Raw genomic sequence first — 268,072 nt, forward strand, 5'->3', positions numbered from 1 at the left:
TTCATTGTACAGCTTTTGGATAATGCTGAAGATACACTTTGTCCTAGCTTTTGACATCTGAGGTGTGTTTTTAGGGCGCACCTTAATTTTATGGTTGTAAGTTGTTTTATATTGTTTTTTTAAGATTGTTAATGCTGTAACCTACGCTGGGACCTCAGGGTGAAGGACAGGTAATAATAAAAGAGCAGGAAAAAGAGGAACCCCCCCCCACACACACACTGTTTAGAAGAGGCAGAAGGGATAAGAGAAACTGTCACTGTACAAAACAACTGTGCATAATGGTGCAAAGAAAGCTCATGTCTGCTGGTGTATTGTGGAAGATAAGAGTCATAGGCCATTCAGACCTTTGGCCAGTATGATAAAAACCGCTTTCTGCTTCTGGGAAACACACAGCAGCACTTTCCTCTATCTGCTTGCTTTCTCAACTTTCTTTGCTGCAGGAGAAGCTGCCTATTCAGACAAGGTGTGGATATTTTTCCCTTGGGAAGGAAGGTGAGTAATCCAATGCGCAAGCTACAGCAAGGAGTGGAGAGAATGGCTGGCCGCCAGATCCTACAGTCATGGGGGAGGGGGACTCAGGCAGAACACAACCCTCGGAAGGAAATGCACCAAAAACAGAAAGGATAGCAAGACTGGCAGTGCCCACCAAGCATCAGCTGCCAGAGTCATGACACCCCATGGAGGGTGGAAGCCCCAGGACCATCTTCCCCCTTTGGCATACACAGCAATGGCACTCCAGCATCCCTTCCTATGGCAATGGTGGTAGTGCCTGTCACCCGCTGTGCAAGCAAACAGGAGTGCAAGTCACACCATTTTTGGGAGGAACAGCACAGCATAGACTTTGGTCCTTTGGCAGAAGAGATGCACAGCCTTGTGGAGAAGCACTCAAGACCCCCTGAAGGGGAAAGAGTGCCTTTGTCAAGAATGCTGGGCAATGCAAAACGCTGGTGGTTGGTGCCCATTGGGACTGGCAGGAAGACCCAAGTAGGTAGAACCAGAGCCAATTTTTCTTTTATTGATTACATTTCTATCCCATCTTTCTTCCTCCAATGATATCAAGACAGTGCGTGTGCTTCTACCCGCTTCTCCATTTTACCCTCAGAACAACCCTGTGAGGCAGGTTAGATTGAGAGCAGTCATAGAATGTGGGGAGCAGCCCAAGGTCACCCAGTGAGCTCCATGGCTGAGCAGAGACTTAACCTCCAACCACTAAAGCACACTGGCGCTCTAGGACTGACAGGCTAGAACAGGCTTCCTTAACCTCGGCCCTGCAGATGTTTTTGGCTTGCAACTCCCATGATCCCTAGCTAGCAGGACTAGTGGTCAGGGATTATGGGAATTGTAGTCTCAAAACATCTGGAGGGCCGAGGTTGACGAAGCCTGGGCTAGAACCACCCTCTGGTCGTCAGGAAGGAGCCAGGCAGGTGGGGGTAGCCTGAGGGTGTGGGGCAGCGCCCCATTTGCCTCCATGGCCCACGAAAGGGGTCCCGGGGCTATGGCAACTGCTCCCTCTGTGCTGGCTGCAATCGCCTGGCCGTTGCCGTTTTCCTCCCCTCCCCCTGGCCTGGGCAGAGACCAGGGGATGGGTGGGTGGCACCCGTCCCCGTCCCCTCCAGCAAAATCAGTGCGCATTCCGGGGAATCCCCGGGCCAGTTTTGCAGAGGGAGGACCCGCTCCGTCCGGCCCCAACCCTACTTTTAAAGCAGGGGCTGGAAAAGCCGGTGGGCGGGTCTCCACGCCAATCCACGCTCCGCTTGACCGGGCCGGCTCCTCCTCCGCAGCGCTATGTCAGAGGAGATGCTTGACGCATTGAGATTCGCCTCGCGCAAAGCACCGTACTTGTGCAACTGTTACGTTCCTTCTACGTTGCTAACCTCCGATAGGCTACAGTGAAAACAGCGCTTCCCTCTCATTGGGCAGAACGAACGCTCTGACGGAATAAACGCCAGGGAGGTGTCGTCCGTCTGGCAGTTGGGGGCGTGGCGGCGCCTTATACGGAAGCCAATCAGGGGGCGGCGGGGTAGAGTTTGAATTCTAGGCGGAGGCGCAACGGCTAGCGGAGTTGCGCGACGCGGAGCCGAATAAGCAGCGGCGGTGGCAGCGAGCTAGAGAGCAAGAGGGAGAGAAGTGGGCTGGCTGGCCTTGGCGGATACCCGCGGCCATGAGGAAGAGGTGGGCATTTGAAGGACGAAGTAGGGGGCACTCTCTGGTTCGCAGGCGGCTGCCCGTCCGGTGTAACTCCGCAGTCGCCTCGCTGCGAGCCAGGAGCGGCCTCTGCCCCGGAGCGTCGCTCTCTTCCCAGGTGGCTGGTCGGTCATGGGGAGGGTTCCTTTTCCGCCCCTGACGGACTACCTTCCCTCTCTCGCAGCGAGGTTTTGGCCAGCGAGTCGGTGGCCTGCCTGAACCAGGCGCTGTTCCAGCTGCGCGACATCTGGGAGGAAATCGGCATCCCCGAGGACCAGCGCCTGCAGCGCACCGAAGTGGTGAAGAAGCACGTCAAGGTGAGCAGGGCCGAGAGATCCTGCCAACTCTGCCAGCTGAGCAAGGGCGAAGCCATGGGATGCCTTATGCTGACTCAGAGCAGTGGCCCATCTCCCCCCGCATTGGCTGCTCTGACTGGCAGCCAATGCTGGGGTTTCAGACAGGGTCTTCTCGCAGCCTGACCTGGGGGTTGGACTTTCTGCATACAAAAGCAGGTGCACTGTCACTGAGCTGACATGGTCCTTTCCTACCAGGGCTGGCATAGATATTAGGCAGGGTGAGGCTGCCTCATAGCCCCCAGGGTGGCAAGGCGGGGCACTGCAGCTGGAGGCAGCAGGGCAGGGTGGCATTTTCCATTTTGCCTCAAGTGACTAAATGAGACACACCATCCCTGTTCCCCATTGCACTGTTCAACCAGGTGCTTCTGGGCTACAACTTCCACTCTCCCCAATTAGCTTAGCTAGTGGTCAGAGAGGCTAATGGCAGCTGTAGGTCCAAAAATATCTGGAGACTGAAAATGGAAAATGCTGTTCTGGAGCAGGGGCTCGCAAACTGGTCAGAGGCTCTTCATTCAGGTCACTGTGGCATGTCTGCTTTAACTGTTCATATCGATTTTTAACCATAATTTAATTGCTTGTTTCATTTGTTTGTGTTCTTCGTATTTTGTTGTATTGCTATCAATCTGTTTGTTTGTTTGTTTGTAGTTTGATTTATATACCACCCTTCATCTCAGAGCAGAATAAACCGTGGAATAAAATCATACAGCATCTGACAATAGAGCATTACAATTGCTACAGAAGGTGGAAAAATCATTAAGCAGTCTGGGTGGGGGGAACAGAGAATAGAGGAAGCTCACCTGGCCTCACGGTTCAAGGTCAAGACCTGTAAGATGAGTTCTGTGACTGGATTAGACCAAAAGCCCATCTTGTCATGCAACAGAACACAGGAAAGTGCCTTAGTACTTTGGTCCATCTAGCTCAGTATTATTCATTGGCAACAACTCTTCAGATTTTCCAGCCCTACCTGGAGATACCAAAGATTGAACACCTGAATGTAAAGCAGGTGTTCTACCAGAACTGTGGCCCTTCTCATCCTATAGTAGCCTCACTGCCTCCTGTGGGAGCAAATTCCGCAGTTCAACTGTGTGCTGCATGAACAATTTTCCTTCTGTTTGTCTTGAATCTCCCTACATTCAGCTTCATTGGATGACCTGTTTGGTTATCACTGTCTGCTTTCTCCACACCATGTGTAATTTCCTACTACTATATTGTAAACAAAATCTGCCCTTATTCCTTTATGGGGTACACAAGAGCCCTTATAGAGTCCTTTGTAGGTTCTTCATTGGTAGGAGAAAATAAAAGGCCAACCAGAGAATATTGAGAAGCAAAGCAGCTAGTAAGCCTGATCTTTATTAAAGCTGTTGCAGCAGGGTGCTCCCCTCACAAGCAGGAGAGAGGAGGAGGACCCCGAACAATGGCGCGCAAGGCCTTGTATAGCCATTTTGAAATTCCCTGCCCTGGAGCTCAAAACCATCCCTTCATACATCATACCTAAATCACAGAAAAGGCGGTCTACAACAGAAATTTGAATGCTGTTCTACCAGGTTATCTGACAATGCCTTATCTGCCTTTCCTGGTAGTCTGGCCATTCCTTTGAGATGGTAATTACTTAATTCCTGAGACAATGGGAAGGTTTTTTCACTTCCTTCCTCCTTGCAGAGAAACACTTGGTCAGGTTGGGAGTCAAAATGGTTTAAGGACAGTCTTCCTGTGCTGCTTCAGACATGTGGTTTATATGTTTATATATGTGTTTACTTGGTGCATTTATGAACATATATCTCTAAGACCTTAAAATTCTTATAACAATATCATGCCTCCCGTTATCACCTTTTTTCAAAATGCTGTAACCTATCCTCACAAGGGAGTTGCTTTAGCACCTTGATCATTTTGGTTGCCCTTTTCTCTACAGTTTTTCTAAGATGCAGGAACCAAAACAACCTCACAGTCCAAGTTCAGCTGTACCACATTTGTATGAAGATGTTACAATACAGGCAATTTTATTTTTGGCCCCTGTCCTAACAGGTTCTCTTTGGTGAAGGACTTGTGCATGATCATCACAAAAAGCAAGCCCACATGTCCAGGGCTTTCTTGGGAATGATCAGCGGGGGCCTCTGACATGCTCTACTGATGTGGAGCTGCAAGCACCAGGGGAGGGGGTTTCCTAGATTAAATTGACTGGGCTCTGCAGCTGCTGTAGTGTCCTTGCTTGCTCTGGGTTCAATGCTGCTTGCTCTTGTGCCACCAGGGCTTGCTGGACATGATGATTGCGGAGGAGGAGAACCTCAAAGAGCGTCTCCTGAAGAGCATTGCAGTGTGTCGCAAGGAATTGGTGATCCTCTGCAAGGAGCTACAATTGGCTCCTTTCGAGGTGAGACTGTGGGCTGGCGAATGTGGCTCAGACGCTGTCTCTTACAGGGTGGTCCTGCTGAGCTCAGGAGGACTGTTTTTATCACAGGAGGACGAGGAGACCACCATCCTGCAGCTAGAGAAGGACCTGCGCACCCGTGTGGAAGTAATGCTGAAGCAAAAGCGGGAGAGAAAGCAGGAGCTGAAGGTGCTGCAGGAGCGAGACCGGGAGATGTGTGACCTGCTTTGCACAGCTCCCTATGACATTGACAGTGAGGCTGTGCCCAGTTTGGCAGAGCTGGACCACTTCCGGCGCCACTTGGCAGGACTAGCAACTGAAAAGGTGGGCACACTTGGTGTGTGCATGAGCGAAGGGGGGGGAGGCTGAGGTTGGGGCTTGATGGGTAATGTCCTGCTTTATCCTGCTCCTCCAGGAGCGCCGGCAGAAGGAGTTCCTTGACACCAAGAGGCAGATCATCCTGTGCATGGAGGAGCTGGAGCACACCCCTGACACCAGCTTTGAGCGAGATGTCGTGTGTGAGGAGGAGGACGCCTTCTGTCTCTCGGAGGACAACATTGCTGCCCTGAAGGATCTCTTGCAGCAGGTCAGAGGGTGGGGTCTGGGGGAAGGATCTGGGGGGGCCTTGCCTGTGACATCCCATCTCTTCTGCTGCCTTTAGTTTGGCTAAGGCTGGTCTTTCTGTCCCTAGCTCGAGAGCAGGAGAGCTCAGAAGGAAGCCTTGTGCCAAGAGCTGCGTTCCAGGATTCGGGTGCTGTGGGAGCGGCTGCAGGTGCCTGCGGAGGAAAGGGAAGCCTTTGCCCCCTACATGGTGGGAGCCAAAGCCGCCATCATGGATGCTGTAAGGAATACTAAAGGCCTGAGGCCTCGGACCAGCAGCAGTGGTTCCTGTGCCAAGCCAACAGGGAGAAGGGGTGCTTTGTGCTGGGCAGTTGCGCTCAGGATCAAAGGGGAGCTGTTTCAAACCTTCCTCTGCCTGCTCCGAATCCCAGTGCACAATGAGAGCCCCCCTCATGTTCTGTGGTGCACGCAGGAGGGGAGAGGGGGTCAGTGCCATCAGGGCGCGTGTTGACCTTTTGCTCTTCCCCATTTAGCTGAAACTGGAAGTGGATCGTTTGCAAGAGCTGAAGTTTCAGAACATCAGAAATGTGGTGGAGGCCACCCGGGCTGAACTGGCAGACTACTGGGACAAGTGTTTTTATGGGGATGAGCAGAGGCGAGCCTTCTACCCCTACTATGAAGGTGAGCAAGTAGACCCTTCCCCAGCTGTTGCTGCTGGGTATAGATTGATTGACTGTGGCCTCTTCCTACTGGGCATCCTGTTTTTCCCTTCTCCTTCCCAGATGACTTCACTGAAGAGCTGCTGCAGCAGCATGAAGAGGAAGTTTCCCGGTTAAAGCAGTGCTACGAAAGGCATCAAGAGCTGTTTGAATCCATCCACAAGTGGGAGAAGAACTGGCGCCTCTTCCAGGAGCTTGAGGTACAGCCGGAAGCCACACAGGTGGCCAGATGTCTGGTGCTGGGCCAGGTGGGAAGCCACTGAGGGCCAGCCTAGGGTGGCTTCCCAAGCACAAGAGGCCTGCCCATTTCCCAACTTCTCCCTTTTCAGAGGAAGGCGACGGACCCCAGCCGCTTCACCAACCGAGGGGGTAACCTTCTGAAAGAGGAGAAGCTGCGAGCGAAACTTCAGAAGACTCTTCCAAAGGCATGTGGCCCTTTCTGCCCTTGGGAGGGACTGAGGCAGTAGGCCCAACCAGCCTGCTGTTTGCTTTGCACCCTGGTTGTGTAGCTTAGCTGAAGCCAGTTGTCTCTCGTTGCAGCTGGAGGAGGAGCTAAAGGGGCGTGTGGAGCTCTGGGAGCAGGAGCAGGAGCAGGCCTTCCTGGTGAATGGGCAGCACTTCATGGAGTATGTGGCAGAGCAATGGCAGCTCCACCACATGGAGAAGGAGAAGGAAAAGCAGGAGCGAGTGAGTGAACAAGCTGAGAGCCCTCAAGCAGCTTCCATCTCCGCGTCACTTAACAAGGACCCCTTTGTCCTCCTTGCTTTAGTCTGAAAAACAGACTCCTTTTTCTCTTCTCTGGCTGGTGACTGAAATCACAGGCGGCTTGGCCAAGGTCTCCAAAGGATGGAAATGAGCTGAACCATCCGCACTGGGTGTTTGAGGCCTTGCTTTGTGCGTCTGAAGTACAGGGGAGAGGGAGATATATTTTGGAGCAATGGTCCCAAAGCTGACACATGCTGCTGTGAGAACCCCCCAGTAATTTGAAGCTTAAAATTAGCTGCTGGGCTATCTTGGGCAACCTGAGCAGGAGTCATCAGTACCCCTCTGGCAGTGGGTAGGTAGGCTGAAGAGAAGATGCCTGCAGAGGACTTCAGTCCCACCAGTCTTGTAGCCAGACATGAAGGACTTCTTGCTGCCTTCCCTTTTTGTGGCTAATCTAACTCACTTGCTTGCCATCCCCTTCTGGGGCTTCTGTGGATACCAATCACCCAATTCCTTTTTCTTCCAGCAACTCAAGAAGTCCCGCCAAATTGAGGAGGAGATGATGTATGGCAGCACCCCACGGACCCCCAACAAGAGACGGGGCTTGGGCTTCATCACACCCAGCAAAGTGCGGAAGGTCCGTGTTGCCATGTGATGCTTCATGCAGAAGGGGCACTTTGTTTGTTTGTTCATTCCCTAGGACCACATGTGCAATGAATTATGAATTTCAGTGTTTTTTTTGGTTATTCTTGAAATAGTTATGGGATGGCAGTGTGGCTTTTGTTGAGCATTTTGATTGCACAGTAATGTAGAAAAGTGGTGTACAAATTAGCAATGAAATAAAAATGCTGGAAATGTAAACATTAGTGCAATAAAACCAAATGATTTTCATTGACCGAGGAAAAAATGCCCAAGGAGCCAAAGAGAATTGAGAATCCCTCACAGTGGCTGTAAGAACCTGTTTTTGCAAAATACTGAGTGGAAACGCAAATTCCAGGAATAGCTGAGAGAAAAAGCAAAGATGTGTGAATCACAAAGCTCACACAAGAGGAAAGGAGGCAAACCTAATAAATTTCTGCAAAACTACAGTATATTTACTGATTGATAGTCTAGCAAGGTATACTCCTCAGGAGATGATGTAATAGTAAATAGCATAGCTATAACCCTTTATTAATCCTGACCTTTTGCACAATGTTTTCGTTTATATAAAAAAACCAAATCCTATGGTGCAGCCACATCCAGAGCATTATACACAGTTCTGCTTGCTCTTAATATGTATCCACACACCCTTCCGATATTTGATAGGGTTGGAGATGGTGTAAAAAAAGGGGGGGAACTGCACCTCCACTGTGAAGAGATGTTTTATTGCTAGGCGCTTGGGGTGGAAAAAAAGTGCTTTTGCCACCTGGAGTTAGGGAGAGCGCACTTGTGTTAACTCATGGCTTTTTCTTGCAGCTTAACACCACAGCTACCCCGAACAGCACCATCCGTTCAGCATTTGGGGGCTCTCTGTTCCACTCCCCAACACCCCACCCAGCACTCTCTGGAGGAAAAGTAAGCAGAAGCTGCTGGTATCTAAATTCTTCCTGTTTCCAACATTCAGTCCTGGGTGCAAATCTTTATAGCTACGCATGGACCCAAGAGGGAAATTATCAGCAAGGGCTGGGGCAACCTCATGGTTTACTGAAGTGCAAGAAAATTTTTATTTTTAAAAAAGTGTTAATGTTTATTACTTGCTTTGTAACACATTATTTAGTCAGCATACATTTCTTCCTCCCAACCATCTTAAGCAACGGGTACTGCAAGTAGAAAAGAGGCCACTTTTATGCCAAGTCAGAAGAATGCAGTGCCCTCGTAGAATGTTGTTCTGTGTTGTCCCCCACCCACCCCTGTGGCTTACTGGTTCTTGGTTGCTCAGTAACCTTTTCTGTGTTGCTTCTCTGCAGGGCTCCAGGAAGCTTGTTGTCAAAAGCTCTAACCTCCAGTGCTGCTCCCCTCTGCCTCCGCAGCCTCTCCGGACTCCCAGCCGCATGGCCCCCAAGTCCCCTCGCCCAGGACCCATGGAGCACAACAAGGAGAACGTCGCTCAGCTCAACAGAACAGTTCTGAGCGGTGGGTGCATCCCTGCAGCCCCTGCCCAGAGCACCTGCAGCATTAACTCTGTTGCCAGCACCTATTCCGAGTTTGCGGTAATTTCCCTCTTCTCTCAACGCCTCTAACCTGACAGCCACCACTCTCAGCAACTGGGCTGCCAACTGCCCTTGCCTGCCCCACTCATTCCCTTGGGGAGCCACAGGCCACCCAGGATGCTGTGAGCCACCCTTGAACTGTAATGAAGCATGCAGTACAACGGTAATCATTTCACATTTTCCTTCCCAAGAGCACCCCCTCCCTAGCTGAGCCAACCTCCTAATGCAACGAGCCAGCTGTCCACTCTCCTCTGCCTGGTTGGTCTCAAACATGGACGGCACCTGGCCCCACACCTGGCTTGCGGTGGCACTTTATGGATAAACTCAGGTTGCATGTGAGCCTATGTAATAAAGCCCTAGCCCCATGTATGTGTTTTATGGAATGGAAAGCAGCTTTGGGGAGGGGTGTGAACAAGCATAGAGCAGTGGGGAGGGAAAGAATGTACCTGGACACTGGGAGGGGGGACATTTGGAATGGGGTTAAGCACCTCTTTATTCCCCTTGCATGTGTTTGCCTGCAATATACCTGCACGGAGCTTGGTGTCAGTGGGAAGGTGGGTTGTGTGGTGTTGGTACACCTTCCCTTCTGCCCTGGGCTGGGACTTCCACACTCACAAGAGGGTCTCCACTGCTCTTTGATCCAGCTTGCTCAGTTACATCACGTAGAATTTATCTTTTCACAGCAAGAACTTTCAAAGGCTTCCAGATCTGACTTCAAATCCCGCATCCTTAACTCCACGGTTTCCAATGCTGAGAGCTGACGGGGAGCTTGTACACAGCGGCAAAGGAAGGTAGCCAAAGGAGCTGGCACCACTGGACTTCCCTCCTGGGGTTAGGCAAAGCCGTGTGCCTCCCTGCTTGGCCCTCTTGCCCGTGGCAATGGAGGCAGGGCCACTTTTAACTATTTGTTCCTTGTTTTTACCACACTGATTTTTTTAAACAATTTTTTTTGTATATTAAAAAGAATAAAATGTAAATGTTGCAAAGGGTTTCTTATAAGTAAGCCTACTCTAGTGCACAACTTGGTGTCTAGTCTAGGGTTCCAGCAGCAAGGGAAGAGGGATCCTGGCCCACCCCAACCTATACTCTTGCAAGCCTCTGGAACGTTGGCTCCTGCCCTCTGCTAGGCAAAGGGTGTGAGAGAGCCCACAGTGGCAGCACTCCCTCCATCCTGTTTATGCGGGCAGAATCTTTACTGCCCTCCTTGGTGCTTATGCGGTTGCTTTTGGGGGAGGGAGTAGTTGCAACAGAAGTGGGGAGGGAAAGCAAGCAGCCCCTAAACTTGCTTGCAGTAGGAAAAAGTGATCAAGTCCTGGGGCTTTTTAGGACGCGTCCCCATGCTTGCTCCAGAGGTCTTGTTCCACTGGAGAGAAGCACAGCTCACGTTTAGTTATGACAAATGGGACAGGGCTGACTTCTTGCTGCTGCCTTTGAGCTGGGCTAGTCCTGCCTTCCTCTTGGGGATGGGGAAGGAGGAGGAGAGGCTTCTGCCAACCACCCCCATCCTCCCCGTCATCGTGGCTAGATTTGCACCTTGTTTTCACTACAGTGTCCTTTTATTATTTATTTGTACGACAGTATGTTCACATCTTGTTTATCTGCTGTTCTGTATAATGACTAATCAATTGTATTGTTCTGATGAGGGCTCTTAGCTGAGGAGAGCAGTCTAACTCTACTCCACTTCTACCGCAATGTCCTGCTGCCTGGCATCTGGCTTCTTGCCCGAAGAACCATGACTGTGTTGCAGGCTAGTAAGGATGACAGTGGCAGCAATAGCTTTATTCACAAAATGACTGTTCCAACATCTGTTTTGTCCATCATGGCAATTTAGCGCTACATAAAATATGCTCTGTATAACTCTGCCTCTGTTGTGTTCTTGGAGGTGCTAAAACAGCTCCCTCTTTTTTCTAAAGATGCCCTTGTGTTGTCCATTGAAGTAGCTGTTACTGGAAGGCAGGTGGAGGGAGGATTAGATGAAGCCACTACACCTGATCTGGGACTTGGATAAAGTCGCATTGAGCCTCTACTCAGACAGTAGAGCATTGGACTGGAGCAGCAGTAGGAGTAGGTCCTGTCCATGCTGTCTTCCCAAAGGTTTCTGGATTCTTGCCCTCCATCTCAGCTGTTATCGGGCCACAGCATGTACATAGGTAGTCCATGGTCCACATACCACGTCTACTACACGTAGACCCCAGTCCACAAAGCAGGACACCCTCTTTGCCTCATCAGAGCTGGCTGTCTGCCCATGCCCCAGTTGGCCATATTTACCTGCAACCAAGAAGAACTATTGGCACCAGTTTGCCCTTGGATCAGGAAGAGAAGACGGAGTACTAACCCTAAGGGCAGCTGTAATCCACCCCCCAGCTTACTTACCCCAGCCCCAGGTGTAGAGCTCTCCTGTACCTGAAATACAAGAATGACCTGCGTTTAACTGAGGTTGTTGAAGGATAACAGTTGAGCACCTCTTTGGGGGAATGGGGCAGATCCAAGAAACAATGGAAAAGGAGAAACCTTCAGGACCCTTTTACGCTATGTTGTGATTTCCCAACTATGCAAAACCCAAAGAGCTTGCGCTGTTTAGGAACTCCATGTGCAGCAATTTTGACAGTAAGCATTTTTGGAGGGCTGCTGGGCATCCTTACACATAAACTGTGTTAGACATCACACACATTTTACGCTTGTTTGTCCTTCACTCTTGGATGTTTCCCCTTCCACAAATGAGGCTCAGGCGGACAGCAACAGCCCCAGGATATTTTTCAGGTACTGGGCAGTGAAGCCTTCATCCTGCTGTCCCTGTGCTCCCCTCACTGAAAGACAAACCCAGCGTCCTCTTACATGTCACAGCAGCGGTGTGTCGTGAACCACAGCTGATCTTACAGACATCTGCCCCATCTGGCATATCCAGCAAAGCAGGGAAGGCTTGGATCGAAATGAATGCAGCCTTGCAGGGTCCTTGTGCTGCCTCCTGCTCTGCCAAGCTCAACTCCGTGTTCCCTAGAAACAACCCAGTATAAATAAAACTGCCAAAGTCAACTCATACCCCAGCAACAGCTGTGGGGTGTAGTGTATGTTTGCCCTGGGCCAAGTTTGCCAACAGAGCATTTAGCTCTGTCCCAGAAGTGGCCTCACCTCTCTTCACCTCTGCCGTGGTGGCTCTACTCTCAGCCACAGATTTGGAAGGTAGGGCCAGTTGTCCCGTCTCGTTCCAGCCCCAGACGTACAAATCACCTGCTTCTGGCAGAGAGTGAGAAAGAGAGCAGCTAGGAGCTCTGTCCAGGACCAACGTGGCCTTTTTCCCCAAGGAAGAGGCCTCATAGGGCTGGCAAAATGTATTCTCCAGTGAAAGCTGGTTCTGGCCCTATGAGGGATTTGGCTTCCCATGCAGAGGGGAGTTTATCATTTGAAAGCGATGGGAATGGGAAGGGCTGTAGCAGAAGCCTCACCCCCATCTTTATATTTTTGGGTTTATAACTTTAAGAAAGATTAAGACAGAAAAAGTAAATAAGGGCAAAGGAGGTAACTGTTAGCAGTATCTTTAACAGCTGTGAAGAAAAGGGAACTTCACTTCTGTAGGAGATGCATCTCTCAAAACCCCCATGAACAATTTAAGCAGCGGCAGTGGCTGATTGATGGTCTTAAGTCAGCCCTAGCCATTGAGGGAGGAGGTCCAACAAAAATATGTGGACAGCCACAGGGTCCCTGCCTCTGTTCAAGGAGCAGGAGCCCAGTTAACCCCTGACACCACATCAACAAGCCTCAAGAGGTTGGCATCAACAATTCTGTTGATATTTTTGTTGCTATTGTTATTACCAATGTAAAAAAGCAACACACAAACACACAAAATGTCAATGTAAAAAAGCAACACACAAAAGCAACACACAGCAAGTCTATTTTGGGGTGCTGGAATCCCTAGCTAGTCATAGCTTAAGATGGGCCACTACAGACCATGCCCTCCTGCCCCCTTACCACTAATGCCAGCTGAATGCCATCCTCCAGCCGCCACATCCACCAGGGGCACCCCGTACAAGGCTTCCACCAGCTGGGGCTCTGTCCTGCTCTCCAGCTCCCCATGGCCCAACTGCCCGTGCCTGGGAAGAAAAGACAGGAGGAGGAGGAGGAGGAGCCACCATGCTTCCCCTCCCCCTCCCCCAATGCAGAAGCCCACCTGGCACTAGGTAAGAACCTAAGAAGAGATCTGCCTGATCTGGCCAATGACCATTCTAGTCCAACATCCTGTTCTCATATTGGCCAACCAGATGCCTGTGGAAACCCACAAGCAGGATCTGAGCCTAAGAGCACCTCTCCCTTCCTCTACTGGCTTCCAGTAACTATGGAGGCAGAGCTTGCCATCATGGCTAGTAGTCATTGTGAGCTTTCTCCTCCATGCAGCAGCGTAGCGTGGGTTGTCAGCACCCGGGGCAAGGCAAGTAATTTGCGCCCCCTAACCCCTAACCTGCCGCCGCTGCCAGCTTCTTCTTGCTGCTGCCTGGTCTGGTCTGGTGTGGTGTGGTTCTCTCCCGCGCTCAGCGCTGCGCTGGGCGGCCACTGCACTGTCCCTCCCCCAGATAGTCCCTCGCTCTCTCTCCGCACCGCACGCCTGGCACCCACCCCCTCCACAGTGGGCGGCGACCCAGCGGCTCGGATCGGATTCGCACAGCCAGCACTGCAGTGAGAGAGAGTGAGTGAGCCAGGTAGGGGCAGAGAGCTGCGAGTGCGAGCGCGCCCCCCGCAGATGTTGCGCCTGGTGCGGCCGGCCCCCCTGCACCCCCCACGCTACGCCACTGCCTCCATGAAGTTGCCCAACCCTCCTCTAAAGCTGCCAGCCATCACTGCCTCCTGCGGGAGGTCGGTTGCTAGTTTTAACCATAGCCCTGCTAGGAGGGCAACGCTAGTCCTCACCTGCCCCAGACTCACCTGCCGCCTCCCCATGAGAAGAGGGCCCCCTCTGTGTTGAGCAGCACCGCATGCTCGTAGCCCAGGGCCAGCTTGCGAGCCTGCAAGGTGGAGGGCAGAGGGGTGAAGAAAGGGGGCCGAGGGGCCACGTACCCGCCAGGCACCAGGGGCAGCTCTGGGGCAGAAGAGAAAGAGGGTTAGGGGCAGAAGGGATGGCTCATCTTGGGGTGCAGCAACAGCTTCCTCTTCTTTCAGGACCGCGCTTCTGCCAGCACACCTACCTGCCTACCTACCTACCTACGGTCGCTGCTTCCTCGGGGAGGATCTCGCACCTCCACGCCGGCTCTCCTTCCAGGACCAGGGCCGAACCCTCCACCGGCCAGCTCTCCACCGCCGCCTCCCGCAGCACCAGCACGTGCGTCTCCGACGGCAGCACATCCCGGCAGTCCTCCGGCAGCGCCGCGCCCACCGCGCCTTGCAACAGCACCGGGGGGGACCCTGCGGGAGGCAGAAGGCAAGACGGGGCGAGGGGGGCGGATTGGAGCTCTCAGTCCAAGCGGAGCAGGAGGCAAAGAAAGAATATCGGGGCCACAGAATAGGAGGAACCCCCCCCGCGCCGCCGCCACCACCAGAAAGGCGGCTTGGGGCCACCATCAAGGCTCATGGAGAAACCTCCCGCTCTCCTCTATCGACGGGATGGGGCTTCTGTGACCTGCCTGGCGTCGTTGCATCTCCCGCAGCCCCAGCAGGCAGGGGAGGAGTTTGGGGGTGCTGATGGGGGATGCTGAGCAGCATCTCCCCCACGGCCGGGACCCCTTAGTCTGTCCCTTCCATGTGTCTTGGAGCGCGCGGTTCCCCGCTCCTGCTCAGCCTAATTAAAAGGGGTGGGGAAGCATGAACCCCGCATGGCCCCGGGACTCTAGTGGGTGCCTCTCACCGCCGGCGCGGACGATCCCGGAGAAGCTCCAGCTCGGCCTCACGCAGCGCACTGGCCCGGCCTCGCCCCCGACCAGCAGCGGTGCCACTTCCAGCCCGGCCTCCGTCGCCTTCCCGAAGCAGAAGCCGAACTGGAACCAGCCGCCGCCGCCGCCTCCCCGAGCTCCCTCCGCCATCTCCGCCGCCCGGAAGGCGAGCGCCTCTTGCGGCGGGTCGAGTACAAGAGGCGCCTCAGTCGGCAGTTTCCACCCTTTCTCTGGCTCTGGCGGAGGCTGCCTTGGGCCGCCCCGGTGTCCCGCTACCCTCCCCCCCACACCCGAAAACAACTTGCTCTTTCCGCTCAAAGTTGATGGCTAGTGCCGGGACTGAGTAAAAGGCGGATCCAGATGATTTTTAACGTATCCTCATGAATTCATATGATTTTTTTCATTCAAATTAAATAAAACCACCATGATACTGTAGACCATGTCTGTAGGCAGAACCAAAAAAATCACGCACCCACTGTTTCGTGGGGCCACTATGGCGCAAAAACATGGTTAACAAAACACGGATCCTCATGAATTTTGCACTAGATCAGCCTGAAGCCACCATCAGATCAAACATCATGGCCATGGGCACAGCATGCACCACAAAAATCACAGATCCATGGCTTCCTGGCCATACCGTGGCCCAAAAACATGGTTCTGAAGCACAGATCCTCATGGATCCTCACGCTTTTTGCATTGGGTCACCCCAAACACACCATCAAATTACACATCATGCCCACGGGCACAGCCTGCACTACAAAAAACTCGGACCCACGGCTTCCTGGCCATACCGTGGCCCAAAAACAAGTGGTACCAGTCCTTGCAGTTTCCTTCACAGTAAGCCATAGTTAGGTCACCACTCTCCTTCATGGATCACTGCCTTGTCGTGGCAAAGGGGTTTGAACAACTCAAAGAAACTATGAATTATGCCATGCAGGGCCACCCAAGATGGACAGGTCATAGTGGAGAGTTTTGACTAAACGTGATCTACCTGGAGAGGGAACCGGCAAGCCACTCCAGTATCCCTGCCAAGAAAACTCCATGGACAAAGACAACAGGCGTATAAAAGTTATGACGCTGGAAGATGGGCAATTCGGCTCCAGGGGCCACGCATTCACTCCATAAGACGCAGAGACATTTCCCCTTACTTTTTAGGAGGAAAAGTGTTGTCTTATGGAGAGAAAAATACAGTAGTTTATAAATTTTACCCAAAGGTAGATCTCTGTTATGATGGACTCAAGTTCTGTCCTTTCTCTGATTTAACTGTCTGCCATACAGTCTTTGCTGAATCTGGATATTAGTTGACAGTATGTAAGCAGTTTCATATTTTTTCTCCTCTTTAATACTTTGGCATGTTTTTGATCTCTTCTTGAAGATGAACCATATCTTAGTAAAATATATAGTCGGACATTCGTCTCTTTGCTCAAATAGTAATGTCCCAGTAGTGACACTAACAGTGCTGGTGAGTGCCTTTTTGTGATTTTTGTGGTGCAACTCATGATTTTTGCAGTGCAGGCTGTGCCCCTGGCTATGATGCGCGATTTGATGGTGAGTTAGGGGTGGCCCAATGCAAAAAGCATGAGGATCCATGAGGATCCGTGCTTCAAAACATTTTTGGGCCTGTGTTGCCAGGAAGCCGTGGATTCGTGTTTTTTTGTGGTGCATGCTGTGCCCATGGCCATAATTTGATCTGATGGTGACTTCGGGCTGATCTAGTGCAAAAAGCATAAGGATCCTTGAGGATCCGTGTTTTTTAACCATGTTTTTGCGCCATTGCGGTGCCACAAAACAGTGTATGCGTGATTTTTTTGGTTCTGCCTACAGACTAAGATGTGGTCTAAAGTATCATGGTGTTTTTATCTTGTTTCAATATAAAAAAGCTGTAGGTGCCTGAGACAGTGAACTAGGGCAGTACTGGACTTATAGTGCTTCTTAGAAGGTAATAATGGTTGTTCCTTCACATCTGTCATAAGCTACAAGCAACCCAGGTTGCCCCAAGAGCAGGCACACAGGAGCACAGTAACTGCCTCCCCACCCCCACCCCAGTACAATGAAGCTGAGAAAGACAGTGGTAGAAGGAACTCCTCAACATACGGCTACAGTCCTAGCGATAATTACCTGGGTTATGTCCCCCTGGGCTTCCTGCTCAGTAGGCAAGCCTAAGAGTGCACATTAACTCTGCTTTTAAAATCACTCAAGGCTTTTCTTCCCTGCCCCTTACCAGAGAAACAGCTTGATGCTTGTGTTACATGTGTTACCTTGAATGAAGCTGTGGAGTGAATATCCTAAATAATTCAAACCAGGAGCAGAGAGGAACTATTATGATGCCCCTACTACTGCCAAGCAGCTGGTGAAGCTGGACCACAGAAAACCAGGGCAAGCCTGAAACCAGGTCCCCTTTCCCTGTTTGGCAAAAGGCGCTGCTTTGGCAGGAGAGGGGCCAGGGGCTGAAGTACCTCTGCCCAGCTACTACTGATGGTATTGCTAGTGAAGAAAACAGCTAGTGGAGAGAACCAGGAGCACTTCTGTGGCTTTCTTTGCAAAGGAGTTTGAAGGATTCTTCATTCTTTTGCAGTTTCAAGAACCTCTGTGGGATGGCAGACCCTCCAGATCACCTGAAAAACTTAACCTGACAGCAACCCCTGTTGTGCCCACATCAAATTGGTCCATGGCTCTCTCAAGGGTTAGAAACGAAAATCTTTCTTTCCCTAACGCATGAGGTGATATGAGGTGGTACAGTCATACCTCATGTTACGGACGCTTCAGGTTATTGGTTTTCAGGTTGCGGACCGTGGGAAACCTGGAAGTACCGAAATAGGTTACTTCTGGGTTTTGCCACTCGTGCGTGCAAAGTGCTAAATCACGCTTTGCGCATGCGCAGAAGTGCCAAATCGTGCCAGCGCCTGTGCAGACGCGGCGCTTCAGGATGCAAACGCTGCGGGGTGCGGACGTGCCTCTATCACGGATTATGTCTGCAACCTGAGGTTCCACTGTATCTTACTCTTTCCTGCAAATGACAGTTCATGCCATGACACCTAGAACCAGCTCCAGGCCCAGTTTTAAAGTGCAAAGGCAGCTGGCCTGAATTATGAATGTGCTGCAAAGCCCCCATCCCACCCCCGCTTGGCTTTTAAAAGTAAAATTGGGGGGGGGGAGTTTAAAACCCTCAAAAGTATGCCATCTATTAGTACATGGCAAGTGAGTGGTTGCTTTCAAGAGTTTAATGTAAAGCAGGAGGGAGGGGGCTTCAGCCTTCGTTCCTGGGCCTAGCAACACCATAGGACACGGGCTTGGTTGTTCTTCCTTGTGGGAGGGAGGTTGGTCCAAGTAGGAAGGGGTCTGATCATCTTCTCCCTCTGCCTGAGTCACTCTGGAGGTCAGACATATCCCTAAATGGTGATGGGTCCCATCCCTTCAATTTAACATACAGCCTAGTTCAGTTCCCTCCCCATTTAATTGATGCAATATTGAGAAACACACGAAATCAGATTTACCGAAAAAGTCATCTGTATAGTTTCCCATAATCTTTTCATACAGTTTACATTCTTTCCCACATCATATTTGCTTACAATAAACGGTGGTCCTGTTTGCCACAGAGGGCAAGAGGAATGGATTGTCAGTAAGGCAGTTTCTTCCTACCCCAAGGGAGGGGAGGAGGCCTCAGGAGCTGCAGCCTCAGACCATGAAGGAGCAGCTCCAGAGGGACAGGAAGGCTGTGATTTCCAGCAGCAGGAAATTAAACAAAGGCAGCCATGCAGCACAAGCAGCTCCGTGACCCCAAGCCTAGGGGTAGTTGGGGAGCCCACCACCCGTCACCACCAGCGCTGCCAAGGTGTGTGGCAGCAGCAGCCCAGCGACACCCTCCTCCAGGTGAGAGACAGCTAAGAGCACCAAGAGGCTGCCAAACAGCCCCTGGAGCTGCCTTCTGTGCCACAAAATGGTGGCACCAGCCCCTGTGGCTCTGAAGGGTGCCAGTGGCAATCGCTGTGGCTCACTCCCCTGGTCCCAGCAGCCCCAAGCTCCCTCCCTCCTGTGCCCTGGTGCTTGTGCCCAGCAGCAGCGAGAGTGCAGTGTGCCCAAGCAGGTTGGGAGGGGGCAGCGCTCAGTCCCCCTCCTTCTCGGCAACTGCAGGAGGGTTGGGCTTGATCAAGCCATAAGCCACAGCCTGCGCCAGGCACTCCTGGGCCACTTGGGCAATCTGGGGCTTGTCCTTGGCCTTGGCCATAACAGACAGGATCTCCATCGTCTCGCTCTCCATCAGCTTCTCGGCCACCTCCTTGTCAGCAGCCACCATGTTCCTCACTACCACCACCCCGCGGTGCTGGAGCTCGGTGGCAGGGCTGAGGAGCAGGACCTGCAGGATCTCCAGCCAGTGAGTCGTCTGGGGAAAGAGAGTGAGAGGTCAGTTAGCAAGCAGGAAGGAAACCCAGCATCCACCAAGTTCCTGGAGACCCTCCAAAGGTCTGCCATGCCCAGTGGGCAGCTGCTGGGCTCAGCCCACCCTCCAGGCGGTACTCACCACTTGAGGGATGCGGGAGCAGATCTGGGGCAGCAACGAGGTCAGGACGGCCAGTGTCCCTGAAGCTGCCCGCTGGAGCCTCTCGTCGTCCTCCCCACTGTACAGGACCAGCAGCTTGAGCCGGTCACTGCCCTCCACCAGGAACAGCTCCCCGACCTGCCCAAAAGAGAGATGTGAGTGGAGATAAACCTCCCGGGGCCCCAGCACAGACAGGTGGCCCAGTACCCCTGCTCACCTCTGGGCTCAGCGCCATGTTGCACATGCACTCAGTGGCTGCCAAGCGGATCATTTCGTGCTCCTCAAACATGTAGCCCTCGATCATGGGCACGGCCTTCTCCTTCACAATCTTCTGCCTGCAGGAGGAGGAGCCAGCAGGAGAAGGTAATGGCCCCTGCCTCCAAGGAACGTAACCCTCCCAGAGGACAGGGCTGGGACCCACGGAGATGGCCAGCCTGCCTGCCTGCCTCTCCAGCCTTACCGGAGCCGCTCACTGGTCCCTGCCAGGTTGGTGAGAGCCATCAGCCCTTCGAAATTCTGCAGGGCACTGCGGTTCAAGTGCAGGAGGCCCACCAGGGGCCGGACCACCTCGTAGATCTGCAGGAGGAGAGAGAAAAGGCTCAGGGTGGTGGGGAGAGGAAAGGGGAACCCGACCCCATCCACTGCCTTGCTGTGATGCTGCCCTCACTCCACACTGACCCGTTCGCCTGGAAAAGCCATTTCGGGGGCGGTGGTGATGGTGATCTTAGCCAGGGCCTGCGCAGCCTTCGTCTGCCCTATTTCAGTGCCTTCCAGGGCCAGAGGGATGAGTGCCTAGTGGTGGAATAAAATCCATATTCTGCTTGACTGTGAAAAGCCTTGATGCCCCAGTATTGCTGCAGGGCAAAGCCAAACAGGAGAGGGTGTGTAGGCATGTGTGAGGCTCACCTTCCCGCCTCCAGCAGCCACCACAGCCCCTCGGTCCTCAGGGTCTTCCACGACAGCCAGGAACACCCTGAAGCACACAATAGCAGGCACTGAATGTGGGACCCAGAACACTCTCTCCACACACACACACAACACATAGCAATTTGAGATTACAGGAAGGCGTCATCTTGGCTCGACTGAATTTTCTGAGCTCTTTGGCTAAGCAGAAACCCACAGGTAAGAAGGCCAGCATGTCTCCTCTGTGTAGCAGGTCTGGAGGACTTGCCTGTGAACAGCAATACCCGCATTGCATGGGGTTGGGCATGATGACCCTTTGGGTCCCCTCCCTTCTATGAAAGCTCTACAGGGGTCAAGGCCTGTGGCCGCTGGCCTCACCTGGAGATCAGCTCCCGGCAGGCAGGGCTCAAGGAGGGGCTTTCACTCTTCACCATGCAGGTGAGCGCTGACACCACACCGGCGGCCAGCAGCTTCCTCACACGTTGGCGCACGAACTCTGGCTTGTCCTGGGCAGGAAGAGATGGAGAGAGAGGATGAGAATAGGCCGTGGGATGCCTATTATCCACCTCCTACTCCTCCTCTCACCCTCCTTGCTCCATCCACCAGCATCTCACACAATTGTGGTCTTTGCATCACAAATTTCTAAAAGCTTCCCACTCCAACCTCAACTCCCCATTATCCAAAAAAACATTCCTGAGGAGGGCAGAGGAGCCAGGCCCAGCCACACCCCCCCAGCCTGCTAGAAGGCTTCCACTGGCCCCCTCAGGGTACTCCTCTCCCCACTCTCACCTTTGGGTGCTTCTCAGGGATGTGTTGCTTGGCATACTTCGCCAGCTCCACCATCTGGGGGTCAGGCTCCTCTTGGTCGTAGCTGCTGGTGCAATTCACCAGCGTGGAGGCCACTGCAAAGAGGACGCTTCGGTTCTCTGACTGAGGGGAGCAGATCAGCGGCAGGAACAAAGACAAAGAAGCAGAAGAAGGTGGTCAGTCGGGATCTTCATGATTCTTTGGGACCAAGGGCCACCACTTGTGCGTTTGTTACTTCAAGACTAGGCTACTGCCAGGCAAAGTAAAGTGTGCGCGCCCTTGAGTACTATTCAGAATCGTCAGCTAATGCAGAACAAGACAGCCCAGCCATAGAACACCAGAAGCTGATCAGAAGTGATCTCTTAACATCTCTGCACCCCTGACGGACTGAGTTGGGCAGGTAGGTGGGGCTACCCACCTGTCAATCACCAGATGTAATGGTGATGCTGCACTTTAAAGCCTCAGTTTCCCGACTTCAAACCACAGCATGGTGCTGTGTGAAAGGCTTTTTGGGAGCTGCCCTGCCCTGCTCTTGAAACCTCTGGAAACTGGAGACTGAAAGAGCAGTGCTAGGAGGAGCAGTTTTTCCTGAATGGAATCCACTTTCCCACCAACTTGAGCAAGGCTGATCAGCTGATGAGAAGCTGGGAACAAGCCTTGCCTCAGCAAAGGAGCAATCCCCTTTAAGCTCTCAAGTCTTCCTTTGAAGCCCCCCCTTACCCCCCCACCTAACATCAGGTGGCCATGCATGGCTTACCCAAAATGGTGGACCAAGTTTGGCTCACAGGCCAGAAGTTGCCAACCCCTGCTCCAGAGCCTGGTCTGGATTTGAAAGCCCTAAAGGGGCTGGGTGAGCCAACTCTACCCCCCTGGGCTGGTCCTCCTGGAGGCAACCAGCATGTCTCTGGGCTGTACAGAGCCCACTGCAGGGAGATATAATCAAAATGCTTTGCACAAACAAGATATTCACACACAGAGAAGAGGTGTGTTGTGGCAAAGGGTTCTCCGAAACACTCATTTCCTATGTGGAGGAATCCTTTTCTTCTTGGGTGCTGTTGAAGTGGGGGAAGAATTTCATCATGTGAAGCTCCAGTTATGGATCTGAAGTGGTACAGTAGAGACACTTCACTGAGACTCGGGAAATTTTGCTACAGAACAGCATTTTACATCTTAAATCTTCAAATATATGAAGGGCTATCACATAGAAGACAGAGCAAGGTGGGTTTCTGCTGCTCCAGTGGTAGGAACCCAAACCAATGGATTCAAATGACAAGAAGAGTCCCACTAAACATTAGGAAGAACCTTCTGATGGTAAGAGTTGTTTGACAATGGAACAGACTCTCTCGGAAGGTGGTGGACTCCCGCTTCACTGAAAGTTTTTTTAGCAGAGGCTGCATGGTCATCTGTCAGGGATTTTTAGCTGTAATTCCTGCATTGCAGGGGTTGGACTAGATGACCCTTGGGACCTCTTCCAACTCTACAATTCTAAAAATTACTGGGTACCATATACTACAGCTGGGTTGCTATTCCTAAGCAAGGGAAATTCAACATAAACAAGGCAGAGGCAAAAAGAGCCTCTGGACATGCGCAGCTGCCCATTCCTCCCACAGGTACCCCACCCACCCATCCACTTTACCCTCCCTCTTGGAAGAGGACCTCACCCTGGCCAGCCAGAAGAGAGCCTGCAGGGCAGCCTTGTCCTCCAGGAGCTCCTCCTTAACGTCCGCATCCAAGGAGAGGAAGGCCAGTCCCTCAGCTGCCCAGTAGCGGGTGCCGGCATCGATGGCCTCATTGCACAGCCACCTGGAAGCAGGAGAAGGAGAATCATGATAGTGCCTCTACCAGCTGAGACCCTAGTGGGCAAGGAGCATAGGAAGCCCCACCACCCCAGGCTTCAGTGGGGCATGGTCTGTTGTGCAGCTGCCAGAGGGACTCATTCTTGTCATCCGTCAGCTCCCACCAGCTCCCAAGATTTTGAGAAAGGGACAGGCCTCCTTCTAAAGGGGAAGGCAGTCACGTGGCTCAGAAGAGGCTAAAGCTAAAGAGGCCTGGGACATGGGGGAAGAAAGCAGCGCTCACTCACTTTCTGCACTGCTTGGCCAGCTTCAGGGTAGAGCCTTCCGCAAACTGCTTCATGCTGAAATCTGTGCCCCCCGCCGAGCCCAATTTGCAGAGGCCCTGGAAAGAGAAACCGTGATGTGCCGCAGTTGCCACCTGACCCCAGAACTTCCTTCAGTCTGGGAAGATGGAAGAGGAACAGTGTTTGGGCCAGAGATTTGGGTTATAATATACAGTTTAATGATTGGATAAAACTGTGGAATGAAAATATAAAATTTACGGCATGTACTGCGTTAAAGTAAAATGTTATGAAAATGATTTATAGATGGTACATCACACCTGTAAAACTGGCAAAAATGTATAAAACATGCAATAAGTGTTGGAAATGTAAAGAAAAAGAAGGAACATTTTATCATATGTGGTGGGATTGTAAGAAGGTGAAGGGCTTCTGGGAAATTATATATAATGAGATGAAAAAGATGTCGAAATATACATTTGTTAAGAAACTAGAGGCTTTTCTTCTAGGAATAGTAGGAAATGAAATAAATAGAATGGACTGTAAACTTTTCCAATATGCAGTAACAGCAGCGAGAATATTATTGGCCCAAAAATGGAAACAGGAACAACTGCCGACGCTCAAAGAATGGAGAATGAAACTGATGGAGTATGCTGAACTGGACAAACTAACAGGAAAGATCAGAAATATACGAGATCAAAAGTTCATTGAAGACTGGGGAAAATTTTCAGACTATCTGAAATGTGTATGTGATGAGCAAATAACGCTAGTGGGATTTCAAGAAGTTCTGTAAATGATAGAGGACTATTGTATTGATGAAAACTAAGTGTGTGAAGGTTTATAAAATGCAATATAAAATTAGGAAATGCGTATTTCAAAATTTGAATAATGGATGATTGTCAGAGAGGTTGAAGGAAGTCTAAAAGAGAAAATATGTGATAAATTTAGATTGGATACCATAAATGTATGTTGGAAAATTTAATAATAATTTTTTTTTTTAAAAAAGAGGAACAGTGTTGGGTCCCACTGCAGCCAGAAAATGTCTCCCTCCTTCTCCAAGATCTGCTGCCTCTTGCTCACCACCAGGGCCCGGATGCGAATGCTGTCGCGCTCGCTGTGCTTGTAGATCTCCTTCAGTAGTGTCACCCCATTGGCGGTGATGAAGGTGGCCCGCTTGGCCTTGTCGGCAGCATGGATCAGGGCCTCCACGGCCACAAGCTGGTCTGCCTCCTGTGACGAGGCGCACAAGGCCAGAATGCTCTCCATGATGCCACTCAGCTCCAGCACCCTGTTCCCAGCCTCGGAGGGGCCTTGCAGGAGACAGGAGGCCGTCTGGATGGCCCGCAATTTCCCAGGGACGCCATGGTCCTGGAACCAGCCCCTGGGAGGTGAAGGAAAGGCGGCCCGTCAGGAAGCTACCACAGACATTCCAAAGCTGAAACCCCAAGCTCTGCACCAGAAAGAAATCCGAGATCAACCAACGGCACCTTCTGGCAGCAAAAGTCCTCCTCCCACCCACTATTATGTATTTATTTCATAACATCTATATATCACGTGATTGTAGAAAACCTCAAAGTGGTTTATAAAAAGAAACAGTAAGATTATTAGTACAAACAACACATTCTAAAAATTAAAACCAACAATAAACTAAAAACACACCAGTGTTTTAAATATATGGGTAGGCTTGCCTACACAAAAATGCTTTCAGTAGACGTCAAAAAGAGTAGAATGAAGGCGCCTGCCTGATATCACCACACTAGAAGATCCATTTATTATAAATGCAGAACGGGTATTATATGGCACTTGGAACAGTGCCAATTCTGCAGATGGAAGGGGTTGAGTGAACATATGTGGGTTAAGGCAGTCTCACAGGTAAATTATTAAGGGCTTTGCATACTAATAGTAACCTTTTGAACTTGTCTCGGTAGCAAATCAGCAACCAGTACAGATCTCTGAGCATGGGTGCTATATGCTGACAAGTTTTTGCTCCTTTCAGCAATCAAGCTGCAGCATTCTGCGCTAACTTCAGCTTCCAGATCAGATGCAAGGGAAGCCCCATATAGAGCGCACTACAGTAATCCAGTCTTGAAGCAACCAGTACATGAATTACAGTAACTGGGTGTCTCTGGCCAAGCTGATGGGCTGTTATGACGCTTTCGATGTCTGTCAGCAACTAAGCGCTGAGCATCACTCCCCACCACTTCATTTGCCCCCCATGCCTTCCCAGCACCCCCTACCAGAAGCAGCAGTGGGCAGCCCCCGAGTCAGTCACAGGCCTACCTGACATAGTCCTCGCAGAGCCGGTGGAAATTCTCCCGCTCCCCATCACACTTCAGGTCCCCATAGAGCTTGCTGAGGAGGACGGCTGCACTCATGAGGGTGTTTTCTGTCACCCGCAGGCCCCCGGGGCTGTGGCTCACTGTGCCCCCCACCTCCAGGATCTGCTTGAGACCTAGCGAGGACAGACATGCTCACTGGCGCTGGCGAGGGACCCAGGCCAGGAAGAGGAGGGGCTCGGGAATGGGCCAGACGTACCCTGGTCAATGACCCAGAGGGTCAGGCAGTTGTTGGGGTCCTTCAGCGACTTCCTGGGCACCACACTGATCAGCAGGTTGAGGATGCTGTCCCGGCCATAGGAGGAAATGCTCTCCCGGGTCAGGGCTTCCAGCAGCTGCTTGAGGAGCAATTTCAGCTCTTTGGATGTATCTACAGGAGCAGAATCAGAGTTGAGGAGGTCTGAGCCTCCTCTCTCCAGGCCAGCATTCGCAGCCCAGCTCCACCCAAGGCATCAGCATGAAGATGAGCTTGGCACGACACAAAGTGGATGCTGAGCCCAGCAGGGAGGCACCCAAGAGACTCACCCAAGACCACAGCTTCCTCCTTGCCACGCACATCCCTCTGCAGCCCCTCCTTCAGGGCATCAAACATAACCTGCAGCAGGCTGTAGGTTGCCAGCGAGACTTGCTCGTCCTCCATCTCTAGGATAGCAAAGAGGCGCTGGGGCCCCAGCTCAGCCAGGATCACTGCAGTCTGAAAGAAGGGCAGCATCCACTGAGACTTGGGGAGGAATCCAGGCCTGTCTCTCAAGAACCAGTTACCTCCCCCACATAGCTCAGAGCAGAGCTGGATACCTGCCTAGTAGGCAACTCCACAAGTGCAACTGTGGCTTGTCAGTAGGAACTCTGGGGACCCATAAACCTACCCAAGGAGACAGAGTTCAGGGGTTTTTTTTATACTAGAGGAATATCTAGGTTATCTTGCAGAATGTATTCAACAGTCTTGCTAGCCCTCTGTCCACCACGGTAAGTGATCATAGAATTGTAGGGTTGGAAGGGACCCAATGCGTCTTTCAGTTCAACCCTCTGAAATGCAGGAATCACAGCTAAAGTATTCCTGACAGGAGGCCATCCAAACTCTGCTTTAAAACCTCCAATAAAGGAGAGTCCACCACTTGAAGGGTGTCCATTCCAAGAGGTTGAACAACACCAGGCCCTGCAGTACCCCATTTGTCACTGGAAAAGGAACTGTTGGGGAGCACTCTTGGTGAATCACTGGTGGTTAGCCAGACTCCAGCAAATAGGAAGCCCGAGGTTTCTTCTCAACACTGGAGCAGCAGAGAGGGAGGGGTGATTCCATCCCCTCCCCCAGCCTGAAACATGGGTGAAAACTCTGTGCCTGCCAGGAGGATGGAGTGGCAACCTATAAGCAGGTGCAGAGGCAGAGAAAGCCATGGCTCTGTACTGTAGGGGGACAGAAGAGACCACTTGGTTTGCCCCTAACCTCCTGAGGCAGTACAAGGTCAGGGACAAGTTCCAGGCGCACACACCCTCGGAGAAGTGGCATGCCCTTGAAGCAACAGGTTTTGGAGAGAGTTTTATGCATAACTTGTCAGTAAATGGACTGAACCTGTTACCCCCCCCCCCAAAAAAAGAGTGAAGCTTTCGTCTTAAAAAGTGGACATACCCGAGAACGATGCCCACTGCAAAGGCCAGTGAGGGTTCGCACAGCTGCTAGCACCGTGTCCGCCCGACCTGTATCCAGCAGCTGTAGCAGGAGGCGCACCCCGTCGTTCTGGAAAATCTTCTCAGCACCAGGCTCCTCGCGAGCCAAAACAATCAAATTCTGAGCTGCCTGGACAGCAGAAGAGCCAGTTAGCTGGACAAAGGGGCTCGCTTTAACCGCTCCCCATCAGGCCACGCAGCTGTTGGAGAGGCACAGCCAGAATTGAGAGCTGGAGAGGTTTGGGGATTCTGGCCCATAATAATTCCATTGTCCTTGCTTCTCTAAGAGCCATGGGGGTGGGGATCTCCTCCTTGGGCAGAGCTGGGAAGCCTGCAGAATCCCTCCAGGTGCTGCTGCATTGTAACTCCCATCAACATTAAGATGACTTGATGTTATGAACCGCCCTGTGATTGTTGGATGAAGGGCGGTATACAAATCCCATGAGACAGAATGAATCACTCTAGACTGAGACTGATCGTATTAAAATAAGCACCACCCTAATATATTCTGGTTTTGTTAGTCACGGAAAAGGAAGTTACGGTACAATGACTCAAAGTCCTCCTCCCTTCCTCCCTCAGGTATCCTGATCCAGGCATCAGAAACCCTCCCTCTGGCTTTTGCCTACAGGCAAATTTGGAAATGCAAAACTTGCATTTTGAAATAGAAAACAGAATTGGAGACTGCCTAATTCTACAACTGCATCCCATATATGTACAGCTGCAGCACACCCAAAATTGCTCTTCATCAGGGCACATCACACCTCCTACCTGCTTGCTGATTAGAAGGGTACCTTTTGTTTCTTGTCCAGATCTTTTTCTTCAGGGTCCAGCAGCAACTTAAACATCTGCTCCACTTTGGAGTCTGTGCGGGACATGGCTGTCATCTGAAGCAAACAGGCAGTTGGTGAGAAACCCCACAGTCGTACTTCAGAAGCCCAGTACACACCTGAAGCCCAGAATCCTTCCTGGGTGGAGAGCTAGGCTGCCCCACAAGGGAGGCGCCTACCCTGGCAATGCCCACACTCCCCCAATGCTTCTCCTACCTTCTCATGCATGCTGCTGCCAAGGTTGCGCAGAGCCTCCTGGAAGGCCTTGTTCTTGGGCTCCAGGCTCACACACCTCTGCAGGTCCAGGAGGGCCTGGTCGAAGCAGCCCAGTTTCTGCCGGGCTTGGCTGCGCCGGAAGAGGCTCTTCACGTCATGCCCATCAGCTTCTATAGCTGTGAACAGGCAAGAAAGTATTAAGAGGCAGCAAAGAGGCTTCTGCAGAGAAAGAGACTTTTGGAAGGAGAGTAATCCCCCACCCCACCCCTTGCAGCTCACCTTTAGAAGCGTCCAGTTCTGCCTGGACATAGTCCTCCTGCAAAAGAAGCAGAATGCCAGAGAGGCATCGGTGAAAGGAGATGTAAGCGGGGGAGCGGGGTGGGGGAGTGAGGGGAGAAGAAAATACTCAAGAGGAGCTCAGCCCTGACCACCTTTCTGGGGGACATCTGTCAAATCCTAAATTCTCTGCAGGTTACAGGAGGAGAAGGAGGAGGCAAGGCATCAGGCTGGCCTCTCACTATATGGCCACTGTCTTCTCAGTCCGTCATAGCCAGACAGCCAGGCCCGAGGGCTCCCCTTGACTGTGCATAAAGGCACCTCAGCTTCTAAGGAGCAGCAGGGTGAAAAGAAGTCCACCTAAAGGGGCTCAGCACAGTTAAAATGAGAGATGCACAGAAACGTTGACACTGGGGGCACAGGGAAGCTCTGTGGCCATTTAGGGGAAAACACACACACAATGCCTGCTACCTTCTGATGCGTACTACGTCACTTGAGAATTTTGAGAAGAAAATAATTTTGAGAAGAAAAGACAATAATCCCTTAGAATTTCCCCAGGTGTCCAACTTTTCTCCTCCTGCAGAAGTGAGCGGCAGGTAGGCAGGCTGGCACTGCCCCTTGGGGGGCTCCCATAACTCAGGCAACCCTCCCGCTTTCCCCACTTCCCCACTCACCAGCTTGAGGTGGCAGGCGGCGCGGTTGCGGTGGAGGACAGCGCGGTGCGGGTCGGGCTCCTCGCCATCCCCAGGGCAGAGGCTGAGGGCCCGGGTGTAGGCGGCCAGCGCCTCCTCATAGCGGCCTGTCTGGAAGAGCTCGTTGCCCTCCCGGCGGAGCTCCGGGACCTGCGGAGATAAGAGGGGCGGGGTGGATGAGCGATTCGTTTTGGGGGTCAGCTGGGCTCCCACCGCCCACCCCACTCACCGCCGTCTCCTCCATGGCGCGCTCTAGTGACGCCACGCGAGCGCGACAGCCGCTCCCTAGCCGACCCACGTGCTGGCAGCGCCTCCCTTGGAGCGCCCAGCGGAGAAGAGACCGGGCGGCCCGGGAGCGGAGCTGCTCCACCTCCCGCCGCGCCCGCCCCGCGTGCCTTCTTGCCGGCTTCCTGTTTCTTGCAGGGGCACCTCCCGAGGATTCGTCGGTGGAGGAGGCGGTGGAAGCTGCGCTGGTGGAGGCGGTAGAAGTGAAGGAAGTCGACGGTCATGAGGGCCAGGACGAGGCAGCCGTAGAGCCCCACGCCCAACAGCGGCCCCAGCGGGCTCCTGTGGAGGGAAAGCGGGCTCAGACGGAAGGACGGGAGGAAGAGGGGCAGAGGGGAACCCCCAACACCCCTCTCGCCCCCCGTCCCCCCAGAAGGGCATCTCACCGGGGCGCGGCTGGCGGAGCAGAAGCCGAGGCATTGCCGCGGAGCCTCTCATATTCGGGCCGTGGGCAGCAGGACTTGAAGCGGCGAGAGGCGGCAGGCAGGCAGCAGTAGGCGTGGGTCGGGGGGTCGGTGAGGCGTGGGCAGTAGAAGCCGGCGTGTTGGAGCCCGGCGGGGTCCAGGTAGCCCTCGCAAAGGTGCACGTTTTGGGTACCAGCTGGAAAGAGGAAGCGATTGGAACAAGCTGGGTGCTCGGGGGGCTGCCCTCCCTGCCGGGGCTCGCGGGAGAATTGCGGGGAGGGGGGAGGATACTGCCGCTCCAGCCCTGCTGAAAGCCCACACAGGAGGACCTCGGGGAGGGGGCAGGCAGGCCCAGGGACTGCCGTTTCAGCGTCTCTTCGGTCGCCTGGCTATAGAGTGGTTGGCAGTCCTGTGGAAGCGGGCTGAACAGCGAGGGAAAGTATCCTAATAAATAAGGCTGCAAAGTCGCCGACACTTCTGCTAGAGGAGAACCACTTCCTGCCCTGAGCCAGATCAGACCTCAGACAACCAGTACCCAGGGTCCAGGGACATTTGTTTCCCATAAAGAGTAAAGCCAAACCCACTAAAGACTGAAAGTGACTGGTTCTGTGCTAAGGGATTTGAGGGTACCCAGTTCCGATCAGACAGATCTGCATTGGCAACGCACAGAAGTCAGTCTGGTGAAGTTGTCCTTGGGTTGGAAGGTGCAAGGAGCTGGGAAAGGTTTTCCTCATACTGACTGGGAAACTGAGCAGAGCACTTGCAGGCAAACTGGCCTATGAACACAAGCTTAACTCTCTGTCTCAAACACATTCATGCATGCACTCCAATTGTCATGCACACAAACACAGGCCCATCATTCCTTGTCAACATGCTTGGATCCTAGGTTGATTCCTTCCTCCAGCTGGTGGGACACCCCAGAGCAAGTGGCACCCTGCAAACAGGGCTTTTACTTAGCTCTAGGATGGCCCTGAAGCCCCTGAGAGTGAGAGTCTTGCTCGAAGCAGATCTGCACATGGGCTGAGAAGCTCCTGGGAGACTATAGAGACTGCAATTTCAAAGTGTGGGTTTGGCACGGCAAGTTGGAGCTCCTGGGGGGCTACTGGGCTGGTGGGGAAGGGAGAGAAGGGAGACCAGATGCAGGTACCTGTCCTGAGAAAGGCCAGCAGCAGCAGGCAGGGCAAGAGCAGCATCTTCCCGGCAGCAGCAGCAGTGTTGAAGGCTGAGGCAGCTCTGACTGTCTCCTCCTAGGGAGGGAAAGCAAAGAAACCACACAGAGCTGCCTGGCTCCCGCATCCATTACCGGGTACCATCAAGCACCTCCCTGCGCCATTAGGCCAGGCTGCACTTAACGGCTTGCCTCTGCAGGGACCTTGCCAAGCTGGGGGCAGGGAAGATCCATTAGGGAAGCGACCTGGCTAATGGGAGGGGCCAGAGTTTGGCCTAGTAGTGGGGAGAAACGATGTGGTCAGTAGCCTCCCCAGCGGGGTCTTCAGCTCAGGAGAAAGGCCCAGGGGGCTTTTTACGCCAAGGCAGGCCTCCACTCAGAATCCAGGCACCTGCTGTGTTCAACATCAGGAAAGACAGACAAGCACTTTCTGGGCAGCGTCCCATATTGGCGGGGGCGGGGGGCAGGCTTCTACAGAACAAACAGCCAAGAATCCAGGAGCACTTCTCTTGGGTATGGGTTTTACTGGGCTAGATAATATTCATCTACTGTAAGAATGTAAGAAGAGCCTACTGGATCTAGCCAGCATCCTGTTTTCACAGTAGCCAACCAGGTGCTGAACCCTAACCCTGTGGGAAACCCCCAAGCTGTAGGCAACAAAAGTTTGCATTTGGCTTCCTAATAATGTCACTGGTGTTCTTGCTTGCATTTGTAACACTCAGGGTTTTGTCATTGTCTAGAGCTATACCTTTTGATGAGGGTAACTGACGGGTCTCAAACCCTCCATGAGTTAGGGACTTTCCCTGCCTGTGAAGACAGGCTCCAGCGGATTGAGCGGACGAGACCAGTAGTGGGTCCAACAGTCAGGAGGCAGTTTCTGCACATGCTGTAGTAGAGGGAGTGAGGGTCAGATGTGGCTCGTCAACCTGGGAAGGTAGCCTACGTAGGAGAAGGAAGACATTGATCCTAAACCTCCACTGCCTTGTGGGATATCTTCAGGACAAGAAAAGGAGTAAACCCTACAAAGAATGAATGGCACCTCGTACACTTGCTTCTGGCAACACTTGCAGCCAAGCTGGTGCCAAATGTTTTGCTTTCCTTTGGACCACATCAGCAAGGCCAAGAGGGTGGTCTTGTCACCTGGGAGATAAGGACCTCTGTATGCACTGCCCAGGCTTGGGCTCCATGGAAGGTCACTTCAGAGCTACCAATGCAGCGGTTTGACTCTTCAGGAGAGATTATGTGTGGTTCCATTGTCCTGTTTGTGAAATGGAACTTCCCTTCCCTCTGCCTGTGTTGTCCCCTAATACCATTCAGAGTGGGGCAGGGATTCTGGAACAGATTTAGGGGGTGCATGGGGAGAAGAAAGGGAGGAGGGAGCTCTGTGATTAAACCAGAGATTCTCACACTTTGCTGGATGCTACCCTATAGAATCAAAACATTGATTGTGTCCATTAAAAAAAAAAAATCCATTATTGTGAAATTTTGGGACATGAAACATTGGGTCAAACTGAAGAAGTAACTGGATAGAGAATCCCTTTAGACTCATTCCTGGTTATGTTATTTGAACGTGGAGGGAGCTGCCAAACTGAAGACTGCATTTAAGTGTGAATTATCTACATGTTGTCTATCACAGATGTGGGTTGCAGAGGGACCTCCTCTGCTCTGAATAAGCTGACTGAGAAGGAAGGCAATGGAGGACTACTGCTCAGGCTTTGCACACAGACAGTCCCAGGCGGTATCTCCCCCAAAAGGTTTTGGGCCATAACCACTCCATACTTCATTTCCAGGAGTTCTGCTCAGATCCTCATTTCTCATTGACCGCAATCAGAATTAGATTGCATTAATCATTCATAAAGCTGGCACAAGTCCTTTCAGAAAGGTTTGTAATTAGGGCTTTGTTTTTTTCTCTTAACTGGCCATATTTCTTTTAAGGGTGGGATCTGTGCATGCTTGCATATGTCCTGTCATACTTCCAGTTAATGATTCAGATGACTTTGCAGTTCTACCTTTTCCACTGCCTGCTACCTGACCTTTTTGTTTTTCCCCTTGAGCTGCTCCCAGGGATTGAATCTGGGACCTTTCAATGTGCAAAGGCGGTTGCTCTACCCCCAGTTTCCATTCTTTACTTTTGGAGGTGCATAAAACCCCATGAGGCACATCCTGAGAACTCCCTTACTGCTTTCCCTGCCAGTGGCCTAAGCCCACAGAGCTCCCAGCATGATTTTTCGTAAGGGGTGCCCCTTCACACTTCCTGCAGGATTGGCCCTTCACTGAGAGAGCTCCTGCCTTCTGTTTATACTAGGAGTTTAGGGAATAAAGCATGGGATGGGTTGGGTGCGGTGTCTCTCACCTTTTGAGCACATTTGCAAGGAGAGATGAGTCCTCTTGCCTGTCTACTGACTGGGGCAGGGGAGGCAGGCTTGAGGCCAAGAAGCTGCTAGCTTGCCAGGCACTGCTCCTTGCAATGAGAGACTGGCTGCTTGACAGGTGCTCCAGTCGACTTAGGAAGCCCTACCTTTGCCCTGCCACCCCTCCTGATCCCCACTTGAGACCCTGCACCACAGGTAAGGAAACAACATGTGACCTCTTGCTCCTTCACCCATCCTTCAGGGGCTGCCACCCACCCCACAATGCTTGAGCTCAAAGGTGCCATTCCCCTCTCAAGCATCAAAAAGCAGCCGCAGCACATGGAACCAGCCTACCTATCACAGCCCAAGCCTCTCCGCAGCTGATGTCCACATCAGTTTGCTCTCCTTCTGGCCAGGGTCTCTACAAACCCAGGTACAATCTGGTTCTGGCCGCCTTGGTGCCTGCCCCATGAGACACGGATCACTTCCCCTCACAAAGGGAAGCCGCCTTTTCTGGTTCCTATCCTGGGGTCAATGCAGCTGTTCTATCCACTGTCCCATTGTGCAGCAAGAAGCAACCATCCAGGAGCCACTAGAGACCATCCAGCTTGTTCAAAGCATGCCCAGGAAGACTTTTTCTGGTGCCAGATCAGTGCTGCAGGTGGAACGCGGCTCTGCAGTGACCAGCATGCCCACTGGACAGAGAGAGCAGCTCTCATGTGCTGCCTCTGTCCCTTCCTGGGGAGTTGCCTGAGCTTTGGTGATGCTGGTCCCCATGACAACCCGAGGTGCCCTAGAGGCAGGCGCTGCCAAGAGGGGAGGGAACTGGTGCCTGAAATCCCCAGCAAGGGCTGCAGTCTTGGCAGGTGCCCTCTGTGCCTGCAGCCAGAGCGAGGCCCTCCTTAACAGCTGTACCTGGGGGGAAGGAAAGCGTCCAGGGAGATATCCTTCCCACATCTCTCTCCCCTAACCCCAAGTAAACCTAACCTTTGGTAATTAGCCAGTTACTCAAGTGAACCGCCCTGAGACCCCCAGGTATGAAGCAATATATAAATTTGATTAATAATAGGTAACATCCCATGCACTGCTCGGGGTTACAGGGTGTCATTTGGGATTCCCTCATATTGAGCCATAATGGCTAGAGGCGGGAAGGGAGTGGCAGTGCTGAACCCCCACACTGGGCAGAATGGATTGGGCAAATCACAGCACAGTAAGTTTTTCCACCTGTAAAGTGGGAATGCCGGCACCCGCTTGACAAATTGTTAAAAACCACTGGAGAGAGATTTTAAACCACCTGGCTGTACAGACAGCAGTAGACACGCTCTGTCACTGTCTTGCTTGTTCTCCCACCCCACCCCACCCCAATCCCTACCCCCTCCTGGCCACCATTTTCTTGAGACAGAGAGAAGGGGAGCAAAAAGAAGCAGAGGGGGTTCCCCTTCCCCATCCAGTTTGAAATGGCTGTTCTGGGCTGAAAACTAGCATTTTGCCCTGAAAAAAGCATGAAGTGTCCAGCATGCCTTCGCATTTTGAATCCTTCCACTGCAAACTTGAATCCGGAGGTGGGAAGGGAAATTGCCAGCCAAAGTTGCTCTGGATCCATTCACAGCAGGGACATTGACACTCAAGAAGGTCTTCCTGATAAGGCAATGGCACTCATGCACTTTTCATTTTGGAAATTAAGCAGGGAGAGGGGCATGGGGATAGCCAGATTTTTTGTTGGGGGGGGGGGACAGAACCTTTGTTTGCTATGTGTATTTATTGAATTGTATTGATTGGGGGGCAGCTGCCCCCCTTGGCTATGCCCATGGAGAGAGGGTGAGTCTCAAGGATTTGAGAGGGGTCAAGTGGCTCCCTCTGGTCACACGTCCTCCATGACCTTTCTGCTCTGGCTTTGCAGATCTAGAGGATTGTGCACACCCACACAGAACTACCCCCGCCCCCACGTTCCCTTCCTGAGATCTGGACCACGAGAAGCCAGGCCCGAAGCACAACCCGAGAGCCAAACACTTTAAAAAACATTTTATTTTGGTTTTGTTTCCTAAAAACTTGTTCTGAACTCCAGGAAGCTCACAAGTTGTAATGTCCTTCCAGTATTTGCTACATCGAGTCTGCCTCCCTCTTGAAGGAGCTGTGAAACAGAGCCTCCAGGGTGCGAACGTAGAGATCTCCTTTCCTGAAAGCTGAGAGGGCGGGACTGAGCCAAGATCTTTGCTGCTGCACCTGTTGCCACAGCATCCCATCCTGACAGCACAGCCAGTCACCTCCAGCATCTAGCACCCAACTGCAAGGGGTGTTGAGGAGCCTTTGCTCAGGAGGCGTCACCATGCCAGGCCAGCCTGGTCTGGCCGGGCCTTTGGTGCCATACTGTCTTTTAGGAGCAGACAAATAAATAATGAGTCTCTGGATCCTGGCAGCTTCCTGGTGCTGGGCCACATCCTGTCTGCCCTGGATACCAGTGGGGGGAAGTGCTAACGTCCAGTCCAATGCCTAACTGGCCAATGAAATCCAGTCTGGGCCAGCGAGGCGTCTTATCCGAGACGGAGGCGGAAAGTGGCAATCTCCATGGGGTCCAGGTGGACAGAGGTGCTGTTGGGGGAGGTCGTGGCCAGCGGGTACATAAGTGTCAAGGAGAAGGGCTGCAGGGAGGCCAGTTCAAGGCCCTGGAAGAGGCCACCCAGGGATAGCTGGTGGGGACACAAGAGGTTAAGAGAGGGGGGTCAGCGCAAAAACAGACTCCAGTCCACGCATGCCAGAGGGAAGCAGCCTACCATTCAGTCAAGAAAGCAAAGCCCAGCATCATTGGCTGCCTCCTGCAGTAGCCCAAGGAACCCATCCTTCCACCCTCCCCACAGCACCAGAGCTCTTGCTCCCTCTCCCATGGGTTGCCCATTCCTGCCCCTCTCTCCCTCAGAGGCCCCATGGCATCTCCCTGCTTACTGTGCCGTGGGTGGTGGTGCAGTTGAATCCCAAGTTCCTGGCCTCCAGGCCACAGTCAAAGCCCTTTCGGTGCAGGATCAGAGCCGTCTCAGTGGAGGGCAGTGAATCGTCCTGGAGAGAAAGGCATGGGTGTTGGTCATAGAAGTGGGCGGGGAGAGAAAGTGCAGGGGAGAAGCAGGCAGAGGCTGGGTCAGGGTGAGCTGTGATTCCCACACTGGGCAAATGATTCTTTTTGTCCCTTCTAATGTTAACTGGCTCCTGGTACATTTCTGAGCACAATTCAAAGTGTTGGTGCTGACCTTTAATGCCCTAAATTGCCTCAGCCCAGTATACCTGGGCCTTTTTCATAGTGGCACCTGCCCTGTGGAACGCCCTCCCATCAGATGTCAAGAAGATAAATAACTATACAACTTTTAGAAGATATTGAAAACTTTAAGAAGGCAGCCCTGCATCGGGAGCTTTTTAATGTTTGATGTTTTATTATGTTATAGAAGCCGCCCAGAATATACCCCAGCCAAATGGGTGGGGCATATTATTATTATTATTATTGTTGTTGTTGTTGCGCTTATAGAAAGCTGTGATTGATCCCCACCCAGGGGGCAACTCACCTCTCCTTGCAGGGTGCGCAGGTTGAGAAGATGGAAGTCACAAGGCAGGGGGCCCGAGAGGGGCAGGAAGGGCCTCATGGTGGGGGGCGGTGGCTTCTCCTGGGCAACAGGCATCACCAGCACCTCAGCATTCAGCTGCATGGAGGTCAGGTGGCTGAGCAGAGATGGGAAACTCGTTGCCTGGTCAGCTTCCACCTGGGAAGGAAGGAAAGCCCAGCAATGACAGGCAGGTGGGTGTCCCACCCCCAGGGGCCAAAGATGCTCCGAGGGCCAGGAGGTCACCCACAGGAAGCCCGCCCTCCCGCCTTCTAAGCTATGATGGCCACTGAGCTAGGAGCCGGGCTACCACGCACACACGGGCACAGAGGTGGGCCCAGCAGCTACGTCACCACCAGCTAGCACACCAGACAGGGCCGGGCTTTACCTCTTGGCTGTTGGCCTTGTGGATGGGAAAGACCAAGTCTCTAAGCATGGAGGCCAGTTTGGAAAAGAAGCTGGAGCTCTGGGTGGAAATGGGGGCAGGGAGAGGGGCGGTGAGAACAGCCATGTTACAACACGATCCGAAGGCGCACAGCCCTTGCAGAGCAAGGAGGCCAGGAACAGGCCGTCTCGCCTGGGCTGGAGGGGCTCCTGGCACATGTGGGGGGGTAGGTTCCACCCCCCCAAACCCCCCTCTCTTTTACATGCTACTCAAGGCAACAGTCTGCTTCCCACTTCTCTTGTTTTGAAGCCAGCCTGCCAGGGACTTCCTTCTGCTGACTCTGCATGGTGTTTCTTCCCCTCACTGCTCACTGCTTTCTTCGGCTGCTCCATTTCACACACCCCAGGGCTGATCTCTGGGGGCATTCATGCTTCTCCCTAGGAGAAACTGACCACCCCACTCTCTCCACACTCAGTCTTCTGCCTTTTTACCAGTGGCTGACTGGTGGAACCACCTTTATGTCTCTACTGCAATTGTTCTGAAGGAGACCCTGCAGTTTGCCCTCTGAGAGCCAAAATCACTATTGCAAACACTGTTGGAATGTTTTGAATTTGTATTATCCAGCGTTATTTTGTACTTGCATGCATCTCTTTATTCTCGGGAGCCTTTCAGCTGAAACACAACAAAGCAATCCTGTCCCCAGGATGAAGAAACTCACTTCTTTCTCTTCCCAAACACAGCAGACAAAGATTGTGAGCGTTTTGTGTCTAGCCTGTTTGATCTGACTAAAGCGCTGCTGGAATGAACAAATGGGTGCTCTGCAGTGTGTTGCAGGCAGGAGTTCCAAGGAAGAGTGAGGGAAAGGGCAATATGCTGAACATCCTGGCATGGAGTAATACTTCATGCAACAGGGCAAATGTAGGGATTTTGAGCTAGCTCAAGGTTCCATCAGCCTGGGACGGGTGGTAGAACGTAAGACTTTTATCATGCAAGATGAACTCCCAGCTATGGGATCATCCATGTGGGAACTGCTGTGGCTTCCCAAACACAAAGGAAAATGCTTCCTTAGGGGTGCTTGCAAGAGGTGCTGATGCCCAGGAGATTGGCAAGCAGAAGCAGCCCAGTGCCACTCTTGAGCTGTAGGGCTGGCCTGGGCCCCAAAGGAGCCTCAGATTTCGTGTCCTTCTGAACGTATCAGATCAAACTCTGCACGTTTATTGGCACTCTGAAAAACCCAAGTCAACTAGCAAGGGAGAGACAGGTGCCTGGGCAGAGTGGCCAGATGCAAGGGGTGCTGAGCACCCAGTCCTTGTACCTTGCTTGCCGCGCTGTGTCGCTCCAGGAGGAGGCGGAAGCGGTTGCAGGTCCGCTTGTTGTCCTTCAGACCTTGCCCGAGGCCACGGTTGTCATCCTGCATGAGGCGCCGGTCCAGAATCACCTCCAGCTGGCCTGGAAGTTGAACCGGGGAAGGGAGAGGAAGGAAAGGGGGGGAAGTAAGAGGAGCTCCAACCTAGACAGGTGACCCACTTCCGACACACAGGCGGATCCTGCCAGCGCAACAGCAGCTGCTGAAGCCCCAACACAGACCCCCTGCGGCTGATCTCCCATCCCACAAACTGCTCCTCCTCCCCACTCAGGCTTCTGGCTCAGTCCCAGGAGACCCTACTATCCCTAGAAATCAGAAGAACAGAAGAGTCTGCTGAATCAGGCCCATCTAGTCCAGCATGCTGTTCTCACAGTGGCCAGTCAGATGCCTGTGGGAAGCCTGCAAGCAGGATCCGAGCACAAGGGGACTTTCTCCCCTCCTGTAGTCTCCAGCAACTGCAGTTCAGAAGCATTGCTGCCTCCAATTGTGGAGGCAGAGCACAGCCAACCTGTCTACTAGCAGCCATCAATAGCCCTCTCTTCCATGAATTTCTCCACCCATCTTTTAAAGCCATCTAGGTTGGTGGCCATCCCTGCCTCCTGTGGGAGCGAGTTTCACAGTTGAATCTGCCTTGCAGGAAGAAGGATTTTCTTTCCTCTGTTCTGCATCATCCAGCTTTCAGCTTCACAGGATGTCTGCATCCTAGTGTCTTGGGAGAAGGAGAAGTCCCAGGCCTGGTGCTTCCCGTCTGCAGCCACCCCAGGAGAGACAGCTTTGCCCACTGTCCCAATCCACTAACCACTGCTGAGGCTGGAGACGCCCAAGGCTTGGGCCGTGTGCAGCGTCAGGCGGCTCCGTGCATCTTGGATGTAGGCCATGACCGGCATGGGGTAGAAGTTGGCCTGGAGAGGCAGCTTCTTCAGGTACTGGCGGGGCTGGATCTGCCAGGAGAGGAGAGTGCTGAGAAGCCAAGGGGGCAGGCAGTCCCTCTCCAGCCTCTTCGCAAGGGCGGCAGGGTGTGTGCGTGTTTTCAGCCTCCCTCCCTGCCCATTACCTGAAAGCCGTTCAGGTCAGTGAAGAAAGTGCCTTTGCTCTCAATATCTGTGCTAAATCGCAAGGCCAGCTCCTTGTTGATGTGGTCTCGGATGTCCACCAGGCAGGAGATCTCTAGGGACAGGCCGTCGACCCCTGCAGGGAGGAGCTCAAATCAAGCAATGATGGGAAGCAGGGCTTGCCTGCCTGCCCATGAGGCAGGTGGAGGCAGCCGCCTTGGGTGACCAAAGTCCAAGAGGAGGTGCTCCCATGGGATCCGCAGCTGCTCCACCACCACTGTCGCTGGCGGAGAAGTGGTGCTGGCAGTGGCTTCTGCCATTGTTGTTGCTACTTTATGGCTGCCACCCTGGTAAGGGAGGCTTTGGCGGGGGCAGCACAGTGGGGTGGGGTGGCACCTTCCCTTGTCGCTTCAGGCGGCAAAACAGGATGAATCGCCCCTAAGGCAGGGATGGGACAAGCTCTCCACTGCTGCTCTCTCCCAGTCCCCAAAGCCCCATACCTGCCACGTTGTACAGCCGGACCACCTCCTGGATGTGCTGGTAGTAAACGGCCACCTCTGAGAAAAAGGGTCCCTCAGTCACCCGCACCACAGGGGGGTCCTTGGGGACATAGGGCTGCAAGGGAGAGGAACATCAAGGAACTCTCTGCCACTAGAGATTCAGCAGATGCCTCCCAAGCAAACTGTTTAAACACCTGCTGATTATTTTTTTTAATTCTGCCAGGCCTATGTAAGCAATTCAGAGCAATTCCTCCCACAATGATTATCTGATTGTCAGTTTTTAGCTTTTGCTCTGCTTTCACTGTATGGTATTATGTATTTTTGTTGAAAACCACCTTGATTTTGATTTTTTTAATGAAATTATGGCATGGTGGTGCTGTGGTCTAAACCACAGAGCCTAGGGCTTGCCGATCAGAAGGTTGGCGGTTCGAATCCCTGCGACGGGGTGAGCTTCCATTGCTCAGTCCCTGCTCCTGCCAACCTAGCAGTTCAAAAGCACGTCAAGTGCAAGTAGATAAATAGGTACTGCTCAAGCGGGAAGGTAAACGGTGTTTCCATGCGCTGCTCTGGTTCGCCAGAAGTGGCTTAGTCATGCTTGCCACATGACCCAGGAAAACTGTTTGCGGACAAACGCCGGCTCCCTCATCTAGTAAAGCGAGATGAGCACCACAACCCCAGAGTCGTTCGCCTGGACTTAACGGTCAGGGGTCCCTTTACCTTTACCTAACATTCTAAATACAGTGGTACCCCGCAAGACAAACGCCTCGCAAGACGGAAAACCTGCTAGACGAAAGGGTTTTCCGTTTTGGAGGCGCTTCGCAAAACAAATTTCCCTATGGGCTTGCTTCGCAAGACGACAGCCCATAGGGAAATCTCCGGGACAGCGGGGAAGCGCAGCGCGTCTTCCCCACTGTCCTCGGACCTCCTCCCGCCGCCCGGCATCGGAACGAAGCTCCGATGCCGGGCGGGGGGGGGGACGCCTCCTCCCGCCGCCCGGCATCGGAACGAAGCTCCGATGCCGGGCGGGGGGAGGGACGCCTCGTCCCGCCGCCCGGCATCGGAACGAAGCTCCGATGCCGGGCGGGGGGGGGAACGCCTCCTCCTGCCGCCCGGCATCGGAACGAAGCTCCGATGCCGGGCGGGGGGGCGGGGACACCTTCTCCCGCCGCCCAGCTTCAGATGGCTTTCCTGAAGACTTGGCGTGGGAGGAGGGTTTTCCTTCCCACCGCCAACATTCAGAATGCTGTTCTGAATTTTGGCGGTGGGGAGGAAAAACCCTCCTCCCACGCAAGCCCCGGGAACAGAGGGAAAGCGCTGCGTGCCTTCCCCTCTGTTCCCGTACCTGTCCTGAAGGCTTGCAGTGTGGAGAAAAGCCCTTCTCCGCACCGCCAGCCTGGCAAGCGGTTTCCCTAGGAACGCATTAATTGATTTTCAATGCATTCCTATGGGAAACCGTGCTTCGCAAGACGAAAAACTCGCAAGAAGAAAAAACTTGCGGAACGAATTAATTTCGTCTTGCGAGGCACCACTGTAAATAAATAACCAGAACAGGCAGGCGTTCTTACCAGGGGGAGGCTCTGGATTTCATTTCCCACCATTTCTAACCTGCCTTTTCTTACCTCCCTTTTCTTACCAAAGATGCCCCTTTACCAAGCATGGCATAGGTTGCCTGGAAGCCCAAGAATGAAGCAGACAGAGAGGAACGTTGGTCCACTTGGGAGATTTTCAGGGGCGGAATGTCTGACATGGAGGACTCCACCTCCCTTAAAGGCAGGAGTCCAGCCTGCCCTAACCTGGTGCCCTCCAGATGTTTTGAACTACATCTCTCATTAGCCACAGGGTACCGTATGGAAGTGCTGGCTGGGGCTGATGGGAACTGTGGTTCAAAATGTGTGGCCTGGCTATTTTGTCTTGAACCGCGTTTATAGTCCAAAAGAGAGGAAGTGGGCTGTCTCCTGTGCCAACCAGGACGATAATAATGCCAGCCACAGAAAGTGAGACACCAACACCTGGTCTAAGCTGGGAATCATTTTCCCCCAACCAGCCCACCTACCCGGGAGATGTCCTACCAACCCCAGCCCCCACGGGGGCTAGCCCTGCCCAGACCTTGGCTTCTCCGTCAGGCAGGAAGAGGTAGGCACCGCTTTTGTCTTTGGTGCTCCGGGTCCCATAGATGAGGAACTGTCTGCTCAGCTTCTGCTCCTGGGCGTCGCCTGCCCGGTGCACACTCTGCCAGGGAACAAGTGGAGTCCTGGTGAGCACAGGCCGTCAAGCTAAGCTGCACCTGCCCACCTGGTGGGCCCGTCCTCACCTTGAGGGAACCGCTGCCCCCAGAGAAGCAGGCTCGCATGTGCTGGTTCTCCAGGCAGAAGTCCTCTGTGGCTGTAGGGATGACCCGCACCGGGAAGGCCTCGTGTTTGTACACAGGGAGGTCGCGCCCGTGCAGGAAGAGGCGCACCGAGGACTTCAGCGTGTTGTGGCTGTCAAAGGACTTGCTCAGCTGCAGGATACTGAGGCCCAGTGCCGGCAGGCGCATGTTGATGGACACCTGTCAATCGGAGCACAGGGAAGGGCAGCAGCAGTTCCCATTGCTCCCCCCAAGCACACACATTCAATGCACTACAAGGGGCCCAGCAGCCACCAGGTGAGCAGCAGAATTCCCTGTACAAATCCTTGGGGAAGAGGCATGCCGGTAAGGTTTAGTGCGCCCCAATGGTAAACTCACAGGAGCAGCCCAATGGGAAGATGGGAGCCCATCAGCATGGAAGGGCACCTGGGCACCTTCTCTAGCCAATTTCCACCTCTGACAACGAAGAGCCTGGTGGCATCTAGAAGATTATCAAGCTATGGCATTCCTAAGCCCCAGGTGGCTGAACACCGTTGTCCCTACTTCCACCTTCCTTCCCTCCAGGCTCTACCTGGTAGACATCGGGGGCCATGTCTGTGGCAGAGGTCCACTGGGCGCTGAGCTGCACTGCTAGGGGCTGCCCCTCCTCATTGAGGACCCGGATACGAGGCGTGTTCACCAGCAGGGACACAATGCTCAGCCGCTCCTGCTCCAGGGGGTTAAACACTACCACGAACCTGCAACAGAGAACAGGGAGGTTGCAAGATTGGCCAGTTTGGTCCGTCCCTCCCAGGCTCAAGTCCGTAACCCCATGATGTCCCAGCCCAGGGCCCAGGATACCCGCTTCCCTGCTGTGTCTCCTGCCTGCTCCCCACCAAGGGCAACCCTCCGCCCCACTCACCCACCTGGGTGTTGCATCCAGCTTGATGATGGTTTTCTCTGGCAGGGAGTCCTGATTGAGGCGGGCCTCATCCTGGAAGAGAGAGAATGGGTCAGGCTGAGTGACCATGGGGTCTAGAAGCACAGGGTAAGACCTGGCTGGGGCCAGCTCATGAGCTGCAGCCCCCTTGCCATGGTCCCCTCTCCCTGGGGGCAGCAGAGCCAGGGGGCTCCCCACCCCACATCTTCTAGATCGCTCCCTCTGGGCACAGAGGAGCAGGGGGTGAGCTATGACTCACTGCGCCAAGGAAGGGCACCGCCAGGTCGTAATGGTAGGCCTCCTTATCTGCCAAGACCAGATAATGGGCAGCGTTGATGATGACCCGCTTGAGGTTCATTAGCGAGTGCAGAAGCCTAGAAGAGGATGGGGGAGGGGAGAGAAAGATGACCATGAGGCCATAGGGCACAGAGCCCCACTGCCACACCCTGGTTGCAGGGAACCCATGCCAGGCCTTACACACACCTGACCCCATAGTCCACTACCACTGCCTCCTTGGCAGTGCCAGTGATGGCATCGTGGTGCTGGAAGAGGCCCAGGTTGCGCCGTGCATCTGTCAGCATGGCGTAGTCTGAGAGCGGGTACTTGCTGTCCATGCCAGCGTGGCGGGCATGGCTGAGAGCCAGGCTGTACAAGATCTCGGCACCACTGGAGGCAAAGACGGGGTGGGGGGAAGAAAGAGGCTGTGAGTAAACCTTGTTCTCCCGGCAGAAGATGCCAGGCAGGGAGTCTCCTCCCTCCCCTCTGACCCCCCCCCCAGGCCCCTCACCGGAGATGAGCCTCCAGCACCCTGCCCATGCTCTTGTAGAAGGGCCGGGAGGTGTAGTAGCCAGTCCAGTAGTGGTCCTCTCGGTCCGCGTAGGAGAAGAAGTCCCCACTGACCACAGGGAAGCCAGGTGGGCGCATTCCAGGGACGATGCCCACTTGCTTGTACAAGGCGTCAAAGTAATCCGAGAGGGTCCCAAACTGTGCCTGTGGGGGAGGCATAAGCTGAAACTGCATCAGAAACCTTGGGGGGGGGAGACACCCAGTACCTTGGGATGGTGGGGTGGCCCCATGCATGGCAGGAGAAGAAACTGCCCCCCAGAGCCCCATAAGGAGACTCCACCTGAAGGATCTGGAATAAGGCGCTCTGCAGCAGCCACCTCTTTATCCTAAGGGGGCAAACCACCCCACCTTTTCCCAGGAAGAGCCCCACTTGAGCCAAGGTGGCTGTACCTGCACATGGAGATCCGGGTGGGCGTTGAGGAAGTCAAAGAGGCGCTGATAGTTGAGGAACTGGGCATCCCACTCCTGGGGCTTGTCGTAGCGGAAGTCATCCCCCAGCGGCACCAGGAGCACTTTGCTGCGGTACAGCTTGGACTTCTTGCGGTACTGGTCAAGCAGGAGCTGTGCCCTGAAGAGAGGGTGTGTGGTCAACAACCAGGACCAGGACATGCCTGTAGGCCTGGCTGACATGGTCTGATCTTCATGGCCAGAGCCAGAGAGACAGGAGGAGGCATCTAAACTATGGCCACCAACTTGGACAGCTCTAAAAGAGGGTCGGAAAAACTCAACAGGGGAGAAGGGTCTATCAATGGGTGCTGGCCACAATGGCTATGTTCTGCCTCTGAATACCAGCTGCTAGAAAGCACAAGTGGGGAGAATGCTGTTGCGCTCTGGCCCTGCTTGGAGGCTTCCATAGAGCACCTGGCTGGCCACTGTGGGAACAAGATGCAGGACTAGATGGGCCTGTCCCAGCAGCCAGGCTCTTCTTAGGAGATGCTGGAATCAGGAGGAGGAGGCAGTTGGACAAATGGTCCCCAAGCACTCTGGGCTCTGTGGGGGTTGCATCATCCCTGGAGGCACAGAACCCAGCTAGGAGAGCAGAGGGCAGGTGGTCGATGGAAGAAGCAAGCAGGACCACCACCCCAAGGAACCAAGGATGACCATGAGAAGCCACTCACCGCTCAGCCACATTGGCACTGGTGATGGCCTTGGGGGGCACTTTCCAGGGGCAGTTGATGCGCCCCCCTGGCAAACGTTTGAAGTCGAACTGGCAGCAGATCTTGGGGTCGGGACCGCAGGTGTGGGGAACGTCGTAGCTGTAGAAGGGCATCATGTGGCACAGGATATCGGTGCTGGAGTCAGGATCTGAGGGGGTCAATGCCAGCGTCACTCAGGAAGGGCCCCGGGCAAACAGAGACTCAGGAACTGTCAGGAAGAACTTTCGCCTGCCACCCGCAATGCAGACACACCAGCAACCCACAACAGCACACACCAGGCAAGGGAGGAGTCCAGAGCCCCACATAATGTGTGTGTGGAGCAAACGACTCCCGGTGGCCGGTGCTGACTGCAGTGGGAGGAAGCCCCAACTGTGGGGACGAGGGACAAAGGATGCATTGGCCCCTAATGAGTGGGTGGAGGACACTGGCAGCCAGCTGCTCCAGCTGCCAGGCTGTGAGGGGTTCGCAGGCAAGACTCTGCAGAGCCAAAAAGGGAGGCTGGGGCATAAACAATCCAGGGGCCTCCACTCACACACCCCTCACCCCAACTCTGCCGCCACATGAACTCCAGATTCTGGGTTGCTGCAAAATGTTTCTTGATGGCGTAGTGGACCCGCTGGATGAGCATGCTGGTCAGATTGGCACGACGCAGCAGGTAAGGCATGGTGGAGCTGTGGCCAAAGGGGTCCACTGCCCAGCCAGAGCGCGGTGTCACCCCTGAAGAGCAAAGAGAAAAGGCAGGCGTCAGCAGCAGAAAAGGCAAGGGCCTGTGTTTCAGTCGCTGTAACCTGCCCCACTTCAAACACACTTGAGATTCTGAAGAGCCATGTGAAACAGGAGGCTTGAATGCAGACCCGAGTTATAATGTGGCATGCCCTGTACAGTGGTACCTCAGGTTACAGACGCTACAGGTTACAGACTCCGCTAACCCAGAAATTGAACCTCGGGTTAATAAGTTTGCTTCAGGACAAGAACAGAAATCGTGTGGTGGCGGCACAGCGGCAGTTGGAGGCCCCATTAGCTAAAGTGGTACCTCAAGTTAAGAACAGTTTCTTTGCCTGATAATAAGTGTTGGAAATGCAAAGAAACTGAAGGTACTTTTTATCACCTTTGGTGGACGTGCCCGAAGATTAAGGCTTTCTGGGAAATGATATATAACGAAATGAAAAAGGTACTTAAATGTACTTTCCTTAAGAAACCAGAGGCCTTTCTCTTGGGCATTTTCGGCCAATTGGTGTCAAAGAAAGACAGAACTTTTTTTATGTATGCTACAACAGCAGCAAGAATACTCATTGCAAAGTATTGGAAGACACAAGATCTACCCACTCTGGAAGAATGGCAGATGAAGGTGATAGACTACATGGGACTGGCTGAAATGACTGGCAGAATCCGTGACCAGGGGAAAGAGACGGCGGATGAAGACTGGAAGAAATTTAAAATTTATCTTAAGAAATATTGTAAAATTAAGGAATGCTAAAATGTTGAGGTTTTGGAAAAAAGGGGATTACAGCTGCAAAAGATTAAGTAAAAGAAAATAATAAGGGAAAATTGGATAAAACCAAGGGGTAGGATTTGCTGAAACAAATTTGGAAATTGGGCTGCAGAAAGGGGGGGTATGGGGAAGTCGGTGAAGTAAGGTTTAAGAAAGAAAGGATTGGAAATTATATGTGTTTGTGTGTTTGTTTGTTTGTTTGTTTGTTTGTATTGTATAATGTTTGTGTTTATAAAAACTGTGAAAAACCAATAGTTTGTTTTTTTTTAAGTGAAGAACAGTTTCAGGTTAAGAATGGACCTCCAGAACGAATTAAGTTCTTAACCCGAGATACCACTGTATCTTGTATCCTACACACAGCAGAGGGCTTCACTATCCCCATCCAGTCTGCAGACCTCCATGGTGCTTCTCTCTATTCTATACCTCCCAGCACTCTCAGAGCTTCTGCCCGGCTCAAGCACTGACTGTCAGAACAAATGTGGCTGGTGCCACCCTGCCACCCCTGATCCGCCCGCCCCCCAAACTTGGCCCAGTCTGTGCACAGCACTCACCAATGTTCTTCTCCAGCCACTGGTGACCCTCAATGAGCTGGTCAATCATGGCAAAGTAGTGGGAATTGGCTTCATCTGGCATCACCCACCCGCCAGTTGCCATTTCTAGCTGCCCATTGCCCACAAGCCTGTGAAGGAGAGGTCAGGGTCAGAGGCAACCACCATCAACAGCAGCAGCAGCAACAGCAGCCCAAGAGTGGACCTTCCCACAGAGGAGGCAATCAATCAAGTCTGCCACATGAATATCAAGCCTACTTCAGGATACAACACTAATACCTCATATCAAACGTAACTGATCTGTAGAAAAGGCTTTACAATGTGAAAAAAGAGACAATGCATGTACTTTTGTGTATTGGGATAATCTTTAATAAAAATTATCTTCTTTTTTAAAAAAATAACTTACTTCAGCAAGATTTCTTATTTGCATGAAGTATGTTCTTTCCATAAACATTTATGTTGTTGTTATTATTTATTAAATTTCTATACCACCCTTCGTCCGTGGATGTCAGGGTGGTTCACAACATAAAAATACAAGAACTGTGTACGCCACACCTTGAGCTCTTTGGAGGAAAGGTGGAATATAAATGCCTTTTTTAAAAAATGAAAGAAATATTGTCCTAAACATCTTCCTACCAACCATCCTAAGAGAAGGGGAAACGATGAGAGTTAACCCCTTCCTCCCCTCTTGTTACCTGCGGACAGCAGCCCGTTTCTGGGCGCTGATGTTGTCCCACCATTTAGAGAAGAAGGAGATTTCGGACCAGATGAAGCGTCGTCGAGGATCCTCCTGCAGCTTCACCACCATGCTGTTGAGGATGTGCTGCGTCTGGTCAAAGTAATACTTGTCAAATGTCTTGATCCAGCCTTGGGGAAGCAGAAAAGGGAACATCACTGCAGTCCTGTTTAGAGCAGCCTTCCTCAACAATTGCCCTCCAGGCACTGGACTACAACTCCCATCAACCCCTTGACGGCACAGCCAATGGCCGCCAGATTGGAAGAAGGTCAACATACCTCCACCTGCACACACATTTTGCTTCCTATCTTGGGTTCTACAAGTGTTAGAGACTCTGGGGATTGTGGCTCACTGAGGTGAGGAGGTTGCGACTGAACCCCCTTGCCTTGCCTGCAGATGCTCCTGGCTACAAATGAGCCTCTCACCAAGCAATGGGGGAATGCTGCCTGGTGCCCCCCAGCTTGCTTACCTGGGTCGTTGTGGGAATGTGGCACCACAAACACTTGCAGTGGTTCAGCATCCCATTCGTGTGGCTCATAAGTGATATCAAAGCCTTGCTTCCACACCCCGCCATCCTGGTTGTCATAGGGGAGCAACGCAGACACAGCCAACATCTGGGAAAGGACAAGTGTCAAACCGAGGCATAGCAATGGAAGAGTCTCCTTTCCACCCACCCCAAGCCAGTCTGCCCTTAGCAGCCTCGTAGCTCAGGGCACCAGCTACTCCCCTTGCCTTAGGAGGCCCTGGGTCCTGCTTGTGGGCTGCCCGCCGGGGCATCTGGGTAGCCACCGTGGGAAACAGATGCAGGACAAGATGGGTCACTGGTGGTGTAAATGACTATCATACTTTGAAAAGCTCAATGGATCAAGTTCATCCATTTTGTTGAATTAATAGTTTTAATTGGATTTTGAATAAACGTGCAATTAATTGTTACTGTCCTGAATTTATTTGTATTATTATCTTCAGCGCTTTTTTCCTAAAAAAATAATTTTTAGGGGTACTCTTATTTTCCTACTCATACTGAAATACTACCCCCCTCAATGAGGCCAAAAATATTTAGGGGTATGCATACCCCTGCGCCCCCTCCCCCGAAAAAGCATTGATTATCTTCCTTAATGTGTTGTGAAAACTACTGTTCTGAATACTCCTTTTCATAGAGGAGAAGTGTCACTGGGAATGAGTTTAGGGTAGCATACTTTTGGGAACCTCTGTGCTGTCATGTGAACACCAAAGGCACAGGGGTCCTGCTTCCAATCACAAGCGCTATGTTCTCCCTCCACCAAATAACACCAATTGTTGGAAATGGCAGGAGGGGAGAGAGTGCTCTTGTGCTCAGATTCAGCCCCAGAGGTATCTGAGGCATCTGGAGGACACTGCAAGAACAGGGTGCTTGGCTGGATGGGGCCCCCTTTGGGCTGATCCAGCAGCAACTAGGTGCTTCTCATGCTCTTCACTCCTCTTCCCCCCTCCAACTCTTTCAGGCAGCACCGTTTACACAGTCCTGTCCCCCACCCCCAACCCAGCTGACCTGCAGGTCTTCCTTCTGGCTGTTGCTCTTCAGTGCAAACTGACAATCCTGAGAGGAGATGGAGTAGAAGCTGGGCCGGCTCTCGGGAGGCAGGACCCAGGAGCCATTGGGCATGTGGAAAGGCAGCACCACCGGCTGGCCCTCTGCGTTGGCCGTCAGCTCCAGCACGGAGTCCTTGATGTGGCTGATGATTTCGTGGTTCTCCTCCAGGAGCTGCTCCAGCTGTTCAATCCGGTTCTGCAACACCGAAATCTGGCTCTGTGCGGGGGCGGGGGAGAGGACGAGGAGCAGAAGAGGTGGCAGAAGTAGGAGGAAGTTGTGAGCAGCCTGCCAACACTCAAGGCTGCCTGCCTTCTTCCTTGCCTCCCTTTGCCAAACATTGCCTGGCTGAGTGAAAAGGGATGTCCAGCGTGGCACGGCCTCCTTTCCACTCTTGCCAGCAGTTGTGCAAGTGCAGCCAAGGGACTTAGGCTGGGGAGGAGGTCTTTAGAGTGTGGCGGGGGGGGGGGTGCCGCTCTTCTCTGACCCTGCCGCTTCGGACCAGAGATTGAGCCACTGCTGCGGAGACAGTCAGGGACCCCAACCCACTAAGTCACTCTTGGAAGCCCTTGGCAGTGGCTCCTGTGGCTCTACAAAGGGCACAAAGAGGGAAAAGCAGCAGGTGGGAGGAAGGTCTTGCCCGCAACACACTTACCCTGGGGAAATTGCCCCCATTCTGGTGCCGAGCAGGATCATGCTGGACCCTGTCCAGCATCAGATAGAGGGAGAAGACAGCCACACAGAAGATGGCTGCCCCACACACCGTCACCTGCTTCTTCAGCTTCATCCCGGGGGTGCCAGAGGGAACATCTGCAAGCAAGTCAGGACAGGACACAGGTGTAGGCATCAGTCCAGGCGGGGGCACTTCTCCGGGCACTCCCCCTTTGGGCTCCCTTTTGCAACAGTGCAGCCCCCTCCCACCCCACAAGGCCAAGGACCCCCATCTCCCCCGAGATCTCTCCTGTACCAGGGAGGCCTTGCCCAGGCAAAGAAGGCTGCCTGGCACTGCCCAGCCCCTGCTCCTTCAACAGCAGGACTTGGTGGGGCTGCCGGGCCTTTCAGCTCGCTGCCCCACCAGCCGAGGAGGGAGCCCAGTGGCGCCAGAAGCCGAAGCCGCCAGGCCTGCGCTGTCCAGCTGGGAAGGCACCGGCGCCCACTCACCTGGCCTGGCGCTGGAGGGGAAGCCGCGGCCTCTCCCTCGGCACCCAAGCGCTGCCTGCAGCAGGCGCGGCTCCCGCAGGCCGAGCAAGCGCCGGCCGCAGCGGCCGCGATATTCTTAGCAGCTGCCGGGCCTGGAAAAGGAGGAGGAGCCGCGGAGCCGGGCCCGAGCGATGGGGCGCTCACAGCGGCTCGGGAGCTGCACTACCCGCTTTTCCTCGCCTGTGCCCGAGCGGGCAGCGCTGCAGGTTGCTCGGGCGCTCCGAGAGAGAGAGGGAAAGGCCGGCGCTCCGGCCAGCTGGAGGCGCATCGTCGCCGGGCACTGCTCGGCCCCTCCCGGCCCTGCGCCTCCCGAGCTGGAGTTCCCCGGGCCGCACGCAGCCCCGTCCCCGCCTCGGGGCTGGCCTTGGGGTGGGGAGAAGGCTTACTTCGGGGCAGGTCCTTTTCAGAGCAGGCGCCTCGGAGCAGCCCCGGCGTGCAGCCGACGCCGCCACCGGCCTCTCAGCGCAGGGCTGGCCATGGCGGAGGCGCAGCGAGAGCGCGCCGTCCCCGCACCCGCCGAGGCCACCAGCCTCCTTCCACACAAGCCCGCGGCGAGTCCCAAGACGGAGACCGGAGCCTGCCAACAGCTCTCTATTAATAGAGAGGAGGCTCTTCCCTCCAAGCTGGCGAAGGGCGCCGTCGGCGGGCCGGGCGATCACGTTTCAGGCAGCGAGAAAGAAGAGGCGGCGGCCGCTGGGCGGGCTGGGGCTGCTGGGAGTCGGAGTCCGAAATAGCGGGATCGCGGGGAGGCGAAGGAGCCTCCTGGTGTCTTCTGGATGCCCCGCTCCCAAGACCCTCCTGCTCCTGCTTGGGGGTTTCTCCCCATAGAATTGGGGCCCTGTGGCTTCCCCCCCACCCCGCATGTGCAGAAGGGACGAGGCGTGCAGGCAGAACCAGGCGTGGGTGGGTAGCTATTTATTTATTGCGTTTAAATCCCACCTTTTTTCTTTAAGGAGCTTAAAGTGGCATGCATGGTTCTCCCGCCTTCCAAAGCAAATCTTGTGAGGAAGGTTAGGCTGAAAGGCAGTGCCTGGCCCAAGCTTCCCCAATGAGCTTCATGGCTGAATGGGGGTTTTGAACTCTGTGGTTTCCTAGTTCAGCACATTGACCACTGACCCACCCCTGACTCTAGTTGAAGGGCCTGGCGGTGCCCATGACAATCCTGCTTGTCAGACTACGGAATGACTCTTCCGTTCCTCCTCCTCAGCCCTCCTGAGAAGCCCGCTGGGCTGGGCACAGGAGAAGGGCAGCTGCCTTGCCAGGCAGAGGGCAGCAGGCACTGCCAGTCAGTGTGGACAATACTGAGCTAGATGGGTTCTGTGTAAGGCAGCAGCATCCTGCCCACCTGTGATTTTTTGAAAGATCTGTATCACCTTCAGGGATGGTAAGTAGGCGGTAGCAGCAGCATTCACTGGGTTTTGAGCATAATCCCCTCTTTCTAGGCATCAGCTCTATCACTTTAACCCCTTCCCTTTGCAAATACTGTAAAGGTAAAGGTAAAGGTACCCCTGCCCGAACGGGCCAGTCTTGACAGACTCTGGGGTTTGTGCGCCCATCTCACATCTATTGGCCGGGGGCCAGCGCTGTCCGGGGACACTTCCGGGTCACGTGGCCAGCGTGACAAAGCTGCATCTGGCGAGCCAGCGCAGCACACGGAACGCCGTTTACCTTCCCGCTGGTAAGCGGTACCTATTTATCTACTTGCCCCCGGGGGTGCTTTTGAACTGCTAGGTGGGCAGGCGCTGGGACCGAGCAGCGGGAGCGCACCCCGCCGCGGGGATTCGAACCGCCGACCTTTCGATCGGCAAGCCCTAGGCGTTGAGGCTTTAGCCCACAGCGCCACCCGCCACCCGTTGCAAATACTGTAGAGTTGCTTTAACAGTACTGTATATCCATTGCAGCAAGGGATCCCCTGATCAAGGGTGGGAGGAGCATCTCACTCTTCCCCTATATGCACCGGTGGCAATTAAAACCCCTCTCCCTTAATATTTGGGACTGTCCAGTCAGCTACAGAATGTTATTTGGATCCCAGAAGCAGCCTGCTATTCCACTTCTGCCTTAAATTAAAACTGCTGAGGTCAGGTGCTGCTCAGTCATCCATGCTTTCTGAAGGCAGAAGAGCACCAGTGCTGTACTGTAGTTGTCATTTTCTGCTTCTTTTTGAGGCATTCTCATTAAATTCCCAATAATAGCAGCAGCAAATACTATTGCACACGAAAATAGTGTTTGCAGCTATTAATGATAGCATTGTAGTAGTAGTAAATGCCATCTCTAGCAATTTGCTCCTCAACTTCCTTCCTCAGCCTCCCACCCTACTTTATATCAGGGCTTCTTTCTCCTCATGGGGAAAATATGTAAAATGCATAAATCTAAATCAAATAAGTGTTGGAAATGTAAAGAGAAAGAAGGTTCTTTTTATAATATATGGTGGTCTTGTAGTAAGCTTAAAGCTTACTGGGAAATGATATATAATGAATTGAAAAGGATGGTTAACATTTGTAAAAAAAAAAACACAGAAGCTTTTCTTTTGGGAATTATAGGGAGAGAACTACCTAAACTGTATAGAAACTTATTCATGTATGCTACTACAGTGGCAAGAATGTTACTTGCCCCAAAATGGAACTAAGTAGAAGTCCCAGCAAAGGAAGAATGGATTTAAAACCTTATGGAATATGTAGAAATGGCGAAACGTGCCAGAAAAATAAGAAATTAAGATAACAAACTTTTTATAAAAGAATAGAAATGGTTTATTGGATATTTACAGATAAATTGTAAACAGATCAAAACATTAAAGTAGAGGAATAAATGAACAAATTAAGTTAATTAATTGTTAATTTGGATATGCAGAAGATATTAAAAATACATTTAAGGAACCGCAGAAAGAGGGGAAAGGAAGTCAAGTTTTAAAATGTTAAAATGACTGTAAAATTATTGAAATGTATAAACCTGAAAATCAAAAAATTTTATTAGAAAAAACCATCCCCAAAATATAATTATGTACTAATTTATCTGATTGTCCTTGCATCTTCCTGCCACACTTGCCATCCTCTCCTGCCACACCACACACTTTGAGAACTACTGGGGCAAATCACTGGGGTAAACAGTCTATTAGCCATGGTGCAGCTGAGACCATTTGGCTGACTTTGGATGGAAGACTCACTGGAGGGGGGCGGGCAAGGTATTCATGGCCAGAAAGGGGTGCCAAGAGCAAAGGTTTTGCATGGATGCAGCCTTGGTGCAGGAGATGGTTGCCACCCCTGCTGCCTCCCAGTGGGTTCTGGAGCTAGTTCTTTCACCGCTGCTTCTTCAGAATGACAACCAGCTCTTGGTGGATGGTGCTGAAGCTCGGCCGGTTCTGTGGCTCATATTCCCAGCACTTCTGCATGAGCTGGTACACCACCTCAGGGCACAAGTCTGGGATGCTCAGGCGCATTCCTGGGATTGGAAAAGACACAGCCAGGTCACAGGAGGATGGAGCTGGCAGGTGAAGTAATAATGTGTTTTGGTTGCAATTTCCTGGGACTCCCAATGTGTGGATTAAGTGCAGGCCAAAAGATTTTCCATTAACATTTCTGTGCATTGGTACTTTCCCCCATTCTTGCTCACCTTCAAAGAGCAAACTTTTGAGAGACAGGAGACGCACAATGCACACCTCCTTCCGTTTTATTAAAAAATACTTACCACTCATCTTCCTTGGTGCCAGTCCATAGCATGTCTTCAGTGAGTGCCAAGAGAAGATGGGTGCTAATAGAAACCCAGACCCTCCAAGGAGACCAGAGACACAGCTTCCCCCCACCTCCCGCCTAGCCTACCCCGCTAGGCTCTCACCCTTCTCCACAGCCTCGCGGGTCTGATGGTTGGTCATGTTGGGGTACGGTGTGGCTCCCAGACTGAAGGCTTCCCAGAGCAAGATCCCAAAGCTCCAAACATCACTCTCTGAGGAGTACCGGCCTGAGGAAGGAGGACGAGAGAGCAGGCATGAGAGGTGGCTTCTCCTAGATCAGTGATGGTCAGACTTGGCCCTCCAGCTGTTTTGGGACTACAACTCCCATCATCCCTGTTTACATTCCAGAGATTCCATACTGTTGGAAGTCTCACAGGAGACGGATGTGACGTTAGTGGTTTCCTGTTCCTTTGTTGTTCAGTTGCTCTCACAGAGAGATGATGTATTTTTTCCTGTCTGCATAGCTAGAAAATAAAGCATAGCAATGTAGCCATAAATCTTATCACTTCCGCGTGCTGCTTTGATTCTCTGCTGAATGGGAATGTGCCTGGAGCCTCATCAAAGGCTCAGGTCATTAATCACATCGGAGGGCGATTCCGGAAGATGAGCTTTATCAGCTCGGTCGAACGGAGATTCCGACAATCCCTAGCTAGCAGGACCAGTGGTCAGGGATGATGGGAATTGTAGTCCCAAAGCAACTGGAGGGCCAAGTTTGCCCATCACTGTCCTAGATTAATGGTCCCAGGCTGGGTTCCCACGAACCCATATCTGCCTCTGCCTAGCTACACATCTGTACCTAGGAGCTGATTTGATCCAAAAGCTCATTAGGGTATCCCTATACCAGTTTGGAGGACAAGGGGCCCTGCCCCCTGCCTGCCAGCCAAGCTGGAGGATACTACTAAAGCAGATGGGCCTGGAGCCACAGCTGTGGGTACCGTGACTGAGTGCCTCTGGGGCTGTCCACTTCACAGGGATCTGTTTCATGCCACCAGTGGAGGCGTAAATGCCGTCCTCCTGCTCCCGCGACATCCCAAAGTCACTGATCTTCAAGGCGTTCTTCTCTGTCACGAGACAGTTCCGGGCCGCCAGGTCCCTGCAAGGGGTAGCAGATCCAAGTGTCTGAATGGTGCCGAAGACTTCAGGGAGGGGGGCAGCTTCCCAGACACCAATGCCTGGAACTTAACTCCCAGCTCTTTCCCGCTACCTAGGCAAGAGACTCACGGCTCCAGCCCCAAACATCACCTGATGGGTTCTGTACATGTAAACTAGCCTGTGCACATTGTAGCAGATTTGCAGGCAGCTCATTCCCTCCTTGATCAAAGATGGGAAAAGCCCACAGGCGGGAACTCTGCCTCCTTCCCCAGGGAAAAAGCCTCTCCACCTGCCTGCTCCACCCTTCAGGTTTGGAAGTGCCACCAACCCCACAGCACAGTCTCTGCCAAAGCAGAGAAGAAAGGAAGGAAGGAAGGAAGGAAGGAAGGAAACCCTTTTTGCACAGACAGGGGCAGGGGTACCTACCGGTGGATGCAGTGCTTGCTGGCGAGGTACTCCATGCCTGCTGCCGCATTCTCCATCATCTTGAGCAGGTCCTTGACTCTGAGCTGAGATCCCTCATTCCGCAGGAAAGACAAGAAGTCACCCCCTGTGAGATGAGAGAGGGAAGGTGGGCTGGGAGCCAGCTGGCCAGTGTCACACCAGGGAAGCTGGGAGCCATGGCAGGATAGGGAGCAGAGGCTCTGGAGCTCAGCCTGAGAGCTCCTGGTTGAGATTCTCTCCTGGACAAACCATCAGGGGCAGGAAATGCTTCTGAATACCAGTTGCCTGAAACTGCAGGAGGAGGAGAGGGCTGTGACCCTCAAGTCCTGCTTGTGGGCTTCCTATCGGCATCTGGGTGGCCATAGTGAGAACAGGATGCCAAACTAAATGGGCCCCTGGACTTATCCAGCAGCCAAGCTCTGCTGAAGTCAGCAGGGAGAGTAGTAGAGCAGCTGGAGCTTTGTGAATAAATGCCTCTAGACTTCAAGGCAACACAGAGTGCCTGTTCTCAAGAGGCCTTTGCAAAACCAGGAAGCTTGCATATATCTCGTAATGGCAAATGCAATGGGCAAATGTTTCTCCCTCCCCCAGCTGCAGTGCAGAAATCTTCCACCCAGAAAACAGACACACCCTATAAACGGCTGGGGGAGTTTAAAACGGAAAGCCTGAAGGCTATGGAAAGCCATGAAATGCTGGGCTTACCCTGAACTAGCTCCATGACAATGTAAATGGGGTGCTTCTGGGTGCAGACACCAATGAGCCGGACAATATTTGGGTGGTTGTATTGCTTGAGGATCCTGCAAGGGGAGTGAGAGGAGACACAATGAAGGGAGGGCACGCCAAGTGCCAGCCAGGTAAGGGATCCCAAGGGGCGTCCCCAGCACCTCACCTGTCCTCGCTACCCTACCCCCAGTACAAAGATGCTAACGGCAGAGGCAGGGTGGGCAATGCTGCCACTCTGTGGCAAGGCAGCAGCACTGGGAGGATGCAGTGGTCTTGAAGCTCCCCCAGCCAGGCAGGTCATGACATTCAGCAGAGAAACGGGGGTCAGGGCAAAATGATCAGTCCCCACAATCTCTGCAAGACTGGAATCTCTGCCACTTTTCTCAAGGAAGGTGGGAAGCCTGCCTTTAAAAGGCTCCGTTCAAAGAAACCATGGGAGTGAGAACCATGGAATCTCCCACCAGCACCACTCAGCTTAGATTAGGACAGGGGTCAGCAACCCGCAGCTCCGGAGCCGCATGTGGCTCTTTTACACCTTTGCCGCAGCTCCGGGGCGGATACTAGCGAGGGGAGGGGAGGCGCATTGTGTGCCCTGACACTCCCCACTGTTTTAAATGTTGCAATGGTTTTGCGGCTCCCGGTTTTTTCCCCTTCGGTCCAAGTGGCTCTTTTTGTCTTAAAGGTTGCAGACCCCTGGATTAGGACATCTGCCCTGCATGCAGATGGCCCCCTCAACACTTCTGGACAGGGCCTGAGGGGAAAAGATCCTTACCTGAATCTCTGGAGAGCTGCTGCCAGCACTGAGCCAGGTGGACTCAGCTAGAGGCAGCTTCCTACATTTGTTCCAAAGAGTTGGGAGGGAAGATCCTGCCCCCACAACATGCCCCAGAGTGTCCAGCTCAGACTCAGGAGGAGGCTAGCAATGTGGTCCCTGTTGCTCACGAGTTTGCTTGCTACACACCTGGCCTCTTGCAGGAATCGGGCCTTGAGCTCTGGCGGGAGAGTTTCACGGCAGGACTTCACAGCCACTGGGGTGTTGTCACAGCGGAGGCGCCCACTGAACACCTCTCCAAAGTTGCCCTGGAGAAAGAAGACAGATGGCACTACTTTCCTCTCCCTGCCCTTTTGCCCACAGAAACAGATTGCAAAATCTAGTCCAGGGATGAGGCTGAGATGGTTTGGACTGCTTCCCTTCAGCAAACAGGGCAGCAGCAAGGCTTACCCCTGGCCAGGCCTCCAGAAGGCAGGCTGCTGCTCTGTCTCTCTTCCCTGGATTATTCCCACAACAAAAGGAAGGCTGAGGGAGAGAGGCAGTCAGCTGCTCCACAGCGCACAGCTTTTGTCAAGAGTCCAACAGTGGGACTCCTGAAGGTGGTGCCTAACCAGAGCATGCCTTCCACCGCCGCCACCATTGCCAGGGAATCACTCACCTGCCCGATGCGCTCCCCAAGCAGCACGTCCTCATGGTCTAACACCCACTTGTCCTGCAGCAAGAGCAGCCACTTAGTCACAGGTCAGGGAACTCTGCAACCCCAACCCTCCCTTCCTTAGCCTGGCCCAATCTAGTGGCAGCAGAAGGTGAGGCAGAGAGCAGTACCTTGATGATGGGCTTTCCCAAGACAACACCACTCTTTTTGGTGATGGGCTGTTTGGTCTTCAGGAAATGGTCAATCAGCAGCGGAATGGTGGGAAAAGCTTCGCCCTCCAAGCGATACATGTTCTAAGGGGAAATCCCACAAAGAGCAGCCGTCTTAGTTCTGGCACAGTCCTAAGGCAAACACCACTGCTCTGGCATCTCCAGTGCAATCTTTTAATATTGCAGCACTTAAACTCTGGAACTCCCTGCCTATTGACATCAGATAGTACTTTAGTACCTACTAAAAGCATTTTTGTTTAGACAAGCCTCTCCAGATATGTAGAATGCTGAATGTTAATGTATGTTTTATTTTGTTTTTAGTTTATGGCTGATTTTACCTTTTTAATATTAATTGTTTTTACCGATAACTTTATTTTATTGTGCTTGTAAACCACTTTGAGGGGTGTATACAAACAAGTGGTGTATACATTTTATGAAATAAAAATAAATTGATAAATCTCCACTGTGCTAAAAGCTACCACAGGCAAGAGGAGACTTAATTTCTTCCTGTTCATTCACATTAATTGTTCAGTTGCAATGTTGTTGTTTTTAAGTGAAAAGTTGAAAAGCAATTGCTCTAGCGGCAGAAAGGAAACCAGCAGTTACAGTCTCATTCTACAGGAAACAGCTGGAAGAAACTAATTATAGGAATGTCTTGGTTGGGCAAGTGAACAAGAAGGAATTAATTAAAGGGGCACAAGATGAGAAGTAGAAACCACTGAAAATGAAAAGGCCACGGAGGAAGCTATTAATTAAAAGGCCAGTGGCCTGGAGAAAGCCCAGAGTTTTCTTTAAAAATCCCACAAATTGAGTGTAAAAAAAGACCAGAGTACAAGCCCAAAAACATAGGAATGTTTTGGGATGGTCACAGTGTCATCTGGGTTCTCTACAAAAATTGACTGAAGAAAGGATTGTGATTCCAGGTGGAAGTAATAGCAGGGGCACCACGTAACCAGAGCCACAACTGTAGTGGCTACATTTGGGCTAGAATGGCTGCCTGCCTGCTTCTGTCTCTCCTCTGCCCACTTCACCCAGCAGCACCACCACCCCATTTACAACACTCACATCAGCAGATTGGAGGATGAAATGCCGAGGCTGAGCATCCCACAGGACTGAGAGGACGTATTCCTGCTTGCCTTGGCTCTCGCGCACCAGGAAGTCTCCGCTGGCCTGCAGCAGCCTCTGTACCTCCATGCGGGGGATGGCGCCATGGTACCAGGCTTGCTGGCCCAGGGGCTTCTGCACCTCAGGCAGGAGGGGCACTGGGGGCGGCAGCTGTGGATGGAGAGAGGGGGAATGGGCACAGCCAGCCACAGTGGCAGCTCCCTTTCTAGCAGAGAAGGCCAGGAAGGAAGACCGTGTGGAGGAGCATCTCCACGCGCGTTCCCTCCACCCACCCCACTCCTCCCAGTTGCTCCCAGCACATCCTTGGCACTGCCAATTCAGAAAGCAGGGCAGAGCAGGGACACGAGTGAGTGGGTGGATCAGTGGGTGGGAGGCACTCACTGTGAGACGTGGTCGGAAGATGCCTGAGAAGTGCTGCTTCAGGACCTCCAAGGCCGGGATCCGACCCCCATCACGTTCCGCTTCCTGTCCAAGAAGGAAGGCACAGAGTGAGGGTCAAGGTCAGGGTGGACTGCTGCGCACTGGCTCAACCAAGCTAGAGACAGTGTGGCATAGTGGTTAGAGCATCAGGCTAGGACTTGGGAGGCCAGAGTTCAGACCCCCTCTCTCATTGGGTGGGTGGCCAGTCACTGCATCTCAGCCTAACCTACCTCACAGGGTGGTTGTGAAGATAAAATGGGAACAGGGTTAAAAACACATGCCACCTTTAGCTTCTTGGAAGAAAGGTGGGATAGAAGTCAAACATTTGCCAGGTTTGCTAACCCCAAAGGCCAAGGAGCCAGGAGCATGGCCAGCTGCTCTGGCACCCAAAGCGGTGGGGGCAGGGCGATCCGCCCAGGGGGGAGGCGAGTTGCCCAAGGAGTCCACCTGGCAGATGCAAGCCCCACGCTGCCATTTTGGGCAGTGTGGGGCCCTGAGCCACCGTGTCACTCCCAAGAGAGATATGTGGCTTGGGTGCACTGTAGGCCAGGCCCCATGGTAAGTGCCGACTCCCGCGGTGTGCCATTTTTTCACCCCCCTCAAGGATGACACCCATGGCGGGTCGCACCCCTACACCCCCCTCTTCCTACTCCCCAGCAAGGAGCTTGCCCCATGGGCTAGCAGTGATCGCACCCACAGTGGCTCCACGCACCCCAGACGACACCAATTGATTGTCCTCCTGCAGGGCTGGAGCAGGCGGAGGCTCACAGCTTCCTAGCTTGTCCAGCCTGTGCCACAGCAAATCCCGCTGTGCCTGAAGCTTCTCCTGCATGCCCTGGGCCAGGTGGCTTTGGTGCTGGGCTTCATGCAAGGCCTGGCGCTTTCCCAGGAGCAGGATCCTGCAGGAGAGAAAAGTGGGGAGGGAGAAATGCCCATGCACAGTGGAGCAGTTGAAGCTGGTAGGGCACAGCGGAGCTCCTACCAGCCCCTTCCCTCGGTGCCCAAGGCCTTGGCCTCACACCCAGCCTCACCGTTCTCCAGGGCTCACAGCTGCCTCTTCCTTCTGGATTTCAGCTTTCAGAATCTGGGCGAGCTGCTGGTGATCTCGGGTGTTTTCTGTGGCATTGGCCAGCTCCTCCTCCAGCGAGGTGAGGCTGCAACAGGAGAGAGGCATGGAGGCTTCAGCTAGCCCAGGGACCAATGGCGCAGACGGTTCTGCCTGGCTGCAACTTGCCTCCAGGTCATAGAAAGATCTACATTGGCTTGAAAGATCTACATTGGCTCCCAGTATGTTTCTGAGCACAATTCAAAGTGTTGGTGCTGGCCTTTAAAGCCCTAAATGGCCTCGGTCCAATATACCTGAAGGAGCGTCTCCACCCCCATCGTTCTGCCCCGACACTGAGTTCCAGCGCCAAGGGCCTTCTGGCAGTTCCCTCACTGCGAGAAGCCAAGTTACAGGCAAAGGGCCTTCTCGGTAGTGGCACCCGCCCTGTGGAATGCCCGCCCACCAGATGTCAAAGAGAAGAAGAAATACGAGACTTTTAGAAGACATCTGAAGGCAGTCCTGTTTAGGGAAGCTTTTAATGTTTAACAGACCACTCTATTTTAATACTTTGTTGGAAGCCACCCAGAGTGGCTGGGGAAACCCAGCCAGTTGGGTGGGGTATAAATAAATTATTATTATTATTATTATTATTATTATTATTATTATTATAAACATAGAATGGTAGGTGGGAAGGGACCACGAGGTTCAACCCCCTGAAAGGCAGGAATCTTTTGCCCAACATGGGGCTTGAACTCGCAACCCTGAGATTAAAAGTCTTATGCTCTGCTGACTGAGCTATCCCAGCTGCTTCTTAGCAGAACATCTCTGTCTTCTGGGCTCTCAGCAAGGCAAGAGAAACACCCAGAGCACAGAAAAGAAGGAGGCTGGCTGAGCCAGAGCTCTTTCTTGGCCCTCCCCCCACCTGCCCAAATCATTAGCCTCTGCTCTCCCACCCAAAGTGCCGAGCACTGATCTGTGCTCCGTGAGGCTGGAGTGGATCTCCCCAGAGATGGACCTTCTGCGCCCTTTTTGACAGGAGAAAGGGAAGGAAAATTTCTACAGGCACAGCTTCTCCCCCCTGGCACTGCAGCGGTGGGGGACGCTGCCCTTGCTCTCAGTGGTTAGGACTGAGCCTGCAAAAACCCACCCTTACTCCCCCAACTAGTATTGGAAACTCAGATATGTAAGCTATTCACCAAGTGGCACCTTAAAACTAGGTTGTGGTCACCACAACGGAATATCTATTTGCCAGGGGGTTGGACTACATGACCCTTGGGTTCCCTTCTATGCCCTCAACTCAGGGCCAGATTTAGGTTTGATGAGGCCTTAAGCTACTGAAGGTAATGGGGCCCTTTATATGTCCAGCTGTCCTTTGTCAACAACAAACTGTCACTGTTTTTTGTGTTGAATAAATGCTATATGGTAATTTATGGACCTAATAGGTATCGAAAACCATTTTATTTGTTTTTTATCATATATTTTGGAAATGTACATCTGATTTCCCCCCCTTAAAATATTTTTTTGTGGGGCCCAAGAGAGTGGGGCCCTAAGCTATAGCTTGTTCAGCTTATAAGTAAATCTGGCACTGCCTCAACTACATTGCTTGACTACAGCTTGCTCTTACAGCAATTCACTTGTCCCAGGATAGAAACATACACAGTGGAAATGGAATTAACTATGGGCTAAGGCAGAGGTTTTTAAACTGTGGTTGCCAACCTGGCACCCAGAAATCTCCACATAGTCACAACTGGAACCAGTGCCACTAGCAAAACGCTCCTGGCTAATTTCTAACACTGCCCCCAACGCACGTGTGCTGCATGCTTTCCAGTGTCAGCTCATTCAGCTGGAGCTCCCCGGCTTTCAGGCCCTCTGTCTCCATCTCCTCCAGCAGGCTCGTGTCAAAGGTCACCACAGCAGGGGCCTCGTTCCCACACCTGGAGAGAGACGGACCAGAGGAAGGTGGCAGAGGCTGCTGGCTGGGAAATCCAGCCCCCAGAATCTCAGAGGAAGCACAGCAGGCGCTACCTGCACTGGGGATGAAAGCCTTCGTATTCCATGTCCGGGCGGAGGCGCTCAATGGCTCTGCCCATGGCTTGGTGTACCGTCACCATCTCCTCCTGCACCAGGCTGGTGATGCTTGCGTACTCCTGGAGGGTCCCCTTCCTGCCAGCACAGAAACAGGAAACTGTCGGTGGAGAAACTGAGCTGCTGGGCCTAATTCAAGGTGCTAGTTCTAGTACACAAAGCCTGAAATGATTTGGGACCTGCGTACCCAAAGGCACAGTCCCCCCAATAGCAACCATCTCAGGCTCTGTTAGTAACACCACTGGGGCTGTTTCGCTGCCCTTGAGCCATGACAGGGTGTGGGAAAATGATTGCTTGTACATAAGAGCATGAGCAGAGTTCTTATTATTGCAGAGTGATTTTACAGCACGAGATATTGTTAAGAGCATGATGAGCGCGTGAACACCTCATGCTAGACTAAATGATTGGCTCACGTAGCATAGTACTCTCTTTGTCTGCGGGCAAGAGCAAGGTTGCATTCATTTGAATTGTTACTTTTGAGTACCAGGCAGAACAAGCGCTGTGCTGGAGGAGAGAGGATGTATTATTTTCACTGAACACAATAAACATTGCACGGCTAAAGCCAAAGCTTTTTCTTCAAGTCATCTTGGTGTGAGACTGATTTTCTTACTGATGTCGAGCTGGTTCTCGACATTTGGTGCCCTCGTGTGATTTATCTCGGACTTCATGCTGTTTTACAATGTTCAGCCTCACCTCGCCCCGGCAAGGGCTGCAGACGCGTCGTTCATCCACGTAGTGGATCCCTGGTGAGTGCTCCCACGTGTGTATGTGATTCTGGACTATGTTATGGACTTATCAGCACCTACCTCGCCCGGAAAGGGTTAAGGCGCCTACTCATCCTTTGTGGATCCCTCGGTAAGTGCTCCCTGCTCTTTTTGCTACTCTTGCAATCATGGGGACGCCTCTATCAGCACCACAGAAAAAGTTTTCTGAAGACCTTAAATCTCTTTTGGCCAGCAACAGCCTTCTCGTCTCAGATGCTGACCTTCAGTCTCAACAGCAAAGTTTGACTCCAGCCAATCTCCTTTTGGCTGCCGCATCTGTTCCTTTGCCTGCCGACTTTCCCTTGCTATATCCAGCATTGCCGCCTTCTGCTGTTCTGGTATATGCCCCACCAAAGGCTCCTGTCCTCCCTCCCCTGCATTCTTCGCATTCAGCACCCCCCGCTCTTCCACCTCCTCCACCCAAGGCATCTGGCACCGCTCCTACCATTCCTCTTCAAAGATCTCTCAGTGCTGCCGCTCCGTTGCTGCCTTTTGATTCTGATACTCCAAATCTCTTTCCTGTGATTGCTCCTGCACCCCCAGCCCCCGTCATGCTGACCCAAACCGATGTTCTCGATGGGCTGACGGGAGGAGGCAATTTTCTTACCATTGCCCAACAGCTAACTCTTGATCCTCAGTATTGGGAGGCCACTACAACTGCTGCCCAAGAGGCTTTGGCCTCTGTCCCTGATGACAAGACTGAGCACAATGGCCGGTGGGACAGCATCAGACAGGGCCCTGCAAAGCCCTATGGACAATTTGTTGATCGCTTGTATAATACCTCCAAGCGGCAAGTTCAGAACCTGGCAACACAAGAACTGATTGTACGCCAGCTTGTGTTTGATGATGGAAATGAGGACTGTAAGCAAGCACTGCGCCTTCTAATGGCAACATCAAATATAGCCATTGCTGATATCCTTAAAGCCTGCCAGTCAGTGGGCACTGAGACCCACAAAGCTCATCTTTTAGCCACGGCCTGGTCCTCCACCGTGTCCCAAAATCCTGCAAAGGCTACAACCTGTTGGATTGACAGTGGCTAAGGAAAAAATCCAGCGGACTTTACCCATTACGTACCTGGGACACAAGCTGACAGCATCTGCAGCCATTCCAGTTACGCCTCAACTACAGTTTCCTGGTTATCTTAGATTGGTGGATTTACAACAAATTCTTGGACAGCTGAATTGGATAAAGAGTTATTTGGACCTGCCCACCTCCACTTTGTCTCCACTATTTTCTGCCCTTAAAGGACACAAGAATCCAGCGGACAAGATCACAGTCACCTCTGCAATGGAAGAGGCTCTTCCACAGCTGTTCCAGTGTTTCCTGGCACGCTGAAAGGCCATCTTCACCCCTACTGCATTGGCCCCCCTTTTTCTTGGGAAGCCACTTCAACCACCAAACATCATTACAGTTTTGCTGCCTCCTAATAGCAACTATCCCATCTGTGTCATCACGCTTCACTGGGCTTGGACTTTTGACTCAGCAGTACAAGGAGCAATACATCAGACTTATTTACAGCAAATGGGCTCCTGTATCTGCAGAAATGGTTGTGTGACTTCTTCTGGATTGTGGTTTTTACATGCCAATAATCAAACCACGAAATATCACACAGGTTGCTCGGAAGTGGCCATTGGACTAATTTACCATTCTCATCCTTACTGGCATCACTTGGATTTTACCCCCCAGATATTTTTTTTTCTCCTCCCTCAGGAGTCCTGCCTTATGATGTGTTCCCCTGAGCATGTACAGAGGGCTGTCTTGGAACTATTGTGGACTCTTGGCAAGGGAGGGGGTGAGGGAATTTCAGTGTGTTCCTGTTGTTTCATTTTTGTGCTTTGGCATGGTTCCCGGACAGAAAGCAAGTTGCAATATGGTTCTTTAACAAGGACTGCGAACACAATGGGCTCTGTTCTCGACCTTGTTGCAATCTTTTTAGTTACAGCAAGCGGAATATGCTTGGCTATTGCCTTTTAGCTGCTGAGAAAAATGATTTTGAAAAGCTTTAAAAAGCTTTGAGCTTTTTTTTTTGGTGGTGGTATTCTAGCATTCCAGTAAATGCTTCATTTAAGATTAGCAATAATATGAAGGATAATCGTATAAGTTCACCCCCTGTTTTGTTTTTTTTTATATCGCTTGTAAAAATAGTGCCTTATTGTTTTCGTTATAATCATAATAGCAAAAAAAATTTAGGTCATTATCCATATTGTAATTGGACCTATGAGTATTTTGATGGATTTATTATTATTATTATTATTACCACTATGAGTGATAGGCCAAAAGTTTTAGTTAATAATGTCACAACCTACATGACTTATGAACAACAAGCTGCGTGTAGAGATTTTTATGTTTGGTTCAACTGGATGAGAAAGAGCAGTAAATCTACATGTTTGCTTCAATCTGATTTATGGTTATTTTGTGGCACAAGGGCCTACAAAGAAATCCCCTTTGCCTTTTCTGGAACCTATACTCTAGGAATATTGATACCCCTGATAGATAAGCTCCCAGAGGTTCGTTTGCGTAACAGAAGGGAAGTATAATCACCTATTTCTCATTATACAGGAACAGCCATCTCTAGATCCCCTTTTCCCTCTTTAGGTGTAGGGATGAATTACCGTGATTTGCATAGATTGGCAAATTCGACCGAAGCCTTGATTAATTCTATCATCTTTGTTTTAAAAATAATTAACAACAACAACAAAAAAAAAATGTCAGAAATAAGAGAAGTTGTTTTATAAACTTTTTAGGCTTTAAATGTAATCTTTGCCTCTAAAGGTGGAATTTATGTCTTAATTCATTTTCATTGTTGTATGTATATAACTGATCAATCGACCAATATTTCCGCTATTATTGATTATATGGAACAAATGATAACCCATAATCCTTTGAATCCACCTGAAGGTTTTGATCCATGGGATTGGTTATTTTCTTGGTTACCTAATGGATTATGGTTAAGAAATTTATTATTGATTGTAATTGCATGTATTGTTGGTTTTATTTACAAGGGGAATTTATGTTGCAAAATATAAACGCTTAGGTAATGGGAATGCGACTCTGATTAAGGGTCCCTCTAATAATATAAACAAGAAAAGAGGGCATGTGGGAAAATGATTGCTTGTACATAAGAGCATGAGCAGAGTTCTTATTATTGCAGAGTGATCTTACAGCACGAGATATTGTTAAGAGCATGATGAGCGCGTGAACACCTCATGCTAGACTAAATGATTGGCTCACGTAGCATAGTACTCTCTTTGTCTGCGGGCAAGAGCAAGGTTGCATTCCTTTGAATTGTTACTTTTGAGTACCAGGCAGAACAAGCGCTGTGCTGGAGGAGAGAGGATGTATTATTTTCACTGGACACAATAAACATTGCACGGCTAAAGCCAAAGCTTTTTCTTCAAGTCATCTTGGTGTGAGACTGATTTTCTTACTGATGTCGAGCTGGTTCTCGACAACAGGGCCTTCTTGGTGGCAGGTCCACATTTGTAGGATGCCCTCCCTGGTGGGGTGTATTTCCTTCTCTCCTGATTGTTTTAAACTGTTTTAAACTGTTTTTTAAAAGAAGATTCCACCTAAACATTAGGAAGAACTTCCTGACAGTAAGAGCTGTTCGACAGTGGAATTTGCTGCCAAGGAGTGTGGTGGAGTCTCCTTCTTTGGAGGTCTTTAAGCAGAGGCTTGACAACCATATGTCAGGAGTGCTCTGATGGTGTTTCCTGCTTGGCAGGGGGTTGGACTCGATGGCCCTTGTGGTCTATTCCAGCTCTATGATTCTATGATTCTAATATTGTTTAAAAACAACAGCGGTGGGAACATACAATGAAGTGTTGATGAGAAATCAAATCATCATCATCATCATTGTTCAGGGGTTGGGCTAGATTTGCAGGATTTGCAGGGGGTTGGACTAGATGACCCTCCGGGATCCCTTCCAACTCTACAATTCTATGATTCTAAAAGCATTCCTATTCATCCATGCCTTTGATGGCTGAAATGTACTGTTCTTGGCAATCTTGAGGGCATCAGCTGTGAAGGCACGGGACTGTTTTAAAGGTAAAGGGACCCCTGACCTTTAGGTCCAGTCGTGACCAACTCTGGGGTTGCGGTGCTCATCTTGCTTTATTGGCCGAGGGAGCCGGCATACAGCTTCCGGGTCGTGTGGCCAGCATGACTACTGTAAGTTGCTTCTGGCGAACCAGAGCAGTGCACGGAAACGCCGTTTACCTTCCCACCTATTTATCTACTTGCACTTTGATGTGCTTTTGAACTGCTAGGTTGGCAGGAGCAGGGACTGAGCAACGGGAGCTCACCCTGTCGCAGGGATTCGAACCGCCAACCTTCTGATCGGCAAGTCCAAGGCTCTGTGGTTTAACTCACAGTGCCACCCGTGTCCTTATAGACTGTTTTACACGGAGTCAAATGTGCTACTATGGTTGGTGCCGCTGGGCTCCTTTTCTCAAGGTCCCTGGCCTTCTCCATCTCACCCCCCTCCCAGCCCTTCTGGAGCCCCTCTTACGTGATGTGGGCCATTTCCTGGTGCAGGCTGTGCAAGGACTGGAGCACCCCAGGCAGGGTGTGCTGGTAGTGGTGGTTGTGCTGCACCTCAGCCGCCTTCAGGGCCAGCACATACTGGTTGTGCAGGGAGTAGAGCTTCCACAGGCTCCGGACGTATCTGTCCTTGGCCTTCTCTCGGTCCTTCTCTGCAGGGAGAGCGCAAAAGCATAGGAGGGTCAGGAGTGCCAATGCAGTCGTGCACAGTAAGAGATTTGTGTCCCGTGGCTGACATGGCTAAGATGCCTGGGGCTGGCAACTAGGTGTCATGGCATAGGCTATAGCCTGCCCCAAGAGACAGAAGGGAGGGAGGGAAACAACCCTGCCACTCAAACCACCCCCTCCTTATGATTAACTTCACCACTGCCACCAAGCATAGCTGTCAACTTTTCCCTTTTTTAAAGGGGAACCCTATTTGGAATAAGGGAATTTCCCTTTAAAAAAGGGAAACGACAGCTATGAACCAAGTAGATCTCTCCATTTTTATCGTGCAGTTTCCACTAGGCAGTCCTTCAGCCTTCCGGACTCTAACTGGCCTACCCCGCTCCCAATAATGGGTAGAGTAGTACAACACTTAGATGAATGGGATGAATGACAAGACTAAGATTGGGGGGGGGGACCAAAATAAATAAATAAACCACTTACTTAAGTAAGGCAACAAGTTTAGCTAAACTTAGATTGGCTTGTTATTTTACTAAAACCTTTACAGTTTGGGTGGTTACACAAATACAAATAAACAGATACAAGTGCATCCAGCTATGCTTATTCTAGACAGTTTCCCTAACCATGTCAGTATTTTATCAACTCTCATCTCTTGGTTAACCTTCTGGATCCTTTAATGGTCCACTCCCGGCTCCTGCATCGTGAAGCTCTTGAAGGTTCTGACTCCACTGCTCTTTCCTTCTTTAGTTCTGCAACTTATTTTCCCGGTCAACTTGCATACAATATTTTCACTCCCCATCCCAACCTTTTAACCAATCGGATAGAGAGTGGACATCTGGTTACATTTGTGTTTCCCTTTAATTGCCAGGCTCCTAGACTTTCACACGCAAACACACACAGAGAAACAGGACATCCTGAGCAAAACTTCCCTCCAGACTTTTGAAATGCCAACTATTTCATAATTATTTTGAGTTCTTTCAGGCTAGGTGAATGGGCAAATATTTGGAAGCTGCCTTTTAGGCCAAAAGCTGCGTTCAGAGGATGCTGCATTCCTCTGAATAGCCTCGGTTGGAGGGAGGATGGGAGGAAGATGCTCCAGAACAGGTCACTGACCGAGGCAGGTCTTTGGGCTGACCCAGTTGGGTTCTGTGGGGGTCTCCAGCCACACCCACCTTTGCTGGCCTCCTGGTATTTGCGCTTGGCCTGAGCACTCTCCCGGACATGGCTGCGGTACTGTGCCTTCAGGCGCTCAGGCTCCTGCTGGGTGGTCTGGAAGAGCCAAGGAAGAAAGGGGGCTTAGAGGTCTCCATACAGAGAGGGTTTGCAGTTGCGGGCTTCCTGCGGAGGGATGAACTAAACGTCCTTTGGGGTCTGAGTCCAGCCACATGCAACCTTGGCACCAAAACCCCGATAGAGCGCCACCGCAAGTGCCCACCAGGGGCCGCTGCTGCGCAGCCCGGACGGGACGGGCGGCGGGCGCGAGGGTTGGTGGGCTGCCGTACCCGGAGGAAGTCCTGGCTCATGTGCTGCCACTGCTCGCTGTAGCTCCTCCGCAGCTGCTGCTTGTCCCGAATGAGCTGGCCCAGCTTGTGCAGGGGCCCCGAGACCAGCGTCTCGGCGTGTCGCTGCAGGAGCTGGCTCAGGGCCTCCGTCTGTGTTACCAGCGACCACCAGCACTGCGGACAGAAAAGGACCAGGAGGGCAGATGGAGAGAGAGAGAAAGACGCAGAGAGGGAGAAGCTGCCCAGACGCCCCCCTCCTAATGGAAAGGGGACGGGGAGCCTCCCCAGGTGAGGATGGAGGGAAGGGTCAAGGGGGCTCCGCGCCAGATGGAGGGGGGGTCCTGGGAGCCTACCTGGGCGACCTGGCTGTTGCTAGGCTGGCCGCCGCTCTCCTGCTTGCCGGCCTGGCTGTGCATCTGGTGTAAGAGGGCGGCGTACTCTCGGTCGCTCTTGGCGCGCTGGCCCATCCACTTGCGGAGCCCCTCCAGCAGGCGCAGCTCAGCCTCCTGCAGCTGGAGCAGGGCGCTGTGGCCCTCGGGGCAACCCAGCGCGAGCTCAAAACCCATCGTCAGGCAGGCAGACCAGCAGCCTTCGCCCTGCAAGGGAGAGCCAGCGCCGTCAGCCTGCCCCGACGGAGCGGACTCCCTGGCATGGTTTTCCTGAGAAGCGGCCGGGCCGCTGCAAGTTCCCTTTTGCGGCCGCAGCCTCGCGGCGCTCCCTAACGTAACACCCCAGCAGTTCCGGAAAGTGCCTGCGAAGAACCCAAGTCCCTACTCTGAGAAACTGGACTCAAGGCAGGTGCCGGTCCGGCTCGGGGGATACCGCCGCCCACTCACCACCGTCAGATTTGGTATCCGAGAGCTCCCTTCCCCCAGTCGAGCAAGTTTTGCAACCTGTTCAGAGTTCCTCTCCCTACCCCAATTTGCAAGAGGCTTCAGCCAGGCTGCACTGTGGTGTTGCAGTGACACCCAGCACTCAAGTGCGCCTGCTGTGCATTGGTGCCCTGGGCTGCTGAGGACCACCCAAACTCCATCTCCTGTTTTGGAGTTTCTGTCTCCAGTTTCGAAGGCAACAGGAGTCTCCAAACATCACATTTTCTGTAGAAGGCCCCCCCATGCTGGCTGGTGGTATATTAGGGAAGGGGGCTGGTTGGGGGTCAGTGGAGCCTTTCTTGTATCCCTGAGGAAGCTCCCTTCTGCCCTTGGACATACCTTGCTGGGTGCTGTCTGAATCGGCACTTGACTCCTTCCTGGGCCTTGAGCACTAAAGAGGAACAGGAAGACTCCACAAAACCTCCAAGCATTGCAAGATCCCCCTTCCTGTCTCCTGCACTCTCTCTGTGCCTTCTACCCCCACCCAGGCACTTGTACGCAATACCTCCTTAAGGACCAAGAGGCTCCTTCAAATTAAACTTTTTATCTAGTCCTGTCCTTGTGAGACAATTCATCAACTCAGCTCCACCAGGTGGCCTTCACAAGATGCCTGCAGGCAGGACACAAGTGTCATCACCTTCTCCAGCTGTTTGGTCCCAGTGCCTACTGCTATATTCAGAAGCACGGTGTGTGTGTGTGTGTGTGTGTGTGTGTGTGTGTGTGTGTGCTGGGCATCATAACTAGTGGCCACGGAGAGCCTTTGCCCCTAGCGATTTGCCTAACCCCCCTTTTAAAAATGGGAAGTTGGCAGCTGTGACTGTAGGTCATGGGAACAGATCCCAGTTTCACTATTATGCTGTGTGGAAAAGTATTTCCGTTTGCCTGCCATGAATCTTCCACCATTCAGTATCATTTTGGAATGCATTGGAGAAAGTTGCCCTTGTCCACTTTCTCTAAGACATGGGCAATTTTACAAACTTCTGTCGCATTTCCCTCTTCCCTACACGATTTACTCAATAAAAAAATTTCGGTGTGGCGCAAGCAAATTTTTATTCTGAAAGTGTAGCTAAGAGAAAAAATAGTTTGATAACCACTGGGTTAAACAAATGTCAAATTTCCAGGTAACGTAAATGATGCACATTTGACAGTGAAGCAGTTCTGTGAGCAGGCAGGGTCGCTTGTGTGGCTTTAAAAGAGGATTAGACAGATTCATGGAGGAGACTACTGGCCATAATGGTTATGCTCTGTGCCTCCAGGTGGAGGCAGCAATGCTTCTGAATACCAGTCGCTGGAAGTCACAGGAGGGGAGGGGGCTCTTGGGCTAAACTTCTTATTGTGGGTTTCCCTTTGGGGCATCTTGCTGCCTACTATAAGAAGAGGACGCTGGACTAGGTGGGTCCCATTTGGCCTGATGCAGCTGACTTAGGTTCTTACATCCGGACTGGACTGTGTCTGGGCAATACGTTGGCCTCCTGATTCTGCAGCAGACCCTGGCCAGGGAGACCCAAACCAATCAATATGGATCAGCCAGAGGCGGCCTGTTAGCTGCCTGGGAGGTGTGAGGCAGCCCTGTGTCTGTGGCCAGGCACCTGCAACCCACCAACACAAAATCTCTGTCTAGAGAACACAGCGGGACACAGCAAGTTTGCATAGTTCCAACATTTAATAAACTTTAATCTCTCTAGCGTTATATCCACATCCATTAAATTAAAAAAACAAAACAACTGGCCACAGGAATTGGCTCCTTGTTTAAATTACAAGAAATTATTTGTGCACCAAAAAAGTTATGATAGAAAACGAGTCCTGGGCAGCCCGTTCTTTCCCCTGCCTACAACTGCACAGCCTCCACCTCCGCCAGCAGCAGAGAGCAGGGAACAGACCCGGAGGGAGAGAGGCAGGCGAGGCGGGCAGTGCAACCCCAGGACCAGCAACAGATTGTCATCAAGGAGGAAGAAGAAGAAGAGGAGGAGGAGGGGGAACAAGGCACATGAGGAAAGATGGAAGCTCCAGTGACTTTGGGCAGATCCAGGGAGGGGCTGGGCACAGCTCAGTGGTCAAGCAGCAGCCGCCGCCCCCAGGCCCCCTCCCTGTGGCCCCAGAGGAATTCCTGCTCCTGCAGGAAGGAGGGCAGAGCCGCCCGCCTTGGGTTGAAGAGACACACCCATGGCATCAATCGTCCATCTCAGCCCCAACTGTCACGGGTGGGGGCAGGGGAAGAGGAGGAGGAGCCCAGCTCACCTCCCAGTCTACCAAGGCATGGGTAGGCAGGTGGCCGGCTGCACAAGGAAGAGGCCCCAAACGGTGGCACAAGCTCCGTGGATCAGTGGGAAGGGCACGGAACGGAGCAGGAGAGGAGGAGTCAGGCTCTTATTGCTGCTGGCAGGGCAGAAAGAAGGCGACGGAGCTGGGGGCCTGTGCCACTTTAACCCCCCCCCCGCCCCACACTGGACCGGGCACTCTCAGCCATGCCCCTGCCTGGAGACAAAGGCTTGAGGGGCTTTTCCTGCCCCTTCCCAAGCAGCGAGGAAGGCAGCCCCGCGCAGATGCCCCTCCAACCACAGCGGAGGCAGGCAGAGAAACTGGTTCAGTCTTTAAAAAATCACTTTGGCGAGTTAAAACCAGTGCCTAGGGTGCCTGGGCGCCTTGTCCTCCAGCAGCATCCTGGCCCACACACAGAGTGCCTCTGTCCAAGGTCCCCACCCAGCCATGGGGGGGGGAGTGAGAGAGCAGACCGGTGCAGAGCCTCTGGCCCCTTGGTCTTGCCCCTGATGCGCCGGGGGGCTGCAGGCTCATCAAAGGGTGCTTTGGTCTCTGATGAAGGCAGTCCTCTCGCCCTCCTCCTCTTCCTCAGGCCCCTCCTGCCAGGCGTCCGAAGGCAGCCCCTTGTAGGCGATGATGCCTCCGCTCTCCAGCGAATACACCTTGACCCCGCGCAGGCACAGCCCGGAGCGCAGCTGCAGCACCAGGAAGACCAGGACGAAGACCAGGACGATGAAGGCACAGCTCAGGATGGCCACCACCACGGGCAAGCGGGAGGGGCCGCCGGCAACCTGCGTGCCCTCCCTGAGGAGGGTGGGTGAGGCCCGGCTGCTCTGGGTCTGGTGGGAGCACGTCTGCTCCTGGCTGTTGTAGTGGGCGTGGGCCGGGCAGGACAGACACTGGGTGGCTTCCGGGCCCAAGCAGGTGGCGCAGGACGGGTGGCAGGGCACGCAGAGGCGGGAGCTCAGCTGGGGCTCCAGAATGTTCTCCAGAGGGGGGGCCACAGTGCCCGGCGCAAAGGCAGGGGGGCACGTTTTGAGGCAGCTCTTCTGGTGGAGGTAGAAGCCCTCTTCGCACACTGCAAGGAGAGAAGGGGCAAGAGAAGGGGTCAGGCCTCCAGGCTCTGGAAGAAAAGGCATTCAGGCAGTGCCAAGGAGCAAGGTCCGCCCCTTACCTGCAGTGGAGAGAGGGTGTGGGGTCTCCTGTCCACACAGCCCCCTCTGTGGGGGGCCTCTTTGCCCAGGGACATGGGCAGAAGATGGCATGGTTCCCATTTGCGCCAAACACGTTGGACACCTTATGAAAGCTGCCCTCTGTACGCCCAGTCACTCAGAGCAGTGCCTAGTGGGAGGAACCTGGTGGCAACTGCAGAGGGCCTTCTTGATAGTGACACCCTCCCTGTGGAATGCCTTCCTTCAGATGACAGGGAGATAAAGAATTATACAGCTTTCAGAAGACACCTGAAGGCAGCCCTGTATCATGAGGTTTTTAACGCTTGATGTTTTATGGTTTTAGATATGCTGTAAACCACACAGAGTGGCTGGGGAAACCCAGCCAGATGGGCGGGGTATAAATAATAATAATAAAATAATTGTTGTTGTTGTTCAGAGCAGGGCTCCAGCATAGGCTTTTCGAGTGGAGCAGGTTTGGGGGCCAGTGGAGGTGTAGTGGTTGGACTATGCCCTAGGAGACCGGGGCTCAAATCTCTGCTCAGCTGTGAAGTTCCCTGGGTGACCTTCGGCCATTCGCTGCCTCTCGACCTCACAGGGTTGTTGTTGGAAGGGAAAGACTGTGGCGCCACCTTGAGCTCCTTGGAGAAACTGGTAGGATATGGATGCAATGAAACATAACTACAACAAAACTTACCAACGCAGGCCTGGCTGCTGGTCAGGGTCTTGCAGCCGCTGCTCTCAAACTGGTTGGAGAGGCTGGGGGGGTCGATGGCCGTCCCGTACAGAACCAGCGTGAACTTGGTGAGGGTGCCTGCGGGTGGAAGGGCAGAAGATGTGAGGAGGAGGCAGAGCCACCCAACCTGCCCTCCTCCCTGTCACTCAAGGAGTTGTGCCTGGCACGCTCTGCTGCGCAACAGCCCCCAAGAAGGGCCTAACGCTGAGGAGCACTGGTTCCCAAACTGGGTGGTGGGATTACAGGGGGAGGAGGACACTAAGAGGCAAGGGGGTGACTTTCAGGCTCTGAAAAGCTGGTATTGCTGGATCAAGGTCATCTGTTTTGTGGAATTAAACTGAATAGTTTTAATCCGATTTTGAATAAAGGTGCAATTATTTGTTTTGAATGTTATTGTGTTATGATCTACCATTAAGGGGGTGGTGCAAACTGCTATTCTGAGTAATGCTTTTTATAGGATAAGGGGGGGGGGCACTGGGAATCAGTTTATGGAACCAAGTTTGTGAACCGCTGCTGTTGAGGCCACAGGTGGGGAAGGGGGCCACATTCAGGAGCTCAGCACAGCATCCCCATCCCTCCCTCCTTCTGTCCAGCCGGCAGCCTCTTAAACAGGCAGGGATGGCAGCTGGGGAAGCCCCCCCCCGCCTTTCTGGGGTTTCCGTCACAGGGAATTAAAACAGAGCAAGAGGGAATTAAACAGCTGTTGGGGTTGGGGGGGCGGGAAGGGAGGGAATGCCCACAGCTGGGCCCAGTAAGCAGGGGGAGGGAGCTCAGGCAGTGCTCCCGGGAGGGAGACCAAATTGCAGCTGATGTGACAAGAAGCAGAGGAAGCTGAGGGGGTGGAGAAATGACAGGTGGCTGTCACGGGGACTGGAGGGATTTGCGACAAGGGGCGGGAGGCACGGGATGGTTGGAATATTTTTCTTGCCACAACAAGTGGGTCTTGGCGTAGAGAAGTAGGTGCCCTTTCCCCGTTACCAAAATTGTTGGCTTCACTGGTGTTCTCAATCTCCAGCACCCACTCGCCAGTGGGGTCCTCGTCCCACGAATGCGTCGTCATGAAGGCCCAGTCATTGAAGCCGTCAGCCGAGTAGTCGTGGGGCCTGGGGAGAGGACAAAAGTGAGAGGCATTGGGGGGCAGAGCCCAGAGGCAGCTTCCCAGAAAGGAGTGGGTCCAGGGAAGGTAGGGGGCTTACCGGGCAGCCAGCAAGGTGGAGCGGGTTCCCATGGGACTGACAAGGTGGATGGCTAGGTCACCCCGGCGGTTGTAGGAGAGGGTGAGCCGGGCCTGGACGTGCTCCAGCTGCCCCACATAGCTGGCCTTCCCCAGGCAGGCATCCACTTTCTGCCGCACCTCCAGGCGCTTCCCAATGTCCCTGCAGGAGGCAACAGGCACCCATGGTCAGGGCCGGAACAGGATGTGAAAGGAGCAAGAGCCCTGCCACTCCCTTTCCCGCAGGAGCTGAGATCCCTAGCCTGGCTGGAGGAGGCTTTGCCAGCCAGCAGCAGCCTCAGAGGGCAAATTCTGCAAGGCAGAACTCTGGATAAAAAAAGGATTGCAGTGGGCAGGAATGCTGGGGCTGGCCTGCTCTAGCAAGGACCACCAACCCAGCCTCATCCCTGCTCCACCCCCCGCACCCTCTGATCCCCTGAGGTCCAGCACCACAGGACCACAAGGTGTTGTCCACCAGCAGCAAAATATCCAGAATTAGCCTGAAAAGCAAACTCCAGCCCGGTCCTTGGCACTCAGCAGTGTTTGGAGGGCAGGGCAAGAGATGGGAGCAGCCCCCACTGCAGCAACACCCTGGAGAAAGGCAGCTCTGTCCTGTCCTTGAAAAGCCTCCTCTGTCTGGTTCATGTGGATGGATGGACACTCCCTCCCTCTCTCCCTCCAGCCGCTTCCAGCCAGTTCCAGTCCACGCCAAGGGAAACTGCAGCCACCTCTCCTTCCCCGATTTCTAAGCCACTGCCCGTTTCAGATCAGATGCTCCTTAGGATTTCTACACATTGTCTGTGCGATGTTCAAACACAGACGATGCAATAGTCTAGTCCTCAAGGAGCCCGACGCCCCAAGCTCGTTTCACCCTCAGTAACTGGCCACATGCAGGCTGGCCCTAAGGAGGGCCTGACCCCAAACCCACCCCCTCCCCGCTCCACTGGGGGGACGCACTTTGGCTCGGTGAGGATGTCCAGGACACACTTCCGCTGAGGCCCCACCGAGGTCCAGTTCCTGGCAAGAGTCACCATGGCGCCGGCGTCCAGGAGTCCATAGCCGTATGAGTGGCTGACTGCAAGCAGAGGGAGGAAGAAAGGTGTGTGAGAGGCTCAGGACCTGCCCCTGCACCCCAGAGTGGCATGTCCTTGGCAGGCGCCTGCTTACCTTTGCGTCCCACCCCATTGGTGGCCCAGTCGTTGGTGTTGAGGTGGGCGGGCTTGGAGGTCTGCACAACCAGGTGCTGCATATCGCGCCAGGTCAGGTTCTTGCTGCGGAGAAGGAGCAGCCGTGTCTCACCGGAGAGGGCAAGGGTGCCAAACCCCTCATCTCCATCAGGGACCAAAGCAGCACCCGCCCCGCCACAAGCCCTTCTCCCCTCCCTCCCGGCCCCCCTTACTTTGCTTCCAGTGCCAGGGCAATGATCCCAGCCGCCAACGGAGCAGAGGCGGAGGTGCCTGTGTGGGACTCGGTGCACTTCTGCCTCAGGTCTGTAGTCACCTGGGGAGAAGGAGGAGGAGGCACAGGGTGATTGCCAGGTTGTGACCCAAAGCCTGCACCCAAACCCCAAACCCCGTCAGGCTCGATGGAGACTCACGATCTGCTTCTCGTTCTGGCTGCCGCTGCTGTAGGTGGTGGCAAGGGTGGAGGAGCAAGCCTCGCTGTACCAGGGCACGTTCCCGTACTGGGTGGTGCTGCTGATCGAGAGGGTGTAGATGCTGTTGGTGTAGCCATCGCAGTTGCAGCTGTCGTGCTCGCGCCCGCCATTCCCAGAAGCCCAGACGAAGATGGAGCCCAGCCCGTTGCGGCCCTGGGGTGGGGTGGGGACCAAGTCAGGCAGAGGCAAGACTAGGGGTGGCGGTGGGAGGCTTGGCAGCAGCCCAATCTCACCCCAAGGGCCACCCTTCCTCCTCCCCTGGCTGCAGACCACAGGCTCACCTGGCTGACGCCCCGGTAGAAGGCCTCTTCAGCCAAGCGGGCCGGCCCGTCCACCGTCTTGCCGTCGTCCTCAGGGCCCCAGCTGGCGCTGTAGATGTGGATGTGGTTGGGGTTGAGGCCCAGGGAACGGGCCTCCACAGCATCCGTCACCTCTCCATCCAGCATGCGGACACCTAAGATGATGGCACAGATGGACATCACTAATGGCACTGCTCTGGTCTGCCTTGGCGGTGCCCCACCTGGAGTCCTGTGCCCAGTTCTGGGCACCACAGCTTAAGGAGGGTATTGACAAGTTGGAAGAGGTGCTTAAGAGGGTGACCGAGATGATCAAGGGTCTGGAAGCCAAGCCTTATGGGTAATGATGGAAGGAGTTAGGTATGTTTCACCTGGAGAAGGGGTGATATGGGAGCCAACTTCAAATATCTGAAGGGCTGCCACAGGGAGGATGGAGCAAGCTTATTTTGTGATGCTCCAGAGTGTAGGACCCAAACTAACAGATCCAAATGACAAGAAATAAGACTACAAGAGCTGTTTGACAGGGGAACGACCTCCTGTTCCTTTAAAAGACATCTGAAGGCAGCCCTGTTTAGGGAAGTTTTTAATATCCAATGCTGTATTGTTTTTAACACTCAATAGGGAGCCGCCCAGAGTGGCTGGGGAAACTCAGCCAGATGGGCAGGGTATAAATAATAAATTTATTTTTATTATTATTATTATTATTATTATTATTATTATTATTATTATTATTATTATTGCTGCTTTGCAGGGGGGTTGGATTAGATGACTCTCGGGGTCCCTTCCAACTCTACAATTTATGATTTCAGGCCCCCTCTGGGCAGCTAACCCAGTGTGAGAAGCTGGATGAGGAGTACAGCCCAAGGCGGAGACAATGCCCTCCTCACCTCCGATCTTGGCGTTGTAAGCAACACCTACACCACAGATGCCATTGTTTGCCACGGCAGCTACTTCGCCTGCACACCGAGTACCATGCCTGTAAGAAGGAGAGAGGGGGGTCGGACTTGAGCTGGGTGGGGAGGGACTGGCAGCCATACATTAGAACAGGGAGAAAACAGGGAGCAGGGGACAAGCAAACCTGCCCCAAACTTCTCTCCCTCTCAGTGCAGCCTGAACAGTCAGGGTTCAAATGGGCAAAGGCGGGGAGGGGGACAAAGGGGGGGAAGTGCAGCATTCCCAGGGGGTAGGAAGCTCCATCCACCTTTCCTTCTGCATAGCGCCATTCCCAGCCCACATGCCCCCAGCGACTGAGCTTCCAGGACTGAGCAGGAGTGGTGTTCCTCTTTCCCTACCCAATATCTCCCATCCCTACCCAACCTCTCTCCGGAAAGGCTCCCCACCTGTTGTCATTCATTTGGGTGTAACGCGGCTGAGGGTCTGAATCCTGATCGTTCACATCAAAGCTGGCGGCAGGATCCTGAAGGAAGGCAGAATTACAGTATTGTAGAGTTAGGAGGGATCCCGGGGGATCCTTCTAGTCCAACTACCTGCAATGTAGGAATCACAACGAAAGAGCCCAGCATCACCTCTTTCCCTGCTGGAATCGCCCTCCCCACAATCACGTTTTCTGCACCAGCAGTAAACTCCCAGTTCCGAAAGCTCCAGTTGTGACCCCAAGAGTCCAGAAAGGACCACTGTTCCACATGTGATGCAAAGTGGTGCTGCAAGTAGCCACAACCAGAGGCTGAATTTGCTTGGGCTCATTCCATCACAGGCAGGGCTTGATGGGGCTCAGGAGGACTCTGGGATTTTGTTACTGCTACAAAGCTTCCCCCAGCTTGCGTGCAAAAGTGGCCTCAGCTTGGATGGGAGGGGGTTGTCCCAGGAAGACTCGCGGCCCCTTCTACCAGCCATGCAAAGTGGGCACAGCATGTGCCAATGGAGCCTGCTCACATCCCACTCACATAGTTGGCCTCCAGATCCGGGTGGTTCTTCTCAATGCCGTCGTCCAAGATGGAGATCACGATGCCACGCCCCGTGTAGCCCTGCTGCCAGGCCTCCCGCACGTTCAGGTCTCGCTGGTTCCCATTGGACTGGAGGGCAAAGGGGCAAAGGTGGGGGGAGCAGAAAGCTAGTCAGCACAGCCAGTAGGGTAACTCTAAAGGCTACGGAGCCGTGGCAGTGTTTCGTCACATGGGGGTGGGGGAGGCAACCATCTCTAACTAGACCCCAGATGCCTGGCTCACAGAATCATAGAACTGCAGAGTTGGAAAGGACTCCAAGGGTCATCTAGTCCAACCCCCTGCCATGCAGGAACTACAGCTAAGTCTTTAAGGAAGAATCTGTAGCTGAGCATTGGGGAATGCTGGCTGCTGCTCCCTTCACTACTCCCCTCCCACTTTCCTGGAAAGTGGCAGGATCAAGCCCCACATATTCATTGGGGCAGGAGAATGCCAGTTCCAGCCTCTTGGCCCTACTATTCTATGCTATGCAAAGAGGACTCTACAGTGGGGAGGAGGGGTGGGGGAGAATCTGCTCTGCAGCAACACCTCCTTCAACGCCTGACAAGTCCTCAGTTGGAAATGGACCATGAAAGACCCCCAGCTTTGGGGGAGAAACATTGGCACAAAGAGAACGTGCTGGGAGACAGCCTTTTCTGTAGTGGCCCCTAAAAGCTGTGGAACTCCCTCCGCAAAGAGGTTCGCCTGGCACCTTCATTGCACAGCTTCTGGAGAATGCTGAAGACACACCTCTTTCCTCTGGCTTCTGATTCTTATGGTGGAAAGTTGTTTTAAATTATTTGTAATGCAGGCAACTCCCAATTTACACGGGGATTATGTTCCGAGGCACTGCCCGCATCAGTGAAATCACATATACTTGAAACACCATTGGAAATGCCTGCAAACCCCCTCTAAACCAGTGTTTCCCACACTTGGGTCTCCATCTGTTTTTGGACTACAACTCCCATCATCCCTAGCTAGCAATGCCAGTGGTTAGGGATGATGGGAATTGTAGTCTGAAAAAAAAAACAGCTGGAGACCCAAGTTTGGGAAACACTGCTCTAAACCTATGGAAACCCTTGAAAAACCAGCACCACTTACCAGACCACCAAAATCCACCACAATCACTCCCTCCAAACCTCCTTTCTCAAATTCAAACCCTCCACAGGCCTCAAAGGTCAGTGCAAAGGCTTGTGGGATTCCTGGGCACTGTTTCTGGGCTCTCTGAGGGCCCATTTTTGCTGTTTTAAAAGTCACTTCCGGGTTTGGTGCAATGCATGTGTATGCAGTCCTGCTGAACACGTGTAAACTGAGAGTTGCCTGTATTGTTTTTAATGCTATGACCTGCCCTGGGACCTTAGGGTGAAGGGCAAGTAATAAATAAATTAGCAACAACAACAGCAATGATGTTGCCCCATTGTTTAGGACAGAATCCGGATGGTGCCCCTCAGTGGCCTCTGGGAGCTCCTGGCAGTCCAAGGGCCGGGGCAGATTCTGTTCCGGGGCGGTGGCAGCTCCTGTGAGCTCAGTCATGGAGGGGGCTTTGTTCCCAGGCTGCCACTAATCCTCCAGGCAGGGAGGGAGGGAGGGAGTGATTAACTCTGTGGGAGGGGATTAGCAGTCACATCAGGGCGCCCTTGCCCAACCACCATGTGGGTGGAAGGGCATGGCTGGCAGCAGCCCTGGGGAGGGTAGAATCCAGTGCCTGTTGCCTGGTGGCTTCTGCTTCCCTTCATCATCACGCCGCCCTCCCCTCCCACTTACCAGGTACCACTGCTGAGGGAACTTGGGGTCTGAGGGCTCCAGGAAGGTGTCCCGCTTTGTCCGGCGCTTGGACACCTGCTGCTCCAGCCAGTGCACCTGGGGAGGCAAAAGGCAGAAAAGGCACTGAAGGGCAGCCTCCCAAGTGCACCCTTGGGTGCGAGGAGCAACCAGGTCCCCATGGAGGTGGCTGGCGGGGGCACAGTTGCTGGCAAGAATGACAGGATGCTTTGTGGAAAGATCTTGGCACCTGCAGGGGTGAAGCTCAGTTCAGCCACGCACAAAGTGGACTCTCGAACCCCACAACACCCAGGAGGACCAGGGTCAGTCAGGCCAGGGACATCCTTGGCCAAATGTGGAGGGGACCCATCCCTTCCCCTATTGCCACCCATAGGGAGACCAGAAGGACTCAGGCAGCCACCAAAATGCCTGGCAGGGTGGGCTCCACCCTCTCATCTCTTTCTTGGACCAGGTCAGGCCAACTGGCCCACCTAGCTCAGTGTCATCTGCACTGAGACTGGCAGCAATGTAGTGCCATTGCAGTTATTGCAGTGTCAGGCTAGGATTCAGTTCACATCCCCAGGCATGAGGCTCACTGGCTGGCCTTGGGCCAGTTGCTGTATTGCCCAGCCTGCCTCCCAGGATTGTTGTGAGGGTGATGTGGCAGGAGACACCTTGGAGGAAGGGATGGGTAATGAAGAGCCAGAATTGCAGGGGAGGAGGTGGCCCAGACAGGCTGCTAATCCTCTGGGCTTTATTGTGCAGCCCAAAATGGAACCAGGCTATCAGGCCCATCTGGTTTAAAACCAGCCTGATTAGACACCCTCCACAGCCTATCCCAGAACCGGCCCCAGGCCATGTGCAGAGCACAAAAGTGCCCAGTCGAGGCATGCTGGAGGCAGAAAGCCCTTCTGCTCTCTCCACCGTGGGAGCTCAGCCAAAAGCCTCAAGCAGGAGCCAACCCCAGCTGTCTCCAGGAGAAGTGGGTGCCAAAGCCCTACAGCGCATCAGGCCTGCACTGACCAGAACCAGGGCTTCTGTGCTCTGTAGCACCCCCATGTTGACTGCCTCTCACTTGGAACAGGTTCCCTGCTTCTGTGGACTCACCTGTGGCTCTCTGCCCAGATAGCTGTGGTGGGACCGGTGTGGGGAGAGGGAACGCTTGGCCACCCCTCGGTGATGGAAGTGGTAATAGTCTCCAACGATCTAGGGTGGGGGAGAAAGGAGGAATGAATGAGACAAAAAATCTCCCATGTGTCGGTCCAAGCAGGGCAGCCCGTGATAGCACAAGGCAGAGGTCCCATCCAGGGGAGGCTCCCCATGGGCAAGTATAGCCCCACATGCTGGCACCCAGTTACATGGAGGGGAGGGAGGAGAGGCCAAATCCAGGAGCTCCTCTCCCCACCGCTCATCCCCATGAGGGCCACCAGCTGGCTCCTGCTCCTTCCCCACATGCTGCCTGCAGGGCCTGGCTAAGATGCTAAGAAGATTCTGATGTAAATCTCTAATCTTTAAACAAACCCCTCAAAAGAAGGGCAGGGCGAGAGCAGCAGCTCCTCAAGTGACCTCATGGCGCTGGGCCCAAGTGGCAGAGAGGAGGAGGAAGGAAAAGGGCAGCTTGCTGGCCTCCCTAGAGATGGCACAGGAGGAGGAGGGGGAGAGCTATGTCAAGCGGACACTTGCGGGACCCCCACCTAAGCCTTGCCAGCGACGGGCTCCTACTCCCTTCCAGCGTCCAGTGTGCAGCCTCCCAGGCAACAATTTCTGAAGGTCCCATCTCATTTCTCACACCCACACTCTTAGCGGGATATCAAATCCAAACTCTTATTCTTAGCAGGGCACAGACCACCATTGCAGGGCAAAGGCTGGAGGATCGGGTATGCCAGCAGGTCAAAAGGGTTGCCCTCTGCGAAGAGGAAGCTCAAGGGAAGGAAGAAAGCAGGCATGGAGGTCCCACAGCAGTAGTGGTTGACCCTTCTTGCCCTATTCTCTTCTTGGCTGCAAGGCTCACAGGGGAAGTCCCTTTTAGCCTAGCCAACCTCACAAGGTTGCTGTGAGGATGAAAAGAGGGAACTCCACGACCACCGTGGAATTGTCTCTGCTTGGAGAAAGATGGGTACAGGAGTATTTATCAGCGTCCACAGCCCAACAGCAGCCCCTGGCCCCAACAGACCCCTTCACCAGAGGCTCCTCCTAGGACATTTTCAGCCTGCACATTCCAGGGGCTGAAGCCTCCACTCCCAACACTCAATTGCAAAAAAAGGGGTCGTGCAATTCCCCCCTCCCCAGAAGACAGCTGAAGAGAATTGCAGGGCATTTTGCCATGGAAACAAGGGCTTAAGTGTAAGGGGACACCAGCTCCTGCCCCGAGAATTGGCACTGTGCCAGCGGTGGGGGCAATTCGCAGACAGAGCGTCACTGCCAGGCAGAGAGGAGAGGGAGGTGCCCCATCCTGGTGGGCTCCAGCCTTAGCAAGGAGAGGCTCTTCTGGTCCCCCAGCCCCTTGCTGAATGCAGCACAAGCCCTCAACTGGGCAGCTGGGGCCAGCCCCAGGTCTTCAAGGAAGAGACTCCCCTCTTCCCAGATCCCTTTGCCTTCTTCCTGGGAGCGCCTCAGAACCCCGAGCTAGTTGTTGCCTGCCGCACGCCTGGCTGTGCACCAGGCCCTGGCTCCCTGCCCTATTTTCCCCAAAACAAACAGGATTCCCCTTCGCAGGGCCTCTTGCCTTGGCTGCTGCCCGCAGGTGCCAGCACCGCAAACCTGCTCAGCCTGCCCTAGGAAGGAGCCAGGAGCCACAACGGGCACTTAGGGGGTACAGCGGCACAGGCCAGGGCAGGAAGGAAGAAGCATGACCCACAGAGGACTGACACCCCACTCCTTAGCTCCACTCCTGGGCCTTAAGCTGCGCCGGACTGAGCCCTGGTCCATTCCAGTTGTGCCAGGGGCAAAACATTCCTCACAGATGAACAAAAGGAATTTCACTGAACAGCTTCTTTCCTGCCTCCGGAATCAAAGGCCCAGTGGCAGAGAGAGCCCACTTCTGCATAACTACCTCCTCCACATGCCCCCTGCCCCAGGGGTCTTGGGTTTTCTGCAGAGTATTCTACCCCTCCACCCCAGCCCAACTGAGCCTCAGCCCCAGCCTGCTGCACAGCACCTCCCCTCACTGGGCTCTCAGGATCTGACCAGGACTGATGCTCTGCAGAAGCTCAGCACCCGGAACGGAAGACTCTGTTGCCACCAGCACCCACATCCAGCTCCAAGGGATAGTTCAACCCCCAGAAATCGCAGCAGGGAAAGGTTGTTACCTCATGTGCAAGGCCAGAACGCCTGGCTCTCATCGCCTGGGCGGTGGAGGCCTTGAGTTGGTGAGGGAGGAAGCGGTGAAGGGGTGATTGCAACCAGGAGCTGGCAAATGGCAAGCAGCCTGGATTGATCCTCATGCGAAGAAGAAGACCAAAGTGTGATAGAAGTTTATAAAAATTATGCATAGCATGGGGGAAAGTGGGTAGAGTAAGTTTTGCTCCCTTCTCAACACTAGAACTCATGCATGGACATCCAATAAAGCTGACTGTTGGAAGGTTCAAAACTGATAAAGTGATTCTTCATGAAATTTAGCTATGGAACTCATGCCCACAAGAGGCAGTGATGGCCATCAACTTGGATGGCTTTAAAAGAGGACTGGACAAATTCATAGAGGAGAGGGCAATCAATGACTACTAGCAGGGTGGCTATGCTCTGTCTCCACAGTTGGAAACCACAGGAGGAGAAAGTTGCCCTTGTGCTCAGGTCCTGCTTGCAAGTTTCCCAGAAGGGGCACCTGATTGCAGGACGTTCACTGTTCACTGTGAGAATAGAAAACTGAATAGATGGGCCCCATTTGGCTTGATCCAGCAGGTTCTTCTTACGTTCTTAGCTCCAAAGGAACAGCTTGCTTTGTCCCCCGAAGATGCTCTAGCAGGCCAAGCCCCCATCCTGCCCCCCAACTAAGCTTCACTCTGGAGTCAGGGCTTATCAAGACTGTGCCATGTTTTCCAGGCACAGGTCCACACTTTCTAGGTCCATGTGGTTTTTTGAGTGTGTTTCACCGCTTCCCCTGGGAAAACCCACTGTTTACTGTTGAATTGGAACAAATGGTAATCAGTTTTTCCACGGATTCCCTTTTGCTCCAATTCAGCAGTTTTTCCAAGGGTAGCGGCAACACATACATATAAAATCACTTGGACACGGACCTAGAAAGTGCAGGCCTGTGGCAGGAAAGTGTGGTGCAGAAGGAAGTCTGGGTGAGCCCTAAAACAGCTGGTGAGCTCAGCAAGTGAGGAAGCCTCTGGGCCTCCCTCTAAGGCGGCCATATGACCAGGAGATGAGGTGGGAATGGGGTCTGCACCTCCCTGTCAACATGTCAAGTGCTTTCAACAGAGCCAGCCCCAAAAGAGCTGGACTCATCTCCCCCTGGAGCAAGAGATCCAATCCATCCCGAGTGCCAGTCCCACCCTGCAGTCAGCCCTGCCTTAGGTGGGCTTCAGTGAAGCTCATCAGCCCCGTTGTCAATGCTGGTCAATGCCACGTCTTCCCACTCAAGGGTGAAATGATTCAAGAGTTGCAGGGCAGCAAAGAGCGTGGCATGAAATCCCACCGGATGAGAACAAGGGGTGGCCTCAAGGTAGGCAAACAGCCCCAGGGCACACAGTGTCCGATCCCACATGCAGGTGAAGTGCAAACAGCCTCAGGGGGCAGGCTGTGCTTTTGACCTTTCCAAATCTGCCCAGAAGATGATGCAACTGGCAACTCCATGCCTGATGCCAAGCAAAGCTTGCATTAGTCGTGCGTCAACACAGGGCAGCTGGGCCCACCACCACCTCCAAGATACGAGGCTCCTGGGGAAAAGAGAGCCAACCAGCCACCCGCAAAAAGTCACTTTTCAAGAGGCAGCAACAAATGCCCTTTTGTAAGGCGCACAAACGTCACCTTTCCACCTGTAGGGAGTTTAACTGAAGCACATTCAACTAGAAAGGACAAGGAAGAAGGTAGAGCAGCCTGCTGCCACTAGAGCCACATTCTACCTTCAGCACATCAAGCAACACCTCCCAGCCACCACAGCCAGCCCCTCTGCAGAGCACATGAAAATATTCTGCCAAAGGCCTACAAAAAACTCAATGCAACTCCTAAAAGCAAACTGAACTATAGGTTGTAGGAGAAGGAAAACCAATCATATGACACCATAGTCGCTGGCCAATCCCACCTGGGCAAACACTGGTTCCTCATCCCAATCTCAGCTAGCTCTGAACTCCCAACAGACTTTCCCAGGTGGAGTTTCCAGCTCGCCCACCACAGCCAAGCACCCTGCCTCTATTGTTAGCACCTCCCAGTGCCTCCATGCATGGAAAAGAGCCCCTCTCCCAGACCCCAGCAATGAGGAGAGCAGCAGGTCTGCCTCAAACCCAGCAAGGCTCTTGGGTTCAGCATTTGTTTCATGGCTTAAATATCTCCCTTCTAAAGGCAGCACCACCACACCTGGCCTTCTTCTTTACCCCTTCCAAGCCCTGAATCAGGGGCTGCTCCCTCCCTCCCTTAGCCCATTTCAGCTTCCCTTCAGGTTTGGGGTTGCACTAGCTCCAGGGAGGCTGCAGGCGTCACTCACCGGGCCCAAGTTAAGGAATCCATGCTTCTTGGCCAGCCGCTCCGCTTCCTGTGGCCCAGCAGGGACTAGGACGGCCCAGGTGTTGGTGTAGACGTGCTGGCCAAGCACTTCTCTGGCCAGGAGAGCTAGGGCCCCAATCAGAGTCCACAACAACAGCAGCCAGGGTGGCCTCAGATCCATGAAAGCCGGGAAAGGGGGGAGCCCAGGGAGCACCTCAAAGCAGGCCTTCACTCTGCCGCCCAGCAAGCCCCCAGTCAGTCCGAGGCAGCATCAGGGCTAGCGGTCAGGAGAGGTAGAGCAGGAGGCAAACCTCGAGGGTGTCACCTGCGCAGTACCTGGGGAGAGAAAAGGAGAGATTCAGATCCTGGACAGAGACTAGCAAAAGGTCAGGATGGTGATGAGGAGCCACACACAGACCTGCTCATGGGCACCTCAGCACAGGCTTGATGTGCCACCACCCCAAAGGTCTGTCCCACACCCCAGGATGCAGAGAAGTGTGACAAGTAAGCTGTTCCTGCACCCAGCATGCTGAGATCCCTTCCCAGAGCTCTTTGCCCCCCAATGACCATCAGGTGCCTCCTCGTCCCCTCCCTTAACCCTCCCCAGGAAAAGGGCCCTGCTCCCAAGAGCTGAAGAGGCTGCATGTTCAGAAGAGGCGGGGAATGTCCAGGGCTCTTTTGGCCAGACAGGCACTCATCCACTTGGGTGGCCTAGCAGGGCTGAAAACTCCAGCGGGAGGCTCCTGGGCCAGGCTGGCCCCGGGGGCAAACTGACAAAAAGAGCTCCCCTACCTACTTCACAGGCCTTGAGCGAACAGAGAGGCTGGGCTGCAGCTGAACTACCTGGGAGTGTCCCAAGGAAGCCACGCTTGGCTCAAAAGACGGTTTAGGGAAGGTTTCAAGGCCGGGAGGCTCTGACTCGGGTTATTGAGCAGCCAAGAAGGGATCAGCCCCCCACACTCATTGCTGAGGCAGCTTAACCCTCATCTAATCAGAGGCTCTGGAATCCTATGAGGGGGCGAAAAATGTGCAATTAGACTTTGGCAAACTGTATTTGCATATGGTTATCGGCAACTGTGAACTGTCCTGGGATTATTATTTCTAATTGAAGGGGTATAAAATATCTTAAGCAGATACTTGCAGAATGTGGAAATTTGCAGTTCCGCATTTCCCACACTTCTTTGGAAAGCTACTGAGAAGGCAGAGGTGGAGACACAAGATAAACAGGGGTCAACAAGTCTGCAGGGATGGGCAGGGACCAACAACGCCCACAAATTACCTCCTCAGAATCCCTCCTGCAACACTTGGGGAAACTCAAAGCTCTATCTGGCCCTGGGTTGTCATCCCAGTTCCACTTCCCTATGCTGCTCTGTCAACCTTCTGCACCAAGGCAGGCAGAGCGCAAATTGCTCCACTCACCTCCCAGGGACACAGAAAGCAGGGGAATATAAAAAAGACACACTTGATAGAGGGTAGGTGGGTAGAAGAACAAGAACCTGGGACACAGGACCACTGTGAGGCCAACCATGCAGCAGACAGAGACTACAAAGCACTCCATTGTTGGCTTAGCAATAAGGAACTTAGACTTTGGAACAGAACCTGAAGGATCGTTTGCTCTCTGCAAGGCCAGAGTCTCCTCTCTTCCATGTCACCCAAACCATCATGCCAACAACACATGACCAGAAGTGACCCAAGGTGGGACGGATCAGAGGTGAGCTTCCGTACTACCAGTTATGAAGCTGCTGTTGCTGCCACCACCAGAGTCAAGCCTTTGGTCCACCTGGCTCAATATGGCTTCCTCCAATGGGCAGGGTCTCAGGCACAGAGGACGGTCTTTCCCAACAGCACTGGCCACCTGCTCCTGCTCCTTGGAGATGCTGCTGGGAACTGAACCCAGGAGATTCTGCAGGCACAGCAGCTGGTGTGCCCCTGAAGCAGAATCCAGTCCCCTGAGATCACGGTCTCCAGCAGGCTTGGCCGCTCCCCGCAGATGGCAACCAGTTCCTAACACATGCACCCTGTGCCATCAGCTGTGCTCCTGGGTCCTTTATGACCTGGCCCTTCTAGGTCAGTCTGTGGCCAGGGCTGCTCTGCCACATCTAAAATCCTGACAATAAAACTTGTTCATTGAGACAATGCTGCAAAACGAGGGGCCCTCAAGACACTGCTAAACAACTCCCATATGGCTAAGAGGAGGGACACAGATGTTGCCCCGCATGCCTCGCTCTATGAGAACAAGCTTATTCCTTTAACTGAGGGGCCCAGAGGGATAGGGGAACAGAAGCAGCTCCTGTGGTTCAATGCCAGGAAGTTTTGAAATGCCATAAAGAGGAGAGGGAGTGGCAGCTGCATGCCAGGCCAGGCAGGAGGAGATGGAAGAGTCTGTCTGAATGGAAAACCAGAGGAGTTTCCATCCCCAGGCAACAAGGCAGCAGAAGAGTGTCTCTTACAGCAGGAAGGGAAGTGAGTTAACCCTTAGAGGTATGCAAATCCAAACTCATGACACACCACAAAAGCCTCATCTTTGGCGATCACTTGTAGCTGAGTAAAATTGTCTTCCATGAAAACAGTCTTAACAAGGAGTCTGTAAGTGACTCTGGAGGCCAAAGCCTCATACCATGACCCAGAGAGAAGGTGGCTTAGGGACTTTCATCCTGTGACCTCTTTGGGCACAGCACCAAGCTGGGCAGAAAACCAGAGGCCCAACAACCACGCTATGTCCACAGGCAGGTGAAGAAAGAGCACCCGGGTGGAAGGACGGTTGACATCTTCCGTCCAGAGCCAGCTGGAGAGCTTCCCCAGGCAGACCCAGGTACACCTGGCTAAATCCCTCCCACTCCCGCCTCAGCCTCCAGCATACTCAGATTCCCCTGAAGACACAGACCCACACACACCAGCTTGCCCCACATGGGCCTAGGCACACGAAGAGGCCACCTGTGCCCCGGGAATATCCGCTGAGCCTTCTAGCCCCAGGGAGACTGCAAGCAGGCAGAATCCAGGCGCTCTTGACAGCACACCTACAGAGGGAAGGGCTGGGGGAAAGAGCACCCAGAAGTGGCGAGGACTATGACAGCATCGACTCATTTCCTTAGAAGCGGGAGGACAGTGCAGCTGGACAGAAAGCAGTCAGCCTCGCCAGCTCAGCCGGCAGCCGCCATCCCCACCTTCCCGGTGGAAGCTAAGCGGTGGCCTTATATCTCCCCCTCCTACTCTAGGACAACTCCAGTGTACCCAGGTCCCCCGTATGGTACCCCAAGATATTGGCAACCCACTTCTCTCTGCTTATTAAACGGGGGTCCAATCCGTGGGACCCTCTCCCCCGTTTCATAGGGGGCGGGGAAGTGGTCCGGGGGAACTTTCTCGGGGCAGCCGGGCCGTCGCTTCCGTCGGGAAGGCCACGTCCACGCCGACTTCTGCCTGGCCCCCCAGCGCAGCGCAGCTGGCCGCCCAGGCTCGTCTGGCAGGCAGGGTGACTCACGCCTCCCCTCGCCGCGGTTAAAGACGGAAAGCCGGAGGAGACGGCGAGGGAGGAAAACAAGCCACGCCAAAGAGGGGAGGTTGCCCTTGGGGGTTCCTGCCGCCGACAGGCCCGGCTGAAGACGGCCTCGGGAATGTGCCATGCCCCGAGTGGGCATTGCTCGGCGAGGCCGGCAAGGGCCAGGCGCCACCTGCGCCGCCTCCCGGGGACCTCAGACTACTCGGCTTCAAGCGTCACGGCCGCGCCGTCGGGAAAGACCTGGCCGAGCCCTTCTCCAGTCAGGGCCGTCGAGGAAGCTTCCCTCGGGAAGGGCCCAGGCGGGTCGAGCGAGAAAAACCCCGTCCCGTCGCCTCCAGGGGGACGGGCAGCAGCAGCAACAGGGCGGACGGACCGACTGCTAGATAGCTCGCTCCCCCCCCCCCGGTCCCTGCCCGAAACACCGGCCGCTGCCTTACCGGGCCGCCGGCGGCTGCTCCTCTCCTCCGAAGGGCTCCTGCGTCTGGCAGCGCCCGCCCGCCCCGTCTGGCCCCTTTATGGGCGGCGGCAGGAGCAGCGTCACCTAGACGGGAGGGAAGGACCGGGAAGCCCAGCCCGGAGGAGCCCCCGCCCCGCGGGCAGCAGCAGGAGGCGGAGGCGCAGCGCTTGTTTACTCCCAGGAACCGCCGGACGGACCGGAGAGGGGGCGGCCCTCTACGGCTCCTCCTCCCGACGAGGGGCACCGAGAGCGCAGGCGAAAAGGCAGGCAGGGAAGCGGGCGGGCGCCCCCGGATGCCGTCACTCCCGACTGCAGCAGCGAGCAGGAGAGGCGGGCCTTCTTTGGGCCCCCTGCCCGCTTGCCCGAGAGGAGGAAGCGCCCCCCGGGCGGGCGAGCAGAGAAAAGGAACCTGGAAGCGCCTTTGGGCCGCCCCATCTGCCAGCATCCACGGCGATTCCAAGGCCGGCCCTTCGCCTGTGCCAAGCCTGCGGCTCTTGGCTTGGCCTGGCCTGACCGTGGCTCCCGGGCTTGGCCCGAGCGCTTCCCGTGCATGAAGCGAGTGATCTGTCCTCTCCGGAGCGCTGAGCAGCTGGCCTCTGGGCACCGGAGCAGGTCACCGGAATCCTGCGCAGCTTAGCAGCAGCAGCACCGGCCTTGGCCGCCGATTTTATGTGCCCTGCGAGGGCAGCTGTTTGTTACTTTTATGCTTTTACTGCCAGGGAGGGGACGAAGTGCTTGTGCCAAAACAACTTGGCTGCCCTGGGCTCGCTTATCCCCCCAGAACGTCAGACGAGCCCTGCTGTGTCAGATCAGACCCGCATCTAGCCCAGCAGGTGAACCGTCTTTCCTCTCCCTCCCTTGGCAGGTAGCTGCCCGTTCCTTCCCCATCCGGTCCCCTCTGGTTCGTCTTCCTTCAACCAGAAATCAGACGGGTGGGACGGGGAAGCTCAATTGCACTTCTCATGGCTCCACCTTTTTGTTAACTTTTAGACGTCCGTGGGCTTTCTAGTTTGAAGTGGCAACAGTTAATTTGTGCCTAGTTGGCACCTCTAGAGCTGCCAGCACGAGGGACCCCCCCTTTGTTATGGCATCCCCCCACGGGCGGGTGAGCAGAGAGATGCTCCAGAGATGCTGGAGGGTGGCGGGCTCATCAGGCACCCCCTCACATACAGCGTCTGTGGCCTAAAATGTGATTTCCAGAAGCAAAGCACAGAGTTCTAAGCGGAAAGTGGGACAGAGCAGAGAGCTGGTTTCTGCTGGCAGTCAGTGCTCGTCCTGTTGTGCTCAAAGGAAGGGGGCCAAAGGGTCCTAGCCCTCCCTTGCAAAGCTGGCAGGCCTGAGAAAATGAAGGTGGCTGCAGTCCTAGGCTTAGTTTATGTCCATAATTTATATCCTGCATCTTCAGCATTCCTAGAATTCTAAGGGACTAGTAAGAATCAAAAAGCACAATTTAAATAAAACATTAGAAAGTAAAACACCAAAATAATTCAACAAACTGAAAAAGCAACTGTCAGTTTAAATAAATGGTAAAATCAAACACTTCTGCCACCTCCAATATGCCAGGTCAAATGAGAATCAGTTCCTATCAGTGTTCTTAACTGGAGTTGTGATGCTGTTTTGGTTGATCTGCTGTATGTACTGTATTTTGCATTTGTTGCATCATGCTTTTACAATATGTTAATGTTGTAGCAGTCTAGGAAAACCAACATGCTTTTGCCAGTTCTCTAAATGACAGCAATGAGGTATCCATGTGGACCGCCATGGAGAGGGTCTTCCACCACAGAAAAGGCTCTTCCCTGTTGCCATCTGCCACATTTTGGGTGGTGGAGGCACCCAGGGAAAGGCCTTAGGTTCCCAACTCAGTGGGCGGATGGATTGATACAGGTAAAGGTGGTCCAACAAATGACTGGGTTCAGATAAGACATGTCAGGGTTTAAAGAGCCCTTTGAATTGGCTCAGAAACTCACTGGGAGCTATTTCAACATCGGAAAGGTTTGCATTCTTCGCTCATTTCCTGTCAGCAATCCAAGCAGCAGGGGCGTTCCAAATTATCTTCAATCGCAGCCCCATGCACATTGCAGTAATCAAACCACAGCCAGGGCATGGACAGCTCTGACTAACTACCTTGTCCAGGGCGGGTTGCCATTAGTGTATTGGCCTTGGCTGATAGGCAATCTTTGTGCCACAGAGGCTACTTAAGCCTCAAGAAATAAATAGCAATCTCCCAACTATGCACCTTATCACTTAGATAGTGTTTTCAAAGGGGCTTCAGTTTATTGTGAGGACATGCAAAGCCCCTTTCAAAGCAGTTTGCAGGCACAGGTGATGGGTGGCGCCTGCAAGCTCACTTGTGTCTGATCCAGGTTGCTGCCTGCCCCCTCCTACCTGACACAGTATATGAGGGTACACCAAGCTATGGTCTTTCCTGGTATCTTAAAACATGGTCACATCACAGGCAGACACTGCAGCATTGCAGCCTTATTCTGTCAGATCTCTTTCCTAATCACTCTTAAGACCACTTTGAGCTTTAACTGGGATGGGCTCAGAAGCTAGACCTCTGCAGCCACAACCAAGGAACTACCCATGACTCTTACTTCCATCAGCCAGAGGTGATAGACACCCTCAGGCTCCAGGAGGCATCTTATGTGAGCTTCTCCTCACAGTGCACAGGAAATCAAGCAGGTAGCTTTGCTGTCACTAAAATACCAAGCAGGCAGGAAACCTCTTACATTAACCAGAATTGGGGTCAGCTTAGTTACTGGAAATTACTGATAATTTTGTTTCATAACCCAAATGCTGATTCAAGGTGGTTTTCAGGGGAAAACAGAGATATGCATCGGAAACCCAAGAGGTCCCAGGATTTCCTGCTAATGAAGCAAGTTCTCAGTGTGCAGAAAGCAGGCCCTGCTAAGCATGGCTCACCTGTTCCCCCCCCCATCCTCTGGAAATGTTCCTTCCTAAAATGGCAAAGAGGCACCCCTTCTCCCCCCCCAAAAAAAAGAGGCAGCAGCATCCATTTCCCCACCAATGAAAAGCTCTTGGCTCTTGCACGTTCTCCACATATTGGTAGCAAAGGCTATAAACAGCCCCAGTATTTGGGCCCTCCTACAGAAAGCAATCACGCAGGCAGGCATCCCCTGAAAAGAACTGCTTAGCTTATCCACAAATGCCACACTGAGCCTCACTAGGTGGCCTTGATCATAATGCTGTCAGCTCGGTACTTCATCTGTAAAATGAGAGCAAAGGTGAAGCCATCTTTGAATTTGAAAACTGAATTTTGGACAACTGGCAGCAAAGTACTTTACAAATTCAAATTGCTCTAAAACAGATTAAAAGGAGCAGCTAGTAAATTCCTCTGCTTACTACCGATTATTGAATGGGTGAAAGCACTACGGAACAGCATACTGAGAAAGAAAGCCCACACAACGCCACACTGCCAACATCCTGCATATTCCCAGGCAAACCTGAACAAGATGTCTGCACAGCTCTGCGTGCTCTCAGGTGCTCAGGTTTCAGCTTCCCTCTGTGGCATCATCATCCCTGCACTTTGGTAGCTGCCAGCTGATTTTGCTGGAGCACGAAACTCCTGGGTGAGCCTGACTTGAGGAAATAATGCCTCCTTGCGGAGAAATAGCTGAGAAGGTGGATTTTTTCTTCTTCATTTAATAATGTATGTAAAACAGAGAGAACAAATGAAAATTAAAAGATGCAAAACAAAACTGTAACAGACAGATAGAATGAGTACAGCTGCGCATGGAATAAAGTAACAAAGTTCAAATAAAGACTAACAGCGTTAATGGATGAGAAGTTCCAGTAAAGCTGAGTCAGATTTGTCAGGCTTGTGATAAGAGTTGCTGGGATGCCTAGCTGAACAGCAGCATGAGAAGATGCAGGATTATCCTAGGCTCCAACCCCTGCCATTGCTAACCCTAACCCTTCTCACCACAAAGCTACAGGGTTGAGGGACAAACTCTGCCAACATGAATTCTGAGAGGCAATTTCTCATATTCCCTTTGCTCTGTCTTATCTACTGCTTCATGCATGAACTCACAAATCTCCACAGAAGTGGAAGCTCATTCATTTCTGCGAAACCTACCAGGATGTATTAGATGATGATTAGTTTTGTGAATTGCGGCTTTGTTCAGGTGTTAAAGCGTGAACCTTGGCAGAAGAGCTTGACATATGGATCTGCCAATGTGTGTAAGTGTTGGAGATAGTTACAACCACTTTGACCACACTCACCACTGGCACTTGAAGAACCCAGTGAAAAGGCAACGGGGTCCTCAGGCCACAAAAGACTAACCACCTCAGCTCCAGAGCCGTCTTTCCCAATCTGGCATCCTCCAGGTCTTTTGGCCTATCACTCCCATCATCCTTGGACCATTGTTCATGCTGCCTGGGCCTGACTGGAGCTATAATTTAAAAATATATATCTGGAAGGCACCAGGTGGGGGAAGCCACTTCTAGAGAGTCAAATGGAAACAGTTTTCTCCCTCACACAATGCTAGAACTCTCTGGGCCATCCAATAGAGCTGAACATTGAGAAATTCAGTACCACTTCATACAGTTAAACATACTTAAACACACACACAGGAGGTAGTGATGGTCACCAACCTGGATGGCTTTAAGAGAAGATTAGATACATTCATGGAAGATAGGGCCACCAATTGGCTACTAACCACAGTGGCTCTTTTACCTCCAGTACCAGAGGTGGTGTGCCTCTGAATACCAGTTGATGGGATGATATCCTGCTAGCAGGCTTCCCAGAGGCACCTGGCTGGACACTCTGGGAACTGGCTTCTGGACTAGATGGGGCCTCTTTGGTCAGATACAGCCAGCCTCTTCCATGCAAACAGGAGAGCCTGCCATGGGGGGCACAACAGAGGGGGACAAACACTGGGAGGAGCAACTTCCACAGAGATCTTTGTCCCATGGCCAGAAGCCAAATTGTACAAAACATCAAAGGGTCAGATTTGAAATCCCAGAACAGGAACCAGACACTAGGAACCCTGAGGTGGGAGCCAGCAGAGCACTGTCTATGGGGGACCCAGTACACAATGGTAACCTCTCACTGGCATACCACAACCCAATACCTACATTCTCATGAGTCAGAAAAGAAAGCCATTTTTTAATTATTTTACTTTTCTTACATTACACTGGGGCTTTTTGTTTTTTAAAATATAACAATGAAAAAACAAAAAGATACAAAATACAACATAAAAACAGTTAAAAAACAAATAATTTTCCATAACATATCTTCCTTATGCTTATTTCCCCAGACCTCCTCATACCTCCCTTCTTTGTATTCCACTTCAATTTGTTAGTTCAGCAAATCCTTACCATTAAGCTTTTACCCATTTATAAAGCATTACAGCTGGAAACCCCTTAATTTCTATCCAACATCCTTCTAACATTCATTAATTTTACAATATTTCTGTAAATAGTCTTTAAATTCTTCCAGTCTTCTTTCACCAACTCTTCTCCCTGGTCTCGGATTCTGCCAGTCATTTCTGCCAATTCCATGTAGTCGATCATACACTGGGGCTTTTCTGCCATGCCTCCAACCACCACCAGTACCCGCAAATTTTAATAAACATTCAATCTAAAGAAGAGTCCAACAAAACTTATGTCATAACTTTTGATTGTCCTAATAAAAACACTATCCTGTTGTTCTACTGATCCAATGCAGCAGCACACACTTCATAAACACTTTACAACTTTATTTTTTTCAACAGCAAAGAAGGATAGAACCTTCTTTATGTATGCCACAACAGCAGCAAGAATACTTATTGCAAAGTATTGGAAGACACAAGATCTACCCACCCTGGAAGAATGGCAGATGAAGGTGATGGACTATATGGAATTGGCAGAAATGGCTGGCAGAATCCGAGACCAGGGAGAAGAGTCGGTGGAAGAAGATTGGGAAAAGTTTAAAGACTATTTGTAGAAATAGTGTAAAATTTATGAATGTTAGCATGATGTTGGATAGAAACTAAGTGGTTTATAGCTGTAATGTTATAAGGGAATATGAGGAAATGAACTATTAATAGGTAAAAATCCAATGCTAAAATATTTTAAGATTGAAGATCAGGATAATCAAAGAGGGGAGGGATTCGCTGAACCAACAAACTGAACTGGAATACAGAAGAAGGAGGCGGGAGGAGGTCGGGGAAATAAGCAAATGAAAGATAGGTTATGGAAAGATTGAATTGTTTTTAACTGTTTTTATTTTGTATTTTTCTTTTTTCTTTTTCTATTTTGTAATACTTTGAAAACCTTAATAAATATCTTTTTTAAAAAAACAACTTTATTTTTTTCCTGGACTTTTCAATTGCAAAATCATGTACCACCCCCCTAAAGTTTTTTTATCTTGCCAGTTTACTCTCAAAAGACAAAGCACACAAAACAGCCAGGTGGCCTAACTGTCCCTGCCTAGTGTGTGGTTTGAACTAGACATTCCCCAAACACATACTTTGGACTTGTCAATCCGCCTAGCAGTGCTGGCTCTGTCCCTGGGACGAATGTCCTTGATTATTATGCTTTGCCCCTTCCGCAAACTTATACCTTCTTCCTTGTGCACAACAAAGTTTGGATCAGGCCAAAAGGGGCCCATCTGGTCCAGCATTTTGTTCTCCCAGTGGCTAGGCATATGCCTGTGGGAAGCCCGGAGGCAGGACCACAGCACAAGAGCCCTCTCCCCACCTGTGTTTTCCAGCAACTGGTATTCAGAAACATTACTGGCTCTGGCTGTGTAGGCAAAGCAAATAGTTTGCTGCACTGTAAAGAGAAAGGCAAATGTTGTTCTCTCTCAAAGAGCATGTCCTAATTTAACTACCCAAGCTCACTCTCAGATATAGGGCCTGGCCTGGCCCCACAACTCACTGTTCATAATGTTGTTTGTCCTGCTCTAACACGGCTTCTGATTGGCTCCAGCAAATCTCACAAGATATCTAGACAATAGAGGCACAGATAATGTCCATAAATATCCTCAAGCATAATCCACAATTTAGCCTCCATTTCTTTTCCATGCAGCAATGGGAATGTAGCCTAACCTGCCTCCATCACAGATCTCTGGACCCTAGTAAACTGTACCATTTCCCCTAACTGACTTTCTAATACTTGGGCCTGAAATGAAGGGGAGTGAGGCATGTAAGGAGTGAGGGAAAAGATGATGGGAGACTGAGAGACTATGGAGCAAGCTCCCAGGCCACAACAAGACCCCCAACCAGGAAAACCTAACCTCACATCTCCACATCATGTCAAGTAACATGTCAAGTAACCTGAAGATACACAGACATTATGTGGTGGAACAGCTGCTCTAGCAAGTGCTCAGCTGGGAGAGAAAGCCCAACTCCAGAAAATGCAAAAGCAGTGTTAAAAGAACAAGCGTCCCTAACATCCCTGACACAGCGCACCAACCAGAGATGATGGCCTAGTCTCCATGTGACATGAAGGCATACCATAGCTTTGCATGAACAAGAGAGCATGCAAGTGAGTGCATGAAGCAAAACTCCCAGCTCCTTACTCCTCCCTTCATCCTGCTACCACTATCATGTTACCCTGATTGAAACCATAGTTTGGCTTAGCATTAAACCATAAGCTCAGGTTCAGATGTATCTCCCAGTGACTACGGCCAGTGTTAGTAACTAAAATATGAAAGCTAGGAGCTAAATGGCACCTTAAACCTAGGTTATGGGCGCAACAACGGAATGTCTAGACGCGCTTTTGTATACAAGAATGCAAAGCTGAAAATGAATGAACTGCAGTTAAAGTATTCTATTATGTTCATTTTTGACCTGGTCTAGTCCTTCCCCTGCCCACCCTCCTAATATTCTTAAGAGGGTCTCTTCTTCAGTCTTCAGAGAGTAGCTGGAAGTGGGGATGCAGAAAAAGGTCCCCCTTTCCTTCCACTCTGTAGTTTTAATCTGAATCTTAGACACAGTGCTGCGTCCAGAGCTCAGAAACTGCTCACGCTAATGAAATTCCCTGTCGCAAAATGCACCTAGAACAATGGGAGTTTCCAACACTGGCTATGGCTTGTGGCTTATCTGAACAGCAGTACCAAGTGAGGGAACTCTGTGGTTTAGTCCACAAAGCAGAAACAAACAAGTTCAGGATGTTGCTGATTCTAATCCACCTGGGGCAATTTTCTTCAGTTGAAAAGGATGTTGTCAGCACAGCTATGGAGAAACATGAGCAAATGCACACACCGGTTCCTGTGGAAATTCAATTACCCCCAAGGGAAAGCATGCATTACGCATGGCAGATGCTGGCTGGGAAGGTCTGGCATGTCCCCATGGTCCCTCAGGAGGCAACACTGCACCAGGGTGGGGCTCCACTTGACACCCTGGTCCACAAATGTGTCTCGAGGGAAGTGGAAGGGTCAGAACTCAGGAGTCAAATGGGAAATGAGTACAACAGCACTAACCCAACTTGTGTGCCCAAGCAGGTGGTGTCCAGAGGCATGTTGTCACCAATACTAAAGGTAGTACAGAGCCATTATGGCTTGTAGCCAACAGACTCAGTCTCTGCGTAGTTTTAGATTAATAAGAAGCTGATCAGGAAAGCCCTAGGGTATTCAGGTGTGCAGGGTTACATTAAATGAATTCCATCCTTTGGTACTAAAGCAGGTTGCTGAGAACTTCTGTGTATCATGTCTGAGAAACCCTGCAGAACAGGTGAGCTGCCTCAGGACTGGGAACAGGCAGCTGTTGTTCCGAACCTGATCCCTCAAGAGGACCCTGTCCAGTCAGTCCCTGCTGACTCCTCCTCAGCAGACCAATAGGTTTCCCCATCCACACTACCATCACCACACCTGGATTAAGTTTCAGCTTGTTTGCCCTGGCCTATACCACAACTGCCTCTTTCAGATGGCCTCTCTGGAACCAGGAAGTGGAAAACAGAGGCAGAGCAAGTTATATGCACACTGATGACGTTGCAGCCCAAACCTTAGTCACAAGTAACAATAGTTCCACTTTGCTCTGCCCTCAGACCACACCTGGGGTTATGGAGGATATGCAGACTGGAGCAGGTTCAGAAGAAAGCAAGGAACATGCTCTGAGATGTATAGGGAAGAAGCCCTATGAGGGAATGTTGAAGAGATTGAGCATGTTTAGGCTGGAAAACAAAATGGGTGGGGAACATGACTGCACTCCTCAGGGACCTGAAGGGCTGCTACACAGAAGAGGGCAGAAATGCATCTAATGGGGCTAAAGGGGAGGTTTTGGTTTAACACTAGGAATAACCTCTTAAGAGAGCAAAGACAAAAGAACCACTGGCTCTGGAAGGGATCACTGGGTGGGTGAGCTCCTCACCCTCCATGTAAGTATTGGGTGGGCAACCACCTGCTGCAGGAGCTTCTAGTTCTGGTGTTCTCTAGATCAAGGAGTGGGTGGGAACACATGGCCAACAAGACACACCCCCCCCCTTGTAATAAAAAAATAAGATCTTTTATATATATAATAAATGTTCATAAATGTACCAACCAAGCATGTACAATATGTGGACCACATATCTGAAGCAGCACAGGAAGACTGCCCTGAAACCATTTTGACTCCCAAACTGACCAGATGTTTTCTCTGCAAAGAGGGAGAGGGTGAGGGAACCTTCCCATTGTCTCAGGAATTGGGAAATCACCATCTCAAAGGAATGGCCAGGCTACCAGGAAAGTCAATCAGATAAGGCATTTTCAGATAACCTGGCAGACAGGAAAAACAACATTCAAATTTCTGTTGTAGACCATCTTTCCTGTGATGTAGGTATGATGTTTGTGGGGGTTACACCCCTTCAGTGATGTATGTATGATGTATGGAGGGGAGGTCTTGAGCTCCAGGGCAGGGAATTTAAAATGTCTATATAAGGGCAGGCACACCTTGGTTCTGAGTCCTCCTCCTTTCCTGCGTGTGAGGGGAGCACCCTGTTGCAACAGTTCAATAAAGATCAGGCTTACTAGTTGATTTGCTTCTCTATATTCTCTGGTTGGCCTCTGTTATTTTCTCCTACTGATGGAGAACCTACAAAGGACTCTATAAGGGCTCTTGTGTCCCCCATAAGGGAATAAGGGCAGATTTTGCTTATTACACCCCTCTGATTTTTCTAACACAGATTTTATTTCATCATTATTATTATTTTTAAAAAGGTACTTTTGGGGGGGTTAAAGACGTCTATTATTAATTGCACTTATTAGTGGCTTTATTTAAAGAAATATCAAAGCGGTTTCACAATTTAATTTCATACTATTGTTTAATAGCCTTGCAAATACAGAAGCAAAAAGTGCTCATAGTTCTGCCCCGCCCCGCGCCCTCACGAAGGCTGGACTGGTTGAGAGTGGCTCACGACACCCCTGCAGTGCAGGCCAAGATGAATAATAGCCTGGCGGGCGAAAGGGCCTCTTTCAGGAAAACGAAACGGGGGCAGGAAGCTGAAAAATGGGCCACAGAACATGGGGAAGCGGGGGAGGAAGGAGATGAACGCGCTGCTCAGCAAGACCGTTTTCCCCCGTGTGGAGGCGGAGCCACACGGCCCCGCCCTCACCCCCACCCGTGCGTACGTAGAGCCGGGGGGCGCTTAAGGAGCGTCGAACACGCTACGGCGGAAGCTCCTAGTCGGGGTCAGGCGACAGCGGAAGTGACGCCTAAACTTGTGTGCAGACATGCGTAGTGGCGTCCTACCTGGCTTCCGATTCCGGTTTGTTCTGGACAGAGCTTCCGGCTAGAGCTTGGCGTCTGTGTTTGTGTGCCTGGTTCAGTGAGGGCTCCTTTCGCCAGACCCTGAGGAGGAGACACCGCCGCCATGTCGGGCTCCAGCAGCGCCCTCATGAAGCAGCCCCCGATCCAGTCGACGGCGGGGGCCGTCCCCGTCCGCAACGAGAAGGGTGAGGCGTCCTGGGGCGGGGAGCGGGGCATAGGGGGAATCATACGTATCCTGGACGATGGGGGGGGGGAGAGAGAGAGAAGCAGCTGAACGTGATCTCTTCTCCCTCCTGGGGCAGGGGCTGCGGGGGGGGGGCGCCCTGGGGCAGGCTCAGTTTCTCCCCTCCTGACCTCTCGCTCCACTTCCAGGGGAGATCTCGATGGAAAAGGTGAAAGTAAAACGCTACGTCTCGGGGAAGCGACCAGATTATGCCCCCATGGAGTCCTCGGACGAGGAGGACGAGGAGTTCCAGTTCATCAAGAAGGCCAAGGAGCAGGAGCTGGAACCGGAGGAGCAAGAGGAAGAGCTGGCCAGCGACCCCCGTTTGCGCCGCCTGCAGAACCGCATCTCAGAGGATGTGGAGGAGAGGTGAGGGGCAGCAGAGGGTTGAGGGCAGAGTTGCTTGGGAGGTTGCGCTTGGCATGAAGTGGAAGAGGACAATCTGTGGGGGAAAGGCTGTAATCACCTGACATAGGAAGGGTGTTTTGTGAGCTGCATGCCGTTTTGTCACGTTAAAAGTGGGTTAGTGTAAGTAGAGCTTTATTTGACTCATGAAGCACCTGCCCAAACAGTATTCTTGTGTCACATTCCATATTGCTTTCCTTGATTTGCTTGTTTTATTTTCTTTGATCTTATTTTGTGAGTATTGCAATTATAAAAACCAGTAAAAAATATAACAAAAAGGTGGGTGTCTGTGTTCTAGGCTGGCAAGGCATCGTAAGATTGTGGAACCAGAAGTGATAGGGGAGAGTGACTCAGAAGTGGAAGGAGAGGCCTGGCATGTGGAGAGAGAGGACACCAGTGAGGAGGAAGAGGAGGAGATTGACGATGAGGTATGAGCAGGCCTGAGGAGCTACATTTTCCAGTCTTGGTATTGGGTTCTGAATCTTGGGTGGAAATGTGTGTAGTTGGCCTCCTTTATAATGTTTTTATTTTGAAATCTTTAAGATTATATATTAATTTCCTGTTTTGTTTGTATATTTTATATATGACATTTATTCTGGATGTTCTAATGTAGGATGTAAAACGCTTTTAAGATTATTTTTCTTAAAAAATGATAAAGCAGTATAGAAGTGAAATGATGATGAAGTTTACAAGAGACTCCTTGCTCTTCAAGGATATGGGCACTTTCCCCAGTTCTATTGGGAGATGCTGATGGGGACCATTGAGCTATGGCCCTTTTCCAGATATGAACATATGAAAACTGCTTTATACTGTGTTGGCACATTGGTCTATCTAGCTCAGTAGATCTACATTGACTGGCAACAGTTCTCCAGGGGCTTAGATAGGGGCCTCTCCCAGCCTTACTTGGAGATGTTGGGGATTGAACCTGGGACTGCATTTATGCAGATGCTGTACCACTGATCCCTTCTTTCTTGATAGGAAATTGAACGTCGCCGTTGCATGATGCGGCAGCGTGCACAGGAACGTAAGAATGAGGAGCTGGAAGTCATGGAGGTGGAAGATGAGGGCCGTTCTGGAGAGGAGTCTGAATCAGAGTCCGAGTATGAGGAGTACACAGATAGTGAGGATGAGACTGAGCCACGCCTGAAACCTGTCTTCATCCGCAAGCAAGTGCCATCAGTCCTGAGCAGGGAGGGGGGAGGCTGGTTTCTAAAGCACAGTTGGTAGTTAAGAGCCTTCCTATCAGAGCTTCCCGGCTTGGGCTACTTTCAGAGTTGCCTTCTGTTGACAACACATAAATGCAAGTCTGTGGGGTGCTTCTTAGGAGAAGGTTATGACAAGGGAGACGATTGGTTCTAGTGAGCAGCTGGTTTGGCTTGGGTGGTTTGAGTTGATCTCCAATGTCTTCTACAGGAAGGACAGAGTCACAGTCCAGGAGCGTGAGGCCGAAGCACTGAAACAGAAGGAACTGGAGCAGGAGGCCAAGCGAATGGCTGAGGAGAGGCGCAAGTACACCCTGAAGGTATTGTTAGGAAAGGCAGGCACATGGGTTTCAGGGTTAGAGGAGCCTGAGTACCCCAAAACACTCACTCTCTGTTAACTTACTGTAGATTGTTGAAGAAGAAACCAAGAAAGAGTTGGAGGAGAACAGGCGCTCCTTGGCAGCCCTTGATGCTCTGGACACTGATGATGAGAATGATGAGGAAGAGTATGAGGCCTGGAAAGTGCGGGAGTTGAAGCGCATCAAGCGGGACCGAGAGGAGCGTGAGGCGTAAGTGAAATGGGATGTGGCACAGTCCATTTGAGGAGGGAGAGGTCTTCTGGGTTGCTCCAGCCAGGAAGAAGAGGTTCCTTGGGTGTGGGTCTGATCTTGCTGATATCCATTCCCCAGCTGACGGAGTCTTCTGCAGTGAGCAGAAAGTTGGGGAGTGGACATCCATAATTGAAGTGGAATGGATTTAGATCCATCCACACTTCTGGAGAGGGATGTTTACAGAGATCTCCTGTGCAGAATCAAGTGTCTGGAGTGAAGGATATGTTCTGCTTCACACAGGTTAGAGAAAGAGAAGGCAGAAATTGAACGAGTGCGTAATCTGACTGAGGAGGAACGACGGGCTGAGCTCCGAGCCAACGGCAAGGTCATTACCAACAAGGCGGTGAAGGGCAAATACAAGTTCCTGCAGAAGTACTACCATCGGGGGGCCTTCTTCATGGTGAGTTCCCAGTCAAAGCCCTGCCATTGAATACACAGCAAGAACTCAATGTGCACTGGAAAGGAAAGGAGGCTGCTATCCAGGATATAGCCGCCATGGGGAGAGGGGGGCTGAATTCCATCACTTCTCTCAAGGAGTCCCTGAACAGTGGTGTTCTTTTCTGTTTAGGCTATACTATGCAGACCTTTTCTCCCAAGGCCAGCTTAGGGATGCTTGGTAGAATAAGAGTGGAGAGGCTACTGTGAGCAAACATGTCTCTACTTACCTGCTGTGCTCTTTGTTCTCTAGGATGAAGATGAGGATGTATACAAGAGGGACTTCAGTGCTCCAACTCTGGAGGACCACTTCAACAAGACCATCTTACCCAAAGTCATGCAGGTACATGAGAAGGAGGGGGTTCTGTTGTTTGGGCTCGGAGCCCCAACTAGCTTTGGCTTGCTGGTGTTGTATGCATGTGCCCCCTCCAACCAGAATTCCAGAAGGGTTGAAGTAAAGTGAATTCTCTTTGAGCTTCTCCATTTCTTAAACTCTTTCCTCTGCAGGTGAAGAACTTTGGGCGCTCTGGACGAACAAAGTACACCCACTTGGTAGACCAAGATACAACCTCTTTTGACTCTGCATGGGGACAGGAGAGTGCACAGAACACCAAGTTCTTCAAGCAGAAGGCAGCTGGTGTGAGGGATGTCTTTGAGAGACCCTCTGCCAAGAAGCGGAAGGTTACCTGAGTCATCAAGAATAATTTGGGGCACTGTTAGGATCTTGTTGGATCAGTTTTGCCCTGTTTCTGTGGCATGGGACTATAGATTATCAAAGGCCTGGACCCACTTTTTCTGTCATCTTTGGATGGAGGATTTGACTCATAACCATAACCCATTTTTAAGGAATTAGCACCAGCTCAGCAGGCTCATCATTGCCCTTGAGGTATGCCAGCTCCCTCTACAGCCCTGTTTTTAGTTTTGGGAGGCATTTGCCAATTGTAAATATTTCTCGTTCTCTTTAGAAGCACTGTAGGGCGGGGGAGAGAAAAGCAAGGTGACACCTGTATTAAATGTATTTCTTACCAAGCTGCTGTTGTGGTAATGTTCTAACAAGTAGAGAACCTGTTGTGGCAGACATGATGCTCTAATAAGATAGTCAGACCCACTTCTAGTAGAAAGGGGGCTTGGCAGTGCAGTGTGAGAAACACATTTTGTAACCTCTCTGGCTTGTGGGCAGAATTAGGCCCCACACTCATAGGACATCAGGTGTGGGATGTAAAAGCCATGAAAGCACAAACAGGAGCTTCAAGTTCTTTGTAGGTACAGCTTCCCTTTGGTGCTGTTTAAATTGGCAACAACTGGATATGGCCCAGCACCCCAGTGTGCAAGATGTAAGTTTTTAAATCATCTAGGTATAGTTTCCTGAAAGATTTCAAAACTGGCCTCCTGTTCCCACAAACCCGTTCATTTTTCTGAGTTCCATCTAAAGGATTGCCGATAGTAGCTTAGGAAAATTCCAGTACTGGTTGCCTCAAAAATAATGGCTATGGGGAATTAAGGGCCCACAGTATAGTTTACAATGCAACTCTGCCTACCCAAACTGTAAAGGGGGGGGGGGGGAAGCTGCCCACTTGTTGATTTCTCTTCCTGTCTCCTGCGCGTCACTCCACTGTTTCTCCTTGTCTGGAAAAGAACACCCAAGAGCTTTAAAAGTCTGAATTTTAGATTGAATTTTGCAAGTTGTTGTTTTAATGGAACAAAAGGATCCCTTTTGTTTACCACAACTAGTCCTTCAGTCAGCTGAGAACCACCCTGGGATCTTTGGATGAAGGGCAGCATACAAATTTAACAAAGGATGATGATAATAAACATCTTATAAACCACATTAACAGCAACTTCAAAAAAATTGGTATATTTATTCCAGCAGCTTTAAAATATCATATGCAAAGAACCTGTGCAGAACAGGCCAAAGAGAGGCTATCTCCTTCCCTTGCTCCCCAAAAGTCCATCTAGCAAGCGGCCCTCAGTTGGTGAGGGTAATCAGTGCTTCCACCACGTTCCCCATGTGTTCTCGCAAGCTGCGTTCTGCTGCTGCCCTGGATATTTCCATCTCGTTCATCTGTAAGGAAAAAAAGAAGATTTTTCACCAAGAGGTGACAACTAAAATGGCCTGTAGTGACATCAGAATGCAGCCCCTGTCAATGCTGAGCCACCACCCAAGCTGTCCAATCAGCACTGTGCTAGACTCACAATCAACTCCAAATCTTCTTTCTTGATTGTGACTTTGGCCAGTTCTTTTTCCCTGAAACGGAAGGAAGGAAAGAGGAATTAGGACTCTCTTATCCTGCTCCACTTTCTAGTAATGGAATGCAGACCTTACTGCCACCCCATCCCCACTCCAAGTGCTCTGGTAGGGCAGAATGGGAACTACACATAATAAAAACACAGCTCTGGCTTTCTGCAACCAAGCACCGCTTCACTGGTGTGAAACAGCTCCCCCCATTAATGTCAAGTGCAGCAAAACAAGCCTAACTCCTACACAATTTTAGAATATGGAAATGTGTCCTTAAACAGCAGTTTAGCATGTAGACACCATTCCACTGTGGTGTGATGTTCATAAAAACACTGCTACCTCCAAGCTTGGTCATGGTTTTTAATGTTTTAATGCTGTAACCCACCCTAGGAACTTCAGGTGAAGGATTGATAATAAATTAGCAATAATAGTATGCATCCACATCTGGCACTGAATTATGTTTACACATTGTGTGTCACCTCTACAGCTCTGGTTGAAGCAAACAAGGCTGCTCTCCCTTAGCAGGAGATGAAAACAGGGCACTCACCGCTCCTGCTTTGCTTTTTGCTCTCTGGATCTTCGATCTCCAATCACTGACATTGCCTAAACAAGAGAAAGCAAATTAAACACACACCCTCAGACTTTAATATTAATAGCCAGACCAAAATCTTGTACCTTAAAGAGCAACCAAATTATCTCACAGTGGCGCTATGGGTTAAACCACTTGCCGATCAGAAGGTTGGCAGTTCGAATCCCCGTGACGGGGTGAGCTCCCATTGTTCGGTCCCAGCTTCTGCCAACCTAGCAGTTCGAAAGCACCTCAAAGTGCAAGTAGATAAATAGGTACTGCTCCGGCGGGAAGGTAAACGGCATTCCCGTGTGCTGCTCTGGTTCGCCAGAAGTGGCTTAGTCATGCTGGCCACATGACCCGGAAGCTGTACGCCGGCTCCCTCGGCCAATAAAGCGAGATGAGCGCCGCAACCCCAGAGTCAGCCGCAACTGGACCTAAAGGTCAGGGGTCCCTTTACCTTTTATGAGCTTTTATGTAACACAAGTATAGAGAAAAAACGACCAGATGGCAGTGAAATTCAAGAAATGTAGTCAAATAGCAATGAAGTACAGTTTACTTAATTTAGTACACTTAACTGGGGTGACGGTAGGCCTGGATGATGTATCAATACAATGCCCGGGACTGGTTTGAGGGCTAGAGTGCAATGGCGCCTTCACCTGGCAGTATATCAATGTTTGGTTGGCGATACATTGCAATATTGAAAAACTGATCTCTCCCAGCCCTGGATCATGGAGCCCAAATAATTCTAGGTAGTCAAAATCAAGCAGTCTATGAAAACTCCAATCTATTCTCTTCTAATTGGGTGGGTGGCCAACAGAATGGATGATGAGATTCAGTGCATGTCAATTCACAATGATACACTTTCGGGTAGAAGTCTGGCTGTGAACTACCCTGAAAATTAGGCTTCCTGTCACTGAACTGCTGCTGTTGAGGTATGTAAAGAGAAATTGGTGCAGCGAGTTTCTAAGCTCAATGTGCACCTGAAAAAACACAAGTCACATAATTATACAAAAGTTCTCTGTGGGAGAAATTTCCACACCTAGACATTGTGGGTAATCTACAATGCAAATCTGAATTGTATTTTTTTAATGTTGACTACAAGGAATGTTAGGGAAAGGGGTTGAACCAGATGGTTCAGATAATAATTTGCTGATGCATCAATTCCTTTTACACATCACAAGTACAGTGATAAGGCAGTCACAAGTACTGATTCACAAAGCACAGGAGGGCTACTTTTAATCATTTATATTAAAGTATTTTTCAAACCAGCTTACAACAAGTAGTACAACAAAATACCAATTAAAAATGGTGTGAGAAGTATAAACAACAACAGCACTGAAACAAGCAAAAGAAACTTCAAAACAGCAGGGATCAAATCAAAAAGTCCTAGATTAAAATGACCATCCTTGAGAATGTTAAGGGAAAGGGTGTGGATCTCCCTAGGTAGAGAATTTCACAGCTGTGGCGCCACCATCAGGAAGCACAAGAGTTTCTCCTTGTTTCTCTTTGCAACAGCCTGATGGAATGGCAGCTGCTACATGGCAGATGCAGGAAGTAAGGCTGTTCCATCCTCTCTGGTATTACCGGTACCTCTTTCTCTCCATCCCAGCTGATCATTATGAGTACTACTATGTAGAATCGGTGCCTACTTGTCTTCTTGCTTAATTTTATTCCTATTTGCAATGTGCCTCTTAGACTGTAAACCTGCTGGCAAGGACATCCAACTGAACAATTGGGGCGGGGAGTCTCTTGTCTTAAACCTTGGGCAGGCTCACAGAAGTGAAAGCAACCCTTAAGAACAGAAGTAGGGAAAAACAATTTTCTCTGGTGGGCCAAATAAAAAAATGGCCACCACCCCCAGGGGCTGCCTACCTGTCAATCACCTGGTGCCATATGACATCGGGTGGATCTGAACCTGCCAGAAAACTGCCATGCCCTCTTACAGATGCGATGGAAGGAAAGGCCCGCACAAGACTGGCATGAGGCGTTTTGCTGTCTGAGGAGGCGAAACAATGGGCTCCCACCCAGAGCACCTCGGGAAGGCCAAATAGTTCCAGCCCCAAAGACAAAGGACACCGCAAGCAAAAGTCCCCAAACCGGCAGTAAGAGAGAAATAGCAACAAGGTGGCAGGGCAGGCGATGCTTCACACGGGCGGTCCAGCCATGCTTGCAGGGGCCTCGGGCAGCCTCCAGACATGCAGGGTTCCCCGTTCCCACGTACGGCGCTGGGGCTCCAAGGGGCGCTTCAGCAGCGGTCCAGTCCAACCGCCTCCGCCCCGTCCGCGGTCACCATGACAACCAGAGCCCCCCAACGCGGCCAAACGCATGCGCTCATCACCGTTTCCAAGTTGGAGCTCTGGATCTCTTTCTCCTCCGCGTAGTCCGTGACGCGCTCGAGGTCGGCCGCTCCGCTGTCGTGCTTCCGCGGCTTCTCGGCTGGTCGCTCTCCGCTTCCTGCCGAGCCATTGGGCTCCGCTTCTAACTCCAGCTCGACATCCCCTTCAGCCGCCATCGCTCCGTCTGCCTTCCGCGCTCGTCACGTGGTAAGGCGCGCTTCCGGAAGCAGCGGAAAAAGGAGAAAGCCGCACTAATATAGAGATCAGCGCAAGATCCTAGAGCGCCGATGCAAGGCTTCACCATAGAGAGTGGAATGTAGATTGGCGAGCCAAACATCTGCGGGTGGAGCTTCCAGGTTCATTTTGACCTTCTTGCTCCACCCCAATAGCTGTTCAGAGAAAGCACTATAGAAACCTAGCAGTTATAAATAAGTGTGGTGGGCGGAGGACAGAAAACTGAACGAGAGCAACAAAAGCAAAGGGCTCTACTCCTTTGGAGTTCTCATAGGAAAAATGTGGCTTTCACAAGATTTTCAAACACTAAAAAGTACCATGTCAGTGCAGCCCATTGATTCTTTATTGGGTGGGGAACTGTGGCTGAGAAAGCTACTGAATGACATTCCTGCGGTGTAGACTACTGCAATGTATGCTGTACAATAGAGATGGAGGCAGATTGCAGATATTGAACAACAACCCTGCAAGGTAGCTCAGAATTATTTGTTCATATTGTTGTTGTTATTATTATTATTATTATTATTATTCAGTCTCTTGGCAGGTTTTATTTAAAGAAAATGTGGATTGAGTGACTGTGGAATTGATCACAGGAATGGCCCAGAGGGAAGAGGTGAATCACTGTTTCCACATTTTTGCAACAAAATTCTTCCCACTTCCTATATTTTATCTTGCATAGAGAAAGCAACTGTGAGAGTGATTTTGATAGCAAAACAGGGCTAGAGAGAAAGCCTTCACCCCTGGCTCCCCTGGGATCATGTTTGCAAAACTTCTCTGACTTTGTCTCCTTAAACAAACATGTGCTTTCTTTGAGCACTGCATTGCTAACTGCTTCCCCCTTTGCACCTTGTTTTCCCCCCACCCCCAATGGCCCCTGAGATTGGAGGATAGGTCAAGCTAGTTCATTGACCCTCCTCCTCGCAGCCCAAATCCAGAAGCCAACTGTATGTATGCTATTCATCCAATGGACAGTCACTTTTAGATGCTTACAAACTAAAGCTAAAATAAACAGCACCCCATTTACTGGAAACAAGACTGAAAGAGCAGACAAGCCTCCATTTTCTGGGAAGGGGACACAAACATTGCTGCCCAGTCCCAGCTATGATAAAAGCCTGGATTTTTGTATTGTTGCTCACATTTTTGTCCAGGGGCCCCCAAAAGAAACAGTCAGCCTTCAACCCTGAAACTGAACAACCTGCATCAGTCTAAATGTTAGGGACAGGTATTTCTATACACCAGTTATGGCAGGCGGCAGGCATGGAGATAAGCTCCCACAGACTGCCAAACACAACGTTAAGAAAAAGCAACAAAGCGTCTTGTGCCACCTTAAAAATTAACCAATGTAAACCTTTGTGGAGCTACAGGTCATGTCATCAGTGTTGTCCTGAGTTATCCTGGAAGGGCAAGCATGTGGGTAGAATTGTAAACAGTGAGGTCAAAAGGAAAAGCAGAAAAGTACAAATGGTGGACCTCTTGTGGATGTGGACTGAAAGTCCATCTAGTCTAGACTCCTGTTCTCACAGTGACCAACCAGATGTCCCTATAGGAAGCCTACAAGCAGGGCCAGAGTGCAATAACAGCACGCTCCGCACTCGTGATTCCTATGAACTGGCATTCAGAGGCATATAAGAGAGTACAGGTAGAACACAACTATTGTGGCTAGTGGCCATTGGTAGCTTTTTCCTTCTTTAATTTATCTAATAATTTTATTTTAAAGCTATCCACATTGGTGGTCATCATTACATATTGTGGTAGCAAATATCGTCGTTAAACTCTCCTCGGTGTGAAGTGCTTCTCTTTGTCTCTCCTGAATCTCCCACCATCCAGTTCCATTGGACGGGCCCCAGTGAGCTCTTAGTATTATGAGAGAGTGAGAAAATATCTATCTGCTTTCTTCACAGGACAACAGGCCTGGAAAGAATAAGAGGCAGAGTGTGGGTAAGGTGGGATGTGCCTAATGTCACAGGGGAGGCGGTGTTTGTTAGGCGGAGGGAATTATTATACCATAGCAGAGAGCTCAGAGATCAGGCAGTTCATGGGGAAAGAAAGATCAGAGGGTGTGGCAGTGGCTGGGTGAGGACAGATCCCAGGGGAAAGCAGGCTGAGCCTTTCAGTGGACCTGGGGCCCCTCCGTAGCACATTGATGGGGAGGGCACAGGAAGGGAGTCAGCAGAGCCATCTTTCCCATAGGGCATAGTGGTGTGTCGCGCCAGGGCGCCGGCCTCTCAGGGGCGTCCCAGCAAGTGGGGGAGCTTTGCGGCTTTGCCTGCGGCCTCCCCTCTCCCTGCATACCCGCCAGCTGCGCCCCGCCCACCATAAGGCTGGCGGACGTGGAGCTTCCCTCCCAAGCCTCCTCGGGAGGTGAGCGATCCCCACAAAGGCTTAGGATAGAAGCTGTGCCCCACCAACCATATGGCTTGCGGGCGTGCAGCTTGCCTCCCAAGTCTCTGTGGGGATCGCTCTCCTCCCGTGGAGGCTTGGGAGGGGCGCAACTTCACTCCCAAGCTTCTGCGAGGATCGCTCTCCCACAGCGGCATGGGGGAGAGTTGTGCCGCCCCCCCCCCGATGGCTGGCAGTGCGCAGCTACGGCCACCCCAACACTGTCCGTGGTAATTTGGGGGGCACTGGGCGGATATTTGCACCCCAGCGCCGCATTTGCTAAAGAGGGCCCTGGGAGTCAGATACCCACCCACACTTCCTTGCAACAGCTAGGGTGTGGAAATCATTCTCTAGGACTGGATAAGCAGGATGGTAGAGCTTGTCATTCTTGTGGCCTCCCCACCTTGTTTCACAGGAATTAGACATCTGGCAAATCCCCAAATGTCAGGTTCTCACCTGTTTGTCTTCAAGGTGACCCAAACCTGTTTGTTGCTTTAGAGTTGTTCATATCATTAATTATTATATTTATTTATATCCAGCATTTGCCCCCGACCAGGATTCAAGGTTACTTGCACAAATTAATACAACAGATAAAATACAGAAAGCTAAAAACATATACGCCCTGATTGCTTAGTTGGTTAGAGTTTGGTGCGGATAATGCCAAGGTTGCAGGTTTGATCCTTGTATGGGACAGCTGTATATTCCTGCATTGCAGGGGTTTGGTCAAGATAATCCTCATGGTCCCTTCCAATTCTACCATTCTATGATCATCATTAAAAAGCAACTAAACTCCAATAGAAGTAAAACAATATAAAGAATAAAGCTATTAATAAAAACAGTAAAAATAAACAGTGGTATTAAAAGACCTTTCCTTCAAAACCCCCACAAAACAAGTCAGTTCCCCAAGGCCTGTCGGAATAAAACAGTCTTCACCTGCTGGCAGTGGACAAGGTGGGAGCCATTCTAGCTTCTCTAGGAAGTTCATGGGAGCAGCCATCAAGAAGGCTCTGTGTTGCCACAAAGCATGCCTGTGAGGTTGGCAGGACTGAGAGAAGGGTCTTCCCTGAAGATCTCGGAGCGCAGGCAGGTTTATATGGAAGAATATGGTCTTTCAGATAGGGCTTTATTGGTCACAACCAACACTTTGAATTGTACCTGGAAACAAACTGGTAACCAACGAAGCTGTTGCAACAAGGGTGTCATATGGTTCCTATAACCTGCCCCAGTCAACAGTCTATCAGGGGTCAGCAAACCTTTTCAGCAGGGGGCCAGTCCACTGTCCCTTGTGGGGGACCAGACTATATTTTTTGGGGGGAAATGAACAAATTCCTATGCTCCACAAATAACCCAGAGATGCATTTTAAATAAAAGGACACATTCTACTCATGTAAAAACACCAGGCAGGCCCCACAAATAACCCAGAGTTGCATTTTAAATAAAAGGACACATTCTACTAAGTAAAACCGGCTGATTCCCAGACCATTTGCGGGCTGGATTTAGAAGGCGATTGGCCAGATCTGGCCCCTGGGCCTTAGTTTGCCTTAGTGAGCCAGTGTGGTGTAGTGGTTAAGAGCGATAGACACGTAATCTGGGGAACCGGGTTTGCGTCTCTGCTCCTCCACATGCAGCTGCTGGGTGACCTTGGGCCAGTCACACTTCTTTGAAGTCTCTCAGCCCCACTCACCTCACAGAGTGTTTGTTGTGGGGGAGAAAGGGAAAGGAGAATGTTAGCCGCTTTGAGACTCCTTAAAGGGAGTGAAAGGCAGGATATCAAATCCAAACTCTACCCATGGTCTAGCTTCACCTTTTTGGACCAGTTGAAGTTTCTGGGCACTTTCAAAGGCAGCCCAACGCAGAGTATGTTAACAGTAATCCACACAGGGATGCAACTAAAGTGTGCACCGCTATGGCCAGATCAGTTTTAGTTCCCTGATGGAAGCCCTGCCCAGTCTCTGGCAGCCAAAAGAGGCCAGTAGTCCTGCATGGCTGAAGGCTGGTGGAGTCCTCTGCCTGCCTGCCTGCCTGCCACCCTCCCTGCCCTTGGAGCAGATTCACAGAGGCTCCCTTGCCAGGCAAGGCCCTGGCGAGGGAGCTTCTGTGGCTGCTACTTTGCTCCCTGGGGGGACCTGAGGTGAGAAGGCTCCTGTCCCTTCCATCTTGCAACAACAGCCTGAGATTCACCTAACCCAACGGAACGGCTAAGCTCTCTATTTCTGCCGGGTAAGAGGGTTAAAGAGGCAGATTTGGCTCCTGACATAATCAGGCAGAAAGGCAAGTGGAGGGGAAAGGAGCACCATCCCCCCACCCCAGGAAGGCCAATCGCTGGTCCCAAGGATCAAAGGTGGAAGCAGCGGGTTGCCAGTTGGCCAATCTCAGCCTCTCAACTAATTGGCTTTCTCTTTGCAACCACTTTCTGGAGAGCAGGCTCCACCTGGTCCCAGGGATGCGCTGCTGAGCAAAGGGCTGGGCCCACGGAGCCAGGAGCAGATGACTGGGGGACGAGGGCAGGACGTCCAGCCGTTCCCTTGGGGAGCTGGGGGCACCGGGAACAGAGGAGGAGGGATGGTGCCAGGCTACTGCAAGGCCCAGGTAAGCAGAGGGGAGGCTTCAAGACTTGTCAGCTCTGGGGTCTGGCCAAGGCCTGGCCCAAGAGGCCCCCAAGAGAGGGAACAGCCAGAACAGGTGATGCCAGCTTGAACACGAGCTGCTGCTTCTACCCCTGGGCCACACTGACTGGCAGCACCTCACCAGGGTATCAGACAGGGGGCATTCCTAGCCTTTCCTGGAGATGCCGTGGGTATCAAACCAAGGACCTTCTGCCAAGCAGGTGCTCTGCCACTGAGCCACAATGGACCTTCTGCTGTTCCTGCAAGGCCCAAGCTCAGGCCAGAGTCCCAGCAACCTCCCCTCAAGTGAGAAAGCCTCTAGCCGTGGCCAATGTTGGGAAAAGCAAGCTAGCCATTTGCCCAACAGCTCACTTGGCCCTTGCCCTCAGATCCAGGACCAGGGAAGGACCAGGCCTCCCACGGAGGTTCAGAGGATAAAGGCTTGTGAGCCTCAGCCTTGACAATCAACACAACTAAATGAAAGATAATTGGACTCACAACGAGAATGTAGAAAAAAACTGTAGAAAAATGTAGAATGCAGAGGGTTCTTGGGATGGTGCTTGTGTGGCCGGGGGGAGGGGGTTGGGTCGCCCTTCTTGCCTTGTTCACACAGTCTGTCCAGCACTGTTCCCCAGTGCTCAGGGGGACTTCCAGAAGGGGTTTTCTGTTGCAAACGGGTCCTGCAGGGCTGGTTTTCAGATGCATGCAATTGGCACGTGGCCTTCCACACATCTTGTTTATTCAACCGTGGATTTTCACTGTTACCCCGCTTGCCATCCACATCAGAGGGTGGAGCCTGGCAGAATTAATTCAGTTGGTGGCTTTTTTGCCCCTCCTCTGCATCGCTGGCAGCACAGAAGGAGGCATAGCTGTCAACATTCCCTTTTTTGCGAGAAATTCCCTTATTCCAGCGCCGTTTCCCACTGCTATCCCGGATTGTTAGATATCCCGTAGGCTGTCCCCGGGACAGGTGAGGCTGCTGATCCCTTATTTTCAAATCTGAAAGTTGACAGCTATGAGAAGAAGGCAAGAGGGCAAACTTGGCTAGCCCAGTTAGTTGTCGTGTTTCACAAGGCACAAAATGGAGGCCTGTTGGCAGAAGGGGGAGCGATATCTCTTGATTCTTTTTTTGATACTTGGGGAAGTGCTATATTGATCTGCTGTTTGGTTTTGTGTGGCTGGGACCAAGTGGCAACATTTTTTAAAAATATGGCTAATCTTATCTATATATCCCTGTAACCATTAACAGCACAGCTATGCAGTCTCTTCCCCCACCCCACCCCCAAAGCGCAGCATCAATGAAAGACTGAAGTTCTCTTATTTTAAAAAAATAATTTTTATTGGTTTTATAAAAAAATTAAAATTCATTATATATCATCTCCTAGAATTCCTTTATCTTTTTACAATTCCACCACATATAATAAAAGGTGCCAAGACTGAAGTTCTAAGGAGGAGGTTTTGTGCATGAAATTCAGATTAAACCTTTTAAAAGAGAAAGTCTGGTGTATGTGCTGTGATTACAGTCTGAAGAGGTAATTCCCCACAATGACTTGATATCACAACTTCCTCTCATCAGGCCACTGAAATTCAAATGCACTTTCAGCATTGTAGTCATTACTGGGAATGAACATCTTCTGTCTGTTACTGGTGTATCTGGAACAAAATAGCTTAACTTGTGCTCTGGAGAGGAGCTGACGAATGCAGGGTTTATGTGTGTGATAGAGGCCACCCACCAAAACTTCGGTCAACACCACACACATGACAAACTACCCCTACCCGCCCCTCAAAAAAAACCCCACAACAACTCTGTGCCAAGAAATTTCTACACCAGACAGGGACATCGGATGTTTAACAGGTTGTTTCTACTTATCGGATTTCCCAGAGGAAGGGGAAATCCAGATTAAATGTAAATTTAAAAAATGTGGGCTGGGATTTTGATGGCGGTGATGTTGTATAAACAATGCAGAAAACTTGCGTGCCTGGGCAGCATTGTTTTCCACAAAGAATTCCTGCCTGGAAGGAGCCTCCACAGGGATGCTACCCCATAACCTGGTGCCAGCTCTTGCCTCTAGAAGCTCAGGATTCACCCACTCATCCATCCGTTTTCTAAACTGGTACACTTTTCTCCTCTGACATGTTCCTTGGACCCTCCCCTTCCAGGTATCTACTATCCTTTCCTCATAGGGGCTGTCTTGATTCCTTTTGCAGTCACAATATCAAGGCCAAAGACAGTCCTGGGTGCTTCTTGTAGGTCGTTAGCTGCCCAGGAGAGCCAGTGTGGTGTAGTGGTTAAGAGCGATACTCTCAATCTGGGGAACTGGGTTTGCGTCTCCGCTCCTCCACATGCAGCTGCTGGGTGACCTTGGGCCAGTCACACTTCTTTGAAGTCTCTCAGCCCCACTCACCTCACAGAGTGTTTGTTGTGGGGGAGGAAGGGAAAGGAGAATGTTAGCCGCTTTGAGACTTCTTCGGGTAGTGATAAAGCGGGATATCAAATCCAAACTCTTCAGGAATGGAACATGAGCACCTTCTTTGTGTAGAGTAGCTTCTAGGAAGCAGAGCACCAGTTTCCCTCTAGGTGTGGTCCCTGCCTCTCTTGTAACAGGAATCCAAGGGGGTGTTTCTCTAAGATGCTGGTTGGTGCCTGGAGGGGTCCTCTCCATAAAATCTCCTTAAGCTGATGGGCAGCAGTTTCAGGCCCCTGGCTCTGGGCACATGGAGAATTAAGCTCCCCATCTTGAGGTGATATCCCAGCTGGGTTGAGGAACACATTTCATTCAAACTCTTTCCCAGGTGTGCTTCTTGACTGAGGAGGGTGAGAGGTGTTCAAGGAGCTTCCTTAGGCAGGCCAAAAATGTGGCCAACTAGCAAAGGTGGTCCCTTACCCTGCAATGCGTCCCTAACTTCATTGGCCCAACTGCAGATCATGGGGAGGGGCTCTGCCCAGCTCAGGTGGGAGGAGGGGATGGATGCTGTGCCTGTGTCAATTAGGAGTGACTCTAATCCCTCTCTAGGGTTATTGGTGGTCAGCTGGGCAGGATGCTCAGGTGCAGAGCTAGGGGTGGGTGGGTGGCTTTGGCTGGCTCCTCTTTGGGGCCATTGCCTTATGGGATCCAGGTGTTGTTGTGCTAGACCCAGGGAAAGAATAAGAAATGCAACAGCTGCAAAACTGGTTGGAAGCAGCAGGCAGAGAACTCAGTGATGCAGGAGCTTTGGAGTCTTTGGAAAGTGGGCTAATGAGAAGGTTGTTAGCATCCAAAGGTGTCCTGCAGAGTGATAATAAGGCAATGCAAGCAAGTTAAAACAATGAGCCTTAGGAGTGTCAGGAGCCATCTTCTACTGAATCAGACTAGCCAGCTTAGCACTGTCTACACTGGCTGGCAGCAATAGCTGTCCAGTCTTCATTCAGGGGCCTTCCCAGCCATACCTGGAGAAGCAGCTTGAGATTGAACCTGGAACCTTCTACATGCCAAGCAGATGCTCTGCCATTGAGCCACAGCCCTTCCTGGTCTTAAAGTGTGCCGTTCAGTATCCCTGCTTGGTATACAAACTCATTTTCCTGTATATGCTCACTGAGATTTACCTTTAAAGTATTGCACTGTCAATTGGACTTATTGACAGTGCCAGAGCAATCCTCCTGGGCACACGTGAACTCCAGATTACAGGGAAGCCTGTGGAGTCAGCCTGGAAAGCCCATCTCTGCTCACAGATCGGTGCCTATTATGCCACTTCCATAGCAGACTGCTCAGCTGGCACGTCTCAGTGACAGGAATGTGCCCTCTCTTTCTAACCTATTGTGTGTTCCACAGTCTCAGGATGGGTGGCACAAAACTCTCTGAGGGCACAGAAACATTGCAACCCACAGCTGGTTTTCCCACAAGGGAGAAACCATGCATGAATTGTTTTATTTATTAACTGCAGTTGTATAGCTGTTCCATAAGAGGAGCTGCTCTAAAGTACAGTGTAGAACAGCAAAAAGAAATTACCATTAAGAACTAAAACACCATCTTAGAAATTCTGTGCCACTGCCAGTTCGTGACCCACAGCTGGCCCCAAGAGCTGGGTTGCTTGTTTTGCATATTTTGTCCGGCTGAACCAGAGACTGGTGGGTTGGTGGAAGCACGTTGGACCCTGAATGTGATGCCTGCCCCCCTCCAGCAGCAACAGATGGCACCTGAGCTTCCCAATCCCCTTAATCCCGCCTCCTGCAGGCTGTGCCCCTCACTCACTGCTCAAGGACCTGCTCAGGGACAGCCTTGTGGGTGGGCCAAGTCTAGGGACTGACCCAGGACAATCCGGCTGCCCAGCCCCTCACCCATGCAGGCAACAGACCCCAGCTGCTTTCTGCTGCCAGAGGCTTAGGGTGAAGGGTCCAGTGAGAGGCAGGGAGTCCAGATCATTGTGGGCAGGGAGGCAGAGGGTTGCTGGGCATGTACAGAGGGCCTAAGTAGGCAACACTCAACTTCCCTCTCCCCTGCTCAGATTTGCTGCTGCTGCGGCCCAACCCCTTGCACCTTGTGCTGTCCCTGCTGCCCCGGCATCAAGGTCTCGACGGGGACCCGGCTCCTCTACATGCTCTTCCACATCCTGGCCTGTGCCAGCTGCTGCTTCATGCTCTCCCGCACTGTGGCCGAAGCCATCAAGGAGAACGTGAGTGAGTGAGAAGCCACTGCCATTGGGAGCCTTCTCCACCTGCATCTGGAGGCTCATTGGGGCGGGGGGGGGGAGGACAACTGGCCACTATTCAGAGAAAATAATCTCCTCCAAGTGGCAGGGAGGGGCTCGAATGACCAGCTTCCTCTTATTAATTCACTTCCCTTTTGAAAATGCTATTACTCTAGTTCTATTTAAAAAGAGAAGAAAGCAGAGGATGGGCTCTGCAAAGCAAACATTTTAATTCCACACTAAATAGTGGCACAGGGATGTGGGTGGTGCTGTGGGTTAAACCACAAAGACTTGCCGATCAGAAGGTTGGTGGTTCGAATCCCCGCGACGGGGTGAGCTCCCGTTGCTCGGTCCCTGCTCCTGCCAACCTAGCAGTTCGAAAGCACATCAAAGTGCAAGTAGATAAACAGGTACTGCTCTGGCGGGAAGGTAAACGGTGTTTCCGTGTGCTGCTCTGGTTCGCCAGAAGCGGCTTAGTCATGCTGGCCACATGACCCGGAAGCTGTACACTGGCTCCCTCAGACAGTAAAGCGAGATGAGCACCGCAACCCCAAAGTCGGTCACGACTGGACCTAATGGTCAGGGGTCCCTTTACCTTTACCTTTTAAATAGTGGCACAATGGTTAGCATGTTGAACTCGGACCAGGAATACAAGGGTTCAAATCCCTACTTGGCCATGAAGCTCACTGGGTGTGATTTGGGGGGCCAGTCCCCACATTGCAGCCTATCTTGCCTCACAGGGTTTCTGTGGGGATTAAATGAGATGGGAAATAGCTATGCATGCTGCCTTGAGCTCCTTGGAGTGGCGCAAAGTGGGATATAAATGCAATCAATCAATCAAATCAATCAAGGGTTCCAGTGTAGAAGTTCTGGCAATGCTTCCCCCGACCCTGGGTCTCTCTCCCTTCCTCCCACAGGTGCCTTTCTACGCAGTGCTGTGTGAACACCTTCCTGGGGGCAGTGACTGCGACATCCTGGTGGGCTACTCAGCTGTCTACAGGGTCTGCTTTGGCACCGCCTGCTTCTACCTGGGCCAGGCAGCCTTCTTGGTCAACATCAAGTCCAGCAGCAACGTCCGCGCCCTCTTGCACAATGGGTGAGGAGAAGGGAGGTCCTGACACAGACCTGGCAGTCTCTGGGCTGTTATGGAGGAGCAGGCAGAGGAAGCCACAGGCCCGTCCATCCAGGGGCCACCCTGGTTATTCACCGCCTCTTTGGGGTCTGTTGCAGGTTCTGGTTCCTGAAGCTCCTCATCCTTGTGGGGCTCTGCGCAGCCGCCTTCTTCATCCAAGACCAGCGCTTCCTCCGAGGTAAGGAGAATAGAAGAGCAGCCCACTTGGCTGCTGAATCAGGCTCGTGGCTCTGCAACTTGCTTTTGCCAAGAGCCCACCCCTTCTCACTGTAAGGACAGCCCTCCAGGTAGGAATAGAGGGAGGCAGCCATTTCCCTTCTTCAGCAGCCTCGTTTCCATTCTGCTGCAGTTCAGTTTCCACCAAATACGACGTTATTTGTCTTGCTGCCTGCAGTTTGATGTAGGTTAAAATTATGTAATGTGAATAACTGTTTGGGTAACTTACATGCATTTCAAGGTAAAAGAAATATCAAAAGAATGTAATTAGAGAAAGAAACACTTATCATTCATTGTCATCTGCAGACTTGAAAACAACAAGGGGAACAATATGGACCCTTTTTGCTTGACAGATTTCTGAACAGGCAAAAATGAGCCATTCCCTCATCCTTTTCTGTTTCTGTCAGAATCAGCATCCCTCCCTCTGGCGGGGCTTACTTCCTTACTGATAATCCTCTGAGGGGACCCATAGGAGGCGGAGATGGCCACCAGCTTTGAAAGATTGCTTTAAAAGATTAGACAAATTCATGGAGGCAGCTGTACTTCTGAATACCAGTTCCTGGAAAGCACAGAAGGAAAGGGAGCTTATGTGCTCAAATCCTGCTTGCTGGTTTCCCATTGAGGCATCTTGTTGGCCACCATGAGAAGAGGATTAGATGGGCCCTCATTGGCCTGATTGAGCAGGCTCCTGTTCCCACAATCCTGCTCCTCAGCCAAAAAAAGCTTCTCTTTGAGGGACCTAAGCCAGAAGAGCCTCTTCCCTGCCTTTCCTGGCCAGAGCTGAGCTGGCTTTCCAGAGGGGAAAGAGCCTGGCAGGACAGCCAGAGGTGGCACTTGGCTTCTTTGGTCCCCCTGACTGCTGCCCACATTTCTGTCTTCCTTTGGCCCTTGCAGCCTGGCACTTGGTTGGTGTCTGCGGAGGCTTTGCCTTCATCCTGGTCCAGCTGGTGCTGATCACAGCCTTTGCCCACACCTGGAACAAGAACTGGTGAGTCTGCCTTCTGGATGGAATGGGTTGGGGCACTTTCCTGGACCAAGTGCCCACAAGGGGGCTGGAGAAGGGAGGGAGATGGCCTCAGGTCGGTGCTCTGAACAAGCTTTTCCCTCGTTCTCTCACAGGCTGACAGGCGCCTCCACGGACAAGCGGTGGTACCTGGCTATCTTCCTGGCCACACTGGGCTTCTACACCATAGCCTCCACCGCTTACACTTTCCTGTACAAATTCTACACCCACCCAGGCGGCTGTTTCCTCAACAAGGGGCTGCTGGCCTTCAACGGTGCCCTGTGCCTCCTCATGTCCTTCATCTCCATCACCCCCTGCGTCCGCCTGCGTGAGTAATGGCATGTGTGGATTTTGCAGCACAGGGTGGGATTGGAGGGGCGGGGGCTTGCAGCCTTCTGAGGCCTGCAACAAGCAAAGTGTAGAGCACTCTCAGGACTTAATTGCCCAAACAAGAAGCACTGAACCAGTGCCCTCTTCTCCTTGGAAGTTCCTCTCCCAAGGATGTTGAGTTCTAGGTGGTTTCCTTAGAGGGATGGGTGCTAGGAGGGTAAATAATTTTATCAAATACTCACCTAAGAGACTAGGCTTCTAGGTACACAACAAGGTGAAGCAGAAAGAATAGGTCCAGGTGCAGAAGGTGATTCAGAAACAAGGTCATGAGACAGTCCCAGGACCGTGTCACAGGGAGCTCAGCAAGGATGGGGATCAGAGAGCCGGAGGCCTGTGATGTTTCCAGCAACTGGAAGGGTCAGGAGGCGGCTTAAATATTAATAATATACTCTGCCTCCTAAAGCACACCCTAACTACAGCTTCTGGCAGTGAGGGAGCATCAGGAATAATGTACTCACAAGTAGACCAATGACTCTGGGCCGATAGACACAGACTGTATTTTCACTCTTTATTGTTGGGATGGGGATACTTTTTGAGGACACTGATAACCCTTTATTTCCCTTGCACCTGTCTGCTCCCAGGACAGCCAAGCTCCAGCCCCTTACAGGCCTCCATCATCTGCTGCTACGTCATGTACCTGACCTTCTCCGCCCTGTCCAGCCGGCCACCAGAGAAAGGTCTGTGTCAGCTCTGAGCCTTTGCCTTCTGGGGAGATCCACGGGGGTGAGGCAGGCCCTCAGTCAGCTAATGGCATTTTCCTCCTCCTCTCCCACAGTGCAGTACAAGGGGCAGAATCTCACCATCTGCTTCCCCAGTGTGAGCAAGGACGGGATGCAGACTGAGGACACAACGGTGGCTATCCTGGGGGCTGGGGTCATGTACGCCTGCGTCCTCTTTGCCTGGTGGGTACCTGCCTATGTGCCCCCAGAGGTCTCAGATCCCAAGCCAGGGATTGACCCCAGCTTGCCAGAGTGGGGTCTGGGAATAAGGGACCTGCACTGCCATCCATTCCTGTTACAAGATAATAGACTGGTGGAGAATGCGGGCAAGTTACACCGTGGTCACATTGGACTTCTGGGGCAATGCCCTCAGGCTGCCCACCAAGTGATTCTTTCCTCAAAGCAATTTGGGGCAGCCCTGACAGAGAGGAGCAGAGCCCGCCTGCTGGACTCCTGGCATACTGGGATGGATTCTGTGTCAGAGAAACAGGACAGGCTGTCCATCCCATCCTGTGGTCAGCCTGTCTACAATGGCTGGGTAGAGAATGGGCTGTGCTCAGGAAGGACTCCTGCTGCTGATTTGCTCATCCTTGTCCTTCTCCTCCTGCAGCAATGAAGCATCAATGCTCGCTGAGCTGTTTGGACCTCTGTGGATGGTCAGGATCTACAGTTTTGAGTTTAAGGTGGGTTCCAGAAAGGGTCCAGTGTGGGGCAGAAACCCTCTTGAGAGGCAGCTGCTGATCTTCAATGCTTTCCCCCCTAACCTCCAGCTCCTGAAACAATTCTCCATTTCCTGAGAGGATTCTCTGCTCTTTTATCATTTATTTGTTATTTAGCATTTCAAGTTGCAACCACTGTATGTGTTTGGGCAGAAAAGCAGGCAATAAAATGAATGTCTCAGTGCCTGAGGCCTGCTTCTTGGGATACTGCCTGTGTTCAAATTCTAATGTCCAAATGCACCATCTGCTTTGTTCCCACAATGTATATCTCATGGATTTCCTCTGCAAAACACTGGCAGGGGTGGGCCCATTCCTAGCCTGGTTACCACTTCCAAATACAACCAGGGTAGGATTCCCCCTTTTTCAGCTAGAGGGGAAAAGCCAGCACCCTCTGTAACTGATACTAGGCTCCCTCTTTGTTTCCTGGGAAGTCAGGACACCCTCAGGATGGGGGTGGAGAGCCTCTAGCCTTCCAGGTGTTGCGGGACTGCAACTCCCATTCTCTTCTCCCCATCCCCAACCCCCTGGAGCTACTGGCCAGACAGGCTGAGGCTGATGGGAGCTGAAGAGCCAGGGGTCCCCTATGACCACCATCGTGACTTAAGGGTTGGCGACCCTGGCAGTTGCCAGCTGTGTTTCCATTGTGAGCTAAGGGGCAGCCAGAGAAACCACAGCCAGGTGGCAAGAGGTTGCATGAGCGGTGGATGACCCATCCTGTTCTCTTTGCAGAAGGCGTCCTGTTTCTTCTGTTGCCCTGATAAGATGGAAGAGGAGGTAGCAGGTGAGTGCAATGGAGCCCCAGCAGCATCATAAACCACTTAGGCCTTCCAGTGCCCCCCCATCCACTGTTGGGGTGCAAGGCAGGTATCTCAAGTATGCATAGCAGGAGGAGCATCTTTGGGGACACTCCTCATCTCAGTATCTCCTGAATCTTTTCCCCAGATGCTCAAATAAGGGACAGGGGATGTGTACAGGACTCCCCAACATTGGGAAACCCCATAAGAGTCAGGATAGCTGGTCATTCGACTAGACATGGCTTTTGGGGCAGAGCAGGGCTTTGGATCCCTGAGCTGTGTGAGCAGGAGGGCCCTTTTTCACCCCTGGCCTAGGGCAGAGAGGTGAGCAGGAAGGGTCCCCAGTGGAGCAGCAGATTGTGCACGGCGACCCTGTGGTCTACAGCTACTCCACCTTCCACTTTGTCTTCTTCCTGGCCTCGCTGTACGTCATGATGACTCTCACCAACTGGTTCAGGTAGGAACAAGGTGCCCACATCCAGGGGGAGGGGCAACGTGCGTGGCAAAAGGTGGGGGGGGGGCAGCTTTGGAGCTTGCAATGCGACCTGCCTCTGCTCTCCTTGCAGCTATGAAAATGCAGTGCTAGAGACCACCTTCACTCATGGCAGCTGGTCAACCTTCTGGGTTAAGGTCTCTTCTGGCTGGGCCTGTGTCCTCCTCTACCTCTGGCTTCTGCTGGGCCCACTCTGCCTCCCAGGCTCACGCCAACGCAACAACACCTCCCTGCGTGTCTTGCGGCGGCGTAACCTTCACCGCATCAGTGTTGCTACGTAGCTGATGCTGCCGCCACCGCCAAAAGGGCCTGGAGGCTCTTTTGCTTTTGCCACAGCCTGCCGTGGGCTCAGCTGCCTGCCACGATCACCAGAGGCCGGTGCCAAGAGACCCACCTGGTGCCAAGAGACCAGGCCTGGTCCGAAGACTGCCTGCCACTGGGTGCTGCATGTGAAGGCCGCCCACGATGCCACGTCCCGGTGCTGGCCACAGCATGCCTTGCCCCAGCGGGTACCTTTAATGTGAACGAGCCAGCAGAGGAGGCAGGTGCTTTAATGGAAGGAGAGGATAAGGGTGGTGCTGATGCCCATCCATCCATCGTCCCCCAGTGCTGGTTGCAAGGCTGGACAAAATACGAGGCAGAGCTCCAAGTGGCGAAGTCCCACTAATATGGACCAGAGAACTCCAGAGAGAGGAAGGAGGAGGGTGCACACAAAGAATCAGACACAGGAACACAGCGCCTCTCCCCAGTTCTCAGCCATTATCAGACACTGCAGGGTCTTGGCAGTGAGCAACAGTTGACCTGTAGTGTGTGTGTGTGTGTGTGTGTGTGTGAGGCCTCCTGCTGTGACACCTCTTCCCATGTGCACAGGTGGTGGAAGGATGATCCTGCCAAATGGGGGGAGGAGGGTCCTGTCGCGGTGCTGATTAACAAGGAGAGACAGACCCAAAGGACTGGTGCTCATTGTGGACGTTGTATTTGCTCTGCCAATAAAATCTTGTTCAACTGTAATGCCGCTGGGTGCATTTATAGATTCAGGGGCCCACCCAGCTCTCCTGAATCTTAATGTCTGCTTGTGGACCTGCTTCCCCCACCGCTACTTCTTTCCTTCCGTATGAATTGCCCAGCCTTAGAACTCACAGCAGAGTAGCTGAGACTAATGCGCCAACTTGGCAGGGTGGTTGTTGTTAGGCAGGACCTTTTGGTGTCGGGGGTGGGAGGATAGTAGAGGCTGGGCTTGCAAGACTCAGCTGAGGAAACGATGGAGTGAGCCCAGCATTGGAACAGCCTTCTCTCTCTGCTGGCTCCACCTGTGGTTCCTATTCCCAGTTGTACCTGGAGAGGCCATCAGCGACTGAACCTGGGACCTTCTGGCGTCTGAAAAGCCCATGACGGCCCTTCCTGCAAATGTTCCTACAAAGCATCACCTGGGAGGACTCTGTCCCACAGCCAGAGAACTCTTGAATTGGAACTTTGGTTGCCTTCCTTTCTCTTGGCTCCTCAGGGGCAGGGGAGGAATGGGGAAGAGCACCTCAGCAGAAGAGGCTAGTGCCACTCTTTATGCCCAAAATCCCCCCATCCTCTTTATCCCAAAGCATAGCAGGGAGACCTCCTATGGCCAAACATACTGTGGGTGTGGGTGGCATTGCCTCAACTGAGGCTGCACAAGTTGCTGACAGTTAGGAGATCTTGGGTTATTTCCCTGGGAGAGGAACTTTTGTTTAGAGTATCTCACCCAGGGCAGGTGGAGAGGGGTTAGAGCATCCTCCTTAGGTGTGGATGGGGAATGCTCTGCCTTGCAAATCTGGGGCATCCTGCCTGGTTTGGGACAGCTGCAATAGGAGGAGAATCAGAGGACAGACTCATCCAGGCCAGCATTTGGGACAGGCTGTGGCGACCTGACAAGAGCCAACAGAGCATAGTCTCTCCGTGGGGAAACTATGATCCCTGCAGTCATGGTAATCCCAGCCCTCTGCCCAGGTTCTTCTTCAAGGTCCATTGCCTCTGAGGCAGAGTCCACATTTTGGGAGCCACTGGATGGGCAAGATCCAGTTCTGTGGGATGAAACCAACCTGAGCCCCTTCCATTCTTTGTCAAGCAAACAGGTGATGCAAGGTCAGTTGGGGAGGGCACTGTGAAACCCAGTATGCGAGGTACTCCTGTGCCTGTGGGATGCAGCAGGTCTGAGATCAGGCCCCTCCTGATGACCAGACACAAGGTTGACCTCCTTCTCCCCCAGAGATAATCAGGGTCTGTGCAACTCCTGGAAGGAGGCTGGCCACAGAAAGGGAGAGTCAGAGAAAGCAACTACAGGTGACCAGGCCTGGGTACAGTCAGTCATGGGCTAGGCCCCGATTTTAACTTAACTGGTGCCCTGGCAATGGGGCAAGGCAGGCACCACACCAAACTGAATGGGAAAAGCAACTATTCAAAATATGGACAGGAACTCAGCTCTATTTAATTTTAAAAGGGAGGATTCTTTATCCTTTATGGAGGAAGGCTTTGCTCTAAGAAAGCCAGTTCAAGAAAGTGACATCACTTCATTGGAGGTAATTTAAAGCCACCAACGTAAAGCCTGAAATAAAAGTTGGTTTACAGTCTAGAGGAGATCAACTTTATACCACAGGATGCCAGCATGGCTAAGCAAGAGGGCTGTAAAAGGCAAGAAGGGATACAGGAGATACGACCACAGTCACACCCTGCCTGCATCTGAGCTTACACAGACATCTCTCTGGGCACAGGGTGCTGGACTGGACCCCTGACCGAAAGAGGCAATCCTGGGTTTTTATGGGAGTCCTGGTATGAGCTGGTCAAGGACTCTTGTCTGAACCTGTCCTGAAGAGTAATTTTCTTGACTTGCCCCAGCTGGGTTCTAGCATTATGACAGAGAAGGAGAAAAGCTTATCTTTAAAAAGCCCCAAATATTGCAACCTTGCCTCTTAAGGGATTTACTGTAACCACTGGATTGTTTTGACTGCTCTTTCTGAACCTTTCCAGCTCTACTATTTTCTTTTCAAAGGTGTGGTGAGGAGGCACCAGGCAAAGTCTCTCCTGTTTCTTGGGCTTTAGGGTAAAGGCTGTGTTTATGTAATTTTATATTCTTAGTCTGCCTGCTTTGCCTGGTTTATCGGCTCGTGGCCTGATCTCACAGCTTTAGGGTCTCTACATTGTTTTTAAGCATGTTGTTGTTGTTTTAAATCAGGGGTGACCAACTCCCACGAGACTGCGATCTACTCACAGAGTTAAAAACTGGCAGTGATCTACCGCCCTTTTGGGGGTTCAGGTCAAAGTTGTTGAGCTTTTTTGGGAAGGAAAATGGCCCATTTTTTAGGGGTGCAGGGCACGAAAGTTGAATTTTTTTTTAGGGGAGCCAAAGTTGTTGAGCTTCTTTTGAGGGTCCAGTGATCTACCTCAGACGTTCAGTGATCTATCGGTAGATCACGATCTACTTGTTGGACGTGCCTGTTTTAAATCATGACTGTCTAGACGTTTTTATGAATTGTTAAGTCAGTTTAAATGCTGTTTATGCCCCAAAGGTGGCAGACAAGCCTTTTAAAAAATCAACATAAGAAAATCTTCCATGAAGCTACAAGTCAGGACTGTCTCCCATAGGCACCTCATCCTTATGCTGTGCCAAATCTCAGCTTCTAGCTGTTGGTGATAGGATAGGCCCATGACCACTGTACAAGGCTGCAAACCACATAAACACACACACGGGCGCGCACAGTGGATAAATTGCTCCATCTCACTTCAGTGCAGCTGACCTGGCCCATCTCATTTCTTGCAGTAATTTTTTCAGCCTGGACAAATGGGTAAAACTACTTTAATGAAGTATCTTGATTCTAGCATTTGCCAGCTCCCACCAGGCTGGGGCTCCTCCTTTCTTCTGCAGCCTCAGCAGGAGGTGGTCTGGTGGCCCCCATAATGCCACTGTGGCTATAAGCAGGAGTGTGAGCGGTTGAGGGAGAAGGAAAGGGAGCCACCACCTGGGCAGGCCCCCTCAGGGCTCTTGCCTACTTTGGCTGCTGCTGCTGAGGCTCTTCCTTCTTCTCCTTGGCAGCCTTCTGCTTCTGCTGCATGATTTCTGAATCTCTGGGGAGAGAAAAACAGGCAAGGCAGTCAGGCTGTGGCCACTGAGTCCGGAAGGGGCACCTGGGCCTGAGGGCAGGTGCTGGGCTGCTGGCAAATAAAGGTAGGGCAAGGGCTGCCTCAGTCACCACTGGGCCTGAGAGAAGGGGCTGTCACTCTGGCCTCTGAGGGCTTTGACAAGGGGCTAGGCTAGGATTTGAGTGGGAAGTAAGAGCAGGGATGGAGCAGCAGCAAGGACAGTTCAGCGGAGCCTCCATAACCAGTGGCGGAACCTCAGGCACAGCCGCATGGACGTAGTGTGGGCGGGCAGCTTCCCCCCTAAATCAATCAAAATCAATATAAATCTGAGGTTCCGCCCCAACAAAAATCCTGGCGACACCTGTGACTGGCAGCCTTCAACAGCAATGCCATGGAGGAGTCTTGAGACACGTTAAAGACAAGCAGACTGAGGGCATCCAAGGAAGCGGATGCCAGGAGCCCCGGAAAGCTCACCCCGCCCTAAGGTGCTTCTATTTCTAGTGCCACGAGAAGCCTCGTCCCTATCAGAGAACAGGATGATGCCCACCGCTCACCACCAGGGGCGGAAGAAATAGGAAAAGCAGGAAGGGTGGGGAGGCAGCCAACCGTTCCTGGCTCTTGCCCCGGCCAGGTCTTTTATGCTAAGGAGGAGGCGCCGCCTTCGGGCTCGAGGCCCGGCCCAGAAAGACAGCCAGCCCGACCTTGTTCCCCTCCCGCCCGGCGCTCACCGTTGCTTGCGGGCGGCGGCAGAGAGGCCGTCGTCGCGGCGCTTGCCCTTGTCCGCGTTCTTCTTCATGTTCTTGCTGCGCGCCAGTTCGCGCTGGTTGCCCCCTGCACCGCGGAGAAAGGTAGTGCACGTGTAAGCGCGGCGGGGGCCGGTCAGGCGGGGCCCCGGGGGCCACTGCGGGCCGCCGAGCCTTGACGGGCGGGGGGAAAGGGCGGCAGAGGCGGAACTCCCCCCGCCGTGAGCAAGTCAAGGAGGCAACGGGACCTTCCAGCCCATATCCTCCCCCACCCACCGGAGGGTAATAAGGGGGCGCGAGACCGGACCGGGAGGGGGGGGGAGTCCCGCTTACGCGTCATGGCTCCGCTTCGCTCGAGTCCCCGAGGCAGCTACGGCCACAGCCCTGCCCTGCTCCGCCCCTGTCGCCTGATTGGCCAATCCGCACAGAGGCCAGGAGGCTATTAGCCCGCCAGCGCCAAGAGGCGGCTACTGGACCAGGCGGACCATTCAGCGATTGGCTGCAGGGGAGGACGGCCAGAAATGAAGGCGGGGCATCATGGAGGGCAACAGGCGCAACGTGGCGGTCTTGAAGCCCCTCCCCTGCGCCGCGAATGGCTGTGGAGCCAAGAGTGGCGGGGCCCGTAGGAGCTCCGCCCTCTCCTCTCCAGTCCTGGGCACGGAGTTAGTGCTAGCAGTGGCAAGATCGACGGCTAAGCTCCCCCAGCAGAGGTGGTGCCGCGCGGGTTCCGTCCCCGTGGGATGGAGGCAGGACCGGCTCAACCATGAGTCAAAGTGAAGCCATTGTCTCAGACGGCAACGGATCCCAAAGCCCTTGTTTCTGATGTAGATCTTCATTCACTCCCTTCTTATTTGGCACGGAAGGCACTATTATGCGGTTCGCCTCAGGCACCAAAATGTATTGGGCCAGCCCTGAATGGAGCAGAGGGTCAGAGGGGGGCTTCCCAGCCGCTGCTCTGTCAAGGGGCCAGGGAAGGCTCACTCTGCAAGGAGTCAAGTTCTTTACCATAAAATCATAGAGCTGGAATGGATCCTGGGAGTCATCAGTCCAACCCCTTTGCAATGCAAGAATATGCAGCTTATCGAACCTGCAACCTTGGCATTATAGGTGCCACACTCTAAGCAATTGAGTTATCCCTGGATTATTCTGGGGCAGTGGTGGCAGGAGAGGAGTGGAACATGTTTTCAGTACCTGGTTAGGGTGCAGCCTCAATCACAGATTGGCCAAGTCAGGATGGCTCTTGTGCGCCAAAACCCCTCTCTCAAAGCCCAGACCTTATGCAGGAAGCGCAGCGGCAGAGGAGATTTGGACTCATCATTGTCTGCCCTTCCCCACACACACACGCCAAGGGAATCCTCATTAAATAACCAACATTGTCTAATCTCCCTGTGAGCAAATCAGGATCAATGCTCCATAAATGGATTGCCTGGCAGCACCGCCTTCTCTTCCTCAGGAACCAGCTCCCCAGCTCCCACTCTCTCTATATATATATAGAATTTTGATTTATGACAAACATTTCAAACAGAATCATCTTTACATATTATATTTTGACTTTCCACTCCCTTTCTCTCTTCCTTATATTTACTCTTATTTTCCTGCATACCCGAATCTAAATCTATTTTATATTTTATTTCCATCCATTTCATATATGTTTTCAATACTGCACACTTTTACATTAATCCTGCTAATGTTTTAATTTGTTTACAATGAGTTTGTAAATATTCAATAAATGATTTTCATTCCCCTTTAAAGACTCTGTTATCTTTATTTCTTATTCTTCCGATGTTTCGCCATTTCTGCATATTCCATTAGTTTCTGTAGCCATTCTTCTTTTGAGGGAACATTGCCAGCTCTTTGCCCTCAGCAGCAACACCAGGAAGACTTCCTCCTGCAGGCAAGGCTCTTTCTTTGACTGCCCACCTGTGTAACTCCTGACTGCTTCAAAGAAGGCTGCTCACTACATTTGAGCACCAGGGCCTCTGCTAGGCTCCTTTTCACCGAGGCATGCCTGTTGTTATGTGGCTGAAGCTGTTCCTTTGTCCCATCTTCAACAGAGACTGGACGCTTTTAGGCCAAGCACCCAAAACAAAGTAGTCGAGTTGCTCTGCAGCCTATATCCCTTGCATGAACTCACTATTGTGGTGACCCAGCACCTAAAGGTGTTCCTCACTGAAAAACCAGGCCATAAGAGAGTCCTCCTGAGAGTTCTTAGAGGGAGGTGGGAAATGTTGTTCCTAACTGAAACTGCAAGTACACGCACAACCCTCTATGAAAATCCAGTTGTTCAGAGGTTATCTGCCTTCTACAATTTAGGGGATACTTTTAGGACAGAAGAGAAGTTATTCCTACTCTCCTACTGAAGAAGGAGGACCTTCTCTGTACTTGACCTGCTACAGCTCATGAGTGAGGCTGCCACAAGAGAGGTGATGGTGACTGGTGGTAAATATTGTGTGTGCAGATAGAACACAGACAATTTCAACAGGAGGAGGAGGAGGAGGAGGAGGAGGAAGAAGAAGAAGAAGAAGAAGAAGAAGAAGAAGAAGAAGAACCCTGCCAAGGGAAACAAGGCAACTGGGATATCAGAATGGCCCTTGGTGGATCTTCAGAGCAATAAGGAACCCTTGAAGTACATGGCCCTTATGGTGCACATAGATGTACATCCTGAGGGGGGACAAGGCTGCTCTCCATACAACCAATTTTCACTCTTTTCAGCCAAACTGCAAAGTGCTGCCTGGCTGGCCCTTGTGGCAGTCATGAAGCCCCTCCTTTGCCCAGACTTGTGTTTCAAAGAGGTATGGGAGAAGAACACAACACAGTAAGAGTGGTGTTTGTCTGCTTTTAGAAAAGGGAGAATAATCATGCCAGAAGCAGAGCACCCCACCCCACCCCACAATGCAGAAAACCCTTTGCCAGTCCATGCAGGGAGCTGTATGTCTGTCCACACCCTGGAATTTGTTCTCCTCCTCAGCTCAACACTAGGAACAGGCCAGTCTTTGGGTTGAATGAGACATGTATTCCAAGGTGGCTTCCCTGCAAATTGGCAGGGAAATGAATAGAGCGCAGAAGAAAATATAAGCAGCAAGCTGGGTTGCAGGGCAAAATCCAGCCTCAGAGTATCCAGCCTCAGCTGGAAAGGATCTTCCCACCCTTTCACAATGATAGCCTTCCTTTACGCTTAGGGAACATCATCATCAAAGGTGTCAATGAGAGCCAGCCACTTGACTTCGGGTGCCATGTTTCATTCTTGGATAAACTTCGCTTGCAAACCTCTCAATCACTGGTGGTGGTGGTGGTAGAGAAAGAGGAGGAGGAAGAGTTCCTTTGGGGACTTAGAGCCACACAGTTCCATAGCAGCTGTGGGTCTGCCCCATCCCAGGAGAAACAAGTGGGCACACACAACAAGTATTTGGCCCTGATGCCCCTCAGAAGTCCTTGCTGTCAGAGAAGGTGGAACTTCACACTTCTGCAAGGCTTTCTAGGGTCAACCCAGGAAAAGAAGCAGCAACTCAGCTTGGCTGGGGAGCAGGAGCATCTGTCTGCAAAAGATGGCAGTGAGGAGACACATGAGCTTTCACAGCCTCACAATTTCTTATTTATCTCTTACATTTTTTCCACCTTTCCTCCAAGGAGCTCAAGGTGGCATACATCTCCCCATTTTATTCTCACAACAACCCTGTGAGGTAGATTAGGCTTGGAGGCAGTGACTGGCCAAAGGTCACCCAATAAGACTAATGGCTGAGTGGGGATTTGAATCTTGGTCTCCCAGGCCCTAGTCAGCACTCTAACCACTACACCACACTGGCCAAACAACATGCCCACAAAGGCAGCTGCCACAAGGCCACGGGAACAGTCTTGGGGAAAAAACCCAGCAGCAGCAGCAGCAGCACCCCCCAGGATAAAGGGGCAGGAAGACACCTGCTAAGTGACAAGGACCCTCAATCCTTTGACTTAACTAGGCCATGATAACAAACCTGAGCACTGTGAGCAATGGTGGGTGTTGTCATGTCTTCCGGAGTGGCCCCTCCTGGGCCAGTGCATTCCAGCTGCCCCCTCTGCCGCCTTGCTAGTTTGGAGAGCTCAGCATGGATAGCCTAGAGACAGCCAATGTCATTTTAATCCTTCTGGGGAGCAAATGGTTAATACACTTGGAAGATGGGGAAGGAATCACCTCCAGTACCCGCTGAGCACCCTCCCACCAATGCTAGGAATATGATGTCATCTCAGCGCGAGCTGAGCAAAAGAGGAGATGCCAGTCGCAAGTGCCGAAAGTGGCAGAGGATGAAGTTGGCCCAGCAAAGATGGACCTTCCCCACCGCCTCTGCTATTGTCCCTTGTCTGCCTTTGCCCCTAGTGTGTCCTGTTGCCCCACCTTGGTAGTTGGCTCCAGCTGCAGGGCCCTCTTCAGAACTGCGGTGGCTGCCTGGTCCTCTCCCCGCTCTGACAATAGCTAAATAGCAGAGAGAGAGTGACAGAGATGGGATGGTATATGAATTGGGTAGGGGTTGGGCTGTTCTCTGCAGCTGTTCCTTGACCCTCCCTCATGCCTTCTCTCACCTCTTGTGGTCAAAATTCCCTTTCCCCCCACTTCAATCCAGACACAGCATTAGGTCAATATTGTGGAACAGGGACCTTTGCCACCACCCCCACCACCCCACTCTGGATCTCAGCCAGCTGTACGGCCTTCAGCATGCTGTTCCCTAGCCAAGTTCTTCCCTCCTGGCCCTGGAGCAGGTGAGGGGCTGGGAGGCGTTTCCCTCATCACCTTCCCTTTCCTGTAAAGTGCCTTGATGTTCTCTGGGTCAAGCTGTATAACTTCATTGCAGGATGCCAGGGCCTCATCCAAAAGCTTCAGCTTCAGCTGGGCAGCTGCACAGTTGTTGAGGCATTTGACCCGATGGTCATGCAGCTCCTCTTCCTCCTCCTGGCTTGGGCAGTCTAGAGAGAAACACACATAGGTGCAGCATCACCCCCAGCCAGGAGGTGCAGATGGGGCTGAGCCCCAGAACTGGGCTTCTGCAGTAGGGATGGGTCAAGTGTGCCTTTGCGGGAGAGCACCTCTGGGACAGGGTTCCTCTCCCTTTTCATCCAAACTGCCCACATTTGGGATCACGGCACTATTTCCAGGCAAGCTGCCCGTCAGCTCTAATTGAACCCTTGCCAACCCCATGTTTCCAACACGCATCCACATGGCTGCGTTGGGAGGGCTTCATCCCCCAGTGCATCCCAAGCCCTCAGAACAGTGCCTCACCTGTCCCCGGCAGGGAGAGGACATGCAAAGCCTGCTGATAGGAGTGCAGGGCCTGCTGGTAGTCCCCCCGCTCAAAGTGGAAGTTGCCCCACTCCCGCTTCTGGTTGCCCAGGCTGAGGCGCTCCATGGTGGGCAACAGCAACAGGTCCGGGCTGTCCTGCACGTGCAGCAGAGTCACCTCGTACAGCAACGTGGCATCTTTGGGAATATCTGGCTCTCTGCAGGAGGAGGAGGAGGAGGAGAGGCCTCTGAGAACACACAGCTCTCTTCCCCCACCAAGGACCCAGATGTTGCCCCCTCCCTGCCCACCAGTCACAGTGCAGAGCAATGATTGATGACTACCTGCCCAGGTGACCGTAGGCACAAGCAGGGCCAGCGAGGAAAAGGGCTATTTCACCAAGCTGCATGGAGAGGACGCCAAGGTCCAAAGCCTAGGGAGAGAAAAAGGAAACAAGGACCTGACCCAAAGTGCCCCCCCAACACACACACACACACACACACACACACACACACACACACATCCTGCTGTCACACCTCTCAGCACCACTACGTGCAACAGTACATTGGCTTGGGAGCAACAGCCATTCTCATGTGGTCTGCATTGGCCTCTGCTATGATAGCGCACAGGCAGAAAAGGTGAGATCCTATGTAGAGGGAGGGCCCTATGAGCATGAGGTTGGGGGTGGCTGCAAAGCTGACAGTCCTTTCCACTGAAACAGAACAGAAGCAGAACGACAGCAGGATTCCCCACAATTTGTGGCATTCAGTTGCTCAGGCAACGGAGAGAAACGGGGGCTGAGAATGGGCTGCCCCTGTGGGGCAGGCTGCCAGGCAAAGCCAGGGGGGAAAGGATCAGGAGGAGAAAATGCACAAAGGAACAAGGGAGCCCCTGGGCTGCAGCCTTCCCACACCTCACCTGTATTGCCTCCCCCTGGCCGAGGACAAAGGTGAGCTTTTGGTCCTTTTCCACCAGGCTGTGGTCCTCCAGGATTCCCAGCATCTTCACAGTAACCTCTTGGCCCAGTTGTGGCCAGCTGCCTCCCTCTGGACTGCTCTTCACCAGCCGCTTCCGTAGGGACTTGTCCTCTGTAGGGTGGAAAGGGGAGCATCAGCTCAACTACAGGTGCAGGTGTTTGCTTGAGGAAGTGTGTGGAACTCCAACTGCCCAGGTGCAAAGGAAGGCCAAGGGAGTGATGGAGGATGAGGAAGTTACAGCCCCTCTCTCACAACACAACCTGCTCTGGCCAAATGGAGGGGCCTTTTCTCCCCACCATGAGGTACTGCAGTGTCCCACCTGCCCAGTTACCTCCAAATGGTCCTGGGCCAGGGTCTGATTTACGCATAGGTGAAGTACACCACAGTTTAGGGCTTCAGGTGATGAAGGCCTCCAAATGCAAAAAAGGGACTAGTTTGTTTTCATTTGCCTTCTCTGTACTCATATCTACGCAAAAACAAAACATTTATTTCTCTTTGGCCTTCCCGATCTGTTAGACTAATATACTTTTGGGGGAAGGAGTAGAACAATGGGGCCTCTCAAACTTGGCAGAGCTGAGAGCATCAGAAGGTCTTAATGTGGTTCCCCACACCCACCAGTTTTTCTCCTGCCTGGGGGGAAAAATCCACGTCACCCAGGACTTTAAGCATTTGCATTATGCTGCCTTCGTTTATCCTCTTATTCCTTTTGATGCACCACCACACATTCTGTGGGGTGCTGAGGTGGGCATCAGTCAAGCCACTCCTCATTCTGATGCACCTCTAGAACCCCATGGGTGTGAGGGCAGCCCCTGGTCTGGGTCGCTGAGGCGGGGGCAGGGGGCTTTCTGGCTAAGAAAGCGAACCCAGCAACCATCTCCTGCCCCCAGTGGCTTCTGGCTGTGGCGCTTGTTAGCCAGCGATGTCACCCCGTCCCCCAATGACTGGCACCAGAGAGGATCATGTAGGGTCTGAGAGGCCGAGCCGCCCTGTTGCCTCCAAGGCCCTTTGGGGAGCAGCGGGACCCTCCATCTCCTGGCCTGAAAGCCCCCTGCGCTCCGGGCCTCACCTCGGAGGTCCTCCCAGCCGTCAGCCGCAAAGAGCGCTGCAAAGCCGCCTCTTTCTCCTCCCAGCAAGCGCTCCAGCCGCTGGTAAAAGGCTCGCTCCTGAAGCTGGGGCGGGGGCTCCTGGATGATAGTGTGGGGCAGCAGGAAATGGACCCTCCGTCCAAGATGGGGGCTGCCTCCCTCCAGCAGCACCGGCCCGAGGCTGGCGCCCGCCCCTTCGCCTTCCTCCTCCTCCTCGCCCTGAAACATCTTGACCAAGAACATGGTGGGCTGCTCCTCCGTCCTCGGAAGGGGCTTCCCGGAGCGAGGGGCTTTGCCGGCAGCCGCGCATCAGGATCTCGAGGGATTTGCTTCCCCGCCTTGCATGCGACGGTCGGAGCAGGCCGGCAGCGGCAGAAGCGAGAGGCCGCTTAGCCGTCTCTCCTTCCCTCAGTCTACACTGAGCGCCTGTAATTCAATTATAGAGTAAGCCCCCCTACGCCCCAGCTGCGCTCAGGCTTACTTCCAAGGAGGATCTGGGCGTCAGGCTGCGGCTGGGTTTAGCAGGGATCAGCAGGGCCCCCTCCCACATCTCAAGCGGGGCCCCTCCCTTTGGGCTGCCTTAATAAACCCAAGTAAATGCCTTCGCGTCTATAACAGAAGAGGCGGCGAGCAGCAACCCGCTGTTCACCCAGACGCGACGGAAAAGGGGGTTTCCTCTTATACTACGCGAGGCCCCAAAGACTTGCGCTAAGAGGGAATACCTCCCGTGGATGAATGGGTTCCTCCCCATCTCCTGACAGGCTAGATTCTGAGAAAACTCAGTTGGCTTTGCCCTCCATCCCAATTCTCTCATGTATGAACAGACCACCCAGAAGCAGAAATGCCAACCTCAATAAAAAATCGGGGGAGCAGGTAAGCTCCGCTCGCATAATTGATCACATGTTGCGGTGCATGTACACTATTTGAATAGCAGTGCCCATCAACTGGGGGGGGGGGGGCGCAAATATTTTATGGGGGCTGAACACCCCATGGCGCCCAGGAGTTGGCTCCTATGCCCAGAAGTAAACGTCTATGAAGGTCTTCTGGGCGAGGGAAGCCGCTCAACCGAAGAGGCGCACCCGAGTTTTGGCGGTTCTTAGGGGATGCTGCTCCGCCCCAGATTATTGCCCGGTGACCTGCGGGGCTCTAAGAGGCTTAGTGGAGAGTCCCAAGAAGCACGTGGCCCCGCTGCACGTGGCCAAGCGTCCGGGGTCGGCTGCCGCGGGGGGCTTTGGAGTAGAAGCGATGCCCGGGGCCCAAAGGGGGGCTCAGCCCCGGGATCTCCGGTCTGGGGGACCGGGGACAATGGGCAGAAGCTCCCCCGAAGACCTGGATAACGGACCGGCCGTTCTTCCTCGGGGCAAACTGTTGAGGGGCTTGGTGGGTAATCGGCGGCGCCCTTCTTCTGGAAGGGACGGCAGACTAAAGCTCCGAGGTCTCTTCTTGCTCCGGGCCTTTCCCACGCCCCAAACGGAGGCAGGTCTGGCCAGGCATCCCGGGCTGGGCACGCGCACCGGTTTGTGGAGCAGCAGCGGCTGCCGAGCAAGGAGCAGCGGCCCCGCCCCGCCGTCGAGCCCAAGTCCCGCCCAGGCGCCGCCGCCACAGCCGCTCACTCTAGCAATGCCGCGGCGGGCGACGGAGCGCCTTTCCTACCGCCCCGGCTCGCGGGGCGCCCGCCTCAGCCTCTTCCACGTGAAACTGACCGACTCGGCCCTCCAGGCCTTGCTCGCCTACCAGCGGTGTCAGGTAATGGGCTGGCTTGGAGGCGATTGCCGGACGGCCGGTCACTTGGCGGGAGGGGTGGTCTCACTGCCCGCTTTTTTTCTGCAGGTGGCGGCGCCTCGTCCCGTGATCGCCTTCCAGGGCAGCCAAGGGGTAAGGATATTTCCCAGCGCCGTGCATTGGGCAGAGGTCCTGTCGAGTCCCATCGCCGGGGCTGGGCAACGGAGGGGCGCCGTGGCCGTTGCTATCGCCGTGGGCGCCGCCTGCTTGCTAACGAGCTCCCCGCGGCTTTCTGCAAGGCGGCTAACGAGTCTCGCGCGAGCGGCAGACCGAGCCTGGCTGCGGCATCCTCCCCGCGGAGTGCTCTGCTGTCTTGGCGCTGGAACGGGGCAACCCGCCCCGTCGAAAGCCACTTCTTTTTCGGTCTGAAAGTCCCCTTTAGTAGCAAGGGAAGAGGGAAAGAGACGGGGTGGGCAGGAGCCGCGCCTTCGCTGCTCTGTATGGGGAGCTCCGCCCACTCCCTTCCTGCGCAGGGCCAAGACTGACCCCTGGAAAAGCACCGCCGCACAGTGTTTTTCACTCAGGCAGAGCCAGGTCCCACAGACACAGAAACAGCCCCCAGCCACATGTCTAGGGTCAGGCCCTGCTCCCTCCTGAGGCCAAGGGGCCAGACCAGATCCCCCCTCTTCTCTTTCTATGCTGTCCAGTATCTGAAGGTGCCCTGCGGAGCCACTGCTGGCCGTCGTGACCCACGGACTTTCCGCTTCACCTTCTACCTCTCACGCTATACGAAGGAGCAGCCGCAGGCCAGCTTTGATTGCGTCCGCCAGGCCAGTACCAGGTAAGCTGGCCCAGCCCAAAGGCTATTTCCCTGGGGGGTGGGAATGGGGGAGAGAGGCTTCCCTGAACATTGCTCTTCTTTGCCCAGGTGGTTGGAGGGCAGAGGAGCCATCCAGGAGAAGATCACCATCTGTGCCATGGTTGTGGAGGCCTCCCAGTCCAGATGGGGGGTAGAGAGGTCGACCTGCCATAGGGCAGCAGCTGCGTTCCCAAACCCAGGTGAGGAGAGAGGGGCAAGGGGCAGCAAGGGCTTCTTGGATAGGAGCTGAAGGGGGAATTGGCACAAATTGCCACCACCTCTCTCCCCTACCCACTTCCTGAAAGGAACAATTTGTGAGCGCTGCCATTCAAAGGTCTCTGGTTCTAACCTAGAATGTATATATCCTAAGAAGCAGTGGAACTTGTTTTAAAACCACCTAGCAAACTGTTTTTACTAACGTGTGATCATAATGGAACAGTTTAGTTTGGTATCTTAACGAAAACCTTATAACTAGTATAAAGCTACCCTGGATTTATGAAATCCTTCCATGTGTGAACCACCTTGAGATCTTTGGATTAAGGGTGGTATACAAATTTAGTAAGTGGATCTGAAGTGCAACATCCAAATTTCATCTCAGTTGCTATAGACAATCACTGTGGATGAAGAATAGAAACAGTCTTCTGCAATTAGCATTGGGGAGGGGGTTGAACTACTGACAGCCAAGGCTGGCTCTATTCCCTCACTCTCTTTGCCTTGACTTTCTGCTTTTCTGCACTGTAGAGACTGGCGCCCTCCTCCCAAGGAAAGCAGCCTCAGAGAGCCCCAGAGGGAAAGGCAATGAAAGCAGTCCCCCAGTCAATGAGCCCCCATGGCCACCAGTACAGGTGCTGGACGGAAGCGACCAGAGGGCTAAGAGGCTGTTGGGCTTATTGGAGAGGCCACAGTTGCAGGCTGAGGTAGGTCTGGGAGAGGCCACTGGGCTTCCTCACCTTGCTGGAGCCTCCCTCACCACCCCTTTACCCCACAGATGGGGCAGCTGAGCCCCCCAGAAAGAAGTTGCAGCTTGAAAGAAGACAGTCTGCAACCTAGAAAGGAGGCCTGGACAGGTGCTCTGCAGCAGCACCAGGAAGCATCTGAGCACTTGCGCAGGTATAGCAATGAGTCTGGGAGTTAGACTACTGGGGAGGGATAGGGGATCCTTGTGGTCTTAGTCCTCATTCTCTCTCTCTCTCTCTCTCCCCTCCCTCTCTAGCATAATCCTGTCTCTTTATGTGTGGGTGCATAGTTGTTCCCACTATTCTGCTCTGCCGTGGTCAGCTTTTAACAGTTCTCTTTCCACTTCTGCAGGAAAGAGGCCCAGCAAGCTTTGGCCAAGCCCTTCCCAAGCCCTCCATCTGAAAAGTTTGCCCCTTCTCAAGGCGGTAGTCCTTTAAGAGCGGTGAGTCCTGCAATGGTGGTGCTTTAATTCAGAGTCCTGCAACAGTGCTTTAATTCAGAGCAGTAGCAGCAACAGCCGATGATGCCATGGCAAGGCTGTGGTTGCATCACCCCCTCTGGGCAGCCTCTCTAATTCCCAGGCATTGCAGGCTCCTGTGGGCACAGGGGGAGAGGGACTTTCTTGTCTTCCATTTCTGTTCTCATTTGCCTGCCTGTGTGTGCTACTGCATGGTGGTTTTCAGTTGGTCTTCCTGCCTAGAGGGAACCATCATTATCCTGTTGTTCCTAGTATCCACTTGGCAGACTCGACTGTAAGAGAGGGCTTATCATTTGCCATACTCAGACACAGTGCTTTAAAGTGGACTGTGCCTGGAAAGAGTGAAGTGTGGATATTATTTTTCAGAGACTACAACCTCTCCGAGCTGCACTTGGGCCAAGATCCAGGAGATGGCAGGGACCTCACTTTACAGGAGCCGAGAGCAGCTGGTGGGGACGCAAAATGCAGCCTGCAGCGGCAGTGAAAAGCAGGGCCCAGACCGATTGCAGTGACATCATAGGAGAGGTTCAGAGCTCGGATGAGGAACCTGAAGCAGGAAGTCATAGAGCACCAGAGGTTGAGTGGCCAGGGGAAGAGGAGAGGCAGGCAGGTGAGGAGTCTGGCAGATGCACTCCCAGCACAAACATCAAATATGATGGCAACTGGAACCTCTGCAGTCTGCTCCTGACCTTGAGCAAAATGGAAAGCTCAGCCTTCCCAGTCTGGCAGAATGGTTTAAACTAGGAGGTACCTGTGCTGTCAACTTGGGTCTAAAAAGCTGTCTAGAACCACCTTCCCAATCTTCCCAGTGTTTTGGACTGCAGAGCAGTTGGGCTGATGGGAGGTGTAGACCAAAATATCCAGATGGAATAAGCCTGGGAAAGCACTGAGCAACACACACTGGTGGGAGATGCTGGTGTCCAATGCAGGGCTGCAGGACGACTGCTGCCACCACAATGACTCTGCTTTTCCTTTTTCCCTCCCCAGACCATGCCAGCACCTCAGAGGAAAACCTCAAATACTACTTGTAAGTATTTAGCTGCACTGCACATATGGCAAGGGCATTTTTCATAGGCCTCAGCCATTTGGGAACCAGCATCATTTTCACTGGTGCCCAGCCTTGTTGTACATTTGGTGTGGGGATCTCATGCCTAGGGAACAAATGGAGCTTCTGGAAGACTGTCCATGCTGGAAGACAGTCCTTGGGACCAAAAAAGGTTCTACTCCTGATGTGGGAGATGGATTGGAGAGGTGGCTGCTGCTGTTGGCCTTCCCAACCAATAAAGTGTTTGATACCTTGGGTCAAATTCCCCAAGGGAGGAGGCTCTCCCTTTCCATCTTCTGACTCACATGTGTCTTTTGAAACTAGGAAATATGTCCCCATTTGCTCAGTAAAGCAGTACCGAGCCTACCAGGAGGACTTCAGTGCAGACTACACCACATACCGCCACCTCCATGCCAGGATTGGGAGTGTGAGCAGGAGGTTTGCCCAGCTGGGCACAAGGCTTAGGCGAATGCAGCAAGGAACCAAGGAGTACAAGGTAACAACATTTCAGGAAACAAAAGGGAAGAGACCTTCCCTGCCTGGGTCCTGGGCTGAACTAGCTCTCTTGGGTTACAGGTCCTAGAAGATCAGATTTTGCAAGAATACAGGCACTTCAAAAAGGTGAGGAACCCAGGCTGGCATCAGGGAGGGGGGTGCTTTCTTTCCCCCTGGTGGCTGAACTGTTTCCTTCTCTGCAGGTGTATCCTAACTACCAAGAAGAAAAGAGGCACTGCGAGTATCTGCACCACAAGCTCTCCCACATCAAGGCTCAAATCCTAAACTTTGAGCAGAATGTCCCTCCGGCTGGGCAGAGGGGCTGTGGCGAGAGGAGATGATGAGGGCAGCATGACCTGCAACTCCTCACAGCAAGCACATGGGGGCTCTAGTGTTTCACTGCAACTGCTTGCTCTTGGAGTGAGCTTTGTACAGTTTAAGAACAGGCCCGGCTTACAGTACGTTCCTCTTATGTTTTGGTCCAAGTCTGCTCTGCAACATCTTGCTAGCTGAAAGCAATTTGAAAAGAAACACTTAAAGCAGGGCGAGGGTGCTCCCTTTTCCCCGTCCTTCTGTAGCAACTTGTTTGTGACAGCCTAAAGTAACTTCAATCTATCCACAACCAGAGCAGCCATCTTTGGTTTGAAACAAAGCTGTGCTTTAGAATTGTTTCATAGTCAGCAAGTATATTCTTGTGCCTTAATTGGAAAAACTGGAGTGTGGGTAGTCTTGCATTTTTAGGTAGGACAATCTCAATATGCTAACACTTAGCTTGTCCAACTCCTGTTGACATTTGTTCAGACACTCACACCCAAGGCAGTAGGAACTTTGCTAGAAACATTTTCTTCAAGGAATACTTTAATCTTGCCTGGCTTATGCTGCTTTGTTTTCAAAGTTTCTAGTGGCTGCAGAGACAGGTCTTTGTCACACAGGCTTAAAGCTTGGCACCTACCACATCTCTCAGAGACTCTCCACATGAGAAGTTATACAAAAAATTGCATTTTGTGAAGATTGTTTAAACAGACATGACATCTCCCTTCACTTCGTATCAATCAGTTATGTTATCAATCTGCTACATGTTCATTTGACAATGCTGCTTAGGCCGCTCTGCAGAGCTAGGCTATCCAAAGCTAAAATCAACATGCAAAGTTCTCAAGAACAGCTGAGTTGTTCAGTAACTTCTATGGGGAACAAAAGATATCTGGCAGAGCAGCCTCCCAAGTTAGCAAAGTACCAGAAACAGGTAAATGTATCCCGCTCAAAGAGACAGGGAGAAGTCTTTCCCCTTCCAACATCACAGAAAGGCAACTTGGGGCCTAAGGGGGTCATTTATTGATTCACTTCTTCAAATGTACAAAAAATTAGAAAACAAACCCTCCCCCTCCCCACCCACAAATATCAGCCAGTCCAGGGCATTCAAGGCCAGTGCAGTTAAGAGATGAGGGGGCAGGAAATTAAACAGAACAGCAGCAGCAGCTGGGTCCCCTCTGCTCAATGTGGCTTCACTTTCCAACAGCTTAGACTGCCCCACAGGGCCCCACCTCCAGGAGCGGCCATGGGCTCTTCTGCAGACAAAGGCGATGATGACACCAAGCCCCCCTCCCCGCTCACAGATCCTCCTTGGGCGCCTTCTTCTTCTTCTTGGGTTTTTCATCCTCCTGTAGAATGGGTGGGTAAGTGGCCTCCCGCTTCAGGTAGCTGACAAAGTCGTTCACCTCACGCCCCCCCTGTCAAGAAGACACAAGTCAGGCAAAGTGCAACAGTGCTCAAGGCATTAAGTTCAATCACTAACACACACAGCAACCTCAACACATTCCACTTGATCATTTATGCTACTTGCCATATTTTAGGATTAATGGGCAAAAGAAAAAAGACTTCATTGCAGCTGGTGATTATTACTCTAGGGAACCCGGTATAAGCATGAACTCACCTCATATTTCTTTGGACTTTGCTTGCTCCCCGCAGGCGAAAAATAAATTGTGGGGAAGCTGTCAACAAAGAAAGAAAGACCACTCAGCAGGGCATTCAGTGCTATCCTGAATGACTGCCCTGGAGGAAATATGCCTGGTGTTTACATGCATAAACCTCCATACAGCAGCCATTCTTCAAGGGGGCATAGTGCAAGCACACAATGTAGGTGTGGGTGGGGTGCAAAGGACTCCTCCTAAAAGGCCCAAGACTGGCCTGCAGGACAGCTACTCTATCATTGACAGCAGAGGGCAGGCAAGAACCAGCCAGTGGCTACCAAGCATAAGTCTCTTACCCTCGCACTTCATAGGGAGAAGGCACATCATTGGCTGTAGCATCCATCTTGGCTATAATAATGTTGGGATCTTTGCTGAGCTGTTGAAAGATAATCCAATCAGCAATTTCACACTGGTAGAAGCAGTCAATTCATGATAGCAGAGCAGTGCCAGTCCCCTAGGGGCTATTCCACACCCAGGAGAACCTTGCTCAAATACACAGTATCAAGGCCCCTGCAGGTAAGATCCCTTCTCTATGGTCACCTATGAACAGGGACCTCTATTAAGGGAGAGAGACAGGCACTCAGATCCTCCTCCCGCTCCTTGGGCATACCTTCTCTCCAAGCTCCTTGTATTTGGGTTCCAGGTTCTTGCAGTGGCCACACCAAGGCGCGTAGAACTCCACAAGCACATCCTTGCCCTCAGCATTCACGATTTCGTCAAAGTTCTCAGCCACAACCACCTGGGGGAGAACATACAGTCTCAAAAGGGGAGGTTCCCAAGACACACTGTGCCTAATTTTAGTGTTATTACAAGCTGAATAATATGCAGGAAGATTCTCATTTTCCCAGCAGTTCAATCAATATACAGATCACATAAAAATCTGCCTGTTTCCCATCTATGAATTGAATTCCTGAATTCCAGGTGTCCAGAAACAGTTTTGGTATGCATCAAGGACATATAAACTTAAACTTAATTCAGAGAAAACATAGCTACTTTAAGATTTCCTTGTACTTCAAATTTTGGGTTTGTTCAACCCAACTTGTAATTTCAATTTGTCTTTTTCATGTTTGTTGATGAAACTGCCCAGCAGCTATTAACATCAGCCACCCTGGGAAAGCTACAGCCTCAAGACATAGCTCAGAAAGAGCTGAAGTTAATAAATGTGCACAATAATCTTATTTAAACTGCATGAAACTTAAAACAAAGTGGAAAAATTTGTGGGCATTTTGGAATTTGATATGGAATGTTTTGGGGTGTTGCACATCAGTCATAACTTGTCACCTGCTGCAACATGACCCAAAATACAACAGAGGAGTCCCCTTCTTGGTTAATAATAATAATAATAATAATCAAATTTTATTTATATCCCACCCTCCCCAGCCAAAGCCGGGCTCAGAGCAGCTAACAACAGTAAAATAATACAGCATTCTAAAATCAATTCATTATAAAATCAGTTCAAATCAAATTGATGGCAACCATTGGGCTAGAGTTCTGTGAAGAATTACCAAAGGAAGGGGTCAGGCTGTGCCTTGACCAAAGGCCTGGTGGAACAGCTCTGTCTTGCAGGCCCTGCAGAAAGATGTCAAGTCCCACAGGGCCCCAGTCTCTTGTGACAAGAGCGTTCCACCAGATCGGAGCCACAGCCGAAAAGCCCTGGCTCCGGTTGAGGCCAGCCTAACCTCTCTGTGGCCTGGGACATCCAAGGTGTTTTTTGTTTGAAGACCGTAAGGTCCTGCATGGGACATACCAAGAGAGGCAGCCCCGTAGGTATGAGGGTCCTAGGCTATATAGGGCTTTAAAGGTTAAAACCAGCACCTTAAACCTGATCCTGTACTCCACTGGGAGCCAGTGCAGCTGGTATAGCACTGGGTGAGTGTGATCCTGCAGCGAGGATCCCATAAGGAGTCTTGCCGCAGCATTCTGCACCCGCTGGAGTTTCTGGGTCAGTCTCAATGGCAGCCCCACGTAGAGCGAGTTATTCTTACGAGATCTAGTTTTTTTTAAGCTAGAAGTAGGGGACCCTCCAGCTGCTGTTGACCTATTGCTCCCATAATCCCTTATCTTTGGGCAACGCTGGTTAGGGCTGATGGAAGTTCAATATCATCTGAAGGGGCCCAAGGCTCCCACCACCCTTGAGACAGAACAAGCAGCAGCTCCCACCTTCACAGGCCCATCATTGTTCTCTGGGATGGGCTCAGATTTCAGGTATTTCTTCAGGTTTCCATCAAAATAATCCTGGAGGAATCTCTCCAGGGCCTTCCCATCACGGCTGCAAACCAAACAAGAGAATTGTTTCAACCAGTCCTTCCCCAACTTGTAACCCCCCTTCTAAAGTCACTAGAAGAAATCCCAGACTTTCTGTCCTGGATTGGCCTATGATGCTTTGTGTGCAGAATTGCTCAGGAAAAGGCAGTGGGATGTCCCCACTCCAGACCACCCCAGAAGTAGTGTGCACCCTTGCAGTATAAACAAATGCTCCACTTACGAGAACTCCTCCTGCATGACAAATTTCTCTCCCTTAGCTGTCCTGATGGCAACAAGAGGAACATCGGTGGTAGAGCCATCCAATCCAAACTCTGAGAGCTCATGACCGAAGGTCTTCCGACTAGCAACAGCAAAGTTGAGTTTGTGTCCAGCATCCAGGAAACTCCGGGCTACCTTCATCACTCTGCAGAAGCAATAACAAAACTTTTTTGTGATAGCCCAAGATAATCAGGAGTCACAGTGCACCTGTCTTCTTCAAGGCATGCATGAAGGCAAGCAAACCATTTTAATTAATTAAGAGCCAATTTCGGAAGTACCCTGGCTCAGGCAGAGGTGGTAATGTGTTCAGGTCAAAGCAGTTCCAAATTCTATAGCTAAAGGATCAAGAGCCACCAAGGTGATCAATGATTGGCCAAGGGCAGAAGTGTCACTGCCCAGTCTCCTTCCATAAGTTATTTACTGCTGATGGGGGACCTCCATAGCTTATACTATTGCTGGCTTCTTTCCCCCCACTCTTCCTAGGGAGGGGGATGTTTGCATGCTGGAACTGCTGCAGCCCTTCTGTTTGGGCTACAGAGCAGCCACAAGAGGCATGGCCTCTGGCACAGACATGAGTCCACTGGATTAAGACAAAGTGTCCTGCTCTCAGTGGTCAACCAGATGCTCCAGTGCAGATGTTTTCAACCTTTTTGAGTCCACTGCTCCCTTGACCAACTATATTCTTTCTGTGACACCCCTGTGGGACTCAGGAGCCCAGTTATGTCACCCCTTGCCTGCAGAGCTGGCAGCCTCTCACTCTTTTCAAATACCCTACTTCACAAAGTGTTTTCTCAGCCTCTCCTCTTCTTGGAGTTCTCTGGCCAGGTCTCTGAGCTGCTTCCCCTGCCCCATAGGGGCCTAGGACTTGTCTGTTCATTCCCAGCAGCAAGGGCTGGTGAACTGGCTGGCTAGGCTCCCTCACCTGCTTGCTTGCTTGCTTACTTACTACGAGGCCACCTCAGCTTCTGGCAACTAGCAGAGCTTGTAGCCAAGGATGCTGCAACAAACAGTCACACAAGCCTTTGGGAGGCAGAGACATGAGAGGGCATCAGAGGAGGGAGGGAGGCACCCCTGACCATCATTCAAGGCACCCCAGAGTGCCATGGCACACTGGCTGAAAACCACTGCCCCAGTAGGAAGCCAGCAAGCAGGACCCGATTGCAGCATCAGCAGTGATCTCCCTGCCTATGATTCCCAGCAACTGGCAGGTCAGGCACATATTGCCTGTGACAGTGGGGGCAGAACATATCAGTGGCTTGCAGGTCTCTCCAACCTCACTCATTTCACTTCCCCAGGGAAGTCCTTGCTGTGTTCTCACCTGTTGCGCCAGTAGTTGGAGCCCTTGGGATTCTTTTCATAATCTACGTCGTAATAAGCCACCAGCAGGTCCTTGCCTTGGATCAGCTCTTTGTTGTCTTCCGTCATGTGTGGGCAGATGCCAAAGCTAAAGAACAGAAGGAACCCCCAAATCACGTTAGCATGTGGATCTCACGCTGCGGACACAGACACTCACTATAGACTGGCAGGAGGGAAGCTGCCATGCACTTACATGTTCTCCTGAAGGAACTTCTTGATCTTGCCAGTTGTGATCTTGTCCTCTGTGTATCGCACAGTGTTGTCCTCAAATTTGTTTTCCAGGTGTGGGGGACGGAACAGGATAATGCCTCTGTGGAAAGTTGATCAATGCAACTTGACAGTGAACCAAGCACACATCACCCTCAAACAGGCTGTGCTCTTGCTAGGGCTTGGCTCACAAACAGGACTCCCTTGTTCTTTCAACATGGGCTTCCAGCCACATTTGCTAGCAGGTGTCTCAGCTGCTTAACCAACTCCCCAAGGAAAAGCTGAATGACAGTCAGCAAGCACCTCAAGCTCTGACTTGCCTGCTCCCTTCAGGTGGCAGGAAAAACAAGCAGGAAGCAGCCCAGCAGGGACTTGAGTGTTGGCAGGGGGGGGGGAGGGATGCTGCGTAGGACCGTGGAAAGTACAATCACTATTTTACAAAGACAGTTGCTAGGAACACGTTTGAGTGTTGCTCAAGCTCAGTTCAAAGAGAACCAATGGTCTATCCATCAGAAACAGCTTGCTATACAAGTGGGGGAAATTCATTGTGGGGAGCAACAGGAAGCCAGCCAGAGCTGTTATGCCCAGATGCATTTCTGAAATTTGTGTCTTATATTCTTATATTTTGGTAGACCAATCAGGAGAATAGAGGCCCATGTGCTACTTACTCGCCATCTGGCTCATATTTCTTTACTAGATCCTCATCACTTGTGTGCCCAAAGCGGTAATGGTCTCGCAAGTTGCTCGCTGCTTTCATGTACTCTGAATGTGCATCACCAAACAACTCCTTGAAGAAACCTGCAGAACATCATAAAAGGCAAAGGACTCCATATGAAAGAAGAGTAGAAGAAGCAGTTTAGCTATTACACCTGGACACAAAAACAACTTGACTGCCCAAACCAGTGAGCCATATGCAAGAACCTGCAAATTGCATCCAAGGAACCCATTCCCCGGCTTCTAATACTTGAAGCTGGGAGTGGCTCAAATCAACACTGCCGAACGTTTTTATCTGAACATTTTTACTACTGAGATCAGGTTAACAGGGTGCCACACTTAAGACTGGAATAGAAGAGGCAACTCTGCACTGCCAGTTCAAAGCTCTGTGAGATACTGTGCTAACACCTGCAGTCTATGATGCCTAATTCCAGAAAGACTGGAGATCCCCCTCCACATCTTAGCATGTGAAGGCTCAGGGGGGGAAATCTGATCACCTCCCCCACCCAAAAACCCCTCACTACTTACCCACCACAGCAGGATCCTTTTCACTGATGAATTTTTCAAAAGTATCAGAGCGGAGAGCAACTGAGGCTGGCCCAGCCTGTTTCTTCAGGTGGCTCACAATTCCATCTTGGGAGAGAAGTTTGGCATAGTTAGTGGCAGGCTGCATGTAGGGACTGCTTTGCAGACATCCAATGTCTTCAAAAACTGCACTATACAAGGCATTACACAAATAACCTTTAAATGAAGGCTTCAATCAGAAGAGCCCTATAGCTAGATCAGAACAATGGCCCATATTGTCCAGAATCTTGTTCTTGCAGAGGCCTACCAGATGATGTTGGGAAGTCTACAAGCAGAATATGCATGCAATAACCCTCCACTCTGTGCCAGGGCTGCTGCAGACTATTAACCAGCTCCTCCAGCACTCACAGCCTGGCCTACAGTTCCTTACCAGCTGTTCTTGGACCATCATAGGTACCAGACTCCTCCCCGTTCCTGAAGATCTTGAGAGTTGGATAGCCACTCACTCCATACTTGTTGCAGGTGTTTGAGTTTGCTGTACAGTCAACCTTAAAGAGAATGTGAGCAGGGTTTGCCTTTTCCACAGTAAAGGATGGTAGCATCTCTAAAAAACAACAACCATCTAGTCTGCACATTGCCAACACCATAGATGCATGCAAACATCCTCATCCAAGCATTCCCATCTAACACCAACAGAGGCTCTTCCTATACCTCCAGGGACTTTGATCAAAAGAACAGCAGTCATAGATTCAAAGCTTTTTATCCCACGTTACTCCCCACCACATACACACAGGCATCAATAGAACTGACTCCCAACTCCACTATCAGTAGTCAAGCAATTTAACTTATGGAAAAGGTCCCTTTTCTGCAGAGTTTCATGCAGTAGCACATTACAAAACTAACCTTCACAAGTGGCACTATTCCCTTTAGCCTGGTGGCAGCAGACTCATACTCAGGAGCAAGGCGTTTACAGTGTCCACACCTACAAGATTAAAAGTTCAATGCATGGTTGGCATACCACTTTCTTTCATCAGCAAGGACTGTTTGGCCCAAGATCGCACTTGTATCTCAACAGGTCAGATACAAATCAATGACTAAAACTGTGCAGGGTTTTAAAATTTAAATTTGTTTTAAAGGAGTCAATACTCTTGAATAAGTAGGTTAATGTGACATAATCTAGATATAAGCACATTAGCCCATCCTTGTATTCAAGTACTAGTCTGGCACAGACAACCAGAATTTATTTATTGTGATTATTAATATCCTGCCTTCCAGACGATGAATGCTTTTGAGGCATACTACAATTAACATCACTATCCATGGGGGCAAGGGAAAAGAATGAGCAATATGGTAGAACACAGAGAGTTACGAGAATCCTTCCCAGAAGATAGCTGGTAGTTGATAGCCTTATGCAGGGACAAGCCAAGTTAGACAGAAGCTGGCTCTTGACCTTCTTTTTGTCTGCCTCTCTTGATTTCCTGAGATCCTTCCCTCATGGCAATTGTGAGTTCTATGCAAGTGTGATGGGAGGGATGGAGCAAGAGACTGAAGCAGTCTCTCCTCTGTGCTCAACACAGAAATCAAGTGGGTTGCTAGACAACGGAAGTCTCCTCTTCCATATACCCAGCATAGGCTTAGACCTGCAGCTTCCTATTTCTGGTCAGCCTTCAGTAGGCTAGCATTTAGCTAGCTTGTAATTTTGAGTGGTTTTCTCTACAGTGAATCATTACCCCTACCAGATGCACATTCAAAAGGATTTATGAATACACAATTTGATTTTTACTAAAATATGAATACTTTCACTAAACCTACAAAATGTAGGCATTTCATTTACTTTCTTGAATTTCTATCCCACCTTTCTCACATCATAGAACCCATGGAGGCATAAATATGGTTCCCAAATTCCTGTTTTGGCAATGATCAAACCTGATTGTCTTCAGCAAAGTATTGTCCTTGTGTACCAAGTTTCATACCACGGGATTTTATGCTAAACTGTCTTTTATTGTTCTGTGAAGGGCTATGTTTTGCTTTTATTACAAGTATACACTGAGATTCATTTGCATCAAGGACCACTGAGACACTTGAAGCCAGTGGGCTGGGCACCATGAATCATCCATCTTGCTTGGCAAGGGCACCCCGCTCCCGCAAAAAGCACAAGCTAATAATGGCCCCATCAACCCCATGAAGCGGACAGAGCGAGGAGGCTTCGCCGTTCTCACAAGGGCAGCACCTACGGTTCACCCAAGAACCAACTATCCACCGGAAGCTAGCAGGCGGCCAACCCTTCCGTTTCTGCCGATAAGACGCCCTGATGGCTGCCCCAACTTCTCCGCAAAGGTAGCGGGCACTTCCCAGGGGACCAACAGCCAATCCCTGATAGTGACAGCCCAGCGGAGCAGCCAACCGGGAGCAGCCACGGCAACAAGATCCCGCCCTCCGCAGGCACTTGCCCCGGTGTAGCCTGGGGGCTGCAGTTTCAAAACCGGCTGCGGCACCAGCGCCGGATCCACCGCGGCTTTCCCCGCCCGATAAAGAGGCCGCTACCAACCCGAACCAGCTGCCCTTCACGGCGGCCGGGCGAATCGCGGAGAGGCTTCCGCGGATATCGCGTCCGGAATGCGCAGAATTCACCCCCACAGGCCTGACAGACAAGAGGCAGCGGCGAGAGGCAGGTCGGCAGGCGGACTCCCTCCTTCCTTTCCTCCCTCGCTCTTCCCATTCTCGGCTCCGCGTCAGTTAAGGCAGCGGCAGCGACGAAGGGATCCACCGGCCTGCCAACCTCCCTCTCCCCGTCTGTCTATGGACCTGTGGGAGGCGCGCGCACGAGAAACGTGCCGCTCCTCTTCCTGCGCGCGCAGAGCCGAAGCAGCGGGGGCCTCGCCGCCCCGCCCCCCATGAGCGCCCTGGCCCCGTTGCCCTCCCCGCCCGCCCTCCTTCTCTCCCTCCGACCCACCATGGGGCGTAGAACTCGACGAGGGCGACGCTGCGGTCGGCCAGGCCGCTGTCGAAGTCCTCATCGCTGAGCTCGAGCACGTCAGAGGCGCGTCCCGGCAGCGGCACAAGGGCGAGGAGCAGGGCGAGGAGAAGCGCCTCCATAAGGCCCAGCCGCCGGCGAGCGAGAGAGAGAGGGGGAGAAAGGCGCGGAATACGGAGAGCGAGCCGGAGAAAGCGGCGGCTGAGGCGACTTTCGCTTTCCCTGGTTCTCGCCTCAGCGGGAAGCTAAAGAGGAGGCGGAAGTCCCGCCCCTCCAGGAGACGGGGCCGGATTTGCAGTGTGGCAGCTGCTCACTGGCCCACGCCGGCGCGAGGGCGGCCAATGAGGAGGAGAGATGGTGGCAGGAGGAGGCTGGGTGGCTCTGCGCTCGTCGTCATAGCGATGCCGCGAGGGGCCGCCCTGGCCTCGCGCTCCAGAGCGGGCTTCGCGTGTTGGCCCCGCCTCCCGCCATTGCGGCTCCCTCGTCTCCCCCTCAAGAGCAGCGGCTGAGGGCCAGAAAGATGTCCGCGCCTTTTTCGAAAAGTGCCCCCTATTGTGAAGAGCTGGTCCCTCAGCCGAGAGGCTGAAGCCAAACTCTTTTATCACCCTCGTTGCCCAACTGCAGCACAACAGCCCTGCAGTGCTGCCAGTGGGCCTTTCTCTCCGGTGCCTGCCGCCGCCGCCGCCACCCTCCCCACTTACTCCTGCATCCCCAAATGGGAAGGAAACTGAGATGCATTAAAACAACTACTTTTAAAAAATGTTTTGAGCCAGTGGCCTAGCACTTCTCAGTCAAATCTATGCACACAAATTGCTGGGGAAAGCAGAGCTAGCTAGCTTCCAGCTGCCTTTTCTTTGTCCAAGATCAAAGCAGCTAGCTCATTTCACTGACAGACCCCCTTCAACCAGGAGCTCTGAGACAAACTGCATCTCTGTTTCCTTATGGGCTACTGATCCTAAACCCAGTAACCTGAATGCCATGCAGCTAGGCACATGGGAATTCTATGGCAAACAGACCCACTTCAGCAGTCAATTTAGGAGACATTGTTAGGAATAAAAGGGAAGCAGACAGAAAGGAAAAACAATATAAGATGAACCTTGGTATTATGGCTCTAAACTGAACTAACCCTAGCCTATTCACTACATTCACTGTGTTAACGGTTCAAGTTACTCATGAAGAATAAGCAAGGCTGTCCTGTGTGGTCTAGTTGAGATTTGGTGAGTGATTGCCAAAGAAGTTGAGATTCCTGCATTGCTGGGATTTAGATTAGATGACCCTGAGGTCCCTAGCAATTCTATGATTCTAAGGAGCAGCTCAGCTTTTTAATATCTTCTCCCCTCTCACAGCTCTTCAGATGAAGGGTGGTATACAAATTTAATAATAACAATAAGCCTGTATTTCTGTGCATTTTCTTGCCTGACATGTAGAGATTCTGGCTTAGAGATGCAGTACCTTTGTTATGAAGGCGCTCATTTCATTTGACTGCACATGCCCTGTTGTTATGCAATTCCTTTAGCTATGCTCAGCAATGCAACGTGTACATATTGGTTGAAGAGGAGGCAAACTTTTGGCAGAGTGGCTGCCCTCACTGAAAAGGGATTACGTGTAGACACGGAATTGAGAGGAACAAGAACTCCAGCTTTATGCTAACACGTCATTATGCACCTGTTCATTAGCCAATTGCTAGCACAAATGCAAGTCTTAACTTGAGGGGCACTTGAACAGGACCACGTCAACCCATTGCAACACCACCAGAGACTAGCAATGAGCTTGGCCATCACATGCTTGCACACATCACCCCTCACACATCTAGCAGAATCAAGCAGGGACGGAGTGGTTTTCATGCTCAGCACAGCAGAGTGGTTTAAACCTTTCTCCCCAGCCCAGTGTTATGATGGGGGACACCAGTTGTCCCATCCCTGATAATCATATCAGATCATGTGAGGAAGAAGCTGTGATGTCACCAGCTGCTGCCATCTTGGTTGCAGTGGGAAAGCACCTGGACTGGACCCTGTATGTATGACCAATGCTACCTGATGCCACCTTGGCTTGGGGGCTGTTACGGCTAAAATCTGGGTGCGGGGTTACCCTGCCACCCAGCTCATCGGACTAAGTCCGTGGGTCCCTGCGGAAGAAAATGAGCTCAGCCGGACACAGGAGCAAACTGCAGAAGGTCCAAGTTTATTGCGCAACAGGTTCAAGGCGAGATTGAACCCAGAGAAAGGGGTGACATGAACTTTTGAAATTTCCCTCCATATCCCAGAATACAGTGCAAAATACATCCCAGTTACATCATGAATACATTAAGAAGAGGTTGGGTTACACAGATTAACATATGGAGGAGGGAGGGGTGAATATGCAGAGAGCTGGAGATATGCGCAGATAAGCACATCCTGAGAAGGCAATGGTCCATGTTTGCATAGTCTGTCACCTGGCATCGCCTGGAGGAAGGGTTTGGCAGAGTGATTTTGACTGGATTACTTGAGAGATTATGGAGGACAGGGGAGGGGTGATGGAGTCCTAGAGAAATTGAGCAAATATATTGTAGTGAAGAAGACATGCCCCCCCCCTTCCGTAACGGGCCAACCATGGTCTACAGGCCAGTGGCCCTTCACCATCCCTGCCTTTTTTTGTATTTGCTGTACAAACACATTTTGATTCTGTAAATGGGGAACCCATTGCTCTCAAAATGTTCTGGCAGCTCTGACCTTCAGAAAGTTATTGCTAATATTTCATCAGAATCTCTTTTATTGTCACTTGCTTTGGGTCCCACCCTCCAGAGCAGCAGAAAACAAACTTGCTCCATCTTCCATGTAATAACCTTTCAGATATTAAAGGTAAAAGTAAAAGGACCCCTGACCGTTAGGTCCAGTCGCGGACGACTCTGGGGTTGCGGTGCTCATCTCACTTTACTGGCTGAGGGAGTTGACGTTTTTCCACAGACAGCTTCTAGGTCATGTGGCTAACATGACTAAGCCGCTTCTGGCGAACCAGAGCAGCGAACGGAAACGCTGTTTACCTTCCCACTGGAGCGGTACCTATTTATCTACTTGCACTTGACGTGCTTTCAAACTGCTAGGTGGGCAGGAGCTGGGACCGAACAATGGGAACTCACCCCGGTTGCGGGGATTCAAACCACCAACCTTCCAATCAGCAAGCCCTAGGCTCAGTGGTTTAGACCACAGCACCACCTGTGTCCCCTGAACACCCATGTTCAGATATTAGAAGATGGCTATCATATCACCTCTCAAGTTTCTTGTTCTCCAGGCTAAACATACCCAGCTCCCTCAACTGTTCCTCATAAGGTTTGGGTTCCAGCCCCTTGATCATTTTGGTTGCCCTCCTCTGCACATGTTCCAGCTTCTCAATATGCTCCTTAAATTGTAGTGGCCAGAACTGAACACGGGACTCCAGGTGGGGTCTGATCAAGGCAGAATAGAACAGCACTATTACTTCTCTTGATCTAGACACTAGATTTCTGCTGATGCAGCCTAGTATTGCACTAGCTGGATCACACTGTTAACTCATGCATGCTAAGGTTTTGATCTACCAAGACTCCTTGCTCCTTTTCAAGCCAGATGTCCCTCATTCTATATAGTGTGCAACTGAATATTCCTTGCTAGGTGTAGAACTGTACATTTGTCCCTATTGAGATTTTCTCTATTGTGCAGAGGATGGCAACCAAGATGATCAAGATTATAAGCCAAGCCTTATGAGGAACATTTGAAGGTAGCTTTAGCCTGGAAAAGAGACTGATAGGAGATACAATAGCCATTTTCAAATATCCTATGGGCTGTCACATGGAAGATGGAGCAAGCTTGTTTTCTCCTGCCTGGAGGGGAGATGTTTTATTATTTTATTTATCAAATTTATATACCGCCCTGTACCCATGAACAAATGGCTTCAAGTTACAAGAAAGGAAATTCTGACTAAACATCAGGAAGAACTTTCTCACAGTAAGCACTGTTCAACAGTGGAATGGTGTCCCTCAGGAGGTTGTGTAAGGTTCTTAAGCAGAGGCTGGATGGCCATCTGTCATGGATGCTTTAGTTGACATTCCTGTGTTGCAGGGGGTTGAACTAGATGACCCTTGGAGTCCCTTCCATATCTATGATTCTATGAGGTATTAGCCTCCCAGTTTGATGTCGAATTTTATGAGCACCCCCTCTATTCCTTAATTCAAGTCATTTATAACGATATCAAACAACACTGGGCCCTGGAATAAATCCTGCGGCACCCCATTTGTCACTTTTCCAGGATGATGAGGAACTGTTGGTGAGCATTCTTTTGGTTAGTCAACCAGCTACAAATCCACCCTAACAGTAACATTGTCTAACCCACATTTCACCATTAACGTCTTGTTGTTTTAAAGTCCAAATTGGTAGTGGAATTTGTGGTTTTTTTAAAAAGTCTGATAATAAAGCAAGTAAAGTTACAGTACAATATACCCCCACTACATGGCAAGGGAGTTCCAGGTTTGAAACCCTAGATATCACTCTTATAATATCTATAAGCCACATAAAGTGCAGTCAGGTACGCATGTAGGTTTGGCAATACCTTTAGTAAGTGTACAGTTTTGCTGCGCCCACAGTTCAATCCAGTGACACAGCTTCATGCTCCAGCACGGGGGGGGGGGGCGCGGAGAGCAGGTGGGGGCAGGGCTGACGCGCCACCCATATGGGCGTGGTGCCCAGTACGTGCAGGGGCAGCCACAATGGCATCCCACCAGGATCGTGCTGCCGGGGGCAGTGTGCTCCCCCCGCACTCCTCTTCCTCTGCCAGTGGTTCAATCATCTGATGCTGACAGGAGCCCAACTCTGCCAAAAGTCTATCAAGGCACAAATGGCTCCCCTTCCACTTCAAGGAAAGAGTCAGATTTGAGCAAAACTCTCTGATCTCACCTAGTTTCATGAGGTGCTGCTTGCACATGCTGCCCAGCTAGAAATGTTTCCTTTCAGGTATCTGCACCCTTTGCCTTTTTGGTTTCAGAAACAAGTATAGCATCCTCTCCGGCTAGTAACTGGTTGCAAACTCCCCCATGTTAGTTGAAAACATGTCAGAAGCAAAGCCTTTGGAGAAAGGCCACAGCCCAGTGGTGGAGCAGCTGCTTTGCATGCAGAAGGTCACAGGTTCAAACCACAGCAGCACCTTCAGCTAAAATGATCCAGTAGGGGGCAATGAAAACAACCAGTTTCTCTGGCAGAGACCCTCCTAAAAGTTGCAGCCAGCAAAAGTAAATGTACCAAGCTATATTTGGCAGCTGCCTATATATCTTCCCAGCAGGGGGTGCTGCGGCCCTATCTGGTTTTGGGTCTCCGCACACACCCTGCTCCAATTCCCCTTTCCTAGCTGTCTTCCCAATTTCTGTGGGGGACTGAGGGGAAAGACCAAAGCAATTTCTTATCACCTGAGCAAAGAACAGAACTATGCCGTGAGTCTTACTGTCACAGGAATTTGGGTGAGGTGGAAAAGCAAATAAGAGCCGGAAAGGCCTTAGTTCCAAAGAGTTATAAAGTGGTCAGATCTTTAATAAAAACATTTGAAGGCACAGCCTATCAGTGTCCGCTTGGGAAGAGGGGGGAAAGGGAGGAGAGAAGCCACCATCCCTTCATTCTAAAAAGCTGCCTCCTGGGAAGCCGAGCCTGCCAGCGTCCATCTCTGCAGGGAAGGGCATCCCACTCAGCTGCTGGCCCTCAGCCCAAGAAGCGCAGGCCAGCCATCCCTGAGAAACCCAGCAGCACAGCAAGGACTTTGAGCAGGCGTCTGGCAGGATCGTTCAGCTCCTGAGGCAAGATTTCCAGGAAGGTGATGTACATGAAGGTCCCGGCAGCCACGCCTTCCAGCACACTCCGGGTCATGGTGGGACTGCCGCTTGCATCAGGACTATGCATCACAGCCATGCCCAGCCCCACACCCAGAGGGGACATCAGCGCAAAGGTGATGATGGAGGCTGCCAGCCAGCGCAGGGGGAGGCGGCTCTGGAGCAGCAGCAGGGCCAAGCTGGCAGCGATGATGGTCTTGTGGAGGAGAATGGCCACAGCCAGCTGGAGGACCTTTGATTCTGTGTCTTGCAGGCCCACCGCCAGGCCCTCAAACACTGAGTGGAAGGAGAGAGAGAGCGTCAGCACCAGGGAGCGGAAGGACGAGGGTGCTTTGGTGTCCCCCGTGTGGCAGTGGGGGGTCCCCGCCTCCAAGCGCGGCTGCTGCTGTTGCTGCTCAGCCAGGCTGCCCTCTTCGCCGTGTGGGGGAGAGGGGCAAGGCAAGAGGGGCAGGGAGGCCTCATCCCCCTGCTGCTCGCTGCAGGCCAGGATGATGTGCTCTAGGACCAGGACCAGTAGGAAGCCCAGCGCCAGGACCAGTTCAGGCATCGGGAAGTCCAGCTGTGGGGCAGGGAAGAAAAGGGAAGCACCATCAGGTTAGGAGAGAAACCGTTCCCTCGAGGCCCCGACGCCCACCCAAGGGCGTCTCCCCTGGAGCCAGGAGGGCCAAACCACCAAAGGAGCTCCAGAGCCTGTGGGCTCCTGAGAATTCTTTCCCAGGGCTGCAACAACCCCTATCTTGGGCATTAAACAGGAAAGGTTTCAGGTAAAGGAATGCTTGGCTACTGCTTTCAGAAGGTTACAGGGCAGCCCTGGTGTGCTTAATATGGAGGGGAGGTAAGCAGCCCATTTGAAGATCACCCTAACCTTTCCCACAGGGCAAATCTGAGAGCAACTCAGGCCTTTGTCCAGTCAACATCTCGCGGCCTCTTCCCTCCTCCTCCGAGCATAGGAGCGTGTGAGTCAGCTCAGCCCCATCACATGCTGTCTCGCAAAAGCTGGGCGGGCAGGGCCAGCGGGACTCCGGCGACCAGCAGCGCCAGCAAGATGTTCGCTGGAGCCCCCCTCCCCACTTTTTGTTCGGGGGCTGCAGCCCGTGATGCGGCTCCAACCCTCCGGGCCCGGTCACAGTGTCCTGATCCCCCGCCCTACTCTTCCCCGCTCAGTACCGGGGGAATCTGTTGGCTCAGGTCCTCGCGCAGGTCGGCCAGCGAGTCCGGCACGATGTCCAGCAGGCAAGCGGACAGGAAGACGCCACCGGCTGCGCAGCTCAGGACGCCCCGCCAGCGCGCAAAGAAGCCTGCGGAGGCAGAAAGAAAAGCGAGTGCTGAGATGGGGGGGAAAGGAGCCCAGCCGCGACCCCCGCCCAGCTCTCGCCCTCACTCACCGGTCCCGCCAGCCCCCCGGAGGCTGAGAAGGACGGCAGGCAGGAGGCCGCAGAGAAGCGGCAGCAGCGCCAGCCCCAGCAGGCAGCCCAGCTTCAGAACCTGCAGCGAGCCCATGGCGCAGCCTGGCCCACGCGCCCCGCCCCGCCCGCCCCGAGGGGTATTTAAACCTTCGCGCCACGTGATGGGTACCGCCCATTGGTGGGCGCCGATTGGCCGGCTGCCGCCTAGGGGGCGGGGCTCGCGCCCACGTGCACCAGGCTAAGGCCGGGAGCGTGGCTGCGGGCTCACTTCTCAGCAGCTTCCCGAGGGGGAAATTATGACGGCGGAGCGGACTTTGACCCCGGGAGCAAAGGTGGCCTTCCTTGCGCGTCTCTCTTCTGGCCGCTTGGCACCCGCTGGCCAGAGCTATGGACAAGAGGAGTAGCTCATAGCTGTCAACGTTTCCCTTTTTTAAAAGAGAAATCCCCTTATTCCGAATAGGATTCCTCGCAAGAAAAGGGAAAAGTTGACAGCTATGGGAGTAGCTGCAGAGGCGGGCGGGAGGCAAGGGGGCGTCATCTGGTTCTGTAGCTTCTGCTACCAGAGGCCCCCATGGGAGGGAGACGTCAGGCATGGCCAGAACAGCCCCCTCCCCTCCTGCCCTTGCTGGCCATCTAAGAGCATAAGGAGAGCCTGCTGGATCACGCCCGTGGACAATCTAGTTCAAGATTCTGTTCTCACAGTGGCTGACTAGATTCCCCCAATGGGAAAACAGCAAGCAGGATCCCAGCACCCTAGCAAATCTCCCCTCCTGCAGTTTTCAGCAGTTTCTGCCTTTAGCCATGGAGGCAGACTGTAGCGATCAATAATAGCCATCGACTACCGTGAGTTTATCTAATGTTCCTTGAAAGCCATCCAAGTTGGTATCCATCTCTGCCACTCCTATTGGAGTGAGTTCCACAGCTGTTTGGAGAAGGACTTCCTTTTATTTGTCTTGAATCTTCCATGTGCTTCCTTGGGGGTTGGTGAGAGTTGCCTTGAGCTGAGTCAATTTGACCTTTAGCCCAGCCTTGACTGCTGGCAGGGCCAAAGAGCCTCCTCCAGAGTGTGCAACGGACTGCAACACGAGTCATGGAAAATCTGATTGGGTGGGCTGCAGGGCCATTGGAAGCTTCAGTCCAAGGCGGTGGCGGTGTGGCCACGTGACTTTGGAACCTTCAGAAGTAGATGAGGGCTGTTTGGCTCTCTGTCCTGTTTGGGTGTGGACTCCATTTAGCAAGGGGAGTCCTTAATGCATCCTCTGGCACTTCTTTCCAGAAGAGAGGTCTGCCAGGCCTACTTTGTGGGAGCCTTTGTGGTGATGGTGAAAACTTCTCCTTTTCCAACATGTTATCATTTTGTACACTGGAATTTACTCTGTTGCATCTATTAGTTTGTAGACTTTAGACACAATCCTATACAGTGGACGCTCGGGTTGTGAACATGATCCATGCGGGATACACGTATGCAAACCGAAGTGGCACGTCTGTGCACGTGTGGGTTGCAATTCGGTGCTCATGTGCAAAGCACAATTTAGCGCTTCTGTGCATGCGCGACCCCCAAAACCCAGAAGTAACCCGTTCTGGTACTTCTGGGTTTTGGCAGGTCTATAACCCCAAAAAACGCAACCTGAAGCGCCTGTAACCCGAGGTATGACTGTACTCGAATTCTGACAGTTTGTGAGCTACAGCAAAGGCACCTCTGTGTTAGTGTAACTTAAGATACATCTCCACCACTTCATACAGAGACAGAAAACTTGTGGCCCTGCAGATGTTGCTAGACTCCAGCTCCCATCACCCCGATTGTTGGACATGCTAGCTTGAGCTGTTGGGAGTTAAACTGGAGGATCCCAGGTGCTTTGTCCCAAACAAGCTATGCCACTACAATGCTGCAGTGCAACTCTGCTGATAAAAAATCTTATGCCACTTAAATCTCCATTCAGGTTTCTTTCCCACATCAGAGTGGGTGGCATATGTTAAAAGGCACCCATTGAGCAGTGGTGTATTGGTCTGGGGTTGGAGTCAGAGATCCTTTCCTATTTCTGCAGCAGAGTAGCTGCCATCTTCAGCCTCCTAGAGCTGCCCCTTCAGCTCCAAAGGGGAGCTTTTCAGCTACTGTGTGCTCCAAAGTCAAGGGCAGAGGAACACTGAAAAGACAAACCAGGCTTCCATTTCAAGAGAACAGGCTGCAAGTTCTGTTATGTGCAAGGGAACTTCACAGGAAGCACAACTTAAAACACACCAAAGGAATGTACTGAAGTACTTCAAGGCATTTTCCCATGTACGTGCACAGAAAATAGTAGATTTATCTGGGAAGCAACACATGGAAATCTGCACTGGTTGTTGCAATGCATTCCTCATTACTGCATAATCGTAGGATTATTTTCTAATCTTGGAAGGGGCATGACTGTCATGATCATGAAGGGACCCTGCACTTCTGAATTTGCCCCCCCCCAACCAATGATTGAACACAACAGAAAGCAAACACAACTAAGTACTGGACCCACCTCTGCCCACTCCATGCCCAGGCCATCACAATAGACAAACTCTGCACCCAATCACAGGGCACCAACTGTGTTAAATAACCCCCCCCTCCAGCCCACTACTCAGAGGGCAGGGCATGTATCACCTGAGTCAGTTTTCAAGTTCTTCTGAAGAGACCTGCTGGCTGCTCTGTGAGGGGCATATTGCTGACACCATGGAAACAGGCTTTCTCCTGATAACCCCCACTGTCTGCACAACTCGTGAGGTGGAGAAGTGGAGACAGCCATGACCCTTAAATGCTTCTTAAAAACATGTATGTTTACTCTAGTTTTCCCAGATTCCAACTCTTCAATTTATTTGCTTTGCACACTGATTGGTTTTGTAGGATGCATATTTTTTCCTGGGTTTTTAAGGACTCTCTTTGAATGCTGTAGTTTGCATTTTTATGGTTTTCAAATGTAAGCTGCTTAGATTTGTCCTACTAAGCAGTATGCAATGTTTATAACATACATAATGGAGATGGAGTATTTTTTTTACAGAAAGTGGCACATGTGCTTGAGGGCATTGCTGATTTGGATTCCTGGCATTTGGAGCAGCTTCCCCTAAAGCTAGACAGAGTAGAAAAGGTGAGTCCTTCTTAGGGGCATGGACATAACCAGGATTTATGTGGGGGGGGGGCAGGCTTCATGGGGGGGGAGAGCAGAACCTCCATTAGTTAAGTATTTTTATTGATTTACTTGATTTAGGGGAGCATCTTACCCCTACCTCCCCTTGGTTATGCCCATGCTCAAGGGGTCTGGGAGTTGACACCCACATGGGACGAGGGGCTTTCTGCAGAGCTGAGCTGCCTTCTAAAGGGGATTCCCAAGGGGCTGGAACTAGCACTGGTCTCTGGGATGACTGGCCTTTGGCTGACTCTGAATCAGCACAGGGCCTTGGAGCTCAGGAGACGAAGTTCCAGCTTCTTCCTCTTTCTCTAGATCACAGGCAACTTTGCCTGTCTCCCTCCTCCTCCTCCTCCTCCTCCTCCTCCTCGAGTGACAGGCCCCATACTGCTTGCATACCCAAGGCATCAATAATGGATCAAGCCCCCATTGTTCCCCTTGATGTGTCAGGATGGTGGGGCCAGCCTCAGGTTACCAGGGAGGGAAGGAGAGGGCAGGGTAGCTGCACTTGGCAAGCTAAACAGGCACATTGGTTTCGTGGAGCTCCTTCTGTGTGGTGTTTGGGCTTCCTGTGGGGCTTCTGTGCACCAGAAGGTTCGGGTCACTTCCCATAGACCTCTAGAAACAGCAGACGCCTGGGCTCACACTTGTGGGCATGAAGGATCCTATAGCTCTGATCTCACAGCCTGGCACCCTTGAAGCATCTCGATTCCCACTGTTACTTTCTGGGTTTATCAAAGAGAGCGCCCCAATGGCCTCTAGGCCTCCTCATCTTGAAGGACTCCATAGTTTGTCATAGCATGGAAGGGGGGCAGAGTTGCTGCCTAAGAAGTAGAAAGAGATATCTGAGGAAGCAGGAAGCAGATCCAGGGGCTGGGGCAGCTTATATGCCAGAGCAGACAGGCAGCATTCTGCCCTCTTATGCAAAGGGCAAGATGGTGCATCCTCTCTCCCCAATTCCACATGGAGCAGCTGATCAGGTTGGCAGACGGGTCTCATTCCCAGCCAGGCAATGGGATTGCAGAGCCTCCTTGTCTCAACAGGGCACCTTTGTGGGTACAGGGCAGATGGCAGGGCTCCACCCCCCAGCATGGGCGACTTCCCTCTAGGGTCCAAGGGTAGGGAGACCTAGCTCCTTGCCAGCCTGTGGGGGTTTTGTTGCCCCTGTGGCTGGACCCCCCTCTCCTGCATGTCAGGCTGGGCTCCTTTCCTTCCTGGATGTAACTAATGCTCTGGATGGCAGAAAGGGATCGGCTCTGCAGGACCAGCACCGCATCTCCAGTGTCAGCTCCTATTTCAAGCCTCTCGGAGCAGCCGCCTTTTCCCTGGGCCCAGCCGCTGTGCGCATGGGACGGGTGCCAGCATGGCCCCTTTCTTCTGGGGCCTCTGGGGGCTCTTCTTGCTGACACATCCTCTGCCAGGTACAGGGGCGTAGCAGGGAGGGGAGTTGAGGGTCTGTGTGTAGGCATGCAAGTGGCCTCCTGCATTTGGCCATGGCTGGTGACCCCTGTCCCCTTTCTCCCAGCAGGGGCAGCGGGGGAGCCAAGCAGAAACCTGCGACAGGGTTTGGCAGGGCTATTGGCACCTCCTGGAGAGCAGCGCCAAGGGGGCTCTATTTCTCCCAGGCCTAGCCCAGGCTCGGCACATCAGCAGCACATGCACCCCCTTCTCCTCAGCCTGGAGTCCCTGTGGGGCAGGCAGCCTCCCTCTCCCCAGACCCGGAGCCCTGAATCCCGCCTGTCCAGCTTCCTCCGCAACATCTCTCTGTACCTCCAGGGCGAGGAGGAGCAGGAAGCCCCGGAGTCCTGGGAGAGCCTCCTGCTGCCACTGCTGCTGCCACCACCCAACACCAAGAAGCCGCTCTCACCAGCAGCCTCTGGACGCCGGCTCCTCCAGGACATCCTCTTTTCCTGGCGGCGAGGCAGCTGGCATTGGGATGGGTGGCTGAGCTTTGCCCAGGACTTGCTGAGCCTTCTCCTCAGTTGGGCCCAGGACCCCCCTCAGCACCTCCATGGGCAGCAGGGCTGGGAGGTTCTCAGCAGCCTGATGGAAGCCCTGGGCCAGGCCGTCCTCTCCGGGTTGCTTGGCCCACAGGGGTCCCTTTGCCCCCCAACAGGGCAGAGTGGGTGCCAAGCGAATGCCAGTTGGCTGGGGCAATTACTCCGGCTCTTTGAGGGCACTGGCTGGACAGCCATCCTGCACATTCACCCAGCAGGCTTCACCCCCACTGATGGCCAGCTGAAGCCCCTTGGCCTGGTGCCCGCAACCCCCCGAGAGCTGCTCCCTGGCAATCGCAGTGCCCCCAGCCTCCCAAAGACCCTCTACCGGACAGAGCAGCCAGGCACAGACAGGAAAGTGCAGGAACTGGCAGGAGGCTCCGAGGGCAACATCTTGTGGGAGACACTGGAGGAGCTGAGGCAGACACTGTGGCAAAGGGCAGGCCCCACCCTCATCACCAGCTTCCGAAGGAGGGTCTTGCATGTGACAGGCCTGCTGGCAGCTGAGGCTTCAGAGGCAGTGGGGGTACCCCAGCCTGACCCAGATGGGAAGTGCTCTGTAGGTAGGTGGGTGGGTGAATGAGTTGGGCTGCAAGCCATGGTAGGGAGGGCACAAAGGGAGGGAGAGATGGGCAAGGCCTCCTAGGGGGCCACATCCCTAACTACTCCTCTTCTCTGTCCCTAGGAAGCCTGCAGCAGCTGCTGCTGTGGTAAGTGGTTGTGGGGACAGCTTCTGAATACCAGCTGCTGGAAGCCGCAGGTGGGGGAGAGTGTTGCTTTTGTGTTCGAATCTTGATTACTGGTTTCTCACAGGCATCTGGTTGGCCATTGTGAGAGCAGGATGTTGGATCTTTCTCTTGATGCAACAGGCCCTTCTTAAATGTCCTGGAAGGGGGTGACCAGCCTCCTTTCCCTGGCCCGGGTGGTGGTGATGCTGTTCTTGTTGTTACTCTTGGGCTGAGTTTCGTTGTTCCTTGGGCAAAGGGTAGCAAGGCCATGGGGTATGACATGGCATAGAGTTACATTCAGAAAGGGTGGTAGTGCTGCCAGGGCAGTGACCTGGGCAGAGGGCCATTTGTGGCAGGACCCTGGGAGCATGTTTAGGGAAGTTTTTAAAGATTTAATGCTGTATTGGTTTTAAGACTCAATTGGGAGCCGCCCAGAGTGGCTGGGGAAACTCAGCCAGATGGGCGGGGTATAAATAATAAATTATTATTATTATTATTATTATTATTATTATTATTATTATTATTATTATTATGGTGGTGGCGGCGGCTGCTGGCTTGCTCTGCTGGTCGCCACTGAGTGACCTCTGGTATGGCACTGAGTCATCTTGTGCCTGGTAAGTGGTGGACCCTGTTCTCTGCTGTTCGCAGGGGAATCAGACACAACATCAGCTGGGACACCCTGCGTGTGGAATTGGCCTCCAGGGCCTCCTTCCCATGGCCTCCCGCGGTGCCCAGTTGCTTGCTGCCTGCTGGGGGAGGGCACAGGGTGAGCGAGACCCTCCCTCCAGCCCCCCGGAGAGCATTTGCTGAGCCCCCTTCCCAGGCAGAAGTCCTGGAGGCCGCCTGCAACGAGAGCATCCCCGGTTTGCCAGGAATCTCCAACTTCACCATCTACTTGTATTGCACCCTCTTCAACGGCTCCAAAGAGCCCCACCGGCCCCCGCCGGACCTGGAGGCCTTATGTTCCAGCACCACCTGGTACTTCTCCTCCATCGAGGGCGACCCGGTCTGGATACGAGCCTGCAAGGAGTACTTCCCCCAGCAGTTCAACAGCACAGTGTGTGGCAATGCCTCTGTCCTCTTGCACCTTGGGCCCCACCAGGAGCTGGTGGAGGATCTCTGTGCCAACCTCTCCATGCCCTTCCGACCCAGCCGTTGCTCAGAGGCTCTGAGCAGGCCTCTGCTGGGCCAGGAAGACTTCTGGACCTGCCTCTCCCTGGAGAACCAGACCCTCTGGACCCAAAACCTCTGCAGCAGCAGCCTGCAGGAAGTCTTTGATGCCACCAGGCAGTGGCTGGGCACCCTCTGCCACAGCCCGCTGGCCCAAGGGGCTGGGCTGAATGCCTCTCTGCGCCAGAGCATGGAAGCAGCAGGGTGTGGCGCCAGGGCCTGGAGCCCCCAAGCGCTGCATAACACTAGCTTCCTAGCTCAGTGTGGGGATGCCCACCTGCAGAGCTTCCAGGAGCTTGTGTGCAGCAACAAGTCCCTACTGGAAGCCCTGCAGCTGGCCCACCCCTGGGTGCGGGTTCACTGCTTGGCTGTTGAGCAGGATAGGAGCTGCTCCCTTCCATGGCTCCCAGGGGTGCTGCCACTGCCCCCGCAGCTCTGCCAGGATGCACCAGCCTTCCTGACAGCACTGGTATCCCAGTTGGCCCGGTGCAAAGAGCCTCCCCACTCCTCTTCCCAGTGGGCTCCCAGTGCCGGCTACCTGTTGCGGCTGCTGGACTTCCTGCTGGCTTCTCCTGCCCTTGGCGAAGTGGGGCAAGAGGGAGCCAGGCAGCAGCTGGGCCAGGCTCTCCTGCTCTCCAGCCTCCTGCACAACAGCTCCTTTGGGACTTCTCTCCAAGACAACTTCTCCCTGAGCATCCTGGAGGATGTGAGCCAGTTCCTGCAGGAAGGCGAGCTGGATCCAGCCACCAAGGAAGACCTGCTTAACTGCTTTGGGGTGGGTGATGCTCTGGGGACAGGAGGAGGGTTGGGAGGCTACTGCCAATAGCCACATGGGGAATGCCTGATAGGAATGTGTCCCCGCCCTAGGGGAACACACTGGGGGAGCCCAAGAAGGGGGTCTACCCTCTGGGCTGCATGAATGGATTTAGACATGAGGAGAGGATATATTGTTTAGTTATTACCATTCATTTCTCATGTGAGCCAGATCACGGGTTCAGTCCCTTCCTCTTCCAGGACAGTTTCACAGAATCATAGAATTGTAAAAAATCTGAAGGGTCACCTAGCCCAACCCCCTGAAAAATCATCAAGAAATACTAAAATGTACTTATTTTTCCCCATTGAGGGAACATTTAGTGGACCACATACAATCGCTGCAAACTATATCAAGCACTCTGCTTCTCTGTTCAGCATACAATGGAAAACAAGGTTTAACACTTTTCTCCATGGTACATCTTACACACTTATAGCCACCTGTCTCACTCTCACCTACCAACCTAGATGGCTTTAAAAGAGCATTAGGCCAGTTCATGGGAGGAGAGGCCTGTTGATGGCTACTGGCCACAAGGACTAAGGCAATGATGCTTCTGAATCCCAGTTTCTGGAAACTGCAGGAGGAGAGAGGGCTCTTGTGCTCAGGTCCAGCTTGTGGGTTTCCCCTTGGGGCATCTGGGTGGCTACTGTGTGAACAGGATGCTGGCCTAGAGAAACCCCTTTTGGCCTGACCCAGTTCTTCTCTCTCCTCCTTGCAGCCTTTGCTCTGGAATCTGCTGGAGAGGGAGGAGAACATCTCAGCTCTGGAGTTCTTCATGCAGGTACCTTCCCTCCATCCCAGTCTCCAGTCCTGTTGGTCCTGAAGCCACTTGACTTCTTCCTTGGCCCAATACTGGTCCCTGGAGCAAAGCTGCACCTCTCCTCCTTCAACCCCAAGGCTGACCTCTCCCCCTTTCCCCTCCTTCCTGTCCAAGGCGCCTCCCTGCACCATCTTTCAGGCTCCCTTGTGGCAGCTCCAGTGGGGCAGGGAAGGGAGTGGCACTGCTGTTGCTGCCTTGCCTCCTCCTCTCCCTCCCACTTTTCCAGGAATACCTGCAGATGCCCCATAAGGTTGTCCAGAGGCTGCTGTGGTCAGCGGAAGGTGAGACCATCCAGAGGTTCCTGGCCCTGCTGCACCGTTCCTGGGATCACCTGCAGATGAAGGTAGGTCTGTGGCAGAAGGGCTGGCCTTGATTAGGGGTGCAGCACCTGTGCACCTGTGGAGCCTTGACATGCCCACCAGGCTCCATATGGAAAGGGGGGTATTTGTTTAATGTAGGTCCTGGTTGGCAGCTCTAGACCTCAGTGCCTGGAGAGTCCCAGGTGGAGGACAGCTGCCCTGTGAACCCCTCCAACCCCCTTTCCCTCTGCTTCCCTCCACCAGGTGCCTCCGTGGGACAAGCGGGCGGTGGAGTCACTGGCTGCCCAGCTCCTGAGCAAGTTCCCTCAGCCATCCCCACAACTCTTCCTCCACCTCTCTCACTTTGTCCCTTTCATGGCTGCCTCGGACATCCTGCGCTTGCCACCCGCCCTGCTGGCCAACGATAGCGTGTGAGTGGTCCCCCCAGGCACCTTCATGGCTTGGCCCAAGCCTTCCTGGGGTGTCTTTCCCCAAACCACCTCCAGAGCCCTCAGGTCCTCCCTGCCCAGTTGAACCCCTCTGAGTTTACCTCCAGGTCCTAATTAAGGTGGGCTTAGTCTCCAAACCCACTTTCAGTCTCGTGGCAGGAAACCTTCAGGAAAGATGGTGCCTGAGCATTTATTTATTAAATTTGTCAGTCGCTTTATCACGCCCAGGGCAACCCAAAGTGACTTACTACCCAGCAGATAGACAATAAATCCCACATAGATACATTAAAACCAAGAGGAAGGAGAAATACATTAGAAACATCCCACCTACTTCTAAAAGGTCACAGAGAGCTCAAGGCCAAATGCCTGGTTATAGAGGAAAGTTTTTGCCTGGTGCCTAAAGATAAATGATGATGGTGCTAGGTGAGTCTTCCTGGGGAGAGCATTCCACAAATGGGGAGCCACTGCAGGAAAGGCCTGTTCTCATGTTGCTACCCTCTGGACCTCTTGTGGAGGGGTGGTCAGAATAGAATGTCCTTTCTGTCACTTCTGAATAGCCACAACCAGTCCCTCTTACTGCAAGGAGGGTCCAGGCCCTCTCATTTCACCTGCTTATGTTGGTCTTCCTAGGCTGTGCCCACCCCGCTGGCCTCATGCCTGGCATTGGGCCAGGTGGTCCTTCACTTAGCATGCTGTCTGTGTGCCTGTAGTTTTCTCAGGTGAGGGGGTGAGGGAACTTCTCTTGCTAACGTGGCCTCTTTCTTCTCTCCAACCCTCAGCTTGGCCATCATTAGCAGCCAAAGTGCCCAGATGACGCTGGCACAAAAACGGGCCCTAGTGCAGCGCCTCCTGCAGGCCGAGCACCTCCTAGGCGAAGTCCCTTCCTGGCCCCTGGAGTTTCTTCACAGCCTCCAGCCTCTGCTTCCTCACCTGCCACTGGGCCACTTCCTTCAGCTAACACCACAGCAGGTGGGACCAGGGTGCAGAGGCTGAGAGCAGCCGGGATGGGTGTCCTTCAGTTGCCCCTGGAAAGCTGGGCAAGCTCTCTGCTGCCTCTGTGGGGATAAACCCTTTGTGAGAAGGTGCAGTCCCTGCCTCCAGCCTCTTCCCCACAGGACTGGAAGCTGGTGGTGCACCCTCTGGAACTCCAGGGGGGGGGGGTTAGCATGCCCCAGAGTACCCACTTATGCCAGGGATGGTGCTTCCATAAAATAATAGAATTGTAGAGTTAGAAGGTTGGTCATGTTGTCCAACCCCTGCAATGCAGGAATCACAGCTAAAGAATCCATGCCAAATGGCCATCTGACCTCTGCTTTAAAACCTGCACGGAAGGAGAGTCCACCACCTTCCAAGGCAGTCCATTCCACTGTCAAACAACGCTTAAATGTTGGTGTGTCCCTCCAGATCCAGAGCTTGGTAAATGGCTGGCAGGAGGCTGAGCTGGGCCTGGCTCAAGGGCGCCATGTAGCACGTAGTTTGCTCAACAGGAGCCATGAGAGCACTGAGGAGCAGATGTGCAGGTGAGCAGTAGGGAGGCAGGCTTGGGAGCAAACTGACGTGGGTGATTTTGTGTCCCAGGGTATCCCACTTATTGTTGGGTGCAGCTGTTCAAGGCAGGAGTTCACAGGGGAAGAGATTTCCTCCCAAGGCAGCACTTCACATGGCTTTGGGTCCAAGGGAGAGCAAGGCATGCTTCATTCAAGAGACAAGCCAAAGGTGACCCCAGGGACATCATTGTTGCTAGATCAGACAGGAGTTATGTCCCCAAAGTATTTCCTGGCAAAGATGTGTCATGGCAGCAGGAGTTGAGGAACCCCAGATGGAAGGCTATTTGTCCACATGGTTCTCTTTCAAAGTCTATGGACACATGGGGTGTACAGAACATGTGAACTTCAGAAGGGCCCTGCAGCAGCAGCTGGGTCAGGCCGAAGGGGTCCATCTGGTCCATCATCCTCATCTCACAGTGGCCAGCCAGATGCCCCAGTGGGAAGCCCAAAAGCAGGAGCTAATGGCGACAGGAACTCTCCCCAACTTGATTCCTATGAACTGGACCTTTCTTGAAAGAGCAGAAGTTATTCAGAGGGGGAGGAGCATCACCTTTTGCGTATCTGGAGCAAAAACCGGCCAGAAGCATCAGAGTTTGTGGTCCAAATCCGCAGGCAGGCCTACATGGGGTGTGGCTAGCACCAAGTGAGCAAGTACCAACAGCCCCCTTCTGCCTGTGCCCCCTCCCCCACCCTCACAGGCTCGGGGCTCTCACCTGCTTCCTCAGCATCGGGGACTTGCGTCTGATCTCCCCCTTGCAAGATCTGTGGGGGCCGATTGAGAAGCACCTCCTGGAGTGTGTGGCCAGAGGGGTGGTGGACCCTCATGGGCAGGTGAGTGGTGAAGAGGACCAGGCTCTCTGGGGCACAGCAGAGCCTAGCCTAGAGCCAGTGCTGCTGAGGACTTTTCTCCCCACTGTCCTTCAGTCTTCTTCTGGGGGCAAGCTACTCTTCATAGAGATCCAGCTCTGGTGATGCTCTCCCAACTGGAAGCAAACCTGCAGAACCCTCCTCTGCTCCAGGACTGAAGCCTCCTTTACCAAAGCTGGCTCCTTCCCCTGGTTAGGCCACCACCTCATCTGACTTGCCATTGCCATTATCTCCTTCTCCTCCTCCTTCTTCCAGCTGGCCCATGCCCTGGCAGAGCTCCTGCCTTCCTCAGTGGGCTCCCACGAGCTGCAATCCTGGCGGGGTCTTGTGCCAGCCATGGGGGTGGAGTTCCTGCGGGGCCTGTCAGAGTCCCAGGTAGGGGCTATCCTCCCAGAGCTGCAAGCAGCACAGCTTAGCCGTGCCCAGGTGAGTCATCTTGAGGGTATGCCCTGCATCTGCTGTGGGGGTGGGTTGGTGTTAGGCAAATTTGAGCCATTCCTCTCCAGAGCTGGGGGCAGCAGCAGCCTGCCTCAGTGGCGTAGCGTGGGGGGTGCCAGGGGTGCCGGCCGCACCGGCCGCAACATCTGGGGGGGGGGCGCGCTCGCTGCCTCCGGAGTCGCCGAAGAGCCTCAGGCGCAGGCTGTAGCGGAGCCGCATGTCTCGCGGAACCGCCGAGCTGTGCGCGCGTCCAGGCTGAAGGCGCCCGGCAGGCAGTGGCTCTCAGCGCTCGCCGCGGAGGACGCGCCAGGCAGCCCCTCCTCACAGCCCCGCCTCCGCCGGTGCTGCTGCAGCTGCTGGGCCGTTGCATTTTCCTCGCCTCTCTGCCCCCCTCCTCCTCCGGGCAAGCGGCGTCGTTTGGGCGCCAGCGCCAGCGGCAACTTGCAGGTTAGGGGTTAGGGGGGGGCGCAAGTTACTTGTCTTGCCCCGGGTTAGGGGGCGCAAATTACTTGTGTTGCCCCGGGTGCTGACAACTCACGCTACGCCGCTGGCCTGACTAGGTCAGTCCCACCAACTCCCTGTCATGGGGATGGGCTAGGGCTTCCACTTCCTTATGCTCAGGCAGCTTCCTTATTTGTTGGGGTTTTTTAAAGCCACCTTCTAAATATAAAACAATGGCTATCAATAAGAAAAATTAGCAACAATCAGTTTAAACTTTCAAAAAGTTACAACAGCAAAAAAAACCTGAAAGCAGATTTAGGGGCGGATCTATCCTCATGCTTTATAACATTAAAAATGTCTTATTAAAGTGTGACACCAGAGGGCACTGCAGAGCAGCGAGCCACCAGCCATGGGAAACTGCATTAAACGTTACAGAACATTACGTATATTTAAGAATGTTTAAAAGGTCGATGTAGATCCAGCCTAAAACTCAATCAACTTTCTCAGCATCTGGGTGGGCTTATATAAATAAGAATGTTTTTAGCAGGCACTGAAAATATAGCACAAGGAAGGAGCCTGCCAGGTATCAATAGGCAATGAGTTCCAAAGTGGAGGTGCTGCCACACTGAGAGATCCTTCTTCCCTTCAGGCTCTCCTGCTGCTCTCGCAGGCCCTGCGGATGGAGAATGTGAGTATCACCCAGAAGGTGAAGCTCAAAGGTGGATGTGGAGGTCTGGGGCAGAGACCTCCTTGTTTGACCTGGTCCAGACAGCAGGGACAGGTCAGCAGTTGGTAGGCCCACAGCTCTGAAGACGGCAGACCCCAGCTTGGCTTGGAGAATCTGCCACCTCACCTGCCACCTCACTATTCTTCAGGAAAGAAGAGCTGAAAAGACCTAGTGAGAAATAAAGTCTAGTCTGGGACGGGAGGAGTTCCCTGGGAATCTTGCCTCTATTATAACCGTTTTGTAAATCTGCAAGCTACAGACATGCTTGTTCAATCCAAAATGGAAAGCAAAGCATCTCCCTGTCTGCTGATACTGTTGGGCAGGGGATCCAAAGCCCCACCAGTACCACCACTCCACCCCTCGGTTGCCAGTGATGGATCTGTGGCCTCCCTCCCACCCTGCCTTCTGTCTCTGCAGGTGACACTGAGTGGGGCTGAGCCTCTCTGCTCCCTCCTCGCAGGCCTGGGTCCCCAATCTCTGGAGGTGGCTGTGGCTGCTGTCTTGGCCAGAGGCTGTGCATGTGTGGGCCCCACTCTGCCCCATCTCTCAGGAGCTCAAAAGGCAGGTCTGCTTCAAGCTCTGCAGGTATCTGGTGAGGCCCACAGGGATTCGGGTGGGGGTGGTGCCCTCAAATGGCTTCAGCCACCCTAACCGCATGTCCCCTTCTTGTGCCTGTCCCAGAGGCATGGCCCAGAGTCTCCTGTCCTCAGTGCCCACCTGGACTGCCTCCTGCCTGCTGTCCCCCTCAAGCTCCTGCAGGTGGACACCCAGGCCCTGCTGGGGAGGAGCAGCTGGCACCGGAAGGCACCTTGGTCCCCACAGCAGGTATGGGAGAAGAGTGCTGGGCAGGGCGATGGGAGGCCAAAGCAAAGGGTGCCGTTTACTCCCTGTGGTGTCTCCATAGCCCAGGGGTAGAGCATGCAGACAGCCATAGGCTCAGCACCTACCAGCATCTCTAGGGGAACCTGGGAATTGTTCCCTGCCTGAAAGCCTGGAGAGCTGCTGTCAGTTCATGCTGACAATGCTGACCTAGATGGACCCACAGTCTGGCTTGGCACAAGGCAGCTTCCTAGCTTCTTTTTATGTTCCTCTTTCTCAGGCCCAGTTCCTTTGGCAGAGCATTGAAGCCAGTGCCAACATGACGGGGGACCTGATCTGGTGAGAGCCAACTCCCCTCCTTCTCCCCTCCTCTGCTAACGGGATGTCATGGGTGGCGATGGCTGAACTCTCTCCCCATGGCAGGGCACTGGGACACCTGGCCATGGGACTATCCTGCACCGCTCTGCAGACCTTTGAAGCTGGGGCAGATTTTCTGGCTGTTCTGGAAGCTCTCTACAGCCAAGACCTCCACCTGCCCTGGAGCCTGGTAAGAAGGCATTGGGGAGAGGCCTACCCTGGATGGAAGCAGGGAATGGGCTCACCGGGTGCAGAGCAATGGGCCTGGGCACATAATGCCCCCCTCCTCAATTAATGTCAAGCTGTGCCTTTGCTTCCAGAAAGGATGCATCTGGGAGGAGATCCAGAGGAGACCCAGCCTCTCTACTACAGAGTTGCTGGGGCTGGGACCCCAGTTCCTCATGGACTTGCCGTAGGTGACCTGCTTCCCTACCCCGAGTGCCTGTCCTCCCTCCCACTCAACACACCCGGTTAGGTAGGTGGCGGCAAACCTCTTGTGCTGCCTCCTTGGTGACCAAGGATTTGATGGGCACCAGACCTCTTGGCTGCATGGAAGCTCCCCCTAGTGGCTAAGAAAGACATCAAAGGTGCTGTATATGTTTTGGCGAGAGGAGAGAGAGCCATATTCAAATATCTGCCACGGAAAAGGCTTTAGAGACTGAGGAACCTATAGGAAGACCTTCCTGAGTCTTCAGGCTTTTCAGCAGTGCAGCAGGCTGCCTCACGAGGCAGTGGGTTTCCTGTATTGACTGAGGTGGGGGGAGGGGGCGTGTTCCTTTCACCCCCTTGATTCTGTGCTACTAGGCCAGATCAACATCCAGCGCTCCTACCTGCCTCCCCTGCCTTGCCTGGTCTGCTTCTTGCTGCTGAAGTGAGGTGTTCCTTCCTGGCCAGGACTCACCTGCTGGACAAGCTTCCTGGCAAGTCCTTCCTGCTGATCTTGGACTATGTAAGGAGCCACCCACACAACCTGCTGGTCTTGCCACCCCCTCGACGGGCCGCCCTCGCCCGGCACAGTTTGCAGGCACTACTGGTAAGGGGGAGAGGAGCAGCGACCAGTTTTGAGAGCCAGAGTGGCACAGCTGGAACCCAGTGCACTTCTCCACCTCCCCACCACCACCACCAGCTCTGCTGTGGGTTTATTGGTTTGCTTGGGATCTGTGAAATGGGGACAATAGTTATAGTGTGAGGTCCAAAATGAGCCAACAACCGGAGGCTCACCTGGGACACATTCCATCCTTTCCAGGTGCAGGAGGACCACAGGGAAGGGTGCAGTGAGGGAAATTCCTTGGGGCACACTCCGCTCCCTCTCTTTCTATGCCAAAATGCAACAGTGAGCTCTGATGGAGTGCTGTGTCTTCAGGCACCCTGTCCTTGGGCTCAGGGATGGGGCGGCAGCAAAGTTACCCTTCCCAGGCCAAATTCCTTGCAGCACCACCACTCCTGGCTGGGACCAGTGGGAGCCACCCACCCATCTCCCTCCCCTCTGTATTTCAGCAAAGGTCCCAAGGGGAGGCAGACATCTCAGTGGAGATATTGAGCTTGCTTGGCCCTTTGGTGGGCTTCCTGGAGCCCGACAACCTGGTCCATGCCAATCCTGCAAATCTGCTCCAGCACCTGGATGAGCTACGGGAGACCTGCCTTGATAATGGTGTTGCGGAAGTGCTTGGGCAGCTGCTGATGGCAGATGGTGCTTTGGGGTGAGGAAGGTGCCTTTTTGGACTCTGGCTGAGCTCAAGGCCTCGGCTTGCCTACATGACCACCTCACTGTTTCACCACTACAGGGACCCAGAGCACTGGAGCCAAGTGGAGCTGGAGCAGCTGGGGCATTTGGTGTTCAGGCTCCCTCCGGAGAGCACCCAGCGAATCCCCGAGGTGAGGCAGGGTGAGGGTCTGTATCCATGTCTATCTCCTGTGCTGGAGTGTCCTTCAGCATTCTGTCTCACTGCCAAATAGCTCTGATTGCAAAGTGTGGCCGTGGTGGGTATGTTCTCCCCACCCTCATCCCCATCCAGCAATCAGCCGAGGACTGCCTCTGGACATGGAGGCTCCACCCAGCAGCCAGGGCTGACCTCCAGTGGCATCCTCACCAGTGGTGGACCTACATTTGGGGGGCCCTGAAGCTTGGAATGTTATGAGGGCCCCTTCACAACCTGGAATGAGGTCTGGGTAACCTCTGTTACCTTCTTCAGTGGGATTGTTCCACAGCAGATCACTTAAAATTATTATTAATAATAATAAATACCACGTCTCAGTTTTTGATTAAAATTGCTGTCCTCGATCATCTCACACGTCAAAGTCATTGGTGTAAATAAAATTTTCCTATGCCTTATAATTTTCAAGTTACTGCAACAGTTCACCTTTACAACATCTGTGCTGTTGATTCTCAAATTTTGGGATCGTTGAATTATATCCAACAAAAAATAATAATCAATTTTAGTCATGCAAATTGGGTCTACTACACCCAAAATTGTAAGCCATGTGAACTAAAATCACTCTGGGGCCCCTCTGGGATTAGGGGCCCCTGAAGCTTAAGTTTCATTAGTTTATAATAGATCTGCCCCGATCCCTACCCTCTGGACCTTTGCTCATGCACTACTTGGCAAGTAGTTCTTTATAAGAATTATCACATGTTGCATATGTCAAGTGCATAATTATTATTTTTTAAGAATTGTCAGACATTGCATGAAAGGGCTTCCTATTGTCTCATCATCTGATTGTTTGAGGAGGGGGTGGGTTGAGGGGGTGAAGTGGGGAAAGGAGCCCCACAGATGGGCTCTGCTATGTCAGTGTGTCCCTGCCTCTCTGGCTTGCTTAGCTGTGATTCCTGCATTGCAGGGAGTTGGACTAGATGATCGCTGGGGTTCCTTCCAACTCTACAGTTCCATAATTCTATGACCTGCCTCTCCCATCCTGTTCTGCTCCAGGCGGTGCTGAGCAAGGACCTTGTGGAGCAGCTGCTGCAGAGCCAGAAGCTGTGGGAGGAGAGTGAGCAGGGCCGGCTGTGTGACCCTCAAGGGCCAGCCGGAGGGCTGCAGGCCCAGAAAGAGGCCCTGGTGAGGAGGAGCCTGGAGGGCTCCCAGGAAGGTGAGCTTCTGTCTGAGGAGGTGCCTCTGAAGCACACTCAGACCAAGGGGAGGGGTTAGGGACCCTCCCTGTCCCTTTGGGCTAGCTCATTGCCCACCCCCACCCCTGCCGGACTCCCTGTGCAGAACCTGTGCCCAGCTGCTCCGACATCCGGGCCTCTTTCCCCTCGGCCTGGAGCGCCACCCAGATCAGCGCGATGGAGCTGGACCAGTTCCATGACTGCCTGAGCCTCATCAGTCAGGACCTCACCCTCCGTCCGTATCAGCGCCAGGCTGCTCTCAGCAAAGCCAAAGAGGTGAGTTCTTCACCAGACTGTATTCTGACTCCAGAGGGTCCCATGGCACCGGGGGGCGGGGTATTAGCCAACTCTGACTCAGAGCAGACCCTCCAAGTGTCCCTATTTTCAAGGGACCATCCCAGATGCACAGAAGCTGTCCCTGTTTATGATTTGACCCCGGAATGTCCTGTTTTTCCTTAAGACGTCCCTATTTTCATTGGAGAAATGTTGGCGGGTACGTCAGAGTAGACCCATTGGAATGAATGAACCTAAGTGAGTCTTGTCAATTAACTTTAGTAGGTCCCTTCCAGTGTGTAGGCCAGGCCTTGAAAGCCACCCAGGGCCTTGGCTGAAGACGGTTCCTGCCATAAATAGCCCATGGACATTTTGGGCCTCCCTCTGCCCCAAAGGGGCGGGTGGGGGATTGCCCAGGGGGACAGCCTGTCCAGCCTACAGGGAGGCCTTTCATGCAGTTGGACCTTGAAGCCCTCTTGTTCAGGAGTGGGACATCCATGAGCAGGTTTTTCTTTGGGGGGATGGTGTCTCCATGGTGCGAAGGAAGGGACAGTGGCTTAGGAGGGTCCCCCTGTGCTTGCAGGTTCTGGGGCCGACCTGGGCAATGGGCGCAGTGGAGATGCTGCAGTTGGGTTTCCTGGCCCTCCAACTGAGCGAAGAGGAGCTACAGGAGCTGGAGATTCCTGACTGGGGAGCCTTGTCAGTGCTGGGGGGCCTAGAAGGCTGGACAGAGAGGCAGGTGAGGTGCTCATTTTCCTGGCTCACCCACTGCATACCTCCCAAGAGTCCCGATTTTCCAGGCAAAGTCCCGGAATTACGAAAGCCATACCAGCTTCTGATTTGATCCATGGAGACAACTGTGTCCCTGTGGCCAGGTTGAGCTTCAGAGGGAATATGCCACCTTCCATCCCCTTTTGTGATCTCAGGCCTTCTGAGCCAGCCTGGGCAGAAGCTGCCATCCAGCCAGCCACAACCACGTGGCTTTGCCCGGGTGCCTGGCACAGTCCTGATAGGGCCTCCCCATTGTCTCTCTGCACACCCAGATGCAGGCCGTGGTTGGCAGCCTCCTTGCAAAGCAGCACAAGGTGAGCGCAGAAAATCTGGCACTGCTGGACTTGGTGTCTCTCGGGCACCTCCTATGTGGGCTACAGGTGGCGGAGATCAGGCAGCTCAACAGCCAGGAATTCAGGTAGGGAGGCTGGAAGGCACAGGGATTGGCAGAGGGCCTGGGAGCCCTGTAACCTTAGAGGGGTTGCTGCTCCCAGCCTTCTACGGTTGCAGGCAGGACACACGCACACCCAGTTTCTGTTTTGGTGCAGAGGCCTCCACCTGCCTCCCTGTACCCCGACTACAGCCCTCTTCCTTCCCCACAGCAAAGCGGCCTCCTTCCTGGGGTTGCTCCATCTCAGCTGCTCTGAGGAGAAACTGGAAGCCCTGGCCTGGCTCCTGGTCACCCCCTCTGCCTTTGGGCCTGTCGCTATGTGGGGCCCAGGGATTTTCACAGAGATTGGGACGCTGGCAGGTCGGTGGCTGTGTGGTGGAGGGAGTCCTTGCTTCTGTCTTGCTTTCGGGGCAACACACCCTGGGTGGGCACCACCGGCCTCTTTCTCTCCTTCCCAGCGGGGCTGCCGGACATCGTCCTCTCGTCCCTCATCCCAGAGCAGCTTCGGGCTCTGACCCCAGAGGCAGTTGCCTTGATCCCCGCCCCCAAATTTGCAGTGAGTGCCTTGTTGTCCTGGGGGTCTGGGACGGGGAGGGGGAAGCCCGGGACGGGCCTCTCAGCTGGGGCTCTAAATGTGGGCCAGGCAGGGGCTGCCCCTCCAGGGCTGGGCCCAGCGGAAAGGGGTGGGGGTGGAGCATCATCCCCCTTGCGCTGGCAGCTCCTGGTGGGTTCTGCCTCGCCTTTCTCTGCTCCCCCTCAGGTGGTGTTCAGCCCAGCCCAGCTGCTCAGTCTGACAAGCCCCCAGGCATCGGCCGTGACAGCCCAGCAGTACGGACTCCTCAGCCCTAAACAAAAATGGGCCCTGGAGCTGGCGCAATGTGAAGGGGAGCCCTGCCAGGACCACAGGAGTATGTGCCCACCCCTGCCTTGACCCCTGCATGCCTCACCATGGGCACTGCCCCCTGGCATGCCACCTCCCAGCGCTGTGCTGCCCCTGGCCCCTCCAGTGAAGCTTTGCTCCTCTTCCTCCTTCTTCCTCCACAGGCAGAAGTGGCTCAGGGCTTCGTCCTGCTGTTGTGCTGCTGCTTCCATCTTGCTGCCTCCTTTTGACTTTCGGGGGGCCCCTGGCCTTGCAATAAAGCTGCCCCTTTGCACTGATTGACTGGTGCCTGCGACTGTCTTGTGCCCCCCCCACTGCCTCCAGTACCATGGGGCAGACGAGGCGACCAGTGTGACCACCTGTCTCAGAACTGTTGACACGGACTGGCAGCATCTCTGCAGGATAATTTTGACTGGGGATTGAACCCTGGGTCCTCTGCATGCTGGGCAGGGGCCTTGGCCCTGTCTGGCCTGGGGCCCCTTCCTCCCCCCTGCCCTCCAAGTGGTACAAATCTCAGCCAGAGACAGGAGAATGTTACAGCAGCCAGAGTTTTATGGGGTTTGGTGCAGTGCATCGTGTGCCTCCTGCCCACACAGGACGTCTGCCCACTGGTGTCTGCAAAGAGCCCTGGGCTGGACTGGGCTCAGCTGCGGAACTGGGCCACAGGCGAAGGGATGCGGATGTCCTGGCCCCGCTCCAGGCGCCGTTCGCAGTCAATCAGGTAGTTGACACCGTCAATCACTAGCTGCACCAGCTCCACCTGGCAGGGGCAGGAACAGAACAAGCCAAGCTGGAGAGGGCAGCTCAAAGGAGACCCACCATGGGCCTTTGAGGCACTGGTTGTTGCTGCCACCCCACATCCATGGCTCAGCCCTGTTGCTCCACCGAGTTCCTTCTCCTCCCCCAGCAAGCTGCAAAGGGAATGAGGGCCTTCCTTGCAATCTCCCTTGCCACGGGGACACCCCGCTTCATGCTCCCCTCCCTCCACCCAGGATGGCGAGGATGCTCGAGTGCCAGACCCTCTACACTCCACGCTCTGCACCCAGCAAAGCTGACTCTCCTCCCCAGTTACCTCTGATTTGCCCAGGCGATCCAGGTTGGAAATATCAAAGGTGCCCCCCGTGGCGGCTGTGTCCACACCACCCGTGCCACGTTTCTGCAGCCTCAGGTTCTCCAGGATCTTTGAGAATCGACTATCCTGCAGAGGAGGTTGCAGGTAGAAGTCAGTGCGGCAAAGTATTTGGGGTTTACAGAACTGTGACTGTGGGGTGGGGAAGCGTTAGCTTGAGGCTACTGGGGGCAGTCTACGGTGAGGACTAGATACCTGAAAGGGAGAGTCCTGCTTGGAGTTTCAAACATCCTGTGGGGAAGGAACTGTTGGGGGCCTCAGCCCAGGAGCATCACGCTGCGTAGGACCCCTCCACCCACCCCAGGCTTTACCTTGCTCAGCAGCGGCAGCTTGATGTGCACCCCAGCACGCAGTCCAGTGCCCAGGTTGGAGGGGCACGTCAGGATGTAGCCCAGCCTCTCGTTCCACATGAACTCCCAGCCCCTCTCCTGGATCAGGCGCTCCACCTGTATGCAGGGGAAGCAGGCAGAAGTCAAGGACAGCACTCCCTGAGACTGGGCCCCTTCTCCGGGCCAGCTCAACCCTTGGAGCAGAGCCTTCCTCCTGCCTTGCGATGTGGCCCAGGACCAGATCCACGGTGGCCTGAGCTTTACTAATCAGGATGCTGCCACCATGTTCAGCCGAACCTGAGATGCCTTGGGCAGGGTGGGGCTATGGGGCCAGAGGACTTGCTGCTCACCTCCTTCAAGCCCCGGCAGAACCTCTCAAATACTCTCTTCATGTTGCCTCCTTTCTCCATGGAAATGACACGGGTGTGGTCCTCCTCATTGACCCAGACCAGGAAGGTTTTCTCGTGGTTGTGCCTGAAGAGAGGGATTGGCAGTTACTGGGGTGGGGTGGGAATGTGCTAGGCACTGCCTGGGCATGATTGGAATCAGGGCTGGCCAGAGGCAGAGCTGGCTGCTCGGATACCCAGAGCGGCGCACATGTTGTGCACCCAGGGGCAAGGCTAGCCACCCACTGGGGTGGGGCTAGGGTCCTGGGGGGAGGGGTGCCACATGCAGCAAACGTCCCAGGGGCGTGACGTGGCAATGTCACCCCCCTCAGGGATGACACCTGGGGCAGACCACACCCCTGCACCCCCTTCCTCCGCCAGTGGGGCCGGCCCACACATGAGGCAAAATGAGGCAACTGCCTCAGGTGGCGATTCACTGGGGCAGCAGATCCTGATGTAGATCTTCCACCTCCCTTTCTTCCCTAGTGGGGAGCTGGATGCTGTTTGGGGGTCTACCTTAGGTGCCAAAAGTTATTGGCCTGGCCCTGACTGGACGTGTCTCCCTGACCTGTGCCAAGCAGGGGTTTGAACCAGATGATGCTTGGGGATCCTTCTAACTCTATGATTGTTAGCTCTTGCTTTGCCCTTCATAAGTCTGGGCTTCCGGAGTGACCCGCTTCCTGCTTGAGATGCAGCCTTCCTCTCCAAGGCCATCTCTCTCCAGGTCAGCAGGTGAATATGTGGAAGAAGGGCCCCCCTTCAACAGACCTTCTTGAGAGGCAGGCACTCCCCCTCTGCCCCCTGCTTTTCATTTCATTTCTAAAAGATTAAAGGGGGAGCATTTCAGTTTCAAGGAGGGCATGTCAGCTGCTGGGGACAGAGCTATTGATCTGAGTGACTGGGCGGGGAGTGCCTGCCTCTCAAGAGGGTCTATGGCTGCCTGCCCACCCACTCTGTACCATACCAGAAGAAGAAGCCAGAAGCCATACCAGATTCCTCGGGCATCAGGCCAGTCACGAGCCATGCCTGCAGCTGTCAGCAGAGGGGAGACAGGTTTGTCAAATAGGAAGTGATCCTGGGAAGGAGAAGAGGTGATGATGAGCTGGGGTTTTGCTGGGACCCACCCAACTGGGCAGGCAGGAACTAGGAATTATGGCCAGGGTCAACCTGAGATGTGGGGCAGTGCCTAGGGATGTTCTCCTGAGGACACCTGAGGGGGGATGTGAGGGTGCAGCTGCCGCTGACTAGAGAGGGAGGCAATCAGCACAGCAGCAGTTCCAGTCCCAGGGGAAATAAGAACATCAGAAGAGCCTGCTCTATCAGGCCCATCTAGTCCAGCATCTTGCTCTCACAGCGGCTACTCAGATGCCTATGGGAAACCTGCAAGCAGGATTCAAGCACAAGAGCAACTCTCCGCTCCTGTGGTTTCCAGCAGCTGGTCTTCAAAAGCATGTCTGCCTCCAACTGTGGAGGCTGAGTATAGCCATCATGGCTAGTAGCCATCAATAGTCTTACATGAAATGAATAGCATGCCTTGCTATGCTACACCAAAAGAGGCAGTAACAGGCTCCCAGCAAGAAGGGAGAGCAGTCTAAGGCCAGGCTGCCTTTGGGCTGCCCAGCCCAGTCCTGCCCACTAAGAAGAGCTTGGGTGACAGTCCACACACAAGCAGGCCCTGGTTGGGCACACTAGTGTTACCAGAAAATTGGAAAGGGGGTGAGAGACCTTCCCCCCCACCACAAGCCAAAGGCAAAGACAACAAGCCTCCATTACCAAATGAAGCACTGATAAATGTATCTATGTACTGGCTCAATGAGAAAACTTTAGAAATTCATATGTGATGGATATACACCATTCCAATGTTGTTCTACTCAGAAAGAAAATGGCTAACAGGAGAGGAGCTTGGGACATAGGTAGGGGCAGCTATAATCCCTCAAGCATGAGACCATGCACTCAGCAGCCCCACTGCCTGGGGGTTGATAATCGCTGGCATCCTGGCACCTGAGTGCCGGACAAGTCATTCCAAGAACAATCGCAAACGCAACCTCAGTGGCTTGGGGTCTCGGTCAAGACAACGGACGTGCTTAACTTGGCTGGGAAAATGTACATACTTACCCTTGTTTCACCTAAAAATTGGAAGGTGGAGGTCATGTGAGGGACAGGACAAGCCTGGTGCTCAGGTTTCGGCCAGGAGACCCGTCCCAATTTATGACGTAGTTATGACAAATGTATGATGTTTTACTAATGGTGTTATGGGTAATTTGGGAAACTTATAAAAAAAGGAGCCATCCTTTGTTCGGAGCTTCTCTCTGCTTCTTCTATGTGGCAATTTGAAGTCTTGTTGAAACAATAAAGATCAGGCCTACTGGCCGCTGTTTTGCTTCTATCTCCTGGCTGAAGTCTCTTGCTTGTGACCCCCGACCTGAACCTATGGAAGTCAAGGTTAGGCAATTGTGGAGTGCTCCAATGTCTCCCTTTTACACTAGGGCTGGGCAAAATCTGGTTTTCGACATGGTGATATATCACCAGCTAAACCGCAATATACTGATATATCATGATGTCTGAAATAAGGATGGAGCAATGTAGAGACATTGGCTGGTGTCACGGTTTTCCCTGCATCATGATTTTTGCATAGTGCACACATACACACACATATCATGATTTACAATATATTGCCAGGTCAAAAATTATGAAACCGATAACCACAATATGGACTGCAAACTGGTTTTGGACGATATGTTGATATATCGCTCAGCCCTCGTGCACACCCACCAACCCACAAATGCACCCCACCCCTGGCCACTGGGCTTCCCCACCACTCACATCAATGAGCTGCTGCTGCTCCTTGTCCGTCATCTCACTGAGGCGGTAATATTTGCCAGCCAGGTCTCCACTCAGGCCAGCCAGGGCTTCTGCCGTGACCCTCTCCACCTCTCGGCGCTCGGCCCGGCTGCAAGCTGGAGGCAAGCTGAGACCCCGGATGCTGCGGCCCGTCCGCACTCGTGAGGACAGCACGTAGCGCTCATCAAAGTGGCCTGCCTTGATCTGCGGGAGAAGATGTACCCCAAGGAAGCGGGATGCAGTTAATCACCAGGGGGTGACACATGTGGGATGGGGATGATATAAAGGACAGGACCTTTGTTGCCTCTGGGAGCTCAGGGGTCTTGTTTTGATTATTTTGTTTTGATTTATATTGTTTTGATTATTTTGGCATTTTTTGTTTTTGCTCCTGAATTTTAATTTTGTTCAAATTTGGAAATTTTAAGATTGATTTTTAATTGTTTTAATGGAAGGAGGGAATTTAGTTGAGGCAGAAGGCCCCAGACTACCCAAGCTCAAGCAGGATAATTTCTTACACTGGAAGAGGTGTTTAGAGATATGGCTGGACTTGAAAGGAGTTCTGGTCTGCATTGGAAATCAGAAGCCTACTGGCACCACTGCAGAAGAGAGAGCCTTAATTAGAGCATGGGAGCAGCAAAATAAATTGGCAATATCTATAGTCACGGACAGCATTTCAGTTGCATGGATGGTCCGTGCTAAGGAGATGCTGCAGCTCAAGTGACTGATAATTTGGAACTGGTATATGGGTACACAAGTAAATATTCCCATAGAACATGGATGAGAGATTTGTTTAAACTAAAGCTAGAATCCAGGAGGGACTGTAGCAACCATGCAACACAATTTATTGCCATTTTTTGAGAAACTGGAGATTGCTGGTCTGAAGACAGAGGGTGATTTGAAAGTTTGTTATTTATTGGGATCACTAGGATCTAAATTTGATGCTTTTGCGACTCTCATGGATGTAGCACTAAATTTAACAAATTAGCCGTCTGAGAGAGGAGTGTACAGAAAGGAGAGGAAAAGAACTTTGTCACAGAAGATTTGGCCACAGAGACATCAAAGCCATTATGGATTTGCAGAGCAAGGAGCTTGCAAGAGGAGTAAAGGTAACTCAGGATGCCTCAAACACAGCAAAGTGCATAAGTTGCATCACTGAGAAGAGTGTTAAGCCTTCATTTCCTCTATGTACTGAACAGATAGGCACCAGGGTGCTTGATGTTGTTTATAGTGATGGATACGGTACTTCCTTCCTGCCTGAGCTCACCCCCTCTTTCAAGTCAGAGATGTGAGTCCAGACTCTAATTAAAAACTATTTTTTTTAACTAAGAAGGTTTTTTATTACCTGAATACAACTTTGATGTATTTGCTGCCTGCATTGAAATGTAAGTAAACCTTATGTTTATCTTACTAAAATGTGTGGTTCATTTGTAGCAATGAGGACAAAGAGGGGAAAGGTCAGCAGACCACAAATAAACAGAGAAAACAAATGCAATTGCCTAATTCCTAGCTTTCAGTAAACTGCAAAAGCATAAGTTTTCTTACTCTGCTAAAAGGGTTTTACAGCCTGTTTACTTTCACATTTCTCCCACACATGGGACAGGAGGTTTAAATCTTAATTTACATATTTAATCCTTAATTCATCTCCATCAGGATGCAGGGGGCAAGCCAAGGGATCTTGGCAAGTTTTGATAGGAGTAAACTGTCTCTTCTAGTTTCCCAGGGAGAAACCTGGCCTTCTTCCCACTTCCTAGAATGAAAATTTTGGTTTCCTCTTGAAGCGAAATGGTAACATTTGGTCCTGAGCTGATGGTTAACTGGGGCTTTAATGTTGCCTTTCCTCAATTTGATGTTGTTTTGTGTTTTATACTGATTGCTTTTCACTGTTTTATGCAACTTGGAAAAACATACACACACTCAGAGGGCTTTTTTTCAACAGGAACTGCAATTCTAAGAGAATAAGGGAGGCATTTATGGTGAGTTCCGTCACTTCTTTTTCTAGAAAAATAGCACTGTGTGCGTGCATGTATGTACACGGTATGTACCTGGTTTTCGAATGTAATCTGTTCCGGAAGACCCTTTGACTTCCAAAACATTCGAAAACCAAGGATCAATGGGTGGTCGGCAAAATCCATTAAAAAAATGGAAAAACACGTAGCAGAAGCCGTTCAACTTGCGAGGTGTGTTCGAAAACAGAAGCAATTGCTTCCAGGTTTTCAGTGTTTGGGTTCCAAATTGTTCGGCTTCTGAGACGCTCGAAAAACGAGGTTCCACTGTATATGTGTGTGTGTACACACACACACACACACACACACACACAGATATACATATACATATGAGAGAGGCTTTGCAGTGACCCTTGGGCAAGGGCTCCTTCCTGGGGTGCTGAGCATACCTTACTGGAGTCCAAGTCCGTGGGATGCTTCATAGTGCGGGGGTTGTAGCCGTTGTGGCGCTCCTCAATCACTGGGTCGAAAAGACCTGCAAAGACCTAGAGCCACAAGGATGGGGGTGGGGTTAATGGCAAGCTAAAGGGAGCCCAGGTGGGTGGGTGGGTGAGAAGGGCTGCTTGGGGACTAACCTCATAAGACTCCTCATCCCCTGCTACCATGCCTACAGTCTTGATGAAGGGGTGCCCAGGGTTGTCCACGCCGGTCTGGATGCACTGGTCCAGGGTCCAACCGGTGGGGGTGGCCTTGTCACAGAGCTGGGCGTAGATGGTTGGTGTCAAGTTGCTGGCCATGCAGTTGTTGTGCTTCCGCAGGTCAGGGTACTCAGCACTGCGCCGGGGTGGGGGGAGGGGACAGGATGTGGGATAGAATTAACACACTGCAGGCAGTGGGGCACCCATTGCTTCTTAGGCTTTTGTTGCAGGCTTCCCCTTTCCTCTGAGAGGGTTTTGTATAGAAGGAGGCAGCCTGAGAGCCATTTATAAATGTAGGAGGAGGATCCCCTGAGCAGTAGCCTCCACATTTGCTCTGAAATTTCCTGTAAGTGAAATTTTGTGGCCACACTTTTACACCCTTTCAAGGAAATGCACTCTGCATGTGCCCAGATGTACCAATGTATTTATAATTTATTTCACATGTACCACAGCTGAGTCCTGATACAGGAAAAAAGATCTGACTTGTTGTGTTGTGGGTCCTTCCTGCCCCCTTTGTCCCCACCACCACCCTTCAGTGAGAAGGGTGGGAGAGAGGGAAGCTCACTTGCTTCTGGGCTTCCAGGACTCCACCCCGCACAAGCTGCGATGTTTCTCTTGTTTAGCTCTGGTTTCTAGTCATGGATTTCATCTCTGGTGGGAGCCTGTCTGAGCTTTGCGTTTTTAACTGCGTTGAGGCAGTTTGGGAACCAACTTGCAGGAGGCTCGGCTGCTCTCCACTCCTGACGCCCCTGCTTCACCTATTACCTCCCACGCAGAGCCTACTAACAGCCCCTGCAGGTGATGGGGCGTGGATGCTGGACCTCAATCTGGAGCAGCTGAGAGGGCCTGACCCCAAAAGGCAGCCGCAGCAACCAGTGAGCAGAGCAGGAGGCGCGCGGGGGACTTTATTGCATTAAGAATACTCTTAATCCGCTTAGAGCGGCCGTCTCCTGACCTCGTTCCCAGTTTAGAGGGGCTTTGTGGTTTTCCTGGCCTTCCCTGGAGTTGCGAGGGGGCGGGGAGGGAGAGAGGCTGGAGCAGCTGAGCGAGGGAAATTTCCCTCTTCCGGGCTTAGAGAGCTGAAGGAGGCCCCGCTTGAGCCCAGAGGGGCGCACTGCAGCCCCCGCAGCTGTGAGTGGCCCGATCCTTCTTCGCGAGCTCATCGCAGTCAGTGCGGGATGCCCTCTTTTCCTGGCAGTGGCCGGGAAAAGAGCTGCATGACAGGCAGGACTTCAGCAGGTGTATTTTTCCTCCTTGGTGCCTGTGCATTGGCTGGCCTATAGGGGGCAAGGGAAGCAGTCGGGACGATTGTGGAGAAGTCCCAATTCTCCTCCCTGGAGGCCCAATTCTCGGGAGCACTGAGGGAGCGAGCAACCGGCGCACCAGTCTCCTGCAAACGTAATAGGCAGCAGCCGAAAGGCTCCTCTCATTCTGCTGGTGACATTGAGATCTCGGCGTCCTCCTGTGGGAAGGGTGTCCCTGGGGCCACTCCTCCCCCACCGCACCGCTTGCAGGAGCAGCTTCTCCGGCCTCCTGTGCGGAAGAGCAGCAAGCCTGGAGGTGTGTTGCCCAGAGGGGTAGATATTTCCGAGCGGGGCTGGCACTGTTTTTTCGGTGCTGAGGACTGGGACGAAAGGGGGGACCCTGAATGACAAAGCTGTCTCTGGGCGCTAGACCGTTTTCTTTCGGTCCGGCAAGGAGGAGGACCAAGCAGAACCGGCCCCGCTGCAGCCCAGCCAGAGGCAAGGAAGGGGAGAGTGTTCCAGAGCATGTGTAGAGCACATTGCCCTCAGGGGATGTGCCCAACAAGCCCCTTGAGACAGCTCTTCCTCTGTGGCTCTTCCCGCCCCAGCCCCTCCTCCCGCCAATGCCGCAATCTCGGGCTCTGGGCCTCCTCCTGGGAGTGAACAACCATAGACCACGCGTCTGGATTTAGACCAAGCCCGGGTCGGCGGCTCTGTTAGGCTCGCATTGGCTCAGGACCACCGCTGAACCGAGGGATAGTCCCGCCTCTGGCTCGCTCACGGCGGACAGGCAGAGCGTCCGGACTACGGCTTGCTCGGATCAAATCACCAGTCTCTAGCCACTAAACCAGACTGCCTCAATGCTGCAGTGCTAGAGAAAAGGTGGGGTGGGGAGGCGCCCTGTTTGTCGCCTGTTCCTACATATTGCAGGTGACTGGGGAGGGAGCTGGTGTGGGGCTCCCCCTGCCCTGGCTCTTCCCGCGGCCCCTTGACCGCGAGCGGACCCAGCGCCATCCCCGTCGGAATGTCCCCGTCCTCCCTTCCCGACCGCTCAGTTCCCTGAAGGCATCTCTCCGTGTGCGAGTGTGTGCAAGGGCTGCCTGAGGAGCCATACCTAGCCGGGTAGCGGCGCCGGTTGGCCACCGCGGCGCCCACGGAGTCCCGGGAGAGGAGGAAGCCAGCGGCGGCGAGTGAGCCGGCTGCGCCCGCCAAGGCTAGGAGGCCGGCGGATCTTCGGGCCGAGACGATGCGGGCGAAGGTGCTGGCCATGGCGACGGCGAGGCCGAGCGAGCAAGCGAGCGAGCGAGAGAGCTGAGCAGGCAGGCAGGCAGGCAGGGAGTGCGCACAGTGAGGCGGGCGGGGACGTGCGGCGAATGGCAATGGCTCGCGGGGGAGGGGAGCGCGGAGATTACGCCGCCAGCCCAGCCCAGCCTAGCCCGGCTCGACTCAGTCTGGCCGCCCGCCAACCCGCCCGCTCGCCCGATGCGCTGCAGCGGCCGTGGCGAGGTTTCTGGCACGCTTCAGCACCACCGCAGTGGACAGCGCCTGCAAGCCGGACGCCCGAGCGGCAGCCCACGCGGCGTGTGTGTCTGTGGAAGTGGGTGGGCTGTGCCCCACCGATCGCCTATGCCTCCACCCCACCCCACGCGGAGCTTGGCTGGCAAGCATAGTCGGCGCGGAGGATGTCTGGCTGGCACTCCCGGAGGGACAAAGTCCACTCGCAGCGGACCCACCTGAGCTGCGGGAGAGGCAGGTGCGCCTCCCTGCCCAGCCACGCGCTCCTGCAGGCATGGGCTGGGGAGGCTAATACCGGCCAAGTGAGTTCCTAAGGAGGCGGTTCCCCTCCAGGACAGAGGGAGAACCCGATTGATTGCTTCGCAGGCCCAGAGCCGCGGAGCTGCCGAGTCTTCTGCAGAGCGCGCGCCAGGAGAGCGCGCAGGTGGGCGAGCCGACAGCTGGCCCATGTGCTCTGGCCTGGCCTTTGCGCTCGCCCCGAGCAGACTGAGGCTCAGCAGGGCTGCTCCGGAGGACTCCTGCTTCTGCCGGGCTGCCTCCACCCCCCACATACCTAGTTAAAATAAGCCTGCCTATGCGCGCGGGGGGTGGGGGTAGAGAATGCGCAGGGCCAATGCGCTGGCACAGATCCAGCCCGGGCAACGCACGCTTGTGCCGCCCCCTGCTCAGGGTGCAGAGCGCCCTCTGGATTGTGCCCTGGCACCCACCTGCCCGGGGCCAGCAGCAGAAGGGGCAGGCGTCGGAGAAGAGCGGGCGCTACTTTCCACGGCCAACTTTTCTCGGGAAGTGCCACACCACCAGTTGCGCTCTCAGCCGGACCAGCGGAGCGGAGAGATCGAGTATCAGATGGCCTCAGGATCAGGCCCTGAGGAGGGCAGGCAAGGCGTCTAGTGGACACAAGGGCAGCAACGGAGCCGCCTTCCTCCCTGCCTCTTCTCTCTCCTCCCTCAGGGTCCATGGATTGTGTGGGGCTTCTGGGGTGCCCAAGATGGGTGGGTACTGCTGCCTGCGGGGAGGACGAGGAAGTCAGCTGCGGGAGAGGAGGGCAATGAATCCTGCGGAGAGGCTACCTGTTAGAGTTGGTTTATTGGGCAACGGTGTGGAGGGGAATGGTATTATGGGTTGCTAGGTGTAATGGTGGCTCAATGAGCTGACTGGCTCGGGCACGCGCCAAGCTTGTGGGGGGGAAGGTCTTCTGCTGACGGCTAAGGTGTGCGCCGGTGTATCCTAAGCTTCTCCCCAGGCTGGGGCTGCTGCGGCTGCCTCTCTGCCTTTCCTGTCCGTGGCTGGGTCCGGAGGGCAGGATGCAAACGCCTGGTGGCTGTGACTGAGCTGTTCTGGGTTGCCTGCAGGGCAGGGCCGAGTTCGGGCAGCTCCTCAGCCGTGGCATTGTTGCCCGGCGCGCAAGAAGCTAGGAAGCTTAGATCTCCCGGGTTGCTGCTCCCCCCCACGCCCCCGGAGGCTGCTGCGCCGCGTCAGCAGCCGTCTTCTGCCAGGCCAATGTGCCTTCCCTTCCCTTGGGACTTGAGATTCCCAGGGGTGCTCCTGCCTCAGGTTGGCTCTCCTTCTTCGCCTTCCAGCATTGCGCTTAGAAACAGGTCCTGCGGGTGCCAGGAGTGCATGTGCTGCCCTGAGGGGTGTGTGTTAGTAACCAGGCAATGGTGAGAGGAGACGCTGGCTCTGCCTCCCGGGCTGCTGGAGGGAGGGGCACGCGGGCGGGAGTGAGCGGGCGGGGACGCGACTGCGGGCTCACCCTGAGCCTGGTGCTTTGATACTGGGATTCCTGTCGTCCTGAGCTCAGCCCTGTTTTCCTCTATACATGTTTGTGCGCGCATGTTTTGCAGCTGACGCAGCCCCGCCCACATGCGCTTTGGCTGTGCACCCGCGGTCTCCAAAGTGGGTGGTTTACACCTACTGTCGTCCTGCCATTTGGGGATTTGTGGGCTTCCCCATCTCCCCTCCCTGGCCAAGGGAGTCCACAAGGCAGCGCAGCTGGGTAGTCCCCCCTCCCCCACCTTGGCAGAGGGGGAGGAGAGTGCTGCTCCTTACCCTCCTCCCTTCTCTGGGCTGCAGAATTGAACCGCGGGGTCCAGGGCTGGTGGCAGCTGCTGGAGAGGGCAGTCTGGGCGCAGCAGGGACGGAGCCCCTGCCAGGATGAAAATGGTCCATGCGGCCTGCTCTGGAAGAAGACGGGGTGGGCAGGGCAAAGAGAGGCAACTCCAAAGTGAGGGGCTCCGTGAGGGAGGCGGAATGAGGTGGAGGGTGAGCTGAAGGGAAATTCTGAGAAGGGATCTCATTGATGGGTGGATATATTTATTTATTTAGCATTATTTATATACCACTTGATCACCCATAACCTCTAAGTAGTTTACATACTTGTAACATAACATAATGATGAAATCAGACATTAAGAGCAAGTGAACCCAGAATTTAGTAAAATGGAAGTAAAATTGGCATTGACTAAAAATATACCTAATAATCTAAAATTATGTGTCTGGTTAGGCTTGCCTACATAAACAAGTCTTCAGCAGGGGCCAAAAATAATGCAGCAAATGCACCTGATTAATTTCAATGGGCATGGAGTTCTAATCCACAATGAAGGATTGTTTCCTTACAAGCATGGAAGGAGCATTAGGTGGCATTTGTACAGTGGACTGGTCCCAAGCTGTTAAGCGCTTTATATACTATGTATACTTATATACAATACAGTATACCAATTATAAACATGTCTCTCCCGTCTCTACAGCCTCAGTAGGCACTGCAACACTCCAACAGTTTAACTTCACCTCTGAAGGCACACTCTTCCACTGTCTCCCGAGAGATGGATGCCAACAATACTAATTGTAACAGCTTGAATTTGGCCCAGTAACAAATCAGCAGCCAGCACAGATCTCTGAGCAGGGATGTGATATACTGACAGATTCTGACTCCTGTCAGCATTCACGCTGCAGCATTCTGCACTAACTGCAGTTTCCACACCAAGTGCAAGTGAAGCCTCATGCAGAGTGCATTGTAGTAGTCTAATCTTGAGGCTACCAGTGCCCACACCACTGCGGTCAAAGCTGGGAAGAAGACAGGGATCCAGATTGTGTTGCCACAGACTTAGATGATGCTTCTCCACCATCACAAGCCCTTCTGTAGGTCTCTCCCATGCGTTGCCATCTGCCCAGCGACTCTCAAATAACTCCACTCCACCAGTCCCCCTTGCCAGCTTCAGCAGGCCTTTGAGGGTGGGTCAGCCATGTCCATATGGTAGTTGGAGGAAGGACGCCTTCTCTCATAGGGCCTTTCTTCTGATAAGGGTCCCTTTCAGAGTCTGCTGATAACAGCCACCCATGCCTGAGTTCCTTTGGCAGCAAAAAAAACTCAGATCTACCAATCGTGCTTGCTGAGTCAATCTTTCCAAAGAACCAGAAGCTGCTGCGGCCGCTACCTGAAGGAGTGCCTGCCCTTGCTTACCTGTGGCAGGTATGCTTAGGTGATTCCCGTCACGTACTCCTGATGACCTCATCACAACCTTTGGTCTCTGCGGCAAGTCTCTGGCTGGAGCCGCACCCTGGCAATGTCTCAGCCATAAACTGCCAAGGGGGTGGAGATAAATCTAGCTGGAAGCATTTTGTCTCTCTGTTTCTTCTGGTTTTCTGTTTGAGGAGCCTCCCAGGAGCATGACTTGCCTTTGGTTTCTTTTTAATTTTTTATTAACAATTTCAACATAATAAATTATCAGAACAAATCTTCTTCACTATTTCGCCGCCTTTCCCCCCTCCCCCTCCCCGAAGAACCCTCCTTCCTTCTCCCCCAAGACTTCCCTCAGCTCCTCTCTCTGATTTCTCAACTCATGTTATTCTCTGCATACTGTAAAATTGTATATATCCTTTTATTATCTGTCTAGACTTGCCCTTGGTTTCCGTGGCTTCCCCCACCCTGCTACTTCTTCCATTCCAAAGCAGAAAGATGGTGCCTGTCATAAATCAAGCCACAAAGGGCATCCCTTTTTTTTTAAACAAAAGATATTTATTGAAAGTTTTTAAGGTATATAACAAAAAAAGAAAAATAGACATACAAAATAAAAAACAGTTAAAAACACACATTAATTTTCAATAACATAACTTCCATACACTTATTTCCTCGGACCTCCTCATACCTCCCTTCTTTGTATTCCAGTTCGCTTTGTTAGTTCAGCAAATCCTTACCATTAAACTTTTACCCATTTGTAAAACCTTTTTTTCCCCTTATCTCTTAAAGCATTACAGCTGGAAACCGCTTAGTTTCTATCCAACATCCTTCTAACATTCATTAATTTTACAGTGTTTCTGTAAGTAGTCTTTAAATTTCTTCCAGTCTTCTTTCACCAACTCTTCTCCCTGGTCTCGGATTCTGCCCGTCATTTCTGCCAATTCCATGTGGTCAATCACCTTCATCTGCCATTCTTCCAAGGTGGGTAGATCTTGTGTCTTCCAATACTTTGCAATAAGTATTCTTGCTGCTGTTGTTGCATACATAAAAAAAGTTCTATCCTTCTTTGGCACCAATTGGCCGACAATGCCCAGGAGAAAGGCCTCTGGTTTCTTCAGGAAGGTATACTTAAATACCTTTTTCAATTCATTATATATCATTTCCCAGAAGGCCTTAATCTTTGGGCATGTCCACCAAAGGTGGAAAAATGTACCTTCAGTTTCTTTACATTTCCAGCATTTATTATCGGGCAAATGATAAATTTTTGCAAGCTTGACTGGGGTCATGTACCACCTGTAAATCATTTTCATAATATTCTCTCTTAAGGCATTACATGCCGTAAACTTCATACCTGTGGTCCATAACTGTTCCCAGTCAGCAAACATAATATTATGTCCAACATCCTGTGCCCATTTAATCATAGCAGATTTCACCGTTTCATCCTGAGTATTCCATTTCAACAGCAAATTATACATTCTTGACAAATTCTTAGTTTTGGGTTCTAACAGTTCTGTTTCTAATTTTGACTTTTCCACCTGGAAGCCAATTTTCTTATCCAAATTATATGTCTCCATTATCTGATAATAATGAAGCCAATCTCTCACTCTATTTTTTAATTTCTCAAAACTCTGCAATTTCAGTCTATCTCCATCTTGTTCCAAAATTTCCCAGTATGTCGGCCATTTGGCCTCCATATTGAGCCTTTTCAAAGCTTTTGCTTCCATTGATGACAGCCACCTTGGGGTTTTATTTTCCAACAAGTCCTTATATCTTATCCAAACATTAAACAAAGCTTTCCTGACAATATGATTTTTAAATGCTTTATGAGCTTTGACCTTATCATACCATAAATATGCATGCCAACCAAATACATTGTTAAAACCTTCTAAATCCAAAATGTCTGTGTTTTCAAGAAGTAGCCATTCTTTCAACCAGCAAAATACTGCTGATTCATAGTAAAGTTTAAGGTCTGGCAGGGCAAATCCACCCCTTTCATTTGCATCTGTCAGTATCTTAAATTTTATTCTGGGCTTCTTGCCCTGCCAGACAAATCTAGAAATATCTCTCTGCCACTTCTTAAAACAATCCATCTTGTCCACAATTTGCAATGTCTGAAATAAAAACAACATTCTCGGCAATACATTCATTTTTATCACAGCAATTCGGCCCAACAGTGAAAGCTTCAAATTTGACCAAATTTCTAAATCTTTTTTCACTTCCGTCCAACATTTTTCACAATTATCTTTAAATAAATTCCCATTTTTGGCTGTCGTGTTAATCCCCAAATATTTCACTTTCTTTACCACAGTCAATCCTGTCTCATTCTGAAACCTATCTCTTTCAATCGGTGTTAAATTTTTCTCTAAAACCTTGGTTTTTAACTTATTCAGTTTAAAGCCTGCCACTTGACAAAATTCCTGAATTAATTCTAAAACCCTTTTAGTACTAGATTCTGGCTCCTGTAACGTCAGTACTAAGTCATCTGCAAATGCTCTCAGTTTATATTGTTTGGCTCTGACCTGTATACCTTTAACCAACCGGTCCCTTCTAATCATGTTTAACAGGACCTCCAGGACCGATATAAAAAGCAGTGGGGAGATTGGGCACCCCTGCCGTGTCCCTTTTTCTATTTTAAATTCTTCTGTAACCACATTATTTACAATTAATTTAGCCTTTTGTTCAGAGTATATTGCACCTATACCATTTTCAAAGCCTTGGCCTACCCCCATCCCATGTAGGTTCTTCTTCATAAAACTCCAAGAGATGTTGTCAAAAGCTTTCTCCGCGTCCACAAATATCAAAACTGCTTTAGTGTTTATATTCACTTCTAGTTTTTCCAGAATATCTATTATATTCCTCAAATTATCAGACATGTGTCTTCCTGGGAGAAAGCCCACTTGGTCTTTATGGATCTCTTCCATCAATACTTTTTTCAATCTCTTGGCCAAAATGTCTGCAAAAATTTTGTAATCCACATTAAGTAACGATACAGGGCGGTAGTTCTTAAGCTGAGTCTTTTCAATCTCTGTTTTCGGTATAAGTGTAATGTACGCCTCTTTCCACGACTCTGGTGCCCTTTTCCCCTCCAGTATTTCATTGCAGACTTCTTTCAAAGGTTGCAATAACCACTCTTTCAAGGATCTATAGTATCTAGAAGTCAGCCCATCCGGTCCTGGAGATTTGCCCAATTGCGTGTTTTGAATGGCACCTTCTACCTCCTGTTCAGATATTTTATGGTTCAGCATTAACTTGCTTTCTTGAGAGATTTTTTGTAATCCATTTATCTTCGAAAATTGGTCTATGTCCATTTCTTTCTGTGGCCCTTGCATGTATAATTGTTTAAAATACTTCTGAAAACAATTTTTAATCTCAATTGGATTATGTATATTCTTTCCTTCCACTTCTAAATTTGTAATAGTGTTTAATTTTTGTCTTTTTTTCATTTGCCAGGCCAACAGTTTCCCACATTTATTAGCTGATTCAAATGTTTTTTGTCTCATTTGTTTAATTTTCCATTCTATTTCCTGATTCATTATTTCCATATATTGTACTTGATATAATTTTATTTCTCTCAAAATCTCCTGGGACTTTGGTTTTGCTCTCAATTTCTTCTCATTTTCCTTTATTTTCTCCAAAATTTTATCTTTCTTCTCATTTTGACTTCTCTTCTTTATAGCATTCTGCTGTATCAAAAACCCTCTCATAACAGCTTTGCTTGCGTCCCAGATTACTCATTTTCTACATTAGTGTTCATATTTATTTTTATTTCGAAATAGTCTCTCAAGGTTTTTGGGGCCTTTTTATACACTTCTTCATCTCTAAATAAGGTGTCATTCATCCTCCATCTGAAGGATCCGGTTGTTATTTGTTTCATCTCCATCCTTACAGCGTTATGGTCGGAGCAAGTTTTTGGGCAGATCTCTATTTTCTTTATCTTTGGTGCCATTCCTCTAGTTATCCATATTTGGTCAATTCTAGTCCATGTCATCTTGGCTTCAGAAAATAAAGTTCCCTCTCTTCCCAGGGGGTTCTTTACTCTCCAAATGTCCACTAAGTCCATATTGTCTGTCATCTCAAAGAATGTTTTTGGTAATCTACCATCCTTGGTGACTACCTGTCTTTGTGCCTTGTCCATATTTGTAGATACTACACCATTCATGTCCCCCAACAAGATCAAATTGTAATCCAAATAGTTCAATAAAGTCTCATGCAACTTTTTATAAAATTCCGATTTCCCCTCATTCGGTGCATAAATTCCTACAATCAAAAATTTCTCTCCTTGTACTTGAATTTCAATTGCCAAAAATCTTCCTTAGTCATCTTTAAAAATAAATTTCGGTGATAGTTTCTCCTTTGCATAGATCACAACTCCTCTTTTTTTAACTTTATCAGATGAAACAAACTCCTGTCCCAATCTTTTGTTGATCAATAATTTCCTGTGTGCCCTTATTATATGTGTTTCTTGTAAACAAATCAAGTCCAATTGTTCTTTTTTTAATAAATGAAACACACTTTTCCCCTTTCGAGGAGAGTTCAAACCGTTACAATTCCAACTTAGTAGTTGCAGGGCCATAATGGGGCTACTTAACTTTACCTCCAACTGCTCCGAGTGTCTGTTCTTGTTCTGTGGGTAGTGTCACTTTTTCTGGGCCGTGCAGTCCAAAAGATAGATTTGATATGTCTAGTATGCCTTTTGGCTCTTCTTCGGCTTCCACTTCTTTCTGTAAATCTTCCTTGTGGTCTTTCAAAAACCTGCCTTTTTCATTTCTTAAAAAAAAAAGAAAGGGCATCCCAGTTAGCTTGGGAAAAGGGCCTGTCCACACTTTTGGGCTACTGGGCTTCTGCAGCAAGATGTCATCAATGTGAAAAGCGCCAGAGTCGCAGCAGAAATGGTTTTTCAAAAGCAACGCTAGATGCCATTTCCACCTCAGATTACAGTGTCCCAGTTGCCACAGAGGTCCACAGACAACACTGCTTGCCTTTATTTCCTGCTGCTCACCTTGGCTACATGTGGCCTGTGGAGGCCTGGTGAGGATTTTGAACCCCTGGGATGCTGGTTGTGGGGGAGTTGGCCAGGGCAGGGTGCAGGAAAAGAGGTCATGGGGAGCCCCAGAGCCCAAGTCCTGTTTAGCAGCTACTCTGCAGTGGTGATAAATTGCCCAATCTTGAGTAAATAATCACCCATGAGGAAACAGATGATTTTTTAAAAGAAATGTTTTTATTAAACATTTTATTGGATTTCAAAAGTACACAGAGCATCTCTGCCTTCAGTTCCTCCCAATTCCTCCCACCCCCAAGAAGAAGCAGATTTGTACACGTTAAGGTACAATCCTGGCTCTGAATGTCTCCTTGGTACAGTGGTACCTCGGGTTAAGTACTTAATTTGTTCCGGAGGTCCGTTCTAAACCTGAAACTGTTCTTAACCTGAAGCACCACTTTAGCTAATGGGGCCTCCTGCTGCCACCGCACCACCGGAGCACGATTTCTGTTCTCATCCTGAAGCAAAGTTCTTAACCTGAAGCACTATTTCTGGGTTAGCGGAGTCTGTAACCTGAAGCGTATGTAACCTGAAGCGTATGTAACCCAAGGTACCACTGTATTCTCTGGGTTTGGGTGTTCCCATTTCAAGAAACAGAATGGAGAACACTTTATAAACAAATGGCACCTAAAAGTTGCACCCAGAGAATTTAAAGCTGGCATTTTGCAAAGCGGAGGATGGTTGTGCACTGATGCAGCATTTGCAGACACAGAAACTCACTGTGTGTGTGTGTGTCATTTTCTTTGCCCTGCTTTTGTGGAACTAATTTGCAACACTTGTCTCATCACAAGCCACACAAGCCCTGGACATAAGGGCACACACCCCCCTCCATTTTTTGGTTTAACAGCATGAAATGTGTGTGGGGGAAATACTTAGAGTGTACTTCACGTTTCAGATAGAGAAACACCCTCGCATTGTATATAGGTCTCATGATTCACACTGTCACTAAAGATAAAAAAACCCTGTCTCATCTGGCCTGTTTTACATATAATTGAGTGCAAGAAGTATCAGTCACAGTAAAAAATGTACAGTACTGTGAGAACATTAATGGAAAATGGTGTGTGGCCGTCCAAGCTGTGTCCCAATAATAATGATAATAAAACTTTTATTATTTATACCCTGCCCATCTGATAGGGTTGCCTCAGTCACTCTGGGTGGCTTCCAACACGAACAGTATAAAAAAATAAGACGTCAAACATCAAAAGTTCCCCGATACTGGGCTGCCTGCTGGTGTGGGGCTGGATGGCATAAGACAGCAAGAGCAAGAAGATGGGGATGGGCGGCCACTGGCCTCGGGTGCTGAAGGCCTGGAGCCCAGTGGGTCCTCCGCCTTCTTCCCTGCACTTGGGTGTCCCCTTTGGGGAAAAGAGCACTCAACGGCGACTCCTTCATCCTCGCGTGTCCCGAGGCTGCAGGCTTGCAACGGAGAACACACCCCGTGGCTGGAATGAATGAGCCTCGGGCGGGGCACGCTCCTGAGCCGCCTCCCCTTCGGCCTGCAGGGGGCGCCGCTCGCCCTCTTGCTCCACCGGAGCCACTTCTCCTTTCGTCCACCAGGGGCCGTCCTGGCGCAGCGGAGAAGCCCAGGGGACAGGAGAGCCTGACCTTGCCGCGTCCCGCCCCTGCCGCGCGCCCATTGGCTGCCTGTCGGCAGTAAACACGCGCCGATTGGCTGGGCGCGGTTCGGCGGAGCTGCCGGGTTAGGCTGTCCCGAAGGCAGGCAGGCAGGCAGGTAGGCGGGTGAGCGAACGAGCGAGCGCGGGGCCGAGGCGCCGGCAGGGAAATAACGGGCGCGCGCCACTGGGCGCGCCCCCCACCCCCGGAGAGGAAGCGGGACGGGGCGCTCCTACCTAGCACCGCCCCCTCGGGGCCCCGGCTTCAATGGCTGGGGGGGAGGGACGGGGAGAATTTCCGCGGGAGCCGCTCCTCCCCCGCTCCGCGCACAGGAACCTCCGTGGGAGTGGGGAGCTCTCTGCGTACGAGGGGAGGAGGGGGCGCTGGCGCGGGTGGGGTGTGGGGGGCCCATTTCTCTCCGCTCCTGAGGAGCTTGCTCTCTGCTTGCAGGGATCGGGCTGGGGGCCCCCAGTTGTGAACTCTTTCCCCGTGTGGCGACGACGGGCATGGAAAAGTTTCCCTCCCCCTCTCTATCCCACAGTGAGTTCCAAACGAGAGCTGGAAGATCCCGGCTAGGGAAAAGGCAGGACTATGGAACTGCCTGCCACTAGATGTAGCCATGGTCACCGATTTGGATGGCTTCAAGAGTGGAGGTTTTAGTCCTCAGAGTTACTAGCCACTATGGCTAGTTTCCGCCTCTGCTGTTGGAGAACCAGTGGGTGTGAGCTTCTGAAGGATAGTCACTGGGAGCCACAGGTGGGGAGCATGGTGTGGGGGCTTCTGCTGCACTCCAGACATCCTTTGGGACTGCCCCTTGGATGCGTTTATGGGGCCAGTGTGGGAACCTGGATGCTGGTACTGATGAGCCCCTTTAGCCTGACCCAGCAGCTGAGCTCTTCTTGGAGAATGAGAAGTGCTGGGTCAATGAGTTCTTCATCCTTGCACGCCACAGTTGAGGCTGTGTCAAGACTGACCTTCGGCCTCTTTGGGAGCAGTCATGGCTGGCAGGTGGCATCAGCACCAGTCACTTTCCCAGCAAGTGCCAATGCAGTCCAAAGTGCGTTTTCTCAGAAGCAAGTTCTAGCCAGCATCTTTTCCTTGGACCTCTGCTTCTCATGCCCAGCACTGACCCACTCTGCTCTCAAGGATCTGTGCCCTTGCAAAGAGGATATTTTAAGTTAAAGGTGGGGATCCTTTAGCTCAAGATGGTCTTTTCCTTATTAAAAATTTTCTGAAGTCTGCAAGAAAAGGGGCGGTCCATTGTTAGGAATTATCAGGGAAGAGCCAGCAAAGCTGTGATGGTCCCGAGACCCATTTTCTTGTTCTGTGGGAGTGGCGAGGGCAGTTCTGCTTTCCACCCTGCTGTGGCTGCCAGCTTTGCAAGTTGGCATGCCCATGCCTCCCTCTCTGGCCCTGGCATCCATCAGCCTCCTTGGCAGGATGGACAGGGCTGGCGTCCTTGTCCAGCCACGTGCCTCTTTTGCGACGCTTTGTGGCTGCCATCCTCAGCACTTCCTTCTTTCCTTAGGCTGCCCAGATTGGTGAAGAGCTGGCGGCGTTTGAGGAAGCTGCCTGTGCCCTGCGAGGCTCCCTGGTGGAAGCAGCTGCCAGGCCAAGCGCTACCTCTGCCTCCTTGATTTAGCCAGCAGCCTGAAACATGCAGCAGTGTAAGACCACCTCGCTGCTTCCTGTAGCGCTGGAGGGTTGGGTGATTCTCCCTCCCAGCTGGCTTCTGCTGCCACAGGGGAGACTCCTCTCCCTGTCCCCTTTTGATTCTGGCTTGCTTGCAGAGCGGGATGGTTGGCCACCCAGTCTGGAATGTCGTCCTGGACGACCACCGTTGAGGGCGACGGCACGACTCCCAAGTTCTTTGTGGGCTCCCGAGATGACGAGGTGGACCTCCCGGGATCAGACATGAAGATGGATGAGATTGACTTCTTTGAGGATGACGAGGAGGAGGAAGAATCAGTAAGGAGCCTCCTTGTGTGGCTGGCATAGGTGCCAATGGGCTCCCTCAACATATGCCTGGGCCTCTGGGATGTGTGTGTGGTGTACAGATGGGAGCCTGTTGCTGTAATCTGAGAGGGAGGACCTTTTGGCTTCCCCAACTAGGCCAATTGCCCTCCTGCACCTAGGGAGGCTGCAGCTCTCTTGAACAGATGCTGTTCGTTGCAAACAGGGGCACCTCTCTGCACTTGGGCAGAGGCTGCCCTATTTTGGGGCTTCTGGGGGAAGGAAGAGGTGCTTCTTCCACCTTGGTAGTAATCTGCTCTCTTACTCCCAAAGAGTCCCATTTAAGGCAGTGAAACAACTCGGTGCCTATTGTGGAGAAGGCACATAGGGGGCTGCTCATGTGTCCTCTCCACTTAACTGCTTGTGGATGGGATGTCTCCTTTAAGGCAGACTCTCCCTTGGGCTACCCCTTGGGCAAAGGGGAACCTACCCCCCAGTCTCCCCTTGGAGCAGCTCTTGGACCAGGGTCTGTGCGTTTGTGCGGCCCCTTCTTGGCTTTGTTATCCAGACTTGCTGAAGGCACTCCTTGATGATGCAGCGGGTGGGCAGTTCAATTCCGTGGCTCTCTGACGATCTCCTGGCATTCCCCTCAGCCTCCGGAGCGGCAGATTGTGGTGGGCATTTGTGCCATGACCAAAAAGTCCAAGTCGAAGCCCATGACACAGATCTTGGAGCGGCTGTGCAAGTTTGAATACATCACGGTGGTGATCATGGGGGAGGACGTCATTCTGAATGAGCCTGTAGAGAACTGGCCGCCCTGCGACTGCCTCATCTCCTTCCACTCCAAAGGTAGGATGCCTCCCAGGCTGCTACCCCAGCTCCTTCTCTGCCTGGTTCGTGTGCCCCCGACTGGCCAGCCTCCTCTGCTCCTTTTTATCTCTTGCAGGCTTCCCGCTGGACAAGGCTGTTGCTTACGCCAAGCTCCGCAGCCCTTTTTTGATCAACGACCTCAATATGCAGTATTACATCCAGGACAGGTAGGAATGCGGAGATGCTATGGAGGGGATATTGGTGGCTTAGGATAGGCTGCCTCCTAAGGCAAACTGTTGGATTTAGATGAGTAGGAGAGGTTATTTTTATTTTATCTCACTTGCGTGAGAATGCAGATATCTATTTCAGCTTCAAAGGTCCAGGGTCCAGCATGTGTGCAGCCTAAGATAGCCTAGCCTGAGGTCTGGGTAGTGTCTTTCCTGGGCTTCCCTTGCTGCTCCACAGCAGCAGAGAGGGAGGCCTGTTGGGTCATGTCACAGGGGAGGAAGGCTGGCTGGCTGGCTAAGCAGGATGATCTGTGAGATGATCTGCTAAGAAGCAGGGTCTGGCCCTGTAGCATCCTTCAGGTGGTATCCTTGCTCTCTGGTCCGCTTCCTCTGCAGGCGGGAAGTGTACCGGATCTTGCAGCAGGAGGGAATTGACCTGCCTCGCTACGCAGTGCTCAACCGGGACCCTGACAAGCCGGATGGTGAGTGGCCTGTGAGCGAAGGGTGAAGGTGAGGATGATGACTGCAGAGTCTGAGACATGCAGATGGCAAAGGCTCCCTTCTCTGGTCTGAGCTTGCGATCTCTGTCAGTGGAGCTGCTTCTGGAGCAGACAGGTGTGGTCTTGAACGCCTTCATGGTCCAAGCACCGGGGGGGGGGGGCTGTTCTGAGCATCCTTCTCTGGCTAGATGCTGCAATAGAGGTTTGATGAATTGCTGCATCCTGCTGCTGTTGGGGTTGTCCTGAGCTGCCACCCTTCTTGCTCAGGCTCTTCTGGAGATGGTTTGGCTTGTGTCCTGGACGCAAGAGGGGGAGCAGATGCCAAACAGCAGAGTCCTCTTAAGAAGGGCTGGGGAGCTTGCTGTGGCCCTCCGGACTTTGTTGTTGGCTGAGGTGTGTGATGGGAATTGGGGTCCAAAGAGACACCTGGAGGTCTGCTCCCCATCCTTGCCCTTAAGGATGAGTGACCCTGAGGCAGGCCTTGTCTCCTCCTTGCAGCCAGCCACCCACCCCCCCTGTAGGGACTTCATATTTTTGTTTCATTCCCCTTTTACCTCTGAGGACCCCAAAGGGATGTCCATGCCCCCCCTGCCCCATTCAGGCTGAGTGAAAGGAGGTCAGTCCAGGCCTTGTCCCACAGCCTAGGTGCTGCACCACCATATATAAAAGCCCGATGGTTTTATAATTTTGTGGTGCCTACATGATTTTATTGCTGTGGTTTTTTAAAATGAGCCGGTGATTTACGAATACTCCTATAAATAAAGCCTCAACTCCACCTACTTGCCTCCTTTGCAGGGCAGAGGCTGGCTTCACCATCTGTATCTCTGTAAAGGGGAAGCAGTTGGGCTGCCTGGCTCTGTGGGGAGGGGCAGGGGCTGGAGGGCTTGGGTAGCCTCTCCCACCCCCCACCCCCACAAAAAAACATGGTTGTGCTTTTGCTGCAGAGTGCAACCTCGTGGAGGGGGAGGACCACGTAGAGGTCAATGGGGCCATTTTCCCCAAGCCCTTTGTGGAGAAGCCGGTCAGTGCTGAGGACCACAATGTCTACATCTACTATCCCACCTCAGCTGGTGGGGGCAGCCAGCGCCTTTTCCGCAAGGTGAGCAGGGTGCGAGGGTAAATCTGGGAGGCCAGCTGGATTTGACCTTTTGGTGCTGCAAGAGAGGAAGAGAGAGAGTTTGTCGGATTAGCTGGTGGGATTCCTGGATGCTTGCTGTGGTTCTAGGGTGATAGAGGCCCCAGTGGGACTCTGTCCAGAGGTGAAAGGCCACAAGGCCTGCCCCCCACTCTGTTTTCTGGTGCTGCTTGGCCAGAATGGGGTTGGAACAGGGCAGGGCACTTGTTCTGAAGGGCTGACAATTGCCCCCTTGACTGGGGAAGGGGAGTTCTGCAGCCCTGCCCCCCGCCAGCACCTCCACCCCAGACATGCACCCCTCTCCCACCGTTTGAATTCCCCGCTTCTTTCAGATTGGGAGCCGCAGCAGCGTCTACTCCCCTGAGAGCAACGTGCGGAAAACTGGCTCGTACATTTACGAGGAGTTCATGCCCACAGACGGCACAGATGTCAAGGTAGGGCCTTGAGGGGGGAGGGGCAGAGTCGCCACCTGATCTCGGAGGCTGCGGGGGAGGGACGAGGGTGTAACTTCTCGACTTTGGTGGCTCAGGTGTACACGGTCGGCCCAGATTACGCCCACGCAGAGGCCCGAAAGTCCCCGGCTCTCGATGGGAAGGTGGAACGGGATAGTGAAGGGAAAGAAATCCGTTACCCTGTGATGCTGACAGCTATAGAGAAGCTGGTGGCCCGGAAAGTCTGTGTGGCTTTCAAGGTTGGTGTTGCTTCTCCTGCTGAGGAGTCCCCTGTGCTCCTCTGTCTCCGAGGCCTGGGCGTCCTGGGGCAGAGCTTTGGAGGAAGGCCCAGCTGAGTAGTAGGGGCCCTGTTCTTCCTCCTCCTTGCCTCCAGCATCTTCTGGTTGAGGTTCCTCAGAGCCACCACCGAGGGGTCCTTAAGCCCTCTTGGGAGGCCTGCCAAAGGGTCATGGTGCTGCTCCTGACTTCAGTGGCTGCAAGCAGGGGGAGGGGGCTGCTCCTTGCACCACTGCCGCCTCCTCCTCCTCTTTCTGCTTGGCTTGGTTCTGCCTGTGGCACCTGCTGAGCACATTGGCTAGTTTAACTCTTCCCATGCCCCCCCCCCCATTTCTCCCCCTGCAGCAGACAGTGTGCGGCTTTGACCTCCTGCGGGCCAACGGCCACTCCTTTGTCTGCGACGTCAATGGCTTCAGTTTTGTGAAGAATTCCATGAAATATTACGACGACTGTGCCAAGATCCTGGGGTGGGTTGCACTTTGTCGTTCCTGGTTTTCCTTGGGTGGTGTGTTCCTCCCACGTGGGAAGGTGGTATGCCCAGGGTGGGGGACCTGCCTGAGGCAGCTACCAGGATGGGAAGATCCGAAGTGGATCTCTGACCAGGTCTGGCTCCTCCCTCTCTCCCTGACAGGAACATTATCATGCGTGAACTGGCTCCCCAGTTCCAGATCCCCTGGTCCATCCCCACGGAGGCAGAGGACATCCCCATCGTGCCCACCACCTCGGGGACTATGTGAGTGTCATTGGGCTGGGCATTTCTGTTGTGGCTTCTGGGGCATTTTTAGATTTTACTCTTGGCAAGCGTTCTTACTTGCCATGCCTTGGACTACAATTCCCAAAATCCCTGAGCTCTGGCCTTGCTAGCTAGGGGTGATGGGAGTTGTAGTTCAATAACATCTGGGGACTCACAATTTGAGAAAGACTGCCTTAGAGGATGGTGGACTGGCTCTCAGAGCTCTGGCCTTGACTGGAGAGGAGGGAGAAGAGGACGGAGGCCATCCTTGGGTGGGAATACGTGGAGTGGGGTTGTCCACTGCCCTTCTGTCGCCTCTGGTGGGCAACTGCAGAGCAGGGCTTTTCAAAGCTTGCCATCTTCTTATGCAGCCTTCAACATATTCTCCACCTTTGTAAAGCTTTCCTTGCTTGGGGAAGGAGTTTGCCTCTGCTAAGTGTGGCTATTTTGAGAGCGGGGCAGCCTGAGATTGGTATCTTTTGCCACAGGATGGAGCTGCGCTGTGTGATTGCGGTTATACGGCATGGTGACCGGACTCCCAAGCAGAAGATGAAGATGGAAGTGAAGCACCCCCGGTAAGAAGAGCCCCCCCTGGGGCTGCACTCTGGGTGGGTGTCTGTTTGTGCAGCCTCTTCTCTGAGAGGGTCTTTAGTAGGGCTGGGCGATATCTGGTTTTCAACATCTATGATATATCACCAGCTAAACACTGCGATATATTGATATATCACAGTGTCTGAAATAAGGATGGAGCTACATAGAGAAACTGGTTGGCTTCACGGTTTCCCCCACATTTTGATTTTTGCATAGCATGCAAACACACACATCATCATTTGTAATATATTGCTAGGTCAAAAACTATGAAACCAATATCACGATATGGGCTTCAGACTGGTTCTGGATGATACATTGATATACTGCCCAACTCTAGCCTTTAGCTGGTTTCCCTTAAACACTTCATCTCCCCTGAGCAGCAGCATAAGCAGCCACCTCATTCTGGACCTTGTCCAGCTCTGCATTTCCCAGCCCTTTCCTTCTCAGACCCTGGACCCCCTCTAACTTTGCTGCCAGGTTCTTTGCGTTGTTTGAGAAGTACGAGGGCTACAAGGCTGGGAAGCTGAAGCTGAAGAAGCCAGAGCAGCTTCAGGTGAGGAGGACTGGCGGCTGGTGGGGCCAGGGGCCCTGGGGCACCTCTGCCTTTGCCTTCCTGGCTTGGGCTTTGCTGTGCAGGGGGGACCTCAACACACTGGCCTGGCTGTTGGGGGCTGGCATGTGGGTCTGTGGGGGGTAGGGAGGTGGTGAGGCCGAGGGCCAGGTGTGGGGAGCTCATGGCCCTCTGGGCCCAGAGGATGTGCTCGGCTGCCCTGCCAACCCAGCCAACCCTTTGCCCTGGGCAGGAAGTGCTGGACATCGCCCGCCTGCTGGTGCTGGAGGAGGGAGCTCATGAGGATTCTGAGGCCGAGGAGCAGAAATCCAAGCTGGAGCAGCTCAAAACTGTGCTGGAGATGTGAGAAGTGGGTGTGGGTGGGGGCAGGTGGCTTGATGGGCCCCCAGTTCCTGATTTTGAACAAGAGCTCTGGGAGGGTAAGGTCCAGCGGCATCCCCTGCCCTCCCCACTCTCTACTGGGGTGGTTTCCTCTACTTGGCACCCAGCAGTTCATGCCGCCTGGTGGCTGTGCCCTTAGAAGGCCCAGCCCCTTGTGAACCCGTCTGGCACCTCCTCCTCCTCTCAGGCTCTCCCTCTTCGCATGCAGCGGTGGGTGGCCTGAGTGGCGAAGGAGGGAGGAAGGGGCCTGGCTTAGCTGGAGCTGTCAAGGAAGCCCTTCCAAGCCCCTGCTTCTTCTCTCTCCTCCCGGCAGGTACGGGCACTTCTCTGGCATCAACCGCAAAGTGCAGCTGACCTACCTGCCCCACGGGCGCTCCAAAGCATCCAGCGAAGAGGAAGGCAGGTATCTGGCTCCTGCGGGGGCTGTGGGTGCCTCAGGCCTGGTGCTGGCAGGAGTGGGGGGCAGGTGGGAGGTTGCCCCCTACCTATGGCTGCCCCTGATGCCACCTTGGTTGAGCTGGGCCTTCCATCTCCTGGCCCCGCCCCACTTCTCTGTGGCAGCGTAGCTGAGCAGGAGGGGCTTTCGTTTCCTTGACTTGCTGGAGTGTTGTGGCAGTTAAGAGCATAAGCTGCACAGGGCGTACGTATTTGCACATGTTAATTTTATTTAGAGGAATTCTTCCTTGCCTTTTGCCGCACTGTCCCATTGTTGGGTTCCAACAATGTAGTATAAAAATGGATGAAAGCAGATATAATTATAGGGAGAGTCCCAACAAGTCCAAGCGTTCCAAATGGAACAGAACTGATTCCGCAAGACCTTCTTTGTCAGGGGCAAAGAGGTGTAGATGGCAAAAGCTGTGTACGAAGGCACCAGGTGCTCCTCCTCCTCCTTCAAAACTTGGAGGGAGGTAGAACTGCCAATCTTAGCACCTGAGAGGACCTGTAGGCATGGAGGCCGTCTTTCAGACATTTTGGACTTACAGAAGCCTCTTGAATAGAAATGAACTAACAGCCAACGCAGCTGTTTTAACGTAGGAATTATATGAGGTCTGAACAAACCCCAGCCAGTACTTTGGCTGCTGCATTTTGGACCAGTTTAATCGTCTTCAGGGACAACCCTACATAGAGTCTATTGCAGTAGTCCAGTCAGGAGGTTACCAGAGCATGGATAATCATGGCCAAGTCACCTGTCCCAGAGGGGCTGTAGCTGGCAAGCCAACCAGAGGTGGAAATACCGTATTTTTTGCACCATAACACTCACTTTTTTCCTCCTAAAAAGTAAGGGGAAATGTCTGTGCGTGTTATGGAGGGAATGCCTACGGGTGGCATGCCTACGGATTTTCCTCCTCTAAAAACTACGTGCGTGTTATGGTCGGGTGCGTGTTATAGAGCGAAAAATACGGTAAGCATTCCTGGCCACCAAGGTCACCTGAGCCTCCAGTAACCATGATCTGGGAGCACCCCCAAGCAATGAGCCTGTTCCTTCCAGGGGACTTCAGCCCCCTTCAATGGAAGTCATTGCCCCACCTTCCAGACTTGGGAGCTCTGAACGCAGAACTCCTCCAACACCTCTTTAGGTTTTTGAGTGCTCTGTCAACACAGAATCCTTGGCCAGAAGCCATGGGTGGGGTTTTGGGCATGGCTCCTGTGGCCTTCCCCAGCGCATTTCCCAGCAAGCAAGACTGACACCCACTTTGGTCCCTTGTCCCTCCTTCCTGACTGGTCCCTCCTTCCTGACTGTGGTGGTGGGGAGGCCATAGCGGCTGCTGACCTCCCTCCTGGGGATACGGGGTCTGACTCTTGACTCTCTGCTGTCTCCAGAGGCCCGCAAGGAAGCCTCCCCGTCTCTGCTGCTGGTGCTGAAGTGGGGAGGCGAGCTGACTCCCGCCGGGAGAGTGCAAGCTGAGGAGCTGGGGAGAGCCTTCCGCTGCATGTACCCGGGGGGCCAAGGTGAGGCCAGGTGTGGGGAGCACGGTAGTGTGATGGGAGGGGGAGCCGGGTTTGGCCTGGAGGTCTCCATGCCTCAGCCACTACCCTTTGACCTTGAGGCTCTCCTCCCACCTTCCAGGGGACTACGCTGGCTTCCCAGGATGCGGCCTCCTTCGCCTGCACAGCACTTACCGCCACGACCTCAAGATTTACGCCTCTGATGAGGGCAGAGTCCAGATGACTGCAGCTGCCTTTGCAAAGGTCCTTGCAATCTCTGTCTTCCCAGTGACTGGGGGTGGGGGTAGGGTACCTCTTGACCTGGCTGTATCCTCTTGCAGTGCTTCTGTGGGTGCAGTGGCAGCTGAGCCAAGGCCACCTGGGGATGACTGCTGCTCTTGCCTGTGGCCAGGCCAGGATGGCTTTCATTCCAAAGGACCAAGCGATGATCTGTGGCGTTCCCTTACCACCACCACCACCAGGTGCTAATGCCTGTGCCCCATCCCATTTTGCTCTGCAGGGCCTCCTTGCACTGGAGGGGGAGCTGACCCCCATCTTGGTCCAGATGGTGAAGAGTGCCAACATGAACGGCCTGCTGGACAGCGACAGCGACTCGCTCAGCAGCTGCCAGCACCGGGTGAAAGCTCGCCTCAGGGAAATCATGCAGAAGGATGCCAACTTTGGGGAGGAGGACTTTGAGAAGGTGAGGAGGACAGGCAGCTAGGCTGGCTGGCTGGCTGGTTGACTGGCTGGCAGGAGCCACTGGTAAAGGGGAGGGCAGCTCCCTGGGCCAGGCCAGCTCAAGGCTTTGGCCCTTGCATCAAAGGAAAGAACTTCAGCTTTCATGGGATCTGGTGCTGGCAGTGAGGCTGGGAGTGAGGAGGTATATCCTATCAGCCGTTCCCTGCTGTTCCAGTTGGAGAGGGGGCCGGGGGTGGGACTTCTGCATCCGTGATTTGGCCAGTGTCCCTTGGCATGATGGGTAGGCAGGTGAGTAGAAGGGCCTTCCAGCCGGCAAACTTCCTGCTCATTAAAACAAACTTCTGGTCCTGATGATGGAGGGGGAGCCTGTCTTCCCCTCTGGAAAGCTTTGGGAAAATGGGCATCAAGGCTGCAGGATCCGGGAGGAGCGAATGTTGGTCATATGGCACCCGGAGGGAGGACAAAATTTGCCGCCCCTCACAATATTTCATATTCATTATTTTTTGGCACAGTTGCTTTTTTAATGGATCTTCTCGGTAGGTATCTGTATAAATAAAGATTATGATTCTAATGCACGGGGGGTGGGGGTGAGGGTGGGAAGGGAACCACCTGCACCACCTTAAATCTGGTGTTGATCCAGGGCAGGGTTAGGAGAAAATAACTTTGCACTGTTGGTGGGTTATTTCTAAGGGCGGGGGGACAGCATGTGGTAAAGCAGGGAATTGCACCTCCACTGAAATTAACAAACAAACAAACCCTCTCTGAATATTAGCTTAGCAGTTTTGAAGCAGGTTTATAAGAAAAAAGGGACAAAATAAAAGATAAAGCATGCAGCTAGTCCTCAAGAGTGTGGCGTTTCTAAAAGCCATAGGTTACCACTAGAAGCCCAAAGGCATCCAGAGAGGGAGCCAGCACCAGTTGGCGCTTGTGGGGGTGGCTGAGCCAGAGTTTGTGGAGGGGAGGGAATGACTTGCAGAGCCCTCTCCACATTGGGAGGGGGAACTGCTGGCTGGGCCCATGCTTCAGTTCCCCTTTCGCTCTGATCCTGCCTTCAGCTGGCACCCACGGGCAGCATCTCACTCGTCAAGTCTATGAGCATCATCCAGAACCCTGTGGAGATCTGTGACCGGGTCTTTGCCCTGATTGAGAGCCTCACGTCCCAGATACAAAAGCGCCTGGAGGACCCCAAGTCTGCAGGTAGGGAGTGTGCATTGCGCCATAATAACATTGTGTCGTTTGAAGCAACTGGAAGCATAATAACTGACTCCTTTTGGAAGAAATCGTCCAGGCCCATAGAAATATCATTCAAACTTTTACTTGCAGAACTTGCTTCATAACAGAATTAAAACATCAAATATACAGTGGTGCCTCGCAAGGCGAAATTAATTCGTTCCGCGAGTCTTTTCGTCTTGCGATGTTTTTCGTCTTGCGAAGCACGGTCGGTCGCAACTGCACCTCTTCAAGCGGCTTTAGGAAAAAAGCGAACAAACTCGCAAGACGTTTTCGTCTTGCGAAGCAAGCCCATAGGGAAATTTGTCTAGCGAAGCAACGCAAAAACCGAAAAACCCGTTCATCTAGCGAGTTTTTCGTTTTGCGAGGCATTCGTCTTGCGGGGCACCACTGTACATCCGAAACATCCATACATTTTCTTGTGTTGTCTAGCACAGACTCAGCGTCTTAGAAATGCAGTCGTACCTCGGAAGTCGAACGCCTTGCGAGTCAAACGTTTTGGCTCCCAAATGCCACAAAGCCGGAATTGAGTGTTCCAGTTTGCGGATGTTCTTTGGAACCCAAGCATCTAACGCAGGTTCCACGGCTTCTGATTGGCTGCAGGAAGCTCCTGCAGCCAATCGGAAGCTGCACCTTGGTTTCTGAACATTTTGGAAGTCGAACAGACTTCCAGAACAGATTCTGTTCGACTTCTGAGGTATGACTGTAAAAGATAACTTCAAAAATCAAAACTGTAGGGCAGGGGGATAGCTTGGCAGTTTGTGTTTGTGTGTGAGCACTTTAGTCCTTTATCGGTCCTTGTGTGAGTGTCCTAACCTTCCCCCCGCTCCGTGGGTGGGATGACTGATGCTGCTGCTGCTGATTCCTCAGACCTGCAGCTGTACCATAGTGAGACACTCGAGCTGATGCTTCAGCGCTGGAGGAAACTGGAGCAGGATTTCCGCCTGAAGAACCGGCGCTATGACATCAGCAAGATCCCCGACATCTATGACTGCGTCAAGTACGATGTGCAGCACAATGCAGCTCTCAAACTGGAGGGCACCTCCGAGCTGTTCCGGCTCTCCAAGTCCCTGGCGGATGTTGTCATCCCCCAGGTGAGGCCTGGCCCTGTGAGGGAGGGTGTGGTGGTGGCATGGGGCTTGTGGGTTGCCCTGGGCTGAGTCCCTTCCTGCTTCCCCAGGAATATGGCATTAAGAAACAAGAGAAGCTGGAGATAGCTGTGGGCTTCTGCCTGCCTCTCATCCGGAAGATCCAGCTGGACCTGCAGAGGACCCACGAGGATGAGTCTGTCAACAAGCTGCACCCCCTGTAAGGATCACCCCTTGTATTTTTATACAACTTAAATCTCCTTACTAGTTATAAATAGAAGAGCCACTGAAAATTGTGACCTTCCGTTATCAATTGTTCCCTTGCTTTAATTTTTTTTAAAATAATTTTTATTGAATTTTCAAATCATAACAACAAATTTTCCACAAATCTTAATTAAACAATTTATATATCCATATTTCTCCCCTCCTCACTCTTTGGCTTGCCCCGTATTTCCGTATTGATTTATTAAACAATTTCTATACCTTGCCGGTTTTACTTCTTATATAGTTGTGATAGTTTAGTCAAAACCTGCCAATGAGTCCAAATCTTTATACTGTCTTTTTATATACAGTGGTGCCTTGCAAGACGAAATTAATCCGTTCCGCGAGTCTCTTCGTCTTGCGGTTTTTTCGTCTTGCGAAGCATGGCTATTAGCGGCTTAGCGGCTATTAGCGGCTTAGCGGCTATTAGCGGCTTAGCAGCCATTAACGGCTTAGCGGCTTTAAGAAAAAGGAAACAAACTCACAAGAACTTGCAAGATGTTTCGTCTTGCGAAGCAAGCCCATAGGGAAATTTGTCTTGCGGAACGACTCAAAAAAACGGAAAACTCTTTCGTCTTGCACGTTTTTCGTCTTGCGAGGCATTCGTCTTGCGAGGTACCACTGTAGTTTATAAATGGTTCCCACTTATTTTAATGGTTCCCTTGTTTTAATTTTTTCATCTCCTTGATGCAATTCTAATAACTCTTAATAGGTTAACCATTTCTCTTTGCCTGTCAACTCTTTTCTGTAGATAGCTTCTTGTGGTGAAATCCATTTGAGGCTGGGTGGGTGTTTGTGCATAACACATTTACTTTAACTGTATCGTACCACAAATGCCCATGCCATCCAAACCTTGTTGCATCCTTCTAATTCCAAAAGTTTCTAAATGTCATCCATTCCTTCATCCATCCTAAGCAACAAGCTACAAAATACAGTTTCAAGTCAGGCAAGCCCTATCCTCTTTTCCCCTTTGCATCTTGCAGAACTTCAGATTTAACTCATGTTTTCCCCTGCCATACAAACGTAAATAAAGATTTTTGCCATTGTTTAAATGGTATATCAGTGGTCAAAATAGATATTGTTTGAAACAAAAAAATCTCATTCTAAGCAAGACATTCATCTTTGTCACAGAAATCCTGCCTAACTTGACAATTTTAGTTTCTCCCATCTTGATATATCTTGTTTAATTTCAGCCCATGTCTTAACATAATTATTTTGAAATGACATACAATTCGCATTTGTCATGGTTATACCCAAATACTTCACTTTTTTATTAATTTGAAACCCCGTTTTCTCAATCAAAATCTTTGGGTCTTCAGTTGTCATATTCTTTATTAGCATTTTCATTTTCTGGTGATTAGCCTTAAAGCATGCTAGCGTACCAAACTCATTTAATTTATCCATAAAAGTCTCTGCTCCCTGTAGTGCATTTTCCAAAACTGTCATCAAATCATCGGCAAATGCCTGTAACTTACAAGTTTCTTTTTAAATCTTTGCTCCCCAAATTCTTTTGTCTTGTCTAGTGTCTCTAAACAAAACTTTCAAGATCAAATTGCAGTGTAATGGGCACTGTGATTGCCCTCTTTCCAAAAGACATTTGTCTTTTTCTCCTTGTGAATCTGCGTTGGCCTCCAAGCCCTCTTGGTGACAGAACTCCCAGAATTGTTGGTGAGCTTTTGGTCCCCTCACTGCTTTGACTTCTCTGCTTCCAGGTACTCAAGGGGAGTCCTGTCTCCGGGGCGCCATGTCCGGACACGCTTGTACTTCACCAGCGAGAGCCACGTCCACTCTCTGCTCAGCATCTTCCGCTATGGGGGCCTCCTGGATGTACGTGAGCCAGCCATGGTGTTGTGTGTGTGTGTGTTTTGCCCATGGAGAGGGGCTGACCCAGGGCTCTCCAGTGCCTTCTGCTGAAGGGGGAACCCTTTGTCTCCTGATAACTCTGGCAGCACCCTCTGCTGGTGGCTCCAGAGTCAGCCTTGAATTTCGTTCAAGTGTCTGGAGGGTGGGCCTGAACTGTCCTCCAAACACGGGGGGGGGGGGGACGGGACGGGACGGGGGACAGGAAGATGCTCCCTGCAGCCTTTTCCTCTGAGCCATCCTTGGAAGACTTGCTCAGTAGTTCACCTCCCTGGTTTGACCCAATAGTCACTGAATATCATTTATAGATGTGCTTTTCAGGTGAACCCACAAAGCAGTTTACATAGAAATACTTAACCAGCCAGCCTCCATTAAGACTTTATAATGGGAAGGCCAAGGCCAGCTACCAAGGGAAGAGAGCACCTTCTGCCATCAGGGCAAGGGTGTCTTTGGGCAGCTCAGGGGGGCAGCTATGGGAGGAAGAGGCTACTCCATGGACTGTGTGTGTGTGTGTGTGTGTGTGTATTGGTGAGTCAAGCCACTTGCTTCCGCTAGACAGTCACCTGGATTTTGGCATGTCGTGAGAATTGGTTGGAGCTGGTTCATCTGAAAGGGTCCACAGCACAGTGGGGTTTTTGGCCAATGCTAGGAAGAAAAGCTGTGGGCTGCGAAGTCTGCCTTGTGCTGAACCCCTTCAGGAGGGTTTATGCGAAATTCACTGGGGGGAGGAGCGCTAGACCCCTTCCAGGTCCCTTCAAGGCTGAGCCCGCCCCCCTTCCAGGCCCTTTAATGCTGCCTGCCCCGGTCCTTCTCTTGCCTTTCAGGAATCGAAAGACCCTCAGTGGCAGAGGGCCATGGACTACCTGAGCGCCATCTCGGAGCTGAACTACATGACACAGATTGTCATCATGCTGTACGAGGACAACAACAAGGTGAGGGAGCAGAGGAGGAGGAGGAGGAAGCTGGCCGGGGGGGGGGGGAGGCCGAGTGGCCAAGCCACTGTGACGTCTTCTCCAGCAGAGCCTCACTGCTCTCTTGGCAGGACCCTTCCTCTGAGGAGAGGTTCCACGTGGAGCTGCACTTCAGCCCAGGGGTGAAGGGCTGTGAGGAGGACGGCAGCGCCCCGGCAGGCTCTGGTTTCCGCCCGGCTTCCGCAGAGGTGAGTCCATGGCCTCTGAGGCTGCTGGGAACAAAGGTGCTTGTAAGGCAGCTGGTCTGGCCAGTCCCCATTGCTCCCAGACGGTGCTGGAATGGCCGTCTGCTGGGAAGGTGGGATGAAGGGCAGCTCTGACCTGATCTGGCGCAGGTGCTGAGAGATCCCTTCCGACTACCAGAGGAGGGAGAGAGAGAGTGTGGACGCTGCCTCTCTGGGCTGTGTGTCTTGCTCTGCCCTGAGGAAAGAGATTATGCTACCCATTTTACCTCAGGCTAATGATGGAGGCACATCCAAGTGACTGAAGGTGCCTTGTTTGATTTCTGCATTATCACAATGGTAGTATTACTAGAAAGAAAGTCTCTGTCCTCTCTGGCTGACCTCTTTCCTCACAGTGTGGGGCAGGGGGGAGACTTTCCCAGCCCAAGGGTTCCCTTCCCTCCTGGACCCACATGCCATTAGTGGGCGGGACCAAAACCTAAGCGGAGGATGCAAATTTCCCCTTTGTTCAGTAGGCCCATTTCTGTACACCTTCACACACAGAGCCTGTTCTGGATACAGGCATGTGAGAGGCAGAAGCTCTTGTGCAACACAGGGCCAGTCTGGGATGTGGCTTGGGGAGCATGCCAGGGGCCGGAGAAAGGGGCCCAGAGGGCCACTGCATTCTACCCCAGGTCTGAGGTTCCCACCTCTGCATCACCGCCTCCAACCTCCTTTTCACTGCCTAAAGTTTCCCCTCACTTCCAGTTCTCAGCCCAAGGCAATGCCCCTTACACCCCACCCCCCTTGTGCTGCTTTCCTGCAGAAGGAAGCCAAGAAGCCGGAGGAGGGGAGCCTGGAGGAGCTGGCCAAGCCCAAGGCCATTGTGGAGATGGACCAAGCCCAGCACCTCTCCTCTCCGCCCCCGGAACCCATCTACGTCCAGCGGAGATCCCCTCTCATCCGCAACCGCAAGACCGGCTCCATGGAGGTAGAGTAGAGGGGCTAGACAGGCTGTGTGTGTGAGAGAGAGAGAGAGGGGGGGGGGAGAGATGCCTGCCAGGACAATGAAAAATTCACCTGAAGATAACGAAGACAAGAGAATGTATTGTTCTTTACTTCTACCAAAACATTTGTGCTATAACCAAAGCTCTGGTTGGTGGGTTTGCCTGCATCTAGAGGGAGGATCCCCAGATGTCGTGGCCCAGAAGGAGGGGAGGTGTTTTTTCCCTCCTCCAAGAGCTGCTTCCTCCTCTGCCCCACAACCACTTTCTGTCTACCAGTTTGTCCCTTGCTGCTGCTGCTGCCCCCGGCCAAGGTGCCAGAGGCCTCCAGAGCCACCTGAGTGCTTGTTTTCCACAGGTGCTGTCTGAATCTTCCTCCAAGGCGGGTGGCTATCGCCTCTTCTCCTACTCACGGCATTCCTCAGAAGTGAAGCAGAGCGGGTTAGGTAGGAACTTCTCTGTTCTCTCTCTCTCTCTGTTGACAATCCTGGTTGGTCAGTGGGTGGGATTTTGTATGTTTTTTCTCCCAGCCAGATAGGATCTGAGGCTGTCTCTGTAAAGTGCCCCCCTCCCCCTGAGCCTGGACTGCTTGCCTGAGGCCCTGCACTCCCTTCCCTTCTCTAGCTGGCCTTTTCTCCTGTGGTGCTGCTCTGGGATCTCACAGACATTTTGAGAGTCCAGGCAAGGAATGTCTCAGGTAGGTAGGCAGGCAGTTTCTGACAGTCAGCAGGAGGGACAGGGAGTCTTGGCCTGAGGGCTAAATGTGGTTTTTCTTTTTTTAAAAAACCTTTGGGATTTGGGGGGGGGGGCAGAAACACATAAATGGATTTTTACCAGCCCTTCTTGGGTGAAGAAGCAATGGCAGTGGCCACCCTGTGCCCTCCAGCTTTGGCAGGCTGTTTCCCTGGCACATAGGAATGACCCCCTCCCTGCAAAATGAAAGGAGCTATATTCATGTAATGAATGAATATTACATCTTAACGGAAGAACAATAATAGCCCCTGTCTCATTGAAAAAGCCCTGGCGGTGGAGAACCCTACCCCCAAGACACGAGTTGTCTTCCAAATGCCTCGTGTGTGTGCAATCACTCAAGAAAAAAAGGCAGGTTCTGATTTAGAGCCCTTTTTCTGAGGCGGGGGCAGATTTGGGGGCTTCCTCACAGGCCCTTCCTTCCCAAAAGAAGGTCACTGGCCAGGGGACCCCTTCCCATCTCCCCAGAGCCAAAGACAGAGGTGGGAGGAAGGAGCTTCTCCAAGGGGAAGATTGGAGGGTGCGGTGTGTGTGTGTTTTGTGCCATCTGTTTGAATCCGGGCACTGACCCAGCACCCAGGCCTGCTTACCTGCACCTTGAGACCATTATTCCCCTGACGTAACAGGCTGCTTGCTAAATCACCTGCACTCTTGGTCTGGAGTCTAAATTGGGGGTGGGGGACACTCTGCACTTGGCTCCAGCCTGCTCTACCTGGCCTTGCTGGCGGGGGAACTTGGCGTGTGGTCCTGTGGTCCAATCACGGTGCTTGCCTGAGCCAGTAAAAGCCCACCCACCCCACTCCACACCCATACCTGTGTTGTGATGCTCCCTCTTGCACCTGCCCTTGCTCTGATCCACAGGGCTCTCTGCCTGGGTGGTCAGCCTCTTCCTCTGTCCCTCGGGCTTGGGAGTGTTTTGGTCTGGTCCTGGGCTTGTGGGCTGGACCACTGACCATCGCTTCTGGCCACGGCATGTGAGAAGATGGTGAGGCTTTGAGAAGCTGGAGCAGGCTGGCTGTGCCCTGGGCCACAAAGGTCTGCCCCTGCTCCTCTGTTTTGTGTTGCTCTTCAGAGCAGATTTAGGAGCTGCAGACCCCCTCTCGCCTTCTTCCTTTGCCGCTTGGAGGGGAGGACGGTGGCAATTGGGGGCCGCGGCGCCTTCTTGGGCCTCTTCCTCCAAGGGCTGCTCTGCTGCTTTCTGCCCCACTAAGCTGGGTTGCCTGAGCTGCATGTGTCTGTGTGTGGGGTGTTTGTGTGCACACGTGTGCTACTAACAGCTTGCTGGACCTTTTCAGGGTCGCAGTGCACGGGTCTCTTCAGCACCACGGTCCTGGGGGGCTCCTCCAGTGCCCCCAACCTCCAGGATTATGCCCGCAGCCACGGAAAGAAGTTCGCCTCCAGCTTTCTATACAAAGATGGTAGGTGCAGCCTCTGCAGAGACATCCTGAGGCTTGGGGCTGGGCACTTGGCGGGGAGGTTCCAGGGAAGCTTGGGGGCTGAGCACTCCGAGGACCCCCTTGCCCTCGTGGGTCCTGGGAGAGCAGGGCTGGGAGAAGGTGTCTCCACATCCTGAGGGCCTTTTGCCTGGAGCTGCCTGGTCTCACCAACACCACAGGTCCTCATAAGGACGGAGAAGCAGACGTAGTCACGGCATCCATTAGCAGGGGGATGGAGAGCAGGTTTGAAGCTCTCAGGGATCAGCCTCACTAGTGAAGTGCTCCTTCTCCTCCCAGAGCAGGATGGGAGTTGCCTAGCATTGAAGAGAAGCCGCAGGTGCCAGGAGTTGTTATGGGTGGCATCGTGGGGCAGGGTGAGCAGCTGGGTTGGCTTTTCAGGTGAAGCAGAACAGGAGATGGGGTTGCCGCTCTGCAAGTCTCTACCAAACAGCCTGCAGGAATGATTCTCCTCCTCCTCAGTGGCATTTACTGGGTCTCTCTTGGGGTTTATTCGTCTGGCAGCTGCCTTCAGCCTTCAAGCATACACAAGGTTGTTATAAAGTCCTGGCAGGGTTTTCACACCAAATAACACCTTCCCTGTTTGAGAGGGGCTTGCTTTCTGCCCCTTGCAGCGGAGAATTCTTCTCGGCTCCAGCCCTGTTGTGACTAGCCTGTCTTGCAACTGGGCTTGGAGCATGGCTCTCAAATAGTTGGGGAGCTGCTCAAGAACTTTCTGAGCCTCTTCTGGCACCTTCTGGTCCTCCCAAGGTCTTTTTCGCTTCTTTCATTTGCTTGGTTGTTGAAAGAGAGAGAGAGAGATTCTACAGCGCTTGCTGAGGCCTGGGTTGGCATGGCAGAGGAAGGGGAAGCCTGTTTTTGTGGGCTATTAAGGTTGGCCTCTTGGGGGCTGCTCCTAGTATCATGCTGGGGTGATTTCCCACAGGGTTGTGTGGTGGGTGCTTTCTCTTCTTTCCCAACCAGAAGCTTAGGGGTGTCTGTAACACTGTCTGACCCAGCTCAGCAATATTGGCAGGTGAAGGGGTTGGGCTGATGCTGGTCCTTGGCCAGTAGAGTGTTGTAGAGTATTCCTGCACCCTTCATTGTGGCTCTGGACAGGGAGGTTGAAGAAGCAGGGGCTACTGCCCTCCTCCTCTGCCCTTCTCTCCCATGGGACCCATCTGGGGAGTGCTTGTCTTCGGTCTCCTGTTGCGCTGCTGTCCTGTGGTGCCCATTGCCCCTCTGTGTGTGTGTGTCAAACCGTCCCTTGTGCATGTTGCTCCTCCCAGCAACCTCCTGGGGGAGGGCAGTCTAGTGTGGGGTGAGGTCCCTTCCTGTGGTGGGCCTGTGCTTCCAGCAGGGGGCGCCACAAGCAGATGTGCGCCTAACTGACGCGATGCTCTCATCTTGTTTCCTCAGAGCTCTTGTCTATGCCAGCTGTAAAGCGGTTTTCTGTGTCATTTGCAAAGCATCCAACTAACGGTACGTTTGCTTCTTAATTTGACGCTCCTCCTGCTCCCTCCACCCTTCCTATGTCTTCCATCCCCGTGTGCATGAGTGGGCAGCTGTGTCGTGCTGTGCTGTCCTCCCCCCCTGCCACTAACCACCCTCTTGGCTCTCCCTTCTGTGTTCTCACGGGGATGGGGTGGGAGCAGAGGGACCCCTCAAAACATAAACAGCAGCAGCAGGGAGGGCAAGATGAATTACCTGCCCCGCCCCCGGCTGGAGTGACCTGATGGGAGAGAGCCTATGGGGTACTAGCTGCTCCCCCCTCGCTGTGACCCAGAGTGGGGAGAGAGCCTTGCCCAGTTCCCCCCTCTCTTTAGGCTGCTTGCCTGCTTGCTTGCCTGCCTGCCTGCCTTCCAGTTCTCCCACCCCCAGGCAACAGGTCTTGCTGGGCAGTGTGAGTTCAGAGGAGGGGAGGTGCCTCTCTCTTTTCATTGGGGTCTTTGCTTCTGCCGGGGTGTCTGGCTCTTGCCCGACTGCAGGAGGTCTTGGCTGGCCCTGGGCAGGCTTGGAGGTGTCTGGTGGGTGGAAATTGGGGTGGGGGAAGCTGCTCACAGCCCCTTGGGGAAGGTTTTCTTTCAGAGTAAAACATGCTAATTGCATTAGAGAGATTTCCAAGTCTTTTCACTTCTGGAAAAGACAGGTTCCTTCTGTTTCTGCTTGCTAAAGTAGAGGGCTGCAAACTCCTTCTAAGCCTCAATCATCTCCCTTTCCTTTGTGCTTATTGTCACTTTCTTCTTTGCTTCCCTCTTCTGTTATTTGCCAGCTAGCAAAAAGTCTTGCTTAAATCACTGGAGGGACCAGTTGGAAGACAGGGCTGGTTGTAAACTCCAAGCCTCATATTTGGTGCTTCTGTAGTTCTACAATTTATTCATTTAAATTTATTCATTTCATTTTATTCATTTAAATTGGGCTTTTTGGTTTCTAGGAGTTAAAAGCAAGGTTTTAAAAACCAGTCTGTGGTGCTTGAGTGCATTTCTCTCCTCAGTAGAGCTGAGGAATATCCCTGCCTCCCCTGTGGCTGGCTGCCAGTGGAGGGGCACCCCCACATTTTGCTCAGTGGAGCCCTTTGCATCCCATGTGAGGTTTGAGAATGAGCGGTGGAGGGACTCTGAGGAGGAGGGGCAGCCCAGAGCCGCGAGGGGGGGGCGAGGAGCAAGAGACTCAAAGGCTGTAGGCTTACATGCCCCTTCCTTGCATGCAGAACAGCAAGGCCAACTTCTCCTCCTGACTGGCTATTTCTGCCTGGGGGAGGGTTTCTTCCAAATGGGGGCTTCCCTTAGGGACATCTGGTTGGCCACTGTGGGAAGAGGATACCGGGTCCTTTGGGTTCTTCTGATGATTTTATGGAAACTGAATTGGTGCTGACCAGACAGTGCTTCTGCCAAATGTCTCAAAGGGCCTTCAGGTGCCCAGAAAGTGTTTGCCTGTGTTGTCTATGAAGTGGGAACAGAGTTTGCTCCATGGCGGGTGGTACTGGCAACTGTGCTCCCTCCCCATGCTCTTCCATTGTCCAGGCTGGGCTCCCCCCCCTTCTCTTCCCCTCTCTGTTGCCTTGGCTTTGGCTCTGCTGTGCCCCTCCCCCACTCACCCTTTGTGGCCCCTCCCCCCAGATGAGCTGGAAGGCCCCTGCGGGCGGCTGCTGCTGCGCCACTTTTCCTCTGACTTTGCCGCCAGCCAGCCTGCCTCCCTCCTGGATGCCGCCCTGGCACATCACCTCCGCCAGTGCTCCTACCACTTCCGCCTCTTCCGGGACTGGCTGGTCTCTGGCCGGGGGGACCTGGAGAGCCTCGACGGTATGGCATGGCACTGCATGGTGCCTTGGGGGCCTCCTTGGCTGGGCCCTCCCTGCCCAGGGGGTCCCTGTGGCTCTGCCTCTTCAGGGGCTGCTTCCCTCCCTCCCCTGCCCAGCTGCCCTTTGCCTGGAGGAGGCCAGCCAGGAAACCTCTTCTCTTGCCCTGCCGATTCTTTCTCCGCTCCTCTTCACCAGGCTACAGCAATGTTAAAACACAACCTTAAAAAAACAGCTAAATTCCTGGCTACCTAGAAAGGCTGCGAGCCCTGGTGGGTCTCGCTTGCCCCTTGCCCACCCCCATGGAAGCCGGGCAACTGAGGAAGGGCTGCCCCTGCTGCTGCCGCCGCTGCCGCCGCTTCTTTGCATGAGGTTTGGTTTGGCTTCTGGGGGCCCCCCCCAGGTCCTGGGCATTGTCTCCCCAGCCAGCCCAGGCTGTTCTGCACCTGGTGCCAAAACCCTTGCAGAGTGTGCATGTGTGGGTGTGGGAATTGTGTTGCATGGGCAAAGCAGCTTCCCTGCCCCACAACCTGCCAAGGGGGAGCAGTGTGGGACTTGAAGGATGGAGGGCTCTTGGGCAGGCCCATAGGGACCCTCCCTTTCTCTTTCCCACCCTGGCACACAGGCCCAGCCACTCCCTGCATGGCTTTGAGCACTGGGCTGGGCTTTCTTCCCAGGAGGCCAAAGCTTGATTTTAGGGCAAAGCTGCCCAGGTGGCTCTTGACCGGGAACCTGCAGGTGGGGGAGGTTGGCAGCTGCCTGCAAGATGCCTGGCTTGTCTTCCAGAGGAGTCTACTGCTTGGGTCATTGCAGACCAACACTGCCCAGGAATCGCCTTATTCCTTCTGTCTGTCCCTGCGTGATGGCCAGGCTGGTTTGTGTTCCACTATCAGGGCAGCTCAGCAGGAAAGAGGACCAGGCCTCCCCTCCCTTTGGCCTGCGTCTTCTGGGCGGGAGCTTCTCTTCCACTGGCGCCGTTCCCTTCCCGGGGAGAGGAGGCTCACTTGCAGGCTCCTTTCACAACCCTGCCTTATTTGCAGCACAAGTCCCTGCAGTTTAAAAGCCAGCAGCTCTTTTGGACTGGTGCAAAGCGCCCCCCCCCCGAGTGGTGCTCAGCATCCAAGAGAGGAACAGTTTCAGGTTTGTGTATAATTTGCACAGTGGCTTCCTAAGAGTTTCTTGGGTCATAAATGCAGATTTTGCAGCTTCAGAAAATTGGCTCAGCTCCCCTTAAGATGGTCAAATGTTGGTTTGTGATGCCAGAATTGGTTAGCGGATGTTCTGCTGGTTTGACCGACGTGAGGCACTGGAGTCCAGGCTTCCTTGCCCGATGCAGCCCTTTCCCTTCCACGCAGACCCACTGGAGTATTGCTGAGCATTCTGCAGCATCCTCTGCTCAGGTGCTGCAGCGGCAAAAGCCACCTCCTGGATTGGGGACCTAAACAGCCTGCAGGTGGGAGGCAGCTCCTGAGCAGCTATTTGCAGACTGTATAGCCCTAAGCCATGAGGGCCTTGACTCCAGAGCTCAGTGCATGGTGGGGATTGCTGACTGACAAGGGGCAGGGGGCTCTGGACCCCCAACTCCTCTGGGAGTGCAGCGGCCTCTGCCGAGGCCCAGTGTTAGAAACTGGAAAATGAAAGCTAGGAGCTAAATGGCACCTTAAACCTAGGTTATGGGCACAACAACGGAATGTCTAACTAGGTGCATTTTTTCAACAACAAGAATGCAAATCTGAAAATGAACGAACTGCAGCTAAAATATTATGTTCATTTTTCACATGGTCTAGTCCTTCCCCTGCCCACCCCCTAATATTCTTAAGAGCGTTTCTTCTCCAGTCTTCAGAGAGTAGCTGGAAGTGGGGAGGCAGAAAAAGGTCCGTTGCTTCCACTCTGCAGTTTTAATCTGAAATCTTAGGCACAGTACTGCACCCAGAGCTCAGAACTGCTCGTGCTAATCAAATTCCCTGTCAAAAAAATGTGCCTAGAACAATTGGAGTTTCGAACACTGTTCAGGCCCAACCGCTCTGCCCTTCTTATCCCTTCCTGGCCAAGCTTTCCTCCCAGCCCAGCTTGGAGCAGGCTTTGTGTGGGGCGCAGGCTGCATAAAAGTACAGGTCCACAGGGTGGGTGTGGGGGGTGATACTGGAAAGGGAGCAAGGAACCAAGTGTGTGTGTCTGTTGTGTGGAGAACAAAGCGGTGACCTGCTCTAAAATTTTCAGAAATGCTTTATAAGAAAAGAATGAGCAAACTGTTGTTGATGGGACATTTCAGAAACAGAGTGGCGGGGGCAGGGCCTTCATCCTTCCCTTCCATGGGAACCAGGAGGCAGGAAGCTGAGGTTGGACAGTATGTCCCTAACCCTAACGCTCTCCCTCTCCCATCTGCTGGAATAGCTCCAGGGTTAGAAATGCCAGTTCACCCAGCAGGGGTAACACAGACTGAGAATGGCTGCCCAAAGGTTGGGGAGGCTGGGGCTACCATCACTAGGACCAGTTACGGCACACCACTAGAGTCCCTGGGCAAATTGGTTTTGAAGTTTGTTGCATCACCTCTAACAGCCCACTAGGCAAGTCGAGAAGAGCCTTTGGGGGTCTGTTCAGGGCTCCAGGTGCCAAGGAAGGCCTTTCCCTTCCCCAGGGACAGGGAGGAGCAGCAGCCAGGCAGCGGGAAGGTGGGCTAGGTGAGCTCCAGGTTTTCCTCCCAGCCCCTGCGTGCTTTTGCTTCTGAGATGCTGGGCTGGGTCTGGCCTGCTCTTTGGTGTGTTTTGGGGGCTCCATGCCTGTGGCTCGAGGGGGACATTGGGGCTTACTTTGGGCGTCTGGTGGGGAGGCAGCCACCACTGGATTTTCTCCTCTGCAGAGGTCCTTGACGCTGGGTGGGGGGTCTGCTCTGCCTGCAGGCTTTGAAGGCTGCTCCATGGTGCCCAGCATCTACCCCTTGGAGACCCTGCACAACTCGCTCTCCCTGCGCCAGGTCAACAGCTTCCTGACGGCTGTCTCCAGGACCTGCAGCACCAGCACTCCCCACTCAGGAGCTGCCCCAGGTACCATCATAGGCAGGCAGGTTGGGCGCTGTGCTGGGGTCCCGGGTGGCCACCCCCTCAAACTGAGCCCCCTTCTGCCCCAGGGCTTCCTGCAGGGCAGCACCCATGTTTTCCAAAGCAGCTTTGCCCAGCTGTGTAGAAGCAACACATTTCACTGCACACAGAAATAGAATACCCATTTTCTGGGGTGCCACCACTGAAAGGGCATCCCATCTCAGCACGGAGACCCTTTGGTGTCTTGGTATTGCAGCTGCATGAGCTAAGGAGCTGCAGGATATTGGAGAGAAGCCCTTAATCAGCTAAGGAAAGCTTGAGAGTGAAGAAGACATTTATGTTTACTGAGAACTATGTGATAGATGAGCAGAATTTGGCTAAAATAGGAGAAGTGTGGGGGCTGGCCTGGGCTGGGGGAACACCTGGGGGCTTCGACAGAAGTGCCTTCCTGGTCACCAGGAAAACCCCAGGCCCCTCAAAGGTTAGCCTGAGCAAGGGGCATCTTTGACTCCAAGGTGGGGGTGGGCAGAAGGGGTGGTGCCCAGAAGCAGGCCCTCGCCAGGGGGCTCACAGTGTTGTCCTCCTCCTCTGTCCTGCAGCGCTCTTGGACTCCCTGATGGAGAGCCAGGGGCCAGGCGAGGACTTGACGCCGCAGCAGATTCTCTCCTCTTCTCTGCCTCTGCGCCCCCGCTCAGACAAGCCTCCCTGGTGTAAGTAGGCATGGGGCTTGGGAGGGAGGAGCAGTTTGATGGAATAGACACAGAGGAACAGAAGGCAAGGCTGCCCAAGGGGACCTTACAGGCCTTTGGGGTGGTCTTTGTGCCAGCAGGAGGAATCCCAGCCAATAGGAACAGAAGGAGCGGGGGCTAGGGGTGGCAGCAGCAGCAGGTAGGTAGGCTGGGCTGGTTGCCAGGTTGCCAGGGGCCCTGAGCCCAGACCTTCCTGGTGCTTGGAGTTGGTCAGGGCAGCAGATCTGTCTGTGGGGGAGCCTCCCTGCGGGCTGCACAGGATGAGACCCTCACCCTAACTTTGCTTGGGGCAATATGCACCCCCACCCCGCCCGGATTGTGTGGCTACTATTAGATGCTGCCCTGGGATCCTCCTGGCATTCTTCAGGGTGGGACAGTTGCCAGGCCCTGTGCCCAAAGCTGTGACGGTGCCAAGGAAGGGGTTTGCAAGGAGCTTGGGGGGGGGCATTCTTAGCACCTCATCCCCCCCCCCTGACCACCTTGTTCTGATTGCCTTGCAGACAGCAGCGGCCCCTCCAGCACCGTCTCCAGCGCAGGCCCTTCGTCGCCCACCTCCTCTGTGGAGAGCTGCCCCCGCTTCAGCTTCGTCTCTCAGACCAGCAAGGAGCGGCTGGCAGGGCCCATGGAGGGGAGCCAGCCGGGCAACAACGGAGCCTTCAGGGAGAAGGGAGATGAACAGAGCCTTGCCAGGGAAGCCTCAGCACAGGAGGAGAAGGAGGAGACAGAGTCTGGCGGGCAGGCAGCCACAACCATACTGCAGAAGGGACTGGAGGGAGGGGAGGAGGCTGCCTCACCCCAGGAGGAAGAGGAGGAGGCGGCTGTGGTGGCGGGGGAAGAGAGTGAGCAGCTGCCCGCAGCACTGGAGCTGCTGGAAGTTGGGAGCAGCAGAGGTGCAAGGGAAGGGCAGGCAAGTGAAGGACGGAGGGAGCTGGACCTGCCAGAGGAGGAGGAAGAGGAGGCGGCAGCAGCGGAAACTAGCTCAGGAGAGGCCACCTGGGAGGAGGCCCTGCTCAGTCCCTTTCTCCCGGTTGGGGAAAGCACTTAGGCAGGAGAGGCCTGCTGCCAACTGAGGCTGCCCTAGTGGGAACCTTTCTTGCCCCTCCAGGAGGCTGCCTGCCTGAGCCAGGGCCCCCCTCTTGCTCGGAGTCCACCTGGCGGGGATGGGCTCTGTACCAGCAGAAGTTGGGGCTGTTCCCCACTTCTGGGACATGAGCCTCACTGGCCCAGCCAGGATGGCCTTCTTTCTCCAAAGTGTCTGGCTGCAGCTGCGCAGAGTGGGGGGAAACTTGAAGAGACACCCTCCCCCAAGTGGTGTCCCCCTGGCAGTCTGAGTGCGAGAACTGAAGAGGTCTTCCTTGCTGGCGGCAGCGGTGGGGGTGGGAGGCTCTCAGTGGGGGGGAGGTCCTCCAATCCTGCTGGCCATTGCCAGGGTACAAAGCTGCTTTGGAAAAATCAGGTTTTCTTAGAAACACGTGGATGAGATGCCAAATGGTGTACAGTACAGAGTAAATATTTAATATATTATTCGTGCTGGCAGGTGGAGGGGGCTGCTGGAGGTCCCCACTCCCCCACCCCCGCTCCATGGCCAGGCATGTGTCGCCCGTGGTTCAGATGTGTCTGTGTTTCTCTTGCGAGGGATTGTACAGCCGTCCCCTGGAGTCCTCCTTGTGCTGCATTTTGTGCGTGGAGTAAAACGCCGACACTCCCAAGACGGGTGGCTTGTGTGTGTCTCTTTGGAGGGAGCCGCTTTGGGGTCTCGTGGTGTGCCTTTGTGCGGGGGCAGCTTGGGGGGTCCGGGAGGAGGAGGAGGAGGCTGCACAGAACAGGGCTAAGCTGGCAAGAATTCCTGAAGTACAGCTGTCCTGCACATTGAGAGGCCTTCTTGCTGCACAGTATAGAGGGGATTCCGTAGGCAGAATTAGCAGCTGCACTAGAAAGGACTTAAAATGCACCTGCTGGCTCAGGCTAGCGGAAGCCCATCTAGTCCAGTGTCTTGTTCTCACAGTAGCCAACCAAGTGCCCCAGTGGAAAGCTTGCAAGCAGGACCTGAGCACTGTTTCCTCCTGTCGTTTCCAGCAAGGGCTATATAACTGCTAAGAGAAGCTGCAGAAACACAAAAGGAGGGTGTCTGAAAACCCTTGCAGGTCTGTTTGTGTGAGAAGGAAGCAGTCTTTCTTGAGGCAGGGGCATTTTGCTCAAAGAGGAGGACAGCTTGGCCACCATCGCAACATCTGGGTGGTTGGTGGAACATCTTTTTGAAGTGAAATTACAAAGCATCATATAGAACAAGGGGAGCCAACATGCTCCCTTACAGATGTTTTTGGACGCCAATTCCTTTTGGCTTCATGTAGCCTGCCTGGCCCATCTGGGATGTTGGGAGTTCTTCCAGTTGAACAACATGGGGGGCACTAAATTGACTACCCCAATATGGACGAACAAATCTGGCCTTGCTAGACTTTTGGAGTGTATCAACAAACACGTGGATCCTGCATACTTGTACTTTCAGTAAGACTTTAACAGACGCTTGCCAAAGGCTCCTGAGCAAATTTAGCAGCCTTGGGGTGAGAGGACAGCTCTTCTTTATAGGTCAGGAACTGGTTAAACAACACAAAGCGGAGAGTAGGAATAAACCAGCAATTCTCAGAGAGGAGGGATTCTCTCCTCCCCCAACTCCTACAAGGCAAGGGCCTGCACTGGTGCTGGTGCTTTTTAATTTCTCCCTCTGGAGGTTGGAAGGAGCAGCCACCTTAGATGCCATTTTGGTGTGGTTTTTTTTTTTGTTTTGTGTGTGTGTGGGTATGTAAAATCAAACTATATTGTGTAGCACCTTAAATGGTTCTCTCCAGGTTTGGTGAATGGGCAAGAAAATGGCAAATGCTGCCCAATGTAAGTGTAAATTGATATGCAAAGAACAGAACAAAAACTATGCATGCTGCCATGGTTATCAAGGAAATACATATGGAATACTGTGTGCAGTTCTGATCTACCCCACTGAGTTGAAACACCTTCATGCAAGGAAAGACAAATATTGGTGACTCTTTAGTTTGGAGGGGGAAGGCAATTAATGAAATGGACTGGACTAGATTCGTGATGAGTGAGAAGAAGAAATTGCACATAATCGGTTGTGATGGGGATACAGAATTTCACAGGTTCAGAGGTGGGATTCAACAAGCACAGTTGCAGGAGGCAGCTCTTTCCCTCACCTTGAGGGTCTCCCAGCTGTCTGGCCTGTGTTGGTGGCCCAGCTAGAAGGTTGCTCTGCTCTTGCACTCTTTGTTGGTGTTCCATACCTACAAGGGAAACCAGTTGTTTTCTAGGGTGCCATTCTCTTCTGGATTCTTTTGCTCTGGACTAGGTGACCCTTGGGTACCTTCCGACTCTTAAGATTCTGTGATTCTATGGTTCATGAGGAACGTTACACAGACAGAGGCCAAACATCAAACCTGAGCAGTTTTCTGGAAATGCCGTTTTGAACAAAAGGTATGTGGACAACAACGCAGGTTGTTCTGTTCATTCCCCACCAAGCAAAAAAGGAGATAAACTTTTTGGCCTGCCCTCCCCTGACCCCTTTAAGCCTCTGCTGTGTTGGGTGAGGGAAGCAGCAGGAGCAAGGCCCAGGCAGGCAGGCAGGCAGGCAGCCGCTCTGGAATGCCCCCAGAGGGGCTTTGAGGGAACAGAGCAGCCCTTCTCCTTCCCTTGACCTATGGAGCTCAATGCCATTGGGCCGGAGAGACACTGGGTCATGGATGCTGGCGGAGGAGCAGAAGCCCAGCTCCAAAAGGCTGGAAGAGACTCGGCGGTGGGTGGAGGACCAGGGCTGGGCACTTTGCCAGTGCATCAGTCAGTGGAAGCAGGACAGGAGCCCCTTCTGAGTCGCAGTTAATGTGGCTTTATTGGTTAGTGCAGGCCCCTCCATTTACAATCATTAGAATTACAGAGAGTTGCACACAGAAATGCGAGGGGAGGGGGGAGAGGAAACTCAGGACCTTGGATTGTACATAACATGGAGGAGAGGAGGATGGCAGGGGGAGCACTGGGCTCTATTTATACAACATTCAGTAGCAACGGGAGCTGGCGTAGAAGTCCTTCTCGCCGCTGCTGCCTTTGAGAAAGGTCCCCATGAGCATGACGCAGCAGAGGAGGAATTGCGTGCTGGGGCCCCCATGCAGGAACAAGCAGAAGCAGGAGCTCAATGTCTTTCTTGTCATTTCTTTCCTGGGCTCCCCAACGGTCCCTCTGGGTGGGTGGTGGTGGGATTGCTAATGGAGCTCAGTCTGGGTGCATTATAAACAGCAGTTTTTACAAGGTTTGCCGTAGAATGTGAAGAAGGGAGATGCTGAAGCCAGCTTCAAAACTACAAATTTTGGGGAAGGACTCAAGCTGGTTGGGTGGGGAAATTGGGGTTGTGGAGAGCAGATCATTGAGTAACCATGGGGCAGGGAGGGATGTGGGGGAAGATATTCCCCTGAAGTACTTTCTCCTCTGATGGAGCAGTGGGTCTAAATCCCACTGGCCCCTGCTTCAAGTTTTAAGATAGACACATTCATAGGTGGGTTAGCGCAGCAGCTTGTCTGTCCAGGCCCAGAGACCCACCACCTCTGCTGCTGGGCCTGAGCATACATGGCTTGTAGGCACTGGTCTCTGGCTGCTGCCTCATCACAAGCCATGAGGGCAAGTCCAAGACCCAAACCATAATGGATAAGCTCAACAGGAAAGCAACAGTTGGGCTTGCTGGGCCCCTTCCTGCAGGGCAGGGAGCTGGAGCATGGAACTGAGCCCCTGGAGGCTGCAGAACCAAATGCCAGGGGGAAGGCAGGGGGGCAGGGGCTTGTCTATCATCTGTCAAGCTTACTGCACTTAGAAATGTGATGTTTACCCTGTGCCCTGAAACCCAGAAGCCTTCACTGTGGTGATGGCAGCTCACAGTAAAAATATTTTAAATACACACACACACACACACACACACACACACACACACACACACACAAAATAGCATACACAGTTCCAATAAAAGGTCAGTTCCAATTACAACCCAAAGAAACCCAAAATAAATATATAGACAAGTGACCAGAAAAATAGTTCCTATGGGATTCTCCCCAGCTCCACTTTTTCTTTTCTTTTTTCCGTTTTTGCCAGTCTGATGGCAGGAACAATTTAGACCAGCTAAGAGGGCTGAGCACATTCTTTCCTAGACCAAGAGCCACACCCAAAGACTCGGTAAGCCTTTTTCAGAGCTTGCCCAAAGCTTCACACCCATGATTTGTGACTTCCCAAGTGTGCTCTGCCCCCTCCCTCCCCGTGGCTACAATGTGCTGGGCCATCAGCCCTGGCTTTGCCAGCAGCACAGAGGACGAAAACGGGGCCCCTCACTGTGGCTGCTGACAGCTTGAAGGGCCTCTAACGCTATCTGCACTAGCTGCGAGGAGAATGGCAGTGCATGCGGGCAGCTGGAGGAAGAGCCTGCAAACATCCCCTTCACTTGGTTTGGCCCTCAGTTCTAGCAAACGGGAGGAAAGGATGTCCTTGTATGTGCAGCAGTGCCAGCTCCATCCCCAGAGGGATCCAGTCCCCACCCACCTACTCCAATTTCCCCCCTTCTAGCCACCGTTTTGCTCACAGGGAAATACTGGGACTTTATAAACATGATCCTCCTCCAAAGGGCAGAGTCACTTGGCAGGGGCCAGCTTCGCCTCTGGCACTGCTGAAGATGCAGTATTTGGCATTTTCTGACTGCAGAGCTGAAGGGCTTCTCTGCAATGTACTCCTTGGTGCGCCAGGCTGGATTCTTTTTCCAGCACAGCTTTGGCAGAGTGTTGGGGGGCAGGCAAGCCGGTTTCCACTTTTCTGTGTCATCATCTCCTCTTCCTCCTCCCAGCTCAGTTCTCACTTCACACCTGAGAGGCAGAGGAATGGTGTCTCTCTTTCTCTTCCTGCTCTCGTCCTCCTTTTTACTGGTCTCTTGTGCTGCTTCCATCTGAAGCTACCCCGACAAAGTTCTGGAGGTCAGAAGAGCCCTCAAGCAAGGAAGCAGGGAGGGAGGGGGCAGCGCTTTCGCAAGCAGCATCAAAGCAGCTGAATTATTCTACAGCAATGACAGAGGCAGCAAAATAAATCTGGAAAAGTGAAGCAGCTCCCAAGAGGGTCCCTCCACTCCACACACATCCAGGCATGCTGGACACGTCCTGGGCAAGGTGGCAAACAAGAGCCACGTGCAGGCAGCATGTGCCCAGCAAATCCAGACCACATTTGGGACAGGAAGGAGACTTGCGCTGTGAGTAGATGGATCTCCCAGTGCTGCATGGGGTGGGGGGTGGGGAAGGCGGATGGACGGATGAGACGCGCTGCTGCAGCCAGGGGGGCCTCAGAACTCGATCTTGCATGCAGGAAAGGACTCATCCTGCATCACCACTGTGCTGCTGCTGGCCAGGACCATGATGCTTAGCTCCTGCTGCTTCTCGTGGGTCTGTTGGTACCATTCCCGGGTCACTTCCGTGTCGTGTGTTGGGATGAGAGTCACCTGAGGAAGCACAAGAGACAGGCTGGGAAGGGGTTTCCCTGGTGCTCTGGCCAATCACAGCAGGGACAGGAAACAAGGCAGCTACCTCTGGCTAACAGCATCCCTTGCAGAGGCAGAAGGAGGTTTGCTGCAGGGTTGGGTCAAAGGAGCAGGCTGGAGCTAATTTTTCCAGCAGCTAGAGCAGATCTGGTGGAGGTGAGTGGGCCTCCCTCTTTGGACTTGGCTCAGAATTATTCTAGGCCAAGGAGAGGTGGCTGGGTGGGCCAATGGAGACAATGCCTTCCTGGCCAGATGAGACCAAGCAGTAGCTGAGCACTGGCTTGCTTGGTGGCTTGCCAGGACTGACTTAGGCAGTTTCCCTTCAAGTGAACAGTTCTTGTTGCACTGAGAAGTCATACTTTGCAGAGAAAGTAAGCTCTCCATGAGCCATGCTCTGCTGTAGCCCTTAGGCATGCTTGCAAACTCTCGCCCTCTCCTCCCCCCACTGGCTCCACAGAGAAGCCAGCCCATACCTGCAGGTTCTCCCCCCACTGGGCCTTCCCTTCCAGGAGGGCGTCCAACACTGCGCGACTGGGCTCCCCGCTGCCTGGGTCGTTGCCGCTCATGACGTAGTAGGAGGCCCGGACCCTCTTGAAGAATTCCTGGTCCGTGTTCTTCCCACTGCAGTGATTGGGGATGTAAGCCAGGTCCACATAGATGGGGGGCCCAGGGGGCACAGAGGAGCTGCTTTTGGGGTTGCTGGAGACTTAGGGAGAGAGAAGAGGGAGGGGACATTAAACCAGCTGGTGGCAACTGGGCAGGGGGTTGCCAGCCCATCAGCTCCTGATGAAAATGCCCCAACTAGGGATCTCTCACATAACATCGTTCTTTTTTTAAAAAATAGTAAATTTTATTAATATTTTCCACACAACAAGAAACAGAAAACGAAAAATAGCAATACACAAAACACAAAAACAAACATATGAAAAACAAATCCAAAACTTACAAATTAATAGTATAAACACTAAAAAGGAAAACAAATGTTGACTTCCACCAATCCCACAGCACCTCCTTTACCTCTCATTGTATCTACCTGTTGTCCTTCTCATCTCTATCCTAGCATCTAAATATATATCCCTCTTTCTTATCCTTTCACTTCACAAGGTTATTCCAGACTCAGCCAGGTTTCTGTCCTCGAACCTTGTCTTTTAAGGTATTTGTTTAGGCACTCCCATTCCTTTTTCACAACACTTTTTAGTTTGTGTCTTATTATATCTGTCAGTTATCTGTCAGCGATCCCTCTTGCTGTTCTGGCTTCTGGGATTCAGAATATTTTTTTCCTTGTTTTCATCCTCCAAAAACTAGGTGCGTCTTATAGAGCGAAAAATGCAGTGCCTTTGTTTTGTCCATTTTCTTTTATTTTCCACTTTATTAAATTAGTTAATTGGGATTGTAGAATTTTAATATTTTGGATTATACTCTCTTGTTTTGGATTTTTCAACAATTATTTTTCATTCTCCCTTATCTGTTTGTTTATTTCCACAATATCATTTTCTTTACCCTTCCTTATTCTCACAATTTGTTGTATTCCAGTTCCTCTCATATAGGCTTTACTGGTATCCCAAATGATTTTCCTATCTGTCCCTTGTCTCTTGTTAATTTCGAAAAATTCCTTCAACAATTCCCTCATTTTATTCACCTTTTGCTCATCTCTCCATATCTTGTCATTCATCCTCTACCTCCCTCGTATGTTTTTTGAATTTTATGTGTATAGTAGCTGGATTATGATCTGTGAGAGATTTGTTCAAAATCTCTGCTTTTACCAGACTCAAAGTCAATTTTTTTCGAGGTCCAAATTGCATCTATTCTCCCTCCCGATTTTTTATCTTTGGAAAAATAGGTAATATCCTTTTCAGTGGGATGCTTCAGTCTCCAAGTATCAAATAAATTAAGATTATATGTCATCTGAAAAAACAATAATGGTAGTCTGCCTGAGTTTGATTTCCCCCCTCTCTGGGTTCTATCCATTTCGATAGATATAACTCCATTAAAATCTCCCATCAAAATTATCTTTCCATTCACAAGTTCCCAAAGCTTCTCTTCCAATTTCCTCTAAAATTCAGATTTATTATTATTTGGGGCATACACTCCTACCACAATTATCTTTTCTTGATTTACCGTATTTTTTGCACCATAACACTCACTTTTTTCCTCCTAAAGAGTATGGGGAAATGTCTGTGCGTGTTATGGAGGGAATGCCTACGGGTGGCATGCCTACGGTTTTCCCTCCTCTAAAAACTACGGGCGTGTTATGGTCGGGTGTGTGTTATAGAGCGAAAAATACGGTAATTGTATTTCTCCTGATGAAAATGCGCCAACTAGGGATCTCTCACATAACATCATTCTTAACATTTTTTCACATCCCACAACTGGCCCACTTCAGCTCCTCTCTTTAGAATGGAAAAGTCAAGGAGCCAGGAGAAGCTAAGAGAAAAGCAAACTGGAATACACTGGGAGAAGCTGATCATGCAATAGTGGCCAAATTGTTGCCCCCCAGATGCCACTGGACAGCTCTCACTGCCCTTTACCTTTGCCAGTGTGACTGGGGCCCAACAACAGCCTGAGGGCATGACTTCGGTCCTCCCTATGCAATCACAGCCCACTTTGCCCAGTTCTGCAAAGAGGTGTCCTACTGGGAGCCCAAGGACCACCTTCCGCTTCCAGCATAGCACCTCCTGTTGGTGGAGGAAAGGATCAGCTTCCGACTCTTTGGAGCAAGTGAAGGGGCCTCCCTCCCCCCTCCACACAAACAAGCCTGGCCCTACCTTCTAGGGTTCTCTGAGATTCCATCCTTCATCCAATGCGTTTATAGAAAGGCAGACTATTATAGGGCCCAAGACAGAGCTCCACAGTCTGAATTACTGCCTAAGAAGAATCCTGTAGCTGCAGTAGGGTCAGGCCAGAGGAAGTTCATCACAGTCCAGCACTCTACTCTCCCCTTGGCCAACCAAAAGCCCCAAAGGGAAGAAGCCTCCAAGCAGAATGTGAGCGCAACAGCAGGACTCTCCCTGCTTGCAGTCTGCAGCAACTGGGTCTCAAGTACCTATCACCTCTGACAGTGGAGGGCTCACCTGGCTGGTGATCCCTTTGCATCTCTGCCTGAGATCCCTCCAGAGAGATTCCCCCTCATACTAATGTATTTGGTAATAGCCACACCAGAGTGCAGAGTTTCAGAACTGGAGACAGTGTATTTTCCATCAGGAAAAGGTAGGCCTGATTTGTCATTCATGCCCAAGATTAAATCCACAGGAAGTGCTTCTGGCAATCTTTGTCCCTAAACCAGGGAGCAGAAGCAGCACATCCTGGTTCTGGGAAAGTCTCCCCGACTTTGGGCAGAAGACAAATGGCTTGACAACCAGAGCTGAAAGCACAGATGCCCCCACAATTCCCACCAAGAGGGCCAGGCCTCTGCTCAGTCTTACCTGGGCTGGTTTTGACGCCGTTGACAAGGTTCTTGCCAGGATTGGGGGGACCCGTCTCTTCTCCATGGGCCTTCAGGGGCTTCTCTCTCTTGGCCAGTGCTGGCTTTGGAGGCCGGTCTGGTGGCTGTTGCTTCAAGGGGGTCGGGGACCATTTCTCAGGCTTCCGGGCAGGGGAAGAGGACTTGGGCTTGCCCAGCGGCTTCCTCACCCCTTTGTTTTTCTCCTTCAGATCCTTCTTGGATATTTTGTCAGGCCTGCTCATGTTCTGATCGTTGAGCAGCACCTCAGGGTCCATCATGCAGACATCTGGGTGTGGAGGGTGAGGATGGGGGTCCACCAGGGTGATGGGTGGGGGATCATGACCAGCTCTTGTGCTGCTGCTGCTGCTGTGATGGGAGCTGCCCACAGCTTTGTCGACTGGGAGGAAATCGGCGTCTTCGTCGGAGTCCATGGCCGCGTCAGCTGTGATGGAGGGACACTCCTCTGTTTCTGGAGGGACATCTGAGTCAGACTGGGAGGTGCCAGAGTCACTTGCGGAGGTGGGGGGAGTTTCTTCTGTTGTGGCAGGGGGTTGCCTATGGCCACCAGGGATGGAGTGTGGCCTTCCTTTCACAGAAGGGTGACCTTCAGCCTGGGAACATTCACTCTCCTCTGATGACTCTTGAGGACTGGGATTGATGAACGATGGGGACAGCTCTCCCTTCCTTTGCTTATACTCACACGAGAACCTCTGCCCGTACTCTGAGGTAGCTCCCAGAGATGGCTCCAACTCATGGGAGGCGTCACCATGATCCTCTGCTTGGCTGCCATGCTGGGCATCTGGAAAGAAGGGCGGGAAAGCTGGCTCACGGCTCAACAAGGAAGAGGGACGGCTTTGTCTCTCACAGTCCTCCTTCTCGTCATCCTCCTTCTCCTCCTCATCTTCCTCCTCGTCGTCCTCACTCCTTGTTGCCCCTGTGAGATGTGGCCCACCATGGAAAGCAAGGGGGCTGAGGCTCACCTCTGTGGGCCCGTTGGCAGTAGCAGCTGCCTCCTGCTGGCAATGGGGGGAAACAGCTAGGATGTCAGGGAGGGGAGTGGCTGCTGGCCACTCTCCAGGGCTTGGGGGCTGCTGTGTGCAGCTAACTGTGCAGCTGGACTCAGACTGCTGAGTGGGCAGAGAGGGCAGGCCCAAGCTGGCAGAGGCATCTCCTCCCATTTCACCTGAAAACATCTTTGCAGAACCTGCTGGAAGCTGTGGGGACGTGGGTTGCTGTGCTCCCTGGGCATCTGGCCCAGCAGCTGTTCCTCGATAGGGGGGGGACAAGGGGCTCTCACTGACTGCTGGATGTGTTGAGATGGAGCCCCTCAAGAAGGTTTCCTCAGGAGAGCTAGATGACTCCCTGTGCAGCTGCTGCTCTTGGGGTGCCCCAGAGAGAAGCTTCCCTCCTCCTGCTGGGAACGATGAATCCTCACTAGAAACCTTTTTGGATACCTCCAAGTATTCATCTCTCTTGCCCTTTTCAAAGGGGTCAGAATCAGGGATGCCAAAAGTGAGGGATTTGTCCCTTAAGTGGGACGAGAAATGTGCTTCGTGCCGGAACAGGATGGATGGCTGGTGCATGCCCAGGGAAGAGAGTTCAAAGCCCGAGGAAGAGCAATCCAGCCCTTTCGTCAGCAGCGCTGGGCCCTTTGGAGGGTCCTTCTCTTTAGCAGCAGAACCAAAGCAGAAGCCTTTGGAGTCAGTGTCACCAAAGCCTTTCCCTATAGAGACCTCTTCCTCTTCTTCTTCCTCCTCCTCCTCCTCCTCCTCTTCTTCTTCTTCCTCCTCCTTTTTGGAGCATGGCTTGCTTGAGGCCCACTCCTGCCTTTCTGGACCTGCAAGGCTGCCATAGGCAGCAACATCCTCAGCCTTCAAGGCTCTTCTCTCTGTCTGACTCTCCTCTCCCAACAACGCACCATAGGATGCTCCTTGCCATGTCGCTGACAGACAGTCTTCCTTCTCCAATCCCGAAATGTCTGCATAGGGTTCATTTTCCCTCTCGCTGGCTGGCTTCAGAGCTGAAGGGGGCTCCCCTGGGTGCTTGGATTCCTTTTCAGACTTCTCCTTGGCCCCCTTCTCCAGCTCTGAGTCGCTGGCGCTCTCTTCTCCCCTTCTGGCTTGCTCATAGTACATATCCTTGGGCAGGGAGTGCTTGGGAGAAGGAGACCTTTGCTCCTGGCTGATGTTTGCATCTGGAGGGTGGGCACCTTCAATGTAAAGAGCTGTCTCCTCCTGCTTCAGCATGCCTGCCACATCAGTGTGGGAGGTAAAGCCTTTGTCCCCCAGAGAGGCTGCAGGCAGGGAGCTCACCAGACTTCCTGGCAGAAGAGGTGAAGAGTCTGCAAGGCTCTCATCAGGCTGTGGGTTGTCCTGGGCTGCCAAGCTCTGTGGTACACTGGGCTTCTCTGCTATCTGAAGGGGATGGCCCTGGGCATGGACCTCTGCATACTCAAAGGAGGGCTCTGCTTTGTCCTTTGGGGAAACTGGAGACGAAAGCTCTTTCTCAGTAGGAGTGTAGAGGCAAGACTCTTCTTCCTTGGAGGAGATGGGGTAAAGGGATGTCCCTATCTTGAGACCCACATCTTTTCCAAAGTGGCCAATGCTAGACATGACAACATTCTCATAGATATCTGCATAATGGAAAGTCTTCTCATGAGGGTAAGGAGTTGCTTCTCTCTCTTCCCCTTTCCCAAGAGTGTCAACCTTGGGTTCACAGAGCCCAGACTGACTGGGAGAGTCTGTGGTGCTGAGCCAGGAGTGACGCTCTGCTTGGTCAATGGAGACTGTGTCCTGCAAAGGGGTTGTGAGGTCTCCACTTCCTCCAAAGTGGGTGGACTCATTATTCCCTGGCTCCACAACTGCAGGGGCCCTGTCTTCCTGGGATCCTACTGGACTCAGCAGAGCTGCCTTCACAACCTGCTCCTTTTGGCTTTCCTCTGAGCAAGTGTGAGATTCCACCTCAGCCTCCTGCTCTCTGTCCTGCATCTCTTTGGGATCCCACTTGCTTTTGTAGACATCATCCCCCTCTGATCTCCTCCTCTCTGTGGTTCCTGATTGGAGTGTGGGCACACTTTGGTCTACTGCAGGGGACTTTCGCTGCTCTGGTGCAGATGCTTCTCTCTCCTCTTCCAAAGCAGGAGGCTCCATCACAGAGCTGGACCATGGCTCTGTGGTCACTTCCTCCTCAGCTTGCCCAAGCGGGGACTCCTCCCTCCACCCTGTTGTAGGTGGAATCTTGACCTGGTGTGGAGGGGACAGTATGGCCCATTCCAGGCCGGATGTTGACACACTTTCTAACACAGAAGATGGGGGGCTTTTGGAGCCAGGCATCTTGGATTCCTTTGTGTCCATGGCACTGTGTTCAGCAGCTGCTTGTGGAAATGCCTGTGTTTGGTCAGATGTTGTTTCTGGCATCTGCTGGGCCACAACCTTGTCACTCACATGGGGAAAGCGATTCTCAGGTGTCTCTTGCTTCAAAGTGGCAACATTTTCATGGAAGTGCCTGTATCCTGAGTCCCAAATGTCTTTCATGGCCAGTCCAGAAATGTCATCTTCAGACTCTGCCGCAGAGTGAGAAATCACTCCCACTTCAGTCATGGGAGGAGGAGGAGACTTTGTTTCATGTTTTTCTACTTCCTCATCCAAGAAGGTACATTCCCCTCTTTCTTTCCCATACTTTGGCTTTTGCTCTTTGCGTGGCACTTCCTTCATCTCCTCTGGAAACCACACTTTCTTCTCAGAGTTTGCGTCTTTCAGATAAATATCTTCCATTTCAGGAGATTCCTCTTCCTCCTCCTCCTCCTCCTCTTCAGTATCCTGCTCCTCTTCCAGCAACCGACAAGGCTCCATCTCCTCAGAGGAGACTTGTGAGGGCTCCTTCTCTAGAACTGGGCTTGGTTCTGTGAAGCTTGAAGACTTTGAACCTGGGCTTTCTTTGGGGGAAGGTCTTGGAGATGGTTCTTTGATGGGCTCTTTTTCAGCTAAGGATACGGCTCTGGCATCTTCCATAATAGTGTCTGCAGAAGACATCGTGAGGGTGTCATGACTGTCTTGGAATGGATCCTTCCCATGGAATGAAAGGGAACTAAGTGAATTGTCTTTGGCCAAAGCTTCAGATGTTTTGCTTCCAAAAGGGCTCTGATCTGTGTAAGCCTGGTAGCTCATTTCAGGAGAGAATTGGTCTGTGAACACGTCTGATGAGGACTTCTGAGCAGGGACCTCTTTTGTAGACAGAGACTGAGCATCAGGTTGAGAACTCTCTCCTGTGAACATGTGCAAAGAGGTTTCTTCACTAAGGCTCACAGAAATGTCGCTGCCTTCTGGGGAAGTGTATTTGATAGCAACTGTGGGGGGTCCCTCTTGGCCTAAGCTGCGCTCTGTGAAATGTAGGGCATTCCCATCTTCTGGCAATTTTTCCATGGCAAAATCATCTGAATATTTTTCTTTCCCAGGAGTGTCTTCAATAAATGGGAACACCTTTGCTTCCTCTGGTGAAAGCGATTTTGTGGGCGCTTGTGAAGAACTCTCACCAAAAGCTCTATCGGAAAGTTCCTCCCACCCTTCTGGAGGAGGAATTTCAGCCGCAGAGAAGAGCACCACATGGGCAGGGCATTTCATGCTTTCCTGGGAGGCTTCCTCGGTAGTGTCTGCTCCCTTCAATGGAGAGCCCTCTTTGGGCTCTAGAAGTGTGTCTTTGGTGAGAGGATAAAGGTCAGAAATGTCCAGGGTCTCTTGCTTGTGGTAGAAACTGATGGCCAGCTCCTCTTTCTCAGGAAGCAGTCTCCGATCCTCACTCTGGACAGGTGCAGATTCTGATGCAGCCACACTTTCTGGGACAGGCTTGTCCTGAAGGAGAGTTGATGCCTCTTTCCCCCCAGAAAAGAGCCCCTCAGTAGCAGCGACCTCTCCTTCAAAAGCCCTGGAGATCTCAGTAGCTTTGCTGGGACTTCTTTCTTCATCCCATTTCACAGGGGCCTCAGAAGACTTGTCAAACAGCTCAGCCTCCACAGTGTCTGATTTCTCCTCTACAGGGGACTGGTGGAAAGGTGTGTGTCCAGCGCTGGTGGGGCCCGACTGGGTGGGAGATGCCATCTTGACTGTGCTGTCATCAGGGCTCATGCACCGCTCTTCAGCCTCACCAGAGCCTGCAACTACCTGCAGCAACTGGGCTTCTCCATCGAGTATCAGCATGGCCTCTTGGGATCCTTCCACTGGCACTCCTGTTAAATCATCTCCCAGGGGCCCTTGCTGAGAAAACAAAGGTGCATCATAGTGACCCTGCGCTCTCCAAGGCTTCTCAATATTTGGTGTCTCATCTTCTTCTTCCTCCTCCTCTTCCTCCTCCTCCTGTTCTGGTTCCTGTTGCTGCTGCAGGCCCTTTTTGCAGGCCTCAAGCCTTCTCTCACCTTCTGCTTGTATACGGAAGTCTTCTGGAGGTGGAGACTTGAAGCCTTTGTCCTCCTCTAGTGAAGATGTGGGAGAAATTGTGCCAGCGGAGGGAACATAGTCCAGACCTTGGGTAGCCTCTGTTCTAGAGGAAGGGATGCTGTTCACTGTATCCAGCAGCAAGGAACTTTTGCCAGTATCCTCTGTCTGCGGTGCTGTTATCGAGGCAACAGACTGGTCCTCTGCAACAGAGGTGGCGAAAGAGGAGAGCTTGTCACACTCTGTGATGGATGTTGCTGAAGAAACATGCTCCTCTTCCGCCAAGGGGGCAGCCACAATGTTGGTGGGGTAGGCAAGGACTGCAGGGTCTTGGCCAGCAGCTGCCATGGCCTGGATCCCGTGGATAGCTTCAAAGGAGCCGGTCTGGTCTGGCACCGCAATGTCAGAGGAGCTAATATCTGTCTTGAGCTGGGGCAGCCTCTCCTCCTGCTCATCATGGATCTCTTCATCGGAGATGGTCTGCTCTGTCTCTGAGTAGCCAGGGATGGTCTCATCCTGGATGTAGGAGATGTGTTCTCCAAGTGGGGCTGGAGATTCCTCCTCCTCCCCCTTGCCCATTCTTTGCTTCCCAGGCAGTCTGCTTTCCTCCTTGGCCTCTTTTTCCTTCCCTCTGGAGGGAAAGAGGGAACCTTCTGGCTGCTGGAAGAGAGAAAGCTCACTCTTCTCTGCCTCTTCCCTTTTGGCCTCTGCAAGGGGCTGTTCAGTCCCTTCCAGCTCTGCCTGTTCCAATCCCTTATCTCTCCTGTCCATTTGCCTCTCTGCCTGTGTCTCCATCCACTTCATTTCCAAAGGAGAATATTTGTCTTCCGAGTAGTCACCGGAAGCCTGCATTATATCTCTCTCTCCTGCTTCTTTTCCGGAGACTTCTGCTGTTCTCTCAAGGGGCTCCCCCAAGGCGGCTGCTCTCTCATCAGGTCTTTTGGGCATTTCCCCTCCTCCCTCCTTGTCCGTTTCCTCCTCTGTTGCACCTTGGGACCAGGAGTCTGGGCCACTGACTCCTTCTGGGATCAGGTCTGTCTCCTGAGCAGCCACATCACCAAGCCCCTGCTTTCCTGCCTCTCCTTCTGCAGGACCAGGTGCCTCTGGAAGCCTGGCCTGCTTTTCAGCCTTCAGCTCCTCAAAGTCCTTGGTGAGGTCTTCTGGGGAAGACAAGACCAGCCTGTGCTCAGCCACGCCTGCTGGTTCTGGGGGCTGGCTTGGTGGCTTCCTGGGCACAGGCAAGGCCTTCTTTGGCTCTCCATGGGCAGCATCCTTCTCAGCTTTGCTGCGAGCTTTCTCCGTTTTGATCCGGCCAGGAGCTTTTGCCTTGTACAAAGTCTTCCTCACTTCAGGGGTGAATGACTTCAAGTCTGGCTTTGAAATCTTTTTCAGCTCTGGCTTGGCTTCCTTCTTTTTCTCTTCTTTCTTTGACTCCTTCCTTTCCTCTTTCTTCCCATCGTCTTTCTTAATCTCCTTCCTCTCTTTCTTAATCTCTTTCTTCTCCTTGTCCCTTTTCTCCTCCAGCTTAGACACTTTCTCCTTGAGGTGCTTCTTGCCCATTTTGTCTTTGTTGTGTTTCCTTTTCTCTGCTTTGAGGGCATCGCTGGAGTCCATTCTTACTTTCTCTGCCTTGGGGGGCTTTTCCAGTGGCTCCTTGGCCTTCTTCTTTGTTTTGGTCTCTTTGAGGACCTCGGACTTCACCTCCTTTGCTCCCTCCTCACCACTTGCCTTGGCAGCTGCCGGCTTAGAAGACTTGAGGCTCTCCTTGCTGTCTGTCCTCTGCTTGATCTTGGTCTGCTTGAGTGCCAGGGTGGGAAGGCCAGAGGCAATTTCCTTCTGCGTAGCAACAGGATACTTCAGGAAATCCAAGTGCCTGAGTTTCTCAAGCCCTTCCAAAATCTTGTTTTGTGGTGCATTCCCAGGGAACAAAACTCGCACTATTTTTTCCGTAGGACTTGCTGGGAGCCACACAACCAAGGCGGTGATGGAGGTCAGGTAAGGTACAGAGATCTCCCCTTCCTTCCCATTGGGCAGAATGATGCCTGTCTTGGCCTTGCTGTTCCCAGCCCACTTCTGCATGAGGAACTGCATCTCCTTGCTCTCCTTGACTGGGTTCAAGACATACATGTCCAATTTCCCAACACCCATTTTGTGGAACAAGGTGATGGGCTCAATTGTGTTGCTGACCACCCTGTAAAGGGGCTCTGGCTTCACGCCCAGCCTGTTGAGGTACTGCAGGGTCAGGCTAGCCTCCTCAATGCTTCTCTTGGCCTTCATGGAAGACTCGGGCATTTTGAGCTTCTCAGGGACGTTGAAGAATACCACCCCAAGCTCAGGGGAGATAAGATTCTTCATCCAGTCACTGTAGTTGGTGGAGCCCTGAGACTGCTCCTCGTCCTGCTCAGCGATCTTCCTCTGCAAGAGACCATTGATGCCAGGGAGGTTATCGGCCCCAATGTGGGTCAGGAGAACAGAGTCAATTCTGTCCAGGTGCCGCACCAGCTTCCAGAAACAGGACTTCCTCTCTGAACCGCCATCCACCAGGATGTTGAACCCATTGACGGCAAAGAGCGCTGAATCCCCCCTCCCTCCAGGGAAGATGTAGCAGCAGGGCTTGGACAGCTTGAGGAAGCCTCCTGAGGTTGGGGGTTCCAAGAGGTCAAAGGGAGATGGGACATCCACTGTCTCAGAGACATACTCGGCAAACTCAGAGACCCCATCCATCTCTGGCAGAATTGGGTCAGGGTTCAGTCTCAGACTGAGAAGGTCTTGGAATCGGGGGTGTCCTAGGTTGCTCCAATCTCCCTCTCCTAAGCACGACACAGTCAGGGAGGCCTTGGAAGCTGGATCTGTGTTGCTGAGAAGCTGGGCAACCTACAAGAGTCAGAAGCAGGCAATAGTCAGAAGCACCCCAAAAGGTCCTTGACAAATAACCCCAAAATGTCTTTTTTAGTCAAATCCATGCAAGCTCAACTTTTAACTAGAAGTGGAAACCTACCAGTCAACCTATGTAACAAACTATTGTTCTTGGGTGGCCAGAGGTGTCCACCAGATGTATCAATAATAGTATCCTGGAAATATGTTACTCTGTGTATGTGTGTGTGTTGGAGACGTGCGTGTGTTGGAGACTAATAATCTGAAAGGGGCCTCTGCAGGAAATTGAGTGTTTCCCAAGCCTACAATAAGCCAGGAGTTGGAATGCATGGTGAATAAAGTTCTGGTAACACATCCTGAATGCCTGGGAAGATTTGTAACGTGTACAACAGTAGTAGCAGCAATCCTCATTTAAGGTGGTCCCAAACTCAGTACCCCAAGTCAACAGCCTGAGGATGGCCTCCAAAGCCACCTATCTCAGCCAGATTCCTACACATACAAATCCCAGATTCCCCACCCACCCAATTTACCTCTGGATCTGCAAGGATCTCAGCAAATTTCTGGTAGGTGAAGGTCCCAGCCTGCAGGATCAAATCTCCTTCTTGGTCTGTGCTCTGTCCACAGAGCACCAGCAGCTTGTAGGCAGAAGGGTCACATATCAAGGAACGAACCTGTTTGCAGCAGGAGAGACAGTTTCAGCTCCTGAGTTTTGGACTTGCAGAAATGCTGCCCTCACTCGGATAATGCAAACGGCCATGTCTGATGAATGAGCTTGGAAAGGCAGTCCTCTTTGCATCTTGCCTAAACATGCTTGAGTCTGGGCTCTAGACACAGCCCCATAATATCCCAGCCCTGCCCCAGGCAAGGTCACAGGAGGGGTGGCAGGGAACCCAAATACTCCCCACACCTGGTCAGGATAATCTGTGCAGTCAAATTTAGCTGCAGGCAGAGAGGAAAAGCAGGAAGGCAGCCAGGTCCCTAGAAGTGGGGGAGGGAACTGGGTGAAGTCCTGAGCACAGGGCTTTGCAGGAGGGTCTTTGTTTTAAGGCCTTTATCTACTCCCCTTCATAAATATTTATCCTGACGGGGCAGGAGGATGGTTTCACAAGGGATTTGCAGCTGGTTTGCCCCCAAAGTCAAGAAGCGGGCAACTTTTGCACCATGCCACTGTAGCAACTCTTAGAGGTGTAATTCCATTGGTTACATTGACCCCAGGTAGGCAGGAATCATAGAGTTGGAAGAGACCACAAGGGCCATCGAGTCCAGAGCTTTACCTCTGACACAGTGCTTTGTTCATCAGGATTTACTAGGATGACTGTGTCCAGGTCCTCACTCTGGTGGTGGAGGGTCCTCTGACCTAGGGAGACAGTAGAAAAGGCTATGTTCAAAACAAGTGCTCATAGTCAGTGCCCAAGGGCAAAACAACTGCCTTCAGAACCAGGCCATTGTGGCTATCCAGGAGAAGCTGGAAGGGCTGGCAGTTTCCAAGCTGGCTTCAGCTTTCCCTGCCCTCTTCCTGGGGGAAGTGACCTCCAGTACAGTAGCCCAGACCAGCTACTTTTGAACTCCCACCCCAGGGAAGCTGCAGGAAGATTCCTTGGTGAGTGGCTTCAAACAACAAATGAAAACCAAACTAGACCAATACATTTTGGCACAGGCAGTATAGCTCTGCACAGTTTATGCTAACCATTTGGGGGGCTGACTTCAGCTTTCAGTGGGATGGAAAGTGATTTGCTTTAGGGCTGAAAGGCTGCTCTGGAGTCCTGCAAATTTGAGACGTGTGCTGATGAGGAAGCTTCTTCCAGCACTGCTGGATATGCAGATGTGTTTGGATGTTCAATGAGCAAGACATAAACATGCCCATAGCATGGATCTTGCTCTAGCTTCAGGCAGCCCCTCCCCGCTTCTCAGAATTGTGCAGGCAGTTGTGAGTTTGGGAAATGAGCAGTGTGTGTGTGAGTGTGTGAGTGAGTGTGTGTGTGTGGCGAGGGTTCCTCATGAGCCTGCAGTGATCCTTGCAAAAGAGATGAGCTGCCCAACCCGATACTTTCACTGGGAGCCTGGGCTCCTGCTGCTGAGTTGTAAAACACTCCATGGGTTGAGCTCTGTGGCCAATTTAAAATGCATCCATTAAAAAAAAAAGACAGACACACAGTGTGTGTGTGTGTGCGCACACGCGCGCGCCCAGGATTTTGCACTACAGCAGCTGTTCCTGCTTGGCATCCATCGTACAGCAGCTGCTCTGGGCTCAAAGGACTGAGCTGAAGCCATGAGCTGCTCAATTCCCCTCCCCTCCCTGGCCCTTCCAGCTCTCCGTATTTCTCTATAGATGAAGATGGACAGAGGATTTTGAAAGGAGGGAGGGTGTTCTGGAAATGCTTTAAAGGAGGGAGGGTGTTCATAAAATGCTTTTATGACAAAAATCAAGCACACCTTTCATTCTCTAGGGTCAAGCTCTGGAAAAAATGAGTCATGCTCACTGGAAGCATGAGGCTGCTCTGCCCAGCACTGTGTGACTAGCAACCCAGGAACTCATTAAGAAAGAAGTGAATGGATATACAAACAAACGTTCCTCCGAGCCACTAAACAAGGAGGTTGAGCCAGGCCAAAGCTGAGGACCACTTCTCCCCAAAGGCCTCTGCTTAGGAAACCATCTCCCTCTCTCCCTCTGCTGCATCCCCTTCCTCTTTCCTTTCAAGGTCTCTTGGAAATGCCCTCTCACTTGCCTTGCAGAGAGGATGCAAAACCTCTTGTCAATACTGTATACATTTGCTGAGCAACGGTTCCCCCCACCCCCACTTAACTTTCTTCTGTTCCCAATCCCAAGGGACCCAGAAAGTGGTGGGAGGGGTGTGGGTGTCTTGCCACTGAACCTGCAGCATTTCATGGATTGCAGGCACTGCAGAGGAGGATGCTCACCACACTGCTACTGGTCCTCTCCCACTGAAGCCCAGCAGGAAGCGTTTCTGGTTGGCCTTGGCCTCTGTGCCTGATGCCTTAAAGGACAAAGCTGGCCACCAGAGAGCACCCTGCCTGCCTCCAACCCTCTGTGGGCCTGCCCAGCTGCTGGCTGCTGCTGCAGCAATTCATGTCAGTAATCTCTCCCAGGAAAACAAAGCTTGGCTGCTTAGTATTCTGCTTGCATCAGAGGATTTCCTCTGCTTGCAGTTGATATTGCAAGAAGTGGGCAGGGGAAGGAGGCAGGCCAGGCAGGGGCGTGGAGAAGCCACTAGGTCAAGGACAGGTGTCCAGGAGATGGCAGCCTCTTTTTTGCTAGCCTTCCCACCCCCCATCTCCCCTCCCCAGCAGATTCCAGAAGCCTCTGCAGAACTCCTGGCTGCTTCCACCATCTCCTGGTACTTGCAGCTTGCAGTCCATCTCTCCTTTCCTCTTGTACTCTCCTCTTGCAGGCCAAGCATCCCATCTGACAAATGCAAATGAGTTGGCCTGCTTACAAATGTGGACCAAACTAGGTTCTCCAATGCCCCAGTGGGCAGAAGAAGCTGTAAATGCCTCACAACCTGGTTTCAAGGCTGTCTATGTAAAGCTCCCCTGCAACACCTTTCAGGCCAAAGCTCTTCCAGGCAGCTTGCAAAAGATCTTTAAACCATAAAACAGTTTTTAAAATATAAAGGAAAGAATCCAGTTACAAAAACTAAAAACAGCAGCAGGGTAAAACCCACCTCACCACACTTCTAACAGAATGCAATCTGAAACAAGTAAGTTTTAAAGTCTCATTTTAAAATGAACAAAGATATGGCCATGCAGACCTCTTTTGAGCAAGAATTCCAAAGATCCGGAGCCACTCCTAAAAAGGCCTCATCTCTAATGCCTGTTAGCCTGCTGTATCTGGCCACGAGCCTGCAAGGAAGGCTTCTGGGGCCCAGGCAGCTTCATATGCAGGTGGTCCATCAAATAAAACCAACATTCAAACCATTTAGGGATGGAAAGGTCCAGATTAGCATTTTAAATTGAGCCCAGAAGCAAATCAGAGCTAAAGGCATCTGGTATGTAGTAGTGGTGACTTATTTATTTATATTTTTAAAAAAGTAATTCTAAACTACTTAATATTTCAAAAATCTCTAAATAGTGTATGTTATATACAATATAAAATCTAAAATACAGCCAATAAGACAGACACCTAAATCAAGCAGAAATTTAAGGGGTTCATACCCATAAAACAGGGTCCAAACCTATGGGTCAGGGAAAGCCCAGGCTTCTTCTATGCTTTTTTATGCTCTCCTCCACATGCATTCTGTTTCATGTGAAGTCTCCATATTACAGCAGTCTATTCATCTATTATAACATGCTTTACACAGGGGTCCCTTGGAAGAGTTTGATCAACTGATCTAAAGAAATCTAAGGGAACTGGAAATCTGACATCTCCTCAATACCCTGCCTGGCCCTTGAGACATGGTGCACCAGATCAAGACGTTAGATGGCGCTAGAGCTCTGGACTAAGCCATGCATACTGTGGCTGGGAGTTCTTTGCATCCTCCCTGCCCATAGTTAAATTTATTGCAAGAAAACCCCAGCCCCACCTCTACGTCTGCCTTCAAACACCCATGCAAATGGGGGAGGGTTCCACTCTTGCCCTTTGGAGAGGGGGCAGAATAGAAGCTGGGCAATGAGAGAACCCTTGGCCCTGTGAGTGGGCAGGAACTCCTCTCCTTGTGGCTGACAATGTGTGCCAGGCCAATGGCTCCAGCAGGGCTAGACAAAGCACAAAGCCATCATCTGTTCTGGATTCCTGCATACCATTCTGATGGCTGCTGGGATTTGGCTCTGTGGCTGACCATGTGGGGGAAAAGAGAGAGTTTGGCCCTAGAGGGGGCAGTTTTGCCATTGTCCATTCACTTCTTGGCACTGCCCAGAAACCTGTGGGGCTCAACTGATGAGCCCCCACTCTTTTTCCAGGAAGATGTCCACTCCCTTTCTGATTCTGCTGGTGGTGGCCTGCCTTTGCAGTACTTCACAGCAACTAGACCTACCTGTAGGATGATCTGTCAGTAGCTGATGGGTCAAAGAGAACTAGAAAAACAAGAGACACCCACCCCCAAATGCCTAGGAATCTCTGACTGTGGTGGGAGCAGTGATGCCAGCTTTGCAAGGCGGATGGGTGGCACCCACGCAAAAGAGGGAGCGCAGACGCAAGGTGGGTAACATAGTGAGCCTTCAGGTAATGTTTTTGTAGATGGAGCCACTCAACTTCTGCTGTCCTCATCTGACTCATCTCCTTGCATTTGAACAATTCTCATCCTAAAGGAGGGGCTGCACCTAGACTATATTTTTTTAAACTTGTTCATTAATAAAACTGCTCAGAGAAATCATGCAAGTTTTGGGGATTTGATGCTATTGATATGTGGATGACATCCAACTCTATATTTCCTTCCCATCTAAATCCATTCTCTCCCCCCCCCAACTCCTACATTAGCATTTGCAGTTAGCATTGGATCAGAAAAGGGCTAACAAAATGATGCTTAATCCCAACAAGACAGATGTTTTCCTAGTCACAGAATGGTAGCTCAGGGAAAAGGGATTCAGTCTGCCTTGGCTGAAGCTGCATCCCCCTTGAAAGCTCAGGTTTGCAGCTTGGAATGCTCCTGGATCCAGCCTTGGACACAGATGTCCAGGTCCTGGCGATGTCCAGGAGCAGCTTTGCTCAGGTGAGATCAGTGGGCCAATTGCATATGGTGAATTCCTTTTGAGGGATCTTTAGAAAAGTGGGGGGGGGGATTTCCCTATATTGTAATGACTTGGTGCAACCACACTTGGAATATTGTGTACTGTTCTGGTTTCTGTACCTCAAAAAGGCCATTGTAGAGCTGGAAAAGGTACAGAAATGGCCCCCCAAACGAAGGAGGGAAGGGGTTGGCACAACTCCCCTATACAGAAAGGTGACATAGTTTAGGGGGGTGAATTGGAATGAATAAACCTAAGGTAGTCATGTTTAATAATGTCAGCCCTCTAAGTCTTTTTAGTTTAAGAAAAGGGTAAGCAGTGTGTGTGTTGGGAGAGTGGGAGAGAGAGAGAGAGAGAGAGAGAGAGAGAGAGAGCACGCTTAGGGAAATAATACAAAGTTTTAAAACATACCATGAAGAAAGCAGCCTTAAAATGATCAAATACAGGAAATGAGTTTGTCCTCCAGAACTCCATGAGGCGTGCCTTTGGGAATGCAAAATTATTTGCATCTGGGGTGCAAAATCCACTCCAAAATTTGCATAGCAGGTTGGCCTCCTACACTGGGTCTACTCTGGCTACTTTGGAACCGCAGTGGAAGCAGTTGCCTTATACAGAACCAGACCAATGGGGTCCATCAAACTCAGTTTTTTATACACTGACTGGCAGCAATGAGACTCCAGGATGTCAGGAGGCATTCCCAGGTCTACCTGGAGATGTCATCAAGGACTAAGCCTGGGACTTTTTGCAGACAAAGGAGGTGATCTAATGACTGAGGCACCACTACCCTTCACCTTTCAGAGCTGGAGAAGCAGGGAAGCGATTCTGGATGCAAACTCTGGCTGTATCCTTCTGCATAACTAACCCAGTCCTTACCCTCAGAGGTAATTGCACTGCACCTTGGCCTTTATGACTGAAGGAAGATTAAGAATTCAGTCCTACACACACTTACCTGGAAGTAAGTTCCAGATAACTCAATGTGGCTTACTTCTGAGTAGCCAAGCATAGGGTTGCAACCAGGCCTCCTGGCTCCCTGTAATGCCCAGCAACCTCTGGCAATCAAATTGATATTCTTCTCTAGTGTTGAAGCGTTTGCAATGGATGGCCACAGGATGCCACTGGAAGCTTCTGCATGAGGAAGCAGCTTCCCCACCCCAAGATTTGGCTTCCTTTCCATTCTGCCTGATAAAGAGGGTTGTATGGCTCAAAAGCCTGTATCTCCTCCATACCAGCCAGCTGATCCAATAAAGATAATGCCTTGCTTAGGGCACAATCCAGCCAAAGCTAAGCACCTTTAAGTCCCACTGATTTGTTCTTAGACAGATGTTCCAGTAGCTTCAGATAGTGACTTTCACGGATTGTCCACATGCAGGAAGAAAAGCCTTCCATCAGCAGGAGGCTTCTGGGGCCTCCTTTCTTTGGCTCAGCCAGGATGGTCCAGGCCAGACAAAAGGAAGGACTCTTTCACACAGCAGCACAGAGGTAAACCCTGAAATGCACTCCTAGGAGAGGCAGTGATGGTGGCCACAAATGGGGAAAACTTGAAAAGAGGAGTGGACAACTTCATGGAGGGGGATAAGGTTACCAATTAGTGCAAGCACAAATGGCTGTGTTCTCTGTCCAGGGTCAGGATGCTGAGAAAATGTGGAGGAGCACTGTGCTCTTGTCCTGCTTTTGAGCTGCCCCTCGGGGCATTTGCTTGGCCACTGTGAGAACAGAGTACAGAACCAGCTGAGCCCCCTTAGGCCTGATCTTGCAGCTGCAGGGCTCCTCTAAAGTGCTTAGGACCCTTGACTAGGAAGGGGCTTCCAAGAGGAAGGGGTGGGTCAGAGAGAGACCCACTGGGGTGGGTCAGAGAGAGAGAGAGAGAGAGATTGACCTGACTGGCAGACAAGATGATGCTTGGCACTCAGTCCGGCCTCAGCCCCAGCAGCACCGTGCTGCTGGCATCCTCACTGGCACCAGAGGGTGGGGCACCCATGTTGGAAGAAGAGGGGGAACTCCACGGGACTAAGCTGAGACATCTGAGCAACAACGCGGGGAACGACGGGGCTGGGCAAGCAGGCCAGGAGAAAGCATGTGGGGGGGGGGGGCGCAGTGCTTCTTTCCAATCCATCGAGGGCATCTCCGGCAGCGTTCAAGAGCTCTTGGAGAACATCCCCCCTCCCGCACCGCTTCTGGAAGCATCGGTGTCTGAGAAGGCGGGGGCTGGTCCCGGAGGAGGCGTGCTCCCAAGGGGTCCGGCAGGCCAGAGGCCGCCAAGCTGACTCCCTGCGCCCCCCACCCCACGCGGCACTTGGAGCAGGCGGGCGCCAGCTGCAAAATTTGCCGCAGTGTGCGCGCCTCGCGTGCGCGCTCAAGAGCCTCCGCCACCGCGTCCCCCCTCCCCGGCAAAGGCGAAAGGGGGCGCTGGCCGGACCCTTTCCCGGAGGCCTTGATGGGCAGGCTAGCTAGCCAGCCTGCGAGCTGCCCCCTCCGGAGCAAAAGCACCAGCGCCTCCGCCTTCCAGTCCCAGGAGGGCTAGCTGGCCCATCTGCCCAAGACCAGCCCCCCCCCCGGGCAGGGATACCCCTCGGGGCACGTCCCCGTGGGGGGAAGCAATGAAGCCCGGGGGGCGGGCAGCACCTGCGGACGAGGATGCTGCTGCGCCCCCTCCCTCCTCTCCCCACTCCGTTCCCTTCCGGAGGTCGGGCATGCGGGGTGCAGCCCCCCTTCCGTCCCCCGACGGGCCTCCTCTCGGCCCGTGCGATGCGCGGAGGGCTCTGGCCACCCTCGTCCTCCCAGGATCCCACCCCTCTGGCCGGCTGGCCGGCCGCGGCCGGTCCCATCCCCGCTCCCCCCACCCCATGCACGTACCCGGTGAGGTGGCGACGCGTCCCTCCGCCCTCGGCTGCCCTCCGCGACGATGCCGGCTGGGCCTGGGCTGCGCCAGGCAGCTGCTGTCAGTGCAAAGCGGCGGCGGCGAAGTGGGGGGGAGGAGGGGGCGGAGCTGCTCCCTCCCCGCCCCGGCAGCCTTAACCCCTCGTGAGCCGCGGCAAGGCCTCCGAACTGCCCAAGCGCACAACTGAGCAGGAAAGGGGCAAGAGAGGGCTGGAAGTGGGGGGCGTTGCACGGCTCTTCCGCAGGACGGAGCTCGCTCAGGTTGTGCATGCAAATGGAGCCACTCCACTTCCCTCCTGCAAGACCTGGGGAAGGGGAGCCCGCAAGTGCTGTTCTAGAGGATGCATCAACAGTGCAGTCAAGTCGTCTCCAATGGGGCTTCCTCCCAAGTCAGCGAAACGGGCTGCTGTGAAAATGGAAGAGAAGCCAGATTCCCTGGGAAATGTGGGGAGCTGTTTCCACACAAGAAAATAATGCCCAACTGCAGAGATAATTATTTTTTGGGGGGAGCAGGATTTGGCATGCCTGAGCTGAGCCCACATTTGGATGTGCTTTAGCATACATCCAATGTCACCATCTGGTGCCCAAAGGGAACCACAACAGGAGGCATCCTCCCATCATTAAACCATGCTTGGCTGTCATCTTGGGCCTGGAAATGAACGTACAGATCCCATATGATTAAGAGAACCGAAATGAATTACAGGTCCTCTTAACCCCAGTTGCTGCCCGGAGGGTCTGCTAAGCTCTGCCAAGCTGGTTGTAAATAAAAAGACAAGAGAGATGGGAGGAGTTTGCGGGCTTGAAGCAAGAAGTTCCACTTCTGTGGCCAGTAAGCCACTCTGGCCTCGGAGTGCTGTTCATGGCTGTTGGAAGGATTTGCTGGCCTGGAAGGAAGAGGAGGTGTTGCCACATTCAGAGCAATTGGCAACAGGAAGCCTTTCAACTGGCCAGGCCTAGTATGTGCTTGGCCACTCCTGCTATAGCTTCTGCCTGTCAAGCCCAGCTCAAATCTGGTCTAATTAAGGTGTCCAGGGAGATGTCCAACCTAGTCCAGGCAAGGGATGCATTTAGTGGACTAGTTCTGTTAAGGTTAACAAGAACAGGAAAGCAGTTAAACTGTTGCTGTTCTTACTGATTAATTAATTTACATGTAACACCACCATTAAGAAATCACCATTAAAAAACACTAATTCTTAATGTTGCCATTTCTGGGGTCTTATTCTTCTTTTGTGTAGAGGCTGGCTTGTTCATCTTACTCAAGATGTGGAAGATCAGATATTGTCCCAGAATATCTCTAGCAGTGGCAAACACACTTGAGTTGTGCTTCTCTGTCCAGCACTGAGAAAGCTGAACAGGGAGACTGGGACATCATCTCCATCAGTATAATGCATTCCAGCGAATGCAGCAAAACTCCAGGAAATTAAGATGTCTACAGAACAGGATATCCAGCTGATTCCTGACAGATGACCAGCTTGGTGCCTGTGAGGGTAGAGGTGTGATTTTCAGCTTGGGAAATACATTTGTGTCTTAGAAGGGCTTTGCATATAATGGAATTCCAGCCTCTTCATGGAAGAGAGTAATAGGGAAAATTCCATGCCTCACCTACAGGAGTTGACAGGTGCCTATAGCTGACTTGGAAGTGAATGTACTGAGCTGCAATGACTACACAATCCAGGGAGGTTCTATATGGAAGAGTGTGATACTTTCATAAGAAACAACAATAAATATTGTATAGGTGTGTCATCCTCCTTCCCTCTCTTTGCAAAGATCAGGGGTGAGTACAGATCTGCCTGAAGGCAAAACAGCACCATCCACTAGGGATGGGTGGGTATCATTATTTCAGATTATCAGTTTTCCATTCTTAAATTCAGATTTTCACAGATTAAATTCAGATTTCAGATTGCTTCATATCCACGGAACCTGTGGTCAGTTGGCAAATAAGGCATAAGGAGAGTAGGAGGTGAGCAGCTTGGCCTCTGTGCTGCTGTCTCCTCCTCCAGTCTCTCTTGATCCATTTCACTCCACTTTTTCCAGCAAAAGAGAGACACCCAGATACAGAAAGGACAGAGATGACCATTGTGTTGATAGGCTAAATTGCTCAAGGGATGAAAGTAAGAGCGACCTATAGAAATTAATGGAGAAGTCCAATATTTTAATATAGATAGATCTGGGCAGCAGTGTGTCCATCCATCCTCCAAAAAAAATGTTAGAGCAGAAACTCTTTCCTTTATTGCAAATTCATTTCTTATTTCGTGTGAAACATTTTTAAATTATCCCTGCTAATACAAACTCCAAAGCAAATACTGTTCATTAACTCCTTGGCAGGGGTTGTGGCTAGCAGGGAGTGGCAGTGCAGCTCACACTGAATCCTACGGTTTCCAAAAATAGGGGTCTAATACTTGTCCACAGCTGTTAGGCCCCTGTTGCAGGTTGGGTGGAAGCTGAGAGTGCAGCTTACACTTTTGCCATGATATCCATCATTTTATGCTTACATTGCAGATTGAGCTGGGAAGCATTAAACAAGGATCAGCTCACTGTTATACCCCTATTGCTGACTGGAAGACTGTGGCAGGACAGAGTAGTGTATGGCAGACCTTCAATGCTCTTAATATTTCAGGTCACCAGCAGGGCTGAGGCAGATTTGGATTCTCACATTTGTCAGGTTGCAGCAAATCTGTCATGCACTCAGCTCTCCATTGTGGCCTAGCCAAGCACTCAGCTGCATGTAGAAGATGTGGGACATTAGAAATACATATTCTTAGAAATTCAACCTTAGAAATACATATTCTTGCTAGTTAGCATGAGAAGGGGCTAACACCACAGAGATGTATTGTTGACAGGCAGATGCTCAGACCATAGAAATACAATTGGTAGACATTCCCCCCTCCTTTGCTGTAGAAGGCGCATGTAGCATTTCATGCTTCTTCCTCCCTCCCTTTCTTTCTTTGACAAGCGTTGGATACAGACAAAGCTTTGGGCACATGGCTGAAGTTGATTATACTGTAGATATGAATACATGTTTTACCTGCATAGTTTTTACTGCTGCCTTTACTGTGAACCAGTGGAAGGTTATAAAGTAAGTAAATCTTGTTTTAAACTTACTTTACAAGTTGTTTCTTGATTCTTTGTTAAGTGGGGTAAGAAATAGAAGACCAGGTTATTTCATAGCTGAACTTGCTCAAAAGTAGGCTTTACAGTGGACTTTAAAAGCAGGCATTAAAGTAGACCCTCCTTCTATGGAGCTTTTTAAGCAGAGGTTGGATGACTATCTGTCATGGATGCTTTAGCTGAGATTCCTGCATTGCAGGGGGTTGGACTAGATGACCTTTGGGATTCCTTCCAACTCTACAATTCTATGATTCTACAGCCTAATTCTTATGCTTTAAATTTTTGCTGCCAATTATGGGATTTTAAAACTCTGTTCAACCTACACACGTGGGAGCCAGAAGGGATAAATTGCAGTTAATATATCCTCTCCTACCCATAAAACTCATCCTACAGAAGCCTCCCGTTCCATTGACTTGCATGGAGACTTTGAAATGTCAAAGAGGTGATGACGCGTGAGCTGAAATCTCCAGGGATCTTGCAGCCCAGAACCTGTTAGAAGCAAGATTGAGCTCTGTGTAGATCTAGCCATGAACCAAAGGCCAGGATACCATGGGTAATGAGCTGCACACAAACTCCTGACTCTCTTGCTGTCCTTCCATGAAGGGAAAGCACCAGGAGACAGGTCTGTTTACATCTTTTCCTGCATCTCTGACTTCTCGCATTCTTCAGGGTTGTCCCGCCTTGCTTTAAACAAGCTGCTTCCCCAATTTTTCGTCAGCACTGACCATGGTTGCACGTAAGGAAGTGGATGTCAGTCACCAAAGCTTAGAAAAATAAATGAGACGTCAACAAAGAGTGTTGTGGCACCTTAAAGATGGAAGTGCAACACTCTTCGTTGACATCTCTTTCTTTCTTAGTTCAGTTTGCTCTTCCATGAATTAACTCCTGTGGTTTTGAAGTCTCTTTTCCATGGCTACCTCTTCTCAGGTTTCTCCTTCCGCTTGGAGACCTGATATAGTTCTCTGTTCTCAGCCCCCTCCCTTTGTTCCTTCTAGGCTATCTCTGTGGTGTTATGCTGATGATATCTAGCTTGATCTTTCCGCCCTTCTCTCTTCATTCCTACAAGGCCAAGGTCCCTTTGGCACCATCCTGAAGGATGCCCAATTTCAGGCTGCATCTTGGGGCAGGGAGAGCATTGACCAGGGCAGCAGCTTCAGCTTTATTTAAAAAAATAAAAAGAGAAGAAGAATAGTTGTAGGCAGTGCTATTTTTCTAGAAAAAGAGGTCCCGGAATTCACCAGGAACACCTCCCCTTGTTCTCTTATAATGGCAATGGGCCCACCTGAGAGGGGCCAGAACTGAGCCCTGGTTGTAGGAGATGTTGGCTCAGAAGAAGCAGAGCTCCAGCTGCCACCACCCTGCTTCCGTCTCCTCAGGATGCCTACCATGACCCTGAACCCAAGCAGTTACCAGGAATCTTGAAGCAGAAGTGGAAAATCCTGCTGCACCAGGCATAGCAGGAATACAAACAGAGAAGTGGCTAAACTTCAATTCCCAACAATGAGCCTTAGTCTGTATCTGACCCCCCCCCACCACAGACAACCCCACAAAGATAGCACTTCTGGAGCCTGAGTCCCACAAGGAACCCTTGACACCCCACCCCTACCCCACTCTCAAGCATGGGCGATACAGAAAGCGGGAGAGGATGATGATAATAATAATAAAAATAATAATTTATTTATATGCTACTCATCTGGATTCGGTTACCCCAACCACTCTCAAGGTAACAGGGTGATAGGTGGGATCCAGGCCAGAGGATTGGCTTCAGGGAGTCTCCACTCTTGAGGAATGGGGAGATCTGGCCCAAGACCAGGGGTCCTCAAACTACAATCCATGGGCCAGATCCAGCCCGCCAGGGTCCTAAATCCAACCCGCACAGCCATTGCAGAACCCAAAAGAGAGGAGGAAGCAGGGGAGGGGGAAAAAAGGAGGGTGTTTATGAGGCGCCCTTGGAGGCTGGCTCTTCATTCATGTGGTGCGCCACTGCCGCCTGCCTCAGCCCTCCCAGTCCTCCTCAGTTGGGTTGCCCTCCTCCTGCAAACGGTGGGGGGGGGCACAGCGGGGCTGGACCATGCAGTGGCAGCAGAGCCTACTTCCTGTGAGGAGAAATGGGGGGGTCGCCTTCTCAACCCCCCCTCACTTGAATGGGCAGGTGTTTTGTTTTTTGGGGGTGGGGGAGGAAAGGCAAGGAGGGTTCTCCCCCTCCCACAACCACTTCCCTCCTAACGGTCGGGAAAGGGGAGGGGGTGAGCCGGATGTTTAGGGGGTGCTGCCAGGCGGGAGCTGGTGTGGAGCGAACACCCCCCCTTCCCCAATGCTGCTCAGGCCCCCTGCTGACAAGCTGCGTGGTCTCCACCGCCAGCCCTCGACTGCCACAGCCTTGTGGTGGGATCGCAGGCATCTCTTTCCCTCCCTCCTGCTCACACAGCAATATCTCACCCTTTCCCCTTCAAAGGTGTGTGTATTGAAATGGGTGTTTGTGTGTAACAGCACATTTTCGTAGCCTTCGGTGGCCCCACCCCAAAATATTATATGCAAATGCAGACACTTCGAGATGGGATCCCCCTACCCCACCTTATCCCCCCCCCCAGCTTAGGCCTGGCTTGTTTATGTTGATTAAAATTGTTCTTCATTTTAAATATTGTATTGTTTTTCCTGTTTTTGTGCACTACAAATAAAATACGTGCAGTGTGCATAGAAATTTGTTCATATTTTTTTCAAACTGTAGTCTGGCCCCCAACAGTGTCTGAGGGACAGTGAACTGGCCCCCTGTTTAAAAAGTCTGAGGACCCAATACAAACATAAAAAGTCAGTGGAGTGCAGCATCTCCAAGCTGCCCATTTGGAGCTGTCCATGGTGCTGCGACTGCAGCCTGAGGCTGCTTCCTAGCCCCCAACTTGGACTCCCCCCACCCAACTTGGAGGAGCCCATTGTGCCCCACAGACTCTCCCTTGGGGCTGGGTCAGATGCCACTAGCATCCCAGTGCACTGTAGGAAAGAGTAAGGCTGGCAGCAGGCAGAGCTCTGCTCCTATTTCTGAAGCCACCAGGAGACAGCACATCACCCCAGAAGCCTCCCTCAAAGCTGACAGTAGGTCTGGGCACAAATGCAAATCTCAAAAATTAAGATAAACAAGATGGGCACTGACCTTTGACCTCTGATGAAAAATGTGCAAGATGACGCGTAACAAACAGTCTCAGTTGCTGATTAAGGTCACAGGAAGAGAGGTCAATGTCCCATGAGCGAAGACCTGTTGAGACAAAGGGAGAGAGGAATGAGTTCATGTGCTCTCCTAGAAGAGACCAAAGCTGTACACTGTGATTCAGAGGAACACAGGCCTGGCTTGTACCTTGGGTGAAGAAGTGGGTTCGACCACCCAGTAGGAACAAGAGTCCTTTTCTGTGCATTGGATGCTTTGCTCCTTGCATGAGAGTCCAACTCTAGTCCAAGCTTCTACTGCCTAATCACTTTCCCAAAGCCCCTGAGCATCCTGATAGCCTCAGAGTTTGCTCTTTAATCCACGTAATCTATGAGGGCTAATCACCTTCCTATCCCAGCAGGGTGCTCAGTCTGTCCTTCCAAACAGCAGTTTAGCCTCTCCAGGTAATCCATGTGGCTTCCCCATCGTGCGGTGGGAGTCACCTTCAGGTCCATGAGGTGAGTTTCTTCCACACTGTCCAGCGAATATTCCTTCAGAGGGACTGTTTGCCTCAGTCACCTGGCACCATGGAAAGCTGAAGAATGGGCTTGTGTATGTCCTATTTCATTTAGCACAGATTTATACTACACTGCAGTGATGTACACTGCATTGACCAGCTTCATCAATGCTGATCAGCTTCATCGATGTTGCCTTGCTGACCAAAGCAGTTTTAGTCCTAAAAGCAGACTGGAAGTGAGATGAAATAAGTCCACATCATCAGCACCATTTAGGAATATTTGGAGCCAGGTCCTTACCACCAATTCAAGCACCTGTATCAATGAGTAAGGCTGGACACACAAAGAACTGGAAGGTACCTCAGCTCAGCCTCACTTGTCAGTCTACTGCTAAAGCATTTATGATGGGTGACCATACAATTTGCACTAAAAAACCTATAATCAAGGAGAGCCCCCCCCACCTTCCAAGGCAGTCTCTTCCACCATTGAAAGCTCTTTCTAACGGTTAGTAGAAATCCCGTTTCCTATAATTTCAACCTATTAGTTCAGGTCCTATTCTCTGGAGAAATAAATTGCTCCATTATCTATGTGACACTCTTTAAGTATATGAACATGGTTTTGTCTCATCTCACCTCTTAGTTGTCTCTTCTCCTGGCTACACATACCAACCTCCTTCCTCATAGGATGTGGTTCCCAGGGGCCTCACCATCTTTGTTGCCCATTTCTGGGCACACTCCAGTTGGGCACTCCTTCAGCTGCTGTGCCCACCACAGCTGGACACAGGTAGGTCTAGATGAGGTCTGACCAAAGCAGAATAGGGTGCCATCATTAGTTTTGTGGTGTGGACATTTTATACATTAGTTAATGCAGTCTTGAACTGTATTGGCTTTTTTAGTTACTGCATTGGGTTGCTGATTTATATTTAGCTCATGGTGATGGTCCAAGGAAGGTTTATTTGGCAGCAGCTTCCAAAAGAGCACAGAAGTGGGAAACTTTGTCTCTCCATGCATCCTGTCTTCACCTTCTGGCTGCAACAACTGAAACTCATCCAAGCAAGTACTACCAGATGCTGCCAAGGCAGCAGCCCATATTTTTACAGTATTCAAAGCAGAACCCAATTTGAAGTTATTTGCAAGTAAATTACAGTGGGCTACTGAAGATTTATGACCACAAGCTCCCTGGAGTACCAGGGGACTGACCTGGAGCTAAAGTATTATTTTTCCCCTAACACTATTAGGCTTAATTTGCTTGAATAGACCGGGGGTGGGGAGAATACCTTTCAGTGCAATGGGGCACCCTGAATGAAATGCATCTCTTCTACCCTGGGCTATCTAGCCTCAGGTTCTGGTCAAAATTGTACACCGAATATTCCAATTTCAGTAAAGACTAAAGGAACTGGGACAATAAAGAATGAAACTGGGACCACCCAAGTCAGGCTCTCTGGCTATCCTTTCTAAGGTTATTTAAAATGTACAAGACATACACACAAGAAGCATGTATGTTCAATTTGATAATGACAGAACAATTTAAGACCAAACAATATGTACTAATTTCAGTTGCATACATTGTAATCTATACTCCATACAAAACAAATTTCCTCATTATGTTCCCTAACATTCAGTTTATCATGGTGCTGCTGGAATGAATGAAGTGAAATAGTGGGAATCAGGAAAACGTCCCTCAAGTCTTCCAGTCTTCCTTGAATTTAGGAGAGGAGCTAAAAGTTCTTTTTTTAAAAAAGCTATTTTTATTAAAGCTTGAAAAACAAACAAGGAATAAACAATATAAAGAATTCAGCATTAAATTTCCAGCATTTTTAAACATAAAAGCTAAAATAAATAAGTTACAGAAAAAGAAGGAAAAAAGAAAAGATTTCCAATTCTCCATCTATTAGTTTTAAAAGCTTGTGCAAAAACTTACTCCATAATAACACCCAACTCTTCTACTTTACATAAACCAACTTTTTTCAGTCTTCAAAATGTCAACAATGATTTTTCCCTAACATGTCAACTTTGCAATCTCAGCCAAATCCATTAATTTCAATAACCATTCTTTCATAGTAGGTAATAGGAAGTTCTTCTGTCTTTGTTGTGCTTATTAAAATCTTACTGCTGTGATCATATATTGTATTCCATATTCTTTTTCTAGTTGTACCGCCATTAGTCCCAGCAGGAAGAGCTCTGGTTTCAGTTGAACAAGAGGAGCAAATAGTTCTGAATAGGTGTCAGAGGTCAGTAATGGATTTGGGGGCTTATATACTATGTGAGTCCAGGCAAGGCAGAACTTAGAATTTCATCTAAGCCAGAATGGTATAGAAGTTAGAGTGTCAGACTAGGACCTGGGAGACCAGGGTTCAAATCCCCAATTGGCCATGATGCTCACTGGGTAACCAGGGGCCATCACTGCTTCTCAACCTAACCTACCTCACAAGGCAGTTGTGGGAGTTAAATGAATAAGGAGGGGTACGATGTACACCACCTCAAATTCCATGGAGGAAATGGAGAGTTATAAATGCAATAAATTTATAAACAAATAAAATGTGACTAGGAAGACAGTTTTGGCCTGTTCTGAATGGGATTATACACCCCTTAAGGATCAAGCCCAGAATTTTGGAGTGCTGTTAAATCCTTCTAATAGTTTGGATATCCTGGGGCATCTGCATCATCAGACTAGTCAGGTTCACTAGCTGTGACCCCTTGCCACTATTGCCCATACTATGCCCATCTATCTTTAGATTATATTTGAAGACAATGCAGAAATGTAAAATGCTGCAGTTTAGGTTATTGTTGGTACTAGTAATGAGGAACACACAATTATGTTCAAAAGTAGCTCCAGATTTCCTATTTCCCCAGGTAAACTGCTAGTCTTAACCTTTAAAATCATTTATGCCTTAGAACCTTGGTATCTGGAAGACCACCTACTCCTATGCAAACCTTCCTTTGCCTGCAGAAGCGAGGCAGGTGGTAGCTGGAGAGATTATGTCCCATCACTGCAATGCCCTCCATATACAGCTGCTCCACATGTTTGCTAAGTTTTCAGTGCCAGATAAAGACTGTTTCATTTGTAGGAGCTTTTCATGAGCAACATTTTAATTTTATTTGCTGAATTGTGTACAGCCTGTTTTATTTTCCTTGTTATGCTGTCCAACTTATTTTATTTCCACTGATCTTTTGAGTTAAAAATTAATAATAATGTGATATTCCATTTACAGTACATTGTGCTCTGTTTTACCAGCATTGTGCATTGCTTTAGAAATTATTTAAATTTAAAAACAAGAGATATGCATTTTTGAAATTAAATAAGAATAAAGCAATGCCCTTCCAGACTTACAAAGACAGCCCCTCTCCACAAACCCTGCAGTGTAAGACTGCTTTAAAAGGATTCAGCCAACCACAGGGGAGGAAAATAAAAGAAAAGGAGGTGATTTCCATATGTCCAAAGGAGGAGTCAACCACAGTGGTAATTCTTCTTTCATTCCCTTGAAATGACCCATCCACGTTGACAAGGTGCTACAAATATCACCCTAAGGAGAGAGAAAAGAGGGCTGCCTTTACTCCATTTCTGGAGAATGCCAGGTAAGAAAAGAGCCCTCACCTACTTCCTGCTCACCAAGGAGGCACTTTCATGCTGCTCCTGCTTCACACTCACTGCAGAGAGAAAGTCCAGGAACTAGCAGGAAAGAAAGCTGCACTGCAGCACCAACTACACACCACAGCAGCCGCAGAAGCAGAAGCAGCCACTACCTGCCTCTTTCCAAGCTTGCCAGCTTGCTTCCATCTAATCCCCTTATGTGCAGCAAGAAAGATGTGGGTTTCCCATAAGTTGCTGAAAATCAGAGCTGCAACTAGGAGGTCCTTGAATAGCACTGCAGTGTCAATCCCATGACACTGATTTGCATTCTTGGGGGAGGGCCAATATGGGACATTTTGCTGGCAGCAGCTGGGCAAGCACCAGCCACACCCTCCAGGCTGCAGAGAAGGGGAACCTTCCTCACTTACCTGGATACATGGTCAGTGGGGTTGCATGCCTTTCCCCCCTGCCAGGCTGGAGTTCCTGAGGAGAGAGGGCATTAAGGGTTCCACCCCAGCTATAAAGCCTTATTGGGAGTGCACTTACTGTCTCATTCCTTATGCCCTTTGCAGGAATGATTACAGTATATGCTTTGTATTTGTTTACTCCTAGCTTTATACTCCACCAGTTCAAGCAGCAGCATTGTGCCAGATAGAAATACAACTACAAGTCAGTTTTCTTAAGAAAAAGTCATACCAGATGAACTTCATCTACCTCCCCCTTTTTACAGCTAACTTGATAGAACAGGGGGAAGTTACGAGATGTAGTATAGCTTGTTTTCAGCAAGGCTTTCAACAAGCTCCTCCACAATATTCTTGTTGACAAGCTGCTAAAATGTGTGATAGACTAAGCTCGGGGACTCTTGGATTCAGGGGCAGAATAGAGACTTCCAGAACTCCTTATCCAACTCTTTAGACTTTCCCCAAGCCAAAACCCTCAAGGGCTCTGGATCCAGTTCCTCCTATAGGGCTTTTGCCTGGCTGAAATGTGTCCTTGAACTGTCTCAGTGGATGGAGAAGTGTGTGTGGGGAAATCATTGGCTTGATTGTGGCAGGGCTGTAGTCTATTGTACTAAGAAGAGTCACATCTGTTGCTTATTTTGCTTCTAGTCCTGCCCACCTTTGACAAACAGTTCCCAGAATGCTGCCTATGAAGGTTCCCCACCCCCACATGAAAGACACTGTTAGGCAGATGTGTAGCTAATGGCTCAACAACTTTGTATAAAAGACTTGGACACAAAAGAGTAGAGAAAATGTTCATCAAATCAGTAGATAACACCAAACCAACAAAATTCAAGATGTGTCTAGCATGATGAAGAACTGGACCAAAGTAACAAATTTAATTTCAACACAGATAAATGCAACATTATGCATTTAGGTAGGAAAATCAAGACACACAAGTACAGGATGGAAAGCACCTGGCTTGACAGTAGAGCCAGGTTTCTTAGCACACCATGAGCTAAAAATGAGCCAGCAATGTGATGCTGCTACTAAAAAGGCTAATACAATTCTAGGCTACAACGGAAACATAGTGTCTGGATCATGAGAAGCTATGGGACCGCTAAAATTCTGCTTTGGTCAGCCTTCAGCTGGAGTCATGTACTTCTGGGCACTGCAGCAGTTTAAGAATAAAGGACTAATAGACGAAAACGATGACAGTTCCCGGGCTCTCCCATAGATGACAGAGCAAATTTGTCTTCAGTCACTCCCGAACCGGCAAGATCAAAATGGCAAGAAGACTGACCGCCAGGTGGATCTTCCAGGGAACGGCGCCTCGGGAGCTCCTGCCCAGGCGGCAGCGGGCAAGGAGAAGGGTCCGGCCAGAAGAAGCCGTCCCGCTCAGCGAGCTTCCTAGGCAGGTCCTGCGGCGGCTGGGCCTGGCGACCCGCTTTCCCTTCCTCCTCTTGCCGGCCAGTGCCCCGCCCCCTCCCCGCCACAGACTCTCCAGGGATGGGGACGCCGCCGCTCTTGGGAATTCCGGTCCAGGGAGCGCCGCGCCAGGGCGAGATCCAACCGGTCACGCGCCCCTCAGGTGCTCCCGACGGCGGCGACACAGCAAGCCCTCTCCAGGGTGCTGAACGCGCAGGCGGCGGCGGGGGCTTCCGGCAGGCCTCCCCCTCTCCCTCCCTCCCTCCGCCCGTCCTTACCGCGCTCGAGGCTCCGGCGCAGCGTTTCCCGCTCTTGCTCGGTGCCGACCTCGCCGATCACGGCAAGCACCGCGTGGCCCCGCCGCTGCCTCCCCCACCTCTCGCTGCCGGGCGCCGCCGGCGTCTCCATGGCGACAGGCCCGGCCGCCGGCGTCCCCATAGCAACTGGTTCCCAACTCCGCAGATGCTGCAGCGGCCTCCTGCGCGCGCCTCTTAAGGGGAGAGCCGGTCGCGCGCGGATTGGCTCCTCAGAACGCACGTGCCCCACGAGGCGCTGGGGCGGGGATTCCCGTGGCCCCGCCCCCAGAGCCGTCCCCGCCCACCTACCCAGGCGTGCTTAGGATAAGCAGGGCGTGGGGCGGAGTCACAGAAGGGGCGGGGCTCTTTCCACTCCCCGCGTCGAACGGGCTGGGAGGGGCGGGGCGGAATTGCCTCTTCCTTCTACTCTCCTGGAGGGTGAGATATACACGCTCCTTCCAGGACCCGAGGCGATCCCGGCCGCTGTCCTGCAGCCCAACAGGCGCTTATCTCTGTTAGCGGAGCCTCCTCCCCCACGCGCCCGGGTCTGATCCAGCTTTTGCTCCTGCTGCTGGGCTCCGGTGATGTACCCCCAGCCGGCACCGAGGAATGAGGGCGACCCTTCCCTCTTTCCATCGGGTGGCGCAAGGGAGAGCGAACCCCTTTGCCCGCCGCGAGAAGGCGATCCCTCCCCGCCGGCCCGAGGTCTGCCCCCCCCCCCCAGTCAGGCCAGCGGCCTCCAAACGAGCGGAGGTGGGGAAGCTGCCCTGGTCCCCAGCTGCAGCGCCTGTCTACAATGCAGAGTGAGGGGTGGCAACCCGCGGGGCCTTGGAATTCTGGTGACCCTATAGCCCTCCTCCCTCAGAAGGGCAGCCCTGACAGCCAGTTCCCCAACCTTCCTCTTTTACCTCCACGCTGGCAGCTGGTGTCCATCCCCAAGGGGCTGCATGTTCTTGGCACGGCAGAAGGTGGTGCTGAGCATTGGGGGGCTTCTTAGCTTAGAAAAGAAGAAAGGCAGCAGAGGAGTGATAGATAATTATACATGGTGTGGAGAAAGGAGACAGCTGCCCTTTGGCTTTTTTCAAAATACTAGATCCTAGGGACATACAGTGAAGCTGAACACTGGAAGATTCAGGTCAGACAAAAGGAAGAATTTTTTACACGGCACGTAGTTAAATGATGGAATTTACT

The 268,072-nt window shown here is 52.2% G+C and overlaps 19 protein-coding genes and 2 long non-coding RNA genes across 44 annotated transcripts; 8 read left to right on the forward strand and 13 right to left on the reverse strand.

Annotated features, from left to right (window-relative positions):
- Positions 1-2,002: 2,002 nt before the first annotated feature.
- PRC1 (protein regulator of cytokinesis 1) lies at positions 2,003-10,936 on the forward strand. Of its 4 annotated transcripts, none has more exons than XM_082199287.1 (14): positions 2,003-2,172; positions 2,369-2,501; positions 4,786-4,908; positions 4,996-5,229; positions 5,321-5,491; positions 5,597-5,746; positions 6,000-6,147; positions 6,249-6,385; positions 6,515-6,610; positions 6,726-6,872; positions 7,417-7,527; positions 8,346-8,444; positions 8,900-9,079; positions 9,763-10,936. In XM_082199287.1, exons 1-14 carry the CDS (start codon positions 2,162-2,164, stop codon positions 9,838-9,840), a joined length of 1,818 nt encoding a protein of 605 aa, XP_082055413.1. In that variant the 5' UTR covers positions 2,003-2,161; the 3' UTR covers positions 9,841-10,936. The 4 variants fall into 4 exon arrangements, with proteins under 4 accessions (XP_082055413.1, XP_082055412.1, XP_082055415.1 ...); XM_082199286.1 differs by having other exon boundaries at positions 2,004-2,172; positions 8,837-9,079; XM_082199289.1 differs by having other exon boundaries at positions 2,004-2,172; positions 8,900-9,002.
- Positions 10,838-15,109, reverse strand: RCCD1 (RCC1 domain containing 1). The gene is made up of 8 exons (XM_082199290.1): positions 14,910-15,109; positions 14,270-14,470; positions 13,994-14,147; positions 13,046-13,167; positions 12,209-12,313; positions 11,915-12,073; positions 11,453-11,482; positions 10,838-11,347 (listed from the first exon to the last, which is right to left on the reverse strand). The coding sequence occupies exons 1-8, from the start codon at positions 15,082-15,084 to the stop codon at positions 11,205-11,207; spliced, it is 1,089 nt and encodes a 362-aa protein (XP_082055416.1). The 5' UTR covers positions 15,085-15,109; the 3' UTR covers positions 10,838-11,204.
- Positions 15,110-18,423: 3,314 nt separating this feature from the next.
- UNC45A (unc-45 myosin chaperone A) lies at positions 18,424-29,553 on the reverse strand. The gene is made up of 20 exons (XM_082198959.1): positions 29,497-29,553; positions 29,250-29,417; positions 28,579-28,615; positions 28,300-28,475; positions 28,048-28,140; positions 27,219-27,386; positions 26,117-26,285; positions 25,791-25,961; positions 25,536-25,707; positions 24,336-24,636; positions 23,265-23,359; positions 22,843-22,984; positions 21,164-21,304; positions 20,753-20,880; positions 20,378-20,444; positions 20,150-20,263; positions 19,932-20,047; positions 19,689-19,806; positions 19,454-19,609; positions 18,424-19,315 (listed from the first exon to the last, which is right to left on the reverse strand). Exons 1-20 carry the CDS (start codon positions 29,509-29,511, stop codon positions 19,037-19,039), a joined length of 2,826 nt encoding a protein of 941 aa, XP_082055085.1. The 5' UTR covers positions 29,512-29,553; the 3' UTR covers positions 18,424-19,036.
- A 5,929-nt stretch (positions 29,554-35,482) lies between these two features.
- MAN2A2 (mannosidase alpha class 2A member 2) lies at positions 35,483-51,707 on the reverse strand. 3 transcript variants are annotated; one of them, XM_082198958.1, is made up of 24 exons: positions 51,561-51,707; positions 50,630-50,784; positions 49,936-50,193; positions 48,877-49,021; positions 48,367-48,538; positions 47,675-47,802; positions 46,175-46,348; positions 45,593-45,779; positions 44,865-45,042; positions 44,416-44,618; positions 44,112-44,294; positions 43,888-44,002; positions 43,615-43,682; positions 43,281-43,446; positions 42,674-42,910; positions 42,469-42,591; positions 40,363-40,477; positions 39,865-39,998; positions 39,610-39,751; positions 38,760-38,893; positions 37,448-37,525; positions 37,024-37,218; positions 36,416-36,526; positions 35,483-36,162 (listed from the first exon to the last, which is right to left on the reverse strand). In XM_082198958.1, exons 2-24 carry the CDS (start codon positions 50,759-50,761, stop codon positions 36,007-36,009), a joined length of 3,534 nt encoding a protein of 1,177 aa, XP_082055084.1. In that variant the 5' UTR covers positions 50,762-50,784; positions 51,561-51,707; the 3' UTR covers positions 35,483-36,006. The 3 variants fall into 3 exon arrangements, with proteins under 3 accessions (XP_082055084.1, XP_082055082.1, XP_082055083.1); XM_082198956.1 differs by lacking the exon at positions 37,448-37,525 and having other exon boundaries at positions 51,561-51,705; XM_082198957.1 differs by lacking the exons at positions 37,448-37,525; positions 51,561-51,707 and adding an exon at positions 51,136-51,274.
- A 2,542-nt stretch (positions 51,708-54,249) lies between these two features.
- Positions 54,250-72,820, reverse strand: FES (FES proto-oncogene, tyrosine kinase). The gene is made up of 18 exons (XM_082198960.1): positions 70,795-72,820; positions 70,442-70,615; positions 70,112-70,208; positions 68,743-68,926; positions 63,409-63,546; positions 63,192-63,317; positions 61,370-61,492; positions 61,051-61,237; positions 60,300-60,383; positions 59,859-60,068; positions 58,755-58,877; positions 58,588-58,641; positions 58,119-58,237; positions 57,137-57,231; positions 56,417-56,540; positions 55,834-55,991; positions 55,003-55,125; positions 54,250-54,609 (listed from the first exon to the last, which is right to left on the reverse strand). Exons 1-18 carry the CDS (start codon positions 71,005-71,007, stop codon positions 54,467-54,469), a joined length of 2,475 nt encoding a protein of 824 aa, XP_082055086.1. The 5' UTR covers positions 71,008-72,820; the 3' UTR covers positions 54,250-54,466.
- LOC309518642 (uncharacterized protein) lies at positions 64,231-67,222 on the forward strand. The gene is made up of 2 exons (XM_082198969.1): positions 64,231-64,323; positions 64,426-67,222. Exons 1-2 carry the CDS (start codon positions 64,250-64,252, stop codon positions 65,270-65,272), a joined length of 921 nt encoding a protein of 306 aa, XP_082055095.1. The 5' UTR covers positions 64,231-64,249; the 3' UTR covers positions 65,273-67,222.
- Positions 72,821-72,957: 137 nt separating the features above from the next.
- Positions 72,958-92,473, reverse strand: FURIN (furin, paired basic amino acid cleaving enzyme). The gene is made up of 16 exons (XM_082198961.1): positions 91,918-92,473; positions 87,986-88,320; positions 83,452-83,550; positions 82,348-82,443; positions 80,548-80,676; positions 79,984-80,060; positions 79,531-79,619; positions 78,629-78,801; positions 78,288-78,500; positions 78,090-78,190; positions 77,858-77,961; positions 77,648-77,765; positions 76,674-76,853; positions 76,456-76,580; positions 75,439-75,555; positions 72,958-74,650 (listed from the first exon to the last, which is right to left on the reverse strand). The coding sequence occupies exons 2-16, from the start codon at positions 88,163-88,165 to the stop codon at positions 74,106-74,108; spliced, it is 2,346 nt and encodes a 781-aa protein (XP_082055087.1). The 5' UTR covers positions 88,166-88,320; positions 91,918-92,473; the 3' UTR covers positions 72,958-74,105.
- Positions 92,474-102,617: 10,144 nt separating this feature from the next.
- On the forward strand, positions 102,618-106,530 carry MFAP1 (microfibril associated protein 1). Its single transcript, XM_082198968.1, has 9 exons — positions 102,618-102,810; positions 102,998-103,217; positions 103,552-103,681; positions 104,232-104,423; positions 104,671-104,775; positions 104,864-105,024; positions 105,307-105,466; positions 105,755-105,844; positions 106,009-106,530. The coding sequence occupies exons 1-9, from the start codon at positions 102,729-102,731 to the stop codon at positions 106,189-106,191; spliced, it is 1,323 nt and encodes a 440-aa protein (XP_082055094.1). The 5' UTR covers positions 102,618-102,728; the 3' UTR covers positions 106,192-106,530.
- An 810-nt stretch (positions 106,531-107,340) lies between these two features.
- HYPK (huntingtin interacting protein K) lies at positions 107,341-110,861 on the reverse strand. Its single transcript, XM_082198970.1, has 4 exons — positions 110,647-110,861; positions 108,285-108,340; positions 107,695-107,746; positions 107,341-107,563 (listed from the first exon to the last, which is right to left on the reverse strand). The coding sequence occupies exons 1-4, from the start codon at positions 110,818-110,820 to the stop codon at positions 107,468-107,470; spliced, it is 378 nt and encodes a 125-aa protein (XP_082055096.1). The 5' UTR covers positions 110,821-110,861; the 3' UTR covers positions 107,341-107,467.
- Positions 110,862-110,870: 9 nt separating this feature from the next.
- SERINC4 (serine incorporator 4) lies at positions 110,871-127,002 on the forward strand. 6 transcript variants are annotated; one of them, XM_082198963.1, is made up of 13 exons: positions 115,077-115,474; positions 115,679-115,843; positions 120,343-120,510; positions 121,443-121,621; positions 121,756-121,835; positions 122,768-122,861; positions 122,993-123,204; positions 123,848-123,943; positions 124,042-124,168; positions 124,596-124,668; positions 125,434-125,485; positions 125,814-125,955; positions 126,065-127,002. In XM_082198963.1, the coding sequence occupies exons 2-13, from the start codon at positions 115,742-115,744 to the stop codon at positions 126,270-126,272; spliced, it is 1,533 nt and encodes a 510-aa protein (XP_082055089.1). In that variant the 5' UTR covers positions 115,077-115,474; positions 115,679-115,741; the 3' UTR covers positions 126,273-127,002. The 6 variants fall into 6 exon arrangements, with proteins under 6 accessions (XP_082055093.1, XP_082055092.1, XP_082055089.1 ...); XM_082198967.1 differs by lacking the exons at positions 115,077-115,474; positions 115,679-115,843 and adding an exon at positions 110,871-110,987; XM_082198966.1 differs by lacking the exons at positions 115,077-115,474; positions 115,679-115,843 and adding an exon at positions 111,001-111,346.
- Positions 127,003-129,798: 2,796 nt separating this feature from the next.
- Positions 129,799-131,331, reverse strand: SERF2 (small EDRK-rich factor 2). Its single transcript, XM_082198980.1, has 3 exons — positions 131,175-131,331; positions 130,827-130,929; positions 129,799-130,083 (listed from the first exon to the last, which is right to left on the reverse strand). The coding sequence occupies exons 1-3, from the start codon at positions 131,179-131,181 to the stop codon at positions 130,005-130,007; spliced, it is 189 nt and encodes a 62-aa protein (XP_082055106.1). The 5' UTR covers positions 131,182-131,331; the 3' UTR covers positions 129,799-130,004.
- Positions 131,332-132,604: 1,273 nt separating this feature from the next.
- On the reverse strand, positions 132,605-139,972 carry LOC309518684 (peptidyl-prolyl cis-trans isomerase FKBP8-like). 3 transcript variants are annotated; one of them, XM_082199016.1, is made up of 9 exons: positions 139,853-139,972; positions 137,396-137,530; positions 137,006-137,175; positions 136,432-136,520; positions 136,090-136,307; positions 135,604-135,776; positions 135,211-135,288; positions 134,813-134,932; positions 132,605-134,377 (listed from the first exon to the last, which is right to left on the reverse strand). In XM_082199016.1, the coding sequence occupies exons 2-9, from the start codon at positions 137,430-137,432 to the stop codon at positions 134,348-134,350; spliced, it is 915 nt and encodes a 304-aa protein (XP_082055142.1). In that variant the 5' UTR covers positions 137,433-137,530; positions 139,853-139,972; the 3' UTR covers positions 132,605-134,347. The 3 variants fall into 3 exon arrangements, with proteins under 3 accessions (XP_082055142.1, XP_082055140.1, XP_082055141.1); XM_082199014.1 differs by lacking the exons at positions 137,396-137,530; positions 139,853-139,972 and adding an exon at positions 138,131-138,575; XM_082199015.1 differs by lacking the exon at positions 139,853-139,972 and having other exon boundaries at positions 137,396-138,089.
- ELL3 (elongation factor for RNA polymerase II 3) lies at positions 139,148-145,101 on the forward strand. Of its 3 annotated transcripts, XM_082199011.1 has the most exons (12): positions 139,152-139,529; positions 139,980-140,024; positions 140,579-140,712; positions 140,800-140,930; positions 141,472-141,647; positions 141,719-141,840; positions 142,039-142,129; positions 142,532-142,775; positions 143,153-143,192; positions 143,535-143,706; positions 143,787-143,831; positions 143,909-145,101. In XM_082199011.1, the coding sequence occupies exons 1-12, from the start codon at positions 139,182-139,184 to the stop codon at positions 144,044-144,046; spliced, it is 1,686 nt and encodes a 561-aa protein (XP_082055137.1). In that variant the 5' UTR covers positions 139,152-139,181; the 3' UTR covers positions 144,047-145,101. The 3 variants fall into 3 exon arrangements, with proteins under 3 accessions (XP_082055136.1, XP_082055138.1, XP_082055137.1); XM_082199010.1 differs by having other exon boundaries at positions 139,148-139,529; positions 143,787-145,101; XM_082199012.1 differs by having other exon boundaries at positions 139,148-139,529; positions 141,472-141,575; positions 143,787-145,101.
- On the reverse strand, positions 145,015-154,230 carry PDIA3 (protein disulfide isomerase family A member 3). The gene is made up of 13 exons (XM_082199013.1): positions 153,951-154,230; positions 151,901-151,979; positions 151,428-151,545; positions 151,001-151,105; positions 150,427-150,556; positions 149,745-149,861; positions 149,514-149,639; positions 148,158-148,340; positions 147,833-147,941; positions 146,283-146,411; positions 145,969-146,048; positions 145,636-145,693; positions 145,015-145,432 (listed from the first exon to the last, which is right to left on the reverse strand). Exons 1-13 carry the CDS (start codon positions 154,091-154,093, stop codon positions 145,313-145,315), a joined length of 1,497 nt encoding a protein of 498 aa, XP_082055139.1. The 5' UTR covers positions 154,094-154,230; the 3' UTR covers positions 145,015-145,312.
- Positions 154,231-159,468: 5,238 nt separating this feature from the next.
- On the reverse strand, positions 159,469-161,296 carry LOC309518652 (zinc transporter ZIP1-like). Its single transcript, XM_082198979.1, has 3 exons — positions 161,178-161,296; positions 160,960-161,090; positions 159,469-160,351 (listed from the first exon to the last, which is right to left on the reverse strand). The coding sequence occupies exons 1-3, from the start codon at positions 161,290-161,292 to the stop codon at positions 159,665-159,667; spliced, it is 933 nt and encodes a 310-aa protein (XP_082055105.1). The 5' UTR covers positions 161,293-161,296; the 3' UTR covers positions 159,469-159,664.
- Positions 161,297-164,864: 3,568 nt separating this feature from the next.
- STRC (stereocilin) lies at positions 164,865-181,513 on the forward strand. 2 transcript variants are annotated; one of them, XM_082199486.1, is made up of 27 exons: positions 164,865-165,765; positions 165,870-166,904; positions 167,027-167,051; positions 167,718-169,014; positions 169,769-169,831; positions 170,097-170,213; positions 170,434-170,600; positions 171,398-171,587; positions 172,023-172,138; positions 172,864-172,996; positions 173,288-173,458; positions 174,561-174,599; positions 175,056-175,223; positions 175,320-175,463; positions 175,738-175,796; positions 175,881-176,004; positions 176,135-176,226; positions 176,709-176,847; positions 177,312-177,514; positions 177,599-177,689; positions 178,742-178,901; positions 179,027-179,196; positions 179,777-179,932; positions 180,237-180,382; positions 180,567-180,715; positions 180,814-181,263; positions 181,400-181,513. In XM_082199486.1, the coding sequence occupies exons 1-27, from the start codon at positions 165,708-165,710 to the stop codon at positions 181,492-181,494; spliced, it is 5,757 nt and encodes a 1,918-aa protein (XP_082055612.1). In that variant the 5' UTR covers positions 164,865-165,707; the 3' UTR covers positions 181,495-181,513. The 2 variants fall into 2 exon arrangements, 1 of the variants encoding a protein (XP_082055612.1); XR_014213642.1 differs by lacking the exons at positions 180,567-180,715; positions 180,814-181,263; positions 181,400-181,513 and adding an exon at positions 179,381-179,451 and having other exon boundaries at positions 165,662-166,904; positions 180,237-180,353.
- A 252-nt stretch (positions 181,514-181,765) lies between these two features.
- Positions 181,766-191,214, reverse strand: CKMT1B (creatine kinase, mitochondrial 1B). The gene is made up of 9 exons (XM_082199495.1): positions 190,920-191,214; positions 188,499-188,697; positions 188,313-188,408; positions 185,903-186,124; positions 184,069-184,154; positions 183,044-183,167; positions 182,676-182,810; positions 182,308-182,433; positions 181,766-181,995 (listed from the first exon to the last, which is right to left on the reverse strand). The coding sequence occupies exons 1-9, from the start codon at positions 191,072-191,074 to the stop codon at positions 181,879-181,881; spliced, it is 1,260 nt and encodes a 419-aa protein (XP_082055621.1). The 5' UTR covers positions 191,075-191,214; the 3' UTR covers positions 181,766-181,878.
- Positions 191,215-201,450: 10,236 nt separating this feature from the next.
- On the forward strand, positions 201,451-229,239 carry PPIP5K1 (diphosphoinositol pentakisphosphate kinase 1). Of its 8 annotated transcripts, none has more exons than XM_082199488.1 (32): positions 201,451-201,546; positions 202,957-203,095; positions 203,219-203,396; positions 204,035-204,230; positions 204,328-204,418; positions 204,815-204,900; positions 205,863-206,017; positions 206,386-206,487; positions 206,583-206,744; positions 207,127-207,248; positions 207,413-207,514; positions 208,003-208,089; positions 208,583-208,658; positions 208,909-209,018; positions 209,371-209,456; positions 210,879-211,007; positions 211,126-211,247; positions 211,504-211,686; positions 212,741-212,882; positions 213,786-214,009; positions 214,096-214,223; positions 215,977-216,091; positions 216,949-217,056; positions 217,167-217,283; positions 218,083-218,247; positions 218,619-218,706; positions 220,306-220,428; positions 221,863-221,925; positions 223,563-223,745; positions 226,642-226,785; positions 227,379-227,489; positions 228,029-229,239. In XM_082199488.1, exons 3-32 carry the CDS (start codon positions 203,247-203,249, stop codon positions 228,571-228,573), a joined length of 4,215 nt encoding a protein of 1,404 aa, XP_082055614.1. In that variant the 5' UTR covers positions 201,451-201,546; positions 202,957-203,095; positions 203,219-203,246; the 3' UTR covers positions 228,574-229,239. The 8 variants fall into 8 exon arrangements, with proteins under 8 accessions (XP_082055614.1, XP_082055615.1, XP_082055616.1 ...); XM_082199489.1 differs by having other exon boundaries at positions 201,536-201,554; XM_082199490.1 differs by lacking the exon at positions 201,451-201,546 and adding an exon at positions 201,570-201,790.
- A 2,155-nt stretch (positions 229,240-231,394) lies between these two features.
- On the reverse strand, positions 231,395-266,994 carry MAP1A (microtubule associated protein 1A). Of its 2 annotated transcripts, XM_082199484.1 has the most exons (7): positions 266,864-266,994; positions 260,642-260,743; positions 247,101-247,183; positions 246,357-246,497; positions 237,507-245,826; positions 234,558-234,790; positions 231,395-234,045 (listed from the first exon to the last, which is right to left on the reverse strand). In XM_082199484.1, exons 1-7 carry the CDS (start codon positions 266,991-266,993, stop codon positions 233,890-233,892), a joined length of 9,165 nt encoding a protein of 3,054 aa, XP_082055610.1. In that variant the 5' UTR covers position 266,994; the 3' UTR covers positions 231,395-233,889. The 2 variants fall into 2 exon arrangements, with proteins under 2 accessions (XP_082055610.1, XP_082055611.1); XM_082199485.1 differs by lacking the exons at positions 260,642-260,743; positions 266,864-266,994 and adding an exon at positions 254,362-254,487.
- LOC309518915 lies at positions 234,924-237,495 on the reverse strand. The gene is made up of 2 exons (XR_014213644.1): positions 237,142-237,495; positions 234,924-235,147 (listed from the first exon to the last, which is right to left on the reverse strand). It is a non-coding gene; the product is annotated as an uncharacterized lncRNA (long non-coding RNA).
- LOC309518914 lies at positions 260,736-266,824 on the forward strand. The gene is made up of 3 exons (XR_014213643.1): positions 260,736-260,847; positions 261,831-261,930; positions 263,296-266,824. It is a non-coding gene; the product is annotated as an uncharacterized lncRNA (long non-coding RNA).
- Positions 266,995-268,072: the final 1,078 nt, after the last annotated feature.

Source organism: Podarcis vaucheri, assembly GCF_965113315.1.
Source record: "Podarcis vaucheri genome assembly, chromosome: 14".
Lineage (NCBI taxonomy): Eukaryota > Metazoa > Chordata > Lepidosauria > Squamata > Lacertidae > Podarcis > Podarcis vaucheri.

What these genes read in the sequence shown, in the direction of transcription:
- PRC1 (XM_082199286.1), top strand. An exon ending in AAGCCGCCATCATGGATGCT is followed by an intron (nt 5,747 to 5,999) that starts GTAAGGAATACT and finishes TTCCCCATTTAG; the next exon opens with CTGAAACTGGAAGTGGATCG. An exon ending in CACCCAGCAAAGTGCGGAAG is followed by an intron (nt 7,528 to 8,345) that starts GTCCGTGTTGCC and finishes TTTTTCTTGCAG; the next exon opens with CTTAACACCACAGCTACCCC.
- RCCD1 (XM_082199290.1), bottom strand. Translation starts at nt 15,084, where the DNA reads ATGGCGGAGGGAGCTCGGGGAGGCGGCGGCGGCGGCTGGTTCCAGTTC. An exon ending in CGGGATCGTCCGCGCCGGCG is followed by an intron (nt 14,471 to 14,909) that starts GTGAGAGGCACC and finishes TGCCTCCCGCAG; the next exon opens with GGTCCCCCCCGGTGCTGTTG. An exon ending in CACGGCAGAGGTGAAGAGAG is followed by an intron (nt 12,074 to 12,208) that starts GTGAGGCCACTT and finishes GGTTGTTTCTAG; the next exon opens with GGAACACGGAGTTGAGCTTG.
- UNC45A (XM_082198959.1), bottom strand. An exon ending in GGAGGAAGCTGTGGTCTTGG is followed by an intron (nt 25,962 to 26,116) that starts GTGAGTCTCTTG and finishes CTGCTCCTGTAG; the next exon opens with ATACATCCAAAGAGCTGAAA. An exon ending in CTCTGCGAGGACTATGTCAG is followed by an intron (nt 24,637 to 25,535) that starts GTAGGCCTGTGA and finishes TTCACCTCCCAG; the next exon opens with GGGCTGGTTCCAGGACCATG.
- MAN2A2 (XM_082198958.1), bottom strand. Translation starts at nt 50,761, where the DNA reads ATGAAGCTGAAGAAGCAGGTGACGGTGTGTGGGGCAGCCATCTTCTGT. An exon ending in ATGGGGGCAATTTCCCCAGG is followed by an intron (nt 50,194 to 50,629) that starts GTAAGTGTGTTG and finishes GCCCCCGCACAG; the next exon opens with AGCCAGATTTCGGTGTTGCA. An exon ending in TGCCTGACGGAGAAGCCAAG is followed by an intron (nt 40,478 to 42,468) that starts GTCTGGGCAGGG and finishes TCTCCCTTGCAG; the next exon opens with CCCTATGTCCCCAAGGACCC.
- LOC309518642 (XM_082198969.1), top strand. Translation starts at nt 64,250, where the DNA reads ATGTTATGGACTTATCAGCACCTACCTCGCCCGGAAAGGGTTAAGGCG. An exon ending in CATCCTTTGTGGATCCCTCG is followed by an intron (nt 64,324 to 64,425) that starts GTAAGTGCTCCC and finishes TCTTTTGGCCAG; the next exon opens with CAACAGCCTTCTCGTCTCAG.
- FES (XM_082198960.1), bottom strand. Translation starts at nt 71,007, where the DNA reads ATGGGTTTTGAGCTCGCGCTGGGTTGCCCCGAGGGCCACAGCGCCCTG. An exon ending in GCAACAGCCAGGTCGCCCAG is followed by an intron (nt 70,616 to 70,794) that starts GTAGGCTCCCAG and finishes TTCTGTCCGCAG; the next exon opens with TGCTGGTGGTCGCTGGTAAC. An exon ending in TCATCCTCCAATCTGCTGAT is followed by an intron (nt 58,878 to 59,858) that starts GTGAGTGTTGTA and finishes ATTTCCCCTTAG; the next exon opens with AACATGTATCGCTTGGAGGG.
- FURIN (XM_082198961.1), bottom strand. Translation starts at nt 88,165, where the DNA reads ATGGATCTGAGGCCACCCTGGCTGCTGTTGTTGTGGACTCTGATTGGG. An exon ending in ACCCAAATGAATGACAACAG is followed by an intron (nt 79,620 to 79,983) that starts GTGGGGAGCCTT and finishes TCCTTCTTACAG; the next exon opens with GCATGGTACTCGGTGTGCAG. An exon ending in TTACAACGCCAAGATCGGAG is followed by an intron (nt 78,802 to 79,530) that starts GTGAGGAGGGCA and finishes CCATCATCTTAG; the next exon opens with GTGTCCGCATGCTGGATGGA.
- MFAP1 (XM_082198968.1), top strand. Translation starts at nt 102,729, where the DNA reads ATGTCGGGCTCCAGCAGCGCCCTCATGAAGCAGCCCCCGATCCAGTCG. An exon ending in ATCGGGGGGCCTTCTTCATG is followed by an intron (nt 105,467 to 105,754) that starts GTGAGTTCCCAG and finishes TTTGTTCTCTAG; the next exon opens with GATGAAGATGAGGATGTATA. An exon ending in TCTTACCCAAAGTCATGCAG is followed by an intron (nt 105,845 to 106,008) that starts GTACATGAGAAG and finishes TTTCCTCTGCAG; the next exon opens with GTGAAGAACTTTGGGCGCTC.
- HYPK (XM_082198970.1), bottom strand. Translation starts at nt 110,820, where the DNA reads ATGGCGGCTGAAGGGGATGTCGAGCTGGAGTTAGAAGCGGAGCCCAAT. An exon ending in AGAGCTCCAACTTGGAAACG is followed by an intron (nt 108,341 to 110,646) that starts GTGATGAGCGCA and finishes TCTCTTGTTTAG; the next exon opens with GCAATGTCAGTGATTGGAGA. An exon ending in CAAAAAGCAAAGCAGGAGCG is followed by an intron (nt 107,747 to 108,284) that starts GTGAGTGCCCTG and finishes CTTCCGTTTCAG; the next exon opens with GGAAAAAGAACTGGCCAAAG.
- SERINC4 (XM_082198963.1), top strand. Translation starts at nt 115,742, where the DNA reads ATGACTGGGGGACGAGGGCAGGACGTCCAGCCGTTCCCTTGGGGAGCT. An exon ending in AGACCAGCGCTTCCTCCGAG is followed by an intron (nt 121,836 to 122,767) that starts GTAAGGAGAATA and finishes TGGCCCTTGCAG; the next exon opens with CCTGGCACTTGGTTGGTGTC. An exon ending in ACTCTCACCAACTGGTTCAG is followed by an intron (nt 125,956 to 126,064) that starts GTAGGAACAAGG and finishes CTCTCCTTGCAG; the next exon opens with CTATGAAAATGCAGTGCTAG.
- SERF2 (XM_082198980.1), bottom strand. An exon ending in GCCGCCGCCCGCAAGCAACG is followed by an intron (nt 130,084 to 130,826) that starts GTGAGCGCCGGG and finishes TTCTCTCCCCAG; the next exon opens with AGATTCAGAAATCATGCAGC.
- LOC309518684 (XM_082199014.1), bottom strand. Translation starts at nt 138,392, where the DNA reads ATGTTCTTGGTCAAGATGTTTCAGGGCGAGGAGGAGGAGGAAGGCGAA. An exon ending in GCCTACGGTCACCTGGGCAG is followed by an intron (nt 136,308 to 136,431) that starts GTAGTCATCAAT and finishes CTCCTCCTGCAG; the next exon opens with AGAGCCAGATATTCCCAAAG. An exon ending in CCATTGCTCACAGTGCTCAG is followed by an intron (nt 134,378 to 134,812) that starts GTTTGTTATCAT and finishes CATCTTTTGCAG; the next exon opens with ACAGATGCTCCTGCTCCCCA.
- ELL3 (XM_082199010.1), top strand. Translation starts at nt 139,182, where the DNA reads ATGAAGGTCTTCTGGGCGAGGGAAGCCGCTCAACCGAAGAGGCGCACC. An exon ending in AGCTGCGTTCCCAAACCCAG is followed by an intron (nt 140,931 to 141,471) that starts GTGAGGAGAGAG and finishes TCTGCACTGTAG; the next exon opens with AGACTGGCGCCCTCCTCCCA. An exon ending in GCATCTGAGCACTTGCGCAG is followed by an intron (nt 141,841 to 142,038) that starts GTATAGCAATGA and finishes CCACTTCTGCAG; the next exon opens with GAAAGAGGCCCAGCAAGCTT.
- PDIA3 (XM_082199013.1), bottom strand. Translation starts at nt 154,093, where the DNA reads ATGGAGGCGCTTCTCCTCGCCCTGCTCCTCGCCCTTGTGCCGCTGCCG. An exon ending in TCCAACTACTGGCGCAACAG is followed by an intron (nt 148,341 to 149,513) that starts GTGAGAACACAG and finishes TTGCTTCTGCAG; the next exon opens with AGTGATGAAGGTAGCCCGGA. An exon ending in GTCATGCAGGAGGAGTTCTC is followed by an intron (nt 147,942 to 148,157) that starts GTAAGTGGAGCA and finishes TTTGGTTTGCAG; the next exon opens with CCGTGATGGGAAGGCCCTGG.
- LOC309518652 (XM_082198979.1), bottom strand. Translation starts at nt 161,292, where the DNA reads ATGGGCTCGCTGCAGGTTCTGAAGCTGGGCTGCCTGCTGGGGCTGGCG. An exon ending in CCGGGGGGCTGGCGGGACCG is followed by an intron (nt 161,091 to 161,177) that starts GTGAGTGAGGGC and finishes CTGCCTCCGCAG; the next exon opens with GCTTCTTTGCGCGCTGGCGG. An exon ending in TGAGCCAACAGATTCCCCCG is followed by an intron (nt 160,352 to 160,959) that starts GTACTGAGCGGG and finishes CCTGCCCCACAG; the next exon opens with CTGGACTTCCCGATGCCTGA.
- STRC (XM_082199486.1), top strand. Translation starts at nt 165,708, where the DNA reads ATGGCCCCTTTCTTCTGGGGCCTCTGGGGGCTCTTCTTGCTGACACAT. An exon ending in AGGCCCTGCGGATGGAGAAT is followed by an intron (nt 174,600 to 175,055) that starts GTGAGTATCACC and finishes CTGTCTCTGCAG; the next exon opens with GTGACACTGAGTGGGGCTGA. An exon ending in GCACCCAGCGAATCCCCGAG is followed by an intron (nt 177,690 to 178,741) that starts GTGAGGCAGGGT and finishes GTTCTGCTCCAG; the next exon opens with GCGGTGCTGAGCAAGGACCT.
- CKMT1B (XM_082199495.1), bottom strand. Translation starts at nt 191,074, where the DNA reads ATGGCCAGCACCTTCGCCCGCATCGTCTCGGCCCGAAGATCCGCCGGC. An exon ending in CCTGATGCCCGAGGAATCTG is followed by an intron (nt 183,168 to 184,068) that starts GTATGGCTTCTG and finishes CCCTCTCTTCAG; the next exon opens with GCACAACCACGAGAAAACCT. An exon ending in ATCGCCTGGGCAAATCAGAG is followed by an intron (nt 181,996 to 182,307) that starts GTAACTGGGGAG and finishes TGCCCCTGCCAG; the next exon opens with GTGGAGCTGGTGCAGCTAGT.
- PPIP5K1 (XM_082199488.1), top strand. Translation starts at nt 203,247, where the DNA reads ATGTCGTCCTGGACGACCACCGTTGAGGGCGACGGCACGACTCCCAAG. An exon ending in GCCAGCGCCTTTTCCGCAAG is followed by an intron (nt 206,018 to 206,385) that starts GTGAGCAGGGTG and finishes CGCTTCTTTCAG; the next exon opens with ATTGGGAGCCGCAGCAGCGT. An exon ending in CATGTACCCGGGGGGCCAAG is followed by an intron (nt 211,008 to 211,125) that starts GTGAGGCCAGGT and finishes CCCACCTTCCAG; the next exon opens with GGGACTACGCTGGCTTCCCA.
- MAP1A (XM_082199484.1), bottom strand. Translation starts at nt 266,993, where the DNA reads ATGGAGACGCCGGCGGCGCCCGGCAGCGAGAGGTGGGGGAGGCAGCGG. An exon ending in AACAAAGCACTGTGTCAGAG is followed by an intron (nt 246,498 to 247,100) that starts GTAAAGCTCTGG and finishes TGCTGCAAACAG; the next exon opens with GTTCGTTCCTTGATATGTGA. An exon ending in AGATCCTTGCAGATCCAGAG is followed by an intron (nt 245,827 to 246,356) that starts GTAAATTGGGTG and finishes TGACTCTTGTAG; the next exon opens with GTTGCCCAGCTTCTCAGCAA.